We start from the raw sequence: 288,358 nt of genomic DNA, 5'->3' as shown, positions 1-288,358 counted from the left end.
TCCCAAACATCTCAGACAGTCTAAACCTTCTTTTTCACAGACCACCCATGAAGCCAGAGGGAATTCATAAGTTTAAAACATTTTACTGTGTAGTATCATTTCACAGCCCAGCTGATAATCCCTCAGCGCAAACCACATATTGGGAACCTCTTGCTTAAGCTTTACAGAGAATAAGCTCTGTAGTGACATGCCAGTTATGGGAAGAAGAGCAAAACGAGAAGACAGTGGGATAGCACTGAGCCCACACTTCTGAAGTACTAGGCTACAGCTTTAGCTAGGGACAGGTCTTGATGCTGGACACGCAAATCCTTCTCTTACTTAACCAGCATAGACTCACGGACATCAGTAGGACTGTGCCTGTAAGTAGGCTTTCATTGACCCTTTAGAGAAATTTTGATAGAGCTTTCTGTTACACACTGAAGATTGATCTGTGTTAAAAAAATGCTCAAGCTATGTGGTTATTCAGGCACTACCAGGATACAGATAATAATGAGAATAATAGTAACCTTTCAAAGGTGAGCAATTGCCAAAGGTAAGGCTATGGAATTTAATGGGCACAGCCGCAATGTAGCTAATCGAATGGCATTCAAGCATTGGGCATTAAAAGCCTTGTTCCCTTGGGCTGCTTTATACTACACTGCAGGTGTAAAGGGAGCAGAAAGCCACTGAGTCATCTTTTCTTTGGAGCAGCAAATTCTCCAGACGCAGGAGATACAGGCTGTCATGAGACAAGGTTGTATAACCCCATAATACAAGGCTGAAGAAATTAGAAATGTGCCAGCTATGTCAGTGTAGCACAAGGCTTCCAGAGATCCTTCTTCCAATTTATGACAACCCTAAAGATGCTCCAGTTTAGGCCAAGGTTCTCCTATATCTAGCCAGCCAGGGAATTTGAAGGTCACAAGCCCATTGTAGTGCTTCCCCTTGTCTGCAAAAGGCACTCTATGTTTTTATGCCTTAAATTTGACTGCAGCAGAAGGTTTTGACTCAGGTGTATTTTGCTTTGCCTAGCCCAGGGAGTGCGGATAGATTAAGGTTGGACAATATCTCATCCAAACTTCTGAAGCAATGAGAGCTGCGTGTAAAATTTTAAGGCTGCACACAACTTTGCCTTGTGCTTTCTTGTGGCTATATGACATACATTTATTGAAATTCAATTTGTAGTTAGGGAACAAGAGGATTTCTTTAAGGCAGTTTATTGCTGCAGGTAATAGAAAAGGCATAAATCTGCTAATGCTGAAGTTTCTGGCCAGTGATACTCTAAGCAGTTGTTACTGGGGGTGTTTCACCAACCATGGGAAATCTCAAACAAATGCCACAAAACTTTTTGTTTCACACATCCTCTGAGTCATTGTTAAAAAAAAAAAGAAAAGTTAAATCCTTATGTATCTTCTTTCTAATTTTGTCTTTCTCAAGTCTTGGGAAAGTCACAAGAGCATGTGTTAGCACAGTTTAATACAAATAAAAGAGGCTGGGAAGACATTTTTGAGACCTTTTACTCATGGTGGAAAGTTCCCCAGCAGATATTTTCCTGCAAATAGCCCAGAGCAGTAAGTAATAGAATTTCCCTTCTGTAAAAGAGCTGTCTCCGAATAGAGGATAGCAGTGCATTTGCTATATGCAGCTGTAAGTTCTTCGCTGTTAGCAGACAAGAAACACAGTGCTGCTTCCAAAGTAGCTGGCAGTGGTTGTCCTCTACCCATAAGGAGATAGCAAAGGTTCAATCCTGGTAAACGGTGGTGAGACCTCCCACCATTCTTCTTTCTCAGTGCATGAGATGATGGTCCCTGACATGCGCTAGGCATGGCAGTGCCTGGTGGTGCAGGGGCACCACTGGTCTGAGGTTGCAGAAAGAAGAGTCCTCAGCCCTTCATGGCACTCGGGATGAGGAGCAGGCATGGATTTCTATAAACAAGTGAAGCATGACCCCAACCTTGGGGAGCAACAAGTAGCAGTTTTGTACTCAATAGGTGATACTTCACAGGTCAATACAAGGAAAATGGACACAAATAGAGGGTCTCGGTTTGTGACCATTTGGATAAAAAAAGCCCTGGTGTAGACAGGGAAACTGAGCCTCTCTTCCTCCCACCATGGAAAATTATATAGACAAATTGGAGTAAAAGTCTCCCACCACCGAGTGATGGAACCACTGAACCACCTACCACAGACCAACTGAGAGCTTGGCACAACCATGATGACAGACTTTAGAGTCCTTCTGTCCATGATAGCTGTGCTTCTAACATAAGTGACATGCATGCATGAGTAGGGAAGCAGGAGGCTGTGGCTAATGGAGGGCAATCCCGAACTTCCTGTGGCCTTAGAGGTGTCACTCTTGTGCCTGCAAGTTGCTACGTCCCCTGATTCATCGGATGCTTTAGACATGTACTCATGTGCAAGGACAAATTGTGTAGTACCTCTGCTTAATCCATCCTCCTGCCTTTCTCTAGCATGTGATCGCTTCAGTGTTGACCTGTCTCCTGGCAGTGGCTTGTATGCCATTTGGTGTGCCTCCAACACACTTCTTGCATCAACTGCGAGCCTACCACCCAGCCCATCAGCTCCCTTTTCAGTCCTGGTGTACTCACTGATCATGGAGAAGGTGACTTCAGAGGGACATACAAGGGACAAAACAAGCCCATGGCTTGTTTGTATGCAAGTCAAAGGAGAAGGTGCTTGTGAAACACGTGGTAAATCCCTCCAGCTCTGCTCCTTGTGTTCTCACCATGGTCCCTCGTCTTATTCCTCCTCTCCATCTTATGTTCTTTGCACACTTGTTGCATCTTGTCCCTGGTTAACTTGTCAGTTCTTTAAGATGAGGATAATATTTCCTAAATATTGTACTTACTCAGCATGACAGCAGCTTGAGAACCTCTGGGCTCTCCTATAATGAGTGTAATATATAATAATAACAAGATGTCACTGAAAAATGAGCCTGGTACTGTGCAGAATAATTGAGAATAATGTTAGTTTTTAATAGGAACACTTTTTTTGCTCAACGATATATACATTTTGTCAGAAATAACAATTATCAAAATGTTCACATTTGCAATTTTCCCCCTTCATTTATTTCTCTGTTTCTTTTCTCCTTCATTTCATTCTCTCTGTGTTAGACTTTTTTCCTGGTTTCTACTCTAGCCTGTAAAAGAGATAAAATTCAAATTCCAAGATAGGCTTGGGGGGGGTTAGGCTTCATTAAAAAGAAGGAAAATGCTAAAATTCCATTTTTCTAAACATTTATTTTAATATCATTTTTCAACCAAAGTATTTTAAGTGAAATATTTACACCAGGTGTAACAAAATTTGTTAATATTTCTGGTGACTAAATATATCTCATCTTTTTTTCCCTTTTCTAGTCCCTCCCTAACCAGCCAGCCATTTTCTTCCTCTCTCTTTTCCTATTTCTCTATATCTTCTTATCTCTCTTACTTTCACTTGTACATGCAAACACACGCTGACACAGATATTTTGACTGGTGCCTTGTCTCCGTGCACAGCAGAGAGGTTAAAGCAGAACCCAGTTTTTACATCTCTCTGTATTCTCCAGGCTCTTGTCCTGCCTTTGAGATGCTCACAGCTACACAAAGGCCTATGGGAATATAAATATTCTTTTTCATTTCTTTGGTATCTTCTCCAATAATAACAAAAAAAAATTCTTTTCTCCTTCCCTGCTTTTCCAGAGGTAACAAAGAAGCCATTGTCTTAATCTCTACCTTGGCAAGTTTCAGAGGGAGAGAAAGACGGGGAAAATCCCTACCTACAAAAATAATAGTATAAATTATTTTTATTATTACAATTTGTTATACTGAGTCAGTACCTAAGAGGCCCTCCTTAGAGCCAGGGGCCCCTTTGTGCTCTGGGGTGATACACAAAAGGACTCTGCTCCAAAGAGCTTCTTTCTTTCTTTTAAGGCATTTCTGGCACTGATTGGATGCTGATGAAAAGCGCTGGCTTGGCAGCAATAGAGAGGAAAGTCTCCTGCTCATCTGCAGAGAGTACAAGTTCCCCCTTCCCTCTGTCCCGTTGGCCATCAGTCGGGGCCATGAGAGCCCATCACAGATTTCCAGGTTGCTGGGTAAAGTCCAACGTGCAGGTTCAAAAGCTGTCTCGCTGATTTGGGGATTGTGGTACAAAGTCCTCTTCCCTCGGGGGAATGAAGGTCACTCGAGCTCATCCCCCAGCCTGAGCTCAAAGCAGACCTGGGGCTGCCAGTAACACAGAAAGCAGGCGCGTGTGGACATCTGGGTACCTCGCTATGCATATGCACACGGTGTGTGTCCTCGACCCCACTGGTCAGTGGGCTTTTTTCCCATTGATTCACCCAAGACTTCAACCTTTTCACACATACCACACATGCCTATCGGTTTACTACCTTCTCAAAATATTTGATAGGATATTAAATGCTCTGAATCCCCTGCAGTTTGTGGGGTGAGTTTGTGTAACTCCAGTGAAGCCCATGCACCCAAGCCAGTTTACACTGACGGATAATTTGCTCTTGATTTCCTTCTTAGGGGGGGTATGGCTTTGAACCTCAAGATACCAGAAGCCACCTGCCTGTGGGGGCAGAGGACGCAACAGGAGGGAGGCAGGAAAAGTCACTGAGGGATGGGAGAGAAGACATCTTCTCTATCGCCTTTGGACGTGTGGGGGCTTTGCAGGAAAGCTGAAGTATTTCTTCCTTCCTTTTCACACCCCCATCTCAGGATTCGCACTGATAGCCCGCTTAGTGAAGCTGGCTCTACTACAGCGTGGGGCACAGAGCGACTGTAGCACTGTCATGCAGAGGGAGCGCACCTTAACTTCAGCATCATGCCCTTAAAACCAGGGCAAAACTTACATTCGTAAGAAACAAAGAAATCTGCAGAGGAAATAAAACATGAAATTGTATGAGTCGATTTGTTTTTTCAATAGTCTTTATTATTCCTAATCTTTCAGTGCCCAAGATTTCTTTTGTTTGCATTTCTCTGTTTTGCGTATCCCAAACTATTTAGCTTCTGGTTATAAGTGTTTTTAAAGTGGAAAATAGGAGCTCAAATCCAGCAGCCATTCATTAATTTCAAAGAAATGTAATGTGGTTTTTAATATATGCTGTCTTTTTTATAACTGATGCACTTTTAGGAATTGAAAGTGTTAAATAAATTAGACGGTCCAGTGAATCTTTTCCAGCCCAGTGTGTTGCTGGGAATTTGGACCTGGTCCATTGCATTTCTTTGAAGCTCCTACTGCTTTTATATTTTGTTTTCTCTAATAGCCTAGTTAACACAAAGCACATTTCCTTCAGAGCCTTTAGTCAGCTCTGCATTTCACTTGGCTTCTATTTGATTTTTGGACTGTTTCTAATTGATTTCCATTAATAAGGTGCAAACGTAGGTTGGTGTATTTTTTTTTTTCTGGTGCAAAAAGAAACAAGTAATATGAAACATAAAGTTTATTTGGATTCTATCCAAACAATTAACTCCTTTTAGTTTATCCCCAGTAGAGGTTCCTTTGGGGATGCACCATCATTTCATCAGCAGTTTCTTTTCTACTTCTGTATTTCTTCAATTAAAACTCTGACTACAGAGTGAACCTTGTTGCCTTTTCATGTTAAAGAGTACCACACTTACTCTTGTAACACTCCAGGGTTATACTGTGAACAGAAATTATGCTGCATTTTGCATTCTGAGCACATTTTCTCTTTCCTGTAAATCATACATGTGTGTATTTATTTGGAACTTAGTCCATGCTAATTTCCAGATATTTGCATAGCCACAGAATCTTAATTTTATCCTTGATACCATATAATCCTTTTTTCTTGACTGATGAGAGGGGGAAATTAGAACGCAGACATGATCAAAAGCGTTGTTTCTCAGCAGAACTCAATTAGAGCAAACGATGAAACACGATGTTATAAAGAAAGGATTGCAAACATGGTGTCCTGTTGCTTACTATAGATTTTAAGTTGCTGTGCACTGTAATGCTTTAAAGATTATGTTAGTAAATATTTCTGACCTGGCACCTTGAGTTAGCACTTGCAACAGATAGATTTGCTCCAGTATTATTCCTGCTTTCCTCAAGGCCCACTAAAGAAGAATCAGGTTTATTCGGAGAAATGCATTTGGATAAAATCAATTTCTTTTTCCATGCATGAAATCCTATCTCTGGCTCTGGTAGTATTAGCCTATGCCAGTCCCCTGGATTTTTCCCATCTTAACCCCTGTATTATGTGAGACAGACCTACTGTACAGAAGAAAAAGGTATTTCCACCAGCAAACAAAATGTTTTCCTATCTGAGCGTGGATATTTGAATGTGTTCTCACTGCAGTGGTGTAGCATACTCTCTTTTGCAGGCTGCCGGTCCCGTTCCACCACAGTGCTAATGCAGGCAGCTTCCACACCAGAGCTGTGCCTCGCGCGGGGCAGCGGGACTCAGCAGGCAGGCAGGGGCGGCCGGTCTCCTCCTGCACCGCCACCCACCACCGGCAAGCGAACGTGGCCTTGATTGCTGACAAACGGACAAATCCTTCCCCCAGTGCGCAGTGCAGCATCCATCCCCCGGTCTCAGCGTCCTCTTTTAGGAGCCCCAGGTCAGTGCCTGTGAGCACCACCGGCAACCACCACAGCCAGCCCCTTCAGTGTCTCTCTGCAGGCGCTGCTCTCCTGAAAGAGCCATGGTGCCACGGGCTCTGCTCCGGGCAACCACCACCACCCTTCTGACCCCTGGGAAGGGATTTATTGCTTGCCTCTGCTTGTGGAGGGAGATCATTTGGCAGCAGCGCAGCACCATCAAAAGCTCACCCTCTGTCCCGTTCCTTGGAACAGCGGGAGCCGGGAGTGAAACAGATTTCACCCGCGCTGGCACAGCGTGTCCAGCCTGGCTGCTTGCTCTTCACTGACCTACTTCAACAACAGGCACTCGTACTCACGAAGCCTGGGTGCTGTAATTCTGCGCTAGCCTAGCAGAAATGTTTGCTTACTAGTGCGTGGTGGTTTTAAGCTGAGAAATAATGATGTGAGCATCAGGCATCGGCTTTCCTGGTTATGTCCTTGAGGACCGTCCTGGCCGAGACGTGCACAGCAGTCACTTGCAGTGCCACCCACCATTTGGTGGAGGACGTCAGTATCCGTGCCAGCCGTGGTGAGGCTGCAACATGCCTTCTCTCAACATGCGTTGGGACACAGCCTTTCCCTCCCTCCAGCAACACCTGCTGCTTGCCTCCTAACCAGCAAAAAACCTTCTGCACAGCCCTTGTGTTCCCTGCTGAAGTCCCTCATTTGGCAAATATTAATACTGCATGTCAGTGGGGATTCTACTGATTTTAAAGCTGGGCAACGAGCTTCTCACTTTTTCTCTGGTTTATTTTCCAGAGTGGTTTCTTTTTCTTTTTTTTTTATTTTTTTAAATGCTGCTGGTAATTTTGTGTTTATAATGTTTTTATACCCTTTGTGATGTATCATTTCACTGCGACCTCACAGCAGGGCTGTGTGGGCTTTCCCCCAGTGTGATTAATTATTTTAATAGAGGCAAGAGAAAGAAAATGGGGAATTTGTGGATAGTGGTCTGCCTTGCTTGGTGTAGGGAATCATTTCATTGTGGGTCATTAACATTCACTGTAGCATAACTCAGAAATAATGTGGAAAAAAAGTCATGTGTCTGTGGGTCGTGTGAAGTGAAACCACAAGCCTTCTCCAAATCTCTGAGTCACCTCTGCTGCTTCTCAATGCAGCTGAGTGTCAGGCAGGAAGCACCGACCGAGCAAACACAGTGCTTAAAAACATCTATTCCAGACCTCTCACTGGGTGCTCCTGGAAAAACTGTCCATAAGCAATTTTAGAAGGGTAGGTTTAACGAGTGGGCTGAGAAAGGCACATATTTGCCCCCCCAACTAACACTTCTCGACCCTGTATGCCTGCTTCATGCAGTATGGCTAGGGAGCGATTTCTTGCTAACCCCTGTTGTGTCTGCATTCAGCCCTGGCTTGTTACTGTCCACACTGATGGAGTCATTCCCAGATACAAAATTCTCCTCTGTCTTTGTCACCTCTTGGCTTGAAAGCTGCAAAAATCTGTAGGTTCAGAATAGCTTTTGGCCATCCCTACACCACCTACTGTGATTACCTATATTAAATGTTACTACTACGGTGGTGACTATGGTCAAGACTGAAGGATGCTCATCTGCATGACACTCCTGACATGCTGTGCTGTGGAGGCACTTACAAAGGCCCAAGTTCAGAGTTACTTATATTTACACTGACAGAATATTCATAAAAGTGTGTGGGTAGGAAAATATCTGAATGCAGAAATGGTGTATGGATCAAGTAAATAATGATATCAGTCTAGAAACTGATCTGGTCATTAGTACTTTGTTGTAAAATATAATGCCAGAAAATCCACGCTCCAGGGTTCCCATCTTTCATCTGCACAGCACAACCTAAAAGAAAGTGAACTCTTACAGAACAAAAAATTGGTGTTGCTCTTGCAGGGAAATGAAGTTTTAATTTAAAATAAAAGAACAAAACAGCCACCAGATTTGACTCAGAGTGGTTTTAAGGGATTTATTACTGTCACCTCTGTTCCTGATCCACAAAAGTGTGCAAGTTTGCTATCTGGCCAAACTACAGAGCTTTTCAATAGTTTGGACCCCAGCAACCACTTTTGCTGGGCCCCTTACGTCCTGTCATTAGCCAGGCTGATGGCCTCCATGCATGGGCTTATGGGCACAAACCATCCCACCGTTACTCCCACATGTAGCAAGTCTGATTATTTGATGTTATAAGCAAACCTATTCTTTCAGTTCTGTTTAATGGACAAGTGTGAGCACCTGATAAATCCGAGGAAAAAAAAGATATTTCTTTGCATGCTGCAGTACACTAGGAGAGTTTACAAACTTCACTGTTGTGGTTGCTAGAAGTTTGCAAGGGTTCAAAAAGCCGACTGAACAACTACATGGAAGAAGAATATACTGGGGTAAGTACCTGCAAAGTCACTGCTTTTGGTGACTTTGTCACCAAAGAAAGTTTCTCAGCCACCATCTTGCTCAGGTATGCTGAAGAAGTGAATCGTTCTTCTAGTTTTTCCTAGGCCATTGCTGTCAGTAGCTGTCGGAGGCCAGACGTTAGGCCAGATGAACCTGCCGTTTGACAAAGCAGGGCTGTTCTTACACTGCTGTGATGCATTCAGGGACCTGTGGAACATCTGGCACAGCTTAGGATTAGAAATAAAAATGGGAGAGAAGGATGGATGTGGACACTTAGTCTGTGATAGGAAGGGAGCTCCAACATGTTGTCAGAAAGCCTGGCCCAAGGGCAGTTGCTAGACACCAAAGAGATACCAGCTCCTATTTGCAGCCCAGGTTTTATACAGCAGTGGCAGTGAAGTCCAGAGAAGATCTAATTTTAGATCAGTGGAGGCAAGGCTGAATGCACGAACGTAAACGTCCTCTCACCAAACGGTATCTCTGCTGAATATTGTCATGATGGGTATGAAATTTAGCTGCTCTATCCATACCAGATCTGTTAAATATCTAGAAATTATTAATCTGTGATATCTAATGAGAAAAATAAGATAATTAATTTCTGTATTTTCTTGCAACAGGGAAGCTGTCTGGCAAAATATGCCAGACAAAACATCCGTACAGAACCGTGTCAGTAACTTACGTGTTTAGTTCATTCACGTTCTTAACCATGAATAAAAGGGAGAAATTAAATGAGAATCTTTAATTGTCTGTATAATTCTTCTTAATGAGTACATTCTGGAGTACCATAACGATGGTGTAGGTTTATGAAACAGATCTATCTTCCCTTAATAAGAAAAAAGGAAATGATACTGTGGTAACATTGGTTACTTCTTGGATACCCTTTCACTGTGGATTAAAGGTCTACGAAAACTCAGATGTGGAGAAGCAAAAAGGTGTAATACTTAAAAGTACAAATGTTATCAGAAAACTGAGAGGCTTGGAGGGAAAAGACCAGGAAGTGAAGGGAAAACAAACAAGGTGAAAAATAACTGACAACTGTGGTAACAGTAGATCCATTAAAGAATGGATCATGCAAGAATTATGAATGTAATGGGACTGCTCGCCTGCTTAAAAATAAAAATGCAGAAGTGCTTTGCTGTGTCAGGGCAGAGTGCTTAGGCCTGGCAGAGTCAAACCCATGGTCAGTGGAGACAGGAGATCCCAAGTCAGTGAGACTCCTCAACTCTGTATAAAAATAGAGAAGAGAATAAGTACGCTTGGAAGCTGAAAACGGAAATGTTGCGAGATCTCAATGGCAGTTTTTACTCCAGTTTGTACAGCGATAGGCAATTGCCTTGCCAAAGCTCGTCAGCCACTGCTTAACTTTAGGCATGCAGAGAGTTGCACTGACTTCAGGCTTAACCATCAGCATCTTCGTTTTCCCACCTATGCATGCTTCCACAAAATGCGCGGCCGTGTGTTTCCATGCTGCCTCTCAGCTGATAAGGATTTATCCTCGTGTACCTACAAACTTCCACTTGCTACCTCCTTCAGACTGTGTGCTGTGGTGTCTCAGAGACAGGCTGTGAAGGTGCTGAGGCCATTGCTCATTGGATTAATCTATAGGGTTCATTGCTTACCTGTCCTCACCCCTTTGTCTCTTGCCTTACACTTGGATGCAAGCTCTCCAGGAGAGGTCTGCTAGAGAACAACACCCAGCGAGGATTAGAGCTCCTTGAGGCTCAAATGCAAGAAAAGCAATGGATTAAGTTCCTTGTTAAGCTTGACCTAGGTGACTGTACAAAGTGAATCAGAGAAGAATCATAGTCAGTCTGTTCCCGGGCTTGTTTAAGATGGTGCTTTAAACTTAGACAGATATCTAAGTGCTTTATTAAGAATAAAGCGGGAGTCAGCAGGATAGCAGAGATGCATGGTTTCTTAGGGAAAGGAAGGAGAAGAGTTTCTTCTATCCTTGTCTAAGATGTGTGCATACTTCTCACAGACATGTATCTTGGATATATACCCTGAGGCACTACCTCAGTTGTCTGCCCACACCAGCTTTCACTTAGCCCATAACGGCAAAACCAACAGATTAATTGTGGAGGGGCTTCAGTATAGCCATAACCCTCATGGGACCCTGGGCATCTCTGAGGCTTGTCTCCAGTGGGATCTGTGCTGCCCAGTTTACATGCCAGTGTCACCAGTGCTCACTGAATTACAGCCACGCAGTGACACATCTGACACCTTGACTTGCTATACTAGTCCAACACACCTTTCACAGAAACACCTGTCGCAGGTACTGGAAAGCAGTAAGACTTTTTCATCTAACAAAGGAGGAGAATGGAGCAAGGAAATTGGATTTCACAACTGGAAAGAATTTTGCAAAACATCGTTTTTCACTACCACCCCCCACTGCTTCTGTGTTTCAAAGCAGGCTATAGGCAAAACTGTGGCCTCCCTGAAGTCAGTGGAAGCTTTGCCGTTGTCTTGACAAGGACGAGAACATCGCACAGTATGTTTCCTTTGCTGCCAATGTTTTGAACAAGACTGGGGAGGTAATGTGAGGAAGTGAAAAGGAAAAAAAGGAAGTGTTCAAACCCTGTTCCTGCGGCCTGGGAGAAATCACCACTGTTCTGCTACGTGGCATTTTCTGTGTGTTTTTTGTGAATCCGGAATGTAATATTTCAGTGGGAATTAAGTGAGAACAGAACATAAGGAAATAATCACAAGGCAGGAGGGCATTATTTAGGAGTACATTCTGGTGACATTTCTGCTCTCGTAATAAAAGAATAAGAAGTGCAGCCTGACTCAAACTAAGTAATCTTTCAGGCATTCAACAAATATGGATACCACTGCACCTCCACAAGAGAAAAGAGTTAGGGCTGAGTGTTTGACCCAGGCACAATACATAGTCTCTCGTCTTCTGGTTTTTGCATCTTCATCATTGCTGGTTTATTACTCCTGAGGGACGATGTGGATGCAGGAAGCAGGCTTGTGTGCCGGCGTGGCCACGCAGACAGGTGTGTGTGGGGGTGTCCTTGGGAAGGCCACCCTGAAGGTCAATGTGCTATTTAAAGATTTCACTGCAGTGCTGTGATGATTCTAAAGCTCACAGCTGGTTTCAAGCTCTGGCACTGAGCCTGGTTGAAGAGACAACTTCTAACTCAGGCTCTCCTTCCAAGCAATGCAGTGTCCTACTCTTGCTTGAGGCTTTGCTTGTCAAGCTACCCTTGAACAGATTAAAGCTACTGCTGACTGGTATAATTTGTATAATTTAGAAATCTGCATCATTAGTCAGATAAAAGTTTTGGGACACTACCTTTAAAAAAAAGAAAAAGGAAAAAAAAGGGTTTTCTTTATTGTTCACCTGCTGGCTCCGAATTGCTTCCAGAAGGGCAGGGTGTTCTTCTGCTCACTTTGCTGAAGCAGCAATATATTTTGTTGAGGTCTGAGCTGACTCCCCGTGGCTGTGGACCATTACTGAATTATAGCCAATAAAGAGCATGCCCTCTTTTCTCTGCCTGCAAGTCAAATCCTAGTGTGGCTCAGTAGGACATCCAAGTTTAATCCCTGATTAAATTAGATTTCTCTGAGCAGGGCATTCAGGATGTAGCTTATGACACAAACCCACCCTCTGAACAGTCAAATACTACTTCCAAGCAAAATCGTAGGCAGTAAACAAAGGGCTGTCATAGAGACTTGAGAGATAAAAAGCACTATTATCAATTTTCACTTACAAATGCTTCACTCACACTAGTAACTAGGAGGAATGGCTATCTGGAGGCAAGCAGTGCAATTTAATCAGCATGTTATGAATGCACCCCTACAAGACTTGCTTTCTGACCAGCCTCCTCGTGTGCCCCATACCACAGCAGCACCCAGCCTGCTTGCTGAAGCTTGCTAATGCTCAAAGGAAGCAGTTGCTAGTGTTTATGTTCCACATTCTTCCATTGCTCAATATCCAAATATTTCACAATGTAGATCCAGTTTCAAAAGTTCATTTAAGAGAGAATTCTTGTTCCAAGCTGAGTTTCCTGTTGCAGCCTGAATCCCAGAGCTGGTCATGTGCAGCAATTGGCTTATGACTCTCTGGAGATGCTGCACCACTGATTTTATAAACAATATATAGTCGGAAATGGATGAATATGTTTCTTATTTGAATAAATTAAATCTGGCAAATGTAATTCACTCCAACAACAGTACCCGTTGCTCATGGTTTCCAGAGCATGCTGTGCAGCTCTCCCTGGGGGAACGTGGGGACAAATCTGTCTCTACACAAGCAAAACTCCCTTGCACGTCTGTTGGAGTAATGCCGAACAGAGACAAGCGCTTGATCCTGGAGTCTGATTCCCCACAGACCAGAGAGCGAACTCTGACCCGAATAATAGAAAGCAGCCTCCGCTTTCGGCAGCCGCGCTGCACGCGAGGAGCCTCTGGTGTGGTAAAGATATAAAAACTTCAGTCCTGACAAGAGCTGCTGCCTGGCTTGTCTGGCATGCGAGAGGGAGGCGAGCGCAGCCACACTCACGATGGTTTGGGGGAAGTTCGCATCCCAGCTCCTCGTGGGAAGACTGAATTAATTCCTGCCAGGGATTCCCCCTGGCAGCGTTGGGAGGCACGCAGGGAGCCTCAGTCAGAGCATGAGATTACGTGTGTACGTACATCCCCGAACACGGTTTGCTGGATCTGGGCCTCTGCTCGGTGTTGTGCTCAAATGTTACTCCAGTTAACAGGGACAGTCTCAAGGGCTCGGTGGGGTGAATTCTCTCGTTGGCCCAAGCGACAAGTAAATCACAGTTCAAAGGGCTGTATTCAAAAACCCTTCTTGGGACATGAGCACACAGGTCTACAAAGACTAGCTCACACTGCCATTTCTCCAGTACCTGATGGTGGCTGTGGAGGTACCCAAGTGCAGCATGAGCCATTTGACAGCCACATTTTGGAAGAGCATGGTCACTTTTGGCTTTTGCAAGACTCTTCTGTGTGCTTAAAGTGGAGCAGAATGGAGATTTTTTTTTCTGTCATTACCTGGTCAAAAGAAAAATATATTTATTATCCTATATACTGTAGGGCCTGATGCTCCAGTTCTGCTCCCCAGGCTCCCTTTGCCCTCTCTGCTTTGTTCCCAGGGGACGAGCAGCTCCATCAGTGTGCCTCATTGCCTGCAGGTCTGAACGTTTTCCTGGCCTGTGAAAGCTGGGAAACCTCCACAGGCTGTGAACAGCCCCAGACCCAAGCCTTCCACATCCACGGTGAGTGCACAAGCAATGAAAATGTGGTGGCACCAACAGCATCATGTCAATGGAGATGCCTTGGGGCAAGCCCAGAGATGCCTGTTCCTCTACCCATTTATTTGATTTTATTTTAATTTCCTGGCTCTAGCTTGCTTCACCCTCAATATACGAGTGCACTGCATTGCCTTAAAAGAGGTATTTGACTCCTTATATAGTCAATGGGGAGATCTATGCTTCTCGCCAGCTTCTTTATTATGGTCTTTGGAGATTTTCAGCTGTAGAGGGAGCTTGTGATGTTTCCAAGCCTGAATTTAACATTGAAAATAGTTGCTAGTATTAAAAAATGGTCATCTGAAACTTGGGCATGGGTGTGCTGTGGTTAACCCAGCCCGGCTTTGCTGGGGAGCTTGGATGAATGTGTCAGTGCTGGAACTCCAGTGATGCCAGGGGAGTTTTTCCTGAAACAAATGGGTGTAAAGGAGGTCAAAATGAGGGTGATGTCCTACAGCAGCCTTCTTCCCACCAAAGACCCTCCTGTTGCCAACAGTGCCAGTCCTGCCTCTCTCCACAGACTTTCCCAAGACTGCTTGCACACTCATGGCTTTTCTGTGGCCATTGCCACCTTGTGATTAGCTTGTAGTGGGCTGCTGCGACTCCCAGCACCAGGGAGGGTGAGCAGAAACCTGGAGCCAGCAGCTGGGCAGAGTGGCAGGCCATCCCTTTTGATGGCAGACTGCTCCAAAAGCAGCTTAAATTTTCCATGGAACAGCACGGCAGTCTCAATAGCTCCTACAGCTTTCTTCTTGTTAATTTTCTATTTTTAAATAGGTGTGTGTACCTGTCTGTGGGGGGGTGTGTGTGGAGGAGGGGAGTTCTAGCTGTATAGTTTGTGCGTGCACAAACACACATACGCATACAGACGCCCCTGACCCTAATTATGCCTCAGGATACATCCATTCACCCCCGTGAGCCCAGCTTATCTCTTACTCCCATGAACACAAATCCAAAGCAATTCCACTCATATACTGTGACTTCAAATAAGCTGTAGAAAGTTGAACTGGGCAAAACCAGACCCAGCGGGTGTTTGTTTTTTGAAGATTGTCTGAAATAGAATAACTCTTTAATCTTTTAACAGCTCAGCTTTTGGCCTTTGAGCACTGCAGCCTGTGCAAATGCACCACCTCCACTGGGAAATCTAGCTTGCAACGATTTTGCACTGTTTCCCAATATTATTTGTTCAGACATTGAATGATATAGACTTAGGGAATGAAAAAAAGAAAAGGAGAGCATCCCAGTTAGCATGGCCTGTTGCCTTCTCAGTCTAGAGAAAGCTGTTGCCTACAGAGAGTGGTGGCTTGCAGCCAGTGTTAGCATGACCTTTTGACTCACAAGCCTATGGAAAGCTTCTTCTGTCTTTCCCAGGAGGTGTCACTACAAAGTATCACTTTACTGCCATACAGTTCACAGGCGTACAAGGCCTGGCTTATGGATGAAACTGGCTGCCAGGGATCTGGCATGTAATTTTTCTCCAGCTTTCTTTCTGATGCTCAGAGAACGAGGGCATGACTGAGAGATGAGGAGTCATAAATATTTATCTTGCATCTTGGCTTACAGGGCTTTGCAGTTCAGCTGGGTTTCTCAGATCCAACAGCTTCTCTTAGCTGCAGAAGTTCTCTGATTATTTAAGAGAAAAGGAGAGGACTGCTTGGTGTCTGAGACAGCACACAAAATCCCCACAAATGGTGATGCAAGTGCCATCCCATACTCCAGTTGCTTTATTGGAAACTTGGGCTCTCTTTCCTGTTCCTCCTATTAACTTGATATTGGGCATCACCTCTCTGCTTCCCCATTGCCCTTGTTTCTCTTGAAACCTGGAGTACTACAAGCTGTTTCTCACCACATGCCAGCGAACAGCAAAATAGGGCCATGACTGTGGTTGAGATACCAACTAGCCCAAGTGGTTGCTAGCACTAATTCCTTTAGGTCTCCATCTGCAACACTTACAAGGAGCATCACTCAGCAAAAGGCATCTTCCTCCAGGCAGATCCAAGTCCCCTTTCCAGCACTGAACAAGGGACCTACTCTCCAGCACACAAAAGAACAAGGATTCGCCTCTCTGCTTCTTTTTTGCTTCCTATAAGCCTACTGCGGGAAAATTCTGTTTTATTTGAATACACCATTGTTTATTTATAATTTTGTTCTAGATGTGTGACAGATTCAGCATGTGTCACCCAGCAGGGAAACAGTAGTAGGCTGGAGAGTTAACAAATGCACTGCAGTGAAGCCAGATGGCCTGTTTTCATAAGGAGCTTCTGAAAGATGCTTTGTTGCGTAGATTTTTTTTTCTTCCTTTGGTGCCCAAGACTCACAAAAACATTGTTACTGCATATTAACTCAACTGCCAAAGCATCATGGGTCTGCACTCCACTCTGTATTTCATCTAACACCCCCTGTGATCAGAAAAACCTACGAACTGACACACTGAATCAGCCCACCATCCTTTGTCCAGAAGTGGAGCCAATTAATACAGGGCTCCCGAGCACCCTCTTGGTTTCAGTGCACCAGGGGTGCTGAGGTGAGGGTCTCGGGGTGCTTGTGTCCACCATGTGGCCCACAGCCTGGCTGGGGGTTTCTTGCACAACCAGCTCCCTCTCTCCGCAGTCGGCGGTTGCAGAGCGCAGCCCCAGCTGCCCGGAGGGTCCTGCCTGATTCCCCTGGGAGTGCCCGCGCTTGTCGAAACATCCCTGCACATCAAGGGGACTCGACTCAATGACTAGCTCCTGGGAAGCAGCTGACTTGAAAGCAATCTCAGAGTGTGTACTAATAAAGAAGATGTTTGCTGGAAAAGTAGGTAGCTGTGCGTACATTTTCCCCAAAGGAGCATACTCCTGAGGAGCCAGAATTTTTCCTTTTTTCCCCAGGATATCATTAAAGAATGTTTCATCTTCTTCCTTATTTTCTCATCTCTTCCTCCTTCCAGTTCCCCACTGGGATGTTTCTGAGTTTCACAGAGCTGCATGCAGTTTCCTTTGGAAACCATTAGTACCAATTTCAAGTCCTAGCCTTCACTTGAAAGAGATGGGGAAGAGTCTCTCTTTCACAAAAAATTTTCAGGCTCATGAAAAATGGGGCAAGATCTGAGCTGATTAGGTATTTGCAGCATCAGTACACCAGAAGGCTGGGTAATCGAAAAAGAGATGGGCAGACTGCTTGCTATTATACATGATACATCAGCATTTGTTATGATCAGCAAGGAAAATGTTGACGTTATTGAACAGGAATTATATTAGAGATGGCTTGGTTTCTCTGCTCAGCTTTGAATTGCCTGTCCGAATGTAAAGGGTTAAATAAACGGAGGCTATAAGTGGCTTTTTAAAGAACTAAACAGCTAAGGACAAGTGATTTATTATATAGATAAGGCAGTATTAACTGCATAGGTTTGAGGAAGCTTTTGTCATCTCTTTCCCATCTCTACTTCAGAGGAGAAGCTATCCACCCACCCAGCTAGCCTCAATCGACCTAGAGAGCATTATTCCTCCCAAGGCTAGGCATAGCCAGCTAAAACTGAAATTACCATGAAAAGGGAGTTTTGGGGTAGGCCAAGAGAAGCTGTCCAGTGTAGATGTCAGAGAGCTTGAAACACAGGAGAGCAGGGCGTTGCAGGGATGGCTTTAGTGTGATGCAGAGATACCAGAGTTAACTTTAAAGGGCTTAGCGGACACTTAAAACAGGCAGTCTAGAAATGGAAATAGCTATCTGTATCAAAGATAACTAGTGTGGTGTCAGCTCAGGGCCTTGTAGGGCATCGCACTCTGCAGAGCACAGACACTACAGGCTCTATGAGCCACTTGCACTTGTCAGGGGTGAGCTTAGAGAGGCCCAGAGCAGCAGACGTGTAAGCAAATTCTGCTATTGATTTAAACTTCACTTCAAATGCTTTGAGGAAAAATTAAGTAATGTGTTGTTTTGAAGACAAGGGCTCTACATTTCCACAAACAGACTGTCACAAGTTCTTGAAGGAAAGGTCTTTGAAGGAAAGGACTGTGTAAGTTAGTGAGTCCTTTAAATTTTTTTTATTTTTGGAGTTTGACAACTCACAAAAAAAAAAAAGTGTGTGTTTTTTTCAGACTTGAGTCTGAAATGCTGGGCCAAACCCCTTTGGGGAGATAGATACATTCAAAAACTGGAACTACTTATTGGGAGTTGGCTTTTCAAGATTTTTTTTCAACTTTTAAAAATAAAAGCAAAGAACTAAATTAAAAAATAATTTAGCTGTCAGGCACAAACAAGTGAGGAGGTCACAGTGGCTGTCAATAGTGATGAAGAGAAAAAGGCCAGAACTGATTCTTATCACTAAAGTCTAGTGGCACCAATTGGCCTCAGTCAGCACTGTTTAGGGTTAGCCCTTTCCGTAGCAGATTCCTCTTGGAGAGAGACCATTAGAGATATTCAAAAGAAACCCAGGGAGCAAAATAACTATTTAGCATTGTGGACGATCAGGTCTCAGGCTCTTTCCCTGGTCGTCTTTTTTTTTGCAGTGTAGATGTAGCCACCTTGCTTCCATTTGAAGCCTTATGTTCAGTATGCTTACCTGGGCTATATGTAAATTATTTTGCTAATTGCTTGAGAGCAAGGATTGGACATATCTTAGTTATTCTGAAAATGCCCCAAATCTCTATTGTGGGGTAAACCATTCTCAGTCTTTCCTGTTGAGGCTCCTCCTTTTTGCATTGTAGACTTAGATACTTACTGGATCTCAAAAAAAAAAAAAAAAAAAAAAGAAACTACACTGTGACCCAATGGGGAAAGCAAAATGTTGAGAAAGAGGAGTTCTTGGTAGCAAGACCTACTTAGACTCAGGCACAGAAAAGGATTGCACTTGGATCTTAAGGCAAAGATCTTGAACATGGGACTATGAAAAACAGACCTGGAAATGACTAAAACAGGTCTTCTAACACTTCCAAAATGTTGGGAAGGGGTTGTTTGGGTTTTTTTGTTTGTTTTTTTTTTGATAATTCATTCTGGATTCCTTGGTGATTTCATCTCAGTTTAAAAAGAGTTTAAAAACCAAAATGGTTTTGTTTCAGTGGTTATATTATTCATTCTGTTCCCTCTTCTTTCCCACTATATATTGCCCAGCTTTTTTGCAAGATCCAGAGCCCTGCTGGCCTGCAGTTTTCCTCTTCTTTCCCACTACATATCGCCCAGCGTTTTTGCAAGATCCAGAGCCCTGGTGGCCTGCAGCTTTCCACTTTAAAACATAGGGACAGGGTTGTAGCCAAGATCTTGCTCCAGGCAGAGGAAAATACGTGATTACACTGTAAGAAATTGAAGATCCTAAGGGAAAGGAAAGATCCTACATAGATACACATGGGAGTAGCTATTCCGGAAAACAATATATTCAGGTAACTGCAGGTACAGCTCTGTCAGTACCGTTACAAAATCATCAGGATGGAAAGGACTTCAAGAGGCTATCTGGTCCTTTCTTCACTTGAGGGTGATGTCATCCATAGGTACCTCTTTCCTGATGTTCAAAGCCTTCTATAAACTTAAATAGCACAACTATAGCACAACTATAGCACAACTTCAAACAGCAAATGCTTAAGCTCCGAAAAGCTAAATGTTTAGGTGGGCTTTGAAGCAGATGCCTCCCTTAAAGTGCACGTTTCTGTTGATACCATTCATGTAATTGTCAAAGTGTTTTGGAAACATCTCGAGGACATTTGCCAAAGTAGGGCCCATTTAGGTGGAAATAACAGGAGATAGTCCCTAAGTGTTTCAACAGTCTCACCTCTGTTTCTATCTCTGGCTAGGAGGCAGAGATGCAATAAAATGTATATAACTGAGAGAAATAAAACCAAACATTTGGGGTTTTATCACAGGTATGTGAGCTTGGTTACACTTTCAAAGGCAAATGAATTTCCCATGGTGTCAGAGCCAGCTGATTCTTTTCTAATTTGCCTCAAAAATAGGCAGCTGCTAAATTATAATGAAGAGACAAAAACTAAGATGATTATTTCATTTTATGTTCCTTTATATATACATATACATTTATGTGTATGTACACATAGATACATGCACACATATGTATTAATGGAAGGGACCTGGGCTATTCTATAAAGTGCATTGGTAATAGCAACAACAGTTAATTCGGTTTAGCACACAGATGTACAGAAACTTTCTCCAGCTTCACTGTAGGCAATCAGTCAAAAAATAAATGTATGGCAGGTGTACTGATATGGTAGATCATAAGGGTATTGTAAAAGCTGCTGTAGTGTTCCAGAATAGTGTTTCAGGCATGAAATAACCTTAGTCTAATTTATCCATATGCTTCCAAGCATAACTGAGTAGAGCAGCTCCGAAAAACCGCATTTCTTAGAACCAAAGTTCTTCCTGGGAAATACAAAACAAATATAATTCAGACTGTTGATCAGGTTTACAGTTACATGAGTTCTATGGGTTATTCCACAACACCAGTGACAAAATTATCTGCAAAAAGATAGAAAGACAGAAGTCTTTGGACAGTTAATATTTATTCATTTTATCTATTGATATCTACCCCTGAGGAAAAAAAGAAATGTTTATCATCACTTTTGTTCTGTATTAACTATGCTATTGCGTTGGCTCCTTGGAACACCAGGACATTGGAGTAAACCAGTGGCAGACAGTCCTAGCTGCTGTCTAGTTTCTCCTTGTTTCTCACGTGGTTTTTTTTTAACAGCAGACACTCACAGTTTTACTCAACATGATGCAGTACACACAGACAAGTGACTTTCAGTGAAGCACTGTACTGCATACCAAGCTGCACATGTCTGAAAGGCATGTAAAGAGAGAACATCCAAAGGCTAAGATAGGCCACTTTAATGCACAGAAGCGATCCCATACGTACCACTATTCCTGCAAATGAATTGTGAAAGAAGTAGTCAAGTTGGCTTCCTTCCTTCTCATGCCTCATTAGTCAAAGGAGAGATTCTGCACAGAGTTTGACCGTGCCTAGTACTACATTTGCAGTGCAAGTAAAACCATAGAGAGAAACAGAAGTTTCACTGGTAAGTTAAGAAACACTTTCATTATCTAAGTTGGCATGTATGTATCTGTAGTAGGTGATTAAACATAGCTTCAGCTGATACTACAATGCACATCAGAGAAGATGTACCTTTTGCTCTGTCTTGAAAAACCCATGGGAAACAAAAGGTTGAGACAGACAAGGACAACCCATCTCCCTGTTACGATTGGTGTTACTGGTTTCTCTGCTTCTAAAGACAGACTGATATCTGTTACCAAGCCTGGTTGTCCTCTTTTTGTATGAGCTTATTAGGCTGTGCTCTTTTGTCCTGCCTTATTTTTTTAAAAGATTGCTTTCTTAAAATAATTAGGAAAGAGGGAATCGGAGAGGAGTCAACTGCTTCCCACTTTTAGCTTGTATAGTCATTCCTGGGTCAAGTCCAAAGGAAATGTCTAATTGCTACGGGACCTTACTAGTCTCTAGTTAAGTTTCTCATGACTGCAGACCACACAACTTCCCCTTACACCTCTGCAGGACACCAGAAGGTGTGTACGTACTGTACCAACAAATAGTCTTGGTTATAACTGGTCAAAGGCAGAGACCAAATTGCTGCTCACTGCAGAGAGGACAATCACCAATGTGGGAATTTCCAGCCTGGAAATTCTTTAGTCTTGATAGGCCTATCTTTGCTTCATTACTCCCCCCCTGCCCCCTGGGCCCAGAAAGTATATTATATGTAGTAAAACTTGGATTCCAAGTCTAAATGGCATTCGATACCATACGGATATTTCGTACTAGCATATAACAGTTTGTTTCATTTCATTTACTCCCTGTAGGTAGCACAGAATTATCATGTAGAACCAGCCTACATCTCAAACAGGACTCAGGATGGTATACGATGTCTGTACACAATGTTTCAGCAGATGGTGCAAGAAATCTTCATAGCAGATAACTGGAGAATAACGGACCCAGGCAGTTTGGTCTCAACCTTCTTTAGTCGGTTTGTGTACCTACACAGAGATTTCAACTAAAAGCAAAATCTGGAGGTGAAGGTGTAGCTCAATCTGAAGGCAATGGTGCCATTTAAAGAGGGAACTCAGTCATTAGGGAACAGTTTCCTGGCATCTCATCTTTTTCCTGTTCTTATATTTAAGGCAATCTGTTTCCACCTACCATAAAATCCAGATTAAATATTATATCAAGCTAGTACATATACTCTGTCTACTAGAATTTGCTTGCAATCCTTGTTTTCATAAACTTGTCATTTAATGAGAATTATCTTTTTTGGATGATATTTTTTCTAAACACAGAACTTTGGCTGTATAGTTTGAAACAGAGTAGGGATAGGCAGAAATTATTCAGTAAAATAGTTCCTCTTCAGAAACAGCCTTTCATCTCTGATGTTCATTTCATTCTTTCCACCTGGAGCAGTTCCACTTTCTGTAAATAAAGAAATAAGTAATATTTACTAGGTTAGAAAGCAGCTGTCTAGAACCTGGAGGCTGGGGCACACATATGGGTTGAGGGAAATATCCCTATGTCAGTGAATATTTAATTGGTTATGCAAAGTGAAATAAGTCCAAAACACATCAGGAGTCTCTCTGCAGGATGGGAAAAAATCCAAAACAGGAAAATATTAATGAGGTACAAAATCTGCTTTCTACATTCCTTGCAATACGCTGTTCTCTAATGGCTTTTGAAGCTCACAGATGCTTATAAAAATAGCCACTTTCTGAACTTGGAACCTGAAAAGATCTTATTTTAGATGTAATGGTTGCTTTAGAAGTGGTAAGTTATGCGCATGCAAAAAGGATGTACTTCACAGCGTGTTTTCTATTTCCGTCTCCTAACATTGTGAGCTGAAATAAAAGGTAAACATGACCACTTGAACAGTTTGAAACGCTGCAACTTGCTTCAGGCCTCTCCAGTCTACCACGGTCTTCATATTTATTATCCCCACTTGAATGCAATCACTAGATAGTACACTAAAGCCATCTTCTGTTCGCCTTAGATGTATGAATTGCAACATGTAGTGTCAAGGGAACAATGCGTAACCTGAGATTGCAAGTCCAGAGCTCCTACAAGGAAGACTGCAGGACTTCACTGTCCAATGCTATCTTGAGAGTCGGAGGACAAAGTTATTGGTGAATCCTTCTGCCTTGCAAAAATGTGTTACCTTGATGGTACTCAGTGGTGGAGGTTTTACTCTCGACAGGAAGAAATGGCACGTTATGCTCCCCAGGAAAACTGCTCCCTCTCAGACTATCCTACCTACAAAAAGGCTTTCTGCTCAAAATGACATGTTTGAGGGTTTTTATGGAACACTACGGCAGTCTGGAGTCATAGTATCTCTGGCTGCCAGGTTCAATTTAGGCACATGGTGTTACTACAAGATTTTTCAAACTGTTAGCCCTGTAATGCAGCATGAAGGCTACCGTCAGGCTGGATTCCTTCCCACTTGTACCTAATTACCCATAGCAGAGGCTCCACAGCAAGCTCTCCTGCACGTCTGAGAAACCAGTCCTGTCTTATAGCAGAGTAAAGTCAAAGAACAAAACATATAGCTAAGCTCTGGGCAGCACTTGTGTCTTCAGTTGCCACCCAAACAAGTTTTCATCCATACAGTCCGGCAACTGGCACAGTGTCCTGGTTGCCATGCAACCAAGACACTTAAGACACAAAACATATAATGTCGGGTGCCTAGATAAGTAATTTTCTGTATTATCAAGGGGGAGAGATGGGTATTAGCAAGGGGGACAGAGGGCAATTCATAAGAGACTAGTATTCCACACCACCATCCAGAGAATCACAGTCTAGCCTTCTAGGCTTTATAGTTAGGTACTTGAAGTAAGTTAGGCAGTGTGGAAATAGTTTTCCCACTGGAAATTGGGCACCACCCTCTATAAGTAACTGAGGTTCTTCCATAACATACAAATATATATGTATTTATATTTGCACTCTGCAGTGTATTATAATTGCACTGCACTCTGCACAGACAGACTTATCCTATGCTTGAAAAGTGTCTTTGAGTGAGTGGGACGCCCAGCCCTCTGAAAATGCCTATTTCTCTACATCACATGGAGAGAACACCCAGGTAACTACCACAGATCAGATGCACAACTTTCCCATGGCATCTCTGAAATGAGATGAATCTCCCTAAAAGACAGCTCTGATATGCAATTCAAATTAGGTCAGCAGCTGGATGAATATTCAGGGTAAGATTATGTACCATTCAGATTGTGAAAGGCGTATTTTCCATATGGGAATAACCTATCTCCTTACAAATCACTACTGAAGTTTGGGTAGCGTTGTATGTTTATCAAGAAGATCTGTTATGCCTTGGACTTAAAATGATGCAAACATTAGTAGCAGAGGAGCACTTTCTCTTCTGAAGAGAAGCTACACATTTTCAGGGCCAGTGCTGTTTAATGTTTTTATAAATGATCTGGACGCAGGAGTCAAATGTACATTAAGAACGTTTGTTGACAACACTGAAGTAGGAGGAGCTGTGGACTCCTTCAAGGGTAGAGAGGCTTTACAGAGAGATCTGGATAGAGAGCTGGGCAATCACCAACCGTATGAAATTTAACAGGAGTAAGTGCCGGATTCTCCACCTGGGACAGGGTAATCCTGGTTATAAGTACAAATTAGGGGATGAGAGGCTGGAGAGCAGCCCTGCGGAAAGAGATCTGGGGGTTTGGGTTGATGGCAAGCTGAATTTGAGTCAACAGTGTGCTCTGGCAGCCAAAATGGCCAACCGAGTCCTGGGGTGCATCAAGCACAGCATAGCTAGCTGGTCAAGGGAGGTGATTGTCCCACTCTGCGCTGCACTGGTGCAGCCCCATCTCGAGTACTGTATGCAGTTTTGGGTGCCTCAATGTAAGAAGGACATCAAACTATTACAGTATGTCCCAGAGGAGGGCAACCAAGACAGTGAAAGGTCTCAAGGGCAAGACCTGAGGAGCGGCGGAGGTCACTTGGTTTGTTCAGCTTGGAGAAGAGAAGGCTGAGGGCTGACCTCATCGCAGTCTACAACTTCCTCAAGGGGGGCAGTGGAGGGGGAGGTGCTGATCTCCTCCCTCTGGTGACCAGTGATAGGACACGAGGAAATGGAATGAAGCTGCATCAGGGGAAGTTCAGGTTGGACATTAGGAAAAGGTTCTTCACTGGGAGGGTGGTCAGTCACTGGAACAGGCTCCCCAGGGAAGCGGTCATGACACCAAGCCTGTCAGAGTTCAAGGACCGTCTGGACAACACTCTTAGTCATATGGTTTATTTTTAGGTCATCCTGCAAGGAGCAGGGAGTTGGACTCGATGATCCTTATGGGTCCTTTCCAACTTGAGATATTCTATGATCTATAATTCGATGAATAGGTGTTCCTGCATACCTGGGAAGCTGAGGACAAGCTGTGTCTTTGTGGACATGCTAGGGTCCAGCACAGAGGGAACAGGGGTATGTTTAAGTGCTAGGAGGGGAATGGGAAACAAAGAAGATGACAGGGCAAAGGCATGGGCTGCTTGGGTTTTCTTTGCAAAGGTGGCATTCATCATACTTCCACAAACAAGAGGTGCAAGCCGTATCTCCAAAGGACTGCCTCCTGGACAGCAGAGACTCCGAAGAAGTGGGGTCATAGAGGGCAAATGACATTGGTCTCCAAAACTAAGAGCAAACAAAATGAATGCAATCCTTCAATGCATAACTTCAGGACTGGCTAGTAAGCACAGGAAGACAATTTTATGTCTATATAGGAGCCTTAAGCTATGGCTTCATATTTATGTCTGTGCTCCTTCTAACCCCAAAGTTTTCCGCATCACTGTGCTTAAACAAGCCTTACACGCAACATTCAAGAACTGTGATAGGGCATGTGAGTTTCCCTCATCCATGTTATGAAGAACTGCTTGGCAAGTAATATCTAAGTATCACTAAATTCCTGATAAGCTGCCATACTTAGCCCAAGGACAAGAAACTGTACAGACATTTGCATATCAATTTTCTACTGCTGGCTTTTACAATAGGAGCTAGAGTTGGACAGCCACAGCATAAATTTATAAAGCTTACAGCTGTGTTCAGTGATAAGATAAGAGGTTCTTTTGTAGAGACCACAGCAAAAGCTTTGTCAGTGACTGAAACGACACTTTTATCTCATCATGAAAGATGCCCCTTCCAGTGGAAGTCTAGCTGGCATGACGTTATCATTTGAATTGGGTTTTTTTCAGGGAAATGAGAGGGAAGAAGCTTGCTGATTTATGAAGTAGTCTATCCTTTTTTATTATTATTTGCAACATTAAAAGAAAATTATTGCAGCAGAAAGATTTTATATCCATCTATAAACTTGGTTATCAGCATCCCAGTATTATCCAATAAATAAGTAAAACAAATAACTCCAAAGCTGGAAATGGAATATTTAACATCACGGTGCCACAATGGAGATGCTTTCATTATGGCTGAGCAGAAACTTGCATTAGAAAGCTATTTTTTGTGATTATTTTGATGCTTGTAATTTTCTGGAGCAGAATTTTCCCAGTCTTTCTCTAAACCCGCAGGCACATTTGGTGTTAATTTGTTAAAAGTCTGTGAACTCTTTCTCAGTTGCTTGATACCAAAGAGAAGGAATGAGAAATCACCCTGTAACTGTAAAGTCATCCATTAAGGAATGATTTTGTGGGTTTGATATACCATATAAATTTGTTCTCACCTAGCTTTAATTATCTGCAAGTTAGGCATTTAGTTTAAGCTCATCATGTAGCTCTGTCACTAGTGACTGACAAACAGAAAGCCTAAGAGGACAACTCTTTTCACCCATGCTGACACCTATTTTTCATTCACTTTTGAAGTCTCAGGGTTGAGCTTAGATGAGCTGGTGACTTAACAGATAATTTGAATTAAATGAGATTAATTCCACCCAGAATTTAAAGAATGGCTTTGGTTTCAACTTGTAGGGGAAGGGTCCAGGACTTCTGTCTACAGAGTCTATTGAAGAGAAGACAAACAGTGATACAATCATGGTTTATATGGTCTCTTAGGGGATGTAACCTTTGATTATGTTTGCTTCAGCCTGTCAGGCAATCATCTAATGGCTGGAGGGTGAAGCTGAGGTACCGTTTTTAATTGTGAGTGATTAAGGAATGGAATGACTTATCAAAGGTGGTGATCAGCTCTTTACTACTGGCAATTTTAAATTGAGTCCTAGTTGGGATTTTTTTTGTTTGTTTTGTTGTTTTGGTTTTGGGTTTGTTTTTTTTTTTAACTGAAACAAGAATTAACTCCAGGAAGCCCTTTGGTCTGTTATTATACTCTTTGTTCTAGGTTACATCAACCCACTATACCAACCTTTGAATTAACAGTCAGGTTTATCTCATCTCACTCAGCTTTAGCAGCTTAAGGGTTGGACAATCTATGACGTTATCTATAGTCAATGGAGAGAAAGAGGTACTTCCAGACAGACATTTTGAATATCATTTTTGATATATACAACAACTGCTAATGCAAGTCACTGGGCTTATCTGCATGGATCTCTGTGGAAACAATAGTTCACATGCATAAGCTTTATAATGATAGGGACCCTAACAAAAATGTGAAGGTTTATGGTCATGGAGAGTGCTGAGAGCCATTCCCAGAGCACCTTCACGTACTGGCAGACCAGCTGGACCCCTGCTGCTGCTTTCCAAGACTGCGTTCCCTTCATGTGTTTATAAAACTCCACATAACTCCATACATGATAAAAGAAACAAAACTTGCCTGTGATACTGCAAGGCAGATCATGACAAACTCAATCAAATCCTATTAGTGCAATTCAGGCAAAATTTCTGCTGAAATCCACATGAGAAAAGTGGACTCTTCTGATACACAGATCATAGATTTGGCTTTTCTTATCCATGTTAATTCATATTCCTTGCAGTAAAGAGAACACCTGAAACCTTTAGTCAGGTATAAAGACAGGGATGATAAGAACCGTGCAACTCTTATTTTCTTTTAAATGAGTTAAAGGTATTATTCACCTCCAGATTATTAAACTTACTTTGCCTGAGTAGAAATTTAATATTGCAGGGTATGGCGCTAACTATTGTATAATACAAATGACAAGTAACAGCATGCTTAATTATTACACTTTTACATTCAGTAACAAGATAATTTACCAGCTGTGCTCTTCTGCTGTGGTCCTCACACTGTAATTAATCTATGCATTAGAGATCAGACCAGACCTCTTGCGCTTTAATTTCAAAATCTCAGAGCTCTGTTCAGGCAACTAATACCTCAGTGGGCCAACTACTGAAATTTCATCCATAGGTATATGGGAAGAAGAAAATCCATCTTTGCAGCCTATCCAACAGCACAGGTCTGAAGGGCACAGATTTGGCCTCCTTTACTCTGGCAGTAGAGCGAATTATCCTTCTCAGAAAGATTAGGTGATTACTATTGAGCTCTAGAGTTCACACTTCAGCTAATGACTGTTTTTCAGAAAGCCATCTCCATGAAATTTCAAGACTTTCTCCATTCCCTGGGTGAGTGTGCGGCCTTATGTATAAAACAACTGCAGTCCAACATAGCATATCTGTGGGATTTTGTGTTATATTTTTATCTGTTCTCACACGGTCAAAATCCTACATCCCTTGCTTCAGCAAAACCCCCCAAAATGTCTGTGCAATTTTTGCTAGGATAAGGACAGTGAGGTTGGTGAGCAATGGCACAGCACAGCAGACGCTGAACTAGACCTTGAACAAACAGTAGAATTCCTTTTCCACCAGTTCTAATACTTTCTTTCCTTTTAAATCAGGTCAAAAAGCTGAAAGAGCAGAACAAGCTCTGAAAACAGATCTGAAAACTTACTTACAAAAGTAATTTTTTTGATACATAGAAACGAAAGGTTCTGCTGTCCCCAGATTGAAAGGTTTTATTTAAAATTAAGGTCACATTGAAGTGCATCTGCCCAAGGAGCCATGGCACACATTACAATTGCAGTTGCAATGCCCGAGATCCACATTCTCCCCTTGGATGAGTCTACTTGGCAGATTATGAGAGCCCTATGTACTAAGATGAGACACAGAGCTCAGTCAAAAAGATTTACACTGTGTTTTAACCTCAAACTGCTCACATAAAAACATTTCAGTGGATCACAGTGCTTTATTTTTGAGTAAAATCAATTTTGACTAAATCCAGTATATCTGGGATGTGTTTTTTCAGAAGAAAATTAGGAAGGCAGAAGGGTGTAGCAAGGAAAGCCAGACTTCCTCAGGAAATTCTTTATTTTGCTGAAACAGTATTATCTCTAGAAAAATCATTTCAGTGGAAAATTCACAACATTCAGAACGATATAGAATTTTTTGATGCTCCCTTTCCACAAAGAAACGAGATACTAATTCATTCCCAAGAGAACTGGAGGGATTTGTTGTTTGTTTTGTTTTTAAAGGAGGATATATATTCAGTCCCACTGGAACTGAAAGAACATCTCAGACCTGAATAAAGTTGCATTCCAAAAGATGTCAAGAGGAAAGCTTTTGCAGAGCCAGCCGCTCCAAGAGCTTGTTACAGCCAGTGCTTTCAACCAACAGCTTTAATAAGAGCTGAATTTATACACAAATATTTAGAAAGCAAATAAATAAATAAGGGGGGGGGGGGGGAAGAAGAGAACTTCACAGCATTCGGTATAATATTATGAGCACAGCATTAGAGAAAACTATGCATCTGTTTTAGAGTTGGTTTATATTCTTCTCTTGTGTGTGCATTTTATGCACATAAAAATTAACAACCTTTGACTATCCATTTGTATTTATAACATCTGCAGTACCAATGGGTGCAGTTCTAGTTTCTCTGTCCCAGGCTTGCTAAGCATCCTAATTTGTAAAGAAAATGCCAGATAACTCTCCAGGGGAACATTCGCAATGTCAACGTCTCTTGATTCCTAGACATCCTAATGTCACCAGTGGGAAGTCTATAATGAAGGAAATCCCACCGGCAGTGAAGCAGGGTACAGATAGAAATGCCAGTCTTTGCTTTTTCTGTTTGAACCAATCGAGGTATAACTAACTGCAGTCTGAGACTGGAGTGGTCTTTTTGCTTAGGGGTAAAGAACATATTTTGACTACACAAATGAAAAAGATCGTGGAACAAGATGAGCTCAGAAAACTATATTCATGCTATGACTGCTCCCTCGATGGGTGGTTTCCCCCAGACACCTGTTGTTAGTGAGTACCTGGACAGTAAGGGCTCTCTACCCCAGTTTCTTCTCTGAGGACACTGGAGTTCACCACTGCCTGAAAAAAAAAACACAGCAAGAAACCAAGGCCTCCAGAGAACGACTGGTACAAATCCCTGAATTCAGCTAGTGGGACTATTATTGTGATATTTTTAAGTGAGATAAGAAAAAGAATTTTCTCCTCTGCTACAAATGGCTGCAGTGAAAATGTTCCAGGTGGTGTGCAGCTGGTTCAATTCAACTATTTCCATTTGCAGATAGATTCTCTAGCTGCGAGGAAGTTGCTAGTTGTTTTACTGGTAAATTCAAGATTTCTTTTGAGCCTGCTGTGCTGTGGAGGAGCAGGGGAGTATATCCAGAGGGAAAATGAAGTTTCTGACGAGCTGCATCCAGTAATACAGTGAAACTGCATCTGCCTGGGATTGCCAGCGTGTACTTTTGATGTTAGCTCTTCCTCACCAGGAACAGGCAGAAGTGAGATAGTGGATTAGGATGGAAAGCGTGTTTTCAGAGAAGTATTGGTGGGGAAAAGGCTATGTCACAAACTTCAGGTGAACATTGAGTCTGTTGAGCTGGGAAATCCTCTTCCCAGTCTGTGGGGAAAAGTCCCGTATACCCCAAAAGTGCATTGTACAAACCAGAACATTTGATATGGGTGTTTTTGAGACTGCCGTTGGGACTGGCTGTGCCCAAGCCCTGAGCCCATACACGGGCACCAGGGAGCACTGGGGCTGTCCGCGGAGCACAGAAGGTCTCAGAGCGCTACAGAGGAAAAGCCAACCTGGATGCAGACATTTATGAACAATGAGGAAATAGCCAAGGCATCCGTATGACAAAGAAATATGAATTCGGGCAGAATTTCCTTCACTTTAGTCCTTCTTGTCAGCCATGAAAACCCTGCAGGTCTACTTAGTTGTTACAGAAACTCTCCTCCGCAACACCAATGGCTCCTTTGCAGATTTTACATTAGAGAAATAAGAACTATATTTCAGCTTGAAAATGTGTTTTGCCAAGCAGGGGTTTCTCTTTGTTTATTTGTTTGTTTCAGCAAGATGAACAGCACCCAACTTAAAAAAAAAAAGCCATAAGCTTCGTATATTTTTTTTTTGTTCATGTTCTCTGCACTGTGGAGTGAGTTTACCTTGGCTAACACATGCTCACAGGAAATGAAATAAAAACTGCATGGAGAGGAATACCTCCAAAATGAGAAAAGCAATAGTGATTGTTCTTAGCAATCAATACTGGTTATGTGCAACAGTGGAAAGGAACTAGGGCTCAGTGCTACTGTGTTGCTTCTTGTCTTGGTCTGACTTACAGTTAATAAGTTACAGAAAAAAAATACTAAAGGCAAAAAGTAAAGAAAAGGCATTTGTCTCAGGAAGAACAGAAATGGCATTTTCTGTAGAGGTTAAATCTCCCATATTATTAAGAAGCAAAGAGAAATGGCTGCTAAAGAGACAGAGCCAGTAGGTGATGTAAATTGTCAGTAGCTGAAGTCAGAGCCCACATATGCTTTCCGAGGGCACTGTCACTAAAAGCTGCAGTCTCATCTCACCTACCAAGCCCTTCGTTCCCCTCCCCGCAGTTCCTCGTACCAAATTAAACTTGCTTTTCCTTTTTGCCATCTTAATTTTAAGCTGGAGCAGGTCTCCCCAACCCCCTCAGACCCAGGCTGTTGCAGGGGTGGAGGAGTTGCAGGGCTGGGAGTGAGCAGCAAAGCTTTTGGATGCTGGCTTAAAGTGTTTGTCAAGCACAGCCTTACTTCCAAAGTCTTGCAGGCTTGGACTCTGACTCTTAATTAGCCTGTGTTCCCTTTAGACATCTCTGGCAGTACAGGGCTCCTTTGCAGAGTCAGAAAGTTATAAAGGGCAGTTTATCCAATGACAGGCACATAGAAATATTTTTTTTTCCCAATATTGGAGAACTCAGGTTTTTCATTATAATAGTGTTCTCCAGATAACATTAGTGCAGAGATTTGTGTGTATAGGAACATTAGTTTCTGACTAGGCCTTAGAGAATACTAAATGTGTTACTTTACGATAATCTTCAGGAAGCAGCAAACTGTTGCTAAGACAGTACTTCATGTTTTATGATGAGCTTAGCAGCTAGCAAAATGTATACCTATATAAAATTATTATACAAAATACATCTTTGAAGGGTGCTATTTAAATAACCTGAGAGAAATTCCACGCTCATTTTTCTATCAAAGTAAATGAGGTCAGGCTGTACCTGGTATGATTTGTGTTGCAGAATTCTGGGAGTCCCCTTGAGAAAACTCTTCCACCTCTACAGAAGTCTTACACAATTACACAGCATAACAGCTCTGCTTTTGCACTTACTGCATTTCTGAAACTGGCTGTCAAAGAAGTACAAAGTTGCATTAACTAACCAGCAACTTCGGTCACATGCATGTGGCTATTTCACTGTAATTTCCATCTGTTGTCTTCAAGATGTTTTCTTTAGATTGTAAAATGCTGTATTCCAGTCACCAACCCATCCAGACAGCCAAAGTCTGCTTTTGGTCCCAAATTTGAAATTACTGAGTTCTTTTTTTTAGCCCTTTGATATCAGCTTTAGCTTCCTGACAACAAACTTGAAAAGACTAAAAGAAGTTGCTCTCTTTCAGAGAACTATCTAACTTTTTACAATGTGCCCTTTGCATGCTAAGCCAGGATTTGGGGGCTGTAGGTAGCAAAACATAAAAGCACCTGCAGGGCAATCCAGTGCCACTAAAATTTGTCTCTTGACTTCAGGGTATTTTGGAAATGACTTGCCACTCATATGCAACAGAATATGAAAACCCGATAGCTCTGTATTGCTTTTTCAGATCCCAATATTCTGACTTCATTTGACTTGACTTAACAAATGCTTCAGTAGCCTGAGATGAATACTAAAAGCAATGAACAAAAGTTCCTGAAGGCAGAATCCAGCATGTTGTTGAAAAGAATTACCACTAAACAAGCTTCAGAAATTCACTTTTGGAAAACAAGAACTTCTCCTAGGCTTTCCTATATATACCCCCATGCTTTTGAAAATTCATGCTGTCAGATTTTCTCACTCAGATGCAAAGTTGGTTAACTTTGCCAGGCTAGAGTTGGCAACTCCAGCAATTTTCTCCATCCAGTGAAGCCAGGAAGTGTGAAAGCCGGGGAATTGTTTCCCCTTAAAGTATGTTTTCGACAATTCACATATGTGGTGTTGAAGATATGGGCAGAAGTCTGCTTTGCTTAGCTGAATATCAGGACTAGGCCTCCTGCCACCATCACGTCCTCATAAACAGGTTTGGCTCAAGTTTTAGCACTGCTAAAATGGAGGAAAACAAACCTACTTTTTATGTCTTGTGAACCAGTACTTGCCCCTGTGTCTTGCCTATACCACCCTAGGCTGCAACCTGTTTTAAGCATAAAGAAAGGCCATTAAAAAAACTTTAATTCCTTGATGGTAATTCTAATATGGCATATTCTTCTTCATTTGGCTGCAGGCAGAAAGTCCGGTGAATGTCTTGAAAAGCATGGTTTTGCCAGTTCTTCTGCATGCTTCTCACATTTTCTGAGACTGTACCATACATGTGTCAGAAATAACCGCAAGGAATGTGAGTACCTCAGGCAATATAAGACAAGTTTTCAAGTGGATCTACAGTAGCTTTTGGAAGAGAAACATGCTCCTAGCTGTGTGCCAGCTACCAAAAATCAGTCTACCCCTCCCCCAAACAGGGGTTTTAATTACACTGCACTGCAGCAGATTCAGCTGAAGTCTTTGAGAAGACACCACTGTCATGCTTTAAATAACAGAGGCTCAAGCCAGAGGTTGAAGCCTTGCTGGAACTTATGCCTGGTGTAGACTGAGATCCTGATTCCATACAATTTGGAAGAAACTTTTGACATGATGTTTCCAAGGTCTCATCTGTTCTGGCAGCATGTCAGAGAAGACAGTCCATTAAAATGAGTGTGCAGTTCTATGCACGTTCTGCAATGGGGGCTCACTGTAGAGTTGGTTTTTGGTATACCAAAAAAGATTTTAAACAGTCATTAAAAGCGTATTGAGTCTAATTCCTTTCAGTACTACATTCCAGGGAAGGTCCTTCCAGGGAAACCATCTTTTTCTAGAGGAATGAAAACTAAACAAAAAAAGCCTTTTTAAGCAGAAAAAAACATTAAAAATGGGGGCTAGCATGACAGGGTGGGATGTGGCACAGGTGTGTGTCTTAGCCCGGAGGGCTACGGTTACATTTGCCAGCAGATCCAAGGGTCTCCCATGCTTCACCCACACTAGGCCCAAGTAAATTAATCTTTCCTGAACATGTACCTGGCTGTGCTTTCAGCTCCATCACCTGAGAAACGTAAGTAGTTTCTCTACTCTAAAAATAATTACCATTTTTAATTAAATTCAAGTGTGAACACAAATTAGGTTCCAGTTGTGCTTCCCTTCTATCTGCCTGCCAAACCCCTCTCCACTTTGGAGTTCCTAGGGTCGTAGTTGTTTTTATGCAGTAGCCATCCTGTTGTTGATTCAGCTTCAGCTTCATTTCTCTAGGACTCTTAGGTACTTCTGCAAGGACAGCTGCCTGTTGTTCCTGTTCCAGGATTTGCCCCTTTTATTGCCTGAGTGAAGCTTGTCCTTATTGCAATCCATCCATTCTATTTATTTTATCTCTTTGAACCCATTTGTCAAGATTTTTTGAATGTTAATCTTCTCTTCCAAAAATTTTGCAGTCCTCAGCTCATCTACAAAATGTCACAGTCCTGTTTTATAGTCCATTATACAAGTCACCAGTGAAACCTTTGAACAGGTCCTGAGATGGTTCACTGCAGAGCCCTGATCATCCTTCCTGATGCAAACCATTTAAAAATACTGTCCACAGTTCTTTGTATGGTTTTGCTCCCAGCCTGTAGGAGGACCTTCTAGGCCATATTCATCAGCTTTTCTTTTAGAGTTGAGAACAGGGAGCTCGGATATCCCAGTCAATTTTTTTTTTCTGACCTTGTGGCCATGATAAAGCCTTTACCTATATCTGTCTCACCCATTGTCAGAGAAATGTGGGTAATGCTGTTTTCTCATGTGCTTCACAGTTGTGCTGCAGGGCTTAATCACTGGAATGTAAGATGCTCTAAAGAGAACTTCAGCAGTAAGTGCTCCAAATTGATATGGGTCCTAGTAGAGAACATCCATCTAAACAGAGGGAAAGAACATGATTCACCTTTCATCTCCTATGAAAGCTGAACTGTTTAATTTCATTACTTCAGGGAATACCAGCAAGAAAACAAACACTAAAGAAATTCTTAAATCAAAGCAATATTCATCCCCTTCCTACCCACCACAACTCAGTTCAATTGCTGAGTTTGCAGAAACTCTAAAAGCTTTCCTTTGCCTCAAACCACCACTTCTTTATCAATTTTATCTCTCAGAATTTTACACTACTCCCGCTCAGTGCACTTGCAAACACCTCGCACTGGACTTCTCTGCCATCCTCTGTCTCTGATTTAGAGCATAATTTCATGAATGACAAGTGATGACCTCTCCCTTGCTTCCTGTGTGGGCTGTTCTCAGCTGGCTTGTTCAGCACAGTTCTGGTCTTTATTGCATAGTGCTTCATCTTTATAGCTGTTATCAGACATTTATCTCTCTTTCCTCGTATGCTGAGTATTATTGGCAGAGGGTCCATTGTACAATGCACCAAACATATACTGTAAAATTGCTTTTGGCAATGATTCTGTATTTTTTTTTTTTTTGGTTCAGAAATCAGGCTGCAGCACACATGATTTGTACTCGTTGCTTTCCATGGGCTTGGGGCTCAAAATGCAGAAAGACAGCCATGTTTTTCAAAACATAAGTCTGGAATTACTCCTCGCTACTCCAGTCTTAGACTGGTATGACTCAGAATGGGATCAGATGTTTTATATAAACATCTGATACCCCCCAAAATATCTGCTGTATAGATGACAGTTTTCAAACACATAAGGAAATGTTCTTTAAGTATAGGTCCTCACCCTCTTGTAAATCAAGAATAAAACCCCTGAAATTATACCTGCTCCTTTAGCACAGCTATCACCCACACAAAAGATCTTGCCGTCCTGTTCCTTCCTTCTCCCTTTGCCCCACTGAGGATGAAGAGGACACGTTGTACATAACATCACCCCAAATACCATGGGCACTTGAGAATAACTTCAGTACAGATTGGCCTCCTTCCTCTCAAACTCAACTCTTCTCTTCTCTGTGGCAGAAAGCCTTATCAGAGCCTTGGACTCTGCGGTTGGAGGGAACCTAGTACATGATGTGGCTAAACCTTCTGAATAAGGCACGGATTGTCCCTCGCTTCCCCTCTCATGTGAAGTCCACCACACAGTCTTACTGAGGCTTGCCTTAGACCAAAACACTGTTGACAAAGTCAAAGGCAGATGCTCCCATGCTAGTTTGTTCTACCAGTTAATCATCTTTACTGCTGAAAATTCATGTTTTACTCCTAACTTGAATTTGATTGGAATTAACACCCTTACATTGGTTTTTATCATGTCTTTCTCTGACAGGTTAAGAAAAATAATAATAAATTGAATATTTTCTTGTCATATTAGAATGTAGGTTGCCTCTTGGTGTTGTGTGCAATGAGTAAAAGGATGCCTTTGCATCTTTCATTATAAGGCATTTCTCTATTCCTCAAAAGTTTTTGTTTTGCAATTCTCTGCATTGTTTCCAACTTTTCACATATATGGCTATTTGTTTTTGAGAATCATTGTTTGCAACTCAAGCAATGTTTCACATTCACTGTCATCACCACCATCCTCATTCTTGTCGATCAAAGACTATACTGACTATTCAAGAGTAAGTAAGTCATAAATTTGAAGTAGTTTGGAGGTTTCGTGCATCTATGCTTCATGGCCTGCCCAGAAGCATTAGGACCTTCCATAGGTCTCCATCATCTTCCTGTTCCAACAGGTAAAACACATAGGAGGAAGTAAGCCACTGACACATCTCTCCCCACTCCCTCACCTTTCCCTATGAGGGAAAGAACTTTGGATCCCTCCCCCACCTGGGGCAGAGAATAGCTGCCATGCCTAAAGGATAGAGAGTCATAAAGCACTATGAGGAAAGACCAGTACACACCTACATCAAGAAATCACAGACAATAATGCCTGTTTTCCAGGTAGTGCACTCTACAAAAGGCAGATTTGTCTATCAGCACAAATTGGCTTCACACATTACATCACGAAAAGTGAATAAAGGCAATACATCTAAAATATTCTACTAAGTGGTGTCTCAAGCTGCTCACTATTGCTTTTTCCCTGTCTTTCCCCTACTCCTTCCATTACTTTGCCTACTCTAAATTCTGGTTGTAAAGTCTTTGGGAGAGGTGCTTTTTATATCTTTGTAGAGTAGCTGGCACAATAGATCTGTCTGATCTAAACAAGGCCTTTGAGTGATACTGCAAGGCTCATGAATAGTGATTATTGCTTCCAACCACTAGAGAACTCAGCAGCTTTTTCAGAGAAGTTGACCTACTTAAATTGTATATCCAGGTAGTGCTTGCAGCATTTTATTAAATTGCTCTAACAAACAGTCAGAGAGAGAAATGTGGAGGATACACAGCTATCCTGCAGGTCAAGATGCGTACCAAGGAATGAGAGCCTAACAATTACAGCACAGGTTTTGTACTGAGACACATTACTGAGAGCTTGAGACTATCCTTATGGGAGTTGAGGGATCAAATGTGAAGTACTAACACTGGATCTTGTGCTTAAGACAGTGACTGGTTTGATGGACTAAAATAGCTGGGAAATTAACTATTCAGAGCATGTCTAGCTTGTCAAACATTGTTAATGTGACCCAGATCTAGCATAGGCCCACATAGTTTGACAAGGATTTGCCTTCAGCTCAGTATTTCTCTGACCCTCTGTCATTCATTCCAAGGATTTCAGACTCTCAGTTCATCTTCAAGGCCCTGGAAGGAGCTTCTGAGATTTTTGGAAAAATTATATAGTGGTCCAGATCTAGGGTTTTAAAATGCTGATAGACAGCAAATCTACTTACAGTCTTTCAATCTGCTTTTCCATTCCTGAATTATATCAGAAGACATGGAAAAAAAGGATAAACAGCAACCAATAAAAAGTGAGATGCTAAAGAACTCCCTTTTATGAATGAGGAAATTTTCAGAAAGGTAGGGATAAAGAACAAGTAAGAAAAAGAATAGTCAAACACTTTCTTTCCCTCAAAACATAGATTAATCATTCTTGCATATGTTATATAAGCTCAATGGAAGAAAGAAAAGAGACAGATGTCATACTGAAAAATAAACCACTAGGGTGCTTATCAAAAGTGACAATACTCCTATGGAAAAATATTGCTGCTCTGCTGCAACAGACATTAGTCAGTGTTCCATAAGCAAAAATAATTGTCTTGATATTTAATGTCAACAATTTACCACCTCCTACAGAGATGTCAGCAAATATATACCTAATCAAAAACATTTTACATATGAAAACAAAATCCAAGTTAGGAAAATAAGTATTTAGGCAGATGAAATGTAATGGATAAAACACTGTGTTAGAAAAGAGCTGTTGTTGAACCAAACAACTATATACTTACAGGATGAGATGCACGGGCTGCATCTATGCTAGCAAATAAAATAAGGCAGGAAGACACGGTCATGGGCACAAAGGGGATTATACCCCTAGAATTCATATGACTATAAACTCTCCCTCTCCCAAAGCAGAAGGTGTCATCCACTCTGCCTGTTGGGAACAATCTTTGGTTTATGCTGTTTCCTGAGATGTGCCTCAACACTGCTTGGGAGAATGTGAGTTGGTAGGGCCAAAGATGGGCCAGGGAGTGTGATATGCGTTAACAGCACAGATGTCCATGTGCAGGCATTCCTGCCCTGTTAAACTTAATATTGAAGCCATAATCAAGGCCAGAGCTGGCCACCAGTGTCTGCATTGCTATCCAGTAAAAACTGTGGGTACAAAAGACCTACAACTGTAAAAATGAAAAGGTCACATGTGAGAACTCTCTCACCAGACAGAAGAGGTATAATGCACATCTACCTCTCTGCTGGTCCTTTAGGGTTTCCTTCACAGTCAAAGAAGAGGAACAGACATGCTGTTCCCAGGTTGTCAGATGACTCATGGTCTTGGTATACCCATTTCCTTCTACAGATTATACAGGGGCTCTAGACAACTAGTTCAGATTGTGTATGTGTGCACCTGAAGGCAGGTGATATGACTCTGACCCCAAGAGATCAAAAATGAGAAAATGAGAAAGGGATATTTCTGATAGCTTGTTTCCAAGATATGGAAGAATCATGATTATGGAAAAATGTCTCTTCAGAGCTTTATCCCATAGTAAGTGTTATTCTATATTTCACCAAAGCAAGAAACCACACACAATGTTAAGCAAGCTTATTCTAAAATAACCTATTGTCCCAAAGATATCGAGCCTTCTCCCTGCAAAAAAAGAGAACCATGGCAGGCCATGAACAGTTTGAGAGCAAATTTTTCACAAGGTAATAACATTTCCTCAGGAAGTGTCCTAAGTCCTCAGGATAAAAAAAAATAATATCTGCATAATCGGTATGGAGCACAAGTTTGTGTGGGTCACACTTCTGTCCATGGAGCATCTACAGATGGCTATAAAACAAGAGCAGGTTAGGGTCTGGTCGTAAGTGGGGCTACTGGTAAAAATTACATGGTACTACATGCTCAGCTGCAGATCTTAGTGTATGTCGCTAATAAAAAGGGGCAAAAGCAGGCCTTCACAAAGTCAGGCCAGATATCTGCAATAATGATTTTGGTTCCCTCACTTCTTTAATGTCCAATGTTTGATTTTTACAGGAGTGGGAATTTTAAAGAGGTTTTGCTCATTAGCAAAGACCTGAGAGATGAAACATGGAAAAATCATTGCTTGTTTCTGAAAATCTTACTTCAAAGCTGTAAGTGAAATGCCTCTCTTGTGTATAACAGGGCTCCTGTGTTTCCATAATGTGGTAAAATGTCAGACCTATCTTTCTATTTACAATAATTGGGCTGCATTAAATATGTGGTGATACATCTGAGCAGTTTTTTGTCTCATTTTTGTTAGAGAAAAATGGAAAACCATAATCAACAGCAAGAGATGGAAAATATTAATGTCAGCAAGAGTAAAAGCTCAGCAGAAAGGGAATTTTCTACCTTTTAAATGTGCAGCTAACATTAATCACAAGGCTACGTAACCTTTGGCCAGGTTCCAAGGATGGAAGATGCATTACTTTCACCAACAGGGGACTCTCCACCTCCCCTGGCCATGAATGCTACAAAAAGATGCTGAGGAGTTCTAAGAGAATTAAGAGCAACATGGCTATAATAGATTTAACACATAAACATGAACATCCCTAGCGCACACAAAGTCTTAACAGCAGATATTATGGTCTACTTTCAAAAAGTGATTAAAGTATTTAATTATGTGCAAAGCATTCTTACAAAACAAAAATTATTAACTGTTGGGAACACAGTGATCTATTTTGCACACAGACAATAAAAGATAAGGAAAATTTCCAATAACACTATAGCTTTCAGTGGAGTTTGAATTTGCTGTGATTGCAAACAGTTTAAACAGTGGTGCTGGAAGGCCAGGCTCTGCTCTTCTTTTAAAGAAATCTATCAGAATAAATGGAATTGCTTCGGATTTGCCCCAGATTCAGTTAAAGCAGGATCTGGTCCATAAAGTTCATTATGGTCATTTATACAAGTTAAAATGAAGCTCCAGGAAGATCTCTGCATTTTCTTCTATTGTATTATAAAAGTATATGAGATTGAAAAAAGATACCGCTAGGTTTTCATTAGCGACTACAGATTTTAAGAGAAAGGCTGCTCATTTGCATCTTTTAGAATCCCATGTTCAACTCCAATCAATTTTAATTCAATTGTAATTGCTTTTTAGGTTTCATTAAACAACAAAGCAGAACCAACACCGGTCTAAAAGCTCTCCAGACTTATCCTTCTGCTCAGGCCAATATACGTTTTCCTCCAGAGGCAACAAGGACAGTGGGAGAAAGCCAAACCCATGTCTCTGCAGCCCCGGAATTTCTCAGCCTTTAGCTTCTGATTAAAATCCCTTGGGTCCACTTATAGGTCTTGCTTGAAGGAGCCAAAGGATGCAAAGCTACTTATTGCCAGCCAGTGACTTCCCTAAGCTCTTCTTTCTGCTTCTGCCCAGGGAGAGGCTTGGGCAGGCCCTAGCTTCCTTAGGAGCAGACTTTCTCCTGTTCAGAAAACTGGACACTTATAGGATACACTCTTGAATTGTGAGAGGCGATGGAGGGAAGAGGAGAAGACTTTCCTTCTCAGATTCGGACACTAGTCTCTCCTATTCTGTTTATTTGTGATGTCTGCCACCCAGACGTGGAGAGAGGGAGGGACAGATCTTGCCAAGCCCTTGGCTAGTTGTTCCAGCTGAGGATACTTGTTATGCATATCCTGTTAACTGTGGCATCTATCCTAGGAACTGCCTAGTGGAGCATTCCAGAAAATTTAGAGTCAAACATTTTAAATATATTGATCAGATTTGGCTCTAAAACTCTTTTGAAATGGATCTGGATGGCAATGTGATGTGACACCATCTGGATTTTTCTCCTGTTTGGACATAGAGTGGGTGGATGCTTTGGCATTGACAAAATAAGAATGTTATTGAAGCAGTCCATGTTGACACTTCCCCAGTGAAGCCGATGCTAAATCTCTCTGGGTGAAATCCTGGCCCTCTTGACATCAACAGGAACTTTGCCATCAACTTCAGGATGGCACACATTTTCCTTCTATCTTGAGTTAGCGTAAGCTTGAGCCTCATATCTGGAATAATCTCAGGGGACAGAACCTACAATAAATGAATCATGATACAGCTTTTTACATGGTCTTCTGGCAAAGATAAGACAGCAAGGAGCACTACTCTCTAAAAACATAGAGGTCTAAAACACTGAAATAAATTTATTGTACGGTCTTTCTGCCATTCAGTTCATTGTGCGCACTAGCTTGAAAACAATTGAAAATGGCCATAACTAGCTGAAATTTAAATGTTTGGGTTAAAGTCCTTTATAACATGGGGACTGATAAGCCAACAAAACAAAAGAAAGAAAGAACAAAATGCCCTTACTTAGTGTGACTGCTGACAGGGTAATCTCCAAAAAAGACAAAACTGACAAATACTACAGTGTGTTCTACTTCTCCAGTTACATTTTTTATTTACCTTGGCTATAGTCACTTAGCACCAATGAACTTGTGACAGAGAAACAGTGATGACTAATAGATGCTATGGCAGGTGGTATACATTTGAACTTTCCAGACATCAGGCAATAATTGCTCACATAGAGCTGTGGAAAATATGATAAAAAAGAAAATCTGGAGGGTCCAAAGGTCTTATATTAGAAGAAAAACAACAAAAAACAACAAAAAATGAAGATTCATGTGGCTTTCATTCTGGTAATAAAGCTGCAGATGTGGACTCAGAATACGTCAACAGCTAATTAGCTACATCATGGCAGTGCAAACCATGTGCTGCAAAGTAATGAATGAGAAATCTCTTGCTGTACCATGGGAGTTGTTAAAAGTGTATATAGCTTGAGAAGGAAGTACCAGATTTGTGTTCCTTAGTGACTCCTACTGTCATTAAGAACACACCATTAATGCAGGCACAAAAGCAAGTTAAAAAAGACTTTAAAATGTTTAGAGGAGCATGTTTTTGTAACACCAAACCTTAGGCAAATTATTTAATTTAAATCTTTACATACCACACTTCATTTTACACAGCACTTTTCATCCTGGAGGATGCAAAGTGCTTTCCACATGAGGGTTGTACCTGCAACACAAGCCCAACAAAAATCCTTGAAAATGTGCAAATCTAATCCCAATAAAGCCAGCAAACAGAAGCATAAATTAGAGTGTGAGATCCAAAGTGGTGTTCAAAGAACAAACACCTTGTAAAAGCAAAGAGTAAACATCAACAGGAGATGAATTAAGTATAAGTGAAGCAAGAAGCCCATGTAGAACCTGTGAGTCTAGTGGCTAGGAAGAAGCAACTGATTAAAAAGAGGAGATTGATGAGAATCAGAATGGTTCTCTGCCTCAATTTTAACCACCAGAACAGTGAGAGGCTCCCTGCCTCTCCTCCCTGATAGCCACGATGAGGTACTCCTGAAGAAGATGACAGAAGAACAGGTGCTGGAATAAACTCAATACTTATGTGCCCTACACCACCAGGTCCAGGTGATTTACCCTTCAGGCCTACAGATGTTCATGAAGTAGCCCTACAGATGTTCATGAAGTATCTGAGCTGCTGACTGCGTTTGTCACAAACAGCAGCCACTTTTCCAGAGGACAGGAAAGTAGTAGGCATTGCATACATTTTAAAACTGATTCTAGAAGTGATCCAAGAAACTACAGTTAATGATTTAGATGTGGGAATTTGGTCAAGCTGATCATGAAGCACAGAAGGCCATAAGCTTATGGACTTGTCCCACAGTCCCTCACTGGCAACACAAAAGGCAGCAGCAGATCATGTTTTGCGGTTCTTGTTGACCCCAGAATGGTGTCCCAGTACTGGATAAAAGAGGTATAATATAATGAATAACACAGTGCCAGAGCTTCTATTCCTACTGCTTCACAATGCAAGGATGAGACGTCAAGGAAAATAACAGGAGAAAAATTCAAATGTGCTTCTTTGCACATCTTCGAAAAGACTGCCCTGGGAATTTGCTGAGGTCCAGACTCCTGAGAGGATCCAGCATACTCGAAGAGCAGGAACAGCCAGAGCAGTCCAAATTAACAGCACTGCAGTGTCATCCCTCGGAACTGGAGCTGATGGCTGATCTTGAGGGACAAGTGCAAATGAGACTTATGGAGACAGACAGTGCCCATTTGCTTCTTTCAAGGATTTAAGGCCATCTGCTGAAGGCACCAAATTTTTGCCATGTCCAAGCCATAGCTAGAGACTGACCAAGGGAGGGCAATGGTCGGATCCACTGTGATGCTGCATCTGCCGTGATGCCATGATGCTGCATGGAATGCCACCTGGCAGCATCTGCGCTCCACATCACTGGGGTGATGGGGAGTTAAGGAAAGGATGGTGGGTCACCTTTTTTCTTGGACAAGCATGTGGCATGGTCTGAAAGACCCCCTCAGAGGGAAGTAGAGTTCAGCATATCAAACCTAATCAGATGGAGGGCTGCTACAATGTTACCTGTGTTTTCAAGAAACCGAAGCACATAAGAAGCCAGTTCTAGGCCCATAAGTGAAACTGGCCAGAAGTATACATGGGCCATGAGTCCAAGTGGCCTGGTAGGCCCATGTCCATGCAGGTACACTCTCTTTGCTTCACTAAGCCTCTCTTATCACCATTTCAGTCCTCCCAGTAACAACATCCCCTTGCCCATGTCAATCCCAGAACGGTGCCTGGGTAAGGTCCAGGAAATTGCAGGCTGGCACAAACCAAAACCATGCCAAGGAGCCTGCTGACAAGGGTATGGGCAACCACATGTCAGCGCCTGGGGACATGGCCTGGCCTAGGTTTTTTCATGTGTGCAGATGGAGGGGCTGTGACCAGGTACAGAGTTAATGTGATAAACACGGTCAATCTTTTTTAGAAACATGCGCTCCCAAGGAGCATAGATCAGGGATCATTTCATCTCAGCCTAAGGTAAGGACCTAAATTAGGATCAAGCCCCTGAAAAGCCTATTTCTCTTCACTCACATAAAAGAAAATTAACTCAGGAGTAAACATCTATAACTCAGACACTTACAGTTAAGTGACATGAATCTTACTATGAGGCACCTGAATCTGACTATATGAATCAAAAGCTTGTGATTTCCAGAATTGGATCCAGTGCTGATATTGTCTTTCACTATGCATTGCTTCCTCAGTTTACCTACCTGCAGCTGTACTTGGGAAGGGGCACATCCTTCTACAGCACTGAACCATAATGAAGATTAGTTAGTGCATGTGGCTAACAATAGTTTTGCAGAGCAAAGGGGTTATTAATCAAGTCTGATCCTTAAACCAAGTCTCTGTTGTGCTTTTAGGAAAGCACACGTCAAGCAACAAAAGGTAGGGGAGCTGCAGACATGCCATCAGCAACTACCAGTACATGTTTGCTCTACATGCCATGGCAACCATGTTACTGTGGCTGTCTCTACCCCTAATACGTGCTCTTGTTTTAGAGGGTGACATTGTCACCAGTATTGGATTGCCAAGCTTCAGGCTCCTGCCTCTAAGTGAAGGCATCCACTCTTTTTAACCTGACCTCCCCCATCCACATACTTGTTGGCTCTTCCTAATGAACCCATCCATCTTTGCTTGGTGCCAATTCAAACATGTCAGTTCTTTGAATGGGAGGAAAGATCTTTAAAGCATTTAGGAGTGATTTCAAAGCACTAGGATATCTTCGCTGAGCTAGTAAACACCCAGCTAATTTTACAAAAGAACCAGAGGAAAAGGAAATGTGCATATGCAGTCAGTGATGTCTCCAGTTTTTTACATCATTGGGTAGAAATGGCATTTTTTATTCTTATTTTAGTTCCAATTAAGAATTATTCTAAAACATTTCTGGGAACTGGAAAAAGTGAATAATCCTTGAGAGAAATTTATGGAATATTTATGTTTGGGGGGAAGCAGGAAATCATCCTTGTGTGCCTCTTGCCACACATGGCCCGTGAGCATGAAAAAAGTTATAACATTTGGGAGGAGTGGCAGAGGCATTGCATTTTTCAAGTCCTCTGAAAGGTCTAGTTGCTTGGATCTGGGAGGGTGTTCACTCGCGACTATTCACAGAATGCTGCCACTTGTTCCATGAGGATTTGCCTGCCTTTTCAGAAAAGAGCCTCAGTCAGAAAGCAGAGAAGAAATGGGCCTGGTGTAAACTGAATAAAATTTTTGGAAAGGCTTCACTGGGGAAAGGCAGAAGAAAGACAGATAGCTGCTGTTTTAGAGGTGCTACAGGAAGAACACTTTGTACTTTAAATCATTTGTTAAAGTTTTTTAGCAGAACTGGCTAAAGAAGTTGGATAAAAAAGATCCAGTGTTTTGTTCTGAGCGTGGATCAGTTAGGCACAACTCTCCAGGAGATTCAGCTTGTCCAGGAAAAGGAGAGTCCTAACTATAATCACAATATGGATATGTACTTCCATAGGTTGCTTACATTGCCAGTGAAACTTCTGTGCCAAGAATTTCCTCCTAAGAGACCTCTGATACACTGCATTATTAAAAAGATATGTTTTCCTCTGCAGGATGATGTGTTAATGTACAGAATCTTCCACAAAATTAAAAACACAAATCTAACTACCTCTTTTCATATAACAGCAATCTGATGGCTCGGAAGAAAATGTGATTTTTCTGTGTCTTAAAATACTGTAGGACTCTGTAAACCTTACTGATATTTCTGAAGCCATAAAGAATAAAGACAATATTATATTAAATAATTTGCAGGCTGAAAATACCTTTTTATTATCAAGTACTTGCAGAGAGGAGGAACCTTAATGGATATATATTCTTTTATCAATTCATTATTATTATTATTATTATTATTGCTGTTGTTGTTTTTATTGCTGTTACTGCTGTATTGTTATTCCTGTGTCTATTTTAAACCACAGTCAGGACTGAGGTTTCACTGTAATTTGTATAAGTGATCCATAAAATCTACATAATAGATTACTGTTACTGCAATACATTAGAGTTTGCAGGGGGGGCGGGGGGACACTTTTTGCAGTGAATGTTTTCTCAAAGGATTATGGAAGAAGTCCCAGGAATAAAGTGTAAGCAAGCTTCCTGCTCCCATTTCACAGCTCTGTGGCTGCACAGTGGCCATGTGGGACAGCTTGTCGGGCAACACTTTCTTCCCAAGTTTTCCAGTCATTAAAAAGGCTGTGTTTAGTGTACACTTGTACTAAGGTGGAAAACCAGAAATCTTCTCTGCCTGCCTGAGCACACACCAAGATATTAGTGCCTGGGATTTCAGTGAGAGGAGGGTCTTCTCAAGGGCTTAACTCTTTTTTGAACTGGCTGTGAAATCCCCTTTCATCAAGATATGTCTTTCAACATGGGCTGCTGCCACATGCACCTGAGTCCTGCTGTCTCAGTCTAGGCTGGCACCCGGTCAGTGTATGCTGTGGCTCCTGTTTGAAGGATGTGTGTGAGTTCATTTGGTGTGGTAGTTAAAATGCATTGGAGCAGGGGAAAGGGAGGAATGTGCCTGTCCTTGCCCCAGTATGGGGTGAAGACACAGCTTGGACAGCTATGTGGAAGGGAAGGCGCTCCCAGATACTGCAGTGCAGGCAGCCACTTCAGTGCTAGTTATTCACCAAAAACATTAAGACAGAGAACTTCTTCCACAAATCCGTTTCTTTCTATGAAAGTCAGACCAGATCAAAGCAAAGCAAAACAAAGCAAAGCAAACCACTTGGCTCTTACCTCGCTGCCAAACCTTTGGTGCCCATGCACTGAGCATGTTGCATTCTCCGGTGGGAGGCTACAGAACAAGCAAACTCCTTTCACTCAGGAGGAGGCCAGGGCCATGGCAGTGTTACAGCCCCTCAGTCTCCATGGCAAGAAAAACAAGGAGGGAAAAAAACAAGTTGGTTCCAAAACATCATGGCTCTGATGCCAATATTTCAAGTGGGAGCATATAGTAAGGCCAGTTTTATTTTGTGTATCACTCAGCCTTAGGTCACATACATAAAAACCCTTGCACCTAGGCCATATATGAGCCACAAATCCCTCTTAATCCTCATGAACACTTTTCTGAGACGGGTGAATAGTATTTCTAGTTCCTAGGTGGAAAAGCTGTAGCATGGAGACTAATTCCTAGCCACAAAAACGGAGTGAGGAAAAATTAAAACTGCAGAGACTTTGCCATCCTACCCATCTCTTTGAAGTCCAGAATCCCTGGGCTACCTACTGCCATGAATCCAAATATCTGCGGTGTTGGTTCAGCTCTCTTTAACCTCCTCAGGGTGGCAAATGAATCTCCACTCCCTGTGTGATGTTTCTGAATGAGAATCTGTGTCCATTTTATCTCCAAGCTGGTACAGAGGCCTCCATGGCACTTTCTACAGTTACCTGCTTCACCCAGATTTCCCTCCCCTCTGTGTGCATTAAAAGGCTGCCAGAAAACCCCGAGACAAACTGAAATACCCTCGCTGACTTGCCAAGGGTGGAGATCAACCCATCTTGGAGGTGAATCCCACCTGCAGCCGCAGACCTGCACGCAGAGGCAGGACGTGCCCTGCCATGGCCACGCAAACCTGGGCTCACCTGATTCCAAAGCACGGTGGAGAGCACGTGGTCGTCTCTGAGCACGAACCCACGTGTGATCACAAAAGGAGCTGTTGCTGCTTTCTTGGGTGACCAGGGACAGAAAGGAACCAAAAAATTGAAAAACTACAGGAACTGTCCATAAGAGTATTTTAACAACATGCTCCTCACACAGCTTCAGCAAATTCATGTTGAAGCCGGGGACACAGACATGTTTCCTGACAAATGCAGAGGAAATATTTAGAGCACAGCCCAGTGTCCAGCAGGTATATTGGAAATGTTTGACAGACGTCACTGTCACATCCTTCTGGTTTCATTGTGAGGCTTTGCAATGCTGTCATTGTCTGAAATACTGCCTGTGTCCTCAAAAAAAAAAAAAGCCTTGAAGAATGACAGTCCCTACACCAGCCATTGTTAAAGGCATTTCATTTTTCAGTCCCTTGGACACTATCCCCAGAGCAGACACCAAAAGTTTTCTCTTCATAGATACATCCCCACATTCTTTCCAGGTCCTCAGCTCACCTCTCTATTCCCCTCTCCTCACCAGTCCTCTTCCAGTATCTTTCCCTCCTGGATGTCCAGTTTCTGACAGGGAAGAAATACCAGGAGATCCAGTCTGATGATGAAACTCTGCTGACCTGGGAGCGCTCACCTCAACCAGCAGCACAGAAAATGTTCAGGAAAATATCCACGAATCCATTGCAGGCAATCTGGGTCACCCTGCAGGTATAGCATTCACTCTTCACAAAGATGGTATGTTGGCTCTGATCCTTACCAGACCCAGAGGCAAAGAAACATGATCAACAATGATGAAATAGAGTTAATTAAACATATCAGCTGAGGGTTGATCAGAAAGACTTGTCTTCACTTGGGAGCCAGTCACCAGGAGCCAGAACTCCACGGACCTGTCTCTTACTCTCCCTTTTTCTCCCATGTGAATATAAACAAGTCTATAACATTCAGCAATAAAGTTTTGCTCTGTTTGAAACCTGGCTAGACCAGACATGGGAAATAGTTGCCAGTGACACCTGAATTGCACTGAATTCTGAACAAAAACATGATCCAAGAAAGAGCTGACAGTGGATGGAGGGAAGGGTGAAGAATCCCAATCCTTGTATTTGCTGGCAGCTGAAAAGGCAGCAGACATCTTCATAAAACAGCTTTCCCCCTCCTGGGTTGACACAGTGCTGTCGGATCCAAAGGGCACAAACACCGACTGTGCTGCCTGACATGCTTCAGCAGGGAGAAATGTTGCAGCCTGCGTTTGGCAGGGTGATTTGCTGTCAGAGAATTTCATAGCCTTGGGGTGCAATTACCAAAAGCTCTGGCGCCTGCCACGTTCAATCTGTGTTTAGGTACAGTCGATAGGTGGGTACCCAAGGGGTACCCAGTGAGAGGCAGGAGGGCAGGATGGTGAGAGCACGTGGCAACCATCCTGCCCCACGCAGGGAGAGCAAATTCAGCACCAGGAAGTGGATGTGGTGCAGGGGCCATGGAGCAGGGAGGGGAAGCGGTGGGTCAGGTTTGGCCCAAGTGGTTGCTAAGCCTCACCAGCTGCATGAGGGCTGGGGAGAGGGGCTCAACAATGAACATATGCAAAAAGGCCAGCCTGAAGGTAAAAGAGGAATGGGGAGCAGATCGGGGGCTGGCGACCTTCCAAGGGAAGGGGGTTTAATCTGGGGCTTTTGTTTTATTTGAAAGGCTTTGATCCTCTGGCGGGAAACAGATAAGAGGACTGCAAGGTTTCCCACGGGTGCTATGCACGTGGAGCAAGTTGTCAGCCCATCCACCCCAGCTGCTGGGCTCAGCAGGCTTGGTCCCTGCTGCCCACCAACAGAATGAAGAGGCTGGAGCTGTGGTTGCCCTAAACTGGGTTGTAACTACAACATGAGGCTTGTCAAAGTGTCTCTATTTTAAGCTAGTCAGATACAGCTGATCCACTAAAGTCCTATCAGCTACCTTGGCCTTTTACAGGTGTAAGAACTCCCAGGAAGGCATGAAGACAATGCAGTTTACTTTGCTGTAAAGCTACAATGAGACTTGGCTTTCTTTTACACCCTGCAAGAGGGCCTCAGGATAAAGCTAATTCCACTCTGTCCTGTGTTCAAGTTCTCAGTTCAACTGCGCACAATCCTAGGCTCATTTAAGAGCACTCAGCAAATAACATATCAGAATATGTGTCAGATATTTTTTAATCTGAGGGTCTGAAAAATGTATGCAAAATCAAAATGAAAAAAATCATGTAGTTCAGTTAGCTTGCTTATGAAACTTCATATTTTTCTCTGCGGTCTATGCATAGAAAACACATAGGAACAGCTGATGATCTTTTTTTTAGACTTCCTTTACTGAAAAAATCCTGAACTGATGAGTGATGTTACTAAATATAAAAGCAGATCTCTACAGTGGCCACATTAACAGATTGCTAAGTATTATGAGGCAAAAGTGTCTGTGCAGAGATGCAAAGAGCAGAAGATAATGAAAACTTTGGAATCAGATAGAGGTGACCAGCGGGACCATGAGTCAGTAGTCACAGTACATGGAGTCAGAGCCAGCACAATCTGGAGGAACCAAAACAAACACTGCAGTATTTTTGGAAGGGGAAGGCTGGCAGGAGTAGCTTTACCTGGGCAAGATGAAATGCAGCAGATGGGAAGATCCTGAGGGGGAGAGAAACTCAAAAGGTGGGAAATTAAGCCTCATGGTCTTTGGCAGTCAACCAGAAAGTTGAGAAAACTCAATTGAAACTGTCCGACAACAGCAGCAGCTTCCCCACACACACACACACTCCGAAGTCGTGCCCCGAGCTGATGCAGCAGTGTGCAGAGACGCAAGAATCAATGGACCAGTAGCTGCGTGTTGCTCACAGAACTTGCTGGCAGCCGTGGCAGGCAGCCATCCCTCTCCTCCTTGGCACTGGAAAGCTTCTTCCTACCAGGAGCTCTGCTCACTGTGATACAATGAGGAAGTCAGAGTCCAAAAATGACAGTCGTGGGAGAGACTTTTGTTTTTTTCCAAGACATAAACCATCCACCCAGCTTGCCAGGAGTTAGGCAGAATGATCCTTGCACAGCTGACTGGTTGCTTGCAGGGCAAAGCTGTTTGTTTAGAAGGGCCAGTTTTGTCTTACGGCTTCTGGAAGGGACAGAAGTGGGTGAATGGCTTTTTCTGCTGTTGGCTATTATCTCCGCTGGCTTCCTCAGTAAAGACAGGCTGAGATCTACCTGAAAAGCTAACCTCTGTTGAGAACAGGGAGGCGAAAGTTAGAGAACTGGGGAGCCGTGAGAGTTCAGGGATGAGCAGAACTTAAATCAGCAGGGAAGGTACCTGAGTCAGATATCCAAAACCAGGGACCTGGGAAGGGAAGATGAGCAGAGCAGTGTCCATTGCAGCCTGGTGGGCAATCTGAAGCATCCAAGAAGAGAGGCAGCTTTGCTCAGTGTGGCTTCGCCCAGAGAAATGGCAATGGTAACGAAAGCAAACAGTCACCAGAGTCACCAGGATGGACTCCCTGCTCCCCTGCATCCACCTTGCATCAGTTTCCTCCCTTTGCTGTGAGTTGAGGGCAAGGAACTGAGTCAAAATTACTGTGGAGAGCAAATCGAGAAGAGGGTAGAACAAACTGACTGAAGGAAGGAAAGTTATTAACATGCAAATCAATGTAGATAAGTCAGGGGGCAAGGGGAATCTGAGTTTAATTTATTTAACAGAATGGACATGCGAGGACCAGATCTGACAAGAATTTTAACAGAGAGATAATGCCTTCGTGAGAGTTATGTGTGTTTGTGTGCTTCAAAATGGCAACAGGGGATAGTGAAAAAACATATATCCCCGTGGACTATAACATTTGCTAAAATGACTTTTCTCAACACCTCTGGGTGCCCAATCCTGCACACGCATGCACTCTGCCAGCCCATCCAGTGCCCCAGTTCACATCATTAGAAAATTACCCAGCAGATTTTTTAGGAGGAAGGTTTATTTTAACTACTTCCAGTTAAGAGCACTTAAGCTGCATTTATTTGCCAAGTAGTGTTGACTTCCTGATTTTTATGTGAAAGAGTTTTTATTTCAAAGGCAAGCCATAAAAGTAGATTCCCCAGTCTTTCTTCTCAGCAGCCCAAGCAATACGGCACTCCAAATCTGTCATAGACTGAGGTGGGGATATTTTTTCTGAAAACCTGTTGTTAAAATATTGGCAGCGCAAGGCTGTTTTAGCATCACTGATTCCAAACAAAAGGAGGCACAGACATCAGAAGATTAAAAGACTAAAAACAGAAGCGTATTTTGATTTCCCAGAGAATACAAGATATGCAAGAGTTGTGTTTGCGAAGGATTGGCAGGACGAGGATTCGCTGAACTGGGAGCAGCTGTCATAGCAACCACATCCAGGCAGAGAACTGATGTCAAGTCAGATGTCACCTGGAAGGAAATTTCCCCACTCAGAGGAACACTGTTACAGAAGGAAAACTTTGGAAGCTGTTGTCTAAGGCACCTTCATAAAACCTGGAAGATGCAAGTGAACGAGTCTTTACCAGAAGGCAGCGATGCATCATGGGAAAGGCAATGATTTGAGAAGGAAACCTGGCTCATAGGCCTGGTTCTGCCTTTGGATTGCACAGGCAGCTCTCGGCAAGGCTACATGAATTTCCACCTCATTTTCCCTATTTCTCAAATGGGGAGAACCATTCACCGCCTTTGCAAAGTCCATTGAGAACTGCCAGTGGAAAAATACTGTATGTGCTAACATGAGCACCAGGAAAGATGCTCAAGCTTCATTAAAGACTTCTGGTTTTCTAGCAGATGTATACACAGACATATATTCAGCGAGCTACTTTGCCTCCTTGTGGGGTGGCTTTTGCATAGTCCCACAGTCTAGCGACGCTAAGAGCTGCTCAGCAGTGACTGCAAAGCAGATTGCCTTGCTGCACATACTCTCTTCTCTGTTTAATGGCATAGGGCATTTCTAGAGCCTCAGCAGAGCTGCTTTCAGCCTGGACTGCCTGGGCTGAGACAGAAGGAAAGCCATGAGCTGGACACCATTCCCCATCAGCCATCTGCACCAAACCCACCGGAGTCCCATGCCCTGGAAGAGAGCAGGGCGGAGGCTGGGTGGCTGTGATGGCACACGCTGTAGTGAAGCTTTCCTCATGGTATGAGTGGCTGGCATTGTGCTCACCAAGTGGGGGACAGCACCCGCTGGGCACACCTGGCTACCCTGGGAACAAAACCAGCCCCAAATCAGCCTGCCTCCCTAGCTCCAGCCATGCAAGATCTCACGTTTGTGCACGCTGCCCTGGCTGTGCTTGTAGTGGTGTGTAGATCCTGACACTGCTGTGGGTTGTATCAGCCCGTGCTCACAGATTCATTTTCAATTTGCATGCTCTGGTCCTCTTGCAATGCCAAACAAGAAATACATATCTGAGCAGTGCTTTGCCCAGGCTAGTTTATCTCACTTCTCAGAGTGCACATGCCCAAGGCTGTGAGTCACTCTTCAGAGGTGTCTTGGTATTGTTCATTTAGTGCCTTTAATTTAGCATAGCTGAGTGTATAAGATATATTATTATGAGAAATCTGGTTGCTTCCCTTTAAGTTCAGCCCTTTCACATCAAGAACAAAAATGTTGTCATTGTGCTGAACTGTAGGATGCTAAGAATAAGTGGGTACTTTATCACCAGCAGTAACACTGTGGAAGGCAGTCCAATTTTCTTCTTGCCTCCCTCAGGTTGCTCCTCCATTGCTAAAGCTTCCCAGTGTGTCCCTTCATCATGTTCTGCTATTTTTAGAAGCCACTTCTCCACAGGCAGTTGATCCACAAATCAAACAAAGCTATGGAGTCTCCGAGCGTTATGGAGATTTTCGGAGGTTTAGTCCTGAACTGAGATCAGACAACAGTTGAGAATTCCTTGACTTTTATTCATTAGGCATGGCTTACAAGAGGAAGCCCATGCTGTGCCTGTAATCCAAAGCCTCCTTAAGAAACCTCAAGTTCTGTCAGGTCCCAGAAAAGACACATCCTCAGACCTGAGGAATAATAATGCAATGGAACCCATCATCCTAAAGCCAGCTCTCATATTCTGTGCAAAAAACGTAGGTTTCTACCAGATTCTGGTTTTAATATTGGTAAAGTCAACAGCTACGTCCTTGAAACACAGTAGCATGTTTAACATGTTTGCAGCAATTTTCTGTTTCCCTTGTATTAATTTTTGATACAGCAGTGTACTAATAAGAAGCCAAGAGATACAATGGAACGCTGACAATGTGGGAAAGTCATTACGATATCCTTCAGCTACTTGAGGTGACATTGTTTTCCTACAAAACAAATTGCTTATCACAGACTCCATTACTCAGGAGACAGTAAACAGTTTCCACAATGCATGCCTCTTAGGCACTGAAAGGATCTTCAGGACATTTGTCAGCTTCACTTGATTTTTTGGGGGAACCTTTTTTATGCAAGTATGTGTAACTTCATGGAATATACTGCAGCATAGATGTGTTTCTTCTTCCTTTTTTAACCCATTAAGAAAACATAGGTGGCTGTAGATACTGGTGTGGATTCAGACAATTGAATTAGTAAGGAGACTGGTGAGGGGTAAACAGGTGCAAAGCTAGAGGTAAGTAGACTGGAAAAAATAGTGCTAATATGGAAAAAGTTACCTCCTTATTTGGAGGATGACCTCTTTTTGCTGTGTCCTGGAGATCAGCTGGTACTCAGGGCAGTTAGGGTGGCAATCAGGGTCCAAGTCTATTGCCTTAGCAGCTTATCTGCTGGCACTGTCAGAAATGCTGTCCAAGATGTGCAGAAAAGTTCTCAACCACCTCTTTTTATTTGCTCATCTAATACATGCCATGGTTCAATGGTCTACACTCATCAGGTGCCAGGTACTTGGCCTCTCTTCAAGCCCATGATGTAAAGGAGGAAAAGATCTCTAATTTACCACTGTTCCTGAGATCTCTCCCCATCCACAGTGTTGCAGCTGGTTAAAGCATCATCGCAAGGTCAGCACAAGGGAGCAATACCCGTGCTACCTAAAACACTGGGCAGCTTAAAACCACCTGCCCCAGAAGCTAGGTTGTGAATTGCTGTATATCTTCAGCAATGCATTTAAGGACTGTCATCGCCTTCACTCTGCATAGCTATGAAAGGAAATAAATGTTTAGATTGACTGAAATGGCTCCAAGCAGCTAAGAACATTTTATAATTGTGCTGAAGGTAGCTCTGAATGGTCCTGCTGTTTTAGCGGCAATGAAAAAGGAACAGCATGCTCTGCTGCTAAGTACATTTACTTCTTGACTGTTGAAATCATCTGTCTGAACGAGGCTCAGGCAGCAATGTTTCCTAATTATGAAGGCCGGTGAAGTACCCTGCATTGAGTGCTGCATTCACAGGAGTTTTACTGTGGCTCCCAAAGGAAACTGCATATGAACTAGACGGCTGAGTCTTTTGTGAAAAGCATTTGCCTATTTAAAAAATACAGCTCTGAAATATCCATGTATGGAGTGAGAGTATTTGCACCAATGAACACAGTGGCTTCCACCAGGAAGAGCAATGTCTTGTAGGAGTAGAATTAGGGGAAGAGAGAAGAAGGGAGAAGTGTGAGGCTTAATAAACATTTAATTAGACCTCAATATTGCTAATAGTGGATAAGCTGGCGACAAAACTGGCTCCATTGCCTGGAACAGAAGTTACTGAGTAGCAACTGTCTTATGCTTATGTACATGAGTCTTCTGATGCAGTGTTGGGAATTTCAATACCAATTATTCTCATTTAGATATGTTATCAATAATGCTTAAAAAAACGTTTTCAGCTTATCTTATTTGCAGACCCCTCTAATTTTTTCAGCAGTTTACATCTAGTCATCTGTTAGGTCTCTCTGATTGCTTGTTTGATAGCTGCAAGTTAAGCATAGCCACACTGCAGGCCACAGGTCCCACAGAATCAGCTCCTGGAAAGGTACGCTTCAGTGATCTGACACCATTAGCTAAAATCTCTTTCAGATTCCCCTTGAGAGACAGACTGGCCCAGAAACCTGCCCTATAATTCACATTACTTGATGTTGACAGTATGCGCAGGCATAACAACCTACAGACTGAGGAGCTGTGAAACCGCTCACCAGTACATGACAAAACCAGAGTAACTCTTTGGAGAGAGGTGAATACCACTTCTACACGTTGACAACAAATGTAGATTGCTTACTGTTTCATTACAGATCTAAACATTTAATTTGCTTCCTCTTTGAAATGTCCCTGCACATCTGGGCATGGCTGGCTTTATTTTCTACATGCTGCTGCCTTGTAAAAAGGTAGGCTTTTGAGAAGAGGCAGGGTCAGGCACTTCCTGGGGTGGCTGTAAGGCACATAGACTCGCTGAAGTCAACATGCAGGAGCAGGGTGAAACAGTTTCTGTGCAAAAGGAGTTATGATTTTAGCCAGAGAGAGAGGTAGGTGTAGTAATCCCCTCAGTCTTTTTAATTCCTGTGTGCATCATAATTAGGTATTAATCCCAGAAGTGTAGAAAACAAATGATATGTTGACAGCTACTTGAAAACAAATCTCTCACACTGTAATTCTTAATATGGCCACTGAGCTTCAGCCAAGAAGTATTTTATCCTTTCAAATGTATCGTCCTAATTATTGCTTGCATTTTAACTGAGATTTCCTTTCTCTATTTCCCTACCAAAAGATACTACCATTCAGTAAAAGAAAGTCCTTTACTAACCCTTACTCTTGCTGTGAAGTGGAGTTACTTTACTTTAGGATAGGACCCAGGAGCCCTACTGATAGACTGGGAAACATTTGTCCTAGGTGCTGTACAAGCAGAAAGCTTACTGATGTTTTCAGAGGTATAACATGGAGGAGAATAACTCAAGTGCTTCATATGGAGAGTTACTGAGCTACAGTGAGTTACAGGCGCGGAGCATCTACTACCATGCTGTAGTGGGGTCCTCAGTAAACCCCCCAGTATATGGCTACGTTTCCACTTTCTGTTCTTTGTCCTTTCCATTTGGTAGTGGAAAGGATCCCTTTGGACCCACCCAGCCTGGTAATATCAGCTAAGAACTGCAGCCTTACATCATATAACAGTTTTTACTTTATATCCTTTGAAACATTCATTATGTTAGTTAATCCACTTTTCATTTTCTTCCTCTGGAACAGGCGAGATAAGGACGCACAGCTGGTTTGCTTCACAAAAAAGGTGCTTTATTATCCAAATCCGGCAGCTTGTTTGTCTGCAAAATCAATACAAACATATTTTTTTTAAAGGTTTCTGATCTTTGAAGACATAAGTCCTAAATAAATACTAATTGCCAATATTACATGCCACATAGATTTTGGATTTGTAGGATCTTGTTTTAGTTAATTCTCAGATTACAAGGAATATTTAGATAAGTACAAAACCAATAAAGATATAGGGATTTTTTTGCTTATAAAATGTGTGTGTGTGTGTGTATTTTTTCCATAGGAAAAAAAGATGGACAGTTTACCAGAACATAATACAAAGCCAGATATAGAATAGTTATGGCATTTTGCCCATTGAATCTGTGCCTGAGTTAAGCCAGGGGACTATTTGCCATTGGCTCCTATAGTTTTTGGATCAGGGTCATAGAGTTTGGTCCAAGCCCACTGAAGTGACCGGAATCCTTAACAGAAAACAAAGTATTCACGTGGACTGCTTGCTTTCCTTTTAGCAGCTACCACGCTTTCAAAAGCCCAAGGTTTTGAAAAGTGGTCACATCTGGCAGAGGTTTGGGGAACAGGATAAAATTATTGGGCTGAGGGGCAGAGGAATTTGTAGAAAACCACCCACTCAGGAGTCCTGTGCAGGAAGCTTCTGTCCATCACTTGATCAAACACTCAGTTCTTTGATGATGAGCTGGAGCAAAAGTGCTTTGCAGCATGACTCTGTCTACACAGCCCAACAACCTTTATTTATTAAGTGTACTTAAATATTGATATTGCTGGCTGGTGTGAAGAGAGTCAAAGTTACCTATAGCTCCTGGAGAATGAAAAGAGGATGAAGACAATCATGTATGCAGAGTAGGGCTGCATGCAGTTTTCAAAAGCACATGGAGCACATGGAGCACCTTGGCCACTGCCATTGTCTTTACCCTCTGGTCCTGAAGCTGAGGCTTGGTGCAGGGGTCTCACACACCAAGGCTACTGCAGGAGCTGTACACGAGCATTTCCCTCTGCCCCAGGTGGGACTGCCTCTGAGAGGGACAAGCAAGATGGGAGCACTCTTTGTCATTAATGTATTCTCTTGGGAACTCGGGCAGCGGCCTCCATGCGTGTCCTATAAGAAAAATGTCTGGAAAGTTACCTGAGTAGTTACAGACTCACAGACTCACTCCTTGGGCTGCTAAGTCTTGCTGCAGAGAGGAGCTAACAGCTGCTTTCCATGGTGACAGCAAACTTTCTTCCCATCCCCATGGATAGTGTGAGGCAGCAGCTTTCTGCATGCTAACGTAGACCTGCATTTGGTTTAGGCTTCAGGGGAGAGGCGGCTTTTCTGTTCTCTAGCATTGCTTTACCATTCCCACTCTGACAAGCCAAACTGATTTATAACCACTGGGGTGACAATCATGCTTGAGGCGTGTTTGGAGATGATCATACTTCCAGTGATGCTCAGTATGTTCCAGAGTGCCTGTTGAGGAGAAATTTGAGGGCCACAAGATATCACTGTGTGATGGAGGATGCTTAAAGCAGGGTAACATATAGTTCATTTGCTCTTAGGCAGCCAGGAAAGCAGGCAACAATGCACTGGGCCCTGGTGATGTAGATATGTATAATGAAGTTGTGCCATATGTTCTTTTCAGATTATCATTTTCCTTGTGATGGCTTAATTTAATATGCTTGGCGTAATGTAGAATATCCCTAACATACTGATATTCTTAGCAGATACTTCTAGCACACTAAAAGGTCATAAAATTGTCCATGAAAGTAGTCAGAGTCCGCCTTTACTCAGCTAAGATATCTATATAAATTTCAATGAACATTCTGTTTCTTGGTCAGGAACATGAAAAAAGGACACCTATTTATATTTAAGCTAATAACCATCCTTCCTGCCTCTAAAAGAACTGAACTTGAAACTGTTTCAAAATTTTCCTCATTTTCTCTGATCCATCATTATTTAAATAATAATAATAATAAAAACACTTAATACTTACTCGAAAGCATATATTTAAAATCCTGTCTGCTTAAGGGATTACAGTAAAATGTCACTTCTAAAAAAAGACATATCTAATTTCACCATTGTCTCTCTGAAAGGTTAAGTATGTTGAGTAGAATTAATGCTTATGTTGATGTACAGATTACCTGTCTTGTCATTCAGTTTGATGTTTTTCATAGACTATTTAAAACTCTAGAATGACAGATAAATTGCAGTTGCAACTGATTTCTGAATTTCCTATTAAGAAAAAGGAAATAGAGGGGTTAAACCACCTCAGGAGCTATCTAACTCTCATTTCAAAACATTTTTAGAGTTGTTTTTTTTTTTCATACACATATATTTCTATTTTGGGGAGGGAGCAAACTCTACAGCATGTAGTGAAAATTTAAGTCTTGGAAAGTAATGGCATTTTTTTACAGAAAGAGCATAATGCCCTCTCAAACTCCAGACAGGGCCTTCACATGCCTCATATTTATGCAGAAAAGCTTCTCCCTGACTTAATGCTTGAATGACAGAATTTCCATTTCCCCTCTCAGGAAATACTGTGTTAGTGCTCAGGACAAGAGTCTTGGCATTGCACACTATGCTGCATAGGCAAATAAAGCCCCCAGCTCTCTGGGGTTTGGGTGGGAGAATTTCCTACTCAAAATGTGTTCTCTTGAAGTCATTCCCAAAGACCAAACTTATGTAAATGAAGTATTGCACCAAGTTCTTCCACCTCCACTCGCCTCACAAACTTATATATGAAGTAAATTTCCAACTTCCAGAGCTCAATTTTTTTCCTACCCTTCATATTTCTAGATTTGTTGACGACCATTTTTTCTGTATTTAGCCACACAAAGCAAAAGTTAAGCACAAAGGCAACAGGATCCCAACACCTTATTTCCACTGGTAGCCCCATATGACCTCATCTCAGTGACTGGGAGCAATCAGCATGCGTTTATCAAGAATAAACTGTGCCTGACCCACCCAGTGGCCTTCCATAGTAAAATGACTGATTTGTGGTTGAGGGAAGAGCAGTGGCTGTTGTTTGCATGGATTTTAGCAAGGTTTTTGACAAAAAGTCCCACAATTTTTTTGTCCCCAGGTTGGGACATTATGATCTGGATGGGTAGGCAACCAGATGGGTGAAAGCGTGGTTGGATGACGAGGCTCAGAGGGTCATGGCTCCTGCTCGGACCCTACCTGGATGCTTGTGGTAAGTGGGGTATCGCAGGTCCGTCCTAGGACCTGTCCTGTTTAACAGCTTTATCAGTGACCTGGAAGAGGTGGATGAGTGTGCTCTCATCAAGTTTGCAGATGACACCAAGTTGGGGGGACGAGTCAATATACTGAGGGGGAGGGCTGCCATTCAGAAGGACCGAGACAAGCTGGAGGAATGGGATGACAGGAACCTTATGAAATTCAACAAGGACAAATGCCAAGTTCTGCACCTGTGAAGGAAGACCCCTGGGGGCTACCTGGCTGGGGAGTAGCTCTGCAGAAAGGACCTGGGGGCCTGGAGACAGCGAGCTACACAGCAGCCAGCAGCACGACCTGGCAGCCATGATGGGCAACAGCCTCCTGGGCTGCATTGACAGGAGCAGAGCCAGTATATGGAAGCAAGTGATTGTCCTCCTCTAATCAGTACTTGTTAGGCCACATGTGGATACCACATCCAGTTTTGGCCCCCCTGGTCTAAGAAAGGCATTAACAAATGGCAGCTGGTCCAGTAGAAGTCACTAAGTTGGTTGGGGGGGCTGGAGCACTTGTCCTGTGCAGGAAGGCCAAGGATGGGGGCTTATTCAGCCTGGTGAGAAGATGGCTGTAGGGGGGAACGATAACCCAATAGCAGTCACCCAGTACCTATGGGGAGGTGGCAGAAGATGGAGATGAGCAGCTCTTCTCAGTGATTCCTGGTGGGAGGATGAGAGACAGTGGTCATTAGTTCAAACAAGAGATCAGCTATAAGGAAAGCTGTTTCCCCACGAGGACAGTCAGGCAGTGGCACAGGCTCTGCAGAGATGTTGTGCATCTCCATCTTTGGAGGTTTTCAAGGCCAGATGAGATACCCTGAGCAACCTGTTGTGACCTCATGACTAACCCTGCCTTGGGCAGGAAGCTAGACTACAGACCTCCTGAGGTCCCTTCCCACCTGAATTATCCTGTGGTCCTAAGATAGCTTCTGATAATGAACAGTAGCCTGTGACCATATGATTTGGTTCTATGTAGCTCCTGTATTAGTTAGGAGTGATGGATGACACTGCTCACAGAGTATTTTTTGGAAGCGGACTGGGACTTCTGACATCTGTGTTGCCAGAGAGCTCCAGAATACAGGGTGATCTGGACTTAGGAAGCGTCTAATCACCCAGAGAGTGAGATTTTGGAATAAATTTCCCAATGTAGTTGTAGGGGGAAAACTGCTTAAATAGTTTTAAAATAGAGGTTGATAAATTCATTAACAGGATTATGTGATACAATTGCCAGCAATGGCAGGGACAGAATTCGGTGACCTAGGAGCTTGTGCAAGCTTACGTCTTTTGGTTTGACAAATGCAAGGCCAAGCTCCTCATCTTCAAGAATAAATAAATGGAAAATTAAACATAGTAAATATTGTAAATATTTCATTGACACTTCGTACTGTGAAATTGAAAGCAATCTTTTGCCTGGTTCGAAGTTATTAGAGTTTGTAGCTGTGAGGCTTGATAACCATGATACTAAATGGTATTTATATTCTAGTGCAAAATGGATATCAGAACCAAAATGCACAAATATGGACATACCTAATTAAGCTGTGATTGGTTTATTCATATCACAGCAGCTGAAGGCTATATGATAAACAGCTACAAAGCAGGTGCAGCATATATCATTGGCTTGATTATTAAAAACTGGCATTTTATTCAATTCCAAATTAAAAAAAGGAGATTGTATACAAATTCAGAGAAAGTCAGTCATGCTATAATTGTATTGTATTGTAACACAAACCTAATTTCTTCATGAAGTAATTGCATAGTTCCAGTTTGTCATGATAAATCAACCCCAAATCTCAGCCCAGGAAGACCTAAAAAAAGTCAAAATGTTCTCCATGATGCATGGGCCAGGATATAATCTAGAGAAGGTCAAATTTAGAATAGTAATACTTATATTTTTATAGCCAAGTCACTGAAATTTTGTGTAGCAAACCGCAGTTTCAGTGGAAGGAAAGGCCTGTTTCCACAGTAGCATACTGTACAAAGGCAGCATTTTTCTATTGAGATACCTACCAAAGATCTTACTGCAGCCAGGGGAACCACAGCCAAAGTTGTGTTTATATCTCCTTCAGTTTTAGGAAAGCAGCAGTCCACAACCCTAACAGACATATTCATATTTACTGTGAGGGTACATGGAACGCCACTGACCTCCCGCAGCAGATTTGGGTATGGTCCTGAGCGCTCACGACAAGGGACGAGCCCTGAAACCTGGAAGCAGGAGAGAAGAGCTCCATGTCCCGCTGCTGCTGGTGTCACTGAAAGAGCATGCAGGGAGGCAAGCCCCCATGGCATGGTTGGTTTGCTTCTCAGCAGAAGTGCACTTGGATGTCATAGGGCTATTATGGGCTAATCTGGGAGGCATAAGGTGCAATTTTGTTTTCACTGCACAGCACCATAAAGGGAATAAATAGTGCTTAGCCTGTAATGAAATTTAATTTTATCAATCAGTTCAGCAATATCAGGATTGATCACCATAAACTGACATTGCAATTTCTACGTACCTCCAAAAAGCTGCCCCGCATAATGTACAAAGCAACTGCATGATTTCAGAGTTATAACAGCTACAAATGTTATTAACCAGTAGAACCACAGCTAGAACATAGACGATAACTTAGAAATACATGACAGAAATATCATGTTGGGAAAACAAGAGCAGAAAAACAAATTTGAAAGGGAATAACATCAGTCAATGTCATGATTGAAAACCCCTTACAAGTTCCCATGCTCTAAGTTCACATTGTTTTTCTTAAAGAAAATAAAAGATTGTTTCTGAGTTTTGTGTGTACAGTGCAGTGCCTTGTGCAGGGTACACTGCCTGGTAGGCATCTGATCAGTGTCGATGCTATTAAGAAAGTAAGGGCTCGTTTCAGTCGCCTAAACAGGGCTATGCAGCGCTGTGTGAGACGCTGAGTCCGCAGCAGCCAGGCCAGAATGGGGAAGGTCTCCCTGAAATCCTGCAGAACACCTGACAGCATCAGGCAAAAATGTGGGATATGCTCGAATGCCTCCAGTGGCAATAGATGTCTATCCTCAGGCAATGTAACCAAACCCTAAATGTATGTGTTTTACAGGGAAAAAGGATACAGCATGGTTACAAAAGTCATGATTATTTCTGAGGATTTTTCCAATGGGGATCTGGGAAAGGAACTTTTTCATCTAGTGACACGACCAGGCATTGCAAATATTGATCAAGGAAAAATTTATTTACAGAGATTTTTCAAATACAAACATAAAATAGCACATATTATATATATATTTTTTACAAAAATGAATATTGAAATAATAAACATGGTACAGCACAATACGACATCAATGAGCTAAACATAACAGCAACAGAAATCTATGTCTGGAAGAAATTTCCTGTTAGTCGTACGTAACCAACAGAGCTCTACAGTACCGTGAGTGGAATTGCCAATGGACAGAAAAACGTCCATTTACTGCACTTCATAAAAGTACTATAGGGAAAGGCTACATATGCCAAGTAATTATGTTGCATTTTTGTAATAATGCTGAAAACACAGAGGCTTAATAAAAGTTATATAGGGCTGAATAAGCAGTGGCTAAATGTTTGGGGAAGAAAAATGTGTAGAGAATATACAAAATACTGATAAAGTGGCTTATTGGTCCTTTTATTAAGTTTAATGTATAGATTAAAAAGTGTTGCAACACTGAATTTTAAACCACCAGAGAGAAGTAAAAAAAAAGGAAAAGAAAGAAGAATCGCACCAAAAGAAGTTTCCTCTCTACTCATTTTGTGCCATGGTCAACATCTGTGCGTGCGTGTGTGCTTTCAGGAGGGCTGTGCCGAGGGGCTGCCAGGCGCGACCCCAGCCCCCCAGCACCGCTGTGCCCTCATCAACCTCTCAATTAATCAGTGCACGCAGAATTTCACCATTTCCCAAAGTGGAGTTTTCCTTGCTTATATTTTTTGTGGAGCAGACCACGGGCAGGCTTGGGTGAGAAAGCCTGTACCTGTCCAGCCCAGCCGGGTGGCTTTGTGCCGCCATTCACCTCCCTGCCCTCCCTGGGGCCACTCGCTGTCCCACCACGCCCGCTCCAGAGAGAAAGCACTTAAAAATTTCGTGTTCATCGTCATTATCCAGAAGACGTTGGCAAGCCCCTCGGGCGTCTGGCAGCGCCCGCGCCCCGGGGCCGGCTCAGTAGGGGTACTGCTTCTGCTTCTTGCCCGAGAAGCAGGCCAGCCAGGTGCACACCAACATGGCTGCCGCTGCGCCCCCGCCCGTGCAGTAGTAGGCCCAGCCGATGTGGCAGGTCCCTGCAAGGGAAACAGAGCGACACGGCACAGCATTAGCCAGGGGAGGAAGCACCGCCACCACCCTCCTTTCAGCCCACCCAGGAAAAAACACTTGTCTAGGTTTCTGCCCACTTGTACGTCCACCTCGGACAGGGAACGTGGGGTGTAATTCAAGTAACTAGAGAAGCCAAGCTGTTTAAATGACTCCCCCTAATTTTCTGTAGTGGTTCAGCAGACAGGCCTCCGAGCTCACATGCTTGGCCAGTTGCTGTTTTCCACACAGGGGTAAACGCCATGTGAGAGCCAAAGCAGAGGCTGCTGGCACCACAGGCACACAGCCATGGGGCAGGCGTCCCTCCCTCTGCCCGCCCGGCCCAGGGAGTGCCTGTGGTACTGCTCTCCACAGCGGCTGCAGTTGGAAGAGGGTTTTTCCCACACTTCTGTTTTTTCTCCTCCTCCAGGCAGCGTCTGAGGACATTTTGATTATTTTTGACTGAGATTTTGAGGGTTTGCACATAACATGGGCCAGGGCCTGCTCCCTTCAGAAAGAGCTGGGTGGGTCCACCTCTGCCATCTCAGTGACAGGGCTCAAAACTGGGCCTGGCTGCAAGCTGCTGGGTGACTATAACCCAGGACATGGCTGCAGGGAATCCGTTCATGTTCCCCTCTCACAGGCATCAATCCTGACCAGGAGGCTCCCAGTGGCAAAGGATCATGGTGTCGGGGGTCCACCTGCATGGGGGCTGCTGTGGGAATGGAGTCCATTAATACAAAAATAGAGAAATTTCCCTATCCCCACCCCTGGTCACAACTCATTGCTTAAAACATCACTGATCTTTTGTCTAATGTGTTTAATAGTGTCACGATACGGCCTTGAATACTTTTAATGGCCACAGTATCTTTCTACAGCCAAACTCATCACCAGCGAATGGTGTTGGGGAATCCCATGGTGGACCATAAAGTGATTGCTCCCCTTCTAGGCACCACTGTGCCTGCAGCAGGAGAGGAGATCAGGAAGACAGCAGCTGCAGCAGGGAGGAAGCCTCCTCACAGAGATCTCTGAAAGCAAGGAGATGGCTGCTGTTACCCCTCGGGATTTCAGCCCATCTCAAAAGTAATTTTCACTTGGGCTGCATCATCTGGGTCATTTTTTTTGAGTGTCTGGGACTCATTACAACTGAGGTTCTCCCTGTGTCGCCATCTTGGGTGATATTGCCCTGCTTTGAGCAGTAAGTGTTCTTGGTAAGGCACAAGCAGCAATACAACACTTCCTTCCCACTCTCTGGAAAAAGCAGCAGAAACTGTTCTCCCCTCCAGAGAACAGAAGGTAACAACAGAGTTTCCATCTAGAAAAACAGAGCTGAAACAGGTGGCATGTCCATACTCTGTCCCAATGGCATCCTTGAGGGCCAGGCTTCCGGTTCAGGCAATTATCAACTCAGCTAATCCTGCCTTAGGCACAAGACACCCAAGATGTCTGTACATCTCAACATATCCAAAGCATTAGCATGCCTTAAGGCAGACAGCACGTCCATCAACTGTCTGCAGGATATTGTCAGGCCAGCTTTTTAAGGAGATGTTAGAGGGAGGCAACACTTATGCTCTTGGCCACTCTGAAGATCTCAGGTTGACGCCACAGCAGAAAGCATAAATACTTGTTTCATTTTTTCTTCATAACCCTGAAAACCTTTTATTTAAAAACATGCCCAGTGAAACAAAGATCCTGACGTGACCAGAGGACTTGAGGAGCTGTGGCCTTGGCTTGAGCTCATTAGCCTCTCTCCTTAATGTGCTGGACCAGACAGAGAGATTTACTTGGCTTTGTAGTCTGGTTATGCTCTGTAGATCAACACCATTCTTGGCTTCCTTACAGAATACCACACAGAGAGTCTGACTTCCTAAAGAGAAGACCATCAGAAACCATGGAGAGCCGCCAACCACCTGGTAATGTCACTGATGCTGATCCTTGCCCAAATGTACAGCAGTCCCTGGACACATCTTGCACAGAGACCTGTCTCTGGACCATCTATTGCTTCTGTTCTGTACACACACTGTCTATAGCTTCTGCTGGGAATTTCAAAACCAGACTTAAGCATACACCAGATGTCTAAATCCATTGGATTACTTTGAAAATGATCACGTTTATACCAGGGTGGGGTGTGCTAAAGCATTTCTTGTGATAAGATGGACTCCATCTGATAGGTCTTTTTAAATTGCTAAGTATTCCTAAAACTACTAGACAACTGTAGTTGCAGCTTGAAAAAAGTAAATATTTCTCATCATGATGCTTCGAGGTAGAGAAAATAAATGTCAAAATGCTACTTTAAAAAGAGTTTAAAGATTCACCTGGTAGCACTGCCCAAAGCTGTGACCTAAGGGGGATAGAATGAAGTAAATTTGAACTTTTGCATGGTGTGACTTCAACTTTTGTGCCTTGGCAGTGGGAGAGGCAGAGAGTGTACCTGATACATATTAAGAAGAAATAACTATTAAACCAGTGTCAGAGATGTGCTCAACAGATACAACATGAACATTCAGTCTTGGCTGAAGAGAATAACGTTTATTTCTCCATACCATGCTCCATTTACCCTAAGGACCACTGCCCTGCTTAATGCTCTGAGGCATGGCAGGCAGCCTCTTGATCTAACAAACGCAATGTAGTTCACAAGTGTGAGCTGGGTCAAGATGAACAAATGAAAGAATGAGAGAGTGCAGGAGAACGGATGAAAGAGCCAGGAGCCTGACCTTAGAGCAATAATAACACAGCAATAAACCTGGCCATTATTTCCAGCCTGTGTCAGGAGCAATGGGAGGCCTGGGATAAAATAGCTTGATCTGTACTTGGATGATGCTGAGCAGAACAGCATTTCAAGCTATTGTGCTGAAGAAGAGTCTGCAGCAGGGAAGGTGTCTGAGGGTATAGGACTTAGCTATACTTTTCATTGTAAGTATAGGTAAGTCCTCAGTCCATAGCTAAGTATAGCTATAAGGCCAGAGAGAATCCATCTCAAAGGTACCCGTTGAAATGAATGATTGCCCACACCGCATAGCCACGTGTCAAAATGAAACAACGCTACCCCTGTAGCAATATAATCCTATATTGCCCAAGGAGAAAAAATTTTTTTAAGTTAATGTTTCTGCTCTGGTGTTCTCATTTTACTACATGTATGAGCTATTTTAATCCATTGCATCCTAAAGAAAGATTGTTGGTTGTCAACAATTGGGTCATTTATTTGCAGTTTAAATTGTAAAATTACTTCTGCTTCACTTTGTTATTAAACACTCATTTTAAAAGGAACATAAAGCTTTATAAAAAGCAGGGTTGACAAGTAATTAAATGTAACACCAAATGAAAAGAAATACACCTATAGAAATGTTTTATGTTAGAGAAGAAAGACTTTGCTTTCTAGCTTTATATTTTTGTATTATAATAATGGGCACCATAGAAGGACCCTTTCTCATGTTCAAATCTTATTGCCCTGACATCAGTGGGACTAGTCGTGTTCAGAGGTAAGCAAACGGTTAAGGGCTTTGCAGAACTGGGGCTTAAATTCAACCATCAAATAGATCAGTTGCCTTCATGGAGGCCATCATCATATTAAACATTAGAAATGTTGCATTGAAGTTTCCCATTTTTTTAAATGTCAAAACTCTAAAACAAAGAGCAAGACCACCTAATTACTTGATAGAATTAAAACAATTAGTGAAACCATGTCAATTTTCACACACACGCAGAGACACAAAAGCTGTTGTTTTTCTCAAGGATGCACAGGAATACACACATACAGGTAGAAGTATGCCAGTCCATTGGGGGCATGGAGATGTGTGCAGGAATGTGTACATGTTCTTGCTCATAAGACGGGCTGGATCTGGTTTCATGCCAAAGTAAATTCCCCAGCAGCTGAAGTACTCTTCTAGTTGATAGAGATGGCATGCATCACAGCAGCTGCCTTCTCTGCACAGAACTGATGTTGCTTTTAACAAATCAGTCTTTACCTGACAGGTCAGTATGGAGGGAGAAGCTGTGGCTTCAGCGTTTTGTTAGTTCTGGATCCTTTTTTTTTTTTTTGGTAAAGGAGAGCATAAATAATTGGAGCTCTTGGTTGCTCAGTGAAGCAGGACTGTCCAAGTTGGCTCACATAAATTTGTAGCCAGCCATTAAGAACTTTGTTTTCACATTTGTTTTACTGGGATTGGCAGCAAGAGAGTGTCAGGATGAGCTCTGAAATCATAGAATAACAGACCTTGCAGCTATAGGGCTGGATGGCCATTTTCCAAGCAAATAAAAGATGGAAAGAGTGGAAACATTACACTCCTCTCTTTTGTAAAAGGATTGAAAGAAATGGAAAGAAATGCAGTCCCCGAGGATGAAGGACAAAAGCAAGGTGAGTGAGGACACTATCAAAAGAAGATTCAGCAGCAAGAGTCCCATAGAACATAAGACAACATTTGCTAAATCGAAAGAAATCAAGGAATGTGGAAGGGTAGTTTTGCAGTGATGGATGGATTTATTAAAAAAAACTTCCATGCCTTTTCCTGATTTCTAACGTGATCTTCAAGGCCATGATATGTGTCCCCTAGCTTCCCCCTTCCTCTTCAATATATAAGGCAAATAAAGATTAAGACAAATTTGGGAGTGAGTGAAATTTGGCAACACAAAATCTGTGGATACTTGATCTACTGTGGAGCTGTGCCAGGATCTAGTTGCCGAAACAGAATTTTACCAGGATTTCTACTCATGATGTCTTATAAATCATTATCACATATACTTATCAAGGTCCTGGAAATAACATATGATTTTCATCTAAAATAACCAATAATTGACACTTATGAAAAAAATATCCAGAATATGAAAGTGGATGCAAACCTGTTAATTGCAAGACTTAGTATCTTAAATATTTGTACCTTCTTTGCTGTTAATGTTAAGACTATCCTGGAATTGCAACCTGGAGTATTTGGCAAACTCTAATCATTTAACCTTAAGTACAGCCTATTTTCCAAGAGGAACTAAAAAAGGTTTCAGAATTAGCTGGGCTGAAGAATACAAATTATATACCTTCAAAAACAGAAACTACAATTCCTACTTGCAAGAAGTTGTGCGGGAACTCTAATTAACAGCTTCACATGAAAGTCCAGTACTACAGGGAATGTGAGTTCATGTAATTAATCAAGGTGTTGGAAAAGTAATCAGAGAAAAAAGTAAGGAGTGTGATGTTAAGGAATATACAGGGATTTGGAGATATGAAAGCCACAAATGAATGTAAAAGATAATCAGCTAATTAATAAGAAGGCACAATTATTTTGAAACAAAGCCAAGACAAATTAAATAGCTGAAGATTTTTTTTCTTTACACAGTTACAATGAAAAACCATCATGTGAAATCAGCTACAAAAGCAGGAAAAGAAGTTAAAACTTGGAATGCATCCAGAAAGGATTAAAGTAGTTATGTGAAACAAAGAAAGAACACTGTATAAGGTAAAACTGCAGCCAAACAAATAGCTTGATACAAAATAATTAATTTAGTGAAGCTGGTTTCTTTGTCTGTTGCATGGATACGACTTTCTCAATGCATTTCTCTTTTTAAAAAAATATATGATTTATTATGCATGCACAGATCAAGCTATTTTAGTTACTTATAATTGGTCAAAGAAATTGTATGGGCATTTTGGTCTGTAATTAAATGCATAAAATCTCATAAAGTTCAGAAGTGTAAACAAATGGAAAAAGAAGTGCCAACTTGAAATTCTTCAGTTCTGCTGTATAGAGACACTCACTCATATGACCAAATCCTCCTTTCTTTGGAGGATCACATAATTTTGTTTAATCAAACCTCAAATTTGCTGTAGGCGTGCATTTATCATGGAACAATGAAAGAGAAACCAATACCTTGTGTCAATTACAATGCTCAAATTCCCAAGAGCAAATAGTTTATGTCCTGCTAATGAGGAGCTCTCCCAGCCTCCTCAAAGAAGTCAGCAGAAAGCTCACCTATTGCAGGAAGTGAAATTAATTTCACCTCTCTTTGGACATCCACAGTGCAGAGATCTGTACTGGACTAGTCCCCCAGACTCCCATGGAGACAACAAGGAGAAAAAGTCACTTACAAAAGTGTGTTACATTTTGTCTTAAGGTAGACATCTAACGTACAGCAGGTGAACCCTGCTCTAGTAGCACCTATTTTTCTCCCTTTAACTATGAAGGGATTCCAACCAACCAGTTTAGCTGCCATTTTCAAGTAACAAAGAGCACCAGGTACTTGCTCCCAGGTGGTCTAAATCCCTTTCTGGATGCCACTGCTTATCTCCATTGACTGCAGAGGGTGCTTGCATGACCATGGTCTAACTCTGGCAACAAAGGTAAGTGTTTTATGTTAGACAGAATATATGTGGATCTTGATATAGTCACCAAAGGCTTACAGAGATTTAAGAATGGAAGTTATCCAGGTAGCACTAAAGAGGAAATGTTTCTTGATGAAACACTTTCTTTACTAGCACGTAGGCTGACTCATTCATTTATCTAAGAACTCAGCAGCTGCAGCTCAGGCACGCTCATAAAGATTGTGCTCAGCCCCAGTCAAAAAAATGAACTGGTAAAATCTCTGAGCCGTTTGCAGAGGATCTGTGAGCAAAAAAACTGGCTTTGTCAGATAGATTGCTCATAGAAAAATACAGCTTTGAAGCCATTGCCTTTAATAGGATTCTAATAAATTGTCCTACCCTCTAAATCCTTTTCTTGATCGTTCTGGCACTGTATGTCAACACTCAGCCAGATGCTGAAATGATGCCACCTAAGGCCAATTAACTAGTTGACAAAGCTTTTTTTATATTCACTGCTTTCTGTGGGGTTATTATGTTGTTGTTTTATTAACTGCACTGTTTGCTTTTAAAGTGTTTTAAAGATCATTTACTCTAATATTTCTACAGCAAAAGTAATTATCAAGTCAATAGTTCTCTTTAAGATATTTCAGGCCCTCTAAACGTGGCAAAGGGGAACCTTAATAATAATGATCTTTGGAAAGAAATATCCCTCAAAAGAGAAGTTTCTGAGAGCTTTTGAGGGCAATTCATCTGCTTGTTTAGTTCAGGATGGGAGCCAGCCTTTTAAGTTGCTCTCCAGACAGCCACTTCGGCCAGGAAAGCCATTTCACAGTGGTTCACGGATGGATGGACCACCACAGAGGTCAAGCAAAGGTGTGCGTTTGGAGCCATGTGCTTTGGTTGCTGCTGCAGCTGGGCCCCCAGACCTAGGATGTCTCTGTGCGTGGCAGGTAGTGATGGAGTGTGACAGCCAGAGAACATGAAACAACCGGAGAGGATCTAGGAGGACTTGCAGAAGAAACAGGGCGGGAGGCTCTTCCCAGCCTCATAAGGATGACATGAACTCAAACAAGCACAGAATGCATTTCAGGCAGGCTGTGGCAGCAGCTGCCAGGTGGGTAGGTAGGGCACAGCATGCCGATGGCCACACCTGAGCCATGCCAGACCTATGACTTTCACTGCCTTTAATAGCAAAGAAAAGCATCATGAAACTCAAAGATGAGCCCTGAAGGTAGTTACATACAGCAAACACCGAGCTATGTTTGTAGGACGCTTCTTAGCACAAATGATCACCCAGCAGAATAAAAATGTAGGTCCTAGGTAGGAAATGTATGACACAAAAAGTAATCTCTCACAAAAAGGGGTAGGCCATAAAAAATTCTGGAGCATTGATCATCCAGGCTGAGTCCTGACTGCCCAAACACACTGTATTTCCTCAAAGGAACACAAAATTTTTTTCCAAGTAGTTCAACTTAAAAATTGAAGTTTATCTTAAATTCAGTGTCTTCATTCTTTCAGGTTAATAAGGTAAGTACATAATATCATTTCATACATCTGGTGGCAGGGAAGTGGCAGCTGGAGGCCAGATGAAATTTCGTAGGGCACCTACAATGGCATGAATCATCTACATTTAGAGAAATGAATCTTACTCTAGACAACCATTTTGCTGTTTGAGGTCTTAGGTATTGGTCTTGTAGTGCTGTTTCACCAGATGCCAAGTGAGGCTCGATTTTATGAGTTAAACTGAGCATGCCCTGTCCTCTCCAGGACCTTCTGATTTAGCTGCCTCCACATCCATCACAACAGAAATGAGCATGCAACAACTGAGCAGTCTCTGCATGCACATCTAGGGAAATCAATGGCCTAAAATGAAGTCTCATATTGATTTTAGACATTCAAAACCAATACTAATGTCACACATATACACTCACATTGCTCTTTAAAAAAAGACATGAAAGTTCAGAAGATTTCTTCACACAGTTTAAGTTTTGCAAAACGTGGAAGTTTTTGCAAATGTCTGATGCAGTCTTCACTTTAATGCATACTCTCACCTTAATGCAGGATCCCTCACTTTAATGAATCTCCTGCTAAAACCCTCATTTTTCAACTGTTATTCTTGTGTGATACATTTAGAAATGAGAACAAAATAGTATTAGTGCCTCTAGCTCAGCAAAACTGAATATGTGCTATATGATATGCTATAAAGATGCTTGCTTTTGGGAAATTGCCTGCTAATTCCTTTTGCAGACCACAGGATTGTGTAGATCTGACTCACTTTCACACCCTTCAGTCAGCAGCTCTGTACTGCTATGCCACGTCCGTGCTGTCCTGAATGGGCCCACAGGCAACCCCAGGGTACAAATAATGCAGCATAACAATAACAGATTGTGCATTGGCAAGAGATTAAGATGATTTTGATCCATCCTCACACATTTAGTAAAAATGAAAGGCAGTCCCTTTGAGCACTGCTAGTTTATAACTCCAGTCTCCACCTCAGGCATTAGCCTGGGCCAAATGCTAATTAGAGTAAGGACTTTGACTTGGTCACTGGGCAAACAACTGTGCTAGTTTAAAACATAAGCACCTCTTTTCCCTTGCCCCCATTTACTTATATTGCCCTACTTCTAGGAGTTACCACCCTAAAAACAGCAGCAGAAGACTGCTCCAGTTCATAGTCTGATGTTCTGGTGGGAACTCTGCTCCATCTGTAATCTGAGATGGGATTCCACAATACAGAGTGGGGCCCCAAGACCTCCATACAGATCCTGCTGACTGGCAGGGAGCTGGGAACCACAAGCAGAGGAACATGGCAGAGACCTGTCATGGCCTTAACCCCCCAACAAGATTTGCCAGAGGTCATTTCTCAAAGCCCTAATCTATCACTGTGCTTTTTTTCATGATGGCAAAACCAGATTGCTAGAGAAGACCAGACAACAGGCTGCTCTACAGATGCACCAGTCTCTCTGTCTGTCTATTTATGGAGGTTAGTCCCCATCCTCATTAGCAAAACAGCTCATCTATTGAATGCAATTTAATCAACAAATGGGGTTGTCCTTGGCAGGGTATCTTCAGTTGAAGAATGACTCCTCTTTGTAGAGATGAAGTTGTACAAACACTTTCATTTGATTGAAAAAAATTAGCCCAATTAAATACATAAATGTTTAAGTAAACCCTTTGGACATAGTTCACTTAATAAAAAACAAATAAATATCCAATTTTAAAGAGAGCAGCAAACTGCTGGGCATTTCACAATGTCAGCTCAGGTTTTCTAGAAAAGAATACCCAAATCCACTTATACGTAAATTAAAGGCATGGTTATTTTTCCTGCAGCCTTTTAAAATATTGCTTTGGAATGTACACAGAAATGTGTGTGTTTGGCAGTGGCGGAGGGAGTCCCCTCTTCACAATATGGGCTATCTCAGCACTATTTGGAGTGCCTATTAGTCTAATGCTTTTTCAGAGTGCCTGAAGACATGAAGAAGCACTTCTTATCTAGCACACCCACTAAGGATTAGGCTTTTTTATGGGTTCTTAGCATTGCTATTTATTTATTCTATCTAGTTACAAGTATGTTACAGGGGGTGGGGGTTTGTCTTGTTTTGGTAAAGCAAAAATTTTCATTTAATTGCTAATTCTGGAGTATTTCTGGTTAACATTACATTTCACGGTGCACAGTTCAGCTGCTTCTCAAGCGAGTTCTTGCAGTCCCTCCTCTGCACATGCCTCTTGTCTTTCCCATCCTCCTATAATGTAGATTGCAGCTCCTGGATTATCTTTTCTACCTCAAACCTCAACCACTGTTTCACCTCGCCTTTTGCAAGTCCAGAATGAATCTCACTCACCACTGAACCTCCAATTTTGCTGGCTCTGTGCTGAAACCTGGTGTGCTTTGACCCTCCTTTCCTAACTGCACGTACATGTTCCCTGCGGCCCAAGCTGCAACAGTTGCTCTGCCATGCTCAAAGAGGAGGCTGAACGCTGTCTGCTGATCAGCATCCCTTTGAACACCCTCTCCTTTGAGAGCAACCACATACGCTGAATTAGGCTCTCAGTGTCATCCTCGTTCGCGCCCACAGCAGCAGGAGGTGCAGGACCAGCACTCCCACCACCACCATTTCTCCCATCAGCAAACCAGTGCATTGCTCGCAGCAGCTCAGCTTTTCTCAGGGCGGATTTTGAATACAGTGTGTATATATGTGGTTCTTGAGACAACTCATTTCACAGACTCAGGAATAGAAAGCATATCATTGAGGCTTAATCAAATTAAATATTCAAATGAAAGCAATAATTACTTAATCTCACTAAGTCTCAAGACAAATTTAAGTCTTTGAAACATCATTTTTGGCCTGTAGGCTATAATGAGTAAGCCAGTCTCTAATGATTCAGAAAAGACTAGAGCATTTGGGTTATCACCAACCAAGAGGTATTTATGAAAGACGATGAGCAGTGTGGTTATTAAATGGCCCTCGGACTGTACCTCTTCTTTACAGATGACTTTGCTAACACAGCATCAACCAAGCACTGACATTAAGTAAAAATAATCCTGGCCAATGAATAAATTCACTGCCAATGTATGGGGAAAAGAGATGTTTAGTGGCAGAGCTGCCTGGTGGAAATCACTACAGCAAATTTCATCTGTCATTACAATCTGTTAATTAATGTGTTAACATATGATTGCAGCAGATCGGTGAGACCAGCACTCCCATCAAGTCTAGGCATGCATAACACATGCCCTGCATGCTCCGGGTCCAGAAAATACAGTAAGAGTACATGAGTTAATGTAATGTATCTCATGGTCCTTATGTGTACCTGGAAGGAAAGCTGCCAGCTGAAATCTTTCACATGGGTTTCTTCACTGACTTTAATGGTAAATGATTAAATTTATGCAAATATCTGACTCATGAGTCAAGACTGAGATGGCAAAGGTGGTCTCAGAGACTCTGCTCTGATTGCGGGCATGACTGTGTTTAAGGTCACAGCTTGTAACTGCCTAAGTGCTGTCTTCAAGGAGCTGAGACTGGCATGACACCCACATTCTTGGGGGTCTGCAGAGAAATAACATGGAAAGGTAACACTTTTCTGCACTCTGGGGAGAGCAATGACTGAAGCCTGGGAACAAGCAGGCTGTCAGGAGACACAAGCAGGAATCACAGAGCAGAGCTGCTCACATGCTTGGTGTGAAAGAGCAGGAATCAAGTGTGCACCAGTGAGGGTATCAATAGCACAGAAGGATATTAGAGTTCAGAAGTTCTAAAGCATGTTACACATCCCCTGTGCAACACCATTAGCGGCTGCTGATAAAAACACCAGTGGCAGTGGTAGAGATGGGTGCTGATATTGGTAATATGAATTTCTGGTCCCATGCCAGATCAAATGCAGTCCAAAACACCGCAGGAATGGTGTAAGGGAGGGTGACCTGGAGCATCTCTCCCAGAGCAGTATTCTTTTACCTTTCAACCTCAATTCATTTCCATATCTTCACAAGAAACATCTCTGAGATGGAAACAAAACTCCTTATTCCTGAAGCCTGACAGAAATATCAGTGTAAAATTAAAAGATAATGCAGCAGGTTTGTGTTTAACCCTAGGAAACCATTTTCATCCACTGCTCTTTGCATTGGGATTACCGCCAGGCTACCACAAGCCCTGCACACACAGCTTTGGAAAGGGTTTCTAACACTAACAATAACGTTTAGCTCACAGGGGCTGGAAATGGGGAGCTGTATGTGCCCGTGCTTGGGAGTGGGAGCTCCTGAGCCTGTGGAGGGTCAGGGCACACAGCCTCTCCTGCTGCTTCAGGAGGGTTGTAGACCCCCCTGTTCCTCAAGTGACAGGATCAAAGAGCACTTATAGAGTAGGGTATCACCAGCTGCATCGATCCTTCTAGCTGAACAAGGATCTGGATATGCATTCAAACATCAGATCCTGATTATCCACATTGCTTAATCCTTAGCTCCCTGCTGGGCCCTTGTTTTCTATCAGCCCGATGAGCTCTCTAGAGGTGGTTCACCCCATACCGCGTGGGTGTGAGCCTGGCTTGGCCACATCCCTGGCTCTCGTTCCGCACTCAGTGCAGACATCACATTAAGACCAGTGGCTTGTCTGGGGAAAGGCTGACATAGGGAACAAGTGTTATTTACCAGCTTCCCAAGGATGTGAGTAACCAAAACCATACTCTTTAAGCTTGGGTTAGAAGGCCATAAACATGCCAGACTTCAAAGACAGCTAATTGCACTCATTGTGAATTACACTCAGCTGTGCTGTGCTGTGATGCCTCTGCCTACCCTGTCAAGATCTCCAGGAGCGTTAGCTCCTGTATTGCAAGACTATTAAATCTGATATCTTAAATATATACATACATACATACATACCTTCATTTTATTTTATAATGTTCCTCTGGAAAATATTTCTAGCAAATCTATCTGAAATCCCCTGCCTTAGCACCATCCCAGAACAATGAATATGAATACCCTACCACACACAACTGGGTTGCTTCTCCAAGCCTGTGCTCATGTCCTCATTTGCTTTTATGAACAACACAGAGAAGAGTCTAATGTGGCTGAGATGCTCTGATGATGACTCACCCAATTCAAACTGGTTGGAAAGGTTACCACAGGTTTGTCTGACTTCTTCACTGTCCCAGCCAAGAGGATAGAGCGCACAACCAGAGCCGATCAACAAACCTATGGAGAGAAAAGAAAATAGAAGTTTATACAAGCAATTGCCATTAGCTTAAACACAGGCTGCCACTTGGGAATCGAAATGTCAAACTGCCATTTGGGAAACTCAGAGAAAAAAGATCTCTTCTTCTCCTAAAAACAGTAGAAAATCATTTGGACTTCTACTGCTGCATTCTGCTATGCTGTTTTACAGCTGGAGGCAGCCTTGGCAGTTCAGCACCAGAAGCCATCCTCAGCTTCTGGAGCTTCTACCTGAGAGCTTTTAGACTCCCCTTCTACTCTGCAGAACTGCTACATATACTGTTTGGAAAACCCAACACGGGGTTAAATAGAAGCTGTGTTAATCACAGCATTTACAAGCTGATTGCTTCTGATTAATTAAAACAACAATCAACCACGGTTTATCAAGGTTCTAGCAGGAAAAGTAAACTGACAGTTGTGCTAATCCGTTGTCATTTTCCTTTGTTTTCCACCCTTTCAAAAGCCAGGAAAGAATGGTTTCATGTCACCTGATCAATTCTTACCACAGGTACACACTCCACAAAGTTTTCTCCAATCATTTCAGCTAAAACAACTGAGCTCTTGAGCCATTTACTTATTATCATGCTTGGCTTAACATTCATAACATGCTTTGCTTTCTCCAGCCCTCACGCTGCCCCAAACAGATGTGTTTTGGCTAAGTCTTTCCCTTCACAAGATCTTGCTGGGAATCACCCAATGGGCCATGATTATTTTGCAGAAGTGGCATTTTTATCATATTGCATTCTCAGCTGTCGCTGCAGCAGCTGCCAAAAACCGGGTGTAGCTGGCAAAGCTTCTTACACGGACAGCCTAGAGAGAATGTTTCAATATATGCTACAGCATTTAAATGTTACCTCCTTTGTGTCAGATCTTATTTGCAAGACTGGAAACAAATCACTATGTAGATAATGGGCTGGGTGTGCCTGACACTTTGCAGGCTGTAAAGGCAAGCAAGTCCTCAAAAAGTTTGCAGTGTGGGTTTGCAGTGCTGCTTTTTACCTGTTAGGTAGAGCACAGGACTGGGACAAGGTTTCAAACCCTACTGGCTGTCAGTCACTGGCTGACTTTGGGCAAGCCCCTTGACCTCATACCACCTCACTTTTCCTCTCTTGACAACAAGGCCAAGGTGCTCCCTGGCAAAGCACTTCTGCTGTCCTGCCTCTAGTGCAACAAGCCCTGGGTGTGGTGACAGAGGCACTGTGGAGGTCACAGCAGACTAACAGGAGTCCTGAGAGCCATTCTGACCCAGGGCCTGGAGCTAGCTGTGCATTTCTACTGTCTCCATCCTCAAGATATCTAAGCTGCTCATATTTCTGACGTTCCTCTAAGACACAGAAATCACCTTATTATGTTCTTGACTTGCTCAAAGACACACCTGAACAAGGCACGGATGTCCAGAAGTGGTATCCCATCTTTCTCTTAGCATCTTAGCTGTTAGCAAAGCAGGTCAGCAACTCCTTTGCTGCTCCTCCAAGCACATCTTCCCCTGTTTAGGGCCCAATATTAGCTCCTTAGATCTTCCTCCACTAAGTTCAAATTTCTTCTTGCTACTCAAGTCTACTTCTTCCTTTCCTTGTTGAGCAGTCACTGCCTGCTCCTCTCTCTATATCTACATCACATAATGGAAAATAAATCCCTGAGGCAGCCCCCTCCCAGATGGTGCGTTCACCCAACAGCTGTAAAGGGAGAAAAGCAATTAAGGACACATGAATGCTAGGTATTTTCAGAACTTTGCCTGACCTGGATGTGGTTGCTTCTAATGTCCTCACTAATGGCTTTCAGAGTATCATCTGATTTTCTTCCCCAGGGCCGCAGAGCCGGACGGCAGCTGGTAAGAATCCATGTAAATGAGAATCACTTCTAATTAAATCCTTAGAAAGAATGTTTCTCAGACAAGAGAACTTAGGCCAAAACTGGGTCTACATTTGTTAAAGACAGCCTAAGACTCTTTGAAAAAAAGACTGGTTGTCACTTGAATTGTTAAAGCAAGAAGGGCACTGTGAAGCGCTGACAGCATGGCTAGGAATGGGCAGGACCCAATGAGACAAGGAGGAACATCACCACTGATGATGAGAATGGCTGGGGAAGGGAAGAAGAGCACCCAGATGCCAGAGATAGCCCCACAGACCAGTGGACCATGGCAGCCTTGGCCAGTCCTGCTGTGGTTCTGACCGTCATCCAGCTGGGATGCCCATGACCCGCCTGGTGCCAGCCCAGGCAGACCACAGCTCAGAAGCTTCTCTGGCCAAAAATGAACCACCATGGCTGGGCTGGTTTCAATCAACTTGTGTCCTTGAACAGACTGTCTGGGAGACCTCGCAAATGCTCAGAGGGCTCCATTGTGAAGGGCAGGGAGATGTGTGCAGGGGGTAGGAGGGAAGGCAGGCTTGCAGCCGCCTGCATTGGACCAGCTGAAATGGCAGCCAGCCCTTCCTCACACATAGGTCCTGGGAAAGCCTCCTGCCCAATTCTTCCAGGAGAACACAACAGCAGCACTGCAGGCAAGTGAAAGGACTATTAGCATCACAATGCTGCCCCTCCAAACCCAGAACAAGCTCTTACTCAGCACTTGCCAATACTCTCCTCAGGTGGCAAGAGTGTCTAGTGCCCATTGCATTCACAGAGGGCTGTTTGTTTTCAGCTCCCTTTAGGTTTTGTTGCAGTAACAGGTTGTTGTTTGGGTTTTTTCCCACGAATATTGCTCACAGCACTTTCCACTGCCACCCTCCAAACACAGCTCATTCTCTTCCAAACACCGTGTACCTGTTTACTCTTTCTGCCTCCAATGCTACAGTGGACACAGTGGCCACAAGCCTTGGCAACTTATTTCCTTCCTTAGCCAGCCCTCTTCATCCCCCTATCACATTCTCTTTCCCATTTCTGTACGTCCATCTCTGTAAGTCCAAAGCCCAGTTTCAGTAAAAATAAATTCTGGGTGTCAGGCTATGTCACTTACTCTGGGTTTTTAAAATACCTCACACAAATGTGCCTTGACCTGGATTAAGCCTCAACCTGTAACCTTTGGTCTAAATTGCAATTATTATTGATGAATAAGAATAATTACTATTAAAAATAATCCCAGATTTCCTTGTTTCTTTCACAAAATCATGAAATTCTTATATGATCTACAGAGTAAACACCTTCAAACAAGGCTTGCTTTGGCAAAGACATAAAGTCTAGTCCCGCTCTCTGATCAGCTTGTGTAAATCTAGAGAAATTGAATTGGGGGACAGGTGAGAACATCCTGGGAGAGTAGAATCAGGACCTTCCTTACACAAAAATCCTGGTCATACAGTCGAAAATTCATTAGCAACCCAATATACTGTCATGTTAAATTGCTCCAAAGGAGCAACTGCCTCACTCATACGTGGATGCTTGCCCTTAAAGCCAGTCCACGCTGCCTAATAACCAGCTCGCAGCACCCACCACTGAGCCTCACCATTAGCTGTGCCTCCCAGAAACGAATAAACCCACTAAGGGCAAACTAGTGTGCTATGTCAGAAAACCTCCCTACCCCAGTGACAGCTGGCTCTCCAGTTGGGTATGGGCTTTAGCAGTGCTGAGTTTCATTTATGGAGTACAAGCCATCAAGCACTGCAGCTTCTTTTCTGCTCGCAGCCTGCACTGACTGTGATGATGAGATCAAATGGGAAACGGCGGCCTAACGCCAGCACTGCCGCATGGCCCCAAAGTATGAGCAGCAGCATGTTTACATGCAAAGGACAAGGTATAAAGCCACGGGCAAGGTCACACACTTCATTTAGCGAACACAGAACCTGCCAGAGACCAAAGGTGCTGCCAGGAGCACAGGTCTACATTCCCATCTGGCAAAAAGGCTTATGCCTATAAATACCAAATTTGTCACAGGTACCAACTGGCCACAAGTCTTAAAGCTGTTGTTTTGACATCTCTTTTGATATCATTGGTTTTCAGCTGTTTTTGATTCACCTTCACACGTTTCCCTTCTAGTGGTGCATGTGTGCCTGTTGTGTATTGAGGTCTATTGACAAAGCAATTTTGTTCCCCAGTACTTCTTGCAGGCAAGGTGTGGGCCAAACTCAGGGATTTACCTTCAGTGTAAGACTTCCACAAAGAGTTAGAGCCTGCTAGTAAGTAAGAAAAAATTTCACAAGTTTTTCTTCATGCCCTGAGGTATGTATATATGTATGAGTGTGTGTGTGTAATGTCCCATTGCTTTCAGCAGGATTCCAATGACTTCAATAGGGCTGATACTGCCTTGGTCTGCATGGGCAGTGAAGTTGGCAACTGGCATTTCAGCTCCCTTATTTTATGCACTAAAAGAGTGGAGTGTGCCTCAAAGCCCATGGTGTTTACAGGACTTGGACAAAAGCCCCTCAGCCCCTTCTTTTCCTTCTAATCAATCCACCCCTGTTTGTAAGCAACTAAATGTGTGGATCAGAGCCTGCAAAAGCAAAAAGAGTGCATACTATTACCGCTAATAATTCATACATGCTCCCAGCCAATTTGTTTAATCACAGAGAATGTAGATTCTGCTGAACAGCTGCAACTTCCATTTAAAGACCTGTTAAATCCAAGGGCTGCAAACCCAACGGAAATCCTTAAGCTAATTGTGCAGTTTCAGTAGAGAGCAGTTACTGGTTTAGCTCAAGAGTCACATCCTGGCCTGCCCTATAGTTATTGTATGTAGCCGGCTATGCTACCCAGGACGCCACACCCATCTTTACAGCTGCTTAAAATGCTTAGGATGCCTGTAACATTTCTTAAGAAAATTAAAAAAAAAAACCAACCCACCGTGCTGTAATTACCATCATCTGTCATCTTTCATTATCCACTACAGTCATTAAAAGAAATAGAAAGTGGAAGGAAATGTGCAGGTCCATAAACAGCACCTTCACAAAAGGGGCTGCAGCTTCAAGGTGTGAGGGAGCCAGCCAGTGGGATGGGGCCGGCTGACAGCGGAGACGCTGGTGGCACTTGGCTGCTGTTTTGGATGACGTGCCATGCACCAGTGGAGGTGTTGGCACTGTCAGAGACCAGCTCTTCTGGAGCAGTTCTGCATTCGGGAATGAAACAGGCTCCTTGCCCTGATCCATGAAACACTGCTATGGCAAGTGCTGCGGCTGGTTCGATGTGCTAGCGAGGCACATGGGAGAGAGCCGCAGGGCTGACAATGCAGCCAGCTTCGGCAACGCAAAGCTGGAATTAAGTGCTTGGCTTCAGTGTATAACAGGGTCCCATTTAGCCACTAGGCTCTTTGCATAGTCCATGCGGAGAGCTGGATACCTTCAAAAAGCAAGCTAAAACCAGCCTATGTGCTAAGTGAGGAGCTGCCCAGACCTACAAGTTGCAAAACTACAAACCAGGGGGTCAGAGGGTGGATGCCTCAATAGTAAACTACCCAGAGCAATCCTTGTCCATTCCAGACTGCCTTCCCCATCACTCTTGCTGTGGGTATAATGCGTGATCATATTTTAATAACACTTAGCACTTGAAAGATGATCTTGTCTGTCTGGAGTGGAGCTTGTGATTGAAAATAATTGCATGTAGCAGGTTCTGCATATGGTGGATGCTGCTGAGCAGGGGGGTGGCAGGGAAGGGGCAGTAATTACATTAGTGGCTTGGCACAGGTCTAGGTTTCATCTTTGAAGAGATAAAGACATGATTTGTGGCATGCAGCGATCAACTTACTCCAAGAGGTAAAATATTAACCGCTATTAATATCTCCAAGAATAGCTTGGATATAGGCAAGTCTCAAACAATAAATACAGAAGGATTAATAAAACAAGAGACATTAACCAGATTTTGCCATGGGCAAAATGACTGCACTCAAGAAGAGCAAGATCAATTGGCAAAAGTCAATGCACAAAAACAGAAGCTTGCAAATCCCTGTGGGTGGGTGGTCCTCAGACTGCTGCTGTGGCTCTAATGGGAGCCTCCACCCAAAGATCACACAATCACAGAATCACAGAATCGTATAGGTTGGAAAAGACCTTTAAGATCATCACGTCCAACCGTAAACCTAACACTACCAAGACCACCACTATACCATGTCCCTAGCACCTCATCCAAACGTCTTTTAAATACCTCCAGGGGTGGCGACTCAACCACTTCCCTGGGCGGCCTGTTCCAATGCTTGATCTGATGTGCTTTAAGTAACCCATGTGGACATCACACCATAAATCAACTGTGTGCAACTGTCCTGACAGTTCATAGCTAGCAAGTCCTGTTTTACAGACTCAGCTCTTCCTCTCACTTGTTGAGGTCACAGCATGCCCCTAAGTGCTATATGGCTCATTCTTGTTTTGTTGTCAGCCCATTTGATCATTGCATCCTCAAAAGCCTGTTAAATAAAGCCAAACCTTCCCCAGTGTCCTTCATTCTGTCTCTCATAGGGTAAACCTAAGCACATGATTCAGGTAAATCCGATGGGGAAAACCATCAGTTTGATCAATAAAGAGAGGTAGTGATGGCAGTAAATGAGGCATTTAGCTTTGGATTCAGAGTCTTGCTGCTAGAAAATGTATTTTCAAATGGGAATTAAACCAATAGTGGCTTTCCTTAATTATGGGCTTTTTAAGAGCCTTCTACATGTGCACTGGAAATTGTATTCCTTTTTTGCATATCCTCAGCTCCAGTCACAGTTATACCCTATGAATGCAGTGAAAGGGACTGCACGGGCACCATAAAGGGCCTCCTTGGCCAGCAGTTAAAGGGGGGCTGCACTGCTGTAGCGAGGGGGCCTGGGAAGCCTCTGAAGCAGGAAGGAGCCCAGTGTCATTGTGAAAACCCAATTTGCATTTCCACCTAGAAAAATAAAAGGAATGGGTCAGGCTTGATGTATGTACTGCAGGGAGAAAATAAAACCGGAACCGGATGCTGCCTTTTGTACCATCACTTTTTAGTGAGAAAAATCTTCTTCAAAATGTCTTCCTCCTTTCTTTCCCCCCATCTTCTACTTTTTCCCCTTTCATTTTCAGACCTGACCAAAAAGAAACCTTGCCTTTTTTTTTTGCTAGGTACTTCTAATGAATACTGCTCATCCGACAGATATTCAGGCCATCTGGAGAAGCTGACAGACAATAATTTGGAAGTCATCCCTTTCAAGACCATTTTAATGATGATTTTTCCTTTCACGTTCTTTCTCTGTTAGCCCATCTGAATCTTCAAGGATGATAGAAAGTTTTCACATTCCCATCTGTCACTTGAAGGTACAGTAATCTCTACAAGCAAAACAAACCCAATTTTTAGATGCAGCATGGACTTCGACTCTCCGGTTCTTGTGATTTAAAAACTCTCCTCACTGTAATGGTTTTAAAGCATTTACTTGCTATAAAAGTGAGCCTGCAGCATGAAAGTAAAATTGAGCTGGCCCATGAAGATTGTCTGCTGCTTTGAGACGTACCTTAGCCAACAAACAATGGGGTTAAAGAAGAATTGGTTAAAAACTGTGATGTGAAATACTTCAGCAGACACAGCTTCTGAAGTCCCTGTTCAAGAAACTCTCCAGGAGCTGCAACCAAGCAGCAACTGCAGAGTGATAGAAGTGGGTCAGAGCAGGTTCAAACAAACTCCAGAGCCTGGGCAAAGCAGCAGGACCCGCCAGAGCAAAGACGGGAGTGGGGGGAGCAGGGCCGTGCTGGCTGCAGGCAGCCTGGCTCCCATGCTCACGGGAGTCCACCCTCAATTCAGTTAGCGACGGACAATATCTTTATACTGGCAGCTCCCAGCTCTTCGCCCAGAAGCTTCCCCTCCTTAAGGTCACACTCCTACTACTTCTCTTGAAGTACTTCTCTTGATCATCGCTCTGTCCTTTGGTTTCTCTGTTGTTCTTCCATTAGAGAAACATTATCACATCGGTCCCTTCCATTCCTGTTAGTACCTGTCTCCAAGGAAATCCAGGCAAGCACCTCACCTGGGCATTTATTAGGCTTAAACATGAGATCAACACTTTGGGCAACAGTGCTCTGTCGAGTTAGTAGTCACTGAACATGGGGCATTTGACTGGTTCCTTATTGAGCCTGAACTGAAGGTGCATCGTTTGAGAGAGGGTACAATTGCCTACATTGTGAATGAATGCAATAAGGGAGTATCTTGTCTGAGTGTGCAGGCAGGGGTCTCCAAGGGCACACAGACAGATGGCATTTATGCTGCGCCAAATTTCCTCCCATCCCTCCTCACAAGGGTCACAGGATGGGAGAGAGCAAGTCAGTTCAGGGCTTCACTCCAGGTGAAGGTGTTTCTGCCACAGACTTTGCTATAGCAGGACGTAAGAGGGACTCTAGACACAAAACAAAATGAAACATAAGAACAACAACAAAAAAACAGAATAAAATGCTACAACCTTCAGCTTTGCAGATCCTGCCTCTAGGAACACTGCTTCATCTTGAGCATGATGGAAATAGTACTCATGGGTTTTCAGGCAAGGGCAAAACCCCACCACCCTTTCCTTTCTGGTTCTGATAGCCAGGTTTTAATTCAATGCATTTGGCTTTGCTTAGCTCCCCTTCTTCTGACTATCAAGACCCATCCCTCCAATGAGACTTTTTCTGTTATTTTGGGTTACTCCACACCATGAGCACTCGCTGCCTGGCAGCTGCTTGGCTCTGAACCTCAGCAAACTGCCACAGCAAAGAGCTGCCACCTGCCTGCTGCTGCTTTCAGAAAGCAGGGCCAGTGGCAGAGGAAGCCTAAAAAAGGCATTGCAAATGCCTGCCAGCATCCAGCATGGCCAAGTGCTGTGTCACGGGAGAGTCACAGCCCTCACTTTCTCCCTGAATGCGGGCATGGGGCAGCGGAGGGTGCAGATGGGAGTTTTCCAGCAGATGAAGCATGACTTCGCTTTGATTTTCATTTGATCAAAGGTGGTGTGCTCATTACTACAGAGGTGCTTCAGGCTCAGAGGGGGAAATCTCCCCACCCAGAGATGCTACATTGCTACCCAAAAGCTAATGGCTTTGGCTGCTCTGTTTGGCCCTGGGCGTTTTTAAAGCAATACTGAAGGCTTCAGAAAATGGGGATGGGGGCTGGGAGAAACCCAAAAGAAACAGTGAAGTAGGAAGAGTGGAGAAATCAAACACAGAGATGCTACTAAATGGAAGTGAATTAGTAAAATCCATTGGACAAGTGACAGGGCCATGGCAGCTGCTGCCGTGGAAAGGAAAGATCCAGCACCAGTTTCAAAGCTCTGCAAAATAGGTGCTGGTGCAGGGGTGTTCCAGGATGCTGCAGCTCCCAGCAGTTCCAACCACTGAAAATCGCCCCTGGAAGTATTTCTTGTAACTAGATTTCATAAAGCAGCAATAAACAGGCTCCACAGTCTGCACAGGTTGGCACTAGATTATTAAGAAATCCAAGAGTTTAATCCTATTTTATGTATGCAGTAGGAGGAGTAATGTGATCTTTGAGAACTAGTTGAATTACAGTGTGTAGCTGGATATTTCATTGAAAACCCCTTTATTACCATTTATTACACATCACCATTCACGTGCAGGGGGATTTAGAGAGATCCAAGGAAACAGATACCTGCCCATGCACTTTATATCTTATTGGTTATGGTTAAGTAGCGCTAAGGCTGGCCACAGAGTCACAGTGGAGGGTATCTGGAGGATGCACTGTTTAGGGAATGAATATTCACTGAAGCAGACGCCAGGCTGACTCCCTTACCGCCAGGTCACACAGTCCCTCTTACATTTTCATTCTCTCAGCCAACAATGATACAAGTATTTGGTACCAAGTAGAACATCCTTCTGATACAAGCTCCACAGATCCCAGTGGATGAGAGACCAAGGTTCAAATCAGGAAAAAAAAAGGGAAAAAAAAAAAAAGAAGGCTTTCACCATGGCTATTTTTCTCCACCATGAGTGTTGGGTGCAGACAATTGGGTATGAGAGATTCCAGCATCACCAGGTTTTCTCCTTTGGGCTTCATGCAATACGTACTGGTTATATGCCCACGGATGAGGTAAACAGAGGAGTATTGAGACTGTGAATCCTCCAGTGCTTAGCACGGCACTAAGCAGTCTGGATAAGCCCAGACTTGGCTGCTTTTGTTTGTCGAAGGGGATACTTGGAGGTATGAAAGTGATTATTGTGATCATGATTCAGGGTTGATCCTGCTTTAAGCAGAAGGTTGGACATCCCTTCCAACATGAAAGGCACTAGGAATCTGGTTTTACATCATTCAGGCACCTCAGCTTAAGGCACCTGGGGCTCAAGTTACATGTGTACAGATAGGACTACTTGCATTTCAGCTGGGTAGCCCACCTGGACACCAGCTCCTGCTCCAGAAGAGCATGGGTCTTCCTTTCTAGGTGCCTCAGATGGCACAGAGCTTATCAAATCTATGAAGATGCCTCTGCAGTGGCAACTTAATTAAGACCCTTGTCAGTACAATCAATAGAGTCTAGAAACTATTTTTCTCATCCTAAAGAATACATACACATACATCTATGACCAGGACACATCTAAATCCTGGTCTACCTAACTCTAAGACAGCGAAGACATTCACATAGGACTGGCAGACATGACACAGACCAATAGGGAAAGCCAGACGCTCCTGGACTAGCAGCTGGAGGTGGGATAGCCAAGGGCATCTTGAATGGCACTAGGAACTTGTAAGTTATCGACTGAATTGTGTTCCATGGGCAGTATCGACTCAGAGTGGGATTTGGCTGCCTAAACACAGACACCTTCTGTCAGTTTAAGCACTGTTCAGTATCTCACTTGGCCTCCAGCTGCCTCTCCAGAGCACTGCAAGTTTCCCCTAAGTCCTCGGTCATACCGGCCAGCCCACGCAGAGGTCTTGCAGACCCTAGGATATCTCTAACAGCGCAAAGCATCTAGATTTAGGCTAATGAGTTTCACCCTAGATATCTACTGATCTTAATGTCAGCTTGGAAACCTACCTCAAGGGAAAATATCTGCATTGTAAACACCTTCAAAAAGTGTATGAATCCATAATTGAATCCTGCCCAAAGTTACCTACACTTTCTTTTGTCCCTTATCTTCTATCCTTCTGCCATCATCCTGCCCTTAAGCTGAATGCCTCAGTTCCTGTCATGAATTCTGCCTTCCTTTATGGGAAATTACCTAAATGTTAGGGAAGAAGAGAAGATGGAAGGAAAAATTGTCTTTCTCCTGAATGTAAACCTGTATGCTCTACCTTAAAAGGAAGTTATCTCTATGGAAACAAGTTGCTGCTTCAAAATGGCCTTGATCTGCCTGAATTGCTACCACAGAGCTAGACCAACTCAGGACTAGCTTTGGTGAGTCTCTGCATCATTCCTCCCAGAGTTTGTCACACAACAACATGATTGACACCTCTTGTTCTGAAAAGGATGTGACTGGTCCAGTTAAAGACAGAGTGAATCTGCAGAGTGGAACTGAAACGCTTGAAGAACTCCAGAAAACATTCTGGAGTTTGACAAGCTCATTTTTGTTTGGCAAGCCATGATCACTGCTTGTACATTATAAGCTTTATGGGGGGAAAAAAAAAGCCTGAGCATTATCACATGCCATCAGACTTCTTTATGTGACAACCCATCTGTGTACTCACCCCATCATTTTGTGGCTCAGAATCAAATGTTTGACAGTTCAAAGAGTCTAGAGCAGCATATGGCATATGACATAGTGTATTTAAATAGAAATCACTCCATTAGAAACACAAGGGTGCCTTCTGTGATTAATAAAAGGTAGTTTAATAACTAACTTCCCAAAATACATAATTCTCCATGTAGTCATAGTAGATAAGGCATATTCCTTTTCATTAATATGAATTTCAATAGCAACTGGAGGCTGGACAAAAGTAGCTAGAGCCTTTGCAGAAGCTCCAGGCTCAAAGGATTTCCCAATACATGAAGTGATCTCATGAAGGACCATGAGGAGAGAATGAAGGAATACATCCCGTGTCAGTGAAGATGCCTAAGCAGATAAATGGGTAAATGGACAGGCATTGCCATATCTTTTCAATACAAACTGGGCAGACTGAAGTTGTTATAAGCATTAAGGAAAAGTCTGCAGCAGCCTGACTCCTGAGCACCACTCCAGTGATTTCTACTCTGGATTCTCCCAGCCTTTGGAAATATTCAGACACAGATTAAATACCAAAGAATTGCTTTTCTATGTCTACTAGTTCACTGATCTGTGAAAAACAATAGTTTGTAGATGCTGGATAAAGCAACAAAGCTGCCCAGCCAATTCCTTCACTTCGGTAGCATATCCCCAGAGTGACAGGGGAACTGGAACTGATGCAAAGCATACATCCAGTGGGGGAATGCTGCGTACCAGGATTTTGCCTGGGTTTTTTTTTTTTTTAGTTTGCTTTATTTCAGTTGAGCTGTCCAAGAATTAATGGAAGATCAACCACTGCACATCTCAGTAAAACTTCAGCCATATTCAAGACTTCAAAGTAGCATTTTCAGTACATGGTCTGAAGACCCTCTGTCAAATCAAGGAGTACTTCCAAGCAAGTTCATACACGCTATTAGGCAATCTATGCCAGGAAAAAAGATTGAATGGGTCTGCATTTCTACTGGAGAGTCTGTAAGACCCCTCAAATCAACAAGTTTGGAAACCACTTCTCTAGATAGGAAATATAGTAAGATAAACTTCTATAATGCTGTAAAAGTCAGTGGCAGTCACCAAACACAGCTGAGAATCACTTTTCCCTTTATACTATTCTCACTGGTGCTTCACAGGTTTAAGCCTCCCTCTACTCTGCAAAAATGTACACACCAGCTTAGTTGATACACAGGCCTGCAGCTGTCAAATGCATCTCTCTCCGTACAGTGCAGAGCTCTCTGATGGGTAAGTAAGTCATAGACAGCCAAGTGTTGTGAAATACATGGGAACTGGGGAAGGAGAGGTCAGTTTAATTTACTGTTTGCTGCTGTAGCTGCAGCACTTTTTAGCAGCTTTTTAAATACCCTCCGCATCCACAAGGCTACTTGCAGAGCATGCAGCTAAGCACATGAATTAATCAATGCATGAACAAAGGTATACTCAGTGCAGGTTGCCTTCGTGCTGAATTACAGTGTAAAACCAGAAGAAATGGAGTCAAATCTAGGCAATGATAGACTCCATGTGAAATTGATCATTCATGTGGCTTCCTCAATTAAACTAAAAACAACTATTACCCCATTCTCAGCTACTTTGTTTTCCATAAGAGAGATGATGAGGTTCAGCACAGCTCCAGTGAGAACTGTGTGACACTCAAAATACTGTTTCCATACTGTCAGACTGTCTGTGTTTTATTTTGCATTATTTTTACATGCTCTAAAGTTTGCTTCATGTGTCATACCCAAGAAAAGGATGTTTTTTATTTTTAAAAAAAACAAATGAAAAATATGAAATTTTCTGTGCTTTCTATCCGAAGGCATTCAAACTCAATAACTGACCTAATTTGCAGAGGAAAAAATACTCTATCAAGTCAATTTCCCTCAAATAGGTCCCATTTTTCAGTTTGCCACAAAATGTGATAAATCATAATTTTGGATAGGAGCTGCAGTTTGTTACAAATATATTGCACATCTGCAGCTCAGAAAAATTTGGCGCTGCTCCCTATCCTCTCCAGAGAGAATCCATATGGACAACCTTACCAACATCTCAAACATATTTAACTCTTTCTGGTAACGAAGACCAGTGCGTGAGAGGGAAGAACTGAGTAGAAGGGTATGCTTCTCCCATGATGAGCCCATGAGCCCATCTTTGATCTCCTTTTGAAACCCTCTTCTCCCCACCCACCTGTGAGTTATCCCAAGGCAAGGGAGTAATGCCTCAGCACTGTCCAGCTGTTTACGTTGAGAGTCTTTTGCTCCCCATCTTCCTCCTGCATGATTTAGTAAATTCTTTTATGCAGAGAGCATACTTAAACCACAAAAAAAGTCTTTGAAACTTGGGCTGGAAGGGACATCAAGAAGTCATCCATCCAATCCATCCTGCAGCCTCAAAGTCAGAATAAGCTCTACTTGTACCTTCCAAGAGAAATATTTGTTTAATCTGTTCTGAAAAAGCCTCTCACAATGGAGATCCCACCACCTTCTAAGACAATCTGTTCTTGGCTCTGTGTCTATAACAGAAGCTTTTCATGTTGTCTAACCTATATCTTCCTTGTGGTAATTTAAGTCCACTCCTTAAACCATGGTCTTTGCTAAATCCCTAGGGGGGCTCTGAGAGAGCAGTTTATTTTCTTCCCCCTTTGCAGCATCTTTCTCTCCAATGGATTAAGCAGTCCCAATTTATTCAGTTATTCATGCTAGAATTAGCCATTCCATACAGCGTTCTCTATCCAGAGGATTTCTGCAGCTGCTGGCTTCGACAATCTGTTGGAAATTTTCCTTCAAAAAACAAAAAGCAATGCCAGAATACTATCAGAGCAGCTGAATAATGAATCAAACATGTTGCCTTCAACTGAGAGAAACCAAAAGGAGAGTTAAATCAAGTTAAATGAAGACCTTGCAGATGATGGCAACACTAACTAGCAAAACCCTAAAATGAACTGTGTGACTCTTGGAGTTCATTACTGTTCTCTCTTCCTAAAAACTTTTCAGAAATAATGCTTTATGATCAGTGGAAGACTCTTCAAGTACGTCTTTGCTATAAAGTCTGTCCTTGATAAAAGCCTATCAGCGCCTTGATGCCATCCCCACCACTTAATATTTCTGCTCCAATTTACAAGATCATTGGCTTAATGGATTAATACTTGGTGACTGGAGCATGCAATTGCTAGATACAAGAATGCAGTCTTATTCAGACCTAAGAGTAGTGAGTGCTAAGGAGCAATAGTAGCATTGGCTGGACCTCCTACAAGGACTGAGAGAGAATGTAAGAAAAAAATGGAAACAAACAGAAAATGAACAAGCTATGAGATGAACATTAGATGGCTGCCGAAGCAACTAACAATGGCACTTGGGCTATTTATAAAGTCTTCAAAGAGGAAGAGGAAAAGTCCCTTATTTTCAACTCCCCCCGTATACTAACCATTATTTGTATTCTTCATTCAGAACCAACTGACTCCTGTGACACATTCAGCTCCTCACTGGCCATTTGTGCCACTGATCCTTGCTTGAATTCCCTCCACTTGTAAGTCAGATATGAAATGAGTGACCTATGTTTGCTGGGATGCAAATAAAACCACCTGCAAGTGTGCCCAAGCCAAAGTTGTTTGACGGAGTTATGCATTCAGCAAATAGCCCAAGACTGGAGCTGGGGTGAGGTTTCTGGTGTGCAGGCTGACCTGAGGTGCTTACAGGGGTTGCAGTCCCTCCACTGCTCTTGGTCCCTGCAGTTGGCTCCTGCTTTCTATAGTTTTCACACAACTCGGTCCATACAAAATGCTGTTTTATTAATGCATTCCAAAACATGAGTTCACTTTATGGCTTGGACGGGGGCTGGTGCAACTATGGCACCATAAGGGCTATGGGATATATTTTTAGACTTATGAAAGTATTACATTTAACATACAAAAGCACATGCGACCTTGCAGGCCCAGTCTTGTAACCTTACTCTTTCAAGCAGATCTAATGGGGGACAACTGGCCCCTGTGAGATCAATCAGTTTTGCCACTGATTTCAGCTTTAGCCACAGTCTTTAGCTCGCTATTTCTACAGGTAATTTTCACTGCTGGAAATTTTTCAGAACCAAGTATATTGTACCATGAGACAAACTCTGTCCTTCCTTGGCTTTCTATTTAAAACTAGAACAATACCCACTAACTGCTTTAAGGGAAGGGATATTCCCTCCCTCCTGGATCTGACAAGAATTTTCCTTGTCTAACTTCTGTACTCCAGGGGCACCTCCACTGTAGCACAAATTATATCCAGAAGCATCAGAAGAGCCCTATAACTAAGTCTGAAACATGGAGATGCCTTTCGTCCTGGCTTTTCTGAAATGTAAATGTTAATTTTAAAATGATACCATCACAGCTTCCAGGACCAGCTGTTCATCTTTTTTTCTTTCTATTTTACTGCCAGTGAATCCTTGTTCTGAATTATCAGAACAATAATTAGATTCAGGGAAGGGGGAGGGAGGGGCAGACATTCATATCCCCCTGAGAAGAAGAGATAGAAGTTTCATTTCTGAAAGCTGATGTGCCAACGGTGGATAGTGGGGAATTGGGATTCCTTCTTAACTGCATGGGAGAGTTCAGTAAAGTTTATTAATAAAACAATTTAGATAAACTCCATTTATGCATTATTTGTACAAGTATCTTGGCAACTGCTTATTTAGCATCTTGAACACATCAGGAATTTTAAAGAGGAGGACTGAAATCTTGCCTTAAACTGTAAAAGCTTTGACAGAAGTGGGTCTGGGAAGTAATAAGGGTTTTTTTCTTTTTCTACTTCTCCTTCTTTTTCTTCCTCCAACTAAAAACAATTTTCTAATATCCTTGGCATAACTACTATAATGAAGCATAATTTATTTGATCCTTACACAGCCCCCTTAGGATTACTTCTTGCAGATAGCCAATTATAAACTCTTACATACTTTATAGCCCTCATTATGTGTGACAGAGGCACACTAATAAATAATGCAAAACCCCTTTTATACCCAGTCTACCTTGTGAGAATACAGGGGTCTGGTATGGAGGGAAAAAGCACATTGTAATGCATTCTTATTTCCAAATGGACTGAAAACCTTTCTAGCTTCAGCTTGCTTCCTTGGGACACTTTCTTTTTTTCCCAGACTGGACTCCCGTGGCTTGATTCATTACCAGATAAAAATCAAGTTCAAATAGAAGTGGACCATGACACACAAACTGTCACTGCCCTGTCACTTCCTCAGGACATCCTGTCAGCTGCAGACAAGAAAGGAGGTCTGGAAGCAGAACAGCCAGGTTGAATACAAATGAATTGACGTTCAATTGTAGGCTTTTCACGGTAACGAAGCAGAAAGGGCCAAGGCCCAAAGAGCATATTTCACCCTGCCTGCTCTGTCTTTCTGGTGCAACTTGCAGACACTGCTAGTGCTCAGGTCAAGACTCTGGAGGAAAGCAAAGCAGCTCTGACTGTCCCTCAGCTGGTAGGATTCAAAGAGCAGAGTGAGCAACTCAGGAAAGACATGGGGTTGAATATACACATATAACATCCTGGTGGTCTGCTTTACATTTGTCTTTAATTGACATGATGCTGCTTTTTCAAGAAAAAAAGCTGCAACTGTGATGACTGAGAAATGTTACCAAGATCGGTACAGAGACCTGGGGAGTCACAAAGGCTACAGCCAGCTTCTGTCCCCACCAGGGAATTCTGTGCAACCTTTACATTACTCATATTGTCCCTTGAAGCTTTCTTTTCCCTACATGAAGAAGAAGGGATAGTAGTTCCAAAAGGCACAGGGATTTCTTCCGTCTGTGTGGTGCTTGGAGACCTTGAGGGACAGAGGGTAGGAGGAGGGAAGGTGTTCACACAACGTTTGAACTATTGCAACCCGGAACAAAAGTAAAACAAACAACTGAGTGAATCATGTAATTTTATCGGCGGACTCAGGCTGGACTCAAACTCATTCAACTTTATTTCCTTCTACCCTTCTATTTAACAGGGAAGGGGACCACTTTAAAAAATCAAATCAACGCACAAATAAACAAGCCCAACTTTTCCAAGGGCAGAGCCCACCAGATCCCTTGCTCCAGGAGGATTGGGCACAGCTACTTTCACAGTCTGTGATATGGTCTGTGGAAGCCTGAATGTACAACTCTTGGCACCAAAACTAAGCATTATTCACTAAATGACACATCTCTCCAGCTAGTGTCTAGATGGCCACAGCTAATTACACAGTCTGATATTCCAGCAGACATCTGGATCTACAGCATCTTCCAATATCCCCATGTGGCTTAACACAGATGTGGAACGAGTGCATAGAAAGAAGGCAGAAGGAAGAGTGGCTGTATAACACAAATACCTTAGATACGGTTAAGTTAAAGCCCTGCCAGAGTCCTGCTAGATTATGCAATTAAATCAGCAGCCCTTCATAGCTGGCTGTGGGGATGGCAACGAACAAAAGAAACAGAGACATTTGCCTTTGTGTGCAGCAACAAAGAAATTATCTGCCACTTTAACTACAGGGTTTGACTAATGTACGCTGAAGAACTCACCTTCAATTAGCCATTTAACGTAGCAGATCAAGCTGTGATCTGAAGAGGCTGAGATACGGTAAGTGTTCCTCTTGCAGAAGCCATAGGGACTGGCCAGAGGATGCGATAAGCAGGTATAATCCAACAGGCTGACAAATCCTACGTTTCCAGGAATGAACAAAATCCACAGTATATTTTCCATTTTGAACACTCCTCCATTTATGATAATCTCAGTGGCTACCTACCTCATTTGGGAACAACATGTCCCCGGGAAACAATGCAAAAGTGTCAGTTAAATATATGATACTCTATCTCACAGTTTATGAATGCATCTTTTATTTGCTTTTAAATAAGTGAAATAAGCATAAATTAAATGAGATTAAACTTTTTGCAGTTTGCAGGCAGCAGCAACAACAAAACTTGATAGTGTAAACTTCTGCTACTTTTGGTTAAGATGTCCCTGGAAATCAGCTTTTACATAAAAACTAATCAAGACAAGGCTTTGGTGTCTATAGTCTGGGTCTAAATCTGCCCCCTTAAAAACGTGTTAGCAGTGTCAGGGTAACTTCATCAAGGTCAGCAACAGGAACCAGAATAAGGCCATCTTCCTGCCTGGCTGTCACTGAGGGATGGTTTGAAAGGCTTCCTTCTCCCTGTCTGCACCCTTCTGCTCACAACTCTCCCATCATCATTTCTTCCTCAACTGCCCCAGCAGGATATTGCCACAAGCATTTATGTGGCTGCTTGGGAACTGATACAGTAGAAAATAAGCATTTTTTGCTTCCTGAGGACAAAGGGCAACAATGAGAGGTTGGCAAGTGATAAATACTTAAATCAGCTTAAGCTATCAAAAAATAAAAATAAAAAAATTGTGCCACTGTACCCTGCTCTTATGCTGGTCAATGGGCCACAAAATATGACTTTGGGGTGAATTTCATGTCACAGCTGAGCAGATCTATTGTTGCGCCATCTCCGAAAGGAATAGTTGGACACTTTATACATGCACAGCCACGTCTTCTTGCCCCCTTCTTGCCCCTTCCCTCATGCAATTTCAGGCTAACATGAACCAGTTCAGGGAGCTACAGTGGCAAAAAAAAAATCACTGCTTTTTATAAGGTTATTATTCTGCTGGCATTAACTCTCCAAATTGGCATACTGATGGGTAACGTAAGTGCCATGCCAAGGGCAAAGGGCCATCTCCTCCCAGGTAGCCAGTAAATCAACGTGGGCAAATTATCAAAGCCTAGTCCAGGTCAGTTTGTTTTGAGCCCTCTGTGCAAGGATCCAAACAGGTCAGGAGTCCAGTCTAGATACATCAAGGGAACAAGGGGCATCCAAACAGTGGTCTGGCAGCTGACCAGGTCCTGGAGACGTGGACGGAGCTGAGGGGACCCGTAGTGCTGCCCATGGCTGAGAGCAGCTGTGGAGCAACACAGTACGTGGGGCTGAGGAAAAAGCCTTGGAGACAACTGCACAGAAATGAGACAAAGAGGGTACCGAGCACTGTAAATGTGACATCGAGGGATATTCAGAGACATACGAAATAGGAGCAGGATGAAAACTGAAAGCTGAAGGAGCACAAACTTTCAAGAAGATGGGAATAGCTTCTATATTAAAGGCAGTTAAAAGGCCAAGGAGGAAAAGATTGTGATAGGAGCCATAAACTTAGATTACTTGCATCAATAAGGGAGAATAAACTGTTGTGTAATACGAAGGGGCCCTGCAGTCAAAAGGCAATTGGTGTTGGAAAGAGGTTTCTTAAGAGATAATCCCTTCTCAGTTCTCTGATATACAGCCTTGCTACTGTACTTCTCACATTCGTTCGTTACAATGATCTGCCTAACTGCCTAATAAGCATCATTCCATCTGTCACTGGAAAAGGAGTTCATGACTGCAATAAAAAGATTGGATGCAATTCAGCAATCCAAAATGCCACGGCTCTAATTTATTCATTCATTTAGTTTTCAGTGGTGCAATGACACTGGCCACAATAGTATTACATGATGCTGGTTTAAGTATCCAGGAGAGCTCAGGGAGCGGAAAATTCAATTCCCATTGCCATGGTGAGTGACATATACCACCGAAGAGAGCTTAACTCCCAGGGTAAGAAGGGTGGTCTCCCTGCAATATTCCTTTTGAGCACAGGCACTGTACTCACAAAGAGCATTATCAGAACTCAGAACTCATTACTCCGACTGGGGGTGAAGATCCCTCCAAATCTCTTTTGGGTGGAAGCTCCTCCCAGCAAGTGGCAGTACCGAAAATATGCTGCTGATGATCATCAAATAGATTTACTGTAGCACGCATTAAAAAAGTCCTCTGCAAAGCTATGCAAGGGCAACATTTTCCAATTCCTTATGAACTGTCACAAGACGGGCCTTCTGAGGACTCCCCTGTCATTACCCTGCCACTCAGCTGACACTAATTCAGCTGATTTTAGATATTTCCCAAAGGCAGAATGGCGTAGGAACATAAACAACTTACTTTATTGACTCTTCATACCATAAAAAGGAGTTGGGTGGACAGTTTGCGATGTAAAGTCCCTGCAGTAGGCGCAGCTTGTCTTTCCTCTGCAGAGCCATGGTAAAAGGTCTCTTTGACACCCACCTTCTGGTGCTTGCTGTGACGTGGTGCCTCGAAGCAGGGGTGCACGAAGCACCACACGCTGGCACTCGCTGCATGCCCCAAGGCTCTGATGTGGTGAATTAGGGGGGAGCTGCTTTGTACCCAGCTTTACATAGCTCCTGACAGGCCTATGAGCACAAGTCAAGACAACGTTATTCATATAATCATAAAAATAACAGTGGCTTGCAAATGTTTACATGTTCAATTATATATAAGCCTTCCCCAGTGAGTACATCTGTCTTGTTTTGCTTTTCTCTGTCAGTCAAAATGTCTCTTGAATGCAGAAGGTGAATGCTGCAAATGAATGAGTTCTCCTGTCAGCAGGGTCCACAAAAAGCACGGGTAGAGAAATTGGGATTTGTATTCTCTTCTGAAGTGTTCTCTGGGCTGGAATTGCCTTGGTTTGCAGCTTGCCCTTTTTAAGAAGCCCTTTTGCTTTGGTGAATGCTATGTAATGATTTTTTTCCTCCAGCATTGGAAATCAGGGACACCCCTTGGTCTGTTATTGCTACCTAGAGCAAATCCCCCAGCCAGACCTCTTTCCTCAGACAGATGATGCCTTTTACAGACAAAGCCATAATACTGGTGTTTTTTGATGGGACTGGAAAGAGAGAAAGGTGGCATGATATTTTACTAAAATACCAGTTTGAATCAGAAGGTGGGAGTGAGCTGCCTGTGGGAACAATCTGCCTCATACCAATGGGAGACACAACGAGGGAAGGTCAAGGTAAGTCAAACTGGTTTGCATTTGTGGCAGGTAAAGTGCTGGCCATGGGGCCACCACAGCTCAGCTGATGTGGGGAAATTAAAGCCCTGCATATTTAACGGTTGATGTGATTCCTGCGTTTCATGGGTATTTCCAGCGAGTCCATTCTGCAGCCTCCAGGATCATTAGAGAGGGGCTGACTACACGCAGATCCTGTGGAAGACAAGAGCGATTTCTATGTTCCCTTGTACCTGCTCAGTTTTCACTCATCCTCACCAGCTATTAAAGGAGAGATGGGAAACTGGATGATCTATTTAACAGCATTTTCCAGAGGAAGTTTCAAGGTGGAGGTGTCCAGAAACAGGCTGACTCAGTCCTTGCATGGGGGGGGTGGTATTGGGCACTGGTGGCTGCTACTTGTCAGCAAGAAATGAAACGCTTAAGACATTTGCTTAGCAGAGAGTCACGAAAAACTCTGATTTTGCCCACAGTAGAAGAAAAAGAAAACCATCACAAGGTTTCTTGCCTTAACCTGTCATTTTTATTTTAATAAGACCATTTTTTCTTGAGTTTCAGTACAGGAAAATCTTAGCCGACACATTTTAGGTCAGCCAGTGTGACTGATTTAATACAGATGGAAGAAGCTAGGGATGAAGAGTAGAAAAAATAAGACATTAATATATAGTAAATCCTATTTCAGCTCCTGGGAGGAATACTGCTTTCTCCAGGGAACAAAGGAAATCCTTATGTCAGAAAAAAAGATCCAAAGAGTTTATTTGTGGGTCTCCTTCCTCACCTCAACAGCAAAAAAAGAGTTAATGGTGCTGCTTGACATCAACTGTATAGTCAAAGAGATTATCATGATCCTCTTATGGATGTGGAGCACAGCAGCACCTTTCCTAAAAGGCAGCAGTCTGCAGGCAGTGCCGGGGATGGGACAGGCTTGGTGAGCAGCCCTGCCCTCTGCCTTGTGAAACTGTGGGTAACCATTTGACGGACAGAGCTAAATTAGGTCAAATCGCTGCATCAAAGCCAGGCAAGAAAAAGCAGTGCCGATGAGGAGCAATAGTTGTGTGACCAATTTTAGGGGATGTTGCGGTGTGTGCGGGGGTTGGGTTAGATTTTTTCCTAAACTCTTGGGAGAAATGCATTATTTATTGGCATTATTTTGCCAATTATTTTAATGCAATATTTATTACTGCATTAAACAATAAGCCTAAGATCTTTGTAACAGAAGAGGAACACATTTCCTTTGTCTCAAGCAGAACACCCAAGAACAGCCAGGTCCCGCTTGTCCTCCCCTAGAAGTTCGTTAGTGAATGAATTGCTCCAAACAGCTCTGTCTTTCTTTCTTCCCTGCCCTCCCCCTTTCCCGTCTTGAACTTCCAGCAGAGAATTGAGTCTTTGTTATCACTCAGGACGTTGCTGAACTCTAACCCCCTCCAGCAGCCTCATGTGCCCCCATGGACGATGCTCCAGTCTGGCAGTGGGTGGAAACAGCCCCCCTCCATCCCACCAGCAGGATCAGCACCCAGGGCTGGCCCATGCCTGTGTCTGGGTATGTTTCAGGGCTCTTCAGCACAGAAACCGGGGATTTGCAGCCATTGAGATGGTATCATCAGAGGATGTAAAGCATTACTAGGAGGGAAAATGGGTTTAATGAACGTTCCTTCATTTCTAGGCTCTCTCTCCATCATATGCAGCCCAGTCTAAGTTATACATTGACAATGAAAATGTGGGAAGAAGCAGAAGAAGCCTTGGTTCAAAGAAGCAGAAGAAGCCTTGGTTCTATGACACTGAAGTATCTCATTAATTAAGTTTATTTTTTCCCTCTGATCTTCTTAAGGACATTAAAAAATTGCGTCGGATCCTAATTTCCTTTTCTAGACATGAAAAATGCCGCGAGGGGTACCTGCTATGCAACCCAATTACACTACTAATGCATCTGTGAAGTCTAATTTGCAGGCGCATTTTCAGATACAAGTCAGAAGGATCAAAATGCAGTTTATTAAGGCTGTAAGTGGAACATACTGTGGGGCCAGTTTTTACGTTGCGGTAGCTTCAAGGGTTCAGTAGCAATGAGCTGGACTACAAGGATGGAGAAGCTTTTGTCAAATTTCAATGTGCTTTGGATCATGCCTGCATTAAGAAAGAGATCACAATGGTTCTCATCAATGGTTGTGGAAACCAGATGTCACTGTTTGGTTACTGAGGTTTTATTTCCAGGAAGCATGTAAATCCTCTATTTTATCAACGCATCCCCTTTTTATAATATGAGTGACAGATGGGGTAAGTGGAAATTGCATAATAAAATGAGCAGAAGCTAAAATCAGTTTGAATTTGTTCAGACACTGATGATTACCTCATGCTTTGAGTAACAGACATCTGCATGCCTCTCATTAAAGCAGGAGTCTTTGAGCTACCATGTCACAGCTGAGAGTTTTCCTAAGTTTTCCAAATAAAATAACTGGTTTAACCACCAAAACCTCAGTGTTGTGGTATCTCAATAAAATTAAACAGCCTTGACTTTTCAGGACTCACTGGCTCCCTTGCATTAACATCAAAGTCCCACAAAGGCAAAACCCACTGTGGGATTTGTAGCATGTAAACAGTCAAATTAATCTGGAGCTCAGTGAGAGATTAACACAAAAGAGCAGAAAGGTGCAAAGCACAGTTTAATTAGATCATCATATTCCACAATGACCAGCACATGGATTATGAAGATTCAGCTTTATTAAAGTCCAGGACTATGCTTATTTTGGTAGAGAACTGATATTCCCATGTAATATCAAGTTCACTGAGTAATAATAATAATTATTATTACATGGCCCAGATCCAGTGTGATCACCTTATGCAGGGACATACCCATGGTTTAGATTTCCAGCACTCAAAAGCACCGAGTAGAAATAATTTAGCTGAAGTAAGAGCTATTGTTTCAAGAGAGTGGAGATAGAGAAACACACCTGAACATCACCTGAGCATGATCCAGTCCTAAAGCAGATCTGCTTACACTGGATCTGGGCCCTAGTTATCATTATCCATGAAGTCCAGCTGAGGCTGTGATCAGTGGCTGATAGGCAATGACCTTAATCTTGCTTTCTCCGTCTCTTGAAGGTTGCAGGCTGCTGGGGCTGATCAGTCAGGTCAGCCCACGAGCTAGGTTGGCTTGCTGGGCAATTTTAAGAAAGTTGTTCTTCTGAATAGCCTTAACCAAATGTATCAAAGTCACAAAAACCTGACACAGCTTGAGAAGGAGTGAGAGGAACAAAAGCCAAAGGGATGGCCAAAATAGGAATGCTTGTAAACTAGGAAATGCAGCTTTTGTGAGCTGAACAGCAGTGAGATGTGAGATAACTGGCATGAGCTAGCGAGGACATGGAGTGATGGGGAGGAGTGTTCATATGGGAACTTGAAGTGGGTACGTGGGAACAAGGGATGAGCACAAACAAAGTGTCTATTCAGTAGATTAATGAAGAGTCAAGAAAGGGAAAAGCAAAGGATGTTTTTTTGCTCAGAGGGATAAGTAAAATGCAGTTGTCCCATAGGAGTATTCACAGATTTATCTCTGCTGCTGAATAAACCTCACGCCAAGACGCTGGGGTACTGCGTGGTGAGTGTCCGTACTGTCCACCACTTCGAAGCTTTAAAGCTTTCCACCTGGGCCATGGTGCTCCCCTTAGCACCAACTCCGCACGGTCCTGAGGGGAACCATTGATCCAAAAGCCTGCCCAACAACTTCTCGCAACTCTGCTGGTTTAGGAGTACTTTTAACTGATCGTAGAGGCCATTTATGCCTAACTCACTGCTCCTTAACTCCATCAAAATGGAGGAAAATATTTCTAACACATGTAAAATTCAGGGCCTGAGCTTCTTCAAAGACCCCAACAGCTTAGTTACTGTGAATCACTCTATTATGAGTCATTATGAAATCTGTAAGGCTGCTTTTTGTTTATCTAAGAACAATCGAAACCTTCATCACAGGACTCCCTTTGTGCAGGATCACTTGGTGTATTGAACAGTTGCATATTGTGACACGAAATATTTTTTTTGAGAACATTTTTTTCTTGTAATAGAGTATTAACTGCATTTGTACAATACAGAAGTACATTATTTTCTACATGGTTTTGTTTCCAGCCACATTACCAGGCAGAAAAAATACTTATCATTGACAAATGTCAGTTCTGAAAAATAATTCTAAGGCACAATAAATCATACAACAAAAATGCTCTAAGAAAGCCCCTTACTGCTTCATTCATGCCCTGGAGCTTGCTGATCATTATGTATAAAACACATGCTTATTCTAATAAAATGCATTAAGATTTTATGTCACAGTGTCTTGAAATCACTCAGAAACAACCTAGAAATGTCATTAGTGGGTGACTGTGCCATGTGAATTATAGCTTTTGCTCAGTATATTATTTCATACTCTGAGAAATTTGATCTACTCAAATCATAATTATTTTCATTTTCATCTGAACATTAACCCCGCTCCTTCTATGGGTGAGTGACTAACCTGGCTCCAAGTTCATTCCCCTCGGAAAGCAGAGCGCACGCCAGCACATTAGGAAAACAAAGAGCCAGTCTCTGTTTCATGTTAAGCTGAAAACATCTGGTAAAATAGTTCTTGTTATATTTGGTACACCCTGAATGGCTACTTCGAGATAGCAGGGCAAGCACCCGTATTTCAGAGGAAAAAGGGTAGTAACGTGTTATTTTCTCACTTGGCAAAGAAGATGCTAAATAAATCACGCGAATTATTCAGTGCTGAGGGACATGTTATATTTTTCTATTTCTGCTCTCTGCTCAGTCTGACATGACTTTAGTACATGCAGAGGTGAGAGAAAAAGGCCTTTCTTAATCTCTGAAGTATAGCTTCCTCAATACTGATTGCAAATTGGGTTTTTCTAGGTGAACAGTCAGAATCTGGGGCAGCTGGAGCAACTGCGAGGAATGACAACGCAAGGTTAAATCAACATCTCTGTCATCCTAAAGCTTCCTCTACAACTGGGCAGGTCTTCCCCATTTTCTTCCTTTCCGAACGGTGTGCTGAGCCGAACACTTGTGTTGGCAAATCTCTCTGCATCCTTATGTCACCCCAGAAGTCCCAGTGGGGAAGTTGCTCACAGTTGCTGTGCTTACACACAGCCAGATCCCACTGATCAGGTCCCACTGATCCGCGTGCAGCACGAGCAGCCTTCCTCTGGATATTTATGCCTCCCTGCTCGGAGCTCAGGTCTGAAACAAGTTATGATACCTGAAAGTACTCTATCAGAATAGCAATAAACATTCACTAATGCAACAGAGTGCCCAACTTTCATGAAGCCTTTCTTCACAGGCACTTTAAAGAGAGGATTACAGTCCCCTTGATGTAGCATAAATCCTGGGTGACAAGTTGGATGCCATGAATCAAATCCACACTCCAAGAGCTGCCGCCAGACAGTGGCTGGCTCCTGAAGGCAAGGGGAGAGGAGCGCAGGAGGAACGCCCCTTCCCTGCCTCGCAGTGCTCGTTCAGCACGAGAGCTACGAGGCCATGGAGCTAATCAGCATGGTAAAAACATGATTTCAATGTCCCTAATGTGTGACAGTACTCTTTGCTATGCTGCCCTGCTAATTTGTCTCAGCTGTCTTCTTTGGTCTTCCACACTGTGACACATACTAGACCGGTGTTCAGCATCTTGGATAAACCAAACCTCCCAGGACGCCTCCCTTTTGTCCTGGGACATGTGTCCATCACCAGCTGAACCAACCCAGTGACTCCATTCATGTCTGTCCGCAGATCCACACTTGACCACGGCACTGTGAGGACCTTCCAGCTTTCCCTCTTCTGTGTGACTTCTGCTGTGTCCTGACTGTATGCTGGGATGAGGATGGGTATACGCATCTCCTGGCTTAACCCAGGGACACAAGCGGGAAGGGTAACCATGGGACCAGGACCCCACAGTGCATTGGAACCACCACTGCTCGCTCATCAGAGAGGCTAATCCCAAAGAATTGGGGGGCACTGGGGGGGGAAGGGGAAATTTTTATTGTTTCACTGGCCTTTATTGTTTTCTCAAATGTACCCAACCACATTCACAAACACATACAGGCTTGCATTTGGGGAACGGGAAGGACTCAGTCCCCTTCTCAAAAGCAAGCATTTTGTCTTACATGCAGTACACACTTTGAAATGGATGTTGTTTTGAATCACAAAGTTAGACCAGATGTAAACTTGGACCTGGGGTTGCAACTTCAGCAGAGAAACACATGCTTTTCAGGTGTTCTCACTACTCCTGATTTGGCTAGCTGGGTACTGCTTCTTTGGCAATGACTGCAAAGCAGAGTTTTTGTAATAGATAAATGCGAATAATTCCATATAATACAAATACAAATTGATCAAGTATAAATAGATCAAATATGAAGATGTAACAGTTACAGTAGATTGCATTTTGAGAAAGACTGCTTGTCTTTCTAAGAGGTTGGTTATAGTATCAGCCAGATTAATATTTCTTCCTTGAAGTCTGATTGTCAAAGAATTGAATAATGGCTCGAGATATAGCTAAATGTTATATTGTTTCTCTGTAAATGACGAGCTTAAAACTTTGAGACATCACATAAATACCATATACTTCTGGTGTGAAACCAGAAAGCTTGTTTAGTCCATGTGGACATTTGTAAAGCATTAATTTCAATATTTCAAAGGTATATATAGCCTACATGATGTTACAAAGCCATATAAAAAAAACAAGTCTCTTGTAAACTAAAAAGAAAGGAAAGATTCTAAGGAAAAATGTAAATGGAAGGAATGATTAAAAGACATAGAAGGAAATAAGTAATCTAAACATCTGTAGTATCACAAATGCAAAAAATAATTTCAGACATAAGAGAAGCATGGTTCCCATTGATAGCTACACAGCTGTGTAGATATAAAGATGCAGAGATACAGAATTCATATTATAACGTCTTTTCCACTTGGAAATATGACTTCTAAAGTAATATTTCTTTCTTTAGAATAATGAAAGTAAAAACCCCAAAAATATGTCTCTAAGGAAAAGTAGTACTTACATATTATCATCTTAGGTGAAAAGTAAATAAGGAAAAGGTTGAAGAAGTGAAGGGGAAGGACAGAAAAGATGCTAGAAGAGCAGACTGAGTTTAGTTCAACAATAACAGAAGATTCATATTGATCTGGAAATAAGAAATCCGTCATCCAGTCCTTCTGTGGTGATGGTACTCCTGCTGCTACAATAACCTTGGAGCAACCAAGACATGGAACTCAGTTATAGATGGTGGAATAAAATAGATTGAATGAAACGGTTTTATACTGGAATCTGTCATTTGTCAAAGAAGAAACGTTTTTTTCCCCTTTCATTCTAAAATGTTTCTTAAACTGAAGATGGAACCACTGCCCTAAAATGAGGGTGAAAGGCCCTCTTCTGCAAGGTCATGCCCCATGGTAAATTTATGGGACATGTGAACTCCAGGATCTCATAACAAAAGTTTAAATTTTCTTTCCCAGGGATGAGTGTCCCATCAGTCAGATTAGGGACTCTTACCAGACTGATTCCTCTCTTTTTAGCATCATTTGATCTTTCTGATCTACAACGTAAAAGTCTCACACCACCACCCAATGCCTACAGCTCACCCGCTTTTCATTTAACCCATGGTCTTTTTATTTTAGCAAAATCTTGAAAAAATCTTATAATTCAAAGTATGAGAATTATTTTGAATTGTCAGAAATGGAAATGAGGAAACCATGTTGCAAAACAGGAAGCTTTTTTCCCTAAACTCTTCCACACAGCAACATGTAAGAATAAGCCCCAACAGACTGAAGTAAATTTAAACACCTTTTACATTTTTTATCAGACATCTCTTTCTGGGCTTTCTAAAGAAGATCTTGCTTAATGTGCCTAGTTTTTCCTTCCAGGCTGACACAGGGGCTAATGTGCTAAAATTCTTATGGATTCCTCGCTATTTGGTAGAAAAGGCTCATTTTTCTCTTTATTGAATTAGCTACAGAAAAGACAGAAGATCTTTTACACTTAACAATCTATAGTCAAATGCAGTGAGATAGTTGCAGTTTTATAGACCATCCTTCACTAAATGAAATCCTAACAAATGAAAGTTCAGCACTTAGAAATGCGCATCTGTTCAAACTGTCACATAAAATTTTTTGCCTTTAAATTCTGTTATATCAAAGTTTCCACTTATATCTAGAGCTACAAAGTCAGATTGATTGCCAATGTTAGAAATGGACGAGTCCTTTAAAAGCTTTCTCCTTTAAAATCATTTTATGCTGTCTTCAAAGCAATAACATCAGAGACATTAACAACCCCAGAGGCATTATTTTAAAGACCACACAGAAAAAAGGAAATATTTTAATATTAAAAGTCTTTTGTACAATCCTCCCAGTCAGGGAGTGGGGGGAGAACCTCTGCTAAACCTTTTCAAAATATGTGATCCAGCTTTTGCTGCACATCCTGGACTGTCTCAGGCTGGGTGCCAAAGTGCATTAGCTCCCCTTCCGTTGCTCCATCCATGAGGAGGGAAGCTGAGGGTGTTACTGCTGATGGCATATGGACTGTGACAGCATCAGTATAGGAAGGTGGATCTTGGAAAGTGCAGCAGTCAATATGCAAAATACAAATTGACTACATTTCTTTGTAGCTTTAATAGCTGTTGCCTGCCAGACTGAAGCTGTTCAGACTTGGTTACAGATTCCTGATAGCGCTTGGATGATGTAGTAGGACTTGCTTTCAATAGGCATTACCTATCTTCTGTCAAATCTTTCTTAACCTGTCTGTGAAGCTATTCACACAGCTTCACTTCCAGTAGCCACGAGCCTTTGTGAGGAAGCACACTACCTTGTGGCAGGCTAACTTCCAGCAAGAAATCTTTCTCTATGACCAAACAGTTTCGTAGTACCCAAGGCAATGTCAACAACTGAGAATAATGAGGAAGCACACTACCTTGTGGCAGGTTAACTTCCAACAAGAAATCCTTCTCCATGACCAAACAGTTACGTAGCACCCAAGGCAATGTCAACAACTGAGAATAATGAAAGATTCCCAGAATGCTGCTTAAACCTCTCTCACATCTGATGACTCACTGTTGGGTGAGGTTTGCATTTTTTTTGAAGTTTGTGCATCGCAAACGTTCAAGGGTCTCAGATCCTGAATCTGAACTAAGCTTTGACTCAGCCACATTTTCCTTGATGACAGGGTGGGAGCTGTGATGTGTTGGGAGTTGGTTCAACATTCAAATATTTTCAGGAAAAAGATAGTAAACTAGTAAGAATCAAAGCAAACAGTAATTTCCACTGTTACAATTGGCCTGATAAAATTAAAAGGAAGGTTACGCTGATTTCCCACCAAATCTGCCCAATTCTTACTTTTTAGTACACATACATTTCTAAGATACCCTCAGCAAGCTTTCTGACTAATACCAATAGATGTTATTATGTACAAGCAAGAATGCAGTATGAGATACAAGGATATTGCCCTTAACACTTTTTCCTCAAAAAGCCAAGGTGGAGCTCATTATGTTGTTAAGAAAACATCTCTCTGAAGTAGTAGATCTCAAATCACGCTCACTGATCTCAGCCTGTGACCAATCTCTGACACAGATATCGATTTGCAGTAAAAACGAGAACAGAGCTATGCAGAGACCCCTTCATCGTCCAGACTGAAGGGCCTCCTCACATGCTGAGCGATTATATGGAAACTAGCTCACTGTTGGTTTGTAGCCCCCTCATCTCATGCTAGGTCTCACCAAGCCATAGCAACTGAACAGGATGGCACTGGTCTGCTTTACTGCAGTGCTCCAGTACTTCCTTCCCACTTCTCCTGACTGAAGCCACCCATACACAGATTTATTTCTCTTGTCCTTATTTATTGTTGGTTCACCTTGCTTGAAAAATGGCCTTCCCTTCTTTGAAAGGTACATAGTGTTTTCTAATATCATCTAACAGAAGTTCTTATCAACTGCTGTAATATATTTGGCATCTCCGTAAAGCAGCGCACCTTGCTGGACCACAAGAGGAAACTACAAGCCTGTAAATATCCCTGTCTTCTTGTCACTCTGCTCTCCAAGGATGCATCTGAGAGGGAGGGTGAAGGCAAGAAGCCTGCCAGGGTCTGGACCTGTGCTGAGCGGTGGGGCAAGGAGTGGGGAAAACCCACTGTGCTACCTCAGGGGTCTTCTTGTCAGGGCTGCCATACAAGCAATCCCCAATTTCAGGTGCACACTCAAGAGACAAATGTGAACACTTAGTTGTGTTCCTTAAGCAAGCCATGTGTTACATGGGTTTGCTTTGAACTGGAAGAGAAAAATAGGGTGCTAGATATCTGGGACTTTCCCACTGATGTAGCAATGCATCGCCTGGATCTTTCCCTGATTCTTTTTATTTTAATTCTGCTGCAAAATCTGAAAAAAAAGGTCCAGTATATTTCTGACAATCCAGCTGCATCAAAAGAGCTCCCAGTTCTACCACCTGACTGTCAGGTACTTCAAAACTAAGCTTCTTTCCTTTTCCCTCCCCTTTCCAATGCTTTATTCATGCCAGAGAATGTCACAAAACACCTCCAAATCAGACATGGCAAATAAATTTGTAGAAATGATCAGGTAAAAGTTCTTCTCTAGCAGGTTACCAGGTTACTGCTGAAGAAAGAAGGAAAGCTCCTCCTCCCCCCCACCCCACCCAGTGTTTAATAGATGTATAGTCCATGTGCTGGGAGCAGATGTCACAAAAATGGTAGGAGCTGTGGCCAGGGTGAGTAAAATGCTTTTCATGGACATTCGCAAAAGAGACGGAAAATATGGTTCACAATTATCCGACAGGCAACCTGCAGGCCTTCCCAGCCTCTTGGACTTTGTTGTAGATGCAAAGAGTACTCTAAGAAATCATACTCTAAAAAGAAGGACTTGAAATATAATAAGCTTCTATGAACATCTTTAAGCTTAGGATCTACATTTATGACACTTTAAATACAACAGATGGATCCACATAATTAGCATCTTATCTGCATATATTTGTAGATAAGAAAAGAATACTCTTAATGAGTGAGTAGGGAGCCTGTATTTTCCAATTACTCCAAAGTCTTTGGGCCACAGCTCTCTTTGCTCCAAATATAAAATTTCTACTGGCATCACAAGGAGCAGTGCAGGTGGCGGATGCCTTAATCCTTTAAAAGTGAAGAAGGCTTTTAGATGCCCTGCCTTTCTCACCTCCCCACCCCCTCACTTTCTATAATTCAAAATGTGAAAGGAAGAGCAAGAACAACTTTAGGAAAGAACTAACCTTACTTCAAACACTGTTAGACCATCTAGACTCAACTTTTTAAAACCTCCACTAATTACATGGAGCCTGACAGAGCTCCTGCTATGAACCTGACATACTCAGGTTTCTACTGTAGCCAGTAGTTTGCAGTAAAGACAAACCATTTTTGCTTGTATGTCATGATGGATGCTCCAGGCACAAGAAATACCAATGACAGATCATCTTATTTCTTTTTTCAGAGATCAAAATTAATCTTATCAAAAAAGGAAGAGAAGTCAAGAGATTATATGGGCTTATTAAAAATGTATAAAGGAGAACTTATCCTTGATTTTTGAACATTCAACTTTTTATGCTTTAAACTGACCAGAGTTTGGTCTCCAATATTAACACTGTTCATACAGTCACTAAAATGAGTCTATAGTTCACTGACTTTCACGTATCCTCCCTTGAACTATTTAAGCATCTGAACCAAAAGTCATACATCAATAAACAACAAGCCAGTGGAGAGGTAAGAAAACAGTTATAATGTTGTCTTACCCTTACTGAGATAGGAAGAATATCCACCTGAATGTTGGCTTAGGTCACTATTGCTGAATTACCTCCTCATAAGCACTGTGAAAGAAGCAAGTATTGAGGAGACATTGAAGGAGACGAGAGCTGTGGACTGGTGAGCAACTTCCAAGGGTGAAAGATGTGAAGGAAACACTCCCGATAGTTGGAAAAAGATGTGGGAAGAAACAAGTGGAACCAATTAAAAAATGAGACCTATCACTCTTGTAAATCCTTTTAAGGTTTTAGGGTTTTTTCTGTATTGGCCCTGTATACAGCAAAAAAAAGTCTGACCATTTTTTGCATTTTAACTTGGAAACTGGACCAGTCTTTTTAATTGACATTTTAGTAAAAATGAATTTATGCTTCAAATTGTGAATTTGATGGTTCCTGACAAACTTTAGAAAGAAAGTCAGATGTAAAGTTCAGATTTGAATAATGCAAGTACTGAGCAGCAGGGACAAGCAGTTACAGACATAATGTGTTGAAGACGATTAAAGTCAGAAAGATGTGTCTGCAGCTTCAGTACGGCAATTCTTCTGCCATTTTTTTAATTTGAAGAAAATTAAAGTAGGCACCGTATGCCAGCAAGAGGAACCACAACAGATCTATGGCTAAAACACATTAAAACCCTTTTTTTTTCCTTCTTACTTGCTTGTTCGTTCATTCATTTGTTCTCTCTTTCTTTCTTTTTCTTTCTTTCTTATCTTTCTTTCCTTTCTTTTCTTTCTTTTCTTTTTCTCTGCCTCCCTCCCTCCTCCTCTCTTGTTCTCTCTGTCTCTCTCCTCCCCCCCTTCTCAAAAATCCCTGTTGTTAAGAAATTGTACAAAAGGAGCAACTGAACAAAAGAAACTACCCTGCCAAAACTATATCAATAACAAGTTCAATAGTTTTTGTTATTGATTCAGCAGAATTTGAATCTATTAAAAATCTGTAAGTTTCAATGTATTCAAATTTTATAGGGTTAAAAAATCAGAAATTTTGGATTGTTTTATCTCAGTATTTTTCATCCTTGATTTTGTTTCAAGACACAAATGATAATTATTATCTTTTGCATACTAAATGATGTAATTTTACAGGAGGACTAAACATATTGACAACAATACACCCTTCCCAAGGAACAGAAGAAACTACAGCTCATCACCACAAGAAACTACTACTGAGCTTAACAGGGGCATTAGCTAACACATGATAGTGCACAGAGCACTGCTTCTGCTGAAATACAGTTAAGGCACCTATTTTGAATGAGAACTTTTTGAGAAAGCTGTGCATGTGGAGTGGAGACTTATTTCAGGCCCGTGCCGTGCCGCACCTCTCCCTCGGTGCCGGACAGACTCAGCCGGGCGATGGTCACGGAGGAGCCCACAGGCAGCTCCCACCCGGCACCAGCGATTACACACCTGCAAGGCCTTGCCTTCATCTAACAGGGCAGCAACAAGTTCTCATGTGGACATCCTCTCTGTTTGACAGTAGAAATGATGAATAGAGTTGTTTTCTTGTAAGAAAACCCCATAAGAGCTTGAATGACCAAAATGGGGTAACCACTGCAGAGACGGGGTCTGCATGGAGTGCTCCACACCGCACCGTGCGACTCGGCGTCCCCAGCATCTCACAGCAGATGACTATTTATGCTACTGCCTTTCTCTTTATAGTGCTGGGTCCAACAAATGGCACCTGAAGTAACACTGCAGAGCCTGAGTGCCTTTCTTACCAGGGCCATAATGAACCAGCACCTCCCGCTACAACACAGGTGCCTATGTCTATGCCAGCGAACCAAGGCCATTCTCCCAAGAAGGCCTTCTGTCTTTAAAAAAGTGGTTTTGAATGAAGCTATAGCGGGTCAGTGCCAAAGAGCAGAAAGGACAAAATTGTTCAGTGGTCTTCTATACACATGGATGCTGTTAATGTTACAAACTATATTTCAAAGTGACTTGCAGCTAGTGAAAAGATCACATTTACCATTTCACCCTCTGCTCTAAATTCCTATCACCATTTTTTACCTTTTCACAAACAAAAGAAAAAAACATGTGATGAAAACTAATGTGAAGAAAATAAAGAGAAAATGTCCCTTTTCAGAAAAAATAGCAGAGATCAAGCTGCTGGAAAAAACCATCTGCTGCTGGGTTTCATGTTGACACTTCTCCCCACAGGAAAAGTTAAACTTCTTTCCGCCAGGACTCGGTGAGACACAAATAACGCTTAGAGGAAAGCGGAGAGTCACTGCATTATTTCATTTGGCAGTAGGAGTCGTGTTGCCCTCCCCAGTGACAGTAAAACACCTGGAGAGAGGTCTGCAGCAGCAGAACGACCCGGGCTGAGCCACTCTGCAGCCACGTGCACGGGTTTTTAGGGTTCCAGAGGGGGTGGATTTGGTGGTAATTCCTCAGGATTGAGTTACAGCCTCTGCAGCTTCACTCACCTCAGGGGATCTCAAATCAACAAATGTCCATGGCATAAGTGGAGAGCTGACCCTCCTGGCCGATTTCACTGGCAGGCTTGCCAGGATAGGTAAATAAACATTACAAAACCTTATAAGGTGGCTCATTCTGCTGGCAGATGTTCAAGTAGGACTCCAGAGCAGACACCTCAAGCCCACAGCATGTGTTGCTGCCCCGCAGCTGCCACCTCTAAGCCTTTGGACCTTGTTTTTTCCCCCAGATATCCCCATTCTCTTAGGCATGGACAAGATATAACACAGAAGGTAAAATAACATCTTGTGAACTTCCCAGCTACTGGCTGCCTGCTTAAACTAGGTCTCCTTGTGACTCTGCGTAGCTCTCGGCTTCCTGGCCACGTGAAAGTGAGCTGATTATTTGGGGGCAGTTTCAGGAGAGTCCAGTCCCAGCAATGCCAAATGCCGCTGAGGATATTCTGATCCTCACAAGGGCTACCGACACCTTCAGACACTGCCGAGTCCGTTACAGAAGTGACGGTAATTAACCAGGCTCAAAATCACCTATAAATAGAGTTCATCTAAAACCTTCCCTCTACTTTGCTGACAACTCTCTGCCCTAATAGTGACTGAGTGACACTATAGCATTCACACAAAATCTCCATCATTCATGAAAAATCTAATTGAGAAAAGTTTGCCATTAAAACAGGAAAAAGGTTAGAATCACCTGATATTTCATCTGTGACACAGATGAACTGCATCTATGAAGGAGAGATCAAATGAGACACAGTAAGCAGTTTCTAGAGTTCCCATTTTTCATTCTATTTTCCAGCTGGTCCGAGTCAAGTTCAAGAGGCACAAATGACTTGTCAAAAGGGATCAGACATGAAGGAAATCAGTAACCCAGGCAAGGCTGAGAACCAGCTCCTGGAGATTCAGAGTATTTTACTCTGGTCAGTAAAGAAGAACTGGCTAGTGAAATATTGATGTGGGATTCATGAAAAAGAGGAGTTGCTACGTGAAATACGCATAATAAAGGTTTTCCAGGCTACAAAGTGTATTGTCCAGAATATTTAGCATATATAAACCCCCAAAAGCCAGAGCTGCTGACAATGATGTTTGAATGAGTACAGAGAGAGTTTTAGCATTCCCTTGCTGACTGATGTATTTTCCTTTCAGCATTCAGTTTCAACACAGGCTGGAGAGTCATTAAACGTCAGGAGAGATCCTGTTTTGGAAATGAAGATGTCTGTGTGGGCGTAAGACTAAATGTTCCCCCATGTTTCAAATGACTCAATGTCTGAAAGACCCAAATGCAATATTTTTGTTGAAATGCTGCTTAATCCAAGCCTAGCCATAACTTTAACCATTCATAAAGATCTGCAAAAGGGCAAAGTATGCTATCTGCTTGAATTAGGAGATTTTATGTCCCTTCTGTTCAGCGCTTGCTTCTCTTGGCTGTGTTGTCAGGATTAAGCAAAACAGCACAGACAGCAGGATTTTATAATATCCTTGACACGGCTGCTACCACCTCTAGTTATTATTGGAAAGCTATTTGTCTGAAGCTACAATCTGTTTAGCAAATGACAAAAACACAAAGTTGGGAGAGAGGAGAGCAGGAGGGAATTTTCAACAAAGAGCATGAATTGTGGTTATGGGGTGCAACCTGTATATTCAGAATCTGAAGTATTCTGTGGGATTAAATGTGGGCACGAGTCCACAAGACTCTGTATCCAGTTTCAGGGTGCCTTGTATCAGAGCAAAAATTGCAACAGCCACACAACATAAAGTACTGAACAGGTAAAAACTCACTACAATTATTCAAATTTGATAAAAATTTTGAAAGCATTACTTTTTCCTTGATGACTTTGTTTCAAAGGACCTAAAACACTTTAACTTCAGGCTGGACCACATGTCATCTGTCACCCAACAGCCAGCAGAAAACTCAGTGTGCAGCTTGGAAAATTCAATAGGAATATGACCATGGCTTAGTGCCTGTCCTGGATCCCCCTGGTACAGCCAGGTGATTTTGCAGTGCAAAGATCCAGAATTAACGAATGTGGAATGGCAACCTGATTGCTGTCCCGATAACTAATTGGTGACGAGCAGAGCTGTTCCCCCAGAGCATGTCCGGAAACACACACTGCAGCAGGCATGGCTAATGAAATGAGGGGGGCTTAACACGCTTCAGATGAGTCTATCCCTGGCATTAAGTGCTCAGCCTCTGAATTTCAGCCTTCTGTAAGAAGATCTCTACCAGCGGTGAGGCAACATAATCACGTTACTTTTGAAATTATTGACCATGGGTTATGCCCTCTGGATTTCAGAAAAAAACACCTGTGACTGTGATTTGTGGTGAGCTTCCTTCACCAAAACCACTGCGGGCCATGAAGATTAAAACAGCGTGCCTCAGAAACTCAGCAATTCACCCTTGAGTTATTTGATGGATAGAGTGTATTCTTGTGACTACAGCATGGCATTGAGTCACATCCACCAAACTCCAGCAGCCACTAATACTTGGAACAGCAGAGAAGGGACTACGGAGGTGGGGCGAGACTTTCCCCAGGCTGGAGGAAAGCCATGAAGAGGACATCCCAACCCCTTGACATTTACAGCTCTGCATGAACTGCTGCAGGGATTTGAGGCAATGTTGCTGCCCCAAGGAGAGACCCAGGGAGCTGCCACCACCCACCTGTAAACTCACAGACCGTCCCAATGGGCGCAGCCGCTCAGCAGCTCCGGGGATGAGCTACGCTCCTCTTTCCCTGCTGGAAGCACAGGGTTGGGCTCCAGACCTTCCTCGGGGCTGAACTCAGCCTGCTGTGGGAAGGCAGCGGGGAGAAGGAGCTCAGTCCCATGGACTGTGAAGCTCAAAGTCATCAGGCAGACGCATTATGGAACGAATTACAGTTTCCGTTCTCCGGGGAACAAGGCTCTCAAATATTGTATCACCTTTCTTCTAGCAAAGCCCATGGTATTTATTTTCTGTTACACAGTGTATACATTATCTGCATGAATCATTAGTGCTAAACAGTGTTACAAAATGATAAAGCAGATGATAGCGTTGTTTAACAGCATTAAGCTATAAAATGAAGGCTGCTTGTCAAGTGAGTAAAACAGCAGAGTTGAAATTGAAACAGTTCAGCAACGAAAATACAGAGAGAAATAATTATTGAGTAATCCCCTATATTATTTCTAGCAGGGTTATGTCATAACTGGCCTCTGCATCTAAAAAGAAAACAGCATTGGCTTGGAAAAAAAAATAAAAATCACATAAAGGCAAAAATATGCTTCATTTTTTTTAGTATTTGACAATGAAACAAAAATCCCAAACAGATTTATTTCTGCGTCAGGACTTTGAACAACAGCAAAGGCCATGAAAAGCTCTTTTTTGGCACGTTTGCACCAGGGCAGTGCCAATAGCCCATCAGCTCATGCATCCACCCAGGGCACCTCAGCAGCAGATTTGTTCCCTCCCAGCCTCCCCTGCCCCACGTCGGGGTCATCCCAGCCAAGTCCCAGGGCTTGCGCTTGCCCCCCTTTGCATGGAAGAAATAACTAATCAGTGAGACAAAGACTGAACAAGCCTGTAGTCTGCTTGGGAAGGGGAACTCCTATTTTTCCATCGTAGTGTAATGACTATTTAAGTAAGTACTTTATACTTAACAAAATAGCTTCCACAAGTAGGACCACCACCAGCCCCCTGGAGAGCAATTTAGCTCCCCCAGGGGACAGCGAGGGCAGCACCTGGCTGGAGCTCTCAAGCCCTTTCAGAGACCTCCTGCTCCTCACCGTCCCCCTTGGTGACCCTCGTCCTGAAAACATCTTCAGCAATTTCAGGGCAAGCTCCCAAATACTTTCAGGATGACTAAAAGCCATGCTTTTCAACACGGCAACTACTCGGCAAAGGGGAAGGGGTAGGAGGAATGCTGCTCGGTGCAGAGGCTTGCACGAAGTGGAGAGAGTGCTTTACAAGCCCCGTTTTGGTGTCTGGTTCACTGGCTGCCGGGGTTTCATTAACCAACAGAAAATATCATCCTTGGCTAATTTGGAGAAGTCAATGTGTTATGAGCTTTCACATGCTAGAAATGATCCTGGATGAAGAGATCAGTGTGGATAGAGTGAGTTTTAAAAACAGGCTTTCAGCAGTAACCTGCATTGTCAGGTGTCAGACAGCAGAGGAGTCCCCTGCTAATGCATTTTACAAGTAAATCCTCTCCTCTCCCCACACTGCCTTTACTGTAGCATCTATCTACATCACTATTATTGTTTTCCTGACAATTCCTCTAGCTAGCCAAAAAGAGAATTTAAATGTCCTGCTGTTCCTCTGAGAGTTTGTCCTCTGAAGCACATTAAATCTTACTCAGCTATGTATACCTTAGAGAAAATAAACTGCTATGCTATGATTAATCATCTTGGATCCAGATATATTTGTGAGGTGAAGATGCACTGAGAATGACTGAAGATGTTGAAGGCTATTAGAGCAAATTGAAAAAGAAAGAGAAAAATGAAAGCCTTCATGCACTAACTAGAAGGGGAGGCAGGGGGAAGAAACAACCAAAAAACAGGATTAAGAAAAAAACAGAACCACAACCCAAACAGAACCTCTTCCTACTACTTGCAAAATGATGTCACTGAACATCCTACTGCTCTCAGGGAGAGGGTGGAAATGGAAACACATGACAATGATTAGTCAAATGGAGAAAGACACTTGGATACTACCGTGATGAATACCGTGTTGGGAAGGGAAGGGAAGGGAAGGGAAGGGAAGGGAAGGGAAGGGAAGGGAAGGGAAGGGAAGGGAAGATGGTTTATAAGGGAGAGCAGAGCTTCTATGTAAAAAAGGAAAGGAGAAAATTATATGATAAAATTCTGCTACTTAAAATGAAGAGGGAATAATAGCTATAAAGATTAGATTCCTCTCCTTTTAAAAAAAGATCTTGGTTTAATTGTGCCTGGTTTTTAAATATCCTGGGTCCAAACCACTATCATCCTAATTGACTTTGAAATTGCATTTTCCAAGCAAAAACCACTGTTGTAACAGCTGCTTCTGGAAAATTTATGTGCCTGGAATGGCATATACCTGCTATGCAGTTCCAGTGGCAGCAATCTAGCAGGAAAGCCACTGTGGAGTGAGACCAGATGGTAAGACAGAAATAGGAAGTTTCTGCAGTTTTTTTTTAAATAAAGAATAACTGGGGGGAAAGCAGAGAAAGCTAGGAAAAAGCAAAGTGCAGAGGAAAAAAGAAAAGAAAATGAGAGCAAAGCCTGGTGGAGAATGAAAGGTTATGCAACTTGAAATCAAGGTAAGATAACCACTCCTGATCTGCATGCAATTAAAACATTCTCTGCAGATAACATGGACATCAAAGGCATACTCTGATTTTTGCAGTTTACATGTGTTTGTTAGCACAGGTTTCTTCATTCAGTGACTTTTCCTGAGGTTGACTCTTCAGATGACGTCCTATGGCTTTAGTACCAGATATCTGAAATGAGAAATCACTAAATCCTGCTTTTTACTTGTAAGGTTCCTCTCACCCTGCTTTCCTTGTTAGGCAGTTTTCACACACAAGTTTCACTCCCACAAGGAGTGCTGCTACCAAATTATTTAAAGGGTTTCCTAATATGACCAAGGCCTGAATATATTATCCCACACACACTAGCAGTGCTATGCTGTTGCCCCAGAAGGAGATGTAGTCCATGTCAGACCAAAAAGCCAAGAAGGAGTTCAAGAGTCAAATACAAACCTCCTCTGAGGTGCCACGACCTTGTCTTCTTAAATCTTGTTGGTTTACCTCCTCTTTAGGGAGAGACTGCCACGGCCTCTTGTTTTTATAGCTACTTTTTAAACAGTGTCCAGCAGCCCTGAGGAATCCCGACTCCAACCAAAACCACGCTGCCACTGCTCCCAGTGCGGATCGCAGCAGCAAGGATTGCTCACGGCCACTGGCCGCGCGGTGTCTGGCACAGCACCAGCACCATTTGTCTTGCTTTGTTACCTTCACAAAGGGCCTGGGTGCCTCTTGGCCGGACACAGTCACATCAGAAAATAAGATCAGATTAAAAGGTTCAGGGCTGGTGCCAAAGTGATATTCAAACTATTCTGAATACCTGCAATCAGCTTAAATATTATAAAACAGCAAGCTGCATCCTAATCTCCTTCCCCTCTCCTACTTCATTTATTTTACATTAAGCAATGAATTCCTTAACTTACTACTGAAATCCTTTCTCTGAGCACCATAACTAATTAATCCCTCTGCAAATGGATAGTGTTGTTCCAGAGGAACTGCAAATATGGTGCTTGTCAGTTCATTTGATAGCACTCGATACATGTGGCAAAGCCTCAACTTCGTGATCAAAGTTGCATCGACACTTATCCGAATGAAAGCCCTCTTAGAGCTACAGGGGAAATATGTCCAAGGCTATAAGCAAGCATATGAAAATTACTCTGATTTTATTGATTCTCCGAGCTGGCACTCAGTCCCACATCTTTCACAGATACACTGCATTGCACATTACAAAGATGCCCCTTCTTAGGTTTCACCTTCCCCTCAACAACGGCCTTCTTGGCAGCAAACAGGGGATGTAAAACAAGAATCCTATCACACAGTGAATGCACATCAGGAAAAAGGCATTGTCCACACTGGCCGACATGACATGTCACAACTTTCAAGAAGTCCCAGGAACAACAGCATTTTGAGGCCAAAAATTGCTAAATGATTAAAACTCAACCAGATGCGCTGTGCAGCAGTAGCAGCCTCTGTGGAAAATTCATGAAGGTTATCCTTTGAAAATGCTAATCAAAAGAAAAATGATTCGCTTTGGTACCAGCCACTCTTTAAAATAACAAAGAGTGTGCTCATTTGGATTGCAAGACTATTTGTGTAAAGACAGGAAGAACATCGGTTTAGCATAATGATGAGGTCATGTTGTCAGAAGCCAGCCCAAGCGAATGTGTCCCCAGGGGCCACCGGTTTAAGGCAACAGAAAGAATCACCGTACTGGACTGCAGGGATTATTTTTTACTCTGCAAACAGCACGCTTCACTCTGCATTAGTGAAAACTAAGGTACAGAGCGCTCTTTCACAATTCAGCAGCACGTGGGCTTTGGCATTGCAGAATCCATCTCCTTTTCTAAAGCCCAATGAATAACAGGTATTGATAGGCATTACAAGAAGTACATGTACACTGTTTCAACCACATGAGTTTGGTTTTGAGATCAGCACTCTAGCTGAGAACACATCCAAAAACAGAGAAGACATTATCTTTGCTTTCTAGTAGTTCACCAAGAAATTCCCAACTTTCTCCATGCTTGTCACTCTTAAAGCTCCTACCAATGGCTGGAAGAGAAAGAAAACCGTACTCACAGATCAGAGCTTGACCAATATTTACAAATTATTTTTAATACAGAGCTGCCATAGAGACTATGGGTTGTAATTCCTTATGTTGTGCCTACACAGGCACAAGACAGTCAAAGCCTGACTTCAGTGACTGCCCAAGGAAGCAAAGCAGGTTTAAGTGCAAAACTATTAAAATATGTTACTGTACGAAGAAGTATTGCTGGGAGAGTGCAGTCCTCATAAATACATCTCTGCAGAGATGAAGCAGTGTCAACTCAAGCCCAAAGAGGTTGTGGGATCTCCATTCTTGGAGGTGTTCAAAACTCACCTGGACATCGCCTGAACAACTTGCTGGATCTGCTTTGAGCAGGGGCTTGGCCTAGAGACCTCCAGTGGTCCCTTCCCCTCCACGTGAACCTGTGACTCTCTTAAGCCAGCTTGGAGCACAGGCAGAACTGGCTGCAAGCACCTGTACTTGTGCAGATACATCTCTTTCACAGAGGAAAAGAAATAGAGAAGAAGGTGCCATTTCAAACCAGAAAACACTCACTACTTAACCTTTCTGATTCCACTCGAGCAGGGTAGGTATTAGCTGCACTTTGCAATTCAGGGAACGGAATCACAGAGGGCTGGACTAATGTACCCAAACCCACACAGTAAATCAATGGACAGTCCCGGGTCTCAGGGCATTTCAGTCGGTGACCTTGCCCTTAATCCTTTATTCCATGCTATTTCTCAGAAGAATCAGGGATTATCAGAATATGCCAGTTAAACAGAAAACGTCATATTTTGACCTCATTCGAAAGAGTTCTTTGAAGTGATTAATTTGTTTGTGCATTGTAATTTCATTTACACACTGTTCAAAGGTGGAGCATTCTCCATTTTTATGCAAGCAATTAGAGCCTATGCTTTTTTCCAGTTAAGTGACCCTTGGTCTTCTTCTAAGGGGTTGTAAACTAGAATTAAGATGATTCTAAGGAGAAAAAAAATCTGTAATAGTAATTCATGCTAGCTGGCCCCAAATGAGGTACTGAATTCAGATGACGAAGTGAATTCCTCTATCAAAGGGTCTTATTCAACTGAGGTGTGGGAATACCCTCCTGTGATAAAAGCACATATTAGTCAAGAAATAGCTTTCAAGGGTGGCTGCTGCCAACCAGCATAAATCAAGGACTGCAATTGATTAACTAATTTAAACACTAAAGACAGCTTTGGTTGCTATGGCAATAAAAGAAAGGTCGAAACCCTGATGGCCTTGGGGGCTCATGATCCTCTGGAGATTTCAGAAACGAAAGTCTGGAAATATATTAAAAGATATAATGCTAGCCAGATTGCCTTGTAATGGCTCAGCTTGTTTTGTCAGCTGGAAGACAGACTTCGCAGCATGTTTCATGCTAGTTTCCAGTGTGCAGCTAGCTCTGACTATCTGATATCTTTTCAGCATCAAAAATCAGCTGGGACATCTGAGAGCCTCAAACATTTCCTTTGAGCTCCATTGTTGGCCTGTTACTCTCAAATATCAGTTCCCTTTCTCATCGAGCACTTTATTAGCAAGTTCTTATAGCTAAGTTAGCTTCCTGGGTAGCTGCTCCTAAATTCATTGTACTTTTCATCTTACATACTCCTTAGAGGTTTGATTCAGAGCCTTCTGATGCATAAAAAGCCACTTTAGAAAGTGGCAGAAAAGCAGTGCCTGAACGTCCCAGGAGAAACCAACACAGCCCACAGAGCTCAGTGGAGTCCCGCCTATCTGCACCACCGGAGGATATGGCCAGTGATACTTATGAAATACCTGGCCAAACGTTACACCCGACTGCTGTTTGATCTTGACTGTCTTCAGCAGAACATCATTAGGATCCTCCTGCTTTTACCTACCCGACCCCCAGAGCAGCAGGGAACTTAGAAACTCTGCCTGTATCAGGTCCAAATTCAGCTATCGAGTTTTATTAACAGGCATCTGTGAGGGGCAAGCAAAAATAAGATGACTCTGTGACCACAACAGCCTGATTGTGTAAAGCATTTGCCAAAAATGCCTCGAATTTCAATAATTACATAGGCCAGCCTATTAGCCTTTTTGGGAAACATGCTCTTCATTTCGAGACATACAAAATAGTCATATGTCCTGTGTTTGAGTACAAACACTGATTTCCTTTGTCAACATGGTAGGCAGTTTTTATGAAAACAGGGCTACTTCTATGCAGAAGGGCTTCACTGTTTCAAAATAAACGCTGTTTCCAAGCAAAAAGCCTCAGAACATCAGAATTATCTGTTATTCCCCATTGCATTCATAAAGATTCAGATTACATTCCAATCTTACTTTCTAGAAAATATCTAAGCATGCTTTCCTCGGTTTTTAATTAAGATGTTTATCTATAATTGGCATTACATTAGTATTGTATTGTACATTAACCAGGGTAGCTTCCACACTTGTTCTGCCTAAAACCACAGCCACCAAAATTACCGGCAAACTGGCAAAAACCCTGAAATAAATACATTCTTGAGCACTTAATTTGTCTTTAGATTAGCCATTTAGGCTTATTTGTCTGTTTACTGGTTTTAAAATATTTTAAAAGCTGATCAATAAATCGGAGGCTTGTGCTTCTTACCCACCAGGGAATTTTACAGACTTCATGAAGAACACAGAAAAAGTCATTTTTGCCTGGGCATAACAGAGGAAAGCAGGACGAGAAGGCATCAGTCAGTTCATTGGCTTAAGGAAGGTGATAAGATGCACGGATTGAGGACAACGCTTGAAGTTTTGTCCTTGAGGACAACGCTTGAATCAGACAGTGCCTGATTCATCTTGAGCGTGGCAGGTACAGGGCATCAGTTCAGCTACAGTGGTCCCTTACTCTGCAGAAGGGAAAGCATCCAGTTGGCTGGCTTTACTTTTCCTAACAAGAACATGCTCTGGGTCAGCTCCACAGGACATCAAGCTCATTTGAATATTAAATATTTTAATTGCCACATATCTTTATCCTCTCCTTTTTCTGCCGTGAATCCATGAAAGCTTTTGTGACAGCTGCATGCTGTTTATTTATGTGAGAGCAGATTATGGCCCACTTGGGAATGTCAGTCTTGATGCGCAGAGCTCCCTCTGCATTGCTCTAGCAAGAGCAGAGGGACTCATCCTTCCATTATAAAACTGGAAGGTGCTGGAAAGGGTTTCACCTGTAAACTTCATAGCTATCAGCATATCTACAACCTTCGACCTTACTGTGCAGTACTGATATGTTATAAACCTCCACCTCCATCCACAGGAGAGCTGCTGTCACCCAGATGTCCACCTCTTTTCCCTCCTGGAGAAGAGGGTTTCTGAGGAGGAACCGTAGACACTACCCTGGTCCACCTCTGCATGGCATAGTCACTCAAACTCAGTCTCACTTCACTGCCAAGCTGTGGTGATAACCAGGCTTTTCACTAGGAAAGCTGAAATTCTCACAAGGACAAGTGCCAAACGGGAAAGTGTCGGGGAGCTGGGTCCCTAAATTCCCCATCCTCTTCCATGTTCCCAGCCCCAGTTCCTCCTCCCTATAATACTTCACAATCCCCAGCTAAAAAAAAAAAATAAAATAGCCTCTAGGTCCTTTTACAACATTTCTAAATCTTGGCCATTTTTTCCCCATCAATGGGAAGATGGAGTAGAGACAGGGCAATTGGCCTCAGGGGGAGGGAACCGCTGCCATCCCTATGCGAGTGCAACCCCACATGCCTCCCCGACTGCCCCGCGGTGCCTTCCCCACTTGGGCTGTTTAAATGGCTTCAGCCCTTCTAGCTGAAGCCGTCCTCGGGCTGCAGCGCCGGGATGTGGTGCAGTGTATCATCCTCATAAGTGACTGTCCGCAACCAGGGGGGATATAATGATAGAAAAACGTATACAAGCCAGCAGTGAACTGCCTCTCCTCAGCATTCCCTCTCTCCTGCTTTTCCCAATCCATATTATTTCCTCCTCTTGCCTTTGCTCTCCTCCCCTACCAGCAGCAGATGATGTCCCAGCCACCACACACTGCTTTACCATCACAAAATACCGTCTGGGTTTCCCCCTCCCCTCTTCCCACCTCCCCGGCTACGTGGCGCTTGCCCAAGGTTTACGATTGAGGAATGTTAATAGGAAAACCCGATTGAACAAGGCAGACATTTAGCAGATATTCCGCTCTGTGCTGCTGGCAGGGCTGAATGCGGAGCCGTCAGAGCGTGGGCTGTCGATCGGGGCTCATCGATCGCTGGGCAGCCTACACGTGGCATGTTTTATCTTCTTGCCCAGGCACATCACGGCAGGAAGCAATCGCTGCCGCCCAGCCGCTGCTTGCAGATGCTGTCTGTCTGCCCCAGGACTTTTCTACGAGCCCACTGCTGTGCACTCTGCATCCTGTGGCCGTGACAGTGATATAACTAGTTTAAACAACAGAGCTTAACAAAGTAAAACTTGAGCTTGCGTACTTTTTTGTAGCCTTAGTGATTTTCTTCAGTCTTTTTCTTAAAATACATTTGGTCACTATAGCTGTTAACCTGCAGATCACTGAGTTTCATAAAGAGCCTCTGGTTGTCATTTAATTCATTTTACTTAATTTCAGATTCCAGAGGCCTTCCCTCAGCCAAAGTTTGGACCCAGTTCACTGAGTGCATCACCTGAGGGCTGAATCCTACCTGCAAACCCAGCTGGCCCAGTGTCTCTTCTGTGGTGGCCTCAGTGAGGATGGGCATTCAAAGCCACGGCACCTGGGCAGGTGCTTAAGGAAATGGGGAAGAAAGTTCAGCTCACATCTCACGTGCCTTTCTCTGACCTATCCCTATGAAGCCAGGATGGGTTGAGAGCCATGTCACTGTCACCTTATCCCTCTCCTAAGCTTGGGCCAAACAAGATGCTTTCCACAGGGCCCAAGAGGAAACGCTGGGGAACAACTGGGAGCCACTTCTTATGGCGAACTGGGAGATAAGGAAAATGTTACGACAGGGGAGGAGGAGGGCAGGTTGTATCTTTGGCCTGGGCTCCAGTTTTAAGGGGGCAACTGATTTTTTTCTAAACATTTTATTTTTTGCAGTTTTCTTCCCCTCTGGTTCTTTTGTATCCTGTATGGAAAAGTCAAAAATACTATTTATTACCAAGGATCACCTGATCATTTTTATTTGGCAAACACTGCCTTCTCAAGAAGTCAGTCGCAGGAGGGAGTAATAATACCCAGTTGTTCCCAAGTGTTTAAAAGAGCCTCTGGTTTGATGAAGGGAATACCAGTGCCACAAGCCTGCTTTTGTCTAATGCATTGCCTCAATCCCACTAGCAAAACTGGCTCATGTGTATTATCCTTCGCTCCATAATTCCCTGACGTGATTCAGTAACCCTAAGCAAGGGCAACATGTTATAGTCCATTACTAACCCCTTTCCCATCAATGCCAATTGTTATAATTTATCACTCACCCCAGGCAGTTCAAGTTTATTCTGTTTGATATGCAGACTGACATTCACAGTCCTGAGATATTTGATGTTTTTTGCCTGAGTTTCCCATTTTCAGAATATGTTTGGGCTATATATTCAGCTGGCAAATACAGTAATAATATTAAGACAAAAGTCATCTTATGCAGCTTGGGCACAAGCCAGTTTATACAGCAGAATCTGATGTGCCTAAGCCTTGATTGATGCTCACCACATAAATTCCCCTAGTAATTAGCCTGGAGTAATAACTCCCAGCCATGCTTAGGAGACCACCCTCTTGCCCTCCCCAGCTACAGACTCATCATTTAAAGTCAAATGCCTTAGCGGCTCTTCCTGGCAGGCTGGGGAGGAATGAAAGCATAAACATGTCTGACAGCGAGAGGGAAGGTGGGGAGGATGGAAATCACACAGCAGTGGGTTCCCAGTTGATATTTTTTATTTTTGGAAGGATGCATTGTCTTGTTCATTTTGCTGATGTGAATTAGGGAAGCGGATGCAGGATGCAGAGGGTGAGCTGATGAGGAGGAGGATGGAGGAATTCCAAGCGACAGAGACAAAGGAGCTCTGGAAATCTCTGGACCTATGTTCAATTTGCCTGCAGCAGTCTAGCAGGCTTGATTCTCCATTATGCCAGGAATTTCATCCTGCTCTGACAAAGTAAAGTGAGCTTAGCTCACCAGCAAGAGGCTCCATTTTCATAAATAGGAAAATCCAAGAAGAAAGAAAAACCCCAAAGTTATTTAAAACCAGGAGAAAAGACCCTCCTGCTACCAATGCAGGACTCCCCTCCCTTCTCCCCTCTCTCCCTTTTGCTGTGCCTCCTCAAGGAGCAGGCACCAGGAGCAGACAGAATAAAGGCTGTCACGCTTATGGTGCTCAGGATAAGGAGTGTATCAAGGGCATAATTGGAGTGTGCTGCTCTCCTGTTACTTGTTTCCCAAAGCCTGTAGAAAGATAAGCATAAATTAGAGCAGCTCTGAAGTAGCTATCTTCATATCAGGAGCTGGCAGGCTTTGCAATACACCCTGGAAAACACGGGACCCAAGAATTCCCCACGGTAGCTTGTACTATCTACCTTGCCATGTCTTTCCCTAGCACAGAAACAGACAATTAAGCCCAGTATACTTAGCTCATCAGTGTACAGCTGTATTTTTATGATTGAGAAAAAAAAGAGAATAAAGAAAAAACATGCTTTAAAAAGCACTCCAAACATACTTTAAAAGAATAAGCACAGGATTTTGTTCCTTTCTGTACGCCAGTCTCCCAGGCCGTAGCAACAGTAGCATGCACGCATATGGTTAAACCAGCAAGTGGCACCATGCATGCAGAAGAACAAGATCATCTTTAAAAATGTTTCAAGCTGACCCTCCTACAGACAGGTCTTTGGAACAGATGCAGAGGGACAGAAACTCTTCCTGAACTTTAAGACCACAATTATGGATTTACTGGGTCAGATCAAAGATCTTTCTAGTTCCCTATCTGGCCATTTGAAGAAGAACAGAGCAAGCATGTACAGACACTTCTCCAGATCATTCCTCCAGGCTTGCAGACTTTGCAGCTCAAGGACTTTGCCAGCCAGAGGCAACGTCCTTATACTCAACAGCCCTTGGGGAATTTTTCTGCCATGAATTAGTCTTATAAAAGAGGCAGTTCAGCAGTTTCAGCAATTGCTATGGATGTTGCTCACTACCTGTGCGAAGAAACTCCTCCTTTTGTTTGTTTTGAACTCACTGCCTGCTAATACTCTTTGATGCCCTTTAGTTTTTATAATGAATAGGAGAGTCTGCTATTCACTTTTCCTTATAGTTCACTATTTTATAAGTCTTTCACATAACCTTTTCAGTAACCTCTTTTCCAGGCTAAATAGTCTTACCTACTTAGTCCTTATGTAGAAGCTATTCTGTAACTTTTAGCAAATGTTACCATTTTTATTAAACTCTATTTTTTTGCTCCTTCTATTACATCTTTTTAGGGAAGGAGGGGAAAGAGAACCAGTATTAAACACAATATCCACAACCTGTGGAAATCACAGTGTAAGTAAGTGAGGGTCTGGTACACCCTGGAGTCTTGCTCCTAGACAAAATCTGGGCAGGGCCACCCCAGGCACTGAATTGTAACTGTGCTCCCAGGACCTCAACAGTCAACGGTTCTTAATGAAAAAGAACATACCCAGCTCTTGCAGAGGTTTAATACATCTCCCTCTTGGCTCCAAACATCCTTCTGGTACCCCTTCCCCACAGGCCTTTGGTTCTTCCACTGGTTGTGTTCTCCTCAGCAAAGCTCTGAATGGAGCCCCAGAAAGCCTTAATACTTCTCCAGGCTCCATGTCACAGTCCAGCACCTGCTGGGTTACCTCTGTGGTGCAGTCTGTCTCTCCTCCAGACACCAACCACCCAGCCGATGTCCCCTCCACACGTGCCTACCATCCAGGCACATTTGCAGTGCTTAAGGGGTGAGCAGCATGAAACAGAAACAAATAGTGTCTTTTTGCCGTGTCTTTTGACTTCCAGGTCAATTTATCCGTGAGCATGAAGAGGAAGCCAGAGCTGCTGGTAAACATAGAATTAAAAGTAAAAAGGGAAGATCACCCCCAAAGAGTGTTTCCTGTCTCTCTGCACCAGAACGTAACACCACAGCTGTCACGAGCACACCAGTTCTCATAAACGTCACCCAGGGAAGCTGCTGGAGGGTGTCCAGTGCAGCAGCAGCCCAGACCCTCTGAGCAGAGACAGACAAACACACCTGGCACTGCAGAATGGCCATGAGCTGATCCACAGGATCTGTGTCCCCTCGTTTTGCAAACACTTAAAAAATAATTATTATGTATTATATAAATTATATTATATTATATTATATTATATTATATTATATTATATTATATTATATTATATTTATTATACCAATATTACATTTCAGGATGTTTCACAACCAAGCAACAACGTGATAGCTTCCATGAAATCTTTCCTCTCTCTGCCCAAAATATCTACTCAGCTGTAAACAGATTCCCATTGCTGCCCACACATTCTCTCTCTCTTGCCTTCAATCCATTTAGGTGGAATCGCTGAGGCAATCCACCTTATGAATGTGTGAATGTCTGCTGAAGCTGTTCCACAGCATTATGGAGAATCAGGGATTAATAAAAACGGAAAGTGTAATAAAACAGTATAGACAGCATATGAAAAGGGAATATTGATTATGCAGCTGAGGTTAAAATATTTTAAAACTATGTTCTTTCTATGCTTGGAATTGCCCATCACCTAATCTTGAACAAAGCTTTTGTTGAATATCTTAGTTCAACTTTCTTTTTGCTGTTTGTGATCAGCTATTTATTCTTGTGTTTGCCTTAGTGCTGGCTTTCAACAACAGGGGTAAAAGCCAGTCAGAGCATTAAGTATCATTGGTTATTGCTGTGGCTATATAAAGAGATTTGGGGGCCCTCAGTTTGTTAGGGGTTTTATATTTAATTGTGTTCACCTTCAGAAGAAGACTTACACAACCACTCCACTTCCATGCAGTTGGGATTTCTTACTTGTAACAGGAACTAGCACTTTTGAGGACTGCATTTACATCAAGGCTAATGAAAGCAAAATCATTTGATCAGAAAACTGACATTCTAACGAAAGCAAATTTGGGTGTTGTAAGTGATGTGGATTCCACCTTGATAAATCACCCACCTCCTTTCTCGTTGATTTAGCACTGTAATAAAAGACAATGGGCTGCTTTTTTTTTTTTCTCCCACTGGGTTGTAATGATTTACAACTGCTTTTTTATTTCCTTTCACACAGTGCCCTGGAGCTGCCTCCAACCTTTTCCCCATAAGCACTAAGAATTCAGATCCTTTGTTCCAGGGGAATAAATGTAATATTCATCGCCCAGAAGCATGCTAACTGGCGGGAGGCCGCCCGGACGCGAGGCAGCTGCTGCCTTCCCTCCTCACTTTAAAGATGGGTTTCCTCGCCTGTGTCACCAGCAGTTTGCGCTGTGGGAATAAAATGATCTCTGCCTCAAAGGGACTGCTCTCTCCTCTTTCACAGAGAAACCAGGAGGTGCTGGGAAGTACCCTGGGGGCACTAATAAGTTGCTGTCCTGTTATTAATTCATTTGCAGGAGTGGGGAACCCATAGTGGATGGGCACAGCCAAGTAGAAGCTAGAAGCCCTCTTCTTTGCAGCAGCTGAGGGAAAGGCAACACACTCCCTGGGGGCCTCTTTGGACATCTGAGCCTAAAAATGACCTCTTGCTGCCATGGATTCATAGCAGCATGGCTGGTAAGGGAACACGGATCAAACTCACCGATGTCTTTGGAGCCTGAATTCTGGAGGAGCTCCAGCTGGAAGTTAGGCGGCAGGCTCTAACCCAAATGCCTAAAGATAGTAGTGCAGCTCTTCTCCCTCCTTTTCACATGAACCTGCCCATGCTTCCCTTTTAAGAAGTCTCCATGGAATCTCTTTAGCACCAAACAAAGCAAGGCCTCCATCATGGCATCATACCAGACAGGGCAGAATAAATGATCACCTTCATTTGCATCAGTCCTTCGTCCCATCTCTCCATCCTGTCATTGAAGTCAACAAACCTATCACTGTTAGAAGCCAAAGGGTTAAAAACATCATGTATTTAAATCCATATTTGACACCCAAATGAAGAGACTTGACTTTGCAGTAGGGGCAAGAATCAGAGGGGGTTAAGCAGACTCCACAGCTCTAAATATCAAATGGCTTTGATTTGGGGTTTGAGGCAATGTCAGATTTTGGATTAAAGGTGCCTGAGTCCATAAACTCTGCAGGTGAAATATTCTCACTGGCAAACAAAATAGATCCAATGGAAGAGAGCAAAGAGAGCATGCGTCTGCTTGCATAGTGAAAAGACCTTGCCTTCCCCTATATTTAAAGCCTGACACACCATTCCAGTAGTAAATAATAACTGTAGAATCTCAAAAGCATACTGCTCAAGATAGGAAAACCCTGCACTTCTACAGGAGGGAAAACCATATTCAGCTCTCAAATGACTGAGTATGGAATTGTTCTGTAACATTGAATTTGTTGTGTTGAAAACAAGTTAATCTCACGAACAAAAGACAAGGCTACAGGGAAGCAACTCATCCCTGTGCTGTTACTAATGATAAATGCGTGTGCTCTCAGCCTTGGCAATACAATACACTCTCCCCAGATGAGTAATATGCTCAAGCAACCAGCCTCGGAGACAGAAAATGGGACAATTTATTTCATCTTTATTTAATGGTCAGCGAACAACACATTATAATTAAAACAGGTCCCATCTTCCATGGCACGCCCAAGGATTTTAACCACATGGGCCTTCCATGGATACACTGTAAAGCGAGAGGGAAATTTCTGAGAAAGTTCATTAGTAAAAACGACCTTTTACAAATTAATTAAAATGTATGGGCACAGGCTGAGACTACAGCTTGGACCACATGCTCTTGCAAGGGAATAAGAAACTCCTCCACTCCTTACTTCCCTCCTGTGGCTTATGTAGGCACAGAATAAAAGATATCCCCTCCCTTTACAGGGCTGGTAGACAGCCAAGAATGGGAACAGGTGAAGCCTTCAAGCCTCCTGGCCAGTAACATGAGATGCTTTACCTATAGTTCAAGGCAGCAGCAAATTGCTTCCCAGGTGCACAAGTAGAATAATTGCTCTTTCTGGGGGATGCTGCTGGAAGCCATGGATGCATGCTCACAACACCACAGATTATGTCCATACCAAGGGCAGCAAAGAGAAGAGAGGTGCAAGGCCATGAGTCCTCCTCAGCACTGTCTTTTGGAGTCTCTGCCTCCCTTGGAAGTTGTTCCTTTATTTCATTGCATAGCCACTAAAAAAGCAACTTCATTCAAGGATAATTTAAGCTATTTTCGCTTTTTTCCAGCCACTAGAACAAAAAATAGGGATGGGTTATCAGTTACCTCTGGCTGCACTGGTTTCATATTTGTTTTTTGGATTCTGCTCCCCATCACTCACTAGGAGACACATGCGATGACCCCTCCCGTGCCCTGCTCCAGACTAGGTGATAAAGGCTGGGAGAGGAGGTCCACATCTCCGTGTCTTTGCATGTATTCACTGACAAGAGATCTTCACACAGTTAACTGAAGTTAGCTGTAACTGTCTAAAGTTGAACCTTTAGAGCAATTCAGGTGCCCGAACACACACATCTAGTGCCATTTTAGACACCTTTGCATAGTCAAGATATCTGCACAGGCCTGGCAGCTATGACACAGGAATTACCCTCCAGAGTGTCAGCCAGAGGCCAAGAATACCCTAAAGCACACGATGGGTAGTAGGCACCTATGTTTTGGCACCTGAATGGCTTCCTTCATCTAAGTTAGTTGCTCAGCCTGTATGTATGGTCAACAGGTAGAGACAGGCACCTCTGGAATGTGATTCATCCCATGCTGCGAGATACGTATCTTAAACATCAGCTTACAGTTTTGATACTGGCCGTACACAATATTCCCATCCCCTCTCTTTTCTCCCCAGACTTAACTGCTCCTCAGAGATGTTGGCCCAGCTTTTTGAGAGGACATTCTGTGAATCAGATGACAGAATTAGTCCAGCTGGAAAACAATGGAGAAAAAAAAAATATAAAGGTTGTTCTGTAGGGTTGTTTCCCCCCGCCCTCGAATTAGGTTAATGCATTTCAATGCATAGCCACATGAAGAGCAGTATTGACCCATCAAAATGAGAAGCATGGGAGCAGGAATGAGCAGCCAGAGCAGGAACTGCTTTAAAGCAGCTGCCAAGAGAAATATTCAAGGAACCACAGCTTTAGGGCAGATGTTTCATGTTCAGGGAGCTGAAGTCACCTGAGACAAAGCTCGTCCCTCTTGTCAGGGAGCCTCGCTCATCCGGACACTTTGGACCATATAACCCTTGCTTTGCCACTCACAGTGAGGGCTTTACTGTGAAAGAAAAGGCCATGTACAAAGCACAGCTTTTCCTGTGACAGCAATGGGAGCTGAGGCTTTCCAAGCCATTTGGATGGTTGTTCTGGACAGGTGGCTTTCGAGTGTCATTTGTCACCTGAGCACTGAACTGCTGCTATTTATCGATGAAAACATGAGCCTCCCCTCAGTGATTCCTCACAAATCCCAATTCCTTCAGCTCCAAAGAGGCTGATGCACTTTGACCATGTCACCTTGGAGTCTACCTACTTTGCTTCCTAACAGTATATGCTTCTCTTCCCACTCCGAAAGAGGTCACTGAAAATAGGCATAAGCAGGGTATCCAGGACCTAATGTTTTATCATAAATTAACAAAATTACATCAGCAGGTACTGACAGGCTTGGAACCTTTTTGAGAACACTTCATTAATCTTTGATAAAATGCAAATTATTTTGTTAACCTGGTGTACCACAGTCCACAGTGCTTATGGATTGTTTTCCTACACAGGCGAGATGGGAGAAGAAAATTAGATTTCTCACAATAACATTTTTCATAGAAAGTTTACACACAGCAGAACTATAGGCACAATATGACCATCACAGGTGTAGATGGAACCTTGATTCCATTTATATAAATGGGAGCACTGCCAGTGACTTCAGCAGAAAAAAAGGTGATAGGAAAATTCCACTAAACTACTATTTTCTGCAGAATTTGCTGATTCATCATTTTAAAAAATGTTTCATATAGGCAAAGCTTCAGAAAGGTCCATGGAACTCTGCACAGGAGTCTGAGATGGGGTTTCTTTGGTCACCAGCTCCTCTGCAGTCTGCCATGGGAAAGTCAGGAGGTAAGGACCCTCTGGGCTTCCAGCATCAACAGTAAAAACACATGGAGAGTAGTTAACATATTCTTTTGTTTGTTATGGGTGGCTGAAGGCATAAGTCTTGCCTGAAAATATCCAGGTTTTGTGAAAGCACAAAAGACCAGTATTAAAAAAAAAAACCCACAGTTATTTGATTTTTTTTTTAATGCTAACGGAAATCAGATACTTTCTGAGGTTGATTGTTTTTGATATTGCTGTGTATTAAGACAAACTGCAACATTTCCAGCAGTGGTGCAGAACAACTGGTCCTTCAAAATCCTACAGAAACTACAAGGTACCCTGAGTTTATCTGTCTTCTCTGCTTTCCTGTTTATTACAAGTTTTCAGTTTCACTCACATACCAATACAGCATAACAACAAAGACTGTGCACAAAATAAATACAGTGATATTTACAGCAGAAAAGAACCCAGTAGCAAAGTTCAAATCTCCTCTAAAGAATAAGCATAGGACTTTAGCACTGGGCCACAACCAATTTACAGAGAAAGTAGACCTCATCACACTAATGATGGTTTTCATTTAGTTCTTTTACACAACACTAAAAAAAAAAAAGGTTTGATAGCACAAATACATTTCCCAGTCCAGCGGAGTAGATGCCTACATTTCTGATGTCTCCATCTCTCCAAGCCTGTCAGATATAATCTGGAAGCTATATAGTCCTATTAGTCTGGCACAGTGCTTGAACTAATTACATACAGAGACATGGCAATTTCACAGTTTCCAAGTACAGATGGAGAACCCTCGGTTGGCTCAAGCCTACACTTACTAAGCTTTCTGCACACTGGTAAGATAAGATACTTAGAAAAAGTGGAAAGCATAGCAACAAATACAAATAGCAGAGAGGAATATGAGTTTGAACGGCTCCACGTTGTGCAGAAACTTAAAAGCAAATATCTCACCTGGCAAGGGGTTTGCATTTTTTAGTGAAATGCTCATAGGAACAACAGACTGGACCTATTTTCCAGGAGTCTAAAGAACAGGTCAGCAGTTTTATATTTGTCTTGGTGCTTTTTAACCAGTAAAGTCTCCTCCTTTCTGTTCTTCGTCCAGCCACACACTGATTTTCTCATTTCCTGAGAGCCAGCTGAATTCAAGTTTTTATTACATTTGCTGGGTTGCAGCAGTCTGATTTCTATTGAAGAGACTAACTTTTCCCACACACACAGAAAGGTAGACTACACACACGTATGTGTGCTGTGGTTGGTATACGCTAAGAGAGGACTCATCTTACCTCCATGTGGATGTCCTCATCTGATCTGCTCACCTAGTCTTCCTTTATAGTCAGTTGAGAGAAAGAGAGGTTTCTGCACCAAAACAAGATGATTAAAATTGGCCAGATGAATCACAGCCTAGAAGTGCCTGCTTCCTCCCCTTGAGTATAAAAGGCGTCTAAACAACTATTTTAGACTTAAAATTATGCTGTAAGCATTCAAAGCTGGGATGATGAGTCCCAACCCTTATATTTTAGCCCTATATTTTTGTAACTTACTGACACTGTTTCTAGGGCCATTGGTTATCAGTTTGACTCCACCTCATAAATACATGATACATTCCACCTCTCTCCGATATTAGATACACTGAGCATAAGAAAGGAAACCTGTGAGTAGGTTTATGTCATCAGACAGCAATGCATGGGTCAGATTCTAATACGTGTCTGGTTTGGCAAGAAAGCAAGAGAAATTGTGATTGAGGCCTCCACAGATACAGCAGGGAAGGGTACCTCTTCTTGGATCCTCATTTACTGTGACTCACCACATCTGCAGTCTTCTCTAAGGGGGCCCTGCTTTGTGGAAATACCCTGAAGATCAGCAAGTCATGAAGGTGGCATGGAGAAGCTAGGCTCTAGGTCCTGTTCTCTGCTAGACACTGATCTAGAGATACAGTTCATCCCTAAAGACATAATGAAAGGTAGGTTAGGTAGAAGGTAGGTCAGCTACCTTTTGGCCTTCCTCATTCAAGAAGTAGGTACAACATCTGGGCATCTGAGGATTAGAGGAATTTGTATGGCTTTTTGGTGCCATCTGAAAACAGCCATTCATGCAACTTAGAAAGAGCTTCCAAAGCAATCCTTTCAAAGCTGTCAGAGCTTGGAAACTTTTCCTTTTAAAAGACCTTTTGAAACAATCTTTAGAAAGTGTCATCCACAGACTGTAATTTCTCGATCACATGATATGTCCGTTTGCAATAGCACCTACCATAGTGCTTTCTTAAGTGCTATTAATAAGTAATGGATGACTCACCCATTGCCTTCATTCTTTTTAAATAAGTGAAGAGGCTCTGAGCATACCAAATTACCACATCATTTGCGATGTCCTAATGGAGTCCCCACTTAAATCAGTTAGAGACAGGAAATCAGGAAAGTGCAGTGATCGGCTGAGGTTTCCAAGCATACCATTAACATCAAAAAACCAGGCCCAGGAGCGAAATGATTTTACCATATTGTGAAAGGCTTTCCCTGAGCCCTCTGAGGCTACACTAGCCAACCCCTTCACAACAGCTTCATTCTGGGCCTCAAGTAGCACTGATGTGTAGCAGCTTACAGTGACACTCCTCTTGACAAACTTTAGTAATCTGAAAGTTAGCCATTTAATCTAAGCTAGTCATCAAGGCTTCCCCTACAATCAGTGAAATTAAATAGGTGCTTGGAGCAAAGAAAGTTACTCCAAACTAGATAAAGGTTGCTCAACAAGATGCTGACTACAGCAGGAAAAATTATTTATAAAATTTCCATTCCCTACCACCCTCAGTCAAGTGTTCACACTCCCGTGGTCCAGTTTGCCACCTTCTCAATTGTGCCATTACAGCTATTTACAGACCAGGCCCCCCACTTTGTGGGGGACAGTCCCTAATCGTGGAATCACAGTACTGTTGAGGTTGGAAGGGACGTCTTGGGATCATTTAGTTCAAATGCTCTGTTCAATCAGGGTCAGCTAGACCAAGTTGCCCAGGACCATGTCCAGTCAGGTTTTAAATATCTGGGCAGTCTTGGGCAACCCGCTTTAAAGCATGACATAACCTTACCTCTCGCGCAGAGACTATGTAGTGTCTCGTTTCATGAGTGATTTTGCATCCATGGAAACACACACTACTACCAAGTGGTCTGGCCCAACCTCCTCCACACTCTCTTCCCTCGCCACCAGTGCTACCATTCTTGTAGGTGCAACAACAGCAAAATCAAGGACATAATGTAGCTAAAAAAATTACTATGCTTGGTAGTGCTCATTTTCTGTTCGATGATTTCCCTGACAAGTTCATCATGCAAGTATAGGAGCATTGTGCTGACACAGAGAGAGGATGGAAACACACGGCTGGGCATGTAAAGGAGAACCAGACCATCCTGTGAGAGAAGAGGAGGGAAGATGACCCAGACCTTCACCTTTCAGTGTTAATCAGCCATTAAATCAGCTCAACTGCCTGTGAAACCGTATCCTTAATTTCCATAAGAGTCTCTTGTGAGGTTAAAAATAAGCCAAATCTATTCAGTTTCCCTCTTCTAGCATGGTCCCAGCAACAGCCGTACCAGCACATCCAAAGGGAGGGGAATTGCAAATTCAGGAGTGGAAGCTACCTAGGCCAGATTTGCCATTGACGTCTCAGCAAATGAAACCTTTAAACACACCTTTTTAGGATGAAATTAATTGCCCTTTGGAAGTACTTCTTTCCCTCTACAGTGACTAAAGACATAGCCTAGATAACTAACTTGGATTAGACAGCTGGCATGTAGACAGCTAAAGGCAGCTGAGATGAATCCCCCTCCTGTGGTCATATCTTGCTGGTAAGAAAGCTTAGCCTTCAAATACTCTTGCATTTCACACATTTCACATGGAGAGCTGAAATACCCTGTCCCTTAGCAACCACCAGAGGCCATTTATTTAAACTTGCAAAAGCTTTTGACCAAGTCCCTCACTAGAGACTGTTATGAAAAATGAGTAGTCATGGGATGAGAGGTAACATTTCGTCATGCATTGGAAAGTGGCTAAGAGACTGAGATCAAAGAACGAAAATAGTCAGCTTGCTTTTACTGTGGCAAAAGATTAACAGCAGGATGCCCACAAAATCCACACTAGAGCTGTTGGTTATTGCATTTATTAATGATACAGAGGCAAGACCAACAGTTAGCATTGACAAAATTATCTATGCTTAACCTTTCAGCAGCAACCAAGGAATGGGAAGGAAAAGCATAAGGGATTTTGGATCACATGCATGTTCCCAACTGATACAGTTTTGAAACTGTATCATTTGAAACTCATTCCCATTAGCACCAAAATGGAGTATCTAGACGTGTTTTCAGATGCACTGACCATTATTGGTGAGAGGATATTAGACTAAATTTACCTACAGCATCAGAACAGACAGTTGTTTGCTCCTGCGTAATGTTGAAGTGGGCCACTAGACAAAGACATAAGACTTTGGCATGGGGGAGAATCCAAGAAACACCCTGTAGGCTCTCATTCTAGTATTTATTATCTAATGGAGTACCATTAAATTAGGTAACATTGTGAAGTCTCCTGTGAAAGCCAGACTGCTTTGCCTTCTGCTGGTTTGCCATCGAATCTAGGTGATTGTCATCCAAGTCTTCCATTACAGCCAGCATCTTCTTTTCCTTTTAGTGTCTCCTAAGGTTTATCTGCTCTGGGGGAAATAATTGTGTGGCATGTGGTAGTGTTCATAGGCTGGGCTAGTCTCTAAAGCTCATAATATGGCTGGGACCCCAGAAATGCAATTTTTACAGATGAAATAGCCTATTGCATGCAATTCCTGAAGCTGCAGAACCATCACGACATAGCAATGGCCAGTCTATTGCTGAAAAATTGCAAAGTAATAATGTAGAGAATGTCTTCCCACCTTAATGTGGTTGGACACCTCTAAAGCATTCCTTTCAGAGGCAAAGACAAAAGCTGCAGAGTTGCCTATAGGGTATAATTAATTCTGCATCATATTAAACCACAGGTGTAACAAAGTTGTCCCGGAACCCAGAACAAAAAATTGCCAGGCTTTTTAAAATACAGTCTGCAGGTGGCTACATGAAACCTTTGCACTAAAATGATAGGGCTTTGCCATCTGAAATGCATAAGCCTATACAAAATCTAACTACCTGCTGTAAATTGAAGCACTATAAAAATAAAATTGAACAATTACCTTTTTTGGGCAGTGTAGATTGAGCTATATATCAGCTTTAACATGACTCCAAAGCAGTAAAGTCCCACCAAATGCAGCTGAAAAGGCTCCAGCCACTGCCCTATTTAAACTTTGGGCTGGGGGTACAGATGGGGTTCAGGAGACAGAATTATCAGAGGGATCATGGCAGTGGCAGGGGGCAGCGAAAGCCATTGTGTCACCACATCTATTCAAAAGCTTGAAATGACTGGAGGAGTTCAAAATGAAAAGAAAAAAATGACAGAGAAGCCACAAATGATGAGACCCAATTCTGCTGTCAGATGCATGCGCAAGACTCCTACAGATTTCAGTGTTCTGGATGAAGGGAAATGAAGGTGTTCGTGCTTATAATAGCTCTTCTTTCTTTCAATCCTTCCTTTGATCTCTCCTTAAGCAATACTGGGGCTGAACAAAATCATTCTTCTGGGAACAATGACAGGACTTTAGAGATAGTTCTCTATTGTTAGCCAGCTCTCCCCTAATTCAGAAGGTGCCTCGGTTTGTTCTTTATCTTGGTTTGTAAATTATACTGACAATCCTGCTTAGGTAGAGACAGCTGTGGTGGGAAGTGGTGGAGTTTTAAGGCGGATAGGATTTCTGCTTTTGGGCTCTGGGAGATTCTCTGTGGGATCTCACCTAGCTAAGAGTATTTTGTCACTGCAGAAGCATGCATCTTCCAAGATAATGATGTTAGCTGCGATCTTATCCAATATTGCAACAGAGATGTTTAGTGCATATCTAACAGACAGGTAGGCACACCCCTGAGCTCCACTACTTGTGTTATGAGCTGAGCAGACTACTATCTGCTCTGATCTGCAAGCCCTTACAGCCACATGACTGAAGTAATGTGCTTAAGCTCAATCTTCTTGCAGGTCCTTGAGTTAATATGCTATGAAACAAGGCATGTTAAACTCGAACACAACCTGGCACTAGAGCAGCTTTACAGATCCTGAAGCCATCCAAACCAGAGTGAAAGCACAAGACCTCGCCTCAGCCTGCTCTCACTTAAATTAAAAAGTTCTTCCTATCCACTGAAATCCAATGAGAGACAATTAGCCCAAGGAAGGCTTACTCGTAGGAGTAAAGCCTGGCAGAAACAGGCCTTGTGAAGCTGAGATGGCAGCATCTCTATTACATGCCAGTGTGCAATAATTCCCACCTTGGCCCTGACAGTCTAACTCCAGCTGGGAAAGCCCCTGATCCCCAAAGGACTTTGTCTGACAACCACCAGAAAATAAACACAAGCTACCACCCATAGTCAGCTGCAGGCAACTTCAGCTTCTACCCACATTTATGGAAATATTTCCACGACAAAGTATGCAGTAGACTTTTTTGTTATATCTCTTGGCCAAAGATAATCAAAGAGGGGGAAAATAAAATCAATGCATGCATGTTACCACTTATCAGGACTTACATCCCTCACGGCACCTAAAATTCCTATCCATCCCCAGGTTTTTGGCTGTTCAGGATTAGGCTGATCTGGAAACGTTTTCCCATCCTCAAAAATTCCTAGGATTTCAAAAATGCTTCCTGTTCTCCTTTAGAATTATCTCGATATTGTTTCCTGAAAAATCATGAAATGCCAACACCAAACCCCTAAACGCTCTTTCCCTAGAGTAGGCAGCAGGCAGGTTGGTTAGAGCTTCTGTCTTGGTCAGAAGGTTGCAACTGATGTCCCAAAATCAACTGATTCAGATCAAAGACCTGAGACAGAGCTTCTCACATCTGAATCTGATGCAATGAATGTGTGTTTCCTCAGGAGGCCCCAGCCACCTCTGCTTACTATGCCTCTCATGTCATGATGGAGGCAGGCAAGTGTTTTTACATACGCTTTATGATGTATAGATGAAAGCCAAGAATAGATGTATAGCCAAGATGAAAGATTCAAGGTTTAACTTATCTAGGGTCATCTTGGAAGATAATGGTAAAGAGTCTTCTCAGCTAGAAAGATGCTAAACATGACTTTATGACCCTTTTAGAGACAATTGCTGCTCATGAGCATTGTGTGACAATGACCTCCAGCTGACCTGCCATCAAGCACAGTTTGACTAGGTCTCTATGACTGCAGAAGCTCTGTTGAAGGCCATTTTAGTGAGCCCAGATCTGGGAATTTATGTTCTGACATGGCCAATGAAAACTGTGCCATCATTGAAGGGCTTCACCCTGAGGCTGCGGTTAGACAACCTCTAGCAATGTCATTTAAGCCAATGGGCAGCTCCTCTCCCACACCTCCAGTGACTTGTGTCTGCCACACAGAGAGCAAATGCAGGGAATCCAATCACCTTTGTTTTTTCCTTCCTCCCCTGCCATTTTTTTCAGCCAGACCAGTTCCCTGACTCAGTTCACCATGCACTTTCACAAACACCAACACCAGCACAAGGCTGGGGCCACCAAGAGCTATGGATGGGGACTGCTCAATGCCAGTGAAAAAGACTTACGTGAAACAGTCTGGGCTGGAGACCACTTAGCACAAGAAGGGGATGTTCAAGCCTGCTAGGAAAAACTTTATATGGCCTATATTTTCACATGTGTTTGAGGCACTTAGAGATACAAGATTGATTATTTCTGAATAGCAGGGTAGACTCTACTATACAGTAGACTCTGGCATCGTGTTTGGCTTTGGGAGTTAGCTTGGAGTTGTTAGTACAATCCCCCAAAAGCCATTAAATCTAGTGGTAGAGTCTATGTGGTAGAGTCTACGTGGTGGTAGAGTCTACGACCCCTCAAAGAATGAGGTACTTAATAAAGGTTGTCTGAGGTGCTATCTTGCTTATTATGGGTTTAGGTAGCAATTCAGAGACCTATAATAAATACATTCCAGTGACTGCACCCTATCACAGTTTCCTTTGAAGATACTTTTACAAGAATTAGTAGGTTTCAATATTATCACGACTATTTAAGATTGTGTTTAAATGCCTCAAGGTCAGGTCTGAACTTTTTCTCCCATGTAGGAATGTAAGACCTCAATCACACCCCAGTGAGAGAATGCACTTTTTTTTGCCTACTTAAAAATCCATAATGCCATTAAAAATGAATACGTTGTTGTTAAATAAATGTATGAAGCTCAGATTAAAACTGTTTGTATTTCCTGCCCTCTGTCAATTATTAATATTGCCCATAATAGAGAGATTAATACCTACACAGTGGGGGATAAACATCCAGAAAACAATATAAGCTTTCTCTTTGGAAAGAGAATTATTTGCTCAGGTTTCACACCCAACAGGAAGCAATTCTGAAGCAAGGAGCCTGCTTTTGCACCGGTCAGCACACGACTGAGCAGAACGAGTTGCTGCTCAAAGTCTGGTCACAGAGAACTGGCAAGGGCATGGCCCATTGGCAGATAAACCCCATGTGTTTGCATCCACAAAGTCAATATGGGAGGAGAAATGTATTTCTGAGAACAAGAACCGGAGTCAGAAGCTAAGCAATTAACATTGCTTTCATGCCCCTCTGTAATTAACACAGATCAAAGAGGACCTGAAACCATCGATTTCACCAGAAACACGAGACAGCAGAGTAAGCACCAGCACTAGCAACTCCGCAGCAGGAACAAAAGCACCTATTGCAGCCACAGGCACGAGGCTGTAACACCAACACAAAGCACCCAGAAAAAAACTTTGAAATGAAAGAACAGAATTTTAACACACTAAGGTCTGTCAACTTATGGACAGTGTATTAGAAAAGCTGTTGTTTTACAAAACTAGCAAGTAGGGTTTATATTAATACAACTTGTATGTATTATTCAAGGATGTGATGAGGGAGAAAACAATATGAGATTATCCTTCTATGGGCAAAGACATTAAATACAAAATGTATATATTCATAGAGAGAAGGAGGGAGAAAAGGAAAATATATCATAGTTCTTTTGATTGCATGTTTACAAGCTGATTTTCTTTATTTGCATGCCTCAGCTGCACTGGTAGCAAGATTTTGTTTCTGCAAAGTGCGTTACATTTAAATTCAGGAGTGATGAGTTGTGTGCTTGGCACCACCAGGCGAATGTGTTTTGACTTTCCATTTGTTTGCCCATGAGAAACCAACAAATACAGGGTGCTTTGCAATTAAGAAGCATAAAACTCAGAAATGACATAAGAAACAAATCAGAAGGCATTGCGTAGAACACAACTAATAAGCAAGAAAGACTAACTCAAAACCGTGAAAGCGACACGCAACGGCCATACTTCTTTAAAGACAAGAATAATAAGAAGCAAGCACTTGTCCACTGCATTCTTCTATTTCCACAATTGCATTTGAAAAGTGATGCCTTTGTGAGCTACACTCAGAGGTGATATTAAGGGTAATAAAAGTGCCACAACTACAAATCAGCAAATCAGTATAGTATATGTGAAGCACAGAACAGGAGGGAGTCACAGAGCAGGAAAAATTCCCACCAGGAGATAAAGGACAATAAAACAGAAACTGCTTTTGCCTCTATCTGTTGTTCTTCCCTTGATAGCATTTTCTGGTGTCTCTTTATCTTTCTTTTTTGATCTGAAAGGTAAAATTCTCATCTGCTCCATAATATTTTTCCACTGACTCCACAGAATCATAAAACACTGGATTGGAAGGGACCAAAGATACGATCCAGCCCTTGTTCTGAGGCAGGACCAAACATATTTTACAATTTGTGCTAATTCCAGGAAACTTTGGATTGTCAAGGAACCTCTGGGCTGAACATCGATTCCGTCTTTTTACATATGGCAGGTCCAATACATGCTTTTTTGTCTAAATACAAAGAATCATAATGGATGTCAGTCCTTATTGGGATCATTCCAAGGATCGTTATTAGGGACTACTATGACGGAGCTGCATTAGCTGTTGTACGCTTCATGTTGGATCAAGCAGTGGGCTTTGTTGGCTTATACTGTTTCCTGAAGTGATCTTCATTGGCTGTACACACCAGGAGACTAATAATGGGGTTTATATTTGGTAAAACGTTTGGCACATCCATGAACTTCCATGTACAACAAATAAACATCATAGCAGTAAATGGTAAATCAGTCAGATTAATCCTGTGCTTTGCTCGAGCATCTTGCCACAAATACTAGTAAACAAGATAAGAAATAAAAACATGTTTAAGGCCTTTAAAATAATTCCCATTCACTGGGTTTTACAAAGCACTGTGATCATTTACAAACTGAATCTTTTATATTTAGATGCCAATAGCGGTTTCCTTTTGATCAGTCTGCCTACAAATGAATTCAGACCCACTGAGAGGCTTTAGTGGTAAAGCTCCTGAAATATCCATTAAATGCTGCTACTGAAAGTTTTCATGTATCTGATCAAAAATTACCATGAAATATTTCTGATAAGTGTTTATTAAAAGCTGGAGCGTGGTAAATCGCTAAGTGTACTAGCTTAAAGCAGTTTAAGCAGAATATGGTTTCTTCTCACAGTCATACAATCAAGCAGCTATTCCAGATGAAGACACCTGTATAATCAGAGAGCTTCAGAGTCAGAGAACAACCAGTCTGTCACATAACCTCTACGCTCCTGTCTGCTGCCTGGGCTAAAGACAAATGCACAGCATCCAGTGTGCGCCTGCCCATGCCAATGGCTGGCACTTTAACTATCAAGTGCTCAGCCACTATTTTTCCTATTAAACTGCATTTCTCTTTTACTCAGAACAATGCTGCCTGCTTTTATGAAAAGCTTGAAAGAGGCTTCATCAGATAAAGCATAGTGAAAGTGCAGCTGGTTCATTCTTGTCTCTTGTGAAAGCTAGCAAAAGTGGCAATTTTAAGGCTGCAGTAGAGTCACTTTAACCTGGCTTAAATCCAGACCACTCAAAAGAGGTCTTCTGGCACTCCCCTGGCTTTTCTTTCCAGCTGCGTCAAGGTTCTAGCTCTAGTCTTCGTATAGCTGCATGGTGGGGCCCATCTCATCAAGTCAGATAATATTCTTCTTTTTTTTTCTTTTTTTTTCTGGTCAAGTTAGCTTCCAGCTGCATCACTTACCTAGTATGTCTAGCAATGCAAGTGTATGAAAGCCTATGCTGCTCAAGGGAGGTGGCAAGAATGAGCCACCTGAGGCAGAGAAGAAGGTGGGCACGCCACTCTCGGAGGCAGCACTGATGTCTCTGGCATGAGAGAGCCTGTATAACCACAGCTTAATGTTCAAAAGGCAAAATTCCGTGATGAATGTTGCATTCCCAGTAATGTACTTTCCTAATTTAAGGAGGCAATCGACTACCTCAAAAGAAAATATCTACCTTTTAAGTAAAGGTGTTGTATGATGAGATCATCTGCAGTAAGAGAAGACTAAACTCAATGACACAGGAGTTTCCTTTCAATTTTACAATCTTATCATTGCCTATTAATAATACACCATGACTGACTTTAGGATCGGTCCTTCATTCTAGTAACGACTGCATGGTCACACAAAGACCAAACACAACTGCAATCCTCTAAACAAAAGAGGGTTAGGGACTGAGCTGAAGCTCTGGGCCACTGCTTGTACCCTTAACTGCTAAAGTTAACACACCTCCCAGCTCTCTTTTGCCAGCTCCAAACATCTTTCTCCAAAGTAAACCTACTCTAGAAGTCCTAAGTATCATGGATGCAATGACTCAACACCATTTAGGCTTAGGGCCAGGGATTTAGCAGACACAGAGCCAGAAAATCCCTGCCTGAAGAAACTACGGTCTGGGGTCCCTGTTACCTGAGAGCCATGCCAGCGGGTGCACTGAGCCTCTCTGAAGTCCTGGGAGCCCTATGGGGGTACCATGAGGTGTGGGGTTTGGACTGGGAAAAACTGGGAACTAGGAACTCAGGGCAGGCCAGGAAACGAATGGCCTGTAACTCTTTGCGGATCAACAGGCTTGCTCACAGGGAAGAGTTGAAGGAAAAAGGAATTAAGAAGCATGGGAGAGAAAGGAAGGGGAAAAAGTGCTAAGCAGCAAAAAATGAAGAGGCAGGAAGGTAAGGTGTAAGATACAGGAATGAAGAAAGAAAAGGCTTGGGGAGAATAAAAAGAAGGCTTTGGGCCAAAACGTTTGTCAAGCACTCTGAGGAGAAGCAAGACTTGACAGTAGTTTATAAGAGCATAATGCAGCAATGTGGCAGGGTGGATCTGAGAGCAGCAATGAGATCCCAAACAGGGTGAGCATCTGTCAGAGTCAGTCTCTGTCCAATTTCACGCTCCAGAGAGAGTGGGGAAGCTTGGGCCACCTCATTTTCCACCCAACCAAGTCAGGCTGACACCCTGCGGCATGAAACTTTCCATGCTGTAGGCATTTATTCCTTGAGCTTGTCACCCCATAATGAACAAGGACCACAGCTAGTCATCTGCTTATTCGAGGGAGCACCAGGATCCTGACAGCCTGTTAAGCAAGCGGCAAGCTAGGGAGGAGTGGAAAAGGTGTGGAAAGAAATGTGAGAGATCTCACAGATAATGTGGAGCGGAGGCAGCGATGTAATTATAACCCTAGTTTTATTTTCACTTGACGGCATGAAAAAGGAAGGTGAGGAGAAGCTTTTAAATGAAACATGACATTCCCTTATTAAAGTCTGATTTAGACTTCAGCAGTCTTGCTGCTTTGTATACGTTCCAGTGCTCCCACACTGTGGGTAGCCAAACAGTAGAAGTTTAATAAAATAAAATAAAGTTAAATGGTAATTTCCTGAACAATGAGGGCTTGTTTTCTGAGCAAACAGCCCTTTTGGTGTTGTTATCAAAGATGACAGAGCTAGCCATGTTGTAAATATGAGGAGGAGAGATATGGTCTCATTTATAGGCTTAAAAGTCCCGCTATGCGTCTTTGTTTCCTGAGCAAACAAATCTCTTGTGGGGACTGCATGGAAAAATCTCGTTATCCAGTTATGTGTGGGTTGCCCTCGTTGGAAACGACTGCATTGCTGCCTGTTTGTCAAAAGCATCATTGTCCAGCACGGTCCACTGTGGCCCCACCAAGATCCCAGTATCCACTCTTGTGGTCTGATCTAAGCAGCTTCCACTCATGTCAAAGCGGAGCACAGTCAGAAGTCCCTGACACATCTTGGGGTGACCTTAGGTGGCAAATCTGCTGCATTTCTGGCCTGTGAACCTGGGAGTCACGGGGTTTGTTTGGGTCCAGAGACAGCAGTAAGTAATCCCTTTCCATCATTCACAGTAATCTCTCTTACGCACCATGAAGGACATCCTAAGCAGAGCATTTATATTAAATAGGACATATGGAAGGTGGCCTTATATTTTAGAAAAACTACAAAATAACTGAACAACCCTCAGGAACATTATTAATAATGCTTTCAGACGAGGAAGTGTGGGTTTCTCTATCTCATCAGCCTGCCACTGCAGCCACGGTTTGCCATAATAGGATTCAAAGCTCCTCCTGAGATTGTATCTGCCTCAAGGGTAAATAAAGTCAGAGCTGGAACTTTCTGACACAACTTTGTCACTGGCTTATTAATATTGGCAGGCAGTGACCGGAGAATGGGCAACACCGGCAGCATAGCAATTTTAAGGAAACATTTCCTACAATTAAAGTAGCAGCAGCGGCAGCCAACAACTGCACAAATGCTCTCGGGAGGCTTTTCCTCACTTACTTTTCTATGGAGCCCACTTTTTTTGGTAATGCACAGTGGGAGACTGCTTTGTTGTTTCTGAGTTCACTGGAAATTGCAAAGTTGCCACATAATTTGATATTATATGCATTTAGGGCCTGATCCAAAGCCAACTGACATCAATGGCACAACTGCTACTATAACTAGCAAGGACTGTTGCTTGGGTTCTCCTGGAGAGGTGTTCCCAAGCATAAAGCCTTACAGAAGATTATCAACTAATTAACAACAGCACTGGAAGGATGCTGTTTGGAAGGCAACATTAAGCTTTCAAAATTACTCACTTTAAAAACCAGGGTTTGGTTCAGGTTTGCAAGTCAGCTTCTACTTGAGGAGTGCTATGAGCATTCTTTAATCCTTATAATCCCTTCCAACTCACACATGTTTCTAAGGATGCTATTCTGGTCTCTCCTCATGGAGATGTTTGGGCCATCTCCCAAAACTGCAATGTAGTAAGTGCACTGCTTTGAAAAAACTCCCAGAGGTCATGAGTTTATGCTTAGGTATTTTCAAATGCTTTGTTCTTCAGTGCTGCAGTAAAAAAGGCCTGATGGTTGCCAAACTGAGAACGTAGCTCAGAGTTTATAATGGTTACCTGGGGTGTGGATTAAAGAACAAGCTACTGTAGGTCCCAAGCCACCTCTCCCGCTGTAGCTGGCTCTTCTCTCCATGGCAATGCTCTTCTCTCCATGGCAATGCCCTGAGGTCTATCAGAGTATCTTGGTCCTCAGGGAACAAAACAAGGTACCTCAATGTCAGTCAGGTACAGAAGCAAACACAAGTCTGCCAGCACAAGTCTGGGACTGGGACCAGCTTATCGTTCTGGCTGACCAGCCATGGAGACGAGAAGGCAGGAGGGTAGTGTTGCAAAAGTGACTCTGCCAGTATCCCCGGCTCCTGCTCAGAAGAGCTTGATCTTTCAAAGCTAGCGGCCCTTTCAGATATGCAATCCTCTTCACAACTGCATAACAAGATGTATGCTGTGAGAGGCAAAAGCTAATTCACCCTGGCATCATCCAAAAGCTCATCAAAGCTCTTTCAATAGTAGGTACCCTTTTCTTCTTAGTTAAGGAAGAAGCAAGTCCCTTCATCCAGTGGGATTAGACCACAATGTCTTCTACCCACTCCACTGGAACAAAAAAACTCTTTTCAGAGCAAATGCTTTGAAAATCAGGAAAGTAAAGGATTCGGTATGCTGAGATCTGGCAGCTTCTGTACAAGCACCCTGATAAAAAAATGATTTAATATAGATACGCAGTTGTATCCTTTGGATTTCCATACACTCCAAAGGCAACTCGGGTCACGCAGAAGGCCAGCTTGAAGCCTAAATGCACTAAAGACCTTGAATGGTTCTTACCTGATGCCTATTTGGGTCTTGGCCATGTGTTTGGAATTAAATGTGAGGTGCATGTGTGGGACTTTGAGGATAAATGGGTTTTGTGCTGGCTTGAATGCTGAATTACTCCCAGTGAGGAACCCTTTTTGAATGTCTAAATATCAACATTTAGCATGGTTGCTTTTGAAAGAAACCAGAGATCCCCTGGAAGATTTCTTTACTAATGCAGACACCATCAGTGTATAATGGGGTCATTAAAAGGGTTTCACTTTGTGCCCTTTGTCATGAAACCCTCTGTGCAATGCAGTTCACAAAGGGTTGTGCAGAGACTTTGGAGGAGATTGAACCAGTCACGTTGCATTGAAAAGTGCAACTCAGACTCCATCAAGTTCTCTATAAGCTCCAGCATTTCATTCTGCCACCGTACCCACAAGATTTGGGGGCAGCGGCCTTTCCCAGAAAACTGCAGGGAAGCTTGCAAAGATACCAATGACAGAGCTGCAGAGACACAAGATCTGCTGCAACCAATTCAGGTGCCCAGCAGCCCTGCAAGCTGCATCCTCCTGAACTGCTGCATCCTTTTTTGAAGAGACTGGGAGGTTTCTGGTTCTCCAGAGATACAGAGGAAGGAGCTATATGCTCTGCACTGAATGACCTAATGTAATTTGCGGACAAAGCAACTATTAATCACTTTTATTGATAAACAGTAGCTTTTTTAATAGAAAAACTGCCAGCAGTGTCAATTATTCATACACATACATATGCATATTCTATACTAAGAATGGAAGACAGACTTCCCCCTTCTATCAGCACTGTAACTGGTAGAATAACTTCTGAAATGAGGGCACAGGTTTTAATAGTTTTAAAATATTGTTTTACATCACTCTCATTCCCTAATTTATCTCTGCCAGGCAGCAAGGCAGGCTCAGAGCCATCTGAATGCTGTGATTAACTAGCTTGCTGATTATCTGTGTATTAACATCAGATCGGTGATAGTTTCCTATTGCCATGCTACATACCAAAGCAGAGAAAAAAATGAGTTGTTCATAGGTTATTAAGGGCAAAATTCAATAACAGATGGATTGCATATATGATGGCAGAAGCAAGCTCTTTCCCCACATCTCCCTTGTAGATAAATTGCAGCAGTTGGTGTGATTCAGCAGTTTAAACCTTTTTCCTCCTCCAGATGTGAGAAGTTACCATGCTCCAGGGCTCTGCCCCAGACTCCTTTGCTACCTGGCAGGGTAAGTGGGCTGGAGGGGGCGGCAGGGATGCATCTGGGTCCTGGCCAGCAGCCGTCCTGCCCCAGCAAGCCCTCTGCACCCCGTGTCCTTTTCCCTGCTGTTCCATGCTGAGGAACCAATACTGCCAATGAATGCTACAGGGATGTTAAGAGAACAGGTTCCCTTGGTGCCAGTGTCATCACCCATATGGCTGCTTGTGATATTGGAGGGCTGGATTTGATGATCCAGGTCCCCTTTTGTTCTCCTATAGGAGAGGAATGGCATTTAGGTATGGAAGAGGTTCAAGAGCAAAGTCTTCTCCTCTGTGAATATTGAATGCTGTCACTGACTGAGAAGCCCATGTCGCCTGGTTAAACCCTTGGTTTCAAAATACATAAATAAATCTAAGAAGTTCCACAATGCAGAGGTTCCTGAGGAACTAATTACAAGCTCTTCTTTGTTCAACGTAGGTATTTTTTCCATTAAAGTTGCACCAAGTTTTCCCTGTGTTAACCTACATGCCCCAAAAGCCCAAATTCTGTGGAGGCTTAATTACAGTTTCACGCTGCCAAATCCCTTTGGTGCATCTTCTTGTAAGTTGCACTTAACATATGTTATCAGCAAACTTAAGGCCCTGCAGCAACAACAACAACAACAACAAGGACCCTGAACAGCTATTCTGCACATCTAGGAGCCTCCAGGAAAGGAATACAAAGCATATCCAGCCAGCTTTCATACCATCCAAGTGATGTAATTTATTTACAAGCCACCGTGCATTCCTCTGTGCCTGCCACAGATACCAGGCTGCAGAGAGGAGGTATCATCCCAGCAACTCGTTTCATGCAAGGACTCCACCTCACCAGCATGAGCCTACACATCCCTTGGCTACACATCTACCATGTTACGAGCCATGTGACTCATAAATGTTTCTTACCTTTGGATAAAACAAAGCACAAAGTTACAGCATGTTGAGACAGAGTTTTTGTACAGGTGACTCTGCCTTCTCAGCACAGAGAGAGCAGCTCAGGTGCTCTTTCACAGACTGAAGCATCCATAATGCCCCTACACCCATTGGGACCAGAGATCTCATCAAAGCTGACATATTAGGTCCCTGTGTGCCCTTGGCAAAGTCATCTGACCTCCTTAAAGTTTAGTAAACCAAAAGCCACAAAATGAGCTGGAAGAAAGACCTTTATAAAAAATAGACTCAATTCTAAATTAATCCAAACAAGGTTTCTTGTGCAACCTAATAATTTCCACACAAGGCACAGAATAACATAGCTGGGAGGAAAAACACCTACACGAAACAGAGGACACCTTTTTTGAGCTGTCCACCCCTTCAGAAGAGACCTGAAAGATCAATATGGTGATAGACCACCCTTCATTTTTGTTATCAAGTTCAAGAGGAGAAAAAATTTGATGATTACACAAATAATCAATTGAAAAGTTCCTTTGTAGCAGCTGAAGGCGGATCCTGACCAGCTAGAGCACTAGTCTTATCCCATATGCCCATGCTGACATCCTAATATGATTTTTTACTAATGTTGTTAACATGAATACCTGTCTTAAGTTTTATACAGCATCCATCATGAAGATATCAAAGCAATATAGCTCAAGGGGAGTGAGCAATTCTGAAGTCTCAAAGTGCAGTAAGAAGTAAGTTTCCTTCCTAGAAAGTTAATTTCAGAAATCCTACAGTGAGGTTAACGGGATTAGTTCTCCAGTTGCCACTGACTTCGCAAGAATAATACCAGATGAAGACTGGAGGGAGAGAAGGAGGGGTGAAAGGGAACTGTGACTCTTCAAAATGCTGGTTAATTGCAAAAAATCTGCTACTGCTTAAGATGTGACTTGCTGACAGGAAGAAAAATATATCAAAGCACAGAGGAGATGATACATCAAAATATCAAAATTCAGCTGAATAAATCTCAAGGGATGACAGAGGATCCATTGCTTAGAACTAATCTAGAAGGATTTCTTGTCCTGCTTGCATTAAGCAGTCTTTTTTCTTCCTTTTTTTGGGCACAGTTGAGTCCTATTCCAACAAAGTGCGAACAGGTTTTTTCAAGACTCATCAGAAATTATTCCGTACAGACCAGGAGCTGGGACTTGAAACTAACAGTTGGTGCAGACAAAATATCCATGAAAATAAGGTTAGGGAGTTGCATATCCAGTAGGGATGGGAGGTGGCTGATTGCCTCCCATTGGAGGTGCACTACATTATCCATGGTAAATGTTACTTCGAAGGCAGATGAACTTCAGCAGTCCAGAAGCAGTTGCTTTAAAAATATGACATTGTCATGTTGTTTCATTTCCTGATGTGAGGGCTGATCCCGTCCTGTGAATTCCCCACCCTAGGCTAGGGTGAAGCACCAGTGTCATGAAAACCTGCTTTCATGAGAAAAGAGACCAAGGGAAAGAGGATGAGAAGCTTTCCCTAGGGAACTGCCTTTGCCAAAGAAGGACACAGATAATCGCTAGCTGGGAAATTTCCACCCGCCCAAGTGACACTTCCAATAGCCTGAATCAGCTCAATTTCTCCACGCAAAGTTACAGTTCAACCTACTCATTAGCAATCAGCAGAAATCAATACTCTGCATTGGCAACTGACATCTTCTATCTAAAGGACAAACTGTCATCGCCGTGGTGGCTCACTGGCATCTGAGGTGACAGCAACAAAAAAGCTGAAGGCATAAAGAAAAACTTGTTCATCTACAATTAACTGCTGCCAAAAAGTCTCTTCTTAAATAAAGGCAGGGGAGTGCTGGGCTCGGGCTTGCTGCAGAAGGGCATTTGCTGTATGCCCCCCATCCCACTTACCGTCATGCACAGGTAAGAATCTGCGTGAAAGCCATCTTACCCTCAGGAGGAAGCAATACGGAAAAAGCCAGCAGGGAGGAGTAATTTCTGGCACTGTGGTGTATCAGAGGGGCTGTTTTACACCCCAACAGCCTCACTCAGTTCCTGGGGGGCAGCAAACTCCACGCTGCACAGTCTCCTAGAGCCCCTATCTGTACATCACTCTGGGGGCTTCTGCATATTCTGTATCTGTGTGGTCCTTCTCCTTCTAAATGTCTCTACTGGAGAACAGGTGGGGAGGATAGTTTGTCACCATCACCCTAGGCTTCCAGCAGTCGGAGTCCAGGTGACAATTCAGAGACACAGCAGAGCACTCAAAGACCCAGAGTGAGCCACCTGGTGCAATTAATAAAAAATGATGGAGCAAGCATAGGCTATTTGGTTCATCAAAGTTCACTTAGCTTTTCTATTTAACGCTCTATTTCCTCCAAGAAGGCACCTTATGATTTACCAAATAACACCAGTGTCTTTCTACCTCCATGGCTTTTGCTTGGAAAGCCAACTGAAAATATGTTTTACTTTGTCTGCACATACATAGATACCTAGGTTTGTTGTGACGACACCCAGTACGGACCACCTCTCCATCTATTCTCTACCTGTCCCTGTTGGAGACTACCACCAATTTAGGTAATATAGATACTTACTTTTACCACCCTTGCCACCCTCTGGCCCAACACTACATCCCAACCCAGAAATCCTTTGGCACCAGACTAAAGGAGAGGAATGCGCAGGTGTGTTCCGTGCTCAGCCTCCTCATTACTGCTGAAAGTTGGCACACAGTGTCCCACCCACTTGGAAGAAGCGTCCTGAGGTTATTCCTGAACTTAAATGACATGGTCTGGAAACAAGGAGGAGAAAGTTTTCACAATTTTCTATTTAAAATTAATCTCCCCAGTTTTCCATTCCTACTTTTCTCTGTCAAATCCAAAGGAGCTTCTTGACCCGCAACTGCCTATTCATATTAGGGTGGGCATGCAGCACCCCTAAGCCTCCCACAGTGTACCAGGGAAATCTGCCTTCTTAAGACCTGCCTTGTTTCCTCCTCCCAGTCCCCTGGAGCAGCCAACAGCTTTGAACAAGGAGCTCTTTGTTTGATCAAGCACTACGCTGGATATTACCAGAACTTTAATATAAGGACGTTTTAAAATTCCCCATGGACTTTGCAACGGGGTTTCTCCCAAGGCCTCCCAGGGTCCTTTCCCCTTGCCCTAATGGACACAAGTTTCTGCAGCTCTCCCCAGAAGAAGGACTAAACTCAGTTTTCCTCACACCTTCAGAAAATTGGCTGCAATGGCTGAAAATGAGGAAATCCGAGGAAATCGGAGCAGGCGCCACATCCTGCTCCCTGCCCGTAACCCATCTGATGAAAACAATGCTCCCACGCCAAAGAGCCCACTGCTGTGGTCAGGTATCTTAGCAGTTTCTCAGGTTTTGATTTCCTGGAAACTGATTTCTCAAATGTTCCATCCTTTTAGTAAACCAGGCAACTGCTATTCCGAAGGCTTGCTTTGTGAGCTGTTCTCATTAGCTTCATTTATTTCATGTTTTTACCTACCATTTTCTTTATATTTTCACATTAAATTCCATTTGCTGCGCAGTGACCCAGTTTCACAGTACATCTGACATCCCTTTGATTTCTTTTTGCTGCCTGCTCTGCACTTACAGGTAAGAGCAAACGTAAGAAGTCTGCAGCTGGTTTCTTTGTGCGGGTCATTTAGACAGATTAGAAACACTGAAGGAAGCACTAACTCCTCTTCTGGCTTCAATCAATACTTCCTCAGAGTTTGACACAAGTCCTCTCTATTTTTAAGCAATCCTTTGCTATGTGATATGCTGAATGCCTGATCCCTTCAGGTTGAATAGCAACCTGGCAAGTGGCACTTCAGTAGGTTGCTGCAGAACCCAAATAGCATGTCATGCCAACTCCCATCATTACCCAGCCTTCTTTTTTATGTATGTGTATATGTGCTTGTTATGACAGAGGCACTAGAAGGGAGAATAAAGCTAACAGAAGGGAGAGGACGTGTCAACCTTAACCACGCTTTCCCTGACTGTAGCAATTGAACAGCTTCCAGCAAAAATATTTAGTTACGTTCATTGTGTGCAGGCTTCAGTGCCTTACCCTCTCCACACATTTGCTAAAGTCACCCCAGTAAGTGGATGTATCTGTATATTTATTCATTTCAGCTGAAATGTTCAGGAGTCTCAAGCATTACTGATGACCCTGAGGATTCAAAAGCCACCTATCGAGCCCTCCTTCATTTCCTTTCCACTGCCTGGGGAGAGGCAGGAGCCTCGGAGGCAGCAGCGGTGGCACACAACCCAGTGATCCCCCTCGAATCAGCCCTGCGGCAGGGGAAGGTCGGAGGCTCAGCCATCTCAGGGCAAAGCTGCAGCTGGTCCAAAGCGACCAATGCTGGAAACAGAAGGAGACGTGTGCAGGCACCTTGATTGTGATGAGTCTGGGAACCTCCCCGCTCTGCTTCCCCCATGTGTGAGTCCCAGCTTGGAGGTCACCGCGCTTGCCCACCACGTGGCTGCAGGTTTGTCGCCCCCCGGGGCTGCCCTGGCCAGACAGACTGCCCGCCATGGCTGCCACCTGGCCACCCCGAGCCCCCTCCACGTTGAGCTCTGCACCCTGGCACGGGCAGCAGGCGTCAGAGGACCCAGGGGACCAGTTGCCTTGGGTGTCGCTCCTCTTCCTCCCTCTTGCTTTCTCTTGGAGCGAAGCTGTGTTCATAAGAGTGCTTTAAATTCTCCCCCACCTCCATATGTTTCCAAACCCCCCCCGCGAGTCATCCCTCTCTTCAGGTCCCCTTTGATCTGCCAGGTTTCTGCAGCGACTCTCCCTGCGCTTTGCGGATCAGCATTCGCCGGGACAGGGATGCTACAGCCAGGATAACACCACACCGCAGCAGAAGACAGCTCTGCTCTTCTCAGCATTTCCTCCAGGGCTTTCCTCTCCCTGCTTCCAAAATCTCTCATCTCCTAAAAACCCCGGGGCTTTTTTCACTCATAGCTCTATACTCTCCCCACTTTTAATGCAAGAGTGAGTCCAATTCTGTTCTTTGTCACTCCCACTCTAGACCAGGAGTCACGGAACAGATCAACAAAGTCACGCTGGATTTACACTGGGATAATGAGAGGAAAAAATCGGCCCTTTGTCTTTTTATTTTAACTTCTTCCCATCATATTTTTTATTTGTGGCTGTGGTATTGTTAGATTTACTTTGATGTGCCTGTTTGAAATTCATTAATCTACAGCATGCTCTAGGAAAGCTCTTTATATTTGTTCTCTACTTAGAATATAAAATTACTTCGCTTTACAAAGTATGTTATAATATTCTAAATTTATGACATGACTATTATCTGAGGAATCTCCAGCTATTCATGCATATTCCCCCTTTGTTTCAGGCCCTTCAAAGTTAGTACAGCTAATTCTACATTTTCTTCTCTTGGCATCAATTGCACATTATACTAAATGCTATTAAATTACAGATCCTCACTGCTTTTCCTGGAAACTTGCTGGTTGGCAGAGTAAGATTAGATCTGGATATTATATGCAAGGTTTTTTTAACAGCTTAGGTTTAAGATGCAGATAGTACAGGAACCTTCAGTGTGATGGCATCCTTAAAAGCATTTAAAAAATTACATTAAGGTAAATGATGTCACTTCTAATCAGAATTTTTACCCCTCTCTTTCCTGATTAGTGCAGCCTGCGCAGATTTACTAAATATCTCTGCTAGCTCCAACGTCTTCACCTCATGGCATCTTGAGTCAGCATTTCTGTCTGCAAGCACTACCGTCAAGTGAAATTCATAACGTAAATTAGCATTCAGCACTGGGACCGAGGAGGTCATTAGCAAATGTTTCCAAATGACCTGTGGCAATCCCACATCCTCACCAGGCCTGCTGTAGGAAAAATCTTAATTATTCCCGGAGGGAAGAAGGGGGAAGAGCTTCCCAGTGTTCAGCTGGACAGCCGGGCAGAAGAACGGCGGCAGCCGTGCTGTGCTGTGCTGTGCTGTGCTGTGCTGGGTGGTGCCCACACCGTCCCGTCCCACTGAGGGCTCCGCGTGCATCTCTCCGTGCCCAGTGGTCCCCGTGACAGCAGCCAGGCAGCCCCGGCGGCAGGGACCTGCTCCGGATGGAGGGCATCTCCCACCCCTGCATCCTTCAAAGGAGCAGGGCTCGATGCCTCCCACCCATTCCCCATCAGGAAAAAGCCAGACGACCTCGTGTGTCCGTTGTTCTTTCCCTAATTCAGTAATACTATATGCTTAATACAAATTATAACTTGTATTGTAATAATTCAGCTATACAAGTGTGACCTAGCGCATTTGTTAATTATTGGACTTCTGAGAATTTTCTCACTAATTTCACACGTGCACGCCTGCGTTTGCCCATGTCAAAGCTCCTATTTGTAACCTAACCGATAGAAGCAATAAAATCCTGTCTACAAATTTGCAGCCTACAAATTTATTCTCTCAAAGTTTCCTATGTATAGTGCACACAGTTGCTTTCATGGTTTTGTTTCCTTTGGAAGGAAATATAATTATAATTTTTCTATATATAATTATATGCAAATATAATTACATAATTTTTTAAAAATACCTTTTTAAATATTTAATGTCAGCAGTGAGCTCATTAGCTATTATTTGCTTTGCTGGGAAATGCCAGGTGAAGAGCAGATTGTTATTTTTCGCCAAGCCAGGAGAGAAAGCAAAGGTTCATCTAGCCCAGGACTCCATCAGATGGGCCAAAGGAGGATGCTGACGGATTAGTATGACTTAAGAGCAAACATATAGAGATATTTGGGCAGAAAATATGTCCTTATCCTGCAATGAGAGTTTGTGGCTCAGGGATTTCCTGGGTCAGAGGGAGTGTTAACGTGAAGGTTTATGACTACCTTTTGCAGCATCGCCTTTCCCCAACCCCTCACCCAGGCAGCTGTGGCCTCTGGGCACCTCCATGCTGCTGGTAGCTGCCCGGAGGAGCAGGTGCCAGGTAAGATCAGACCCTACCTGGGGGAGCAGGCAAGAGGGAAGATAAATGGGATTTCTCCTGGGACAAACTGAGGCAGATCAGGCTCCCTGTGACGCACCTGCACCCCGCTGAGCTGCCGACAGTTCGGCCCTGTGCGGTGGTGCCCGGTGCTGGGGGAGATTCTCCCAGGGCGATCTAAAATAAAAATACTCTCTGTCTGCCAGCGGCTGTTTCTCCACGGTGCCCCCACCGAAACGCCAGCCTAGGAGCAGTGAGTTCCTAAAGGCAGCAGCAGCAGCAGCGGTGGTGAGGAGAGATGGCTGCCGGCTTGCCTCCCGTGCCGAGCATCCGCGCACCCCACTGCTGCCATCGGCATGGGAGCCGCTTTTGCCAGGGCTTCTCGTTCGCAAGGGTGGGGATGAATGTGGATTTAATTTTGGAGGCTTCACCCATGGCCCTCGTTTGAAGCCCATGCCAGCCATGGGGGTGGAAGCTATGCAGGAGACAGGCAGTAATTAAGGCTGGATTTTGAAGCAGAGGGATTCCTCCTCCTCCTCTCACCCTCCCCTCCAGCCTAAGCCTTGGGAACATGTTCCCAGAGCAGAGATAAAAGGGCAGGTTCCCTTCCCTGAGTTTATTAAACAAAGCACAAAGGTGGTAGGACAGGACTGGTGGTGTTGCGGAGCTGCCTGGTTGCACGGGCTGGCTTCAGGACTCCCGCGCGTGCCGTCCATCTGTGCTCTTCCACCAGCAGGACCACATCTCCTATGTGTACGTAGCATGGACCTGGATCCTCCCTCCCACCCAAGAGACATCAGAAGGACTTGCCACCCAGCTACCCACGGGGCAGGCGAGAGGCTGCATATCCTCCCTCATTACCTGCTAACCTACAGTGAGGACACGGGACGCAAAAGATTGTCAGAGTCCTAATTAAATGCATAAATCCTATGGAATGATGCAAAATGCGTCTGTGGCTTTGAAGGACTATGACAATTTCAGGCAGATGGCAAGATAGGAATTAGCACTTCTTGCAGCACCCAGCCAGAACAGATGCAATGCATAATGAGGGTCAGACAGCAATGCACAGCATAATTCCCTTTGCTCTCCCAGCAAACACAGAAACACTAAGTCACTGTGTCACTACAGATTTTGTTGCTGGAAACACGACGAGTGTCAACTGTCAAGGTAAATTAGTAATGCTGCATAAGCAGAAGCTGGAGGTAGAAAGGGAGCCATGAAAGAGGCAGCTCTAGCAACACAACGCTTCTTAAAGCAGTTTCTCTAAACTCTTTCTTCTCCCATATGCATATTGCTGTTTGTGAGGCGTCCACAAAGTCAGTAACTCCCTCTGAAACAGCTGTTTGTTTTGAATTGCTGATAGGAAATATATTAAGTTAATTAAAAATTGCTACAAGGGCAGTGATTTATGAGGCATCCAACTACAGAAGAATAACGCACCTACCTGGCTACCTGTCTCGTTGGTTCATTTCTTTGTGAATTACAGTATTTTAACTCATGAAATAGTACAACATCAGAGCAAAGCAATGGAAAGTTACTCTGTGCTTAACTGTCCAAGAATTATATTCAGGAAGAAAAAAAGCATAGGCATAATTTGTCAGCAGGTATAAAAATAGATCTTCCTGAGGCATTATCTGAACTTGGGAAAAATGTTTAATTGGCTGCCTAGGGCCCTCCAGTATTTTCATTTTTCTAAATGAATTATAGTATTTTCATTATACAATAGGTGGCTACAAGTATGGAAGTGTTTCTGTGCATTCATTCAGCGGTTCATTCACAATTTGAAAAACAAAGCCAACCAGGTGTAATGAGGAATCCCTGTTTAGGTGGTTGCGTTTCTTCTTTGTTCTGCTTTTTCGCTGGCAGTAGTCAAAACCCAAATTTGCATGAGTGAAAATCTTGCTCAGGAAAGCTAACTTGCACTTTGGGGTTCTGCTGCCATGCCAAATAATTCAAGCTGCTTAAATGGATTTGCAAGGTGGATGCTCAAATGCAGATTAAAATGTGAATCCACTTCCCAGAAAATCATCTAATTTATAAACAAGGAATCTTCAGACCTTGCAGTAGCCAAAGTGACTTGGCTTTTAAAGGAGATGATTACTTACAAAAGGCTCTGGCTACCAGTCTGCTGGAGACTGGCTGTGCAACTCTTAAAACCCCAGAACAAAAGATCAAAGACTGCCTCAGTCAAGCAAAATATTCCACTGCTGGGTACATAACTTCTGTTCTGCAAGTAGCACTTTCCCAAATGCCATATCGCGATTCAGATCTTCTGACAAGTGCAAACACAGGCTGGAAAAGTGTGAGAAAACATGTCCCGTGACCTGCCGACTTGTGAGAATGAAATGGTAACCTGAGCACACTCAGCACCTTTGGAAACTGAGGTACAGGGGCCATAATGCTCGTGAGAGTACAGGCATAACCTTAACGCAAGGCGGTGCTAGTTAATGGCAGCACTTTTAAGGCAGGAGCCTTCAAGATGGAGCTTTCAGCCGTCCAACCCTAAAGGGGCAGCTCAGCAGCCCTGTCCCCCAGCTGTGCCCCTAAAAACTGCATCTCCATCTTCTCACCAAGTCCCACACCGCTACGTAGGAGGTCGTGTCCCCGGACAGAGGGGACAGGCAAGGAGGGGCAAGGCAAGGAAATGCTTACCCAAGAGGCCTCTCCGGTGGCCATGGCTGTTGGCAGGGACAACCTTGCCCCCTGAGAAAGGCAACGAGTGCCCAAACATCTCATTATCTGCAAAGGCTGTTACAGGGGCTTTGTACTTTCCTGCATCACCTCACGAGTGTACAGACCTCAGGGGCCAGATTCCCACCATGGTGTCTGCCATGTGGTCAATTTTTGCTGTGTAAAATGAGTGTCAGGGGGGCTTAAAATGCGTGTGAGGTTGTAAATAGCCCAGCAAAGCGTGAGGGAGACTACAACATCTGGCCACTCATCTTTTTCCGTCTCTATCAAATGCCAGATATAATTATGAGGACAGGTAATAAATAGACAGGAGTAATAAGAGAGGAAGGCAAATCTCTTGAAACCTGAACATGAAACCACGGCACTTTCATCCTTCAGCGGCCCAGGTGGTCCAGGAAAAAAGAGCCACATCCAAGAGGCTTTAAATCTGTCTCTTGTGACACGTGCTATCAGCTTAGCATGGAGCAGCAGCGCTCCACATGGAAAATAATTATTTTCCCAGCAATCACCACCTAATTATTGTGGAAGAGAACTGGAGAATTTGGACGAAAGAACATTAACTGGAGAGCTAAATCATAAACACTGCAGTGTTGACACAGTCTTCTTGCAACCCCGAAAAGCATATTTTGCATTCCAGCTGACTCAAGGCACGTCCTGGGTAGTGGATAAGAGCACTCAGCATGCCATGGAGAAGCCTGACTTTGAAACAGCAAGCTCTGATACTCACTAGAGAACTGTCTTGGTTTCGGCTGGGATAGAGTTAATTTTCTTCCTAGCAGCTGGTATAGTGCTGTGTTTTGGATTTTAATATGAGAATAATGTTGATAGCACCCTGATGTTTTAGTTGTTGCTAAGTAATGTTTACGCTAGTCAAGGACTTTAAAGCTTCCCATGCTCTGCCGGGCACACAAGAAACTGGGAGGGGGCACAGCCAAGATAGTTGACCCAAACTGGCCAAAGGGCTATTCCATACCATATGGCATCATGCTCAGTATATAAACTGGGGGGAGTTGGCTGGGGGGCAGCGATTGCTGCTCGGGAACTGACTGGGCATCGGTCGGCGGGTGGTAAACGGTTGTATCACTTGTTTTTTTCCTGGGTTTTGTTCCTCTCTTGCTCTCTTGTTGTTTTCCTTCTCATTACAATTTTTATTATTATTATTATCATTTTGTGTGCGTGTTCCAATTATTAAACTGTTCTTATCTCAGCCCACGAGTTTTCTTACTTTTGCTCTTCCGATTCTCTCCCCCATCCCACCGGGGGGGAGGGTGAGTGAGCAGCTGCGTGGTGCTTAATTGCCCACTGGGGCTAAACCACAACCGTGACACATCTCTCCAGAAGAACGAGCGCAAAGGGGGCTTTCTGCACTGCTCTGCTTTTTGCCTCCAGTCCACTAGTGCTCACAGCAGTGGTGGAGGAAAGAAACAAGAGGAAGAAGAAATTAATGAAATAAATGGCAGTCAGTCCTGCAGTGTCAAGATTCTGTATAATCCTCACATTTTAAAAATCAGTAATTTTACTACACTACATTACCTTTTACTACATTTTACTACATTACTCACATTTTACTACAAAACCATGAGATGTGGCTCAAAGAAAAGCCATTTGGCCCACTCCACGTACTAGCTTTTGGCTTGGTCTGTATCCTTAAGGAGAAAACGGAGAGCAAGAGTACTTCAAAGCAGCATGGCTTACAGTTGGGTGTACAGGAATGGGTTAAATAATAATGTAAGATAGTGCAGTGGTTGCACATTTTATAATGATTTTTCATGTTTTTCTGCTGTCATTCGCAATGTCTTCCCTACGGAAATCATTTAATCACCTCTGTGATGGTGGGATGAAGACTGACCCCTGCCTAGGAAGCCAGATTTATTCATGTTAGGTGCCTGCATCCATGAAGTAAAAGCTAGCTTTTGCCAGAATTCCTGCATGTCACACTTGTATTCCCTCTTATTACTTTTATATTTTTCTCTGTCACTACCCTAGTAAATTAATCTGTATTTTACCTTTTATTTTATTAGAGGTTTTTATATAAATCTAACTCCCTAATTTTCAGGCTGCATGTTCTATATCTCTGTGGATGCCAAAATTTTATCTTTATAATAAGTAACCTTTGGCCATTATAGGCCAAAAATCTCTTTGCAGTTACTCCTATGCAAGTCCAGAATAATCCACCAATAAGCAAAACGTCGCCCCTAGACTAGGCATGTCCGAAAATGCTTTGGTGGGAAATAGTTTTCTTAGATGCAGTGTAGAAGTAACTACCTTGTCCAGAAGGTGAAATTCATTTCTCCTGCACCTAGCTAGCAAAAAAGTTTTGCCTTTGTAGCCCCCGTATGTAGGGAAGAAGGTGTGTAGCATCACAGGGCAATTATCTCCTCTCTCCTGTCATGGAGGTACCCATTTCTCCTCGTTGGCTGTCAAGTGAGTCTATACCAGTCAGCTTAAGCAAGATATGTACTTTTATATGTGCAATACATCCCACCAGTAAAGAGACTTTGTGGAGAGTTAGTACAGAGTAGTGAGAGAACTGTAAATTTTTGCCTGAGCCTTATCTTACCTGGGCAGACAAAAGCTTTTTTTATGACCTCCGTTCCACCGGTAAGTCTTGCCTATAAATATTAGTCACACGGCACAGAAGAATCAATTTTTATGATGATGACAAACTAAAGCGCAAAATTGAGCATTTATATGCAGGTTGCCTTTGGGCCATTTGATGATTCACCAATTAGTCCTGACCCTCCTGGATCTAATTTTAAATATTTCACTTCAAATGTTTCTACTGTTTCAAGTACCCTTTAACATAGCTGGAATTTGATCTGCCTACCACTAGGAAATTATTTAACATAGCCTCTGAGTACAGTAAAACAGATGTTTTCAGGAACAGATTCTTTTAGTTCCTGTATTCAGGGGAGGAAGATCGGTTTTATTTAGTTTCATGTTGTAGGGCCAGATTTCTTCACTTCTATTCAGACTGAGTAGTCCTTTATTTTCCAAGTCGCTCAGTTAAAATCAAACAAAGGTTGTTTGTCTTTACTCTGGTTTAAACAGAAGCACGCTGCATAATCTGAATTATTTTGGTTTCACATACAGATGTTCCTTCTAATGGCATAATCTGATTCTTCCCATTGCACTAAACCACTTCACTTAGACCTGTTTATGTTATACTGGAGTTCAAGATTTATCATCTTAAGTGCTATGCTCTTTGCTGGAAACAAGATCTGTCACCCTGACTTAGTTTTAGGATGTTCCGAGTGAATCTTTGGCAGGTACAAAGCCTCTCTGAAAACCATAGCAGCTTCTGAGTTTCACAGTTTGGCAAGAAATAGACACATATAGGATATTTGTCTTTCTTTTAGTGGGATGTGATCTGACTTGTTTCTCTTTCCTCCACAAAGCTGGGCAAGTGCAAAGATATTTTTAATGCACTCTTGGGAAGAAAAGATTATCAAGGAATATTTTGTTTGGATTTTTCACTAACAGCTTTGTTTTCAAGGATACAGGCATTTAAGATACGCCTGAAAGCTTCTTCCTGCTCGTTCTGGTTGGGTATGATAATTTTCAACCTTTGGTTCATGAGTTCATTCCCTAATCACGGCTACAGCACATGTCAAGCTGTTCACTTTGAATGAAAAGCTTTTCCAGACTGAAAACTCAATTTACCCCTGCTAGTGACATTAAGATAGGCAGTCCCTCAAGGAGTCCCAGTCCTTATCTGATACACTGCTCTTCACAGGCTCTGGCAGAAATAAAGTGGAGTTTCATGTACACGCATTTGGGACGTGTACCCTATTGAACAGGACCTTTCATTTGCACATCAAATGAAGCTTTCCAGTAGCTCAGTTGAGCCCCATTCACTTGCTGAATATCACCCTGTTACAAGAGCCTATGATAATGGCATGCCTATATATCATAAAGACAAAAGATTACTGCACCGTAGGAGGTGGCTATCAATCCATTGCCTATCATCCTGTGTAATGAGTTCCCTATAACAAAGTGATACTTTTATATCTTTTTTGACAAATGAGTTATCCCCTAGGAAAGCTTCATTAGATGTCCTTCATAGCCTCCATCACAATGCTGAGACCAATTATTTATGTTAGTAGCACCTAGGAATTTGAGGTAGGGTGTCGTGCAAACCCAGAACACGCGTGCATGCACACTATGCACATGCTGCTATACACTTTACCGGTGTATGCCTCCTACTATTTTCCTTCTCTCCAGCTGTTTAACCTGATACAGTCCTTTTATCTTCACGCTATGAAGATGCATGCCGCTAAGTCTGAATAAGACTTCATGCAGACTTCTGCTGGAATCAAATGTAGGCAATTCCATATGAGGGCAAGATTTCTACTCACAGGAAGCAATTAAGAACATTAATAGAAGTATCTGAAACTGATCATTGAAATTGAAGTCGTTAAACTAAATTAAACATATATATAGGAGCTGCCCTTTAGGCTGGAAATGGCTTTCTTTCCACTTAAAGGAGAATTAGCTGTGAAGGCTATCTACAACCAACACACCAAGGGATCCAAGAGTCCAGAGAACATTACACTTAGAAAGGTTTTAAAGGACTAAACTGGGGATTTCTACTTAGAAAAAAAAACACTCGGGACCTGGACTAATGAAACCCACACGATGTTGCTCCAACTTACCTCCTAAACATATTACCAGAAATATCTAGAAAATGTAATAGAAAACATCATTTTCCTGGGGATTTTTGAATACTCTCCCTGCACTGAGATTCATGTAAGTCTCATGGCATGATGCAAAATGGTTCAAATTGATTTTAAAAAGGGTATTTCCATTCCCTAAAATAGCCTGCCAATTTTAGAATAATTTTTGTAGAACCCTATTAGACAGCCTGTGAGAGTGTTAGCTTCATCCCTACAGAAAGTCATATACATCTCCATAAGGAGGCAAGGTCAAATGCTGTGTGGAAACTGAGCTTGGCTCTACATTAATATAGCAAGTATTCCTGACAGTGGTGGGGGTTAATGTCCTTTTTGATAGAAGAACTGATTGCTCTAGGACTAGATAATTTGCATTCACTTGGCCATGGGAAATCTTAGGCTCACTCTCTAGGTTATTTGTCACCTGGAGCTCAGGATGTGCACTATAGATCATGACAGCTCTTGGTGGAAGAATTTCTGAGTAATAGGAGGAACACAATAGGTTTCCTAGGTAATCAGGAGAAGACAGAAGTAGTAAAGGATTGAACCACAGCAGAAGCAGCAGAGAAAATGAAATTCTTATTCAAGATGGGCAAGGACTTCGCTAGATCAATGTCAGATTATTATATATGCTAGATCAAGCTTTATGACAACTGCGATGGGGATCGGTAACAATCATATCTCAGAGAATTTCAGTGTTTCTCTTCTGGTTTTACTTACAGTCTGATGCTGTGATTCGTTTCTCAGGATAACAGAATGCAGTATTTTCTTGCTAGAGGAGAAGATCATGCATCCACAGCACCCTCCTGAAGCTGGGAAAGTACATACAGGATCTACTTCTTCCATGAAATATCCCAGTATAGTTAACACACTGCCTCTTCAGGGTAAATCCTGCCATCAGGATTTGGAAGAACTTTATATCTACTTTGCAGAAGTATAAATAATTATGCAGGGCAGGGAGGAAATCAGGCCTGTTTTCTCCCCGCCTCAGAGAGATATGAGAAAGACACCATGAAGAGTAAAATAGTTGAGTCGGATTAAATTTACCATGTCTGCAAAATTTTCTATTAAAAGGTTACCTTTGATATAATGCTTCAGCCTGCAGACTTTTGCTTCCCAGCCATTAAATTCTGTTGTAATAAACTTTTACAATATGCATCATTATAGGAAACTTAAATAGGCTTAGCTCTTGAGTGAGACTCACAGAGACAGTAGAATAGAAGAAATGCAAGGTGTCTGGCTTCTTGAATATTTAAGAAAAGGTTCTTCTTTATTAAATAATGCATATGAGGAGAGGGATTTGGAATTCTAAATTTTCAAGGTCAGGGTAGAAGGAGGTCTGTCTGGAGAGCCACGAATTCCTGATCTCAGCTTCTGCCTCTGCCTCTGCCTTTGCCATATGGCCTTGTGCAAATCAGAGGACTACACAACCACTGAGCGCCTTAGTTCCAGCTGCAATTGAGCCCCTGGGGCAAATGGGTTGTTAATACTCACCCCTCTCAAAGAAGAGTCATGACAATTGCTCTTTTTATTCTTCACAGTATTGTTCTCATATCTGTGAGGAAAGGCTTAGAAAATATAAATGGCTCAGCTTTCTTGCAAAACGTTTGCTGGTGGTTTAAAAGTAAAATTCAGGGTCACTTTTCTGCTTATAATGAGCATTGCAATGCAGAATGGGCAGCTGCAGAGAGCCCAAATGGGAGACAGGGAGGATCAGTCTCCTTGTTATTACAATGGTTTATGGAGACATTTGGCCTCAGGTATATTCGCCTTCCTATTCTGCTGGTAATTCATTTGTTTAAAGTGTAATATAATTGTCCACAGCGATCATGCTACACTCCTTTCTAAAGCTCTAAGCGTGTTGGTTATTTAACAGACCTTCTGTCACACATGGGTGAAATGAAAATTCCTTTCCTACAGAAGAGTTACAGTACCTTGTACATTTGTTTATGAAGAAGAGGGGATTTATATCCTATTTTGTTCTTCATGTACTCTTGGAACATCAGCTGTCAGCCTTAGGATGGCCAGGAAGCATACATCAGCTAATGTTGCATTTCATGGCCTGGTATAAACACGGAGAAAGATAGCTGATCCTCACCATGTATAATGTGGAGTTAGACAGGGGCTGAAATTTGTCCATGCTCTTAAAATAACAAATTCTTCATCCTGTCTATACAAGGAATGGAGCAGAGGCATTGCACCACCTCCGAAGTCTTCTGAGAGGCAGAAGGAGGGGAACGTTAAGGCAGAAAAAAACACGCTGATATACTCCTTTTCCAATTATTATTCTGCTTCCCCCCCACCAGCCTACACAGGGTTGCCTTAAAAAGCAACGCCCTACACTCATCAAGTATTAGATTCCTCAGGGTTTTCTCTCTTCCTGTTGCTCAGCAGGAGATTTCAGCTATTCCGGAGTCTGTGGGTTCGCATCGGCTTGGCTGTTTTGGCCCCTGTGCATCTCTGGGAGACCTGAGTCCTTCTCTTAAGTGAGCACAGAGAGATCCATGGAGTGGGAAGAGGCGAACAGAATAGCCTGAAACATTGGCTCATGATTTGCATGGCAGTGTCATTTGCAATCAACAAGAGACTCCAGTGCCCTCCATTTAAGGCGCTGGCGTTCTTCCCACTAGACTCAATAATACACTTAATTCTTACAACACCCTGACACTTTATTTTATTTCTGGCAGTGCTTATTTTAAAGGTCAAAGGCCTCACTGGCTTTCTCAATTGGCAATACTATCTTATTTAATTATTTTTAACTGCAGAAGGCACACCTCTCATCTGTCCTGAGGCATTTTTGCAGACACAAAGGAACTACAGTCCACAGGGCAACCTCTGTTAATGAGTGCCAACAGGGATTCCCCAACCTAGTCCTTCAGAAAGAGCAATAGTAAATGAACAGACCTGCTGGTTGAGAAATTCAAACTCTGTCTCAGACACAGGAATGACTATCAGAGCAAAGGGTCCCACAAGTTCCCGCCCAGGAGGCAAAAATATATAAATTTTTAGTGTGAGTGATATTTATTGGGTTTGGCCCTGATTAAGGGAAACAAAAACAAGAAGAAATGTTCATTAAGGACTTCACTCTGGCTTTGCAACTTCACTTTAAATTCAAAACACTGCCTGTCAACAGACAGGGAAGCAGACTCATTGAAAGGTGGACTATGCTCTATCCTTAGACGCCTGTGAAGTACTGCCACTGGAGTCAACAGAGGCCAGAATCTGGCCTTATAAATCTTGGCAGCTCCTAAATTGACATATACTTTATTGTGAAAGGAAAACTCCATTTTCCCCTTAGCTTTGGAAAAGAAGGAAGGGCTGGTGGCCATCGCAGATCCTCTTGCCCCTAATGGTGAGATCCAACAGACTTTGTTCCATGCTCATCATTGCCTATACTTATTGCAGACCTCAATTTTGACGTCTTCTAACATTGATTCTCCTGAGAAGGACAATAACCATTTGAAGAGCATGTACGTTGTAATAAAAGGTAAGCCAGTGAAACCCCTAATTTACTCAAGCAAATAAAAAAGCTTTGGCTTAGTATAATGTGTCACTTCCTGCAGCATTCCCCCCGTTGTAGCTAACAGAATGTTACCAAGAGCGATGCTCTAAAAACTGAGGCTATGGATGAAATACCCTAAATGCAGTGTAAAATATAGGGCCCCTGTATGGGCAGGTAAGGATGCCCCCAGTCACTTTATGCCCCCATGTCCTCATTGCCTGGCAACTTTTTCCAGGACTTTTGCTTCAAAATGGAGTATGTTGGAGATTTATCCATTTGGAGGTGCTGTCCCAGGCAAAGGAAGGGGAAGCTCTTTTTTAAACACATGGGGGAAAACAGTTCTCCGTCCTCAGCCAAGTTTGCAAACCAGTTCAGTGTTTACCTTTGGCAAGGGAGGATGGGAAGAGCGTTTGCAAGCCTCTGGTTTAGTGCATCTGCCTTCCTCGCTGTCGGGAGGCACAGACTTTGTTTTGACTGTGGGCTGGGCAGTATGGTACAGGTTTGAAGAATGCCTTTCTTCTTGGCCAAATTCGTTGTTTGGAAGCTGGCGGCTGCTGCTGCTATAATTGCTGAGTTTATTGCTGCCCGAAGCAAATGAATGAGTAGGAGGAAAAGTAGGAGGAACAGAAAGTGCCATTAATCTACTCTTTGCTGAGTTTGTGGGAAAAAAAAGACAAGCATAATTCCTGTAGGCATTCAGTATGATGATAAGCACAGCAAAAGCAGTCAGATATTACATACTAGCATATTAGTAGGATGAAGAGGGCAAAGAAGGTCTCATGTCTTCACAGCCCAGGAAGGCTCTCACCAGGCTGTTCTGGGGTCAGTGTACTGGGGGTCTTATTCTGAGCTGACCCCATCTCGCCTTGCAGATCCTGTGGCAGCACCCGGTCCCACACTTACTCCATCATCAAGTCAGGATGTCACCCTGCCTCCCTGCAAAGTGAGAGCTCCCTTCTGCAAAGCACAGAGGGGCAGGTCTAAAATACGTATATTAAATAAAAGCAAGAAGTATGTAGGTATTGCCTTATCTGTAATCACCTTTGCTCCTAGACACGTTTGCTCAGAAAGTATGAGGTATATTATGATCTCAAATTATTTTCTTAGAAAAGACTATCAGCATTCTGTACAAGAAGGAAAACGCAAAATGTGGAAACCTACCTTCTACTGTAAAGGCCACTGAAAATTATTTTTCAAATGAAGCAAAGTTCATAAAAATAGGAACGCATTTTAAGTTCAAAATAGTTTATGGAAGTATTTATTAATAAGCCATTGATAGCCTTCCTGCTGCACCAGCCATTTCTCAACATAGTTCTGCTATAGTAGAGGCCATTGAAGGATATCAGAAAGGCAAAGTATGCAGGAAGAAACACATTTTTTTAATTAAACCAACTGATATAGTTGGGGATACAGGCAGGCTTTTGAGTATCCCAGCTTTTCTTCAAGTCATTTACAGAGAGAAGCAAAGTGGTTAGCCCTGCAGTGGAAATGCTACATGATAAAAAGTTGATTCATTTGAGAGTGAAAACCTGTGCTGATTAATGTGGAAGGAAGCTCACAAGTCCACTGTAAAGTCATCCAGGGATGGGAATGACAAAAGACAAGGCGGGGGAGCAGGGGGGATGCCAGGGGTAATTTTTTTGTTTCGAGGGAAGAAAATGATAGGTAGAACTCCCTAATCCAGCAGGTTTCAGACTCCTATCTATGTGTAACTTGTAATTACATGATTTATTAAGGACAGGGGGGGTTTGTTTAAGTTGACAGAAGGAGATAAGCCAGGTCATTGAAACTCCACAGCCACTTCATGCTCCGTGAGCATATTGGGAGTTATGGCACAGGAGTCCAGGCAGAGAGGAAGGAGAGCAATTTGTTTATGTTGTTGCTGATTGAATCTGCTGCTGGGATCACCATTTAAAGTTGGAAGTGTATTTGAAGTGGAATTGACTCAACCAAAACATTCAGCAAATCCCCAGAGATACAGATGCAGAACAACAGTGGCAAACTTCCAGCCTGCCATAGCAAGCGTTCAAAATCCTCTGGAAATAAATTACTTCAAGGCTTTAAAAGGATAAGAAAGGACAGCCAAGCCAGTCAGATCTCAAGGCCTGTTCCTGAAGGCCCGAGACATGCATAACTTCTGCTGATTTCCAATTGTGTCATCCTTCCAGGATCGGCATTGAGAGACTGCTGCCTTTGTGCAGGGGACGAACATGATTGCCTTCTACCCCAGCACTGTGCTTTACGTGAGGATGCTGTGAGTGGACCTTTTGGTTCAAACAAAGGGTCTGCCTAGCTCAGTTCCAGCCTCCAGCAGTGGCCATAAGTCCATGCCCAGTGAAAAATAAGAAATGGGCAAACATTTACAGTATTTCCTCCGCATATTATCTCAGTCTCTGACTATTTTCAGCCAAGCAGATTTTCTAAGCCTCATGTGCTTTGTCTGTTTAATAAACCTTTGTAAATCTCTCTCAAGTTCTTGCCCAGTCTCTCCTGGAACTTTTGCATTCATAACATCCTTTGGCAGGGAGCCCCATGGGTTCATTGCCTGTTACACAGAGAATTGCCATCTTCTGTTACTTTTGAACCTGTCTCTCAAGTAGCTCCATCTGATGGATATTCATCCTTGCCCAGGATGAAACAGTGAATGTTTAGCCCTTATCCACCCCCTCTGTATCCAGGCTTTTGCAGTTCTTTAGCGTATCCCACCTATGTTGACTTTTCTAGGCTGGAGAGTCCTAGTCTAAGAGCTTCTCTCCTATTCCTTGGCCCCAGAGCCAGGCAGAGCCAGTTATTTTGCCCTGGCACCTGCCAGATAGGTAGAGGTGGTACAGGTGACCTTAAAGATGGAAAGAGGCCTCAACATTGGGCTACTGCAAGGGAGAAGTGATCAAACCCAGCCTCGTGCTCAGAAAAGTCCTGCTAGATGGCACGCACACCAGCCGCGGCCCAGCTCTTGGTCATCCCCGGTCACAGGACACAGAACCACACATCTCCTGCCTTGTGATGGAGGAGGCAAAGGCTGTATTGCTGCAGTATGACCCAGTGTGGCCCTTCGCCATGTGGCTGAAGACCTTTCAGCAACTGGGCACAAGGCAGCAGCAACCTCTAACAGAGCTGGGACTGCTCTGAGATGCTGTTGAGATGCTGAATGGTGCAATGGCCCCTTGTCCCAAAGACTGCACAGTCTAAAGTGACAAATAATGATGGGTTGTAGCTTACAACTGAGTGAACAACGTTGGCTATATTTCACCTTACATGATTTATATGAGATATGAGATATGAGATAGGTATGACATGAGTCATCTAGGTATATGTCTCATACATTTCACAGATACATTTTGCATTCCAGACCTATTCTAAATACCTTCGCCTTAGCATCTGTGTTTGTCCCATCCTATGTTTTCTTTTCCTAATTCTCAAGAAAATCAAATAGAAAACTATTCTTATTAAACAAATCGGCGTTTCACATTTAAAAAGAAGGCATGTATTTTCTATAATACAAGTTTCCAGAATCATTCTGTCTGTCGTTTGTGAAATGACTGTACTTTCATTAGACAAGACAAATTATCTAGAGCCCCAGGAAAAATTAATTTCATGGGGATGCGAAAGATTGAAGACCTATTGGTAGAGTACAATATATGCTTGGCAGATGTCCCCTGCCTAAGGCATGAAATGGCCTGACTATTATCTTGTCTGTGGTTCAAAAGTAATTGTACACATTGCACACAGAGCAACACACGCTCAGAGCAAACACCTAGTGATGATGGATATCACTATTGATACAATTCACATCTAAAAACTATAAAGGCTGGAAAAAGTATTGTAAATTTTAAAAGGTAGTATGAATTCATTAACTACAAAGAACACACACAGTTGCATTCAAGGAGTAGAGCTGTGACAGTAATTGTTGAATTGAATATTTTTAAAAAGCCCTTTTGTTCTTATTGGCATCAAAGCTATTGTTGAACTGTGCTGTACTGTCAGCAACGTGAATATTAGAGGTTTAGATCCATGCATGCGAAAGATCAAAAGCAGTGATGAAGGATTCTGTAATTATTAGTAATTGCTTCCCAAGTGACCATTTTTTTATAAAGATTCTTTATAACAAAGTGTTCACTAAAGACTATGGGTTGAACTCATATTTTCATAGCAAGAACATGAGCCCATGGAAATTATTTCACACATTATCATCATAGCTGGAAACTACCACTAATAAGAAATACAAATGCTACATAAAATCTGGATATCATAATTATAATTATTACTTGTAATTTTAATGCAGATTGTAATGTTACTTTTTCAAGTAGAAGAATTCAAAGACTCACAAAAAATAAGTCAGTTAAACTAGTTTCAGGTCGAGCAAAGTCTTCGTTTCTCTACTTCTGTGTTCAGAATTGCTTCATTCAAGTAAAATATAAATGGTGCATCAGCTGTGAACAACCCCTGACTTGTAAAAGGTACTTTCTAGGCTCAAGTCTCCATTCACTTAAAAGGATGTAAATCCTTACACAGACATATAACTACAAGCACAGACACCAAGAGAATTACAACAAAGCCAAAAAAAGGTGCAAAAGCTGAGTCATGCCCTCTTCTCACATACCAGCACCCATCCCATTGCCAAATGAGATCAAATGTGTAACTTTAGAGCCTTACTTCATATTTGATCCTAAGGTTTGCCTTTAGCTGCTCTTGCTTATTCCAGGACTGAACTTGTCCTGAATAAATAAAAATTAAAACCATGGCACTATTAAAAATAACTCATACATGACAATAATAGTCCACTATGTCTCATTGGAAAACATTCAAAGTATTTATGAAATTGTGGTGTTCTGCTGTCTAGATGTAGCATGAGGCAGCTTTCTCCTATCCTTTGCTGAGGATGGAGATCACCTGTGAGTACATGACCTACACAACAGCTGCACCTGAGTCAAAACAAGCACCAGGAGGGAACACCTCCACCGTGAGCTTATAACTCCTCTGTATGTCCTAGGGGGGCATTTTGGAGTGCACAGCTGCAGCTGTACAGCTCCAGGACTTCTTCCTTCCTACACGTCAAAGCCCAAATGCAAAGGGTCAACAGACCATAGAGTAGGCGAGATGCTGACAGGGGAAGGAAGGAGTTCAGGCTTTGCAGGGGAGATGCCACAGCTTTGCAGGAGTGGTCCCTACCTCTCCTCTAGCTCTGATTCTAGAAACAACATGTATTTAATTTTAAGTCCTTGAAATGGCCTGTTAAAATCACTGCTAGGATTAATTACACTCTTATGCTCCTCAGGGAAAAAACCTTACTGTGTCTGTCTGCAAAGTGCCTGTTTGGATGTTGTACAAATTAATAAAGAATAATAACAGTGGTGCCTGCATGAAAAGCCAGCCCTTATGAATCGATCTCATTCTACTGAAACCAATGGGACAACTCAGAGCCTTCCATTATGTGCAAAAAACAATATTCAGTATGTGGTTTGTTTATGACCTCTGAATAAAAACACATAGAAAACCCCATCAAGATATCCTTTAATGTGGCCCAGGTTTTGTTGTTTCAGTTAAGTAGCTTTGTTCAATATGCTAAAGCACCCTACTGAAGTCGTCATGTGGCACTGCTATTTCTTACATTAAAATCTGTTATCCCTCACGATATAGCCTCCTTTACCATGCCAAATGGCTTAATTCCTTTGCAGTTTCCTTTCTGTCATGGTTCAGTCTCCCATCTCACTCATAAGACACATTGATACCATAATATATATATCTGCTGGAGGATAAATACTCATTTATCATACAGGGGAAGTGTGAGTTCTGCCCTGACATACACAAGGCTGTAACAGGAGACTTTAAACAGTCAGCCCAATGGCTTCATTATTCTCCAACAACTCCCTCGATATCATCTCTCAAAATAAAGCCAATTTTTCTTCACCCTCATCAGTGCAAATCAGGAGTAACAACACTGAACTCGATGCTTCCCCTCCGGTAAGGAAGATTCAGGGATAGTGTCTCCTATTCATGAGGTAAGTGGGGAAACAAATCATGTCACTGTTTTATTTATGTTTCATCTAATTATTCAAGGCACAGCTCGCATTCATCCTCCTTAGTGACTGTCTGTGTTCTGCACTTCCCCACCGTAGCTTACCCACTCTTCAGTATGGATTTTGAGATCTGTTTAATGTACTGTGACTTGTGCCACATTTTCCCTGCAAGTTGCATATTCTGTGCCAGGGGGTGAGGGCAGGGGGAAACCCCAAAGGCGAAGCACCGCAAAAGCCCACCAGGATGACATCTTAGATGACAAGAAACATGAAGGCCCATTCTCCTTTCAACGCAAGGGAGATTTATACACACAGTTTCCATTAACATTAAAGGTAGTTATGCAAGTAATTTGTCCTGTACACTGAGAGGAAAATAAACTTGAGAGAGGAGAAATAGAGGGTATTCAAGGGGAAAATATTTAATATGTAAAGCTTGTGGCTGCCAGTTGGTAATGAATGTGGCAGGCATAATAATGGTAATAATAGGAAAAGACACCTACATATCTGAGTTAGGGTTATTGTAATATGGCATATGTACAGAGAACGAAACCATCAAGGAAACCACTAAATATCATTTTGAGGAGACAGCAAGAAAATGTACTCAAGACTAAAGAGACAATAAAAAGGAGAGCAAAAGCAGGACTTGAAACAAACCAGCAAAGACAGCAGAAAAAATCAGGGCTGTTTTCACCTAAGGAAACAGCTGTCTGCTAGAGTACCAGGAGGACTGGGGAAGGGGCAGAAATAGAAGGGATGCCAGCAGCATGAGGCAGAAGGCACAAAGGTATTTCCATCCATCAGAAGACAAAAGCAAACACGTTCAGAAGGGACTGGAATAAATTAGTTTACAGGATGATAAGTGACTCAGACTGTTCAATACAGGAGTGTTTAGGTAATGAGATTATGGACCAGAAATAATCACAGAGGCTAAAGCTTACAAATCAGTATTAAAGTGGGACTCGCAAGTGGTGGATCCTAGTGATTCAGATACTCCTCTGGCTCAGACGGTATGAAACACAGCCAGAGGTGCTGGGATAGCACTGGTGCTGCAGACAGGCAGACATCATACATGAAATCATATGTCACAGTGTACCACTACTGCCTGGTGCCAAACTCACTGGCATTTACTGCTCATTGTCCCTTTGTATAGGAATAGCAATACAGATAAGCAAAACAGATATAGCAATACAGATAAGATGCAACTGCAGCTGTGGTAGGAGTTACCACAACACGAATATCATTGACTTACACAAATAATGCATTTTAAAATGGCTCTAAAACTTGAGAAGTAATTGTCAGTGGGGAATCACCACCAAAGTAGGGTGGCTTTCAGGCAAGTCCCTGATGTTCGTGCAGGAGCACCATGCAGCAGGAGCACCAGACAAATGATCAAGCCTCCATCATCTAGGACAACCATTTTAGGGTAGAATTACTAACCTCTGATTGATCGACTACCTTTGACTGTAGAGAGAGACCAGGTGAGCAGCTTAAGGCAGCTAATCTGGTCTGCAGGTGGATAAATCCCACCCTGAGTGACTTGGTGAGGATCACAAAGGAAATCTCTGGTCCGAGTCATGGTCTCGGGCATCTCTACAGCTGCCTCGTTCTGTCAGAACTGTTACAAGCCTCTTTCACATGAATGGGGCTACATGAATTCTAAGTAGGAACTTGGCCCATTGTATGCAAAACAGAACATAAATCAGGAATAATTATTCTAGCACAAAATGGAGACCCCATTTAAAATACTGATGAATCTTGGTTCTGTAGAATAAATATTACTGAGTCTAAAGCCTCTAGCTGAGGAAAAACAAAGTAAATCCAGGTTTTGGGAAGTATAAATTATGAGGAAACACTGATCAGATGTCGCTTCTATAAATAATAACAGCTCATTAATTCTCACTTTGCTAATCCACACATATTTAAAGAGCTCACCAACCCCTTTACCCCCAAGGGGACACATCCCACTTCTCAGCAGAGCTTTAATTTCTGTTAGTAGCAAGATCTCATATTTCTAGGAATTCATTATTTTTAAAAAAACTATTACAGTATGTTTATTGGCAGGCTGGAAGATATTATCATAAATAATTGAAACTCAACTACAGTTGTTCAAGGCATTAACAAACTACATTGGCAAGGCATCACACTTGAGTCTTTTTTTCAAGCACATCCTTTCATTCATGGCACAATTTCATGCCTATGGAGTGGGTCCTGAAAAAGGTCTATGTAATCCAGAATAGGGGTTTCCAAGCTGCACACTGTTCCGAGTGGTCTGCTGTGCAGACACAAGTTTCCCATTTAATTGCCAAGCTTAATTAATGAACAAAGGATGCTGTCACTATCCATGCAAGCAAATGCACAGAGTGTCCCATTTAAATATACAGACATGGGGTCACCCAGCGAAGATCTTGAAACCAAAGTAAGAAAATTAGCAATGTGAGCCCTGATGTTAAGTAAGGCACGACCTGTAGTGCCAACGTTAGCATTCATGGAGCAGAGCTCTCTTATGTGGGGATGATCTGAAGTGTGAAATGCAGCTGGATAATCAATAAGGGAAACGGGCCTTCCACATGGACGGCAGGCAACCACTTCCTTCCAGAGTTGTCCTATGGGATGTACTCAGTGCAGCGGAGCATAACAGATGATAAAGGATTATGCCGTGGTGTCATTGAACCAATTCTAAAAAAGATTGTGAGGTGTTTTCATGCCCTACAAAGCCAGCTTGAAGGAGGAGAACCACATCAATATGTGGCATGGGCATACTCATAGATCATCCCCTAGTCTTACAAGAGACTGACTGCTACCAAATAAGGTTGTTCAAATGGGGCAGGATTCATCTCACCAAACTTTAGTCACCTAATAGTTAAGCATCTTAGATGAGCTAATTGTCCAGGCTCTCTCCATACTGACCAGAGGCACCTTCAGCAGACTATTTATTCTCTCTTAATATAGGTGGGATCTAACAGAGGTGGGACCAGGCTCCTCCTGGAGGTGCCTATCTCCCTGCACTGAACACAGAGAACCTTGACAGCTGGCTGAAACCATACACCTGAAGAACAGAGAGCTGCCAAAATTAAAAACAGGAGCAACAAACTTGTGCAAGTTTGTGACAAGGACTAACAAGGTGAGACAGATGACTGCAAACTCTATCTTATATGAGGAGGTAGAACAATTCAAGATTAAAAAAAAAAAACCAATGAAAGTTAAGTCTGAGTTGAGATTGCTGTCTATATAAATACATCAGAGCAACTTACAGTAGAGAGGGAAAATAGCTATTTAAGCTAAGGGTCAACACTGGCCCGAGAGCAAATAAGTATGTACTAACAATACATAAATTCATCCTGGAGATTAGAAGACTTCTAACCATCAAAGGACTGAGGGTCTGGAACAGCCTTTCAGAGTAGTGAGATCTATTTTTGGAATGTCATTGCTTGTAGAGAAGCTGCTCTGCTATGTTTAGGGCACGATTTAAGACATTATCATGAAGCATTTAAAACTGCTTGTGTAACCCTTGTTGAAGAATACGATACATAAATATCAGATAACTATTCTGAACCAAGAAATTATCCGCTCCACTGTGACAGACCGTGCACATGTCAAAAGCAACTCCACATTTAATCCTAAGTGTTAGGATAATTTAGCATGGGGGTTTAAAACTGGGCTTTTTTTGTTTGGCTGCCAAGTTTCAATCCCAGCTTCCCTGCATGTCAGGATCCAACTCTGCACTGTTATCACTGTCACTGAGATCACAAGTTTCCCCTCGTGCCCCACTGGTTCCATAGAAAAAGCAAGTGATCGTGGGCACCGGTTTCACAATGAGCAGCCATGCGGTTGAAGCTAACTTCAGCAGCCCATTGCAAATTAGAGATCAGAGGAGAAGGCTAAAATAAAGCACACTGAACTTCAGCTATAATTTTGGTATTGTGGTTTTGATATTTATGTTCATCTTAAAATTACATAGTGACTTGGCACTGCCAGACATCAGGCTGGATTTTAAGCAAGCAAATATACAGCAGACCAAAGGGAGAGATGTGTAAAGAAATAACATTGCAATGCGCTTTAAGGGAGAGATTTGAAATCCGCTGGGTCTCTGGAAGGGGGTCTCACATTTGCAGACACTCAGAGAGCAGTGGTCCTAATTGGTGGTGCTGAGTAACATACACTGCGTGAATTCAGTTCACTCTGGGATACCAATGCAATTCTTCGTAGCTTGGTAAGACTTCTGGAGCCTCTGACACCTTCTGCTCCATTATTTGGAAACTGAGAGCTTCCAGAGGATCAAAGTCCCTGGGAACACAGACACCTCTGCCACTCTCCCTTCTGTAAATAAAAGATCTTCAGTATTGCAATCCTCAGTAAACTTGTTCTTTGTGAGTTTTACAGCCACAAAGAGAAGATAGTTAGATTTGGAGGACCACGTCTTAAGTTTAAGATGCAAGACAATGAATGCAAGGCAGGTTAAGTAGTGAAGCTACTAACATGACATGATGGATCAGTTTGGTATAGTGTGTAAGGAGGATGCTAACAGCATCATAAAGCAACCAAGCATAATAACAAAAACACTTCAACTGATACGGCTCTGAAAAACATCTTTTTTATGAGTGTACACTTTGCAGAGAAAAAGCTTCAAATATTCACAACCTGGTTGCAGGCATTAAGTAACAATCAGCTCTCAGAGAAAAGTGCTGTGATGTATTACAGCATTAGGTCTTGCTGAGGAAGACAGACTGTATCATGATTACATGCAAAATTAAACCTGAAAAACTGCATTAGAAATATCCATGACTTTGAATTTCAGATCTATTTTCTTCCCTCCAGAAAGTACTGTTTAAATGTTAGGCACAGGAATCCCACTGACAAGCACTCCTGAGTACAAGCTTCATACCATCCTGGAAAGAAACAATACAACTGCTTCACTTGTGCTCATTAAATATACAGTGCATAAACTCTGGCTTTGGAAATCTCATCGGCAGGAGGCTTCTGTCTTTCTTCTTTTTTTTTTCCCCACCCCTTGAGGATTACTGAAATCTCTGCATTATCCACAGAATAATGATAATGTTCTGCAGCCTCGAGCCGTGACTAAGGATTTGGTCATACATGCTACAGGGTAGGGAACCTAGAGGCTGCCATTACAAAAATGCATTATAATAGAAGTTATTTCCTTTCTAAACAATTAAGCACCCAACATTGTTTATCCCATGTACTTCTCACTTGCAGTGTGTACTCAGAAAAATCTGGCTACAAGAGACAACCTGCTGTTTCTGTGACAATACTGTTATGCTCATTGAAAAAAGCCCTCGCAGGTTCAGCAAGGCTCTGTTAAAACTTCTTGCTTGGTAACTCCAGCCACTGCTTCTCAGACTGTTCTGGCTGCCTCACTTACACGAAAATGTTCACCTTCCACATTCATCATCACCTGCACTTATATCTACTGTTACTCTTAAATATTAGTCCTTTCAGGACTCCACAGATATTCCCACTGAGTTCAGTAGCAGGGTCAGGCCTTAAGGCTATGAGTGCATGGACCTTTATTTGGTGAGGCATACAGTTCCTGGCTTCCTCCCCCTTGTATCTGTGACTGCTCATTCCCACTCCCACAGCATCCTTTCAGTTGTGCCAGCACAAACATTTGTGCAGCCATGCTGGGAATCAGATAGGGGAATTGATCCAGCTAAAAATATCTTTTTTTTTTTTTCCCCAAGTCAATTTTCAGGCGGAGCAGTTCCTGATGTGGCAGGGTGGTGGAAAGGGTGGGCAGCAGGATCAGGATGTGGGGCTGGGAGAGCAGGATGCCTTCCTGGTGCCCCAACATCTGGTTATGCTGGCTTAAACTGATTAGGTCATAAGGTATGAGTTTTCAAGACTGTCACTGTTGTGAGAATACTAGCATGGTTCTCAAGCCTGATCTCCAGGGGCTCTGTTGGGACCTCCTCCAGCCAAACACAGTTATTAACTACACTCACAGAACACAGACAAACATCAAAACTGGCAGAAGTCCTGAGGCCTGATGCAGGTATCTCAAATGCCTTCACAGGACAAAGCTACATCCAGCACCAAGTCTTATCAAGGGAGCAGAAGGGCTCAGCAGCAAGTTACCATGTGAGATGGGACCCTCCTGTAGACTTCCTGGAGCGTGGACCTTGCTACGTAGTGCAATGCCCCATCACAATGTGGTGATACTTATGGTTACTCTCCCCTGCCAGGAACACAGGCATCCTCACACAACCACTCCTTGCTGCACTAAATTCTTATGCTTGCTATTTATTGCACTGGTTCTTCGAGCAATAAATGGCTTGAATAAAAAACAACATGAGGAGAACTACTAGGTGCCCATAATCATTTTCTAAAGCATACTAGGAAACACGGGCATGGCCTGAGGTGCTTACCTCTCAAAGAAGACAGAAAATAATGAAGCATATGCTATAATCTGGAGCACATGGGTACAAAAAAAGCAGGTGACGTTGTTGATCAGTGCAAGGAAAGGGATAGAAATGATGTCAAAGAGAAGCTGCCTTTAACCACTTTGGGAAAGACTGAGGAAAAACAGCAGTAGAGCAGCCAGTGGATGAGGGACAGAGGAAGTACAACGAAGGTGAAAAACGAGCAAGGCAACAGTAAGCGGCATTGTAGGTATTGGAAAATGTTCCAGTGATGGTGGGAGGCAAGGATTTGGTGAGCAGATGTGGTGCCAACACTTCCAGACTAAATGTCTCCCATAAGGTTGGTAGAACTGGGCTCAAGTACCAACTGGTCTCTCGCCCTGTCCTATGATCCCAAGTGCAAATAGTGCAGAAATAGAAATCGGAAGAGACAGGTGGCTGTTAAAGGAAGTACCTCAGAGTCAGTCTTGGGCAGTAAAGGAAAAGCTGAGTTCCTCGGATACTACAGACACTTTGGAAAAAGAGCACACTTTCTCCATTATGAGTCTTGGGGCTCATTCTTACCGCCAGTTGCTGAGTAATATTCAAAGATGGCCAAAAATCTATCAACATGTTCTGAATTTTTTATCTTTAATAGGAGGATGTTACAGTGCTGTGAGGTGGTCCGCTGGCTCAAGAAGAGGACAGGTAGGTGCCTGGGTAAAAAAGTTATCTGTAGTGTGGAAACATGTAACAAACTTGATAGAAGAAGTACTCCAAACCACAGGAGCAAGACAAAAACATCAGCATAAGTGCTTCAACAGGATAGGGATCATTCACAGAACAATGCTTTGCCTCACATAGAAAGGAGTATCAAAATGTCATTTCAGGAACCTTTTCACTACTTGTACACTTCCTGCATTTCATCTAATTGTTCAGACTACTCCTCCTGGAATTATTACTCCTCACAACCAAAATTAAGCTTTTCACTCGAGGAGATGGGTAATTAAGCCCCTGAGCAAGCCTGGAATCTAAAATTACCCAGAGTGAAAACTTCTTTTCTCTCAAAACATGGACTGAAGCAATCGGCATCGGACACCTGGGTGTCTCTTCCCTGCAACCCAAAGAGCCGGCTGACCAACACGGCTGCTCTGCGATCGGTCATTGGGGTATCCAGGCTTCATTTACTTTCCAACAGTTCCCTTCATCTCCCTTCCTATTAGCCTGCTTCTCTGAAGACACGAGAAGCACAAAGCCATGCTTCTGCATGCATTCCTCATAGCCACGGATTTGCCATTTCAGCATATTTTACTGGGGCTTGAAACCAGTGGGTGTTACAGCCTGGCCAGCCCACCCTCCACCTGTGGGAGGAACACAAGGGGACGGTGCTGATGGTGTGGCTGTCAGGAGCTCAAACCCATGTCCTGCAGGTGGCTCTTTCACTTGCACATGACCCTGCTGCAGCCAGCCACCGTGCCAGCCCGCCATGCCGCAGCACCCGTCCGCCCATTCCTTTGCTAACCCAATGGTCTCCTTGCCCTGACTCCTCAAAGACGTGGGTTTCTCAGTAAACTTTTAGCAACAGGGTAACTACAAGAGTCATAGAGGAGCCAGATGAAGCCATGTGGGCCCAGGAAAATGTAAGAGCCAGCACAGAGCTCCCTCAAAAGCAACCCACAAGAGCAGCAAAAAACCTGCCAACCTGCAAAAAAACTGCCAAAGGAGTGCATCCCTTCACCAAGCAGCTTGCATAAGCTCCTTGGGCAGTAGGCAGCGTGTATGGCTGTCTGTGAATCTGGGCTGAAATACTGTTATTACTGGGGTGAGTGAGACAGCATTGGTTTGTTAATAAAAGCACCAGAAGAATGTGACCAAGAAGAAAGGAGCTTTAACATTCAAAAAAAATTTATAATTTCTTATAAATTATAAAAAAAGGCAAGTTTTGAAAGCAATTTTTGCTGTCTTTCCCTCTGGGAGCTGCCTTTTTTATTTCCCGGTGGGTAACTGAGTGGTACAATGAGGATTAAGGCAGAGCAGATTCAAGCCATATTAGAAACCACTGAGAAAAAGGCTGGTTCATCATTGTTTTAAGGTACATTCAAGGAGTTTTCGGTCAAACTGAATGTTTCGGTCAAAATGAACACATTTTAGCCTACCGTTAAACTAATGAAAATGTTTGCTTCTTTAAATGACAAACTAAGCACACTTTTGGAAATGGTTAGTGGCTCAAAGTCATAGCACTGATTTACAGTGCATTGCTCACAGAAAAAGGTATAATAATAAAAAAAAAGAAAGGCAAACTGTTACGTTTGTGGACATGCAGTACAGATATTTTCAGTGATAAAACTCAGATATTTTCAGTGATAAAGCTATCAATAAACTCTTAATTTAGTATTTTTTTTCCATTGAGCTCAGTAACTCTGTAGATCCAAGTCACGTCCATGAAGAGTTAGGATACACACAAGTCTGAGGAAAAAAACCCCACATGGGTCAAATTCCTTTCCTTGTAAAGGGAATTGGGGTTGTGCCTGTGCACCTCAGAAAGCAGGCAGGTGCATATCTGGATTTCAGTTACATGAGGCGTGAACCTGGAGAAATCCCACAGGAATCAATGGCATTGTCCCAGCAGTAAACAGGTGTATAAATATAATTTAAGCCAACAGGCGTACACAGACTCCAGTCACTCCACCACTGTTTACAGCATCAAAAATGATGTATTAAATACAGTAGCATGATAAGGAATACCTTTATTTTGTAGAAAACCCTGCCTTAGAGAGGAAGTTGAAAGCACTCTTGAATTTTAAGCAGCAATAACTTCAGTAGGAGGTTCTCTCTGGCAACAGTTGAAAAGGCTGAAGAAGACATTCACGCAAAAATGCATCAAATCCCAGAAACATGACAAGACTGGGTTATGAAGCTGAACAGAATTGTTTAAAGCAGCTGGCAACTCTATAATTTATTTCACCTGTCCTTTTTATACTGCCAGGGAGTCTGCCACACATGTGAGAACCAAGCCACATCACTGGATGCCTGATGTCATGCCAGCCCTCGTGAATAGTGACAAAAAAGTCTATTCCATTTAATTGCCAGGTGTCAAGCAAACTCATTACAGTGCATGGAAGGCACTCTGTGCAACCAATCAACCTGAAGAGACTTATCTTTGTGGCTGCTGTCTATACAGTCATAATTAAAAGCAGATGGAGGAAGCACGGAATAATTATGATTGCGAGATAAATAAAATGTTGGGCAAGTAACTTCAGAAGTGTAATTTAAGCATCTTACATAAATAAAAAGTATCAGCATCTTCTGTGATATGTTTTCACACTGAAGTAGTTCAGAAAATTAAAATAATCAAGAAAACAATAAAGTGAAGTATTAAACTAAAAATATCAAATATATGTGACACATGCATAATAGGCAACAGGTACAAAGTCATTCTGACTCACTCTTCCCACATGCAAATGCAAATTCTCTCTGCGTCCTCTGCTAACTGCATGTGCCAATTAATCTTGCAATCACATTATCACAAAACTCTGTGGTTTGGCGCTTTTTCTTATTTCACAGCACATAAAGGAGCTGCCCCAGTTCTTCACGGGGACAGCTCCACAGAGACCCCATCACTGGGCCATGCCAGAGGGTCACCTTAGCTGTGCTAGATCTTGCCTGACAGGCTCAGCTATGTAGGATTCGCTGCAATTTTTGCAGTGAGGTATATCAATGCCTTGGTTCTTCTTCAAGTATAGACATAGACCTCAAGTCACCATGCCGCACAGCGTATCGAGGTCCCACTCCTGCAAACGGTAAAATTTCCATCGACATCCACGCACTGCTGTTCCCCACCAGGTACCCCAGGTGCAGACCCCAAGCCATGGCAATCGATCGTGCTGCCACGCTCCTCACACAAGAAACTCTTGGGTGGCGCAGGGGCTGTCAGCCTGGCTGTGGGCACCTGCGCTTTCCTGCTGCCCCCCAAAATGCTGTGAGGGAGAAAGTTTGCTTCTCTGCACTGGCAGGGAGATATGGGGGCATATTTCAATGAGATTGTTCACCCTTGGCTGAGGTACCCAGCTGAGCATCCCTTCTGAAATTGGAAGATATGAAAGAAAGAAAAACTTCTCAGGTCCCTGTAGCTTGAAGGTTAAAATGCAGGAAGACAATATGTGGGGGGGGAGCTTTTGTGCAATGTTTTGTACCTATGTTCCCCTAACACAGGTATATCTCAAGAGTAGTTAAGAACACATAGGGTTTGAAGTAGGTGCAATGCCAACCTAAAAGCATGTTCAGTCCACCACTGGTCTTAAATGTTTCCTTCCTTGTGAATATGATGTTGCATAGCCTGCTGCAAAGTACTGTTTGTTCAGTGCCATGTAATCAGCAGAGCTATTAATTGCTCGTGTGAAAGATCCAGTTAGAAAGTGTGGTGAAACACCCTAATAACTCTTTTGAAAGAATATATAATCCACATTTCATTAATCTTCTAAATACATATTTGCACAACAGATTAAAAGTGTAGGAATTATGTATTTTACATATGCAAAAGATGACCACATAATGGCTCCACGAGATCTTTGATCTAAAATTCCCTTTCTGATCTGTGTGGCAGATCTATTCCTTGCTTTTTTGTGTGTTTGTTTGTTTGTTTGCTTTTCTGGCCAGAAGCATAAAGGATATTGCTCTATGTACACAGGGAGAACAGAATTTCCTTAACAAAACTCATTAAATACAACAAAACAGCTCTAGCTTACAAATCTATCAATGGAAAATTTTACATTTTTTACAATGGTCTTTCAGTGGGTGTCAGCCTGTGACCCAGGACTGTAGGAGGTCTCAAGGACTTTGTGAGGGGTCCACGAAAGGTAACTAAGCACAGCAAGCTTAGCCATGCCTTTCAGCAGTCTAGGGAGTCAACCAGTCAGGAGAGGTTGAAAACCAGTCATCTAAACAAGCATATATAATCTTTGTACATAAAAGAAGCTATGACCTCGTTTGAACCATGGGATACCATTTATTATTGCAAGAAGAGCTTCACAAAGAAAAGAAAATTAGCTGTGTCTTTCAGTTAGGACATGCCTTCTGCACAACTAGACTTAAAAAAAGCCATTTAATTATGGCAGCAAGGAGCTCAACAGGGTAAATTGCCTTGAGAAACAGTGTGTGTTAGCTTGTGACCAACGCTGTTCGCACAGTCGCTCATCAGCTTAGGCTGCACACAGTATAAATTTCTGTCTGCCTCAAAAATGCCAGGCAGATAATCCTGTAGTCATAACAGTGTAAGGAAGAGGCACATTATTACACCTGTATATTTTAGCAATGTTTCCATATGGCAGCTGTTTCAGTGGCTGCTCATGAGCCTAAGACTTGGAAGGCCTCTACTCAATATTTCTTTAAACGTAAGTTTTATATGCTACCTTCAGTAAGTTTCTAGCCTCCTATCTGTAAAATGGAAATAATATTCCTTGCATCTGAGCCAAGAGACACTGTGAAGATAATGATTTTATGGAAAGGTACTTTTATAACTTAGAATATTGAATTCTGTCATTCAACTTTGCTAGAGATTACATCAAATTGTATACCCAAATGGTGAAGAAAAAAAAAAAAATTATGCAGTTTTAAGCTCCCTCCTCAAATCTTCCCTTTTTTGCCATCCTGTTTTGCCCTCATTATCCATCTCAAAGACTGATTGGCTTTGTTAAAGATGCACCTGCCTTCTCAGTTTTACTTGTGAGTATTTGGAGACAGGCTGCAATGACAAATCTGATTGTAACTTGTGAATTCGCATTTAAACCTGTTGAGACCATAGGCATGTGTCAACATGTGCTTTCCATTCTCGTTTATGTACTGTTCAAGATCACTGAAAACCATGCCACCTCTCCCTTTGGTTTACAGCAGTCCCACTCTATTTTCAAAGTGAACTTGTATTCCTGATCTGGAAGCAGCACCTCTCACCACCTGTTTGCAAGACAGAAGATTATCCATTGTCCTTGTGTCTTTAGAGGTTAAGAAAAATCTCTGATATTTTAAAGAGAACTTGAGCAGTCTGGTTTTAAATAGGAACAACCACTAGCATGACAACTAAGGAATGCTTGCTGGATATGCCATAAAGTACTTCAAAGAGTGTCCTGGGAGGAAAGGAAGAAAATGTGAAAAGGAATCAAAGAGATTTCATGAGAGAGACATGAATGGTTTTCAGGCGTAAGATCAAATCCAGGTTACTGTGTCAATGGATCAGTACGTAGCTCACCATGTACCAAATTCAGAGGTAAATGGATGTAGTGGGGGCTGTTATACTCTTGCCAAAGTCTAAATTAAGACAACTTTCACAACAAGTAAGCAGAAAAATATAAAAAGTTAGGGGAAAGAAACTAATACAGTCCAACCCCTCTTCCATCCCAAACTTCTTCGCCTCCTAGGTCTTCTCTGGCTACCTTGACTTTAATGTTTGGAGTGGCAGCTGATTCTGTGCAGATCCTCTTTATTTACTTTTGACCTGTTCACTGGATGGTCTCTTCCACACTGAAAACATGGCAAAAGATCTGCAGTTTCAGAACTGATTTAACAATTAGCTTATGCTCCCTCTCCACCTAAAAATGCGGGCCAGCTCCACCACACCCAGAAGGGCTACACTGCCCTTCTGTTGGGAAACACGGAGACCCATCTACAGACACACAGTCCATCATATCTTTCAACAGATACCAGGTGTTATTAAAACAAAACTACTGCTTATCCCTCATTTAGGGTTTTATTTTACAGAACAAATAAAAAGCATGATTTCTTAAAAGGCATGGTATTTGATTTGATGCTTTTCAAACTGGATCCTAACAGCCTTCATTGAGGCTGAATTAACAGTCTTTTGAAATGCGTAAAGACTACCCTTGACCTATTTAAAACAAAGATAAACAAAAAAAAAACCTCTCCATGACAAATTCATTCTGCTTTCCTATTTTTACTAAAAAGACAGACAGCCATACAGCCTAAAATCACAACCAAGTATAAATTTTAACTATTTTCATGAGGGCCGTTGAAATGAAAGCATTTGCTTGCTGAGCTTCATTGACTGAAAAACATCTTGACTGGGTACATTTAAAAACGCTGCTTATCTGAACTGTTTCAAGAGATTAGTTTGCATATTTAATACGTTAATGTTTCACAAGTAAGAAGATTTCCAAGTGACTTATTACAGGACATATAACTCAGAGAGCCCTGAGTCATTTAAGCTGGTACCTTAGTCAGTAAATGCCAGCCTACACCATTGCACAGCACCTCAGAGTCTGTCCGTGGCACTAAGCCAGTTTTGTAGATCCTCTTCCAAAAATCCAGGTTAGATTCTGTCTTTCAGCAGGCTATTTCTCAGTGGTTTACATTTTCACTGTCACCAGCATGTCAGTAAGACTGCATATCTTTTGAGCTGTGATTAATTTTGCCTTGACACTATTGAAATGCCAAGTATAAACTTTAACTCAGGTTCAGAAATGTTGATCAGTTTTGAAATATCCATAAATGACATATATATCAAGGCCCATAAATACTGAAACGCCTGTCAGGTTCTGCATGGCATTAGCAGTCTTGTTTTTTTCTAGCTGAAGGCCCACCAAGTCAGGTGTTCATCAGCACTGATAATGAAATATATCATCTTGAAACAAAAGGATGTAGTCTTGTATTAAAGTCTTCTAAGATATAAAATATGAAGATATAACTCTTCTAGGATTTACATTTACTTGCATTCTCAAATAATCTTTTGATTATTTACTCTTTCAAAGCTGCCACTGGCCACATTGGTAAAACATTTCTGTAAATACTGATGTCTGAAATACTCCTGTGTATCGGATATCTGCATAATTAGATTATAACCATAATATGATTGTTGTGGTTTAAACCTCTACCATTATGCTAGGTATAAAATTTATAGGAATCTCCAGACTTCAGGATATAAACTAATCATTAATTATGTGAAAGAGGAAGAACCTTCCCCCAGCGCAATTTCATTGCTGACAGTCTGCTATATTAGGTCTGCTACTTACACTGGAGCATCTCGTGCTGGAAACACTGAGTAAAGATCCTGAACTTCATACCCTCATACTAAGACAAAGAATAATCTGTATTCTTACATTCAGCTTAGTAGGGAAAAAAGCTCACAGAAACTGTTACTTATGCCTTCATCCATAAACCAACGTACTCAGCCAACCTGGAAAAAACAAGCAAGATTTCAGTCTGTAGCCAGAGGTCCCTGCACTGAAACTGTGCTCTGGAAAGATGTTTTCCATCCTCAGAAGAAAGTGTGAGGCCACCTTTTCCAGCCAGATCCGAGCCAGGGCTGATTGCAACAGTACCGTGCCGATTTGCCCTGGCTGCGTAGCCAGCTTGCTGTTTGGAAGTGGCACCCGGAGCACACAGCACTCGCAGCAGCCACTGCCCTCCGGAGACACAGGGGATGTTTGGAGACACCGCTAGCAAGACACCCTTGCTTTCTTGGCACAACTAAGCCTCCTCCTTCCCAGTAAACTCAAGCCACTGCCTGACATGTAAACTACAGTCAGACTATCCACCAAAAAGATGTTATATACGTGTATGCATAGGGCTGGCCAGTCCCATCCCATGGGAAACCTCCAAGGAAGAAGGGCTCCTTGAGGAAAATCCTCAGCGCGTCTTCTCCAACCAGGACCTACAGAGCACAAAGGTCCCTCCTGCGAAGGAGGTGGGGAGCTGCCCATAACCTCCAGCTTTCCTGAGGTGTCTAAGGAAAGCCTGAGGTGTTTAAGGAGGCTCAAGACTGTGTGCATTTGGAAATATTTTGCCTACGAATTGACTATGGAGACCTTAGGGTAGAGGAAAGCAAGATGCTCTATTAGTTAAACTGAAAGGAATTGAACCAATACCTTCTAAAGGGCATAAGGAAAAGTTTCATCAATCAGAAGTCTCATGCTGAAAATGATTTATGGTCTCCCAAGCCCGGCTGCTCTTGGCTTGCAGTGAGGCACAGGTCTGTCAGTCTCTGAGCTACCCCTGAATGCAGAGCTCACTTTTAAGAACTTTTAAGCTTCACTTTCAATTAATTTTTAATAAGGTACTTCTTAAAATTTTACTGAGAAACCATAACACATTATTTTTGGATGTCCTGATTATCCCAGCAGACTGAAAAAGGGCCAGCATTTCAGAAGGGCTGGCACTCTGCAAATAAAGGCCTTTTAGAGTGCACCTCAAAACCACTTATACTTACACAAAACCACTTATACTTGCACAAATCTGCCTAGCATCCACCTTAGACACAGACTTGAGAAAATGCTGCTCTGCGCTGGGGAGGGGGTAGCAGTGATGTGAACAAGAGATGCCAGGTCCATGCTGGGGTGCTCGTGTTCCCTCGTCCCACCTACCAGGGACTGAGTATCAGATCCTAAAAGGAAAACAACCACGTTTGCTCTCTGCATTCCTGCACTCAAACACACACACACTTTCCTAACAAACCAGCTTCCTCATCCATTTTTGAAAAGAAAACTCACACAGACTTGCTAAGCAGCCTGGGTTGCAGAAGGCTTGTCTTGCAACCTCGGGTTGTCAATCCAGCAGCAGTCCACTAGCTCTGCTTTTAAAATAAAGCTGTGATTAGCCTGAAGGAAATAAAATTTGCTCTTACAGCAAACTCTTTAACTGTACTTTTGACAGTCTTCAATGATACCACAGGAAAAGGAAGGGAAGCAGCTCCTTTTTATTATCATCACACGTGAAAAACACTTGCAAGCTGACCTGGCTTCCCATATATTAGTTTTCTACACAGATTTGCAACGGTGTCTTCCTCCACCTGCTCTGCCAAATTATTATGGTACAAGCGCTTTGCAAAAAAAGCACAATTGCTTGAAATTACACTAGAGTCAAATGTTGATAAAAAGGTGTCACAGAGGGAATGAAAACTAACTGCTGTGAAATTTAATGAAACCCACTGTGTGCCAAGGCCACAGGCAGCCAAATTGAATTTAAAAAGGTGCCAAGCAGAGAAGCTTGTAATCAGACTAGCCACTATGTTAGATGAGATAAGCAGAATGACTTTTCTCTATCACGAGATCAAAACAGACTGCAATTCTTATGCATGAGATGAAAAGTTACAGTATTTATCCTCCCAGCTTCCTGTGTTCTTAGCACTGGATCTCCAGCTTAGTGGCCTGAAATGGAATTTGCCATCTCCAAGCGTAAGGCTTGTCCTAGCCCTCGCAGGTCACTGAGCTCTTTCCTGACACAGTTTTTATTGCAAATTGTTATGGAAAAGAGGAACAAGCTAAACAGAGTTGTGAATGGCTCAGCATAAACTATCTTCAGCCATGAGGTCCCCTTCCACAGCCTGGGGAATGAATTGAATCAGTGGAGAATAGGAAATAGAAGATAATGCTAACGTAGGAGAAGAAGGAAGCAACAGACTCTGTTCAACAGATAGCTCAGTGCTCACAAGAACGGTTTCCAAAGCATCACTCCACTGTAGCCTGTTAAGAAATCATTTTACTCCTTAATTATTATAACAGCGTTCTTTTGAAACAGTGTTTAAAAAAAGCCTGATCTCGCGAACTGTGCTTGCATTCATTTATGGGAGTAATCCCTCAAACTCTGGTTGAGGACAAGGGACAAAAACACTGTGCAGCCCATTTTTGTTGGAAATAGCTTCAGCTACATTCATTCAGTGGCCTGAGGAGTTATCAGTAGTTTGGGGGACAGATGGGAAGGGCACATCAGTATTTGCCTTGGCTCCAGGCCATACAGAGAGGCTCAGAGTCTGCATCTTTGCCTCACTGATGGGTTTCATCATCGCAACCTGCTCGAACTTGCAGCCTGGCCCAAATGGCCAGATTCTGCTCTTGCTGGTCTGCCGGTGACTCTGGAATACTTTCCAGAAAGCAAGTTTCTAGTTAGAGAGGAGATTTCCAGTACTGAACAAAGGTCTCCAAAGCCAGCCATTGGGTTTCTTGTAAAAGGACGTCTCATAAAAATGTCCTGACTTTTATAACAACCTCTTGATTTTGCAGAATGCGCCTGTAATGGTTTAGGGGTTTGTCTTGGCTGTAAAGAGCTTTATCCCAGTATTTAGTGCCAAACTCGTCAGGTTTTTACTGCTGTGCCAGAAAAAGGACTTGAAAACTAACAGAATTCCTTGAATTCTAAAATGCGCTACAGCACAGAAGTCTTAAGTTTTTTTATTTTCCTGCATGTAACCCATACAACATCTGGAAAACCCTCTGCGAGTCAGCAGTAGCAGAGGATACATATGTCTGCAGGTACGGCAAGTGGAGCTTTGCAAGGGGGTGAAGCTCTTCCCCCCTCGCAGCCTCCTCCTGTCCCCCTCCGCCTGCTTCCTTCCCCACGCAGCACCCTGCTCTCCTTGGCTGGCTTTGCCTACTGTAACCCTGGCCTCTGACTGCTCCCACCTCTGCTCGTACCCTTCTGAGGATGCAGTTGAAGTAAAAGAGCTTTCAGAGGGATGCAGGTTATCTGCAGAGGAAACTCTACCCATAAAAGTAATACATTTGTCATTTGTTACTAAGCCAACATTTAGAGGTCTCCTTTTACTTACTCCTCTACAAAGCGCACAGGAAATTAGTTAGCATCAGTTCTTATCATATTAAAAATGCAGTAAACTCAAAGCACCCTCAGTTTCCCAGTCTGACTTTGTTTCAGTTAGGACTTCTTTGGAGCAGCAACTGTCTCTGTGTCTTCCCCCAGCACGATGGATTTCTAGAAATTCCTACATTATAACAACAACAAGCATAACAGAAGCAACACTGTACAACTGAGAATGTTTGTACAAATTTGCCAGGCAGCTATACTAATCTCCAAATTACATTTAAGGCTCATAGTCATGCAGCAGCACCTGGGCTGAGTCACAGCAAAGTTTGAAATGAAGTACAAAGAAATTTCCTCTCACACATACACTCACAAAGGTCCGTCAACATCACGCTACCCCAGTTTCTATTGATACCCAAAACTAAGCACTTTTTAGTATGTCCTGGTAACCCTTCCCAGTAACTGGCATTCAGCTGTATTGCGCCTGACCTGAATTGCTTGTGATGCTCTGAATATCAAGTTCATTCTGATTTTTAAAAAAATTTTAAAAATGTATTCATAAGTAGGCTTTCAGTTAGCTGCAGACTCAGACAAAAGCCTGAACTTGTGAAGAAGCCAGGCAGAACACTCCTCAGAAGCCGTAAGGCTATTTCTTACCCTCCACAATGTTAGCGGGTTTCATATCCTTTCACAGGGCGCTGTATTTCAGAAGCAGCTTTTGTTGTCCAGATTGATCATTCATGGCTTTATCTCAGATCCTTTCTTCTCAATGCAAGGGACAAACTCCATATCCCTTTGCATTTATTAGAAAAACGTTCTTCTCAGATCAACAATGCCACTTTATATTACAAAGGCATCTTTACTGGGAGACAATGCAAGACAACTGAACTGCCAGATTGCAAAGGAAAAGGTCAAATCTTTACATTACTACAGAAATGATACAGTGTTTATCAGAACTCTGCATTTTGTGCTTCATTCTCTCTGGAGCCTTTTGGACCATGTTACAAGATAAAAATAACAATGATTTCTAATAGGTAATCGTTTAGGCTTTCTTTCATTAACATTTTCTTTATATTCCTACAAACTACTGCCAAGCTTACTTAGAAGTCTGTTAGCCCAGTAAAGAATTGTACCTGCAAATCAATTCAAAATGGTCAGTCCTTGTGAAAGACTGGGGTTTATCAGGCTTATGCAGGAAAACGTGGACTCAGCTCATGGTACAGCAACCCTCTCAAGAAAGAGTTTTGTTCTAAGGCATTAGTCCTGCTGCAATTAATATTCCATACTTGGGGAATTAGGTAGGATCTGGCATCCCGTGAAGGTCTCTGCACTGCTACACAGCAGCAACCTCCTCCAAATCCCACTAGCCGCAATGAGTAGCAGCAGCGCTGAGCTCCAGATTCTGCCCTCCCCTGGGTCCCATGGAGGAATATTGCTATTGATTTCAGCAGGTCAGGCTCTAAGGAAAAGCCAGTTTGGAGGGAAAAAAAGTCTGCCTCTGTTCTCAGATGTACCTGTGACATCAGGGGACTGACAGTGGAACAAACAATGTAAATGAGATCTAATTAAGCCTAGTGAATCAGCCTTATCACCAGCATTGTCAGGGTGCATTGACCATGCACAATTTTTCATGCCTGAGAAGATACAGGACAGCTACTAGAAGGGATCTGTCAAATGCAATATTGCCCCTCTGACCTGTGATGTCTTGCGGTGGCAGAGTCATCCCAAGCCCAAGGAGAGGATGTCCTTCTTGGTCCTCTGTGACTTAAGGCTATCTCCACATGGTCTGAATGCCACTTCGGACCTTGCACTTAGGCCACATAAAAAGCTTAACATTGCTGAAGTTAACAAAGGTATTCCACAGAGCCAAAGGAAGTCCTTGAGCAGGGAGCCAGCCAACATGATGGCCATCGCAAGGCATGCGGCTGTGGGTGGAGTTTTGGTTGTACAAATACATCCCGTGTTTCCTAATTACACCATGCACCTTCCTAACTGCTCACTGCATGGAAACAATACCTTGGTTGCCCTCAAGTTCTATGCCTGACTTCATTGAAATGATGAAGGAGATTGAAAACTGTCTTATTGTACTTTATAAAGCCGAAGTTAAAGAGCTTAGAAGGTAAAAAAGTGTATTGGAGAAGTAAAAGGATATCAGCAAGGAAAGGAAAATGCAGGTTGAATATCATGAAAAAATTCCAAGCAGAATGCCTAGTACGCTGAGTTTCCTGAGAGAGAAGTGAGAAAAAAACCCACAACATAGACATTTAACACCAGACTGGACAAAATCCTGGAAAAATACACCACTGGGAACAATCCTGTCCTGTCTGTAGGGCATATGATGTCATCTGCACTGGAAAACATTGAAACATTTGAAGCCTAAATGAAGTTCCCAGCGATATTCAAATATGTCATGGAGCTCAGGCAGCCAAACAAGCCAGATCTTTCAATGCAGAAACAAAATTGCTAACTACAACCCAGATTCTGCTCTAATAAACACAAACGCAAAGAACCTGAAGTGAAGTAACTCTGAATTTACTTTGACTCTACACCAGCAAAATAGATTATTTGCTCCCCTGCCTCACGTTTTCTGAAGTTTCATTAGGTTATGCAAGCAAAGCCTTTTGAAATGAAAAGCATCACAGAAGTGCTGAGCATCATTGTTCCTTTCTAATAAAAGAGAGGGAAAAAAAGCAAGAAGCCTGAACTTCATTCTACAGATAAATAAAACAGCACTCCGGGACTTCTTTAGATCAAAAATTCTGTTCTTAATGCAAAATTCTGCTTAAACCCAACACAGCTGCAGCAATATTCAAAACATCACTTTTATATTCAACATCAATAGGAAAACAAAGAGAAGTAAAGAGATTCTTCCCAATACTTCAGCAGCATCTTTTATTTTTTCTAGTACATCAGCATTTCCATTTTAAATGTGCTTCCAAGGCACCTAAAATCTAACTTGCAGAATTTGCTCCAGTCTGAAACTCTGAATGGGGTTTTTCCCCCCCTGTATTTAGCTAAAATTTATAGTAGGAGTAAATATACTTGAAAAAAACAAAACTGAATGTGTGTTTCAAAGCATAATTCCGTATAAATAAGCTAGTTCACTCTGGTAGCTCTTCAAGAAGAAATTCAGCCTCAGAACCGCACCCAATTTAGGCTGATGTCGCAATCAAATAATCTTACTTCTAGGATAGAAATATTGATGTCATTTGTACTAAGTGTCACTGACTTCAAAGGACACACAAAAATTTGCAGCCCATTAGGGCCCTGCTGCTTTGTTAGTAAGATTTTGAAACACCAGAAGAGTCAAGATATCTCAAGTGGTCGGGGACAGAAAGAAAAAACAAAGACGGCGAAGTATGAGGGCTCCTCTCTGCATCATTTGCCTTCTTCAAGTTGCATCTCCACTATTCCAACAGCATTACAACTCCCTGCTTGCTCTGTGCTGCTTGTGACCTTGCTGGCAGGGATGGCCTCCTCAGAGCTACTGATTCTGCACTTTATGACCAGTAATGTTTATTACTGATTCTTCCTCGCTAACCTGCTTCGTTAAAATGGTTGGTGTTAGCTTGAATAGCAAATCTTTGCTAACTCAGGTCTCCTTCAGTGGGACTCCTTAGGGTACAATCACAGAAAAAGCTGTGCTGTTAGATCTGTTGGGGCAGCAGCCTTTAGCAGGGCTGCAGTGGGGACTTGTGCAAGCAAGGTGAAGGCAGCCATGGGAAACGGGATCCTCTCTTAAGAGCATACAGAATCTAAGTCTGTACTTTTTTTAGCTATTTCAGATAAGTACCCACTAACTTTGATTCCCCTCCAGTCAGATTTGGTGGCCTGTGCATAGAGGGAAGATTCAAACAATACAGGCTACATCTGATTAAGAGAGTAGGAATCTAAGTAATGTCATTTATAAACCAAGAGCAACAGAGGACATATATTGCATCAGTTCGGCTTCAGTCCTGAATTTGTCTTATATTTTAACTCCTGTCTGAATACAGTAGAGAGAGAGCTGGCTGATCTCCAGTAAAACATACGCTACAAAATCTGTTAAAGATAACATCACTGTCTAAATTCCCTTGTTCTGAACATCTTCCCAAACAATAACACTTCCCTGCCTTACTCATCTGGACTCTAAACTTAAATCCCAAGAATTTGACTCTGTGCTGTACCACAGTACGTGAAGGCACCTTGTAGTGCTGGCAAGCAGATACTGAACATCGGCACTAGCAGTCACAGGATGCAGTTTAGCAAGTCAAAGTCAAGCCAAAAAGGGATGAAGCTGCAAAACTATACACTGCACTTAATCTTTTGGTGGATGCCTATAGAAAACTGGAGAGATAAGTGGTGTGAAACATAGCAGCTATGAAGCTACTTCTATACAGGTTGTTCTGGTAAAGAAACCACAACATAGCACAGCTTAAATTGATTAAAGGCAAGCTAACTGTTGGATCTTAAAAAAAAAAAAATATCATGAACCTCAGGAAAATGTAATTTTGCAATTATATATTCTTGGTGCTACATTTTAAAAATTTGCATTAATGATCTGGAAGAAAAGCAGTCAGGGTAAGTCACCACTGGAACAACTTAATGAAGATCCCGCTTTTCTCAAAGTTAATTAAATTCAGACCAGAAGTTTTTTTCTCAGATATATACTCTTGTTCAAACCAAAATTATATGAAGGCTGTCCTATGACCCATGCTACAGCAGACCTCAGACTAAATTGTCACAGTGTTCTCTGCTGACCTTATCCCTGCTGAATCTATGAGCCTATGACATGACATGTAATCACTCACTAGCAACATTTAACAGTGCCATGTTCCTTGTTTGCTCTTCCTCTGTTACCTCCTGGTGATCTGTCTCTTCCTTTCATGTGCCCTGCTTGCAGTGCCTTTATATGTGCATGTATACACTGGATTAATACCTAGCCTGCAGCTTGTCTTTGTCTAGGATGAGGATTGCCCTGTCACATGTCTACATGAGCACAGCGAAGGCACTGAAGCTTTGCATCTGACAAGAGGAAAGAGAGGAAGATGTGGCAAAACAGCCCTGAGCAGCTAACTTGGGGGTGAAAAAGAGTGTTTGGTTGGACAGAAGCAGATACCCCTCCCTAGCCTCTCCCCAAAAGTTACCCTTTTGAAAAATAGTTTAGGCTAAAGAGAATGAAAGAACTAAAAGGCTATTTTTGCATGTTTTTATGCCTGGGGTTTTTTCAGGTAGGAATTTCAGGAGGAGTTTGGAAGAATGTGTATAGATGGGGGAAATGGACAAGAGAGGCTTGGGAGAACTGCAGAAGCATCTGAGGTAAACATTTCCTTCCTGCAAGTCTCTTGACCATCTCAGATCTTCCCGGTCCCCAGCAAGGCTCTTCTCAGTTACATTTTCTCCTTATAGGCAGAAAATGATCCTGACCTTAAGTCTTCCAGGCAGAAAGCACAGAGTCTCACTTCAGCTGTCAGACAATATAACGGTTACTGGTCACTGCCTGCAGTTTTTTTCCTCCAGCTCCACACAAACGTTTCCCAGGAGTTTATAGTCCCTGTAGTTAACTGGAACTGCCCTCACCAAAGCCCCTAATGACTTTTTCTTAGCCAGTCTCAGAACTGAGACTGCCTTTGTTCTCCTTGACCCACACGTTGTCTTTGACTGCCAGCCACATTTCTTGAAACGTGACTTAGGTTCAGTGACTACATCTCTCCCAAGAGACTCCTCTTACTTCTTTAGCTGTTTCCCCAAGAGTTTCCCTTGAGGGACAGCTTCTCTACATGGTCCCACAGTGCTATGACTTAGTGCTCTTCCCTTCTCTGCCCCCTACATTTTAGACCTCGATGGTCTCACATGCAAAGTCAGATTCAGCCATTAATATGCTAACAACTTGCATATCTCCTTTGGACCAGTCTCTTTAAAAAGTCCAGCTCAAAACCTCAAAGGCTTTCTCTAAGATTTCCTCACAGACAACACAGAGCCATCAATGCACACTCAGTGTTCCCCTCATCTTGATGGAGCACTCTTCATTCTTCTGCCCTCCGCACCCAGCAAACGCTTGTCCTGAGCAGCCTACGGGTGATGGAAACTATAATGGCCACTATTGGCATGGGACACATGGCAAAGGATTTTGCAGCAATGTTGTGTGGTGTTGAGAGCTTTTTCCAGAAGGCCACATCTTTTTTTCTGAGACAAAATCAGAAGTTGTTAGGATCTGTGTCCCCTTTTTCTCAAATAATCAAATGCTCCTTTCATCACTCTTCCCTCCAATTCAAGAGCTCTCCAGATTTTCTAACCAGCAATTCAAGGACCATAGTTTCAGGAGTTTCAGCACTCCCATGAGACACAAGGGAAACAAGACAAACAAATGAGGAGAGGAAGAGAAGGCGCTGCTGAAAACTTTGCTCCATTTACTGAAGGGAGCAGCAAAACTTGTGCTTTACTTGAATACAAACAATGAGCGATCAGTACTAAAGATAACAGTACAAACCACATGGCTACCCTGTAATCATGGAGAGGGATGACTTCTCACATGCCACTCCGAATCAGGGCCAAAGTGTCAGGTTCAGAGAGGTGTCTAAGTCAGCAGGTTGTTTCATGCTCTGTTCCCTTCGACTCATACCCCTCTGAGCTTGACTTAGCTGTCCTACACAGCCAAAGGGAGTTCTGAGCTACTGCAGATTTCATCTATAATTCCTGCGCGCTGACCATTTTAATGAAAAGCTTCACCTTGCCAGCATAACACTCTTTAAATTGACCATCCTTGCAATACTTGTGTCTTTTGATCCACTGCCTCTCATAAAACTGGCTAACCTTTAAGTTCATTATGTTCTTAAAATTATTGCTATGTTCTTAAAATCATTGCTCTGCATTCAGAGAGTGAAACTATTCACCAAATTAGTATGTCATATCTGAGCTACCTACCTGCAAATTTCTAGTCTCCCTATTTAAGTGGAATTGACTTGCCACAGCTCAATGAAAAGAAGCTCAATAATTACAGACTCCAATTTGCCATAGATTTGTTAAAATTCACTTCCTGCTGTCATGCCCTCAATAGTTATGGTCAAAGTTACATCCTTGCAATCTGTTCTAGCTACATTATATATGCCTTGGTCTTCCAAAGATTCAAAGAAAACTGGCTGGAAACGTTGCACTTACTGTTATCAGTGAAGACTGTATCCATCTACATAACTGTGCCCTCAAGAGGTTACAGACAGCATAACTTTCACCTCAGTTGTCAGTTCTTCGAACCAATCCAACAGAAATGTTCGTGAAGCATGTTCTGGGATGCCGCAGCAGCAGCAGCTCGCCAGCTGTGGACTGCAGACCACTGACAGCCACTGCAGAAACGTCTGGCCTTGGGGTGTTGTCTACTTCTTGTCACCCACTACCAAATTGCCTTAGAAAAAGCTAAAAGTAGCACTGTTTTTCATGTAAGCAATTGCTGTAATGGCTACAGAGCTGCCACGTGATCATGCATGGGAAAGGAAGCGGTTCCCATAATTGCAAATGGGAGGAAACTCTATGATGCAATCTTCGTACTAGGAACAGAAACTCAGAGTGTATCATCCCAGAGCCATCTTAAAATACATGTATGCTCTGTAGCCAGGATTATCTGAAATAGCGAATATAGACTAAGGACGTAAGATCAACCCATATCTAAAGACCCTTCTGACTCTGCGTGGATCTGCAGGTTCTTGCAGGTTCTGCCATTCAATTTTTATGAGAAGAGCCCATTTATGGTATAAGCACTCGTGAATAATTCACTCCCCCGAGTTGCAACATGGGGAAATCCCAGCTGTAAAACCTTGGCACCATTTAGCTAGTGCAAGCTGCACTACTTTTATACAGGTGTTATTCCACTGACCTACTTGGAGTTACTCCTCCTTCGCACTGCTAGAAGAAGAGGATCAGACTGTTTGCTTACCACCTCTGGTAAGCAAACCTCTCTGCCACCTCTTCACAGCAGTAAAAACGCTTCCAGTGTTGGAGTAAGTTAGTTTTAGCAACCTTAGTGCTTTGCCTCACCACAGCTTCAGGGGCTTGTACATCTCACCCACTCTTGGGCCTCCCATAATACTCTGTTGTCAATTGGCTTAGTTCCTCATCAACTCCGTATTTTTAAATCATGGTGAGAAAATTACTTGGATCCTAGACTAATGGAACACCACTAAAGCCATAAACTAGCTACACTGAGCATGTCTTTATGCTGGTTTCCAGCTTCCAGAGAAATATGGTTTATTCCAGCACTCATCCTCTGCCACTGGAGCTGGAGCCACAGCAGGGTGTTGGTGCAGGTGACTCAGATGAAAAGAAAGAGAAAGTGAAACCGCCTAGCCATCTCCTTGCCCTAACACAGAGGATGAATTAATAGCGTCACTCAGTGGGCTGCTTATTTCCCCAGGCTTTTTCTTCATATAAAGATAGGAGGACGTTCTTTTCCCCAGTCAAAAAAAAATATTTGTGAGGGTTTTATTTGGTTAGATCTCCAAGTGGAGGCCAATTAAAATTACAATCACCGTACTGCCACTAAGCCATATTCAAAGCACACATCGTGGTATATAACTAAACCTGCAACTGTAGTACAGGGAACAAAGAGCTGGCATTCCCGGTTAGTAAATAAAGTGAACAGCTCGTGGCTGTCTTGACATAAAACAACCTAATAATTATAGTGCCTAAGTCAGACATCTGAGTAAATGTAGTCATGTCATTTAAACAATGAAGCTATACTGATTTATAGCAGCTAAGGATCTGACTAAGGATGTAAGGATCTGATCTTTACCCTAATATGTCCCTTCAGTTCATCCAAATTATTGGCTTTCACCATCTGGCCTCTCCCTCGTGTCCCCACAGTTACTTTTTAAGCAGGTTAAGAAATGACGGGCTCATTCTTACACACTTCCAGCAGTGCTGAGTGAAATGAGAGACAACCATAAAAGCCAGCAGAGGGGAAAATTAGACATGCTGTGTAACTAATTTCTGAACTGTAAGCAAAGTTGTTGGCAATTTTCATTTCATATCACAAGTTCACGTTTCTTTGAATTGTCACCTACTGAGGACAAGCACTACCTGCTCACACCTTTCCGGGCGGGATGGGATGCTGCCTGCTCAGCTGGGACAAGCTCCAGGGGTGGCCGTGGCGTGGTCTGAAGGGACCTCTTGCACAGGAGCCACCATCCCGCCTCGGAGCAGGTTGCGCACCTTCAGCCCACACCGGCATCCCGGGAGTGCGGGGCTCCTCCCGCGTGCCCCAGCCGGCCACCCACCGCTGGAGCTGCCGTGTTTGCTGGGGTGGCTGTAAGTAGACACAGGCACGGCCGGCCCTCTCCGTGGGCAGGCAGGGGAGCACCGCCACGAAAAAGGGGCCAAACACAAATTAAAACCAGACGAGCCGAGCCAGCAGTTGGAAAAAGGGGGGTGGTTAAAGCACAAGCCTGTGATGGCTCTAAGTGAAAATAGCCAGACTGAGTGGGCTTGCAGAGTGTCACCGAGCCGAAAATCCCCTCCACCCCCTGGCTGCCCGGCTGGAATCGTATAATGGAGCAGGCTTCAAGAAGCCACAGCTCCCAGCAGAGTTAACTCTCCAGCAGCTGCTGCACTTTCAAATTGTCAGACAGATTAAACACAGGAATGCCTGTGGGTCACAAAGCTGAGGGAAGGGTGAAGCAACGGGGTCGGTTTGCTCTAAAGTGCAGAAACTACTCAAAAAGTTGCAGGCAGGGCTCCCCACGGCCGGGAGGGAGCTATGGCGGCATCGCCTGGCTGGAGGCTTGGCACAGGGCCCTCTCCTTGCCTCAGTTGTCCGCCCTGAGCTGGACGGTACCGGGGTTTTTGTCTTGTGCTTCCTTAGGGCTGCAGACTCGGGATGTATCCAGACTGCCCTTGCGGGGCGAGTTTCTGTTTGGAGAGGTGGGGGTCCCGCTGCAGCCTGCTCCTCCATGGCATGAGCCGGGGTGCCTGGCTGGGACCGGACACTGCAGGGCACCCGAAATGCTGGTGCCTGCGCAGCTCCGGCACCAAAAGCTCGGGAAACACGTCCCCTTACAGGGGCAAGTGTGCGCAGGCAGTGGAGCACTTGCACCAGGCGACAGTGAGTGCCACTGAGCCGCATGTCACCAGTGACAAGAGAGTGATGATTTACTGGGAAAACTGCCCTATAAAAAACACGCTTGAGGATCCTGTTTACTGTCTCATACCCTTCAAATACTCCACAGTTACAAATACTCCATACAATTACAAGCTAAAAAAAGGAGGGGAGGTAATTCTCCCACACACTGTCTAGCCCATAGACTCAACAAACCGGCGGCACCCTCAGCAGGCAGCATGGGTCAGGCAGCCCAGCAGGGCTCCTTCTGGGAGATGGTGGGCCAGCTCCACCAGGGATAAACAATCCCCACTTCAAACCTGGGCCATGGACTTGTTGCCACAGCCGCAGAAAGCAGAGGTGGAGGGAGCTGTGCAGGTGATGGGGGTAGGAAGGAGAAAGAAGAGAGGTTGTTCCCACATAACACAGCCTCTCCTCTGCAAAACCGTGATGCTCCATGGGGCTCTGCAGCCCCCACACTTCTCCAGGTACCTCCATGCCGGCTGAGCTCCACTGGAAACTACAGCCCACAAAAACTCTCCGAAGACGCTGGCCCACAGAAGTCAACTTGCCATGCAACTCTCCAAGGTTGCACAAGGACCGGGCAGGGACTAAGCGCAAGAGAGTGACCACAGGCGGCTCCATCTTTGGGCCACATTCAGGCATCCAGACAACCAGCTCAACCATCGAGGGAGCCAAGCGGTCTCCCTTGCTAGCAGAAAGTTTGACCCACCCTCTCCTCGTCCCAAAGCACCGGGGGATTCTCCACACGTGTAAACCTACAGCCTAGATGTCCCCGTCCCCTCCCCGCATGAGCACTTACCCCCCAGGAACTGGATGCCTCCTGCCACCCTGCCCACGGTCCTGGAGATGAGCTCAGACACGCAGCAGCCCATGAGCGCCGTCAGGGCCACCAAGAGGAGCAGCCCGCAGCCCAGGCCCGTCACCACCGTGCAGATCCTCCACTCAGCACTCGGGATGGCCTGGAAGGAGGCGTAGCGGCCACACTGCTCCACCATCACGGTCGTCTGGCGGCTCTCGTCCCGCACCGGGTAGGAACACCTCCGGAAAGTGCCGAAGGAAACCGACTTCTCCAGCTGAGACCCCAAGAGCCAGTAGGGCATGAAGAAGCCCACGCAGGAGGCAGCGGCGCAGAGGAAGGAGAGGAAGGCCCAGATGACACCGGCACAGGTGAGGCTGGAGGCCATCTTTGTATCTGCTCCAAGACCCCTCACGATGGGGAGACAGAAAAGCAGCTGTGTATTTTAGAGGAGGTTTATGGATAATCCGGAGTCTCTCAGCCTTGACAAATCCTCGCGCTGGGGGAAGCTCGGATCCTAACAGCCGGGGAGATGTTTCCTCCCATCATGAAGACAAAGGTCCCTAATTAAATAACAACACACAAAAAAAGGAGAAAAAGACAAGTTCAGTAATACTGACATTAGAAAAAAATGTTTATCTGCCAGAGTGTTTTTCCTTCCTACAGGACTTTTCATTAAGACATCTCACTTTTCTGTCCCATCCTTGCAAGCAGCCGCTAGAATTGCTGTCAGCGATACCGGCTGCCGGGGACAGCGGGACGGCGGTGGGAGGCAGCCCGGCCAGCACCGGCTGCCGCGCGCATCCAGGAACGCTCTGCAGCCACCTTCAGGGGCTCCCCGTGTACTTGCCCACTCACTTTTCTCCACCATCCGTCTTGATCTTTCCCATACTGATAGAGAAAAAAAGGCAAGGTCTCATTTATCCTTAGCTAGTCAGGCCTTCCTCCTGCGACGCCTGGGGAATGTACTTCACATTATACATGGCCCCGCAGCTTCAGTGCAAAACCGCTCTCGCGGTGCCTAAGGCTTTTCAAGATCAGACCCTTGTGGCAGAGGTAAACCTCATTAGCACACCACCCAAGTGTTATGAGGTGACGTTTTTTCCAGCACTCCCTTAAGTTGTTGCCATCCCTGTGCAAAAGGAGCCTTTTATCACGTGATGTCCAGAAGCGCCAGGAACCCCAACTCCAGGCGGGCTGCTGGTAGGTGAAGACATTGCCACATCGTTTGGATTCACCCCCACGCAACCTCAAGCAGCACACGATTAAAACACAGGGGTCCCTCTTAATATTCCTGCTTCCACTCAGCCCAGCTCCTTCTCTTCTTGGCCTCTTCCCAGCTCAAATCCAGGAGCCTTAACCCCTCTGCATCCTTCTCGGACAACTCCCAGCCTCTAAGCTCAGTACAAGTGTGACCAAGTGCGTTTGACTGTCATAGAAACCTACATGCTGCTTCCCAGGGGTTGGGGGTGTATTTCTTGTTAAATCCACGCCGGATCATTACTCCAACTGCATTTGTAAATTTATGATCATTTCTCACAGTTGCTGCCAAATTAATTCCGATAGCTATTTACGGGGGCTTTTTTTTTCTAAGCATGATTAGACGCCAATCAGTGAATTCAATTCATGTACAGGCAATAAAATTAATACTACTTCAGCACAAGGAGGGAATGTAGAGAAGGAGTCTGTAAGTGAAATTAAGCATGTGCACCACACGAAAGTTTTGTTTACTTTTAAAACACTAAGAAAAAGTAGTCTTTTCTATAATGTTAAAAAGGCCTATGCTGCTACTCAAGAAGTACACACCTATCTACTCGTAGCCTATCCGCAGAAATGCTTTTCAACCTGCAAAACACCAAACCCCTGGGGATAAAAACTTGGGAGAGGGGCATAGGGTGTCTCCATCCCTCCAGAAGCATCTTCTGGAGAAGAATCTGCCTGTGTCTTGGCGTGTCACCAAACGTCTAAGGCAAAGTGGGTCACAGCACTTGGGGAAGATAATTCCCTGAATCGGGGGAGGAGGTACGGCTGGAAATAGGGGACAACATGGAGGCTTCCAGGGGTAGGACCCTACGAAACCGCCGGCTCCGGCGGGGCAGCAGCTTTGCCTCCCCGGAGGCTGCCAGCCCGCAGCCCGGGCGCTCTCCGGGGAGGCGGACTCGCCCCTCCGGCCCCGAAACCCCGCTCCCCAGCCGCCGGGGGTAGGAGGGGGCGGCGGAGAGATCCGGCTCCCCCCGAGGGAAGGCGGCGGCCGGGAAGCAAACCAAAACCAGCACACTCGCCGGGGTGATGCGAGGGGAAGGCTGCGGGGCGAGAGGGCGCCGCGCCCGCGGGGCCGGGAGGGTGCGAGGGGGACCGGGGAGGGGCGGGCTGGGGTGCAGGGGTCCGGGAGGGGCAGGGGCTGGGAGGACAGGGGTCCGGGAGCGGCGGCGGCTGGGAGGACAGGGGGTCCGGGAGGGGCAGGCTGGGAGGGGAAGGGGGTCCGGGAGAAAACGGGAGATGCGGGCTGGAAAGGCAGAGGTGCCGGGAGGGCAGGGGATCCGGGGAGCCCGGAGGACGGGGAGGCGGGAGGACAGGGGGGCCGGGAAGGGAGAGCGGTCCGGGGTGGCAGGGAGATCCGGGAAGGACGGGGGCCCGGGAGGGGAAGGATGCGGGAAGGCAAGGAGATGGGAGGGCTGGGGATCCGGGAGGGGAAGGGAGTCTGGAGGGTCCGGTTGAAGGGGCAAGGGATGCGGCCGGGCAGGGTGTCGGGGCGGGGAAGGGGATCCGGGAGGGGAAGAGGGTCTGGGGGTGCAGGGGATGTGGCCGTGCAGGGTGGGTGGGAGTCCGGGAGGGGAAGGAGGTTCTGAGGGCTCGGGGATCCGGAGTCGTGCAGGAGATGCAGCGCACAGGGACTGCGGGAGGGCCGGGGTCCGGGAGAGAAAGGGGGTGCAGGGGGTCCGGAGGGGCAGGGGATGCAGCCGCGCAGGGAGGGCGAGAGGGCCGGGGTCCGGGAGGAGCAGGAGGGGCGAGGGGCCCGGGGGTGCCGGGATGGGGCGGGCAAGGTGCCGGGGAGGCGAAGGGCTACTTACTGACACGCCGGGCGCGGGGGCTGCCCGCCGCGGCCGCCGGGAGCACATGGGCGCGGAGCCGGGGCGCGGGGCCGGCGGGTGGCGGCCGCCCCAAGCGACTCTCCCCGCGGTCCCGGCGCGGAGGCGACGCGGGCGCTCCGAGGCGGGCGGGACCGGGACCGGGACCCTCCCCAGCCCGGCCCGTCCTTCCCTCCCTTCCTCCGCACGTTCCTCTCTCCCCCCGTTTGTTTCCTCGGGAGGCAATGCACTCCGCCGCCTCTCCTCCCCCTTCCCCCGCCGCCGCCTCCCCGGGCGGGACTCGCCGCGGACGGCGCAGTTGCGGGGCCGGGGGCGAGGGGCCGGGGAGCGGCGGCGGCTGCGGGGGGGAGCGGCGGACGCGGGGGGAGCGGGGGGGAGCGGGGGAGCGGCCTCCCGGGGCGGGGGTCCCCGGCTCCGACGGGGCGGCGCGGGGCGGCGGGTCCCGGCTCCCCGAGCCCTCCCCGGGCTGGGGCGGCGGGTCCCGGCTCCCCGAGCCCTCCCGGGGGCGGCGGGGAGCGCTGCGGCGCTGCCGGGCTCCGCTCCGCCCGCCGCGGCTCCGCGGCTGCCTGCGGGCTGCGTGGGGCGGTGGAGCCGGGGACGGAGGGGAGGAAAGGGCAGGAGAGGAGAGAAGAGGAGACGAGAGGAGGAAAAAGCCGGCGCGGAAGGAGTGTTAAAGGGAAAGGGGGGAGGCTGCAGCCCTTACATGGGAAAATACGGGCTAATCTCCCGATGGTGTGCGTGTGGTAAGAAGTGCGTGTGTGTGTGTCTGTGTGTGTGCGAGCTGCTGATCCAGCATTTTGATCGCAACAGTTCGGGAGCTGGTCTCCAGCGAGAGTAAATGTGACCAGAGTACCAAGCAGCTCATCCCGGCTGGGTTAGGTCAAGCGGAGAGACAGGAGCTCCAGCCCTTTCCCGGAGCGTCTTAAATGGGAAAGTTTTGGGGAAGGGTTGCCTTCTGGGGACGAGGAGGGATGGTGCACACAGAGCCTCTGGGAGAAAGAGAGATTTCCTATTCTGCTTTTTCCTCTCCGCCCTGCAGCTTGAATAAATTCTTTCAGACAGAAGACAATTTTATGCCAGGTTTAAATTATGTCAGCACCAGACATGCAAAATCTCTTTGGTAATGTTTCTTTTACAGTCCTGGAACATGGCATGTGATTTAAGTACTGATCATTAATATTATTAATGCTAAATGGAAGAGAGGTTTATTGCACTCAGTCGGTGTTTACACCATTTAATAGTAACAACAGTCATGTTCAGAATTAAATTACAAAGCCACTTCATTGGATTTTTTTTAAATAAGACTTTCCATATTTTCCCCATAATGCAGTCTTAAAATCAGAACACTATTGAAAATTTTCTCAAGGGATAAAAAATGGATTGGAAAGTAGTTTCCAAGATGGAGTTTTCCATCCTAACATTTCAAGCATATTAAGGAAAAGTGCTTCAAATCAAACAGGTAGGTTAAATATAGGCTGAAGGTATACAATAACGTGCTTCACAAGGAAGACAATGAAGGCATACCCCAAAAACAGCCATGCCCCCCTGACTACCTCTAGGCTACATCCACCTAGTATACATCTATATTAGCAAGTAATGTGGATCAATCTGATCCGATCAGTTGGACCTGAATGATGTTCACATGTTTCCACGAGTTTTTCTTCAGATTCACTCCAGCCTGGGTCTATGGACTGAGGGCCCCATGAGCACTCGGAATGCATCAGATGCACTCCTGGCGCCTGTCTTCTGCTTTAGTGCCATCGGCATCCACTTTGTGTACTTACCACTGCTGGGTAAACCAAAAGTGGTAAGTGAGGATGATCTGGAGATTCACTCCCAAAGCGTGCCTTTGATCCACACCAAAACATGAATGTGGATGTGCCCACGGGGTGGCTGACAGAAAGGGAGCTGGTGTGACTTTCCCAAGGCTGAGAGCTGGAGCCTGCTCCGCAGCATACCATTCTAGCACCCTCCCCTCAAATCAGCTTTCTGCCTGGTGCCAAGCCTCCGCCCCCGAGAGTGCACCAGCTCTCCAGTCTCCACTTCTGCAAGGAGCTACGCACGTCTTCGTGAGTGCAGACACTCTTCATTTACTGCCCTCTTGCCTTCACTTGGCTCAGTCAGGTGTTTTACCTCCTACCGTTCATTTTGCCAACACCTGAAATGACAGGCATACTAAGCTAACATTGTGACATTTGAACTGCACTCTTGGTGTAATGAAAGAGACGAATTGAGTACTGTTATTAAATCCGCAATTGTCTCAAGACCCGGTCTGACATTCTTTCCTTAGCCAAGGGCCTCTGTTATAATGAAACTGTGATAAATGTGTCTAAGTTAGGCATGTGTTGGGATCAGACATGGGTAGAAATTGTTTGGCATTAAAATGACTGTGGAAAAACTTCTGTTTCACACATGTAAACACTTTCTCAGTTAAAACTGGCTTTGTAAAGCTAGGGAGAAGCAAACAAGGATGCATTTATTCATGCAGTTTATCTCTTCCACGGAATATGCCAAGGTCCCCAAGTCAGTGTTTGCTTTGCTAATGGCATCTCTACAGCAGTTCATTTATTTCCCTTATATGGCCTTTACATTCACTCCCTGAGCTGCTGCCATTCTGCATTCCCTCATGGAAACTATACGCTGAATTCTGCATCTCTCTGAAGCATCTTATCTTGCCAACTGTCTCTGAATGCCCCCGCAAGCTGGCTGCATGACTTAGTCACTTGTAGGAAAATAAGCTTTATTTCACAATCCATTTTCTGTCAGAGAAGGAGTTTTGTTTTGATTAGAAACAAATTAAACACATTGTGTGTATAAGTTAACATCCAAATTCTTATTCCATTTTTTTCCTAATGTTTACAACTCAACATGCTTCAACTGTATCAACATTTGTTGCCCCTTTCAGGGAGCATTGTGCTTAGAAGTATTTTTACTAGGAAAGTTAGCTGAAATATTTCAATCCACATCTAACCTGTCTGAAAGAAAAAGCGAGTTATTACATGGTGCTTCAGCATCCACAATCTCTCCTGTAACCACAAAAGCAGAGAGTCCTCCTCAGAGCAGAGTGATGACAAAAGTCCTGGTCCCCAAGGTCTTGTCTATAGTGAAATAGCAGCTGGTTTTAAAATTGGTTCTGGTGTTTTGAAATTTAAGAGAATCTGCTTTTGAGAAAGCTTCCGAGTTGGTTGAGGGAACCTGAGCTGCAGATTCCCCACTGCTGGAACCACTGGAAGTCAGACTGGATCAAACACCCACGAATATGCTATCAGAAAACTACCCTAGCAGGGAGATGGGAAAATATGCTTATAGATTTTACCATTTCTCTTCTCTCCAACCCATTGACTAAGCTGCTGTTACAGCTGGGGCCCTACAGACTCGATGGAGCTAATCAGCGCAGCAGAATAAAGAGAGAAAATCCTGTCACTGTGCCTAAATCAATCCCAGCTAATGTACACATCACAGGCTCGGCCACAGACTCTTTCATTACAGCATATCCTGTAAGACAATCCACTGTCATATAAAATGCCATAGGGGAGTACATATGTTCCCGAACCCCGAGGAAAATTAAGCAGCTAGCAAACCTCCATCTCATTCTTCAGTCTTTGACAAGAAAAAGAAACAAGACGTTTTGATCTTGCAGGCCACCATCTGGTTTTCTCTTGTGTGGTCCGCAGGAGAGTGATTGCACCAACATGGTTCCGAGCATCTTACAAAACTGGATCTTCAGGTTGTGCCTGTACTCGATTTTAAATGAAAAAGAAAGGTGGAGGCACAACAATAGACTTGAGGCTATGTACTGGGAGCAACAGAAAGTCAACCCAATTATTCAAATACAGTCACTAAAAACCAAACAGACAAGTAGTGTTAGGGAAATCATCTGATAATATATTTGCCTGAAATTATGTCTAATCCGCAGCAGCTGGGAAAAAAACATCAACTAAACAGGCAGAAAAAGAGAACCCCAAGTCTAACACCTGCAAATTTCTCAGAGGAAGGTAAGAAAACAAATTCAAGTCACTAGATCTTAATCCATCCATATGGCGTCTCTTCCAAGTCAAACACATTGCATGTTTTCTACTGTGGGTGGAACTAGACTCCCGAGATTTTGGGCTGTCACATCTAAACCTGAATCCTGGCCTAAAAACTTAGCTCTAAACAAAAGATCCTCTCTCTACTTCCATTCCAATACTATATTATGATTAGTACTTTTTTTAATGGTGGTTCTCATGGTGGTAAATTTTATAAATCCTATCACTGACAGTTCATGGACAGAGCTGAACACATTTCTGAAGGACAGTTGTCTTACTGGATATAATGCTGCTGTTGCTAACAACGGTCTTTTAATCTCTGGATGCACATACAAATAGCATGTCAATGTAAAACAGAAAAGGGAAGCATCCTTTATTATTTGCCATAAACCCTCCTTATGTTGTTTCATCTTTATAAAGTTATTACTTATCATCTATTATATAAAAGCCACCAGGTGGTCTGCGTTTTGCAAGGCTCTAAAATAGTAGCTACAACAAATCAAGCTACTGATTATCTCTTTTGTGTCCTGTTGCTGACAAGCCTGGTGGCTGTGGGAGAGGCCAGAGAGGTTCATTCTGCACCAGCCCGCGGCTGAAGGGAGGAATGCCTGCTCTGCCCTCGCAAACACGGCCAAGGTGACGGAGCTCCGGGATGACAGGTCCCAGACCTGTCCTCCTTCGACGGAGAATTGGCTTAGTCCTGCACAAACTCAGGAAAAACATGTGGATGATTTCAATCCTAAATCTCCACTGTTCCCAAGTGGACTTTGAAAAATAAGGAATGTCTGGATGATGAACGAGCAATTTCCCAGTAAGAAATGCTCATCTACTGGCAGACTGTTTTCTGTGCATACAGAGCCAATACAAATAATTTAATCGTGGCATCTTATTTACCAGGGGAACATCTGTCTATCTTCCCTAGACACTGTTAAAGAAAGACGCGGGGAACATACAAAGAGCAGGTCTCGCCACGGTGTTTTCCTGCGCTCTGTGGCGTGCATGTGCGGAGGAATGAGATAGTTTAACGACGCATGCAACAGTAAGAAGATTTTTCTTTTTAATTTAAAGCCTCGGGTAGGGATCGGCTTTGACTTGAGAGTCACATTTTCAAATCGGGGCCAGAAGCATGCTAGTCCCCCGGCCACGGCAGCGGCGGCGGGCCGGCGGCGTGCTCGGTGTGGCCGGGACCGGAGCTCTGCGCTGCTCGACAGTGACACTCGCTGGGCGGCCGGGAGCGGGGCCCCGGGAAGCGGGGAGAGGCCGGTGTGCGAGGGCAGCGGGGCTTCGCACCTCCCGGGGCCTTCTGGAAGCGGCACGGGTTTAGTCCTTGCCCCCCCGAAGCGTTTGATGCAGGCTGCAGGCGGAGAAGGGCGGGCGTGTGCGTGAGAAGTGGGGGGCAGAGAGCAGAGCTTGTTTCTGTTCTCCGCAAAATTTGTGTGATTCGTAACCGCTCTGTGCCGCTGTCTTTGAGGTTCCTGAGGTGCATTCGCAGAACGTGCAACGGTGACTTTAGGGGCACAGTTGGCATAAACTGTGTGTATCTGTGAACGGGATGCAAGGCAGCATCATCTTTCTCCCCCCAGCCTTTTGCCGCAGAACTGGAGCTGAGCTGCCTCTCCCCCTGAGCTCTAGCAATCGTTTGCATCTAGGTCACCATATTAGATCACATTCCCAAGCATGAAGCTAATGATTTCTAGGGTTTTTAGAAAGGAAAGCTGAAAATCCTCTTTTTGGGGACAAAGGCCAATTCATTTCACAAGTGGAAGCTAATTTCCTCCCCATCATACCCTGAGGTTCGTACCGATCTCAGGCACTCCATGAAGCTGGAACCTCTGAAATCTCGCACGGATTCATTCACGGAAAAGTTGTAATGCCAACCCTTGTCAGCTGAAACCCAAACAGTACCCACTTTCCAGTGTATCAATGTCCAAAACACGTTCTCACTGGGGGAAGAACAAAGCTCATTTTTTTAAAGCTCTCTAAAAGGCTTGTCAATAGGAAATCTAGTACATATATAGCATTCATATACCTACATGGGTATGCATTTATGTACTATGCGTATATAGCTATACCTCCACGTATTAAAAATACTGCATAGGGAGTACCTGAGACCCAGATTGCACTGTAGAGCCCAGGCTACCTGCCCTGCACTGTGCGTGGAGAGCGATAGGCACCTATTCAGCCACAGTAGGTTGAATCATGTTCTGGCCATGCCTTGTGCTCACAGGAAAGCTGCAGCAAGCTGAAGAGAGGTGTGTCTTGCTCTGTGTGTCTGTGTTAATCTTTGGCTTTGGCCTGTGTTACCTTTCCAAATTACAAGTTGTTCTTCCTACGTCATTCAAATGCATCGTTTCCTGTTTCCACCAAAAGCTGCATGCTCTGGGAAGAGCTCTTAACTGCATGTAAAAGGGTTCTCTCTATATTATGTTGTAGCAAAATAACCTAGTCATAGATTGTGCTTCTGCAATATAACTACATATTTCAGTATTCCTTTTTCCGATGAAAAAGCTAATTAGCAAGGTCGTTACAGTTGCCACTTATAAGGGGGAAGATAGTAATTCCATTAATGTGCTCACAGGAACTTCATTTATATTACCTCTTAACCTTTACAAGGATATTATAATTTCAATAATTAATTGCTTTTTGCCATTTAATTTGCAGTTTACCATTTTCACAGGAAATTACCCATTAAACTGAGGACTCTTTCTAAAAAAAAAAAAATACTTCACTCAAATATACACTATAGGCTGTCCTTAGAGAAACTAGATATTTGCTAAGCCACTTTCACATTTGAGAAGAGAGGACTCTGTGGTAGCTCTGCATAATAAAGAACTGCCCATCACTTGGGCCTTTAACCATCTGGAGGAAGATGAGGCAGGATGGGGCTGAGGCAGTGATGAGAAGGGAATTAATTCTTATTCTCGTCCTCCAAATTCAGGAAGGTGATACATCCTTCCTCTCTGATTGATGCAGTGAGAGTTGTCTTTCCTCTTTCTTCGCAATCATCTTGTTTCTTCAGCTGAAGTTAATTTACACTGCAATACCCATCCGTGAGTGCTTCTGTTAACTTCAGTGACGGAAAAAAGAAAGGAACTTTGGCTCAGCCTCGTAAAATACAGAAAATCTGGCCATGAATCACCAAGCACTTAAGCACATCTTCAAGCCAGTGCCTGACACTTTGGAGAATGGAGCTCAACACATGTATTGCTGTACACTCTCAAGTCTCTAGTAATACAACTATTCATTTCAATGAAACAGACACAAGCCGATATCCCTGTAGTGCTGTGCTGGCATAATATCTCTGCTATTGATAATAGAAATTGTGTCCAAATCTCATAATGCTAAAAGAAAATTGGATTAATATTGGTATCTGAGAAGGTGAGTAATGCATTCCAAGTAGGCATATCTCTGATAGAGTGGAACACATACCTCTGATAGATGGATTTGCATGGGAAGATGGAGAGGAGGTGACAAATAAGGAAAGGAGACACAGAAGAGGAAACAGAAGAAGCAGGTATGAACTAGACTGCACCATTGATTTATGAATGAAAATCTAAAAGTTTTTTCTGATTCAGGTGCAAAAATTAAACTAGCCCTTGAGCAGTTCTACCTTTGCAACTGGCAAGTCCATGATATGTCACCCAAAATGATATGCGTCTGGATGATATGTCACATGCCTACAGGCACCAAGTGGATCATTTTACTGTGAAAATAAGACATTTTATTTATTTAATTGTAAGATCAATCATCCTGGGTTTTTTACCCCCTTCCCCATGAGCATAAGGAGAGTCTGGGCTTACACAAGCATTCAAACACAGTATTTCATTTCTGCAGCACTGAAGCTGGTGCATACTCTTAGTATTATTTGCAGAGAAGTCAAAAGCCACAGTCAGATCAATAGAGGTAAAAAAAATTGTCTAGTCAATGGTCCATCATGCAAATTTTCTATGCAGCCAGTGGAGAGGACTAGGTAGGAATCTTAGGATGAACTGCCTTCTTCAAGTGCCTTTCTTTCACTCCTCTGATAGGCGGGAGGCCTGGATGGTTAGCTATGGACTTCACCCCTGACTTTTAGATGGTAGAAGACTGGTGAGATGTGTCCCACCATAAGTAGTTAATCCTGTCCTCAAGTCTTCAGGTACCCAAGTTGAAAAGAGTGAGGAGATTCAGGCCACTTAATATTCAGAGCTCCCTATATCAGCAGTGGATCAGCAATCACACCACTAGTAAAGCAGCAAAATAATCTGCTTTTTGACTACTGAAAGGAAAGCCTAGCTCCATGCCAGCAAGGGCATTTCTTGCCATAAGCTTTCTGCAATGAGGCACAAATATTGCTTGAAGACAATCTGTTAATTTCTGCCAGTTTGCGTTGCAATCTGCAATCTGGTTAAGGCACCTGATGCTTCTCTTTAAGGTGTTACTGTGCCTATATCATTAGGACCCTGGACTTTATCACATAAAAGGCCATGTATAGGACAGAAGTAGAAAGAAGCCACTAATCATCGAAATTAACATTAAAATATCCTTTTGAAATCTCCAGATTGGCAGTTCACTCAGCATGACATTTGCTTTTTGAAAGGCATGTGCTCTGCATGCACAACAATGTTTTAAGGTGTCATTGTTTAAGGGAAGTTGACAGTGATGGGTGATGTATAAACAGGCTGATGACATTCTGAAGAGAGGTCTACCTGCATGGACAAGAAAGTCCTTGCTAGTCTGCATGCAAAAGGAAGCTTGGGGCCTATTTTGGGGAACTTGATAGTCTCTTGTAATTAATACTGTAATTGGATGTTGCTGGAAATGCTCCTTGAGCTCCTGCTAGGAAATGTGAGTGCTTCACAAAGCTGTTGATGCCGTGCTGTATACCAGCCGAAACAACCTACTCGGCTGCAGTAAATGCTGACACAGAACTGCGTTGGCAAAACCCTCATCTGAGCAGCAAAATGCACAAGGCTCTTTCCTTCCAATGTAATCACTGAGTGACATCAGTACTACCCAGCAGTCTGACAGCCGCATCACTCAGTGTGGCAAGGCTGAGCTGTCTGCTTTCTGCATTTCAAAGTAGGCAGCCCATCACCGTGCTCCCGCCTGCTGTCCCACAGCCACCCGGCAGGGCTTGGGACACATTAAGAAGCTACCACTCTGCCTGTTCTTGGCAGAGCTGCCTAGACTCATTCCAGCCTCACTATTTCAGATTGCAAATGGATAAATATGCACCAGAGATGCTGGAGTTTAGAAACAAGGTTGCTTCCTACAGCATTTGCCTTCCCTTGGGGACATAATTATTGGCTCCCAGTGTGTCAGTCATGGGGATGCCAGCCCTCTAATAACTCCATGAAGGCAGAAATGACCACCAGAAAGGGATGGCAGATAATTTTAGCAAGAAACTGCAGGCTTAAACATATTTTTTCTGGAGGTGAGCAGATCTTTGTAGAGAAATCATTTGCAACTCATCTGCAGTGAGTGTGACCAGTGTCAGCTGTTAAGTAATAAGTTATTTTTATCCAGTGCAGCTCTCCAGCATCTCTGAGGGTGATGGCATCTTGCCAAGGCTTTGGAAGGGCTGCATGAGCTGACACACAAAGATGAATGGTTGAGGCAAGCCCGGAGGACACTTCTGAGTCAACTTTAGAGAGGGAATCAAATCCAAATATACCAGGTAGCTCCATATTGGAGTTGCTGAGAAGTTGTTTTGCTTCCCTCCTGACAGATGTCAGAGAGTGTGACCTCTGGCATTTTGGAAACTTTTACTTTTCCTGCTATAGCAATAAAGTTCCATTAAATTCACCCAAACAGAATTGCTGTGAGCACTAAAGAAACCTGTTTACGACACCCGTACCTGTAAAATTAGGTTGATGCTGTAATGCTGCTATCAAAAAAAGCCATGTTTGTCAATATTTTAATGTGATTTGCACTAGCAACATCCCTAAGGTGCAGTTTCACAAGACAATGGATTTTGCGGTGAAGCTGCCCCACTCTTGCCCCCATGCCAAACCATTGCTTGTCCCCTCAAGAGTTCCTTGTTCCCTCATGGTTCCAGATTCACATTTGCTTGACAAAACTGTCAGCTGCCATTTAAAAGGAAGGTCCTATCCCCCAGATTTCCCTGGCCGTATACTCCTGTCCCTCCTGTGCCAATATGAACATTTGTGCAGGATTTGTTGGGTTAGCAAGGTGAGAAATCCATCATCTTATGCAACTACATTCCAAGGAACAGCTACCAGATCCAGTATAGCAGTTATTAACAGTAAGGACTGTACTTTGGATAGTGACTATGGTAGGAAATTGGCTGGAGCTGAGAGAAGCCAGTCATACTACCCTGCCTGCGTGTCAGAAGTGTGTCACAAGGTAGATGCAAAAAGAAGGGCAAAAGTTATACAACAAGTTTAAAAGGGAGCTTTGGAAAAAACAAATAGGCTTCAAAATAGAGACCAGCCAATCAATGCAATAGAGAAAGTGAAATGGAAAAGGCTGAAAAAATGCACTTCATTATACATCTTATTACTGTGTCTATATTTATGCATCTCTTGTCCTGCCAAGCAGAGTAATAGTATCAGGGAATCCTGTATGAATCCGGAATGACAGTAGTACATGCTACATTTATCACGTGTCTCCAGTGACTTGAACTGTAAACACAAAGCAACCATAATGGTTGGGTTCTGGGGAAAACAAGAAGTGCCTAAGCTATGCAGACATTTCAGTGATGGAAAGTTATGGTTCATCACTAGCTGTGAGGGCTTAAGGCAGTGGTCTGGATTTCCATTAAGGGATCACAATGAACAGTCTGTTCACAGGAAACATGCCAGAAAAGTCAAGGGAAGAAAAAACTAAGAGATTCGACTGAGATCCGTAAGACATGGACATTTGACCCACAAGTCTGGATTAAAATACAGCAGTTGGAGGAGCTGTTGAAAAAGGGAACTCTGCCAAGTTCGCAGCAGTTATGGTCTGTGTTAAAACTTGTGCTGATGAGGTACTGACTCAAAAAGCGTTTTTTCTAATCCCATCATTCCCGTGATTTATTAGATCTACATTTGGCTTCTCATGATCCATGTCATGGCCATGTCATGATCCCATAGATGGCTTTGTGTTGATTGGCTGATGTGAAGGCACTGCCCAGTAATTTAGGTATCATTCTCTAGATTTTCTTTGCTAGAGGCTGACCTCAGCTGAGATCAGGACATAATGAAGGGTGCTGTTTCTTTGCCTGATGGTGAATAGTTGTATTTTTTGTTCAGTTGTTTGGGTTACTTTTATTTCATCTATAAAACAGAACACATTCCAGAGACTTTTTGCCAGCAGGACACAGGCAGTCATTGCTTGAAGAGAAAGAACAGCAGGTCTGGCATACACCATTAGCACTGTATCATGTGTTACTCGTGTCCTGCTTCTACTTTTTTTTTTGGCAAATATATTCCCCTTCATTGCTATACTGTTGTTATCATGCTAACAATAATCTCCTATATTACAGGTCTCATGGGCATACCAACAGGCATGTGCAAAGGAAGATAAGCTTTATACCTCTGCCACAGTGTCACCCAGGTGATGCAGCTAGTCAGCCACAAGCAGACACTAGTTCTCCTGGCTCCACCATCTAAGCCATTTGCTTCTTCTTTTCTAGGTGAAATTTGGGCCCTCACTGAAGTGAGTGGCAGCACCACCACCAATGCTGTTGACCTTGCCAGGGATGTGGCCATGTAGTTTAGATGACCGCTTCTTTAGTGAAGTTCTGTATTCTGCAGAGTTCTAGAGCCAAATATATTTAGACCAAATCCTATTAGTTTTGCTGACATAGTACTTCCCTTGAAATCAATGGTTAGGTTTTTTTAGCAGGAGATGAACAGGAAGATTTCATGTGTTTGGTATGCATTAAAGTGCATACTGTACTGCTAGTGTTATCTTTTCAGTGAGTTATAACAAACAGGGGTTTTACAGCTCCTCAGCCAGGTGGCTGATTCAGCATCACATATATTATAGCCACTACTGCTGACTGTGAGGCATGACAATAAATCGTCAAGTGAGATAGCATGAGCTAACCGAAAGCTTCAGAACTGTACATTCTTCTGGAGCTTCAAGGGACACAGACAGGTTTCACTACATGACTACAGGCTGCTGTCAGGGTGACCTTTGGCCAAATCACTCATGGAGTCAAAACTTAATTTGCAGAATGGGGTCAACTCTGTCTGAGCTTTTGAAAAATTGTTAGCTCAAGGAATGGGCTGATTTGGTCTACTGAAAAGTATCTACAATATTAACCTGTCGGAAAATAAACCAACAAAAAATCCAACTCTAACTGACTTAGACACAGAACATTTTCCTGTGCTCCCGCCTATCAGCTGGATTTTCTAGCCCAACCACAGCACAAAATGACATCAAAATGCTGGAGAAAGCTGATGAATAATTTGATGGCAGAGAACTAGTGAAGAACATAAGGCAGTGATGGATTTCTTTTGGGGTTTGTTGTGTGCAGTGGAGAGCCTGGCAGAACCAAGTTCCACTCACCTGATCTCCTATAGGGGCTGCAGCATAGAGGGCTGTTATCACTTTTACAGGGATGGTGTAGCTGAGTAGCAAGTTACTATAGCCAGCTTCCTGCAGATGTTCTTCTTCACTGCATCTGAAAGCATCAGGGCCTGTAAACTGTATGTAAGAGTAGCATTGTCAAATTCTTTTTATCTATTACACTGTAAGAAAATACAACTAATTATGGGCATTTGTTATATGACCTTTCACCTCCCTGACTTAATTTCATAATCTCTCTTGTTCCTATGTCCTCTGTGCATCATATTGAGGCGAGCTCTGCATTAGCCTATCCTTCCTTCCTTCCTCTTCCTCCCTCAATCTCTTTTATTATTCTTCTTTTAATGTATTTTTACATTTTCTTCTTCCTTCATCACAAAAATCCTCCTTTCTCACCCTCATTTGCCTATGACAACACCCATAGCAAGGGCTATTCCTCCTTCTCTGTATTTAAGAAAACATTCCTTTATGCCTGCTCTATCACTCCTCTTTTGCCACAGGGTAGAGAAATACTAGCTCCAGTCACATCTTTGACCCCAGTCAACCTATTAATCCACTGGAGTTTTATTCTTACTTAGCCTTTTGAGGAACAGATTCAGGTGACTACTGCAAATCTTTTTGTCTTTCCCTTCAAAACATACATGTACTTCTAAGCATTTGAATATACAACTGCATTAGTAGGCATGGAGGTGTTGGGCTGACGATTGGACTAGATGATCCTAGAGGTCTTTTCCAACCTTAATGATTCTATGATTATTAGCTTGGGCTACTTAGATGGCAGGTGGCATTCCACAGACCAGACGCTCCTTGTTCTGCAGGCTAAACTGTGGTCCTGCCTGTAGTGCACCAAATGTGCTTTTTGTGAACACTTTCACCAGACGAATAGTGATAAAAGTTATTTTGCTGTCTGTTCCTGGGGAAAAAAAACCCAAACCAAACATACCAAGGAAATGAGATAAGAAAATCAAGAGAAAACACCATGTTCCAGCCATTTCTTTGCTGACACCTGTAGTTTTGCTGCCGTATCTAGCTTTGGTAAGGGAACTTATGCTTGAGTAAGTTATACACATTACACAAACTGTCTCCCATTGATACACAGAAACTGATATTTGAAATCAAAGACCCTTCTGTCAGTTACAGATCACAAACTCCCAATTGTTTTATCCCACAATGTACATGCAGTTGACTTAACAGGACAACGTTTGCTGGACAACCAAACTGGTAAGAACGTCACATCAAACCCACCTTCGTGACACATACAAGCCATGGTACAGCAGCTGATTTTTAGATAGTGACCTCACTGCACGATCACATTTGCAGTTTTCTTTAAAAAAATCTGTTCCGAGGAAAAATCTAGCCTGCAAACATTATCCATATCGGAAAAATAGAGGATTTTTTTTTTTTTGTAGCTGCATCTAATATTCCTAAAAGAAGAACAAAAGATAAGCCCTGGTGTCCTCATACAAATACTTCTTTCAGTTGTGGAAGATTAAAAAGTGCTCCCTCGATTATTTCTTGTCATTTTCCCAGGATAACACATGCACAGATAAACACATGCTGTTTTAAAATCCTATTGGTTCCTGCCAGCCCAATGTGTTACGTTAGCCGGAAGCATTCTGGCTCATGAAACACATTCTTGAAAAAATGCAGACCCATCAAGGAGCATCTGAAAGCAGAAATGGATGCTTCAAAAGAAAATGCATGTACCGACTGATAGAGGAAAATCTTCGTGGCTCCTTGTATGTTCCTGGTATAACTTGCTGGACGAGACTTGGCAATGGTCTTGACTTATATGACACTTATGGTTCAGATATTCAAGTCTTTCTGGCTTCAAGGTGTGCCTTCAGCCTGTCAACTGCTAACAACATCCCATTTATAGTTGGGAGGGGATCTTTCTAATAATCGGATTTTTTTGACATGCTTAAATACTAATGGCTCACACCTGTGATGCCTGCATGCTGTTTTATCTCTTCTGACATGGAGAAGGGAGATCCTGACTCCTGGAAGCTTAGTCAGAAGTAAAGGGCATCTAGGAGGTGATAACATCAGTGAAATAGGGTGGAGGAACAGAAACTAAGAAGGGAAACAAGTTGTCCGAAAATTAAATCTCTTCAAGTCCTTGTCAGTGCTTTAGCATTCTTTTATGGCTAGGTTAAAGCACATGCAGAAATTTCCAAGGTTTTATTAGGAAAAAATGCTTGTTTCCATAACGAAGTGTAAAAAAAGTAACACGACGGCCTGAAAGTAGATGAGAGACCGTAAGATTCCTTGTTAAAAATAATAAACACACTGAATCATTAAGAAAGCCCACGTAAGCTCATAAAGTTGAGATTAGACAAGAGAAACGCTGACTGAATCACAGTGGCAAGTACTTCATGGCATGGAGGTGTTGGGTTGACGGTTGGACTAGATGATCCCAGAGGTCTTTTCCAACCTTAATTGATTCTATGATTCTACCTGAAAACCTGCTTGCTGAGAGTAGAAACAAGGCACTGCACAGGCTGTTCAGAAAAGCCTGTAGAGGATCCATGTGAGGAAGCAAACAAAAAATAAAAATTAAATAGAAAAATATCCTATCACTGTCCCCATCATGCTAAGATTTCCGGACTGGGAAATCTTGATTTTTCCCTTTTAGTTATGCTCATAACTAAAGCATTTATTTAATGAAATAAATACGGCTATCCGACCTCAGGAAGTGAACCCTCTTTCTTATCATCAACCCAAAATCTTTTATTTATTCCCCTGAGTGCCACCTGTACCAGGGACCAAACGTCCAGCTTTCCTCTCACAACCAACCGCCGCGGGCCTGCGCCCTGGGCCGGGCCGGAACCAAAGCCTCGGGAGCGCGTTTCCGCCGGAGCCGGTGCGCCGCCGCGGCGCTGGGTGCGGGCGGCCGTGGAGGGCCGCAGCCATGGCCGACACTGCTGCGCCGCCGCCGCTCGCTGCCCCCGCTCCGGGGCTCCCGGCTGCCCCCGGCAGCAACCCGCTGTCCCGCAAGCTCAACAAGATCCTGGAGACTCGCCTGGACAACGACAAGGTGGGGCAGGCGGCGGCTGAGGGGGCGAGTCGGGGGCCGGGCCGGGCCTCGGGGCCGGGGCCTGAGCCTGGGCCTGCCTGACGGGGAGTGCCCTGCGGGGAATCGGCCGGATAAGCCGTCAGGGGCTACGAGCCCCGATAGGCTCCGCAGCTGGGAAGCGAGCCCTGTCATACCCTCAGTTCCGCTGCGGAGTCGCAAGCTGACGTTTGCAGCGTTAATTAAAAATAAAAGTTATTTTTCCTTCTCTGGTGACATGCCACGCACCTGTTCGGTCCCTTCACATCGTAGGGAGGTTTGTATTGCTTAGCTTGGAGAGCACTTCTCAAGCTTTTTCCGATTTAAATGTTTTCTAGCTACGCATAGGTCATGCTTTAACCGAATGTAATCTTACTGATTAAAGCTATTCTAAAATAGTGGACAAAGCTGTGTGTTGTATGAGAAGAAGAAAGACTCAGCAATTATGTTAGTTATTTACCAACTGATCGGGAGTGTGTTTAGGTAGTTTTTTCTGTAAAATCGTGTAGTAGGTTGGGTTTTTTTTAATAAGACCATGAACTTGGGATGGTTACAGACTATGTAACCTGCTTCTTTGTAACTGTGTGGAAAGTTAAGGTCTTTTTTATTTTCTAGGAAATGCTGGAAGCACTCAAGGCTCTCTCAACCTTTTTTGTTGAAAACAGTTTGCGCACCCGAAGAAACTTGCGTGGAGACATTGAACGACGAAGCTTAGCCATAAATGAAGAATTTGTCCACATATTCAAGCAAGTTAAAGAGGTAGCATTTTTACAGTGTGACTAGCTATCTTGCAAGGGTACTGCTATGTAACTTGAAGTTTAAAAAAAAAGAAAAGGACTAAGACAGATTTTGACTTTCCAGAACAAATATAGTTTTACAGTAAAATTGTTTCATCATTTGTTTCATTTGATGAAAATCCTGTGCAGAGAGGGGTGATGTTTCAAACAGTTAAAAATCTCAAGTGAACGTTGATCTTCAGAGGTGCATTCTCTCCATTGATTAACAGGGAGTCTAGAGCAACTATGTTCCTTGTAACTTGGGCATCTCATTTTGGTGGGATGAAGCTGGGCCTAGGCATGGAATTTCTGATTTAAAACACAGTTACTGTTATTTGAACTTATTTAGGAGCTTGAGAGTATAAATGAAGATGTGCAAGCAATGAGCAGCTGCTGTGAAGATATGTCTAGTCGTTTGAAGGTAATATATAAATAGATGTGCTTTGTATATTTTTCCTTTTGAGGTGTGATTACTTTCTTTTAAAAGGATAAATAATTATTTTGGAGGATTAACAGCGACACCAAGATGTTTCCATAGTATGCGTATTATGTTGTTTAGGATATTAATATATTTCTTTGTACTTGTTTGATAATGTATTGAGAAAGTCATTTTAATTTATTTCAATTTGCAATTCAGGATGCAGCAATATGCTTACTTTGAGAATAACAATGTGATATCCATTTGTATGTGAGTGGAGAGAAAATATTTTATTAGATTGGATGTGTGTGAGATTACAGAGTTAATTACATTTGTGTGTTTCCGTTTAAAATTTGTGTGCCTTTCGTATTGACTACATCTGTTGAGTTATGTGGTCATATAAATACCTCAAGTATATTCATACAAAAGTGTCTTATAATCCAAAGAGAGGACAAATCTAGTGTGCCATCTTCATTCTATTGGTTTTGCTTCATAACATTGTCTCAGAATGCTGATATGCAACAAAACCAATTCTGTTTCGTATTAATACTGAATCCATAATATTCTAGGGGAAAAAAAAGTTGTGTGTTATAATGCATTACTAAATCTGTCTTGGTTTTAGTGTACAAGTTCAATATTCAGTACAGTGATGAGTTTAAAAGGTTTATGGATGCTGAAGTGTAGATGTTTTGCCAAACCAAATCTGTTCTGAATATAGCACATAAGTTATAGTATGTGAATGAGAATCCTTCACTAAAAAATCCTGTGAAAGCAGTTGCTTTTTCCTCTCCTAATGTGTGTGTGGGGACATTAGATGTCCCCTACTTAGATGAATAGGTTTCATAGGCATTGTATGTCATTCCCTTAAGATTGCTTGTAGTTTGATGAACTTGTTCCAAAAAGTGTGAGAGTACAGTGTAGCCCACTGCAGTACTTAATTTTCGGTTTTGGAAGGCAATGGGTAATGCACATCGGAGGTCTCAGATCTCTTTGAACACTGTTAATGTGGATGTATTCCCTAGTGCAGTTCAGGAACTGTTTGATTAAACTCTTAGATGTGGAAATGAGTCAAGTGTCCATGCAGATTTTTGCTCTTTTCTGTCTTTAGATCATGAAGTGTAACTATAATCTGTGATTTTTTTTTTCCCCCTAGTAGAGCCACCCTGCAGTGATTTATTTTTCTACTAAAGTCAGTAGGTAGTTTTGTTCTGTGCCCCACAGGAGGTTTCCTCTAGAGCCCTGTAGAACTTGTAACTTGTCTCCATTCAACCCATGTTTTCTTTGTCTGTATGAATGTAAAGTAAGTTAATAAGCCCATGAACTAGCACTCAGTTGTCAAATACTCTGGTATTTTATCTCTAATGGGACATGAAGACTTGCAAGCATGTGCTCAAACTGAATAAGAAGACAAAAATGAACTAAGTAGAGCAAATAGAAGATATAAAGAGGAGGATCTATAGCATATAAGGCAGAAAAGTGTGCTAAGAGAGCAGAACAAATACAAGATATGAAAGGGACTATATGTTGATAAGCCAAAAAGCTTTTAACTTTTTTTATTTTGTAAGTTTATAATACCATCCAATGCAAATAACCAGATACTGTCAGATTTGGTTTCAGGACAGTGACTTGATAAATGCAGTGGCTGAAAGGGAGAGAATGAGGCAAGTGCTGGAATGGAATAAAGTGGGGTTGAAGGATAATGAAAGTTTTAATTAGTATACTGAGATGGGGAGGAAGAGAAAAATATTTCTATTTTGGATCTGCAAGAAACATCAAATATCAGCTTTTTGATTTCTCTGGCATGTCTGACTCTTTTCTGCCAGTTGCCTTGTTTTGCTTAGATGTAAGCTCTTACATTACCTAGATACAATAATAACAGTATCCAGCATGTATTTGAATGCATATAAATAAAAACTGGCTTCCTGATGTGTCTAGCTAGATCCAGAAAACGGCTTTTCCTTCCTTTCTGCTGTCCTACTGTTAGCATTCTTCTTAGCAATTAGTACCTCTGTCCAGAAAGTACTGGAAGGAAACAAATTTCTTCTGTCTTTTTGGTTTATTAAAATCTGCAACTCTGAAGGAAGCGGGGGGGAAGTCTGGAGTTAGTAGATTTCCATACTGAATAGTTCAGGTCCAGTCTTTTGTTGTAATAGTCTTTTTTTATTAGGCTGAAGCACTGAAAATCAATATTAATTAAAAAAAAAAGTTTAAAATATAAATACATTAAAAATCTAAGTATTATTGTTTATATAAGATATCAAAAGCTTAAAGATATCAAATTGTATTGGAACTACTAAATGTTCAGTAAATTCTGTTGAGTTTTTATTTCATTTGCATGCTAGTCCATAATAGTTTCCTTTAGAAAATTCAGCAACTGGCACCTCAGCGGTGCCTGCTGTCTATATTCATGGAACAGCTCAGGCTCTCTCTGATGACTGAAGTTGTACTTGAGTGGTTGCAGTCCTTCTTTCACCTTTCAAAGTGTTCCTGTACCTTGGCTGCTTTTCCATTGTAACTAATGTAGCGTGGCAGATAGAAAGGCTGAAATGAATCAGTGCACATATATACTTGCATTAGACCTCTCACAGGTTTCAAGACTGGCATCTTCATTTTGGCAAACGCCATAATTTAGACCTATTACATTCTTGAAGTTATTCATGCAGAATATCTTTATAGCTCTTTCCCCTTCTTCACTTGCAATATTATTCCATACTGAATGCATTTTGATTTCGGGATTTCTTTTTTTTGTTAAATCTTCCTATTTTTCTGCATAAAAGATCACTGGTGGTGTCCAGTGGGAAACCAGTAATTCTGGATGTCTTTTATCCTCTTGCTGAGGGATGAGTTTCTGAAGTCTTTTAACTTCAGTTGCAGCAGTCCCTTTAGTTATGCAGCTGTTGTGTGTAGCAGAATTGTTTCTGTGTGGATTCCCTTGCATTGTCATTGCTGAACGTTAAGGGCTGTGATGGACTTCTTAAGTTCGTTGCACTTGGTCCTTACAGCCCTGTAAGCTTCTTGGACTGTAGAGCTAAACTTGCTAAGACCAGCACAGACAGCTGTATTCATGTTGTCTAAAATGGCTGGATGGACACTGGTACTGGGTAGTTCAGCATCCAAAGGAATTTGTTTCATTTTTCATTTTGTAACGGCAAACAATTTACAGTTGATGGACAAACAAAATAATCAGAACTATTTCTGATATTTATATTAATGGTTTTGTATGAAATATTATTGAAAAATTAACCATGTGTGAATATAAATGTATATAAAGATGAAAATATATATGGATAAGGATATTAATTTATTTTTTCATGCCTGAAAATAGGGAGAGTTAATGAATACTTATTTCAAGAAGGCCCTTTGTCTCAAAGAGTACACTCTTTAAACTGCTTACAGTCAGAAAGCTTCAAAAGTATTATATATTTTAAAGATTGTGTAATACATTTGATACGTTTGTGTTTGTTTCAAATACTTAATTCTAATTGTATTCTAGGCAGCAAAGGAACAAACCCAGGACTTGATAGTAAAAACCACCAAACTCCAAGCAGAAAAGTATGTATACCACCTTATTTATTTCTTGAAGACATGACAGTACTGATGCAATTTTCTTTCACATCTCGTTCTGCCACTCTTATTTTTGAGTAATGACTTTGGGTTTTCTTGTATTTTGTTTTTAACTCTGTCTGTGTTTGTAGCTTAACTGGAATAAAAATAACAAATTCAGTTGTTTACTAGACGATACAAAAAGATAAGAACATGTGTTAGTACTTGTCATAAAAATTGACCTTTTAGGGAAGAGAATCAGTTATAGTGGTAAAGCATGCTGTATATGGATGTGCTTTACCTAATGTCAGTTGATAATGTAAGTTGTATTGTTTTGTAACAGATATGGACCTACTCAGTGTCTCACTAGTTTCACAGGCTTCTTGTTGTTAATGCTTCATATCTATTGCAAATCACTCTTTTGTTCAGGGACTGTGTGTAGGAACAGAAAGTTGGATTATAACCTACTCTGCCATATTTAAAGCTAACTGTGAAATACGTAAGTACTGTTTAATGAGCCTAACATAGACCATTTTTTCCCTTGGTTCTCCAGCCTCTTGTGGAAGAAAAGATTTGTATTTTGCTCTTTTCAATATTTTTATTGATGGGAAGGGGATAATAGTCTATGACAGATTCAAGTAATCTTTATCGTTTTTATGGCTAGGGCACCTGTTTTTACAGCTTTAGCCTTTGTCAGTGTAGAATAATGAATCTCTTTGCTTTATGAGCTTTCTTCTGAAAATTATATACAGTTCACTGGAGATTAGAAATAATTATTTCCAGTTATAAGTTTCTAGTAGAAATTATGACTTTGGATAGGTCTGGGTGCGCTTTTAAAATCAGTAGGTTCGTGTTGTGGACTTCTGTAGGAAGTGGATTATGTCCTGTGAGAGCCTGAATGTGAGGTTAGAGTGTAATCTGTACATATTTTAAAAGTTGAATGTAGAATAACTGTGTAAAATACAATACTGGTTGATATAAAACAAAGGATTTGTCAAAGTCACAGTTCAAGTAAGTGAGCAGAAGTCGGGTCTTAGAAAATGTGTTCTTTTAAATACGAGTAGGTGGAGTACTAGGACGGAGAAGTGGTCATCTGTTTTCCATATTCTCAAGAAAAGGAAAGCTGCTTTAATTCATTGTTCTGAAGCAGAATGGAAGATAGCAAGACCAGTTGCAAGTGATGTATGTCTAATTGACCTTAATTCCATTAAAAGAGATTATGCAGACTGTACATCAGTATTTCTATGACATAGTCCTTACTGGCACAATAGTTTACTTAAAAGACTTTCTGCTAATTCTTTTAAGAGACAGAACATCCCCCTAGTGTGAGGAAGAAAAAGGGTTTAGGAAGTAGCCTGTCCTTCTAAGGGTCAGACCTTAGAGTAGACAGGTAGGACAAAGTTCTCTTTTTGAAAGGCTATTTTGTAAGTATACCATGAAGTACCCACTAGCAAAAGCCAAACAATACTTGTGATCTTACAATATGATGGTCATGGAAGATTCACAGTGCCATTTATTAACACAGTTAACTTTTTTCCTGGCTAAACTTACAAAAAAATTAAGCAAAAGTTACAATGGGAAGGCTGTTTTGTTCTGTGTGGGACATTTGAGTCATCTTTTCTTTTGACTCATTAAATGACTGTTCTGATGCAACACTTTGGTTTACACCAGGCACAGGAAGAGGCATCGGCTACCAAATGTTAGGGGTTTCGTGAAAAGCTGAAATCTTGCCTGCAGTCAAACAAAATACAGGTCTTAAATTGCTGATTCCTTCAACTTAACAGGTGACATTACTTAGCCAACAAAGGAGTAAATGGTGAAACTGGGAGGGCATGCCTTCTCTGTCTTCTGAGCGTTGTCCTAAAACACTATCTGATTAAAATGCAGAGATGAAAGCTGAACCCATTCAAAAATAAAACAATTGAAACAGTGACTCTAAAGCAAGAACGGTCAGTCTAGAACAAGGTAGGAACTGCTGAGCATATCGTTTTTTAGAGTTCTTCCTATAAAAAGATATATCTTTTCTCATTATGAAAGTTACAGAAGTCTCCAGATTTCATCAATCTCAAATTTCTGTTTCTATTGTCTGTGGTCCTACCAGCTGTTTATTTTATGATAGGCATTTCAAAAGAAAACATGAGTTAGGTAGAAGTTTCTTGAAGTCTAGGATAATGGGAATTTTTATTTGAATAGCACCAATATAGTATAATTTTCTGTGTCATTTTTTAGTTTAATATCAACATGTATTTTAAAAGCAAATTCCGTTTTATGTACCACAGAATTTGAGTTAAGTTCTTAAATCAGTGCTGAGGAATGGTATGTTTTTAAACATTACCCTGAAAAATAAAATCAGTTACATTCTTCCTTTTCAGATTAGTTATATTCTTCTTTTTCACAATGATAGTTACTGAACGTTTTGTAATAGCAGAGCTAATACATTCAGTCATTTTGCTGAACCAGTTGTTTACACTGTCCTTAAGGAAAGGTATTTTGACTCTGCCCTTCTCACCGAGTACTACATTAAATCCTCATCTGTTTTCATGTTTTTTAGCCATTTTTAAAAATAACGTCTGAAATTATTTTGATTTGCAGTAAATGATTTGCTGTAGTAGCTGTTGGTCAAAAAAAAGGTCTTCTATTATGCTTAGCATTTGTCTGATTTACTTTAGCTGACCATTTTCTCGTAGGAGGAAAATGTTATGATTTGATTCAGTGTTCTAAAACTGAGGGGAGACAGTAAACTTTCAGATGTATTTCATGCATTTATGGTAATTAGGGATTTACCTTCTTAAAAATATTTAATTTTTGTATTTGACTGAAATTTTAGGGAAAATGGGCTACTGTCTTCACTCAGATAATATGATAGAAAGTTACTTAGTCAAGTAACTGAGTTAGTATTTCACAGCTTCCCTTCACTTTCTAAGAATACATGTTAGCTCTGTCTTTGATCTAAGATGTCTAGGTGTCTTTCTGTAATAGTCTGAAGACTTCAGTAAATGACAGGTGGAACCTTTGGCTTGGGTAAACCCTCTTCATGCCTGGTCAGTTCTTGTGGAAAGTAACTTTTGTCAAAAGATGTTATAGTTAGTATCAAGTTTAAAGCAAACTGCAAGTAAAAGAACAGAATGTTCACTTCAAAACCAGAGAAAGAAAAGTCAGTAGCCAAAGTCTTTTTAATCAGGGTTGTAATTTTATTCCCCTAGCTATACAAAGCAAATGAAGGAAAGATTGAAATAGTAAGTGAACTATTTTCTTAGATTGCAACATTTTTTTACCTTGCAAATGTAAATATCTCTTTAGAAATTTTTCCCTATGTGGCATTTGAACCTGTGTAGTGTTTTTTTTAATCAAGAACTGCATGACAGCAGTGAAGAAGATGCAAAGTGGCCACAGGAACTTGAGTATGAGGATGAACATTTTAAGTAAGAATGCTTGTTCATGCTTTCATCCTTGCATGTATCCTTTCTCTTCTGTGGTGCTTGCAAAGGGATGGCTGTCTCAGTGGTTCTGTGCGGGTACTAGGTTTATTATACGAAGTAGTTTTTGCATTGTATTATCACCTGTATAATTGGATGTAGTTCAAGATGATTTTCAATTTACTAAGTTTCTTACCTGAACTCTTTGTTGGTCATCCTAGTCCCTCAAATTTGTGGTTTGAAGGTATAGTGGTCCATCAGCAGCATCCTTGCAGGTAATCCTGATGAGCTATTTGGGACTTCCTATGTAGATAAAATGTGTAATTTAAGACACTTGGTTAAATATTTGGGGTAGAAAACAAGATGTTTGTCTTGGATTTAAGTTAAAACTTCTGCATTCTCAGGTTGTTGCTTTGCAGCATTGTTTATCTTGTAACTTAGTTTGTGAACTTTAGACCCTATTTGGCATAAATGCTAAATAGAATGTGTTACTTGGGTGACAAATTAAAAAAGTAATCTTTGATTAATACAATTGCGTTTTTATATTTCTGAATATGTCAGAGTTGGTGCATTTCTTTGGTCAATTAGGTTGCTTGTTCTAAATTTATTTTCTCTGTAAAGACTAGTTAAAATAACTGTACTGTACATTAGAAGCAGAACAGTTTTCCTTCACATTATTTAAGTTACGGAATCTGCTTAACATAGGAACTAGGGTTTTCTTTTTTCCTCTTCTCTCCTTAAAATTGAGACTTATCACAACTTAATAGAACCATGTAGTGTGAAAAAAAAAAAAGTAGTTCAAACCATTCAACCCGTCTCTCTATAACATAAGGTTAATTTATTGCTGTTCAGTAATGTACAGTCTTAAATAGAGTGTTTGTTTTAATGTATTTCATAACAAACTTTGATAATAAAGAAAACCTGAGGTAGTTAATGTAGACAATTTCTGTGAATTGTTAAAAATCCACTTCAGTATCTTCACTAGATTTCTATACATTTACTTGAGCACACTAATATTGCTTTCAGGTTGCATTAGGCTCTTTATGTATAGTAATGAGGAGATTAGTTTGTTTCCAAACAACATCTGCTGCGTTTTAAAATATGTGGATTTGTTTATTGCCATTGCTAATAGGCTGACAGAAAAAGGATCTTGCTCCTTGAAGTGAGATTTTAATAAAAGCTTCCTGTGACTTGTTGGTTCTCTTGTACCTGAGTTTAGTTCTTTTTTTCTTTGTGTGAAGCTAAAAACCTACTTGCAATTAGTTTGCAAGTAGTTTTACTTCACCTTCCATTGGCAACAAATGTCCTGGAGTTCCGTACAGTTCCCAAAATAGAGAAATAACAGTTCAGTTCCAAAATACTGTATGCAGAATGCCAGAAGCCTGGCTTCATAGTAGTTCTACCAGCCACTTAATGGTAAGGTATTGTGCAAGATTGTTTTTGAGGTTAGCCACAAATGACAGTTGTGGATCTAACAATTGAAGAAAGAGACCAGAAGGTAATAGTTACAATATTAATTCTTATAAAATTAAATAAGAGTGATTATGTGAGTGTATACATATGCTTAGGGAGATCACAGAAAATAAGCCTGCAGAAATAGAAAATTGGTGAGAGTCAGAAGTAGTTCTCTGGATGTAAAGAAGACCATACTCTGAAAACTGTATGAAAGAATGGAAATGGTTTGGACAGATATTTTTTGAGTCAGGCTAAAGTTTCAGAACTTTCGTTGAGATTATGCACTTGAACACCTTTACACATTATCTTGTTTTGCTAGCTACTATTGTATTAATTGTGTTCTTAAACAGAACAAAATGTGTGTTTTGATGTCAAGAATCCTTATTAGTTATGTTGATTCTGGAAAATCAGTTTCTGTAGCACTAGGATTGTTTCACTTTTTAAAAATACAGGTAAATATGATTCCCAAACATACTTTGGAATGCAGCAGTATGTACTTCAATTTATTTTAAGTGAATTACATTCAGACTTGCTCTTTATTTAAATTCAACAAACACAGTTCTTGGAGTTCAGTGAATGATTTGACTGTCACCTCTGTGTTCAATACAAGGTCAAAAGTCTTAGGAAAAATATTTCTTAGTGAACATCTGCTGCTTTAGTAGTGCTACACTACAAATGTCTCTTGGTGGTGCTTTTTTCATTTTCTTTTTTAAGAAATATCTTTTTTGTCATAGTCAATTTGGAAATGATGCAGGAAGTTCAGGAGTATTTTTAGCAGGTTAGAGAGGTTTGCTTTCATCAGCGTACCCTGAGAAAAGTGGTGATCTGGTGGTTTGCACTGATGAGATGTATTTCATGTCTTGACCTTTTGAAACACGTAATTACATTTATTCTTGTGAATATGCTTCATGAGAAAAAGCAGTGATTGCCTAAACTGAATTATAATTCGAGGTGGGGGAGGGTGAAGGCTTGAAATTCTGAGGCTGATTTTGTTTCCTGATATGTACCAAAGTAAAGCATAGGTAACAGGGCATAACACAGGAATCAAAACAGCTAAAATGGATCTGAAGAAAAAAAACCCTAAGTTGACATATTCTAGCCATGACCAGCAGAGAAAGTGCGAAGCCTTATTTCCTGCCAGCTTTTCTACCTGGCAACCACGTACTCTGTTGAGGCATGAAGTACTCTTGATTAATATGAAATGAGGCATGGTTTTACAGGTTGAGAAACATTAATCAGAAGTGCAGAATCAGTTACCTGATACCATTCCTGACTGATGTTTGTTTAATCTGCTCTTAAAAGAAAAGCCCAGGAACAGAGAGCCCATGGTCTTACCTGGAAATTTATTTTGGTTCTTTTTTATTTTCCTACTATCTGATTTAGTTCTCCTTTTCCTGCTGATTAAGCTCATTTGTTCTGATCTTATTCCAGGTGGATGTAGAGAACAGTGTGTTATTTTCATGTCTTTGGCAACATTTTTTAATTCGATGGCAAATTTGAAGGTAGACTAAGCAGTCCCCTTTCAAATGTCTTCATATCAGATTGTATAAAAGATATACTGAAGATATCAGTCTGCTTGGTACAATAATACCAACTACCTCACCTCTACAAGATGGAAAAGAATCTATTCACTGGAAATAAACTCCTTTTTAACTTAATCTCTGTTCAAAAGTTAGAAACTGTATCTTGTATCTTAATCATTGCTAAACACTGATTTAGCTAGAAGTATATGTATCACGATTGCTGTGAAGTTTTGCATGTGAAAATTGCTTATCTGGACTATTCTGTAGATACATACCAATGATGTTTATAGAAAGCCTGATGGATATGTAAGCAGAAAATTATTAAATTCTATGAATTTATTTACAGCATATGAGCTTTTTTTATTCTAGTGTTTAGTAATCTGTTTGGCAAAGTTTGAATCATTTCAGTGCAGTTAGTATTTTCTGTTGCTAAACTTCTGATTTAGCCTTTTTGATTTTTACCTATTTATTTTTAGAGCAGAATGTATAATATGGCAGGGCTGCAGCATTGCAGGCTAGCTGTCTTTAGATAGGGATTACAGATGGGAGAAACCTTCTAAGTTCAAGTCCACTCTCCTGCTGCCAGCTATCATTTGCATGATGACTCGCATAAACTCATCAACTATTCAACATATAACTTGTTAATTTTATTTTGCGTTTTGTACGTGTTGCTGTTCTTGGAACACTTACCTCAAAAGCTTGTTCTTTCCAGTAAAAGTCTTTCCCTAATTTCCAACCTAATGCTTGGATATAAATTGGCTGTTTTCTCATCTTGTCCTTTATCTTAAGAGCTTCCTTCATCTCTTCTCATAAATTAAGTTCTCCATTCCCATGATCATCCTGCTGGCTCTGGTCTAATGGGAATCCATTGTTCTTGAACACAGATGATCAGGTTTGTGATCTGTTTTCCAGATGAGGTCTCACTAAAGCCTTCTATAATGTTACTGCTATTTTACTGTATCCTGGGAACACTAGACAATTCACTATGATTTTCTGTGCCTTCCTATTTTTTAATTAAGGAGAAAATTTCATAATTATATTCTATGATGGAATTGGTCACTGAACACCTTCTCACAGTATTTCAGGTCTTTAATAAAAGATGTGTTTGACAGTCAAAATATAGAATATAAAGATTTGTTCTGAATATTTACAAATGCATTTTTGCACCTGGTACTTATTCGTAGGAATAGTTTCCTAAGGCTTACTTGTGTGTAGATGTTTTGTTATCTAGTCTTGTATATTTGCCTTCCACAAAAACCATCACAGAAAAATAATTTTTGCAGCTGCTGCTGAAAAGCATTATACATGTCTGTTTTAAGATGTTTGTTACTTCTTTATGAGTTAGAAATACTCCATCTTTTTGAGGCTTTAAAAAATGTACTGAATCCTCAGTACCACAAATTGAAAGTTATTTCAGAACGTGCTGCTATGACTCGTCCCAGGTAAAGGAAGCTAGCAGATTTTTATGCTGTACTTGGTGGCAAGATAAAATTAAACTTTGGAAAAGCCTGTTTCTTCTCCACCTCATTTTTTTGAGCTGTCTAGGTGATAATCCTAACAAATAGTGCGCATTTGTATTTGGTTCAAGGGAAAAGTGCATGAAGTGCATAGTTTTCCCAGCCTTTTGAGTTCTCTTGCAAAAGAATTCTGTCTCCCTGGCAACGATTAAAACTGGGGAAATTGCTCTTTGTTGGAGTCCCGTCCCCCGCCCAAGCTCCGAAGTCTACCAGCACTTGGTACTTCCCCCTTTGCATTGGTGCCGTGTTCCCATGATCTGTTAGTTTTGTTCCTTTATGCAGGGATAACTTTTGTAAAAAAAAAAAAAAAGACAAAAAGCTTTGGGATAACAGCACAGTGTGGCTTTTCCTCTGCTGTACTGCACTTCCTTAGAACACAGTTTAGAAATTATTATGTTTATGGAAAGGCCAGTGGGTCTTGAAATGTCCAAGTGTCTGCCCAGGTACCGATTGCCATGGGTTACATCTAAGATGGCCTTTCTCTAGCTTTTATTTTTACCTGCATTGTGTTTTGCATAGCAATTATCGCAGTGAAATAACTCTAGCAAGCTTGAATGATATTTTAATCAATTTCCCTGCTTTAATAAGATTGATTAAATTCTAGTTAAATATGTTAGCTTATGTGTGAGGAAATATATATATATATATATATATATATATATATATATATATAAAAAAAAATAAAATTAAATACCTATGCGAATGTATTGGTCTCATTAATACTGTATACTGCCAGAGAGAAGTCAAGGGTACGTAGCACTTACATGTTTTGCTCCTGATCCATCATCTAGGATACAGGATCTCTTTCTCATGCAGATTTATAACCAAGGCAACTTTCATAGCCAGCATAATCAGAGGTGGCCAACTTGGGTTTTGAAGCTGACTAGCTTGTTGAAATCCCAAGTCCTTTGTAAAGAGACGAAAAAAAAATAGCTTTATCAAAATTCAGGCGCATGCTTTTAGGTTTGGGATAGATGTTTCTCACCACTTCCGAATGCCTATCTTGAGAAAGATAGATGAAACATTGCTGCCACCTTGAGGCTGTTATTTTATGTTTACATTGTGGAACTTTTAACTTGCCAGTGTGCTACAGTTTAATATATTGACTATTTTATAAAAGTTAATTATTGAGAGTGTGCAGAGTGGGTCAGTGAGCAGTTACAGCAGGTGTTAGCCAAAGACACAGCCAGGGATGGGAATGGCTTTAAAGCACGATGTTTGATTGAGCCTTGTTCTCTGTAGCAGCAAAAAAGGAATGGAGGGAGGACTGTGCAGAGTGAGGACTTGCAGGAGGAGAAAGATTGAGTAGTGAGGTCTTCTGCCATTGTTTGTTTTTATAATGCCAGGAGTGAAGGGGACACAGAATTCTAGCACAGACTAATAAGCATGCTGTTTGTACTGTTCCTGATTCTGGTCCGTGTTCTTTGAAAGTTGACAACCCCAGTTCCAACAAATCTACCAAGCAAACTGAAAAAAACGGTTATGCCTGGTATATTGCACTACTTAAAATCAGACTTCCCCCTGCCCCCAGTTTGACGAAAGTGTACATTCAAAAAATCTGAAGAATGGGAGGGAATAGTAAATGGAGATCTTCTGTAAGAGCACTTAAAAGTTTATGCACTCAGGAGATACACAGGTTCAAAGAACAGAAAAGTTTCTCAACATCTCATCTGCTCTTGTGTTTATGGGACATCTTGTTTCAGTTGAAACCAACGAAGATCTTGCATTCGCTTTTTCCAGTGTCTTTCCTACCTTCCTTCTTCTCCCTGAAGGGACGGATAATCCAGTGTAAGTCTTTTCAGCTTTGTGGTTTTATATTAAATTGAGATTTCCATCACAAGAGGAGAGACTCAGAGCAACTATTAAATAAAGATAATTCACTAAATTACGTTGTCTGTTGTTTCAACCAAGTCCAATGATGGTGACGTTGATGGATTAGACTTCCTCAGCACAATGGTGTAGAACAGGAAGGCACTGTTGAAAGCACCATCATTGGGTGAAATATTAAGTGTCCTTGCCTGATTTTCAATTTGAGTAGCTATGTCATATGCCTCTAGGTTTTTGGGGGGGTTGAGAGGGGAGGGTCCTAATATTTTTCTTTATTATTATTTGTTGTAACTGACTATTGAAATGACCTCTTCTTATACCCCAGAAGGGTTCTAAAGTGTAGTTTTCATGAGCAGTTTCCTAGCAGCAGTGAAGTAAGTAGTTGTTGCCCCCTTGCCTGTGGCAGCTCGCTGTGCTTGCACACCCCTTAGTACAGGGAGTGTGCCTGTACGGAACTTAGTACCCCACAGTCCCTTAGTACAGGCCTGTGGTAAACTGAATTAGAGAATACATATAACCTCCACCCCCAAAAAATAAACAAAATAAAAACTTTTTTTTCCTGCCAGATTCGTTCCCTGATCTGATTCACTACATGATAGTAAAAACAATGATTCTGGCACAGTGGAAAGGGCAGTACAGGGCAGGAATGGCTAAGGCATCATTGCGGTGATGGAATGTGTTACTACAGAGCAGACTTGATCCATCTTTCATCTGTGTTGTGAGAATTACATAGTTATCATCAGAAAATCTCTCACAAGCCTAATATTTAATTAAAAATACTCTTTTGTTGGTATCCTCCTGTCTGTTAATTTTTGGGAGTATGTTTTGTAGACAGCTTCTCTTCGTATTTTTTCCTCTATCTCCAACTGAAGTTACACCATGGCTTCCTCTCTTCAGATTTTATTGCCTAATCTTCCTACCAAAAATTTACTGAATGTGTTCAAAATGGTATTCTTCCATTCTCCTTCCACTGCGGTGAGGTCTACCATGCTTTCTGTGCCAGAAAAGCATATCAGTGGGGCTAGAAAACAGTGCCAGATCTGTTTACGTTTGAAGATAGTCTTGCGTGTCCTCCCCCTGATAAGAGGGATATAGATAAAGTTATTCACAGAGAAGATGGGGCAACTTCAATCCTTTCAGACCCATCACCTCACGTCTCCCCTCTCTGCCCCCAGAGTCTTTTGGTACTTTCCATTCTCTCCTAAATCTTTCTCTCCCCATGCCCCATTCCTTGTGCTAGAAAACAGACTCCACCTCCTTGCCAAACCATCATGATGCCTCTGAATCTCTTTCCTCTCTTCCAAATACCTTTCCGTTCTTCCTGTACCTTCATTTTCTTGTTTCCAAGCTGTGTATGGACTCTTGAGCCCTCCCTTTTTAGACTTCTTCCCTGTTCCTCCTGACTTGCAGTGAGCTACCACCAGATTGCTTGGAAAGTGCTGTAATTTTTCAAGGATGTGTCTGCTGTCATTGCCTGTTTAGTTGGCCAAAATTATCCTCCATCACTCTTCTTTCTTCCTTGAGAAAGATTCAGCTTCATGGAGACCCTGAATTTGCAATTGTAGAGTTTACTTAGAGAAAATTAAATAGACAGACAGATGGATTTTAAGCATTGCAAAACTGTCATTGTAAAGGCGAAACAGCCACATCTGCTTAGGACCCTGCAGAAACCTGACTTGGCAATTAAAGACGTGGTATTAAAGCATATGAGTTTTTGGTTTTCCTTTTTGCTTAGGTGTCTTCTGTGTAACTTACAAGTACTGGGTTGCTTTCCCCTTTGATTTTCATAAATTTTACTGTTAAAACACTGTTGGATTTTATATTCCCTTCCTTCTCACTGTTCAGTATGATAGAGCACTGAGAATTGCAGAACATTTCATCTGATCTCTAAAAGAGTTTGTGGAACTGCAGGATGGGAAGGCCATCCATGTCTACAGAAAGGAAGCCAGTTTTCTGTGCTTCTTACAGCTGAATGCAGTCCAGACACTAGTTGGATACTAGAGAAGTGGTAAATAAGTAAGTAAAAGCTTACTTTTCAAGCTTTGATCTGGCAAAGAAATTTAATTATTGCAATCAGTATTAGAAGTGTACTTGCCTGTCTTACCACCCTATAATAACAGTGTGTTTATCTTGCAGTAATTACATTGGAAGCTGAAACTGTCTTAAAGTAATTGAGCCTTGTTCTTCTACAAATAACTAAGTAGTGTCTTCTCAATGTCCTGAAAAAGTAGTCTTTATTTCCTGGAATGCTGTGTGCTCAAACCACAGTTTGAGCAATTTTTCTGTTGCTACAGGAATTCCAGTCCCTTCCTGTAGAATAAAACTATATTCATTTGGGTCCTTCTGTGGTTGTAAGGTGTGTGACAAAATGTGTGCAAAAAGATGCTGCCCACGAGATGGCGTTTGTGTATTACATCCCTGCTGTGTTTATTTCAGGAAGGGTAATTAACAAGAGAATTAGCCACTACATTTTGATTGCTTGTGAGATTAGTAAATTTGTATCCCAACTGTATGTTGTTAAAAATAAATGGATCTGTTCTACAGAAAAGTAGATTAATCTAATGATCATTTTCTCATTTTGGGTGCTGCAGCTTTTTGTGTCTCTCTGAAAACATGAGCTGAAACCCCATTCTTCCCTTGATTAATTTGAAAGGAAATAACTGTAAGCATTACCACTGTACAAGCACAAAGTATCTGGATTAGATAACCTGTGACACAAATGCTAAAGGAATAGTTTTTAAAGAACTTACTAGTTTTCAAATGTGCTAACTTACCTTTATGCTGTCTTTACTCAGTAATCTATGTAAGCTTAATAGAAAATTGTATGTGAAGATGCAACTCAAGTGTTTCATGGCAAGAATGTACTATTAGAATTTAATAACACCTATTTCTAATGCTAATTATATTTCCAAAAGTATGAATATGCAAAATAAATCTGAGATAAGCATAAAAAGGTAATGTGCTCTTCACTTTGTTTTATTACAGTCAGAGACTAGAAATGAAAGCACAAGTTGCAGACGCATTCATAGCAAAATTCCAGCTGACACCGGATGAAATGAACCTCCTTCGAGGCACGAAAGATGAGCCAATTACTGAGGTAGCTCAATGAACATTAAAAGCTTTGCCCTAAAATGTAGAAGCGTCCTAGCTGAATTGTACATGAGATCTTATAATCAGTTTGTAATTTAATTTTTTGTGGAGGAATGTACCTTTTAACAGAGTGGTGAATTTCAGATGAGCTTGAAATGTGTGATGAAAGATTCAAGTAACAAGAAAGAAAATCAGCAGTAAATTCTAGTTTGGGTAATGAGTGTAAGGGGCAAATGAGCTATCATGTGGTTCTACACTTAAAAAAGACCTTTATGAAGTCTGAATATTCAGTGAAGATGTTTTAAAACTTCATCACACTCAAATAAAGCAAATGAGAAATTTGCAGTGCTTCAGTAATGCATAGTACTACCCTTGTGCATGTGTGTGTCCATTTTGCATATGCATGTATATAGGTATTCAGTGACTTGAAACAATATAAGCTGAGACTTTCCCTCATTATTATTAGGTTGATGAAGATATTAAGTGCTGATTCACTTTTAGCCACCTTCCCAAACAAGTTTTTGAATATGTTTATGGTTTGAATAAGAAGGCACATTGTTCTGCAGTAAAAGCAAACTGAATAATGAGAGAATTGAGTACACTTAATATGATTTTTATTATTGTAGTTGCATAGAAACCTTCACTTAAATGTAGACTACCTGCTGAGACATACTATCTTGTTTCCACAGGCATCCTGTTTGCAGTTAAAGCATTATTAAAGACATGGAACAGATAACCATAAACAGTGCTGATGAAAGCATAAATGGAATGTGTTAAATGATTGTGCACTTGAGTAATTGCTGTATGCTTTTTGTACCAACTGTTACCATGAAAGAACATTCAGGTTTCTAAAAAGCACGTGTTGCAGGGAACAATGACAGCAATGCTGTGCCATTTATTCAGTGCTTGGTTCGCAGCAGAACAAGGATTAGTCCTTTTGATACTTTGATCTGTCTAAAAAATGTGCAGAAGTAACTGAGATACAATCATAGTTGTGCTACTGAAATGGCAGACTTCAGTAAAATCATGTGTGTGCTTTCCCCCTATGATAGAATCAACCAACATGCTTAAAACATTTTTAGTCAGGTGTCTGTTTTGGGAATTTTTTAATTATTTTTTTTTTCCCTGAAGGAAGAGTGATTTGGGTTTTTATGAACATGATCTTCAACACAGTTGATGCAAGGCAGTAGGTTAAATCAGTGTCCTACTTCACTTAGACTGTGTATTTTTATGTGACTTGAGCCAGAATGAAACTGTACTTTCCTGAGGCAAACTGTGTTCAAGTCACAGAAGATATAACAAACAGTTACACCTGAATTCACTAGTCTCCTCCATGATGTTTGAAAGATGAATTCATAATAAGATGTGTTTAAAAATGTTAGTGGGTTTCCATTTGGTTAGTGGGTTTCCTAAAACACTGACAAAATAACTTTTTTGGCCATATGTCCATGTTTTCTAGGGTTTTTTTTTCTTCACTGCTGCTGCTGAGTTATTCAGGGGGGAAAGATTGTCCTGGGAAACCTTGGTCTAGTCTATTGCAAATGTTTGATTTTTCTTAGAAATTGTTACCCCATTATATGAAAACAAAAAATATCAACCTGTAATCGTTGTACTTTGTAATGTTTCAGTTTGCTCTTTAGTTGCTAACTTTAATGGGGAGATGATGATGGAATGCATAGTAATGTCCTCAAAATCTCCCCAAAGTGTTAACTAAGAAATGTAAAACACACACATGCTACATAAAAGATAGGTTAAAAACCACATGTTTGCTGCTATTAATATGGTGGGGTTTTTTTGTGAAAGAAGGGTGTAATGCAATGGGAAAGAAAAAAAATCCTAAGGCTCTTAAGGTGGAATGAAAGGTGAGAGGTGGTGGAGGGGGGCTTGTACTTTAAAAGCAGCACTTGGAACACAGACCTGCAAGGAACATAAATATGGAATTGAAATGGGGAGTATAGAGTGCTGGAGATCTGAATAAGAAGTTACTGCTTTTAAACACTACTTTTTTTTTTTTTAAATTTATTTAGGATTTTTTCAAAGCTTTGGGAAGAGTAAAGCAAATTCACGATGATGTCAAGATTCTCCTTCGGACAAATCAGCAAAGGGCGGGGTGAGTGCTGCTTAAATGAGTGCAAAATAACCATTTACTTGTTAAAAGCAGAAGTTACAGCAAGGTCTTGTTCTTTACTGCATATGGCTATACAGAGTATTTCACATAAAAACAAAGAATAGTAACATATTTCTAAATTTTCATAATTTTAATAATGGTTTTATTTGATTTGTACGTGCCTTTGCTAGTACTACTTAAAATAGTATTTGCAAATAAAATCTTTTTGTCTTGTAGCTTGGAAATCATGGAACAGATGGCTTTGCTGCAAGAGACATCTTATGAACGACTTTACAGATGGACTCAAAGTAGGACTAAGAATGTTTTTATGTTTATGAATATTATTATGATGATTCCTTTAATTCCTTGATGTGAATTGAACTCAGCAAAAACCCTTTCCAAGATTCATTGGCAAGGCTTTCCTTCTTAGTGAAGGGTTTGTCTAAAAGCTAGCTTTTGTGAACCAAATAGTTAATTGGAGATTCTCTCCTTTTTTGGGCCTATCTCATCTCTGTTTGTAAAACTGTATTATTTATTTGTATTTTCAGATGGTTTTTCACAGAGAACAACAACTACAGTTTAATAGTCTGAACAAATTGTTAAGTGTATTGCATTTCATTTTCTTGCAGGTCACAGGAAAGTTCTTGGTTTTGATAATTTGGTAGTAAGATCTAGTTTAGTGTGAGGTGTGGCTTATTACCTTTAAAAAAACGGGGGGGGGGGGGGAGTCTTATTTTATCATAATGCTCTTTAGAATGATAGTAGGTGATTTTTTTTTGCATATGTACTCTGGATCCAAATGTCAGTGTTCAATGTAACATCTTGATAGTGTAAAATGTAGATGCTTTTGTAGTACTTCTCTCTTCTCCCAAGACATTGACAGGAAGATTTGTGAAAAAAAGCTGCTGCAATGTGATATTATATTAGTTAGCTGTTCTTCAGTGGATGTTGAAGCCTCAAATAATGGTTGTGGTTTCACCCTAATGAAAATTCATCATTTTTATGCCAGTGTTTAATTTAGTTTATATGATTTCCACATTCTTGCATGGAATATTCAAGATTATATAGTTAATGTGATTAAAATAAATAAATAAACCAACCCAAAAACCCAAAAGAAGCCCACAGCTTGCTTAAATACTTGCTTGTTTTTTTCTTGGTAGTTTACCTGGAATGTGGTAAACAGTTATAAAGGAGCCTGACAGAATTCTGATGACTGAATGATTTAACATTTGTACGTGGGTGCAACCAGATACTAAGCTTCCTTTAATCTTTATTATTGTTGAGAATTGTGATGGACATCCATTTTACAGCGAAGTACTTCTTATGAGGGAAGTTAATTACATTAACACGAATTAGGCTGTCCTGGTGTGGTGCTTAGTTGCCGGCTGGGGTTAAACCACAACATAGGCCAGGTAGCATATTCTGAAGGCTTAAATTCAAAATCAAAAACCTTTTGAGTTTTTGACTCATTTTCTTGTTTGACAGCTTGTTATAAAAGGTATCACAGTGTAAAGAATGCACTTTTATCTGTGTTGCTACTTTATAGATGAATGCAGGACTTTGACACAAGAATCATGTGACATTTCTCCAGTTCTCGCTCAAGCCATGGAAGCCTTACAAGATAGACCTGTCCTGTATAAGTAAGTAAACATTCGTGATTATCTTGGACAGAAATGAGTATTTCCAGCCTATGAGATTTAAAGACGGGCGTGAATTACAATGCCAAGGATGGTAGCAATTAGCCTTGCAGATTAAAATAAAAAAAAAACCAACAAACATACTTCAGCTTCTTTAAATTTCAGAAGTCTTTTTGACATAATTATGGTACAGTAAATGTCATTGGACTTCCAACTTACTGGTTTCTAATTAAAGTAAAATGTCAGACTTTTTATTTTAATCTAAATGAATTGTGAATTTCTGCTGCTCTTGTAGGGTTTTTCGGGGGGGGGGGGCGAGGCGGGGGGAAAGCTGTCCAAAGCATGTAATTGTCTAATTTAAATTCCCAAAGTAAAAAATTGATAAAGGCTAATTAGCTTTTACTTAAGTGCTCCTGATAGTAAGAATGTCTTTCATTATGAGTTGTACAATAATCTGTTAAAAACTATCTACTACATATGGGTCTCTAAAGCATAGAGGGACTTAAATATATATAAAACATACTACTCTTTAGTTCTTGTTCAGAATTTGCTGAAGGGACTGCTTAACGTAAATGAAATGGGAGGTAGTAGAGACAACTTAACCACGAGGTGGCACTGTAAGAACTGTTTTTATTGGGGTGGCCATACCTGAGGAAGTGGTACTTAGACTTCTCTGCTTTTTAGGCTTTTTTGAAAAATGCATTAATGACATTTTGCAACTATTGCAAATTACTTTTAGCCACAGGCATCCAGGACAGCAGAGTACTAGGCAGTCTTTCAAAGGGTAGCGTTGTCTTTAAGAGTGTCAAATGTGCAGAGTTGGGGTATGTGGCACTGTAAATCTCCATGGAGCAACTCATGGGGAAAATGCGTAGTGCAAGTGGACCTTAAAAATTCTTTCAGTATGAGAGAGAGTGCACATATCAACATGCTCAGTCAGTTCTGCTAGCCAATTTGAGGGAGAGATGGTGTCACTCGACCTCCCCAGCTATTGCATGTGGTGCACTGCAGTACATTGGGCCATAGCTGGGGACTGCAGTCCTTTCTTGCATTCTCTCCTCCAGGCCCTCTTTCACAGCTGCAAAGGATCAGTCACAACTGTGTTCACAACATTTTATAGGATTCTTTACAGATGGAGTTTATATTTTCTGTAATATTTTGTTAAATTATGTTGCTTTCAAACATCATAAAACCATTGTTTTGCTTTCTTAACATTTATGGAAAAAACCTCCATCTTCTGTATAAACCCACAGCTGGCCAGTTTAAAATGAATCTGCAAAAGAGATTTTATTTTTCTTTTGACATCTCTCTCACAAACAGCACTACTAGCATTACCAAAGGTAGAGCTTGGTAGGTAGGACTTTTCTTCTGCCAAAAAAGGCAAAAGTAAACTACTGTAGAAGATACAGCCATTTGTCTCTCATCATAGATTATCATGCTTAACTACTTGCTACAGCAGTATTGTCAAAATTGCAGTACTGATGCTTTACATTTTAAACCTCAGGATTTAGTTTATTCCCTTCCAAAAATTTTTGCATACCTTTCGTACATAATTAATTGCTGAGTTCAAAATGTAAAAATTATGTCATGGAAGAAAGTAATTTTAAATTGTTGTTGCTTTTATGCATATAAGCACTGCTGTGTGAACTAAACACTCTTCCTCCATATCACTGCCCTTGCATCTGATAAAGATTGTGATTTGATTGGGTGAAAGGGAGTAAGATGAAGAAGGGCAGGAGTTTAGAAACAAAACTACAAATTCTTGTTTTCTTATATTGACTTATATCTTGTTAATTTAAGGTGGCAGACAGATTGCACCATGGATGGACTTTTGGGAACTCCAGGTAGTAGGGATCTGAAATAAACATTTAAGTTTGGTTTTCACTTCCTGGTTCCAACAGAAAAATTGAAAACTGTTTCATAGGAAATATATGGAGTCGTCGCTCAAAGCAGTGTTCCTTTTCCATCCTCCACTCTGATTTTCAAAGCTTTTTCTCCACCTCCTTCCTTTCTCCCCCAGTGATCATTACTTTACTGGATTTTTAAAAAATTGAAGCTGGGTTGAAAAGAATCCAAATGTTGTTTTCGTCCCCTAACATGAGTCTGTGTAATAACATAGTAGTAAATACTGTGTTTCTAGTGTAAATAATAGTTATTACTGATTTTTTTAAGATGCAGAATTTTGTCATAGTTATGCCCTGTTCTACTGAGAGCAAAAGGAAAATTAGTAGTTTTCTTTTTAAAACAAAATTATCATTATTAAATGCTGTTTTCTAAACTAATAACAAGATCACAAGACCTGTTTTGCTGCTGTATTTTTAATGATCTATTATATAGCTGTTTATTGGAGGGGGGGAAAAAGGTTTAGCTGGTTTCTACAAACTCTTGAGATTTTTCACTGCAATGCTGCTACTCCTGGATTGTAGGTAGTCAGCAGATTGTAGATCTCTCCCACTTTTAATTGCATAATTTTTATAAATAGTAATTTATTAAAGACTTTTTTGATTAGCCTTTTTTTTTTAGATTACTGATATTTACTGAGTTAACAAGTACAGTGTATGAAGAAAAAGATTTAAACAGAAATTTCAGGATTCTTCAGTGTGCTTTTTCCCCCCCTCTCAAATAATAGTGTAGATAGAAAAGAACAAAACTGAAGGATCTCTTGGACTTTTTATAGCAGAGTAGAAATCTAATTGAACTTAACTTGGAACATATTTGAATCAGTATTTTGTATTTTGTTCTCCACATCTGTTTAATTGTGAATGCAGTACTCATTTAACTTCAGTCAGTGAGTAACATGCTTTTTATTATTATTTTTATATGTGTTGAGCTGCTGGGTGTCATTGGTAAGTGACACCATGCTTACTCTTTGGCATTTCTTCAATTATATTGGAAAAATAAACTGTCGTGGTTTTTTTCTTTTTCGCCTTTGTAATTTATGTGTTTTGTTCAAAATGCTTAAATTCAGTTTTTCAAAAAAATAGAAGTGTTCTGTGGCTTGCAAAAATCCTGTTTCTAAGCAGATGTAACAGGGATGTTAGCAGTGTTCATTTTCCATTCTTCACTTGCAGTTGTGCTTCAGCCTGAGCAGGAAGGTAGCCTGCTCCAAAAATGAGCCATGTGTATGTTCTTGGTACCTCCTCTACTACCAGCAAGCCATTTGAGATTATGCACTCTGGGCTGTAATTGTCCATCCATTAAATATCTAACTCATTTGATTAAAACCAGTGAACAACTATCAGATGAAAATAACTTTTTTGCTACTGATCCTGTGGTGGCCTAGAAGAAGAGGAAGGAGAAAAGCCTTGTGTTGCAGTGCAATAAGTTGGTGCTTCTGTCAGTCAGCTGGACCACATGTGAACAGGAGTCCTAGACCTGTCAATACATGCTTATATGTACAAAAATGGAAAAGCTGATTTTTCATTTATTTATTTATTTGTGTGAGGTAAGGGAATGGGAGGGTCAAGGAAAAGTTATCTTTAGAATCTGTTTAGAGGAGTCAAGAAAATCAGAAGGTTTTGAATGCTTCATAGTAGAAGCATTGATGCAAGATTTCTAGAACTATAAAAATGGTTAATTGTATTAACTGTAAAGTTGAGGTAATAAACTGTGATTAAGCAAATTGTTTTGTTTTACCCATTTTCATGTTTCAATAACAGGTACACTTTGGATGAGTTTGGAACAGCTAGGAGGAGTGCTGTAGTCCGTGGCTTTATAGATGCTCTTACTAGAGGAGGTCTGGGAGGTACTCCCCGCCCTATTGAAATGCACTCCCACGATCCTCTGAGGTACAGTACTAGCGAGATTGTATATGAAATAATCCTTCTTTTGCCTGTTGGCACTTTGAATCCCTGACACCGTAAACTGCTGATTTACACAGAAATTTCTGTCTTTTTTTAGGTACGTAGGAGACATGCTGGCCTGGTTGCATCAAGCTACAGCTTCTGAAAAAGAACACCTAGAAGCTATGTTAAAGCTTGTAACTATTCAAGGTAGTACTAGATTTTAAAACATAAATTGGGAGGTGGTAGAAACTAAGTCTGTGATAAGTCAGAAAGTGTGATTAATTTCTTAGGCTTGGCTTCAGTTATGAGAGTCTGAGCTTAGATTTTCCTGGAAATAATTTCAGAATAGCTGGTGGTTGCATTTTGCCAGAAGAAACCCCTTAATGAAGAGTATTTCAAAATGCACTCTTCATTTTACTGTGCTTATAATAGATTTACACTAAATTTACAAAGGGACATTTAGGCTGTAGTTGAGAGTCAAAAATTGTCTCTAATGTATATGAATACATACCTCTCTGAAAACATTGTCATAGCATTGCTTATTGATATGTTGAGGATTCCTGTTATGCCTTGCTGATTTGTTTAGTAAATTTTTTAAATATAATTCCTTCTTCCTGTAATTTCTTTCTTCTATGCTACAAGTAAAATGGATTTTCTTCTGTCATGTAACATATCATTATAGGTTTACAGACGTTAAAGTAGGCCTTTCATAGACACGTGAAGCTTTTTAATATCAAAGCTCTCCTTTGTTAACGGAACTACAGATTCTCATGCTTATTCTTCAGCTCCTTTGCTCTCTTTTAAGTACATTGGACCTATACTTTTAAGACCTTTGTCCTGTAGAAGCTGTAGTATGATTTGCCTCCATAGCTTCAGCCAAAGACTTGTTTAATAAATTAAGCACGTGTACTCAGTTGTAAGAAACTCGATGTACGAACTGACATTTGATCTGTATCTGGTGAGCTCTTCAGACTGTATGTCTTAATTGAGTTCCGCTCAGGGATTTAAAGGTAATATGCATTCTCATTTTCCTTACTGCTGGAAGTATTATTTGGCTTTTCTAATTAACAGTATATGAGCAAGGAGGCTCTTTAGGAACTGTTGTAAATCAAACCAAAGGAATGTTGTTGTTTTTTAACTACAGTTACAGCATACTGTAGAAGTGAATTTAATATTATTTACTGACAGTATCTCAGGGGGACAGGAAAGCAGGCCTCATGATGGTTGTATGGTAGAGAAAAAGACATGGCAATTCTTTGTAGATGACTATATGATGCTTGTGCTGTAATTGGAGAGTCCTTTGGGAAAAGCTGGCCACATGGAGGATGTTACTGTATCTGGGTCTGCTGTTGATTGTGCTACTGCTGCTGCCCAGGCCTGCATTCTGTTCTGAAATTCTCCCACCTCTTTGCATGGTGCTTTATTTAACTATTAAATCCCTTGGCCTTCTGGCAGGAAGTCAGGCTGACATGCCTGACCACTTAATTAGATATATTTAGAGCATTTCAGCTACAGATCAGAGTAAACTATTTGAGAATACAGAGAATATAAATGTTCGGGAGGAAAAAAATTCCAAAAAAATCACCAGACCGAAACTTTTTTCCCCAAGAGACTTGTATAAACAAGAGATTCAATATTTCTGTCTGAAGCAAAAATATGTTTTCCTAAGCTCTCCAGGAATGGGTTTGTCAACACTGTTGTGCCGTTTTCAAGAAACGTAAAGAGGGATTCTTAGCTTCATATTGGGAGCAACAAAGCCTTGGAGATGCTGTCTGTAAACTATTCCTCTGCATCTTTGGGAAATTGTTTTTATGACGATGATGGTTACACAATAAGGTCTGCAAGACTAAACAGTGCTTAATGGGATACCACTTGGTTTAACAAGAACCATTTATGGGAAGTGCAGCCTTATGAAGTACCTTGAGATTATATGCTTTATATAAATACAGATCCTGAGTTGGTAGTGGCTGATCAGTGAATACAGTCTGTTGCACTGAGAGATTCAAGTTGAATTCCCTGTACTATCATACCGTCTTCAGGTGTCTGGTTGTGCAGGCTACAGCAGAGATTGAGTTAATTTCACTTAGCCATTTAAAAAGTGGACATCTTTTTTATTTGCAGTTATACATAATGACAGAGATTTGCATCTCCAGAGGGCAAATCTTTCCAACAAAAGTTAGATCTAACGTAGGCATTTCTGTAGACTTTATTCACAACTATTTGGGTTTTTTTCCGTTCCCTATAGAGGGAGCCCAATCAACTAGTATAGATAAGACACCTAACTGGGGGTCTAACGTTAGGTGAGATGGATCTTTCCCTATAATAGGTCAGTCACATGTTTTAATTTTAATTGCAACTTGAGTAGCTTTTTGCAGATGGAACTGGTTTTATTCTAATTCAGGTGCCTCTGTTCTGAGTTCAGATTTCTGTTTACAATTCTGTAAGCTCTGTGTAATTTCAGGACTATGGTGAATGTGGTGAATTGCAGCTACACAAAAACTTCCCTTCTCTTCTTAAAAAAAACCAAAAAACCTTTAAAGAGAAGAAACTATGTAGCATATAATCAAATATTCAAGAATAGCTTTTAAAAAGTTTTAAAATTTTAAGTTTGCAAATGTTAACTGTTTAAAATTAATCTGACCAAAAATGTTATTAAAATTTTAAGCGCTGAAAACACATTCAGAAAAGTTTAACGATTTTGCATTGTACTGGCCAAGCATAAAGCACCTGGTTCTCTTCTTTGGAGCTTAGGTATTCTGCTAACAGGAGCCTTCCAGTCTTACAGAGATCTTGCACTTGAAAGGAAGGGAGAATTGCAGGCATTCTGTTTAAAAGAAGTGGTAGAAACCCGTTTTTTGTGGAGTTACAGGAACCCAGCTGGAGAGCAGAAGCCAAATGAAGTCCAAGAAAGATCTCTCCCTTATAGAAGGATACACAGAGAAAAATGATATGTGGTGTAGCAGGCATCCAGAAGTGTATCTTCAGTAATGAACTGTTTTCTAAAAGTGATTTTGGGTCTCTAAGAATTGTTTGTTCCGTAATTCTTTTATGTCAGTGTGACGTACCAATACTTGCAACAGTTATATAACCAATTGCGCTGGAAGATTTCTTTTTATTGTTTGCTGAATCTAAAATACTCTAATTGGACATGAAAATATATGTGAATGCATAAGCATGCAATATGTCAAGATTGTAATTCCATGTCCTTTGGTATTTGAACTTGTATATTTTTGCAGCTAAAACTTTCATACCCAAGAACTTATTGTTAAGTCAATCTGGTCTAGATATACTATTGCAAATATGTGCTAGGAGCTTGTTATATTGATGAACAGTAAAAGTGTGACTGTTCCTACTAAAAAATGTGTAAATTGTTAGGGTGTATCAGGGAGCTAGCCATTACATAACAGACCACACATCTTGTGGTTTGTAATCATGTTTTCTTCCTTGATATCAATACTCAAAATATAAACATATTTTTATTACCTTACCAGTTTAGTATGCTGAAATTTTTACAGCCACCACACTGAATTTAGTTGTTCCTGCTTATGTGGCTTTTCACGTATCTTGGTGTAAAGAGGCATTGGCACAGATCTCTGATCTTTTATAATTTTTACTCTCAGAAGTAATCTCTCTTAGTCTGAAATAAGATCTGCAACATACAGCTTCAGGTCACCTGATTTCTATCACATGTCACAGTCAGTTTGTTTACTGTTCATTGCATGGGTCCCATCTGAAGCTGAACTCCTGTTGACAAGTTTTAAATTAGAATTAAAGTATTGCTGTCTCCATAAATCTATTCTGAGTTGTTACTGAAGTGAGAGCTTGAAGATCTGTTGCTTTCAGTTTGATTGATTTATGGCAGTACCGGTTGCCATGCAACAATTAATTTGTGTTCCATGATAAGATAGGGCAATATTCTCTTTTGTATATAGTTCTGTGAAAGATGAGTTTCAATTGCTGCTGGGGAGGAAGCATTTGCTAATGCTGCAGCACACGGCAGTGTGGAGGTACATATGTGATTTAATTTGTAACAATGCCATGAGCACGTCAGTACCGAATGCTGACAGACACGTGTATTTACGGTTCAGGCCTTTCAAAATGGTATGTACTGTTCCTCCTTCATCATCTCACTGGCCTTTTTTTTTTCCGTTTAGTTTCATGAAGTGCTGATATTGAGCCTTACTGTGACAGTTTCTTGCTAGACCATTTATTCTTCCCCTTGCTGCTTCTTCCTCAAATCCCCAGGCACTATGTTGTGCTAGGAAGCAATTGCATAGCATAAGGTAATGACTCTCCAGGACTCTCTTTTGTCATGCAGCTATTTCTTAATGGCTGGATTTGAAGTTCAGTGGAGGTGTAAACTAGTCTTGTGGAGAAGAGAACATGCAGTTCATAATGCTTTTTATGGAGGAGTAGCTCCTACATTTGTTTGTTTATTTTATAGTCTTGAAGAAAAGAGAATTATATTTGCATAATCTTAGCATGTGTTTGCATTAACTGTAGGTGTGGAAGAAAATATTCAAGAAGTAGTTGGGCACATCACAGAAGGTGTCTGCAGGCCTCTGAAGGTGAAGTATTTTGTTTTCCTTACCATTCTAAATATAAAAATTGTTCTGACATGTTTTTCCAGAACCTCTGTCCCCATCTATACAATGTATTTTCATCGCCCTTGGTTAAGAGTTAGATTCTCAACTTTGAGAATCATAAACCCCTCCAAAATTAAAAATTCCATAGTTCATAGATACCTGGTTTAAATAGTCTTATAGTGAGAGATACTAGGATATCTAGGATAGGATAAATCTATATCTTGATTTTATTTTACTTTTCCTGAAGTTCAGGAGTGCTTATGTACAAAAATTTAGCTTTGGGGTAAGAATATAGGAATGGCTGTAGTGGGTCAAATGAAAAATCAATTTAACTTACTACCCTGTTTTTCATAGTCACCATTAGTATATGCTTAGGGAAGAGCGTACAGATTGTGCAGTTGTGTCATGATACTTCCGCAGAATCATTTCCTCGCTTGTTTCTAGATGTACTAAGGACTTAGTAAGCCATGGCTACTGTCTTTGTATTAATAGACCTCGGTAGATTTTTCTTCCTTGAATACGTCAAGTTGGTATAAAATGTTGGTATTCACAACATATCCTTGCAGGAGGGAAGTGCACAGTTTAACTGTATGCTGTGTGAAAAGCCAGCTCCTTTTGTTTTTGTTTTGTTTAGTAACTCCAGCTCTTGTATTGAAAGGGACCATGAAGAATCATTTCCTACAGTTCATCTTTATGCTACCCTGATTTTCTGTATTTCTGTCACATCCCTCCACAGTTGTCTTTTTTCCAGATAGAGCCTTAGTCAGTTTAGGGGACCCATTTGATAGAAATCATTAATAGTGATCCATCAAATGAATGACTGCCTTAATTATTGGATGTTCTTCACATAGGCACAAAATAAAATAATCAAGGTGATGCAGCTGATACCAATAATTGCCTGACTGTGCTAGTTCCATACAGTGTATAAATCCAAGTGTTTTTAAAGTAAAATCTAGTGTACTAAATACTATTATAATAAATTTCTCTTAGGATGCTGTAGCTATAACAACTGTATCCAGCTGCCAAATACCTAGTCTCAAATAGTTATCAGATAGGTTACTGTTAAGAAAGAGAGAAGGTCAGAAGAGAGGTAAAAATCAAGAAAATGCCATTTAGAATATCACAGAATCACAGAAGGGTTAAAGTTGGCAGGGACCTCTGGAGGTCATCTGGTCCAAACCTGCTACTCCAGCAGGGCCACCTAGAGCTGGTTGCCCAGGACTGTATCCAGATGGCTTTTGAATATCTACAAGAATGGAGACTCCACAGCCTCTCTAGGCAACTTGTGGCAGTGCTTGGTCACCCTCACAGTAAAAAGGTGTTTCCTGCTGTTGAGACAGAACTTCCTGTGTTTCACTTTGTGCTCGTTACCATCTAATTATGGTCATCCTTCACAGCCTTTAGTTTTTGCCCTGTTGAAAAACACCTGCCATATTAGACAAACAAACAATTATCACAGCTTTATTGGAAGATATTTTCCAAGCTTTCTGTGTTCTTCTTGCGTGCTTTAGTTCTTTTAATACTGAATGCTAATGTTTGAGTTCAGTATTTCAGTGCATTCCAACAAAGTAATTAGGGACAGAATCAAACCTTTGTGTAAGTCAGAGGGAGTTTTGGTCTTGATTTGAGTACTTATGATTTGTACAGTTTCATAGAGAATACCTTCCATTTTGATTGCCAAACTCTTTACACTTAGTGCTTGTGTTATCTGTAGAAATATTGCCTGAAATATTGTTGGTAGTTAGTTACAGTGCTAATAAAAATGAAAAAAACTAAAAGAACAATTAAAGACTTCCTATTGTATTCTGTATTTTAACAGAATGCAACTTATGTTAATTCACTGCCAGTCTAGACTTCCCAATGTAAAATATGCAGTTCTTATTGTTTCCCCTGGGGAAATGTTCCATAGCAAAAAAAAAGCAGAAAAAAACCCCAAAACCCCCAAGCAGAAGAGCCTTCGTACAATGCACTTAGATAATTGCAAGCCTTTGTGTTGAAAGGAACAACAAAAATAGACTCAGTTTGGAGGAGTCTTTTCTACAATACGTTGTTCTTTCTGAAGATTGTCCACAATAAGAAAAAGAACTGCATTAAGTTCAGGGAAAACACTCTTTGTTGTAGTCGTATGGCACCACAGTATACTGCTTTTCTAGTGGATGTCTGCTGATGTTTGCAAACCTGTCACTTTGATTTGAGTTGATGCTGAAGTATAAAATAGCCTAATAAAAGCCTGGTCATAGAATTTCCACAAGCACTTTTAAATACTTACAGAATTATGTAGATTTTTCTTACTGGTTTATGCCTTTCCATGTGAATGTACAATATGATACAGTTTCCTTACTTTTGAAGAAGGATTATGCTTATATGCTGTATAAATTGTCCACATTTCTTACTGATAGCTGGCTTGAGTTTTAGGCATCCAAGTGAATCTTGAGTACTCAGTAGTGGTAGATCTTACCACAGGCCTGTCATTTCAGATGCAAGTAGGAGGACCCTAAAAAACCATTTAAATTAAGGTCCTCATCTTTTCCATAGCACTTAAGATGAGGTCAAAACTAATAAGATGTTTTTGATGCCTTATGTAGACTTCAGATAGTCTTTTATGGTCAGCTGACTACAGGACACATAGGATTAGGAAGCGGTAAGAGCTGCAAGTCCAGGACTTCCCTGAACAGGTTAGGTTTAGTCACTTGCAAATTTTGGTTCTCCTGTGCAGTGAAGACTTCTGTATGGGAAGCAAGAATGCTTCTTTTCCTGCTTTGGTTTTTTAATTCTCATTTTTGTTTCCTAACCCTAAAACCTTTTGGTTTTTTATTTTTTTCCTCTCCTTCTGCCTGTTCTGTCTTTTTATATTTCTTAATTCTTTTCTTTATTTTTAGTTATTGCTGTGTTATATTTTTTGTCAATATTTTTATTTTCCTCTTTTTCCCCTGCCTTTCTTATTCTTTTTTGCTGTACACCTAGACTATACTTACTGTCCATGCCCAAATGACCTTTTATGCAACATTGGAGACAGGTATTTGTATCTATACCGCTGTATATACATATGCATCGAAGAGCGAACTTCACCTGAGTGTTGAAATTAACATCGTGCATTGAGCTTTGTGAATAAGAGTCAACAATTATTCTTTGGTTTTGGTCTCTGACTTAGATGCAAAGGGAGAGGATTGAGGAAGTGTAATCTTAGTTAATTCTCCCTGCAGGTGGCTCTGACAAGAAGGCACTGCTGCACATTGTGCTCCATTGAACAGCAGACAAATAACTTGGGAGAGCGGGTGGTGGCTGGTGATCTGTGTGTAGCCCTGTCACACACAGGCACGTGGGGGAACAGTGCAGTGATAAGTCACTGTCTGTCACTGCTTCATGAGGGCCCAAAGATTGACCCTGGGGCACCCTTTTATGAGTGGATTGAGACTGTGTGTACCATGGAGACCACATCAACTGTCCAAGCGTAAAGAAAGTCAGCACTGTTTGGTTGGTGTAGCCAGTTCTCTCCTGGTTGAAATAAACAGTCAAAATAGCTGGTCGTTAGTTATAAATGTATCTAATTACATACCGACAGCTGGTATATAATCTCTCCTTTAAGTGAAGGAGAAATTAATCCAGGTGAAATTTTGTCTTTTGGGTAAAATACCTAATACTTTGGATGTTCTGAATTGCTGCATGATGCTAATGATCAACTGTTGTAGTTCAGGGATTTTGCAGCTGTTCTTGCTATTCAGTGCTGGGGAGAATTCCAGTATGTACTGGTGTTAATCCATCAAATGATCTCATTATTTTGAAATTTTCAATAACACGTTGCAACAAAAGTCTATAGGGAAACAGAGTTTGTTTTGTTTTGTTTTTTAAAGAATACATACACCTACTTGGTTCAAGCAGAACGTTATCGTTAACTGGGCATTCTCTTGTTAAATTTATTTCTGGTTAAATTTATTTTTCAAAAATCAGACATACATTGATATAAAATCATAGAGGTTATCTTTTGGAATGTATGACCTGACGGATACTTGTATTTCTTTATTCTGCAGGTTAGAATTGAGCAGGTGATTGTTGCTGAGCCAGGAGCAGTTTTACTGTACAAGATTTCTAATCTTCTCAAGTTCTACCACCATACAATCAGGTATGCAAAAAGTATATTAAAGATGTCTCTTTTTTTAATTGTGTATATAAAGATTAATATAGTAAAAAGAGTATTTTTGTGGCTTAGTTTTTGCTCTGTACTATGGAATCAAGGAAAAATGTGCTTGATACCAAGGAGATGCCATTTATCTGTTGTCATTCCTCAAGTCATATGGAATCTGCTTTGGAATATAGCATCAATTTGCCACAGAAACTGCTTCTTTATTGTTCTGTGTAGATACAAGTAGTATACAAAAAAAATACACAAATCATTTAAGATGACAAAGTCAAGTCCCCTTTGAGAAAATGGTAGAATTAAATTATCTCTAGAACTTCAGTTTTTCTTCCTTAAACAACTGTGTTTTGATACCATTTCCTCTAATTATGTATTCACATTGTTCTATTGGGTAGGTACTTGCGTCACTCCGTATCTCGCTGTTAAAGGTGTACCAACCATCTTCCAACCTGCCAAATGCCACCAGGAACACAGAAACCAGAGAAAAGCCAGAGTCTCTGGTTTTATACATTGTGGCATTTGCAGTAGTTCCTATTGGTCAGAAACAGCAATAGCAGGAGAATTTTCCTCCACAGTCTTGGTCTGAACTGCTGAGAATTAGAATCACTAATACTAACATTTGAGCTTCTTTTCTGTCTGAAAAGACATTTAGATGTTGGGCAGACTGGGATAAGTGGTTCTTGGGCATCTCCCGCTGTATTTAAAATCCTCAGTTGTGATGGCACTACAGGTCTGTGGTAGAACACATATAAGACCTTTTTTTTTTTCTTTTATAATATGGAACAAAACATGTTTTATTCCTAATGTCACTGTCAAAAACACATGAAAGATTTTTAGCATCATTTTTCTGCCTCCAGAGTTTGTGTTTCCCAGTGGTTATAAAGCTTTTTGCAATTGAAAATGTGATGTTAAAATGGAAGGTGTTAGGCAGTTTTACCTGTTGCTTTCTGTCTTGCTAACGATACATTGTTTAAAGACCATTGCAGTACCTTCTGTCAGCTGAATAATTTCCTCTGTATTGAGGAAGTGCACCTGACTAATGAAGGGAAAATCCAATTTGAGAAATTATCTATTAAATGCCACAAGATTATAATCTGAAAATCAAGCTACAAGTTTAAATTAGTCCTATTCAGAGGCAATTAATTTTTACTGCAATTTTTGTAGCTTAGAAGTGCCTTTACTTTAGACAGAAGGTATATCCATGAGAAGTGCATAGTCATGTAGTGTCATTTAAAGTTTATGCGGTATTCATGCTAAGTATAATAACTTGACACTTGGAATAGCAAGGCATGAATTCTTGTATTTTTGGAGATGCCTAACATCGCAATGAAGAAAGAAGAGAGATGATACTATACCTAAAGGACAGTTTGACAGAATAAAGTTATCAACCCTTTTTGTTTATGCATTCTGTTTTCTATAACAGAAGTGGATTTACAGAATAACAAAACAAAAATACAGTAAATTTTAAAATTCTAATAACAAGTTTGTGCAAAGCTTTAGATAGCCTGTAGTTAATATCTGCTTAATGACATAGTTGATAATGCTTGTTCTCACAGTCATCTTCTAAGTGAATCTCTCAGCTTATATGGAGAATTGCAATTATTTTTGTTTAATAATTGTTCCCTGCAATTATTTGTTGTAAATTTTCAACGTTGAAAAAATTGTATTTGAAATGCTGTGTGAAATATCTGACCCTGTCATGTTCCCCACCTTCAGATTATTTAATTAATCTTAATTTTGTTTTCAGTGGTATTGTAGGAAACAGTGCAGCCACACTGTTGACAACAATTGAAGAAATGCACTTGTTGAGCAAGAAGATATTCTTTAATAGCCTGAGTCTTCATGCAAGTAAACTGATGGACAAGGTTAGTTTCAAAATCATACAGCTTTCATGTTACAAAACACACACTTTCATTTCCCTTTTGTATAGTAAGATTATTAAATGCATAGCTGTTTTATACTTCAGCTTTTCCTAAAATTGAAGTTTTGTAGTTTCTATATTCTAGCTATGGAACTACATTAAAAACTTCCTGTCTATGTTTTAATTCTTCTAATAGTTTTATTTTTGTGAAAATATGGCTAAAATACTGTTGTTAGCGGCATTTGTTTACAGATCAACAGAGCAGTTTACATATTTTTAAAATCTATGACAAGCAGAAAAATCAGGAAATTTCCCCAAGTGCAATATAGCAAGGTCAGCTGATTGAGCTAGGTAGTTTGTATTAATGCGTCATTGGATCAATAGTTAATTACTTAGGTGCATAATTCCTTTATTGAAGTTATGAAGTATATTCCAAGATGATAAGCTAAGTAAAAACAAAACTTGGGCTTTTTTGTCTTTTATAAAAATAGTTTTACCACATGAAAATTGCTGATGCTACAAGCAGAATATGCATTTGTTATACCAAACAACTGTACCTAAGCCAGAATCACTTTCCTGGTGTCTTTTCCTCTCCTGGTGATGGCTTTGAATTGTGTTTCAGTGAACTTCCCACTGTTCAGTACCTAATACAGTTATTGTTAAATTCTCCCTGCTGTATTCATATCATGTTGCTGTTGGTGGATCCACCCGTTAAATCTTACCTTTCTAAAATCTAAGTAAAGTCAAAGAAAATTGTTAGGCTGCACATCCCTCTCCATTTCCTAGGGATCTGATGTTCATCCAGCATCCCTGACTGAGATGTGAGGAGTTGACTTGGCCCTAAAATCAAGAAGAGATGCCTTTCTTTATTCCTAGTTATTGCACAACTCTAGAGTTCAAAAAAGCCCTCACATTACTGTTTTTTCCAGTTAGGAAAAAGAAAAAGTTTGAAAGTAGAAAACAAACAGCAAAGTTTTGTAAGTGTATTTCTAAATTATTTGCACTTAACCTACAAGAAAAATGCAAAAAATACATAGATTTAAAGAAACTATTCTTTGTGCAAAGCCTTGTAGTTCACTGACCATTCAGCGGGATTTTTTGAGTTTAGTCAGTGTTGTTCTATGGTCTCAAAGTAGTTTTCTTATTCTGCACAGTTTGCATCTGGTCCCAATTTCCTGTCTTTCTGCCAGGGCTGAGGAATGACTTTCTCAAAGGAACAGTTGTTCCTCCTCATCTTCTTTTCTTGTATCCCAGTGACTCCTTTCAGTGGTTTCATTCATTCATCAGGTGACTCCTTAGTTGCTACCACCCACAGTCCATACTACTAAAGTCGACTTAGCACATTGTTGTCATGGAATATTTCCATTTGAACGCAGTGTCATCAGAATAGTAGTTCCTCTGCTACTAATGCTTCTTCAAGGGTAGTTAAAGCTTGAGTTAGTAAAATGTACAATGGACAAGGACAGTATCAATTTACCAAAAAAAAAAAGCGTCCAGTTTGCTATGGACATATGCTAGCTGTATGTGAATTCCTCAGAACGTTTTACTTCCTAATACATAAGCTAAAAGAAAATATCTATGTACCTGTTCCTTTTATAAAGAGAAATCAGTGATGGACCTTAGCAAAAATATACGGCTGCTCTTTACTTCCAAAGAATGTGCAAACAAAGTAGTGCTTAAGGAAATAAATTTTCTTGGCTTGAAACTGGAAGACAGCTCTATATTCATCTCTGTTGTATTTAGCTCTGTTTTACTTATCCTCCTTGGTCTTACATCTGTACTCAAACAGGATCCAGCGTAATTTTTCTACTCACGTAACTCAAAATCTTTGTGCTTTTGTTTTGGGTGATATGCTTTTTTCAGTTTGGAGATTAGTAGACTTCAGAAGGAGAAGGAGTGGTAAAGGGATTGTGATCCCCCATTTCGTAGTGTGTGTTCTTTGTATCGCCACTATGGGAAGGTTGTGTAATCCTCTTTGCCCTCTTAGTTTCCCTTCTCTCAGCCTCCAGCCTGGATGTAACTGGCTCTAGATGCTGCCATTGTTTTATAACGGAGTGTAATTTAGTTTTACTGATGTTAAATGAAGGCGGTGGTTGCACTGCCACCTTCAATGGGACTTTATTATGAATAATGAATGGCATACTGAGCATACCATGTAATGTAAAAAGATCATAGTATTGCTCTTTCTTATAGACACATTTTATAAATTAAGTCTGAAACAGTGAAAATTTTACATTGCATATATGCCCTATGAAGATCTTTCCTCAGGATATAAGCTTAAAGAGGTCAAAAGCTTAAAGAGACTGAGAAGAGGATTAGATATATGGGTAACAAAGGCATCCACAATTATTTATTAATCTCTGGGCTTCAGGAGTTAACAACGAGGTAACTCTATGGGTGAGAAGGAGTCTTACTGTACTGATATGTAGTTCGTGTAACTGACAGTTTTAGACAGTCCTTTGAAGCACCTTATATTATTTTTCTTTGAGTGGACTACTGAATTGATAGAATGATGTCTTACCTCCTCATGACTGAAATTAGATTTACTTCACAAAAAATACAAAAATTAATAGGCTGAATTACACTCAGAGAAACATTAGTTTCCACGAGATAAAGACCTTATTGTATCATAAATTTAATTCTCCTGTTACTTAGTTTATTGTGTGTTTATATACATATAACCAGCTTTTATGCCTTTTCATATGTCTTCATTAATTTAGTAGTGAATGTCACAATGTTTTTACATTTTGAGGAATCTCAAAGTTGCTTTTTATCATCCTTTTTATTAATGTGTGTTCAGACCAAAATTGTGTATATGTATTAGCAGGATTCTCTTCATATCCCAACCTTTTTACCAGCTTTTTGCTAACTATATATGCACTGCAACTGCTTCCAGAATTTTTTTTTTCTTTTCACAGAAAATTAAAGCACGGGAAAACAGGCCCTTTGTGCTTCCATATGCGATTGCAAAGGCTTCGTTGCTGCTCCTGTTACGCACAAAGAGAATACTCGCTTGTAAAATTAGTAAATTACTTTTCACTTGGACAGTCTGGAAATCATGGTTCCTTATTTCTGCTTATATTTTACATCTTAAGGCATTGATAAGCCTGTTTCAAAGAATATCAGCTGTCCATTACTTTGATTAAAATACAACTTCTAAGGCAATTTAAATAACTTTGGAAATAGATTAAAATACAAACAGGGTGTTCTTAAATAAAAATATTTTTATATCTGTAAACTTAAGTGCCTCTCTTGATTAGATCATTAGAAAGTGGTGAATATAGCCTGTGTGAGTTACACCATTCTAATGATAGCATTTCCTCAGTATCATCAGTTGTTGCTGATAATCTGAAAATTGTAAGCAAGAAATTCTGAATGCAAATCAGTTCTACAAATTTTATTTAATTTAAAGAGAATTTAAGTCTTTTCTTAATTGCTGTTTGTAGCTACAGAATTCCAGAAGACTTAGTCATAATTACCAGTGAATTTGTAACTTGACAGGAGTCTCTTTAACCCTGTGCAAATTCTCTTGCTGTAGTGGGGGGGAACTGTCTAGAAACACTGGTGTGTTATTGTGTCTTTCTGTGGTATGCTTTTTTAATATCTACAATCTATCTAGTAGTTGATAGACCAGAATAATATTTAAGCAAATCTTGGTCTTAAGTATAGCTAGTTGGGAACTTTTTTTAGACAAAGCAGGTTTCATTAGATATGCTAACTCCTCAAAATCCCTTCCTTTGGATGTGTAGGAATGACAGGATGGTAATTTGACTCTGATGTCCTCATCACCACAGACAATTTAATTCCCTAGATATTGATTATGCTGAGTTGAGCATTGCCTTCAGACTGCCTGGGATTTAATTTCTGAAGCACAATGGGAAACTGAGACTTCAGGCTGTTCTTTCTAGGACAAGAAAATAGCTTCCTCTTCACATCTGTTTTTGAGAAGAGTCCCATATTACATAAGGACAGTCACAAGCACAGAGCTGTATGGAAACTTAGAGGCAGTCTTAGATCAGGATTCTCCCTCTTGGTTGTCAAGCCACCCGTGTGAATGATACAGGAAATCCGTGGTTACTTCAGAGTACTTACTGGCTTGCTCAGAAGCACTTTCCTATGAACATTTTTTTCATTACATCAGAAAATCTCAAGCGTCCTGGTTGTAATCTGAAAATAAGGTGGGCAGCAGTTCTCGCAACTTCAGGCCCTTCAGTCTGAGAAACCCTTTTTATGGTATTCTCATTCAGACTTCTCAGGTAGCTCTTTACGATCTGAAGTCTTTATAACAGAAATATTCAGCATACTGCCTGAAAGTAAGTCAATTGTTATCAAAGAAAGGCAATACACAAGGGAGTCTCTGGCTGCGATACTGCTTGAAACCTGTCATGAAGCTTAGTAACAGAGTCATTGCAAAGCCACTTTGTTTTCAGGGTTTAAAATGTCATTCACAGCTCTGAGATTCTCAGGTCATTGTAGAGCTCAGTGCTGACATCATATAGAAGTTGTGCATCACCACCCTTCTCCTCTTGTCACTGGAGGTTCAGTGCATCAGCTTTTACTGCAAACACTGTCTCTCCTTTGCATTGTTGGCTTTTACCCTTCAGAGGCAGTGTTGGGCAGTCTTGCCAGTGCTTTCTAGCTCTGGTAACAATTGGTTTGTTCTGGTTGTTGGTTCAACCAGAATGTTTTTTGGCCAATGTTAGTGTCCCTGTGCTGAAAAATTGTGTTTGTATTTGTTTCTTTTTAGCTTGCTTGGACCCAGCCATGGGTCTACCTGCCATGCCAGTAAAGCAGATCAGAATTATAGGTTCAATCCTTATGTATCCTTTTATATGTTTCCTTTGACCCTGTGCTAATAAATCAGATATTTATGGATTTGGAATTCTGCTTGTGTTACTCACTGTCTGGATCTAACTAAGAACAGCCTGGTACAGATTACCATTTTACAGATGATGATACATTCAGGAGAAAATACTAAATGAAAATAATTATCAGAACAACAGAAACTGTTCCAATGAAATTGGAAGTAAGGTTCAAAGCGCCTAATGCACTGGAGTGGATGGACTGCTCTTTCAGTTCTCTAAGTGAGAGAATTGTCATTTAAAATAATGAGTCCACTGGTGAGGCATTTTAACAAGCCTGTTAGACTAACCTATGCCAGTATGTTTTATTGGACCAGCTAATACATTAGGAGAGTGGGAATTTTCTGTCCTTACTCTGGCTTCAGTAGTACTCCAGAACAATTATTAAAGGAAAGAATAATTGCAAACATTGAATTAAATGGAATGAGAGTTATCATAAGGGTACTAAAGAGAGATTATGCCAAACTAACCTGTCATCTGCTGTCTGAGCTGTTAGAAGACTATTAGTAGAGTACCCCAAATCAAGTTTTGGGATTGTTATTCCTTAGTGCTGTTCTTTTTAGAGTAGATGTATGGAAATTAAATGCTGTGATCACATTATCTGTTAAGTTTGTCAGTGGGAGAGGTATTAAAACATTGCATGGGAATAACTGTAAGCTTCTCCCTCATAATTTGATTCCTGTCAGAATTAAACCTTGTAGGTTTCTGGGAAACCAGATACGGGGCAGATTAAATGAGGCTGTTTGATGTTGTCATCTGAATGCTGTTGTGGTTTTGAATGGATCCATGTGAACAAAGCAAAGCTAGCAGGATTTTTTCTGTTGTCTTTTATTCCAAGACCAACTTGATAGCTGAAAAGAAAAGCATGCCATTAGGCATTCTACTTTGGTGATCTCTGTAGGATTCTAATAGGGCTCAAAAGAGCTTAGGACAGCTTCTCTGAAGCTTCTCTGGTAGACGTGCACTCAAGTTTCTTAGACTGCTGCTATTTAACTGTGGTGAATATTGTCTCAATTTGTAGAATGAACTTCTGTAGTTGATGCTAATCAGTTGTAACTGACAGGATGAAACATCCAGATACCTTTTTACAAGGTTCCACGTCTGTAGTGCTTTGTCTCCAGCCCCTGCCAGTGAGGTTTTTAAAAGACTGTATTAAAAGCTGATTAGGCCCAAAAGAGGCCACCAACCTTTTGTCTGTCACTCTAAACAGTGCTTTCTCTGAGGAGCTCTGTGTTTAAAATTACCTTCTTGTTTTATTTAATACTAGTATCACAGAATTGCAGAATGGATGAGTTCAGCAGGAACCTCTAGAGATCATCTGGTCCAACCATCTTGCTCAAAGAGTGTCAGCTAAAGCAGGTTGCCCAGACTGGTTCCAGTTGAGTTTTTAATGTCTCCAAGGTTGTAGACTCCACAACCTCACTGTGCAACTGTCTCCAGTGTTTGACCAACCTCACAGTAAAAAAATTGTTTTCCTGTGTTTCAATGTGTGCCCATTGCCTCTTGACTTGTCACTGGACACCACTGAGAAGAGTCTGTCTCCCTCTTCTTTATCCCTCCCATAAGGTATTTATACACATTGGTAATATCCCCCTTGAGCCTTCTTTTCTTCAGGCTGAACACAGCCTCTCCTTGTGTAGGAGATACTCCAGTCCCTTCATGAACCTTGTAGCCCTTTGCTCGACTCTCTCCAGTATGTCCATGTCTTTCTGTACTGTTAACTTTCTAATGTTCAAGTAGGATAGTATATAAATAGTTTTGATTGCTTGCCTATACAGTATTTTCAGTATTTGCAGGTGCACATATGAGCTTCTAAGAAAGCTGCTCTCAATATCTGCTCCAGTCCTTTGTAGAATCAACTGTATTTAATAGGAACAAAAATTGCACATTTGTTTTTCCATTTAACCTTCTTTGTAAATGAGGAAGGGAAACAGTTAACATACATGGACTCTTTTCTTGATTGTTGATACTGCCTTTTCTTTTTCCTGTATTTTCCTTTGCTGTTTGTTAAATCCCTCAAGACATCCTTTGAGCTACTTGCTCTCATAGACAGAGAAGCCTGCTCTGGATTGTCTATTTGGAAGATTACTGGCTTAGTAACTATTCCCCACTGATTGATATGCAGAACTTTAAATGAAGATGCAACCTTTTATACTAAACCTTATGTACAACTTTTAGTGTCCATTGTAATTTTAGGAGAATTCATTTCAGTTTTGTATATTGGATTTTAAAAATTAGGAATTTCATCTTGTTTTCTTTGAAAGGCAGAACAGCTGGTTGGCCTTGTTTGTGCATGACTGAACTGCTGGTTAGAACTGATTAGACACTTAATACTGTGTTAGAGTATGTTTTAATGCTCTTCAACTAGCTGCTACAGAACTTTTCTGATAATTATTTAGGTAGCTCCTGTGGCTACCTGTAGCTCTTTGGCTTGCATCTGAAGCAGGTACTTCAAAAGTAGAATTCAGCATGCATTTCAAATCTATGTTTCTGGAAATAGGATCAATTATAATTAACTTTTAATGCACGTAAAACATTCAGGGCATCAATTTTTTTTATTAGAATAGTGATTTACTGCTCACGAAGACAGTAGGTTCCTCTATAAATTAGATATATCTGTTTTTAAATTTTTCTTTTTAATTCCGAAAAAAACCCCAATCTATATTCATGTGCAAAAAGTTCGAATTTTCAAAATGAATATAGCACTGCTTTAATTTTCCTTCCACTTACTGATAATTCTGCCTCTATTGCAGTAGTCAGGAATTTCAAGCTAACCCCAATAGAATCTAACGATCTAAACCTTTTTTCCTTGCCGTATTTTCTTCTTCCGTAATGTTGTTCCTTGCTCCCATCTAGAAGACAGTGGACTTTAAAAGAACATATTAAATGAAAGATGAAGCTAATTTAGAAGCTTCTGACCATCAGCTACTTCAGGAGACAAAAATTCTGTGCAAAGAAGCCTGAAATTATCATTGCCATGATCTATGTGTGTGTTGGAAGTGAAAACTCCATCAAACTCTAGTCTCAAATTAATGCCAAAATATCCCTGAACACGGTCCAGTTCAGGTCTAAGAACAGTGTGTTCAGGGCACAATCAATACCCCTAATAATAACAAGAGTAAACAAGAAGAAAGTCACTCAGTGCTGTACATTTCAGTAAACTTCACTACTAATCAGCACTGAATAAGTGCCTCTTTCTGAATTACTGTAGCTTCATTGCTCAAATATTTGTTTTATGCTTTCAAGACTGCTTAAGCTGAACAAAAACTGTTCTCTGAACCTATTAGATTTAGTTTTCCATTAATTCCTCGAATTCAGTATACTGTCTCTTGGAAAGTCAGAATAGAGGAGCACTTTGTATTCAGAAGGATGCAAAAAAGTTTTTGGTTTATCTGTCTTGATAACACTGGGGGGACATGTACGGTATCTCAAATGTTTCGAAACACACAAAGTGTGAAAGCTAGGCCTGGCTCCAGAGAGAGAGTTGTTTCTTCTTTCTCTGGTGGCGTGTTCATTAGATACAGATTCATTTCCAGAAGACCGTAATGCTCCACTTTGAAAATGCCTGTTATGCTCTCCTTCTTGGTCTCTTTGGCCATCAGCCTCTGCCCCTCTGATTTTTTTTTTTTTCTTCCTTGAAGACTCAGACATCCATGTTGTTATGCTGTTAATCAGTAGTTCTCATTTGGGAAGGTATGGAATGTGTTGCCTGTGGCTTGGAAGTCCATCCAAAGCTGCCTTCTCTTCTTGTTGAGCTGGAGTCTTAAGTTCATTGCAGAAGCGCACACTGCTTTGCTCTGCTGTGCCCAGACACCTTGAGTGAGACGCACAGGCCAGTCCCAGTCCCAGCCAAACTTAGTTCTCCCTGTGTCCTTCTGGAAAGAGATTATGCCTTGAAGCATTATCTTATTCTGTATTGCTGGGCGTCTCCTTACTCCCATGTGATCCAGCCAGATCTGTGTTTGCCCTTGGATAGGCAGGACACAGGAAGGTGGGAAGAGGATTGTTGGCAGAAGGAAACGAGGCCAGCAGCCTGGGTTGTATTAGGGGTCTGGAGGCAGCAGGAAGCCAGTTTGAGGCAGCATTGAAGACAAGAAGGTGCAACTACGTCTGGAGTGGAGCCTGAGGAATGTGAGTTGGGAAAAAGAGATTTGCTAGGTTTTATTTTATATAAACATTTTATGAAGCGTTTAATGGGTATTTGCCTGTTACAAAGAAGGGCTAAAGTATGTGAGCCTGTGTTAAAAATAGGATAGGATTTCAGTTCATTTCAGGTGCTCCAGCTTTTCATAATTTGACTCGGAAAGTGTAGTTTTTTCTCTAAGATTTACAAACTTTTCTTCTTTCTGTTTTTTAAACATCTGTGATTCCTACTTCTCATCTTTGAGGTAGGCCTGCATTCCAGTTCTTGAGGTATTGTTGCAGTTTATGTAGGTGTACTTGAGTTACCTGGTGCACAGTTCATTTGTGTACTGGTAATTTAAGGTACAAACTTGGTAGGGATTCAGACTGTTGCATTTGTGACTGCAGCTCTCACACTCAGCATGATAGGGACTGCGCAGCCTTGTCAAGAAGATGACTTCATTCAGCTGCTGCAATGTGGCCCTAATATCCCAGAGCTCTGCCTGCACTAGATTCTGGGGTGTCCTGCTCAAAGTGAACTCAGTGGTGCCAACAATGTGGCTATTCTTTGGCACCTAATCTAGCAAATGTATTTTTTTACTACCAAAAATGGCAGAGTTTGGTTTTCTCTAGATTCTAAAATAGGCATAGTCTATATGAAAGGAGAAATTCAGTTTTGCTTGTTTGTCACTGAATGGGATGGTTGTGCTGAAAGTTGCAGGCAATTACTGTGAAACATGCATTTGTCCAGTGTCAAATTAAAGGTCTTCTCTGCATGGCTACATGTAATTTTATTATTAGCTGGTTGCATTTGTGCTAACAGATTGGATGGTGTTTGCTGTAAATGAAATAAAAAAACCCAAAACCACAAACAGATGATCTTGTTCTTCAGGTTGAACTCCCACCTCCTGATCTTGGCCCAAGCTCTGCACTAAATCAGACACTTAACTTGCTACGGGAGGTTCTGGCATCTCATGACTCATCTGTTGTTCCACTGGATGCCCGTCAAGCTGACTTTGTGCAGGTATAAGAATGTTTGACTGCTCTGAAGAGGAGGGGAAAAAAAAGGATATGTTAAGTTAGTCTCGGTACACAAGAGGTGGGTGAAATATTAATCTTTTTGTCTGGTCCCATTTTGGAGCTTTCTACCAAACCTGAGTTTGTAATGCGAATAAGAGGGTGACTAACAAAGTGGATAATTACAGTACAGTATGGAGTGCTACTCTTAACGCAGTATCTAAATTCTGTTATCCAATTACTACTCCATTAAGTAAATACACCCTCAAGATTGCACAATTACCAATTATCTAATCTGGATTACTCTTCCTCCTGCTAGGTTGGAATCTGTTCTTCTCAGGTTTTTATGCTTTTCCCATCACTATGGTAGCTGATCACCTGCTGACAAATCCAGCAGAAAACTGCTTTCACAGTTGGAAACTCTCATTTCTCTTTATTCTGCTTTGGGGAATAAATATGTGATAGAGACAGAATGAGCTTAGAAGCCTCGTGTGACATGATTTCCTCCCTTCCCTCCCTCTTTTCTGTGTGTTTGCTATTTTAGGTTCTGTCTTGTGTGCTAGATCCGTTGTTACAGATGTGTACGATGTCTGCTAGTAATCTGGGCACAGCTGATATGGCAACCTTCATGGTAAATTCGCTTTATATGATGAAGACTACTTTGGCTCTCTTTGAATTCACTGACAAACGTCTAGAAATGTTACAGTTTCAGGTAAGCTTTAACAGCCCCCAAAGAAAATGAACTTATTACTGATCTTTTGCAGAGTATAAGTTGTGATGTTAACGTATTTATCTTTGATAATGTTGGCTTTGGGTCAATTCTAAATCAGGGAAATGGGATAAGAGGGCCTCTTATCAGAGACCATAAGCAAATAGCAGGTATCAGAGCTTATGGTACGCAGCATCTTTCATTTTAAGCAGACAAAAAAATGATTAGAAGATTTGTTTTGGTTTAGTTTGGTTGCAGATAAACCCATATCAGTGAACATTTTCATTATCCTAATCATTCTAATATTTATCTGCAAACTGTGTGAGAAGAAGCAAATGGAAGTTGAAAGCTCAGTCAAATGGCTGACTATGTTCCATCATATAGTTAATACTAGATCATCATCTAGTTTGTACTAGAATATAGTATAGCTGAAGTTACTACTACAGTCTTTCTTTCTGCCTTTCTTTTCTCATTTGTTTGGTTTCACCTAACGTGCCAGGATAGTAGTTCATACGTGGTACCATTTTGAAATGGAAATGTAGTTTATATACCGTTGACTTGGGAAAACTTAGGCACTGCCCATTTATATTTTTGCTACATGAACATCTCTGCAATATATCTCAGGAGAGCTCTTGGACCTGGGGGGCTTGGAAGGAGGTCACAACTTCTTATTTGAAGGCATCAGTAAAGATTGGCTGTGAGCCATTTTTTGCTTTCTACTCCTAATTAGAATTTCTAGCACCTTTTAGCTCTGAGACAAACAAACAGACAACCCCACCAAACCGTCTGGGGCATTTCTAATTTCCATTATCAGAGTTTCTTTTTCACAGTAAATGTTGCAACTGATTTATTCTTCAAATAAGCAGTAGAACTGAAGGATATGCATTTAATACCATTTACCTTCTTCAGACGTATTGCAAATACAGGAACAGACTGAAAAAATAACTTTAAGATTATACATAAGTAGGTTATTAAAGTGGAGTTAGAATGGCATATTTAATAAGAGAAACATTCTTCATAGAAAAAAGAACTCTCTAAGACAGTTAAAATCTCCAAATTGAAATATTAAGATTTCCCTCCTGATTTAAAAAGAAAAGTGTGTTTTTCTAAACAATTTTAGGAAGTGAAAAGGTGAACTCTTAAAATATCAGACATGGAAGTCTTACATTTTACTAGAGTTTGATATATTATAAATTTTTGCTTTTCTTAGGATTGGAAGAAAAATAAATGAAATGTGGGGTAGTTATCTGTAAAAATGAAGTACTAATGTATATATACCCAAATATCTTTCCAAGACTACTCAAACTAAAAAAATTATTGCTGCTGCTGTGACTGGATTTATTGATTAGGTTTCTCTGCAAAGTGAAGATTATACTAAGAATGTAAAATACGTTTATGACTTTTTTTCATATGAAGATAATTAAAGCAAAACTGATTGCTGTAATTTCATTGTCTATTGTTCTTTCAGTTAACTTTTTTCAAATACATGTTTATCAGTATTGAATTTAAAATCATGACCGATTGTGATTTAGTTTCAGTTTTATTTTCGTTGTGAAAGACTCTCTTTTTTATTATAAAACCACCATGCTATTGTCAATATTTTCAGTAAGAGTTGGATGATTTTTATCACATATTTTCAAAGAACTATAACAAAATAAAATGAAATAGCAATTTTTAAGATTAGAGCTTTAGTATTCTTAACTTCTGGTGCTGTTGAATTTACAAATACGAAAAAAATAGGTTCTTCTGTTAGTCAGACATGAAAGAATATATTTATATTTTTATTATTGGCTCCTTGTAATATGGAAGATGTAAACGGAAAATGTAAAATAATTATGCTGTATGCATTTGTGGTTTTTCCTTGTTTGTTGATCACTCTCCTTCTTATTTTTGTATTTTCTTCCTATTCATATTTCTAGACCATTTAACCACAGAGCTTGTTCTATTTAATATTCTCATGCACATTTTATATATACCTTATGCTTAAAATTTCAGATTGAAGCTCACTTAGATACACTCATAAATGAACAAGCTTCCTATGTGTTAACAAGAGCTGGTCTGAGTTACATATATAACTCTGTGCAGCAACACAAGCCGGAACAGGTAAGCTTATGTAATGTACACGTTCAGGAGGTACTGCATACTTGCCAACTGGAAGAATTTTGTCACTAATATTTTTGCAAATTAAGCTTCCTCTAGGAGCCAAAGCTCAGTAACATCTGTTGATTTTTCACATGGGACCAGGACTATTAGCCAAAGGCACCTTGCAACTACAGATTTCCCCTACACTGTATGTTCAGCAAGCCTAGTGGGTTTGGTATGCAACAGTCCTTCTGTGCAGCTTATCTGTGTACCATCAACAGGCTCCGTACACCACAGACATCCTGTACGTTCTCAGAATAACTGTATAGGTAGTTTAATATGCCTCAAAGTGTCAAGAGTCAAGATGGCTTTAAAACACAAATACTGAGTATGTATACCACTTCCATGACACCTAGAACATATTGGACCTGCTGTGCATGTAGCATTCAGGTTTCTTCCATTGCATGCTATAGCACCATACATGGAGTGGATAGATACCCTGCATGCATTAGATAATGACTGATTTTTTCTTCTGTGAAAAATTGGCAGCTGAGTTTAGTAGTAATTTGAAATAATTTCTTCTTTTGTCCTTATTCAGTGCTCTAGCTATTCTAGCACCAAGACAGTAAGATTCTAAACGTGAAAACTTGAGATTTCTTAGAGTGAGCTGAAAACTGGAATTCAGAGGTCATGCTCTTCGTTTCTTGTGAACCACAGTTGTTAGTTGTTAATACAGCCCTTCTTCTCTTCAGCTGTGCCTATGTCCTTCTGTGATCTTTTATGAAGGTGAAGAACAGTGTCTTCTGGAGAAAGCAGAACTCTGTTGGAGAGCTTCATGTTGTTTCTTCAGCCAATAATTTTGCATAAAGTGCCCAAACTCAACAGATTTTTATGTATAAAGATGAATAAATAAATGTATAAATAATCTGATTAATAACTCAGCTTGGTTTCCTATTCATGAGCCTATCTCCTGTTCTAAAACCAATTTCAAATCAACCAGGGCAGATTGTTAATGGAATGTAGCAATTTTTATTTATATCTGTCCAGCTGCCTGGCGGCAGAGGTGACGTTGTCACTGGATTTGCTAGGGCGTTAGGCAGCATGTATACATTGTAATGCCATACCAGCACAGAAGATTTACTGGGAAGCAGGCTTGAATTCTGCACGGTCCCGGAACAGATGAATAGAGGGAAGTTGTCCTCTGCAATTCTGGAACACCAAGGGGATGTGGCCAGTTTGCAGTTCAGTTTTTATCCTAGACCTTGTGGAAGGCTTTTTATTGGAGTTTATCATTTAAATGGTGAAGAAGGAAGAAAAGGCCTTGAAAGGACATACTAAGAACTGAGTATTCTGAGTTTTTAATTTAAGAGAGTGGTAGAATACAAATGAACTGTTACAGCATTTCAGTATTGATATGGTGATTCAGTTTCCAAACATTTAAGATCCTGTAGCAGGACCAAATAACAATTTAGTACTGAACTGATTGTAGAATTTATTATTTCATATCTTTTTCCATATGCTAATATGACCTTTTTTCCTCCCCCTCCCTTTGACTACTCATTCTTAGGGTCCTCTTTCAAATTTGCCAAGTATGGATTCCATGTCCCTGAAGGTTGCAATGGTAAGCATTTTACAATTTCATATTATGGTGGTGATGCTGTGACATGGGAAAGAATACTATTAATTATGTGATGTAGTAGATATTCATCTAACCAGTCATACTCTTTAAGAATAGCTAAATTACCTGTCTGGGAATACTTTCTTCATTTGTAGTAATTTGACCACTTGAAGTAATAAATACACAAATTTATGAATGTGTAGTAATAGAATATTAGTTTCTAAGCCTTGAGAAACAGAACTTTACTTACAAGAATGCTATCCCATGAGTCATCTTAAATTGCTAAAAGCAAATATTTAGCTCTAATTAGTTTTAATCACCAAAGTTTCTTTTTTGCCCGCGTGCTTTGAAATATAGGTTCTGCTATCATTTATAATTTTAGTCCTAAGGCTTTGATTTTATGCAAATAGTTCAGCTAAACTCAGAAGTTAGGTGCTGGGCATGTGTCACATACATTTTTTTAAAGTTGAAAGCTACAATATATTTTAAAACAAATTATCAAGAGTGTGTGAAGGCTATTTTGCATAGAGATAGCAATATCACAGTTCAGTAGGCAATAATATATGATCTGTCACTCTTCTCGCTTAGACAAGTTTAGCTTTATTCTGAAAGTTTAACTGTAAATAAGGCCCGCTCATCCAGAAGTATGTGTATACCCCACAAAAAAGGTCTTTTTAAAAGAAATTTTCTTTAAAAAAAGTTTTTTTAAAAATTATATATTGAATCCATCCTAATTGTGTCAGTGTAGCCTGTTTTCCTCTGTTCAAGTTTTAAACTGGTGACTCCCAAGCTGATTGGATGAACAGAGCCCTGGCACAGAGCACTCGGTGGTTTACTCAGATCAGCATGCATTCTTATCAATATTTATAAATTTTGCATTTAAAATATCTTCTATTTATCATGGTCTTGTAGACCAACGAGGAATTTAAAGACTGCAGCTTGGGGACCATCTCTTTAAATTATATATATGTAACTCTGTTATCTATAGCGGTACATAATAATTTCACTTGAATAGTTAGAGAAGAATCCAACTGTTTTATTTTCTTCATTACTTTGTTTAATGTCTGCTTGTGTGCACACACTTTAATCAGAATGGAACCTAGTATGCTGGAATCAAACCCACAAAAATCCCATCTATCAGCCTAATCTGTTGGCTTCCCAGGATTTAAACCATATAGAGGGAGTTCTTGCAAGCAGATTCACAGCCTCCCAACTTAACCTGAAAGTTTTCTAGGTGCCAGCCTTTTAAGTTGTTCATATGTGCTTACAAATGCTGTTCTAGTAAAGTCCATACCTCTCTTCCCTTACTTTCCAAATGGGGGCAGGTAACCCCAAAAAGTTAATTTGTGAGAACTGTGAGTGACTTCATTAGTCATTTGTGCCCACTTTTTGCACGTTTAAATGATGGATGGATGTGGATTTTAGGGTTTACCAGCTTGAGAAGATTCATCCAGTGTTCAGGAAGGTTGCCATCATTAGATAAAGTTGCCTAGGGCCTTGCCTGAGTGAGTAATTCCAAGGATGGCGATTATACAGCTTTTCTGGGTAACCTGTTCAGTGTTTGATGACACTCCTGGTGAGAGTTTTTCCTCTACTATCTAATCAGAATTTTCCGTAGTGTAGTATGTGTTCACTATTCCTCATGTTTTCACCTGTGAGAAGACCTGGCTCCATCTTCTCTATAGTCACCCATTTGATCATAGAATGGTTTGGATTGGAAGGGGCCTTTAGAGATCATGTAGTCCAGCCGTCCTGCCATGGGCAGGGACATCTTGCACTAGATCAGGTTGCTCAAAGCCCTGTCCAACCTGACCTTGAACACTTCCAGGGATGGGGCATCCCCAACTTCTCTGATAGATAGTTGAAGACAGCAGTAATGTTCTTTCTTGGCGTTTTCCTCTCCAAACTACTTGAATCAAAGCACCACAATTTTTTTCACTATATTATGTGGGGGAGCTGAAGTAGGCCTAGAAGCAGTTCAAGGAGCCTGAGCTAGGTCCCTTGCTCTTGTTTTTCCCAACATAAGTGCTCATTAGATTATTAAGCAGTGACTCCCTGCCAAAAAGTAAAAAGAAACGTGTAAAAAGAAACATGCAACCTGTCTAACTTGGACAGACTAGATTTCTGTCTGGAGGCTACTGTGTTCCCTCTGCACTGAATAGACTAGGTGTCATCTTCAGAGGTGCATGCATACATGCATCAGCTGCATAGGAAACTTAGATGGGTAATTATGGAAGCTGGATTCTCTTTATTTGCCCCTCCACCCGTACTTCTTAGAGTCAGAAACTGAAAATTTTGGTGACAGAGGTGCTGAAGTTAGACATTTGGTTTGGACAATTAAGTTCCACCTTAAACATTTGTGTATTATGTAAGGGTCTATCTTAAATACATAAAAAGAGAAAATTTTATCAAATAAGAAGGTGCCATTTTAATGTAATCACTTTTCAGAGATCTGTGTTTTCACCTATTTTCATATAACAGCAAGTTCTTAATATGTTGATCTCATATTCTCTTCCCCCCCACCCCCCTAGGCTCAGTTTGATCGCTATCTGTCTGCTCCAGATAGTCTCTTAATGTCCCAGCTGAATTTCCTTCTGAGTGCCACTGTGAAGTAAGTACCTTACCTTTGAATTTCTATTATGCCTGCAAAATGATCAGAAAGATTAATTTGATTAGGTTTTAGTGGATCATGAGGAGAATTCAAGTTATCAGCTGTGATCATATTTGCATTGTCCTTCAGGTCACAATTCAGTTTGGTTCCGATTCTCCTCTTTTGAAGAAGCAGTGAGGAATATGTAATTCTGTAACTTTCTGAAGCAGTTACTCTTGATTTAATGGACACCATCAAAATGAATTATATTCATCTATTTTGAACATGTTCCGCTGTGTCGGCAGTTTTTTGTCAACTTAGTTGTAAATTGTTTTAGAACTATTTTGTAAGCATTCCAAAGACAGATCAAATATGTAATTTTCCACTCAAGATTTCTTTTATCCCCGCTGCTCCATCAGGTCTAGAATTTTCAACTTTGTTGTCTTCTGTAGAGTATTGGCATTCGGTCTCATTGAACATTGTGCTGAGGTTACTTTACTTTTCACTTAATATGATTTTCTATAGTGATTTCTTCTTTGAAGTACGGAAGCGAGAACGCTATTATTTATCTCTTCTCTTGTTTCTTGAATATAACTGATCCCTAAGGCTAGGGAAAGTGCCACAAATTTCTTTCCAACTAAATGTGAACCATATGAAGGCATTTTGTAGTACTTAAATTTAGAGAATTATATGCTGCACTGATCAAAAACTTTTCTTGACATTATTTTTCATGCTTTTGTGAAGAATGCAGGTTACAGAATATACCAGAAATTGGGACTAGCACATCACATTTTATGTAATGCAACAATATTTGAAGTCTCATTACTAGTACCTGTCCTCAGCGGGATTGTATTACAGCATCTTGCAATTAAAAAATGACATATGTCAAGGGAAAATATTTATTGTTGGGGAATTTATTAGAATAGAATAGAATAGTTCAGTTGGAAGGGACCTACAATGATCAGCTAGTGGAACTGCCAGGTTCTCCTGTTGTATTGCTCGGGTTCTCCTCATCCAAAGACTTCCAGTTTCATGCCACATACCTGGTGTGTAGCTTGGCATGGGGGATGTTGGTGCTTTTTAGTAGTTCACTGAGTCTCTCTGCTAGGGTTACCATTCCTGCAGCTCAGCCAGCAGAGCTGACCCTGTTGTGTGAGAGCTGTTCTGCTCCAGTATGGATCAAACCTGGTAGCTTGAGCAGTAGTGTCAGTGAAGCATTGCAGCTTCTGCTTCTAGGTGTCAAGCTGTTAAACCTGTATTTTAGCTCTTAGTATTTTTTTTTAATGTAGGTCTATTTAAAAATCATAATAATGGTAAATGTATTTTGAAAGCCTCAATTTTTCACTGCTAACACAGAAGCAATTTTTCAGAGGTAGACTTTATGCTACCATAAAGACTCAGGCACAGTGAAATTACTTTGACGTAATCACTTCTTCTGTCAGATTAACCAAGATAAACTGGTCACGTATGCAGTCCTAGCCTTATCCCATTGATAAGCTTTTTAAAACTCTCAGCGCAATTTAAGCCCAATTCATGTTATCTTGCAACAGTGGGCAGCTGAGAGGTGAGGGGGGAGCCTGTCTGAGGATGATTGCTATAACTGCTACAGCTCTGCTAACATGCAGGAGTTTATTAACCTGCTATAACTCAACACTATAGGTCAGGTTCTGCTCAGAATTAAAAAAAAAAAAAAGTGTTAGCTCATTAGCCTTCAAACATGTAGCTTTAAATACAAGCAATCCTTTTGAAGTTAAGATAACTATTTACAGAGGCGCATGCTTGTCGAATCACAGTCTTAATAGTCAATATTTTCTGTAGTAAATAAACCTTCAAAATTCAGAAGTTTCTCAATATTCAAGCAAAACATTTAACCAGTACTATAATTTTAGTTTCTGGCTATAGTAGTTGAAATTTTCAAGTTAGTTTTGCAGGCGTTTGATGTCAGTTTTGAAGACGTCTTCCTTGAAATCACATAACTGTGATCTACTGTTCCAACAGTTGAGCAGGAACCCAAGAGTTCTTTGGTTCTCAAAATCAGACCATATGCTTTTGATAAGGGACCGGTGTATTATATACTCACTGGCAATATCATTGAAGCTTTACGACTATGAAGAACGTTCCTTCCAACATTTGCCAGTGCATGCTCTTGTCTTTCAAATTCCTTTGCTCATTTAAAAAATTCTAAGCTATTTATTTATGTGGTTGTTGGTCTTGAAAAGCTCTTTTCATTTGTGTTGGATCACAGAAACTGAATGCTGGCATTACTATTTTTAGAAAGTGCTGCCATTTGTGTTAGCAATAAAATGTATCATGTTGTTATGGCAACTGAAATCCTAATGTACTGATTAATGACACTGACATTATTTGATGGAAAGACTCATTTGATGCTGTTCAGTCCTCTGGAATATTTTAATGAACTTTTTCTTTTAATTTAATATTATTTGGTGCAATACAGTTAGTTCTATACAAATTCTGTGTGCAGTACTTTTTTAGAAGATTGTCATGTTACAGTAGCTTAGTGATCCCAGACTGTGATCAGAGACAGTTGTTCTACTTGAACACCTTGAATATATTTCCCTTGCAACAGTGTTTCTAGATTTGCTATTATAAGGCCAGTCTTTTTTTCAGGTATTCTAATAACCTAGTAATACTGGCAGTTGATCCTGTACATCAAAAAACGGGATACTGTGCATCAGAATAAAATGCAGGTTTTGTCTCTTAATCTTCTTTCTCATAGCTTCCGTTTTGTAATATTTCCTGAAAAGAGGAAGTTCTACGCACTTGGTCTTTGAGATTTCTTTAACTTGCCAATTCCCAACGGTTAGTGAATTCAGCCCTGATTTTAGTGGATGCAGTTTTGGTGCCTTTGTTCCTTTGCTGCATTATTACAGCAGGGCTGAATCTGGATTCATGGTTACCTTGGTTTCCTCAGCTTCTCCTGGTGTTCCACTTGCATGGGTTTGGCTGTAAAATAGTTGTAAGTACTGTTTCTGATAGATAAAAATGCACCTGCAACTGTAAACACATCACTATGGTGGTTAAAGCAAACTGCTTCAATGGGCACTGTAAAAATATTAGTTTGTCTTCAAAAAATATTAAACTTTCCAGTTAAATTTAGCATCCAGTCTCCGCATTGTTACTCATTTAGTTCCAGAAACATAACAGGACACAGACTTCATATCATTGTTTGGTAAAAGGCTGTAGCAAGTTTTAAATCTCTGACCACTATCACTTTCAGCTCTTCTTTTCTGACTGATTATGGAATCAGGTGCTGTCAAGATAAAGCAAATAGAATATATTTGTTGGTAGATGAAAAAAAAAGTGTGTATTTACAAAGGACAGCAAGAAGCCACAGGAGGGAGAAGGTAGATCACCAAGATTATCAGTCGTTTAAAAGATGCAGGGGAGTGCAGGTGAAAAACTAATATATGCAGATTAAATCCTTCTACTATTTTTTTCATGATTGCAGAAGTAAAGAAGCTAATTTCTTGGTTATCAGGATCATATATGTGAGTTTATCTATGTACAATACAAAGACATGAATAAGCCTTCTTTTGTTTTAAAACTTTAAGCTGTTTTCACAGTTGAAGTAAAAGGGCTTTTTAATGTAAGTGACACTGATTTTGAATGTGTATTTTTAGCATATATCTTTAATTCCTTGTAATACAGTTATATTCCCTACGATTTGCAAATTATGTCTTTGTTTTGTTTTTTTAGAGAGCAGATAATAAAACAATCAACAGAACTCGTCTGCAGAGCTTACAGTGAGTTATATGCAGCAGTGATGGATCCTTCAAATGAATATAAGGATCCAGAAACCATACTACACAGATCTCCTCATCAAGTTCAGGCACTCCTTTCATAGTCTTGCTTCCCCCAGATTTATCAGAATCCATAATTCTGTATTTGTTGAGTATTTGCATCGAGTTATTTTTCTGTTTTGAATTTTGATGTGTAACTGTATAGTTAAAATATGTAGGAATGCGGTTTTGTTTAATCTGCTTGGCAGAAGTCTAGTCTTTCCTGTGTCTTTGAATACCTTCTATAGGCCAGAAAATAGAATATAGATTAAAAATTATTTTAATGTATTCCTCTAATGGAAATGGGCCGTGACAACATGCAATCTCTTTGAAAAAGGAGAAAGAAGCTTTTTCCATGCTGTACATAATCTTTTCAACTAGAGGTTCAACCAGTGTCTCTTACGACCTCACCAATATTTTTATTTGCTCTTTCCCCTGTTCTTTCACTCTTTTTCTCAGCCTCTCATCAGTAAACGCTGATAACTGTAATTTTAATACAACTGATATACTTTGAATGTCTCAAGTGCATCACTTCTACAGCTCATAAATAATTTTAGAATATTTGATGCTGTTTTTCAAATCCTGTTGATTAAATCTTTGAGGCAAAACTTGTGTGCTTTTTTGGAATCCATTATTGTTGTTGCTAGTTCTGGTATTTTTTGTAACAAAAAGAAATATGTGAACTACATGCATGTACATAACCTGGAAATTAATGCTTTAAGTTATTTGTATAATTTTGTTTTACTGGAGGGATTTTGTTTTAGTGCAATCGTTCCGTAGGAATCCTTATATCAGTTGAAACTTGCTGATCTCTTAAGGCTGGGACCAATAACAATGTAGGTTAGGAAAATGGTTTGCACAGCAGTATGGCCATTCCTCCTTCACATGTACATGTTTTTTGTTTTGGTTTTTTGTAAGTACAGAAAAAGTCCATCTGGTCTATTACAAGCATTTATTCAGTCAGTAATCCACCAAGAGATTTTTGTGGTTTATGTGTCTGCAGTGGTGCTCCTAAAAATTATAGTGAAGTTCACCTGTGGCAGCCACAGGTTGTCTTGGGATTTATGTGGGAGAGCCAGGGTGTGTAGTTGTTCTAGGCTGATGCGTAGAAAGCCATGAGTGAAGGTTTCATTTATTTCCTTCTTCAGTGCAAAGCTGAATCTGCTCTGTGTAGAAACCCTAATTATATAGAGAGGTATGATTTAGGGGACCTTTGCTTCCAGTAAAAGAGGAAAATAGATATAGTAGGACACTTGCTCTCTGTTGGGCCTTATGATAATTTTCTGCAAATTCATTAAAGATATTCTTCTTTTAGGAAAGCTTTGTTGCAGCGAAACCTTCAGGAAATAAAAAGTTAGTAAAAGGAATTTAGGGTGTTTTGGGGTTGGTGTTTTTTTTTTGTTGGGGTTTTTTTAAAGGATAATTTAAGCTGTTTCATTGGAAGCATTTCACTTTTTGTTTTCCCTCTTTGTTGTTGTATGGGTGCCACAGAGTTACTACAGTTGCCTGAGTTTACACTCATATTAGATGTGGCTTATTTATATACATCAAGGGGGAGATGAGCAGTCATTCATATTGAATAACTTATATATTTTATTTTTATCAGTAATAATATTCCCCATATAAAATATATACTTAGTGCCAGCCACATCAGCAGTTTAGTGTATGCTTGCAAAAGAGCAAGAAATAGAGAAGAGCAGCAGCAATACATTTTAGTCTCTCGGAAAACTCATTGCACAAGATATATCCAGTGCATTCAGAAAGCAGCTTCCTTGGTAATACCACAATAAAGCAATAGCTCCTTTTCCAAATGGGCATAATTTGTTGGTATAATAGAAAAAGATTTGAAAGTGTAAGTGTCCCTGGAGTTCTTGGATCAGCATAAATTCCTCTGTAAATGTGAATGCTAGATTTAGTCTGTTTAAAAACTCCAGACCTGTAAGACAAAAAATTCTAGAAGCTTAGAAAAGCTATAATGGAAGATTATGCTCTCTTTCTAGGTAAGGCACTTTAAATTACTCAGATTTTGTATTACCATAGTATACATTAAGAAGGCTGTTCATTGTTGTTTAATAATGTTAATATTGCTTAATATGCCTATAATTATTATCTAATATATGAAAATTACATCAGTTGTGAAAGGATTATAAATTAGCTTGTTATTAGATTAACATACTCATAAGAGTGAACTTTTTCCTGAAATTACACTCAACCTCAGTCTCCAATAATCAGTCAGTAGTTTGCATGAGGATTAGTAAGAAGTTGCTTCCTATCTTTGAGTCCATGTAGAGACTTATCGATGATTTTATCTTCTCTTAATAAAAATGCAAAAGCTATAGAAGTTGTAACTTACAAAAATTAAAGTCAATCACTAATTTTGGTCTGTGCAATTAAAGTAAATGACAAAGGGTCACAAATGAGAAAGGATGTCAATAAAAGCTTTTGATTTACTGACTTCTGTCTTCCGTGTTGTTGTTTCCTCTCGCTTGCCTTCCTAAGAGGAGGAAGGAAAAGGTGATTAGATTTTGACCTGCCTTTTCTAGTTTGGCACTTCTGACCCTTTTATTTTACAAATTCCCAGGATTTCCACACCAAGAACCATGAAGCTGCAGTCCTCTAATTGCTCAGTTGGATGGATGACCCTTAAGCGTTGCAGTAAATGGAATCATTCTGGGTATTGGTACCGGGTCCGTATTCAAACCAGTTACTGCAGGTCTGACTTGAGCATCACAGTGCATGAAGAGATGCTCACCTGGCTGGGCTGAGTTAGTCAGCACTTCCACTGTCGGTCCTTAACACTTTAAGCAGAGGGGCATGCTTTCAAAGAGTGAGTCTGTGCTGGGCAGCAATGTGCTTGGGAAAACTGGCTAAAGAGAGGTGTTTGAATACTGCTTATAGTAGGCAGCGCTCTCGGCATGTGACACTGACAACCCAATTCTGAGAACAGATGCGTAAAAGGCCTCTTTTTGCATCGTTGTCTGGTGCAAAGGCACTTTCGTGGGAAGTGGGAGAGCTGGGTTCTGGGCCAAAGGAGTTTGGAATCAACATCTCCCGCCTTCCTGGAGAGCACACAAACCCTTGGCAGTTGCGTAGTATGAATTGGGGCAGCTCTGTTTCTTCTCTTTTGAATTTAGCAGCTGTGCATAAATCAATGCAAAATATGGGAGGCATGAGATAGAATAAGCAAGGAGGAGTTTGGCCCTGTGGCATATACATGAGGGCTGTCCTGAGGACTCCAAGGTCTAGATCTTCCTCCAGTTGTTACATAGGGACCTTATCTTTGACGTCCAGTACGAGTTCCTGAAACAGAATCAGGATCCCATGACTTCATCACCCACTGAATATCCAGCAAACAGCAAGATACAGAGTTGAGTTTGGGATGGACCCAAGGTGGTTCATCCGCTCTGGGGACAATGCGTCTGTGTTCAAGCCTGTGTGTACAATTTTCTCCTCCCCTCTTTATAAATACTCACACCACTATGGAAATAAAATAGAAAAGTTGTTTTAATTATAGCAAACACACAGCAGCCCAGCCGCAGTGATTTTTTTGTTTTCCATTATGCTAAAAGAGAAGCTTAAGGAGGTTTCGAAAAGTGATAATACATTTGTGTTGCAGCATTTCAGAGTGCTCCTCCCTATTCTCTGAGATTTATGACTCTAGCCCTGCATTTTGTCCGTTAATAGACTCAGCTGTAATTATTTTTATTAAAGTTTTTGAAATATGTGTTGGAGGAAAATACTTTCAGAACTGCTAAACTTTTCCATTCATTTAAAAAAACTCCTATCTGTTCTTTGATCCCTTTGCTTGCCTTGCTGAGTCACTTTGCAGGCAACCCAGGGGGTGGGAAGATTATAAAATTTTGAAAATTAAACGAAGGGGTTAGACATATTTCCATGAATAAAACACACCCTCCAGAAGCCACACAGACATGGGTGTGGGTTTGTTTGAAATCCACTGCTACCCGCTTCTGAGGGAAAATGCAGAAAAAGAGACACTTGCTTGTGATGAGGGCACCCATCCAAAACAGCCATCGTAGGGTTAGATGCCGTAGATTGATGTTAAATTGATGTTATGTTTGAATAGTTTGGAGGATTTTCAAAATGCAGATTAGAAGAAACTGGCAGTGGAAGTAAAAGGTATGTCATATAACTGAACTCCCTTGCATATTGGATTTACTTGCTAAAGGTTTCCAGAACCTCTACATCTTTTCCCCACTGCTCTTAAGCACTTTGCAAACTAAACTTCAAGACAATCCTGCAACTGCTACACCAGTTCTAACCCTTGGGCAATTCAGAGTAAAATGAGATGCTTTGAGTCACCCAGTAGCATACAAAGCAGTAGCTGAACTCGGAGCCAATTTGTTTCTTGCAAGAATTTCAAAAAATGGGAAATGAATATAACTTGGATATTTGTCCTGAAGGGGGTAGCAGAGGCAATGCCCTTCATATGGCAGGGCAGGTCTCTCCAGCTCTCTGCTGCACGGTAGGAAGCCAACCTCAGTTTTTCAGAATCAAACTACTACTTCAAATGTTTTTTAAAGGCTTTTTAAAGGTGAGCATGTCCTCCTGTGCTGTACTAAACCGGGAATTTGCTGCCCAGCTGAGCTGCTGGGCTGGTGCTCCAGTGGGGACGTTCACACTAGCCTGGTATATGTGGTTACCAAATGCTCAAAAGGTGCGTGAACCTCTTGTTGCACAAAGGTCTTCTGATACCCCAGCTATCTACATCTTTGAGTGTAGAGCTGGTGTAGGGCTGAAGTAAACCCAAGACATTGCTTCTGCCTTGGTCCTTGACCAGCTGTTCATCCCCTCAAAGATGATGCAGGTAAATCTTCAGTAATCTGCAGAATCCTCTGGTGCAGAGCTATGGAAGGACAAAGTGCAAAGGAGCCCTCTACACCTGAAAATGTACACTTATCCTTTATCTTATGTACATTAATGTACATGTTTATGTACATGTACATGTTTATATATATGTATAACATGTTACACATATAGATGTAACATGTAACACATATGTAACACATATACATGTTATACATATATATGTATAACATATATATATACACATATATATACATATATATGTATATATATAACAATGTACATGTTTATATATATGTACATATCTTATGTACATTAATGCCTAAAATGAGGGTATGACCCCCTCACGCTACAATTGTCACGCAGACTTTGCATACAATGGAAAGATGAACCACAAAGGCTTTTCTCTTAACAACAAAAGAAGTTTATTTTGACTACCTTGCTTTAGCAGTAAGGAAACCTTGATTGAGCAAGATATGGCTGAAAGGTGTTTGATAGATTACTGCAGAGCAGCTGACAAAAAAGAAAAAGACCGTTGCATGTTTCATATTCAGACAATGAAGCTTTCATTTGCTGCCTAGTTCACAGATGTGGTATTGTCAAATTGCAGGAAAATGCCTGGCAGACTGTATCATTGACTATATTTAGGGAGAAAAAAATTCAGAACACACTATAGAAGCCACACAAATAAGCACAGAGTTCTTATCAGCCAAAGATAACATTAGTCGTGATTTATCAAAGTAATCTTTATTTTATGGAAAATGGATAATAGAGTGTAATTTAATCCTTTGTGAATGTAATGTATATTTCAAAGGGTTCTTTTTTGTCAATAAAACCATTTGTTGTGCTTGTTACACTAATTAGTCTTGTTGCTGTTGCTTATGACAGGATAAAAGATGCCCATTAATGAAAACGGAGAGGAGAAGACGGGTTCGAAAGTTTGTAAAATATTTTGTACTCCTTGCAAGCCAGTTTTCTGATCAAAACAGGTTTTGCCTCTTTTGCTGCGAGCCTGCATTCACTGAGTTTCTGCAGGCGGTACATTTTCCTTTCTTAATTCCAAAATGGATTACCCCCAAAATTCATCTCATCTCTGGGTGGTTCACCTGCTACAAGCATCAGGGGATCCTCTGACTTCCCTGGGTACCGATGCTGGCGTGAGCCACCGTGCCTGCTGGCCCCACAGCTGAGCGCCGGCAGGGAGGGTGACAGGGAGGGTGACAGGGAGGGTGACGTTCCTGGCCGCGTCTCCCTGCTCTTTGCATTTTTCCACCATGTGCAAACACATTCCAGGAGTCATGGAGAAGGCAAAAAGGGAAGAAAACAGAGCTGCGTGGGTACATCCTGCACCGGTCCCTGGCTGGCCACGTGCCTTTTGCTGGGCGAGGGCAGGTTTTGCAGGGGCAGAGTGTGGGGCTGAAGCTGTGCCGAGTCTTGGCTCTGCAAGAGGCCCCAGCAGTGGTGCCAGGCTGCAGAGGCAGGACATGAGCTCATTCTCTGGATCTGCAGTTGACCTTGAAAGATCAGTCAGAACTGGGTAAGAGTCAGAAGAGGACACATATTTTATTATCTTTTTTTTTAGTGTTTTTGGTGTCCTTGTTTGTAGCCTAGCAGCCTCATGAACTTTTAATAGGAATTTATGAATGATTTTCTGAAGATGACTCTTAAAAGACTGGCTAAGCTCTTAAAAGTACTTCTCCCTTAGAAATGGCTCAGAAAATTCCCCTCAGAAGGACCAAGTTATGGAGAAATCCTTAAAGAAAGGTCTTGTCCCTACTGTCTGTGTCAGTTCCGCATGGTCATCCCAGTTCCTTGGTTCTCTTTGTACCTTCTGTTGTACAAACTGTCCAAACGCAACATTTCTAATCCTGAATTACTACATCCAGAAGTTTCACAGGTCCTCAGATCTCCTGGACACAGAGGTGAGAAGCCTTGCTCATGCTTCCAGCTCCCATGGCCCCACTGGAGAGATCATGGAGCAGATCTGCCTTCTCCAGCCCTTCCCCACCTTGCTCTGAGGACACCTGCCTACTTCTGCAGGAGAGACTTGTCCCTGTTCAAGAAGGATGCTGCTTCTGCTCCCTCTGTTACCACTGTCCTGAGCACAGGGTGGTGGGCTCACACCTTGGGGCAGGGCTGTCCTGCTCCTTCTTGGCTGAAAAGAAAGAACAGGCACATTACCAGACAAGCTACTTGGTTTGTGTAGATGAAGTACAGCCTTCACTTCAGCAAATGCTGAGTCAGAAATTTGAATGGCATGTCCAACCATCCTGCCTTTGGGTCAGGTGGCCCTGCTGCTCCATACCTAAATACCATGGGAACAACAAACATTTATGCCTATGAGGATCTATCCCTGTCTGTGGCTCGGAGAGAAACCTGTGCCTCGGGCCTGGTGCTCCAGACAGCAACAGCAGAACAGACTGTGTGTCTGCTTGCAGCAGCCCTGCTAACGCTGCGAGGAGGAGCCAGTGTGCCCCAGGGACTTCCAGGATAGCGACCCAAGCAAATTCCAGGAGAAGATCAGCTTGCCAGCACTTTGACTTGGAAAGGGCTCCGAATCTGAGTATGTTGTAGCAACATTGTCCTCTCTTCTGTTTCAGTAACAACTTATACTTGAACACGTTCTTGCACTGTTTGGTTTGTTTATAAAATACACCAATTCCTTCAGATCCCCTTCCCCAGACCCTCTTGGCAGCACACAGGAATATCACAGCAGTGATAAAAATGTGTCAGCTATCTACTTAAACAGGATCAGTTTAGAGAGTCCTTTGGTTTTTATTTTCTATATCCAGAATGACAAAAGGGCTGAAAACTCTTTCACAAAGAGTGTACAAATTAGACTGCCATGTGAGGAGTGCTACCAGTTAGTCCTTGTTCTTCTAATGAGAAGAGATGTCAGGCTATTTTCAAACCACCTGCTTTGGGCATGCAGCCCAGGTATGGTAACGCCAGAACATAAAGCTGTGTCTCAGAGTAAAGCAGAGCACTTACAGAGTGGATCCTGGCATCTTGTCGAGTCAACAGCGAGAGCTGGGTGGGTCCTGGAGGCCTCTGAGGGGTGACGTCATGGGTCCTCGAGACCGCAAATCTGCTTCTCAGGTGCCAATATCACGTCAGAGCCACTGTGGCTGCACGATGAGAAACACTGTACAAGGTACAAGCTCCTGCTGCCACTCAAAATTTTGTTCAAAACAAATCAGAAGGTTTTCGAGGGGTTATTTTGCCGTAGCAGATGTTGTACTGGATGAGGTTTTTCTCACGCCTCCAAGAGGTTTTCAGCCATTTATTAAATGTCTTTTCCTCACCTGGACGCAAAGCTCCTTGGAAAAGGAGTTGTGCATTTTCCGTATCTTTATAAAGCATCATATTCCCAAGGTTTTCTGGTGTAGCCCAGAAAGTCCTACTGAGTACTAAACTGAGACCACAGAGCAGCAGCGACAAAGCCGAGCTGTCTGGAGGCGAGACCATGGTGGACACGGCGAGAGCAGCGACGGCGCCAGGCACGGGGCAGTCGCTGCCTGAACCCCCCCGCCGCTGCTGCATGATCAAGGTCAAGGAGATTGCAGCAGGACACAGGCTTGGGATGCGGGCTTGTCGCTGCCATGGTGTTGTGCCTTTCCCTCTGATGCCCCTTTTCCTTACAAAGACCACACGGTGCTGAAGCAAGCGGCCATAAACAAGACAGCAGTCGTCACTTCCCGCGCGCGCGTGTCCAGCCGCCTCCTTGATTACTAAGGCAGAGCACAGAGACGGAGGCGATCGCCGCACATGTAAGTGCAGAATCTGCTACAATAATCCCTACTGGGTGGAGGAAAACAGCAACCTTCCTTTTTAGCTTTCATTTTTATTTAAACACTGAATGATGTGGGGTTTAGTTCAGGGAATTGATATGGACTGAGAAAATTGCGGAAAGGTGAGATGCAGTATTTTTTGCCAGTATTTTTTCTGTCCTGCAGAACCTGTGTTGTCTTTCGTAAACAGGTGAGGAGGTGTCTGTGGTCGTGAACATGTTCTTCCTTTTTCTTCTTGGAAATCCACTCTCAGTTAGTCTGGAACATTGGATAAACTGGTGCTAATGAAGTAAAAGGGTTTATTAGGTTACACAATGGTATGCAGTGGCTTAGGGGACAAAGTCAAATATTTACTCAGGCTAACTTTAGGA

At 41.9% G+C, this 288,358-nt stretch overlaps 2 protein-coding genes and 1 long non-coding RNA gene across 6 annotated transcripts; 1 reads left to right on the top strand and 2 right to left on the bottom strand.

The window, feature by feature from the left end:
* Positions 1–64,219: 64,219 nt before the first annotated feature.
* Positions 64,220–207,879, bottom strand: LHFPL6 (LHFPL tetraspan subfamily member 6). Of its 2 annotated transcripts, XM_072850310.1 has the most exons (5): positions 207,279–207,879; positions 204,897–205,098; positions 204,211–204,770; positions 78,172–78,270; positions 64,220–65,292 (listed from the first exon to the last, which is right to left on the bottom strand). In XM_072850310.1, exons 3-5 carry the CDS (start codon positions 204,593–204,595, stop codon positions 65,174–65,176), a joined length of 603 nt encoding a protein of 200 aa, XP_072706411.1. In that variant the 5' UTR covers positions 204,596–204,770; positions 204,897–205,098; positions 207,279–207,879; the 3' UTR covers positions 64,220–65,173. The 2 variants fall into 2 exon arrangements, with proteins under 2 accessions (XP_072706411.1, XP_072706410.1); XM_072850309.1 differs by lacking the exon at positions 204,897–205,098.
* Positions 207,880–210,065: 2,186 nt separating this feature from the next.
* On the bottom strand, positions 210,066–221,886 carry LOC140648504 (uncharacterized). Of its 3 annotated transcripts, XR_012041243.1 has the most exons (4): positions 221,787–221,886; positions 221,552–221,699; positions 219,827–219,964; positions 210,066–211,030 (listed from the first exon to the last, which is right to left on the bottom strand). It is a non-coding gene; the product is annotated as an uncharacterized lncRNA (long non-coding RNA). The 3 variants fall into 3 exon arrangements; XR_012041241.1 differs by having other exon boundaries at positions 221,552–221,828; XR_012041242.1 differs by lacking the exon at positions 210,066–211,030 and adding an exon at positions 212,168–212,865 and having other exon boundaries at positions 221,552–221,828.
* Positions 221,887–222,697: 811 nt separating this feature from the next.
* Positions 222,698–281,826, top strand: COG6 (component of oligomeric golgi complex 6). Its single transcript, XM_072850308.1, has 19 exons — positions 222,698–222,881; positions 223,512–223,655; positions 224,022–224,093; positions 227,584–227,642; positions 240,357–240,468; positions 242,489–242,571; positions 242,806–242,876; positions 244,115–244,208; positions 247,865–247,993; positions 248,106–248,197; positions 252,494–252,558; positions 256,605–256,696; positions 258,459–258,576; positions 268,449–268,580; positions 269,118–269,285; positions 271,278–271,385; positions 272,932–272,985; positions 275,514–275,593; positions 279,290–281,826. Exons 1-19 carry the CDS (start codon positions 222,756–222,758, stop codon positions 279,435–279,437), a joined length of 1,947 nt encoding a protein of 648 aa, XP_072706409.1. The 5' UTR covers positions 222,698–222,755; the 3' UTR covers positions 279,438–281,826.
* Positions 281,827–288,358: the final 6,532 nt, after the last annotated feature.

Source organism: Ciconia boyciana, chromosome 1 (assembly GCF_034638445.1).
Source record: "Ciconia boyciana chromosome 1, ASM3463844v1, whole genome shotgun sequence".
Taxonomy (NCBI): Eukaryota; Metazoa; Chordata; class Aves; order Ciconiiformes; family Ciconiidae; genus Ciconia; species Ciconia boyciana.
Note: the sequence above shows the minus strand (reverse complement) of the source record. Positions and strands in the feature narration are given on the sequence as shown.

Excerpts from the sequence above, each read along its gene's own strand:
- LHFPL6 (XM_072850310.1), bottom strand. The coding sequence starts at position 204,595 with ATGGCCTCCAGCCTCACCTGTGCCGGTGTCATCTGGGCCTTCCTCTCC. Across the intron at positions 78,271-204,210 it reads AGGCATCCAGTTCCTGGGGG|GTTTGTTGATCGGCTCTGGT; the intron begins GTAAGTGCTCAT and ends TTCTCTCCATAG. Across the intron at positions 65,293-78,171 it reads TTCCAACCAGTTTGAATTGG|GGACCTGCCACATCGGCTGG; the intron begins GTGAGTCATCAT and ends TTTCCCTTGCAG.
- COG6 (XM_072850308.1), top strand. The coding sequence starts at position 222,756 with ATGGCCGACACTGCTGCGCCGCCGCCGCTCGCTGCCCCCGCTCCGGGG. Across the intron at positions 242,877-244,114 it reads ACTTTACAGATGGACTCAAA|ATGAATGCAGGACTTTGACA; the intron begins GTAGGACTAAGA and ends GCTACTTTATAG. Across the intron at positions 252,559-256,604 it reads GTGTCTGCAGGCCTCTGAAG|GTTAGAATTGAGCAGGTGAT; the intron begins GTGAAGTATTTT and ends TTTATTCTGCAG.